Source organism: Drosophila melanogaster, chromosome 2R (genome assembly GCF_000001215.4).
Source record: "Drosophila melanogaster chromosome 2R".
Taxonomy (NCBI): Eukaryota; Metazoa; Arthropoda; class Insecta; order Diptera; family Drosophilidae; genus Drosophila; species Drosophila melanogaster.
The window spans coordinates 17,183,459-17,386,441 of record NT_033778.4 but is presented as its reverse complement, the minus strand read 5'-3'; the positions used below and the strand labels follow the sequence as shown (position 1 = coordinate 17,386,441).

Sequence of the window (202,983 nt, the reverse complement as noted above, 5' to 3'; positions counted from 1 at the left end):
CTGGGCTCCTGTTTGTTTGTCTTGCCATTCGGGCAGCTCCTTGAACAGGACATCCCACTCCCTCCCTCCGAAAAAAAGTAACACAAAACACCCCGTACCGTAACCCTCGTAATGTATTTAGAACGAGTTTAATTTGCTCGCCAGCACATTTTTCTCCTTTCACAAGAGAGAGTCCTGAGTCCTGGGCCAGGTTAACTATTAATTTTCGGGCCCCTGAGCAAGATTAACGAGTGCATGATTGCCTCAAATTGTCTAGGAAAATGAAGGGGGGGGGGAGTCTACCCCAAGTGGGTGGCTGGTGGCTTAATGCCCAAATTCATGACATACTTCAAGGCGCTGCCAGTGACCCAAGACCAAAATTTATTTTCGCCCATTGCAATTTTGTCGCCATTTTCAAGTCGATTTTTATTTTGTTTTTCGTCCTGGCCAACTTGTTTTGGGTGATGGGGGCAGAGCTAAAGGTCCTTTTCTTTTGCTTATTCAGCCAATGCAACTTCTTTAGCTTCTTGTTTTTCCCCGACCCGCTGGGCGTTGGTAATTAATTTTGTTGCATGTCACAGCTGCTTGGTGAATTTATTTTGTTTACTGTTTAGCCAGATAATTGCAATTCAGTTTGACTTTCACAGTTTGGAAATCGTTTTGGCAAATAATTATAATAGCTTAAATACGGCTCGATTAAATTAGGAGCTTTATAGGCTGGCAATTAATTTAGATTTGCAGCTTAAACATATATATATATAGCCAATAAATTTTGGTAATTTTGAAACAAAATTTAAATAATAATCGTTTATTATGTATAATAAATATAATTGTTATAAAAATCAAGAAAATGTGATATTTAAGATATTTAGAGAAGTCTAAAATTACTTTGTAAAAGCAGTTCAGAATACTATTTAGGTTTCTACTTAAAATTTGCATTCAGGCCGTGCGACTTTGAAAATAAACATTCTCCAACATTTCGAATCAAAATGGAAATTTGTAAAATTGTAGAAACATTTCGCATTGATTTTGCAAATCCGTAAACCCAAGCAGAAGACCTCTCAACCTCTCGAAAAATTGCTTTCCTTCCTTGGCTTTGTTTTCTGTCCAGAAATTTTGCTCGTTTTCGCATTTCTTGTTGCCTGTTAAGTAAAATGTTTTCATTGTATTTGAAATGCTGCCAGGAGCAGGACGAGGAAGTTGGAGCAGGGTGGTGGAGGCAGGGTGAATTGGGGCCAGGATTGGCTACACTATGTTGTTTGTTATTGCAACAAAGCTGGATGTGTTTTTGCAGTTGACACCTGAAATGCAAACACATTTGCCACAGCCGCTGAACAGGATCAGCTTCGGAATCATTCTGAGGACCCAGGCGCCAGGATGCGACGAGGACGAGGGTATCCAGATTACAGAAATGCAGATGCACCAGCTGCTGCTTATGGATGCCACTCAATGGCTATGTGTGCGTAAGTACGTATCTGTGTGCGTGTGCTTGTGTGTGTGCGGCTGACAAGCTGCAGTTGTTGCACATGAAAGAGTTCGAAAGGCAAAAGTCTTGTTTTCATTTTCCAGCTACACGAGAAAGTCGAGCCATCGCTTGACTCTCGAACTTCCCGCTGGAGGTCACCGCCAGTTGACCCAGTCTGGTTCGAAATTAAATGCAATATTTGGCAACCGAACTCCGCCTTTTGTCTGGCAAAATAATTGGAAATTAAAATCGATGATTTGTGCACCTATCTCATTAGGAGTATAAGTTAATTACATCATTTATTGGACTTTGTAATTTGTTTTATACAACTCCAAAATGTAAATCATACTCTTGCTGTTAATAATGGTAATTTTTACTTTGTTCAATATTTTTTTACCTGCTTTTTTATACCTTGAAACGTATTACCATGTCTGTTGGACAAAAGTAAGTCCCACCCTTGATCCCGTGTTGCCATTATTGACCTCTGTACCCGCTGACAAGGTTCGAGCACATTTGCATTAAGTGCCGCTTAACACGGAATCTCAATCTTTTATGCAAAGTACTGTCCTCCACCTCCAAGCTGAGGTCCTTTTGCACTGCCGAAATGTTGCTGCCATCATTGTGTGTCCTGCAGGGGTTTCAATAACTCCCGGCCAAGTTGTCTGCGCGCAGGCCATGAATCACTTTGAGTCCTTCTGCGGCTTCGATGACTGTCAACGGGATTTGGTTGCACTGCATCTGCTTGGCTGTGGGCATATGGATTCTGCCCCCTGGAATCCGCTTTTATGTAAAACACCTTGTGTTGCCCATGTCCTTGTACTCCTTTGATCTATTATTTCTGCAGCTTTAAGTTTCACTGAATCAAAAGAACATAATATTTAAGTTTTAGTTGGACTACGCTTAGAATTCTTCGAATTTTCACTTTCTAAGATGATAATGTTATTTTTTCACCAACTATATATTGAAACCATTTTAAAGTGTCTTAAGTTTCATTTGAATTCCGATTATTCACTCCTCTGGCTGACCTTTCAACTTTATTCCATTGCGGCTGAGAACGCATTTGTGCATTTCGGCGATTGCCTAATGCAGCGTTGAATAATTTTAGCAAAAAATCAAATATTTGACTGCGAGTCCTTTGTGCGCCATCTAACCTTTCCATCCGTTGGTGGTTCCTCTGGCTCCTCTGCCCTTCCTGGTCGAATCCAAAGCAGCGAAGCAAACGTCTGAAGGGCAAACAAACTTTTTGCCCGCGCCGGTTAATTTAGTCGATTCAGCTGCGACTGGCAGTAAAAAAAACAAAAAGGGAATAAAATGAGGAACTTGCATACCGTGTGCATTACGTTTCATTTGATTCGGGTGCTGAAATTTTTATGCGTTGCAATGGCGGTGCGAAAAATGCACAAAATCAACAGAAAATCGCCAGGCTACGGTTCTCTGATTGAAATTTCAGTTGAGAAAATCTCAATGGCTGCAGGGCAGACACACACACACACATTATGTCCATTATTGGGTATGAATTGCAGTTTGGTCCGCAATTAGTTGTATGTTATGTGAAACTCAGTTCATCGGACTTCTACACTCTTGCAACGGATGGGCTAACCATTTGTACTTCAGGTGGATACTTCGATGTCTGGTAGCCGGTATCTTCAGGTCCGTTGGGACAGTTGGCTTAAACAAATGGCCCGGCAAATTTCGGGCACTAAATCAGTGCAATTTTCGTATCACACCACATTACTCACAGCCCGCTTGTTTATTTGCAATGCATTTTTGTTATATATCGGTGCTACCTCATCCCTTACATTTATATATGTGCACCTTCATGTGCATCCGGCCTCTGCAATTTTGCTAAGCAAACTTTATGTCCACCTTTGCAGTAGCACGCCAGCCCCTCCAGTGCCCAAACCATTGGCCATATTTCCAGTTCCCCTTGGCAAGAAGGTAAGAAGCGAGAAAAAGCAACCAAGGAGCAGGAATGCAAATTTATGGTCAGACAAAGTTGTGTAGACGTTGCAAGCGGGGTGGCAGCAATTATATATTGCAAAAGGGGGCTTCCAGGCGGGTGAAATGTGGGTTTAGGTGCCGGGCCAAAAGTAAAAGTGCCCCAAGGTGCAGTATAAAAATGATTAAATTTCCCCGGTGGAAAAATGCCTTTTCCAGTCTCCAGCGATTGCGGTTATGTTGGTATTCCTATAGGGCAATTTTTAAAATTTATTGTTTATCGGATAAAAAACGAAAAGGGCATCTAAAATTAATGCTTCTACATTTTCAGCAACAGCTCAAACTTTGTTAAATTCCTTTTAATTATGTGGAAATGAATAAGTTAACTGGTTAACTTAACTGGTGGTTAATTGTATTAAAACATTAAATAAGTTGTGGGCACTACTTATTTTCAGTGCCCTGATGCAGACTATAAAACCCATCGGTTAAGCTTTTCTAATGAGCCGGTCATAAAACCATTGGTAAGACCGGCAGTCCAGCCATTTACTTATTTATTTATGTGTATAACTTTGGTGGAACTTATTAGGTAAAGTGGTTTGGCTCAATCCAAACTATAAGCTCTATCAAGAAGTTGCCAAAGCGGCTGCAATATAAAGCACCTTGAGGGATTTAGCGATAGGAACAAAGATTGACTTAGCCAACATTTCAATTAGGAGCGAATTTTTGTGCTGATCAATAGGAAAAACTTTTCTCGGCCGCAAAACAATGGCGCCGCAAAAACCACAAAAACTGCAGGCGTTGGGCAAAAAGCGAACTTCAATTTATGCCATCGCTCCGCTTTCCGATTGAAATTTTTGCCATGTTATGCAAGAGATAGAATTTCCAGACCTCCACCTGGCGAATAAATTACGCACGCACATTTGTCGCCTCCAAATCTCGCCCAACACCACCACCACCACTTCCGTTTCCGCCTAAGCCCCGATCCACTTCCGGCCCACTTGGGCATAAGTTAATGCGTCCTTATAGGCAATAAAATTTAAGTTTCTCCACTCCCATCGCTGGCTGGCTGGCTGGTTAAATTTTTCATGAGAGTTACCTTAGTCTGCAGCGCAGCGCTGTTCGCAATAAGTTTGTGCTACCAAAAAAGTTTCCCTAAAACTTAACGAAATTTAGTGGCGCCTGGCAGTGGGTCCTTGAAGTGGAAGTCGTGGTCGTGGTCCTGCTCCTGGTCCTGGCCATTGCCCCAAACTTGTTGTTCTTGTTAATTGAAGCGTTCGGTTAGTGCAGAAATTAAGTTTGCGGTGGACCCGGCCACTTGGCCACTCTGACTTCCCATTTTGCTTGGGTGTTGTGCCAGTTGAAACATAATTACCAGTTAATTTTTATTAAGCAGCGATAAAAAGCGTCTGCAGTGGCAAATAGGGATGGCTTATTGGATGCAAGTTTAATGCCTTATCTCAAGATGATTCTCAAGATGACTGCGAAGTTTTGGAGTTGTAGATAGTTTTTTGATTTCTTGATAAGGATAAAAGATTTTAACTTTTTCCAAAGGTTCTTACTTATTTTCTCACATATACTGTGTGTCAGTGTATTAGAGCCAACAGTCTGTTAACCCAACAACTGTTGTTCCCCATTAACCATGGCACTATTATAGCTAACCTTTGGAGAACTTACCCTTTAAATTATTACTAATCCCCTAAGGACGTTTATTGACACGTGAATGGCTCAACAACAAGTGTGGATGCCACGGAATGTCCTGAAGCGATTGGCGGCAAGTGACGTGGGGTAAAATTGTGATGCTTGTTGTCCTGTTTTCTTTGGCCTGCAGGTGTGCAAGGTGGTGGGCAAATATTTTGCTTGACACTATTAAATTTCACTAAAAACAAACGAATCTCATACGCCCACTAGCCGACTGCCGTAATTTTTAATTAACGCGATTAAATTAATTTAATGAGCTTGCTCCCACTCTCCAGCAACTCACTTCAAGCGACAATTAAATTTTCATGTCCTGGGCGCTAGGATGCGAGTGAGTGCCAGAGTGTGTGTGAGTGTGTGTGTGTGTGGCAAGGACGTCGTCAGCGACAAAGAGACGTAAACATAAACGCCACGTTTCGTGTTATGTACGACGGGAAATGATTTTTACGATGCCCAGCAGCAGGAGATGGAGGAGGTGCAGCGCACCACATGTCTCATCAACGTCAGCTAGCCAACGTCGAAGGCACTCGCATTTTACTGGGCAGAAGGGTTCGGGATGCCGGTGGCCACCTCACTGACAGCCAGGACACTTTGGAGCGGCATTATCATTAACAACATCATGCGAAAGTGCCCTGCGCCCATATATCCAAGTACCACAGCAGCACCCTCGTACTCTACATGTTCCCATATCGCACACATTGTCAATGGATGTCTGATACGTGGGCGGTTGTATAACCGTGGGCGTGGCAAGTGGGGTGGTGTACTGTGGCAGTGAGGCGGTGGGTCTGCCTGATAATAAAGCAATTTCAGTGTTAATTTGTATGCCACGACCGTGTAACCTCACTTGCCCTAATGGATGCTCACCGGGATGATAGTGCGGCCAATTTAAGCCATTGATATGGAGGATGGGCCTCCAAAGGAAAGACTGATAACAGCAGGCAAAATGATTGGTCAGGTGTTTGTATATAAAGATCTTATTAGAATGTAAAAAATAATGGTAAATTACTGGGATATTCTAGAAACTCATTAAAGTTAGTAACCTTAAATTAAATGTGCCTTCAAGACCAAGAGAAATTTCCATTTCAGCACCTTTAGGTTGGCTCGAGTAATAATCTCTGGTCATTTTTCAACATTGTGGCACTATGAACTCGACAATTTTCACCTTTTTCGATATCAATAATCCGCAGCCATTAATTACACTTTGGCGCTGGTGGTAATGGAGAATAAAAGATGGTTCGGTTGGGTGACCAAGTGAGTGGCTGGGGGGCAATATTTTGTGTCCGCTGCCAACTAATTGCAACAGTTACGACGCCATATGGCCACCAAGTCATCGAAAAGGGGAGTCCCCGAAGGACCCTCGCAGATGCCATTTTCTTCGCTATTCTCCCTGCGATGCGATGCGATGCGCGTTGGTGTGTGAAATAGACAACTTACGTGCCATACGCACATGTGTGTGTGAATGTATGTATGTGTTTGTGGGTCGGGTGGCAAGGAAAGTTGCCAGGAAAAATGCAGAGGAAAATTGCAGGCAATGGCAAAGTTTCTATGCACCTCCTTTTCGCCCACACTCTTTTCACTTTTTGCGCATTTTTCACTGCCATGTGGCAGGTTCATGTCGTTTGCTTTTGCCCACCCCCACCCCCACCCATATACCTACTAGTTTTTCCACTATTTTCCGTACTCTTTTTCCGAGTTTTCGTGCACTGGCACTTGGGGAATTTACGTGCGCATGCATACGCTTAGTTCTCCACTCTGCCCCCCCGCGGGGGAAAAAGGGAAAGCAAATTTGAGCCAAGTTCCCTTTGTCGTCTTGGCCTTCTTTTGTTTTCTGGCTCTGCGGTTAAGCAGGAATAATGCATCTGGGATGTGAGCATTTTTATGCCAGGATATATGCATTCCGCTCCGTGAACACAAGCATCCTCCTTAATGAGAGATACTCACATTTTTGGCCGTAGGCTATTCCCAAATAAGAAGAACTGGTTGTTTTTGTAATTTATTTCTTGTGTTTTATTGTATTTCATTGTTTTGTTGTTTTTCATTGATGTCTGTTGTTTTCATGTTTGTTTTTAATTCTTTTCCCATTTACTGCTAAATAACTTTAAATGTTGTATTTTCATTATCAATATAATTTCATTCTTCATCGTCATTCTCACTTGCCAGCTACTAATTCACTTTCATCATTATTCTTCTCTTCGCTTTCTTCTTCGCTCGTTGTTGTTTTTGCATTTCGCAAGATTTGTTATCGCTTTGCTTTGCCTTCCTGGTTCGTTCTTTACATGAATAATAACTAAATTTGTTTCATTATAATAATAAATATAATAATAATAGGTAATAATGATTTGTTTATTAAATATTTTTAAAAAATTTTCATTTTTTTTTTTTTTGGGTTCTTTTGTTTTATTTTAGGAGTATATGTATCATCGCTATCAATTATCATTCGTCAGAGTCGTTGCCCAAAAACTTGTTCTCCTCCGTTCAGTTTTACTTTTGTGGATTTCTTCCTGCCAAAAACTCCGTACCTTAAGAGCTATTATTTCAATTCATCTTTATTTGTATATGTGTATAGTTAAGTTGTATATACTAGTTCATTAATGTATATTTAATATATGTTTAATACAATGTATATTTATAAAAAATAAAACAAACTACAAAAATATAGATGAACACAAAATATAAACAACGAACAACAATTATTCGGCCAACTTTCTCACCACCGCGAATATCACAAAACAAAAAAACGACAAGAGACGAAGAAATAATATTGAAAACTTAACTCAATTATAAACGATATAGACACAGGGTCGTGGGGGGCTTGGGGCAGAGGGTAAGCTCTGCCTGAAGAACATATCGAAAAATTCGTTGATATCACCTGACAAAAATGAATAACTACTTACAGTACATACAAACATATGCCTTGTATCATAGTGTAATTTAACATTACGCTTACTTAACCATCCGAAGTGGAGTAAAATTGATTTTCCCTCACATTCTCGATAAGGTTTCTTGTAATTTCGCTTCACTCTTCGCTCAGGGTTCAATACATTTAGTTTTCTTTACGTTGCAACATTCAGTAATTGTATTTTCGATTTTGTTTTGTTTTGTTTTAGTTTCGTTTTTGTTTTTCTTTCAATAAACACATCACATCATATTCACAATTAATAATCATAATGATCTAATATATATGTGTAAATATAAATTAAAATTAACAATAATAACTATGACTTACAATGAAGGAGACTCTACACATAACTACATTAATCCGTTTTCCCTTCGATTCAGAATTATTTTCTGCTGTCATATAGTATCTGTATCTGTTTGTTTTAAGAGCGCCATGTACATGCGTCAAGTGAAATTGGTTTTCGAAACAATTCGAAACTATTCAGAAGATTTAAATCAATGTATATTGGTGTATATATTGGTTTGATGTTAAGGCAAATAAAAGTTTCGTTTCTAGTTTACAAACTCGTGCTATTCTACATGCGTGGCCATGTCAAATGACATGCCAATCTACACATACTAGAGAAGATGTCAAGTTGAACAAAATCCCGCTGAAATCTCTTATGGTACAATGATTCTATAGTGTCTATATGTTCGTAGTTAGTTTGCTTAGTAACTAGGATTTCTCATTTTCGTTTATTGGTTTTTGTGTGTGTGTTTTTTTTCGATTTTTAAATTTTTTCTCTTTAAAGAACATTTATTTTTACACAAAACATCATGGTTTCCCTTTTTTTGTTTGCCCTTTTGCAGCTTATTGTATTACTCATTTGTCGTTATTATTATTTAAATGTTAGTAACTGTTAAAATGTCGACGAGCTTTTAGTTTGAGAATCTACGTGTATTGTGTTTATAATTAATCATTTACTTTAATTGTTTACTTTAGTTAATTTACTTTTATTCGTTTACAACTGTTCCACTTGCTTCTGCTTCCGCTGTCGTTGCACATAGATTTAAGGTCTGATTATAATGGACGGAAACTTATTAGGCATTCTTATTTTGAGTACGGAAAAGTTCGGGATACGACTTCCGTGTGATCGAGTAAGTTTGGAGGAGGCTTCGAAGAGAGCGAGCTGAAGTTGAGTACTACAAGTGGTTAGGTTTAGGTGCTGGATATACGCTATCCGAGTCTTATTGAAAAGGAGGAACTCAGGTGTACGGACAGTAGTGAGATTGAGAGATAGTAATAGGTGATAGTGATAGGTGATAGTGTGATTGCGATGAAAAAAAAAACAAATTTCCGTATATTATAGCCAGCCCTTAAATGTATATGTAGATATATCTGTTATTGCTGAACAATTATTAGCTAGATGTCGAGTATTATTGGTGTTATCCTTATTGAATGGAGATATTCGTACGCTTGCCTCGAGATGGAACCCATTTAAAATTACGTTTAACTATCCTGCTTGCCATGGCTCTAGTATTCGATTGCTGCTAGTTCGATTTACTTTAATTCAGTTTTACCTTTATCCAATTCTGCCTGCCATCGTTTAATTATTATTTTTCTTTCTTTACTTTTTGTTTCTTTAAAAGATCACATTTCATGTTTAGTTGCCATTAGTAAATATATATATGTATATATATAATCAATATATTTGTGTTAATGTATATATATTCATACGTGTACAGACATAAATATATGTAGTATATATACATATATGGTGTATATATGTACGTATGCTTTTGTATATAATAAGTAGTTTCCGTTCTGCAATTTAATGTAATTCTTATTATGTGTGTTCCAAATACGTTCTTGAGTGTATAAAAAACAAGTCACAAAACGTCATTAAAACAGCGGCAAACTGTAAACGAACAGTTAATCGGAAATAAGTCTGGATTCGTAAATGTCGCATATAGTGGGTATGTTTCTATATACATATATAGTGCTTACAAATCGTTTGCATAGGAAGATATAATACGGTACAATTTCGATTTCTGTGTGAGCTGAGTGGTTATCCTCATTAAATGTTGTTTAGAGTTCTTTGTGTTCATTTGCTAGAGAATTCAGCTAAATAAGTTGTTATTAATACACTTTAAAAAAGTCTCCGTCTTTGTTTGTTGTTTGCAAAAAATGCTTATTCCTTTAAATTTGATTAAATTTCTTGTTTGTTTACCTCATATCGATTTTGTTTATCAGTGTTGTTTTTGATGCTTCCATTGTATATAAAAAATATGGTTTCTCTTGCTGTAGTTCTGCTGATTTATCTTGATCGTTATTATAAAATGTAAAAAAGGATTATGGTTTCTGTACTCTGTTTTCTTTATCTGACCTCTGCTGACCATTTTGCTTAATAAAATCTCCGTATCGTTTGCCTCTCGCTTGTAGTAAATCGTTGTTGCAAAAATAGGACGTGACTGTACTTTTTTCATCTTCATCCTCATCGTTTTCGTTATCGTTATCATTATCGTTATTATTATTGTTATTGTTAAGTGTTTATTATTAGTTGTTCTTGCTGCTTATCTATGGCCTATGTAGATTCTGTTTTTGATTAATTTTGACTATTTGCCATGGAGAACGGTTTGTCAGGCTTAACCTTAGCTAATATTAACACTCCTCACTATATGTTTATCCACTTTAATGTACCTTTATCTTTATTCACTTTTATTTGTATTTTTTATTTGCATTGAAATATGGAACACTAGAGTTTAAAATAGTTTGTAACTAATTTTAATGCAACTGCGCTCTCCTCCAAAGTTCTTTCTCTTGTAATATTAATTTCAATTTTTAATTGCTAATTTTCTTTAGTTTCTTTTCGCATTTAACAACACTCGTATTATTCATCTCTTCTGTTTGGGTTTTGCAATATTGTAGAGTCTTCACTCAATGTTTTCCCTCTAATGCATGTCACTTGATGTGTAAATGAGATGCTTACACGTTAAAGTCTTGCTATACGTACGAAAAAGTTCAGTTGAGTTTACCTTTCTCCTTTCCCCCAAAAGTACTTTCGGTTCTTATTTTTTGTAAATAGTTCGTATCAACCTTTAATTTTCATCAAAAACTTCCATTACTGCTTTGTGTTTGTGTTTCGTAGAATGTGATTGTTTGAAGTTTTATTTACTAGCTTAGACCTTTTTCAGACAAGTTCTGCATTTGCTTTTTGATTTCTTTCAATTTAGCTTGGAGTCTCGTGTAGAGCATCGCTTGGGGAGTATTCATGATTGGTATACGTATTGTGTTGCTTAGGTTTTGAGGATTATGCAATATAAGTATCTAGGTGAACTGGAGTTGACAAAAACGAGTATTCAATGGATAAAGGTAGGTGACAAACTTTTAATAAAGAAAAACCCTATACGATGTGTTTCTTGGGCCTCTTGGTTTTTGAAAACATCAATTAAGGTGCTTAAAAGTATGCTAGACTTTATAAAATGAACATTTTAGTTCCTCCTATGGCTAACAGGATAATATTTCAAAATTATGTTAATTAAAAGTGCTCAAATAACTCTTTAGTTTTAAATATTTCACTTTTCACTTTTGGGCGCCATAACTAATGTTTTCAAATCTATAGGGACTTCGCAGGAAACACATCCCTATGACCTAATATACGTCTCTGGTAAAATAAACAGAGCTGCCCCCTGCGGCAGATAAGAAACCCCCTTCTTCTAGATGCATGTCGATGGAGACGCCACTGTTGCCGGCGCCACCGTTATCGTGGTGGCCGGAATGGCCGCCACAGTAGTGGCCACCACCTGGCCCATCTGCGTCTGGTAGTGGTGACCCACAAAGGCATGCTGCTGCGCCTGCGGTGGCGGTGCCTGGGTGGTGTACTTCAGCAGATGTTGCTGCGGAGCAGCCTGCAGCGAGATGAACGGCGTCGCCTGGATGGGGATGCAGTTGGAGTTATAGTCGCTGCTCAGCACCAGGGTGGGCGTGGCATCGGTATAATAGGCGGGGGCCTTTAGAAAGGTCGCCGTGGCCGCCGGGCCCTGATACTGTTGCTGGGGCGTGGGCATAGTGGCCGTCGAGGTGGTGGATAGCGTGGTGGCCGACGAGAGGGTCGGCGAGGTGGCTATCGAGCAGGAGGATGAAGAGGATGCCGACGAGGGGGAGTAGGGCGAGCTGCAGTGGTAGGTGATGTGTGTTTGCTGCTGCGCGTGTTGCTGATGCTGCAGATGTTGCTGATGTTGCTGCTGTTGCTGATGCTGCTGCTGCTGCTGTTGATACATGTTGCTGGCGTGTGCTGCCTGCTTGCTGGCATTGCTGTGGTAGTAGTTGTTATTGCTGCTGTTGCTGTGATAGCTGAACTGTTGCTGCTGCTGCGGCGGCTGTTGCTGTTGCTGCTGCGGCTCGATGATTATCAAGTTGCTGGTGCCGTTGTAGCCGGCTGCTGTTGCTGCTGCTGCCGCCGCCGCCGCTGCCGCCGGATTGGCTGTTGTTGTGGCCACCGGCACAGCTGGCTGCTGATCACTGGGACTGGTGATCATGGCCGCCATGATGTTGGCCGGCGGCAGGACAATCGGTATGTGGTAGTATTTACACTGCTTGCGGCGGCACTGGCTGTTGGCATGATCGCGGCAGACAGCAACACGTTGATCAATCACCTCGACCTTGTCATCTGGGAGATCGAATCGGATCGGATCGGATCGGTTTGGAAAGCGGGGATAGAAAGAAAGAGCGGGGCGTTAGTAAGTCGGACTTTTGGCGGTGAGCTAGTAAGTTTGGTTTGGCATTAGAAAACAGTGAAAGCTTTTCCAAAAATTTGTTCAAGTTTTTCGGTAATATAAAAGTGATCTTAAACTGCAGCTGACTTTCACACAATTACATGAGAGATCTTATGAAAGTGAGTGGTGAAGACTTTGCTTCAGATTTAGCTGCCCGAAAACAGAACCTCTTGCACTCGGCTCGAAAACGTTCTTTACAATATTATTTCATACTTCTGTGTATTTTTGTGTGTGTAATTATCTTGACGGAAAGCCAAACTTAAAATGTAGACAATAAATTATCACGAAAAGAGTCGACCATTTTTACGAAAACAAAAATTCGCAGCCAATTTATCATAACTAAATAGAATTACTTGTGGTGTCATCCTAACTACAACTTAGGATAAAATCGGAAATCATCTCAACAGTGTCTAGGAAAAGGTAGCACTAAAAGCGTTTAGATATAGATTTAGACTAAACCCAAGATTGGGAAACGTAAGGAAGGGTAGGGAACATATAGAAAGATAATGTGAACTGAAGAAAAGGAAGAAACTTAGGCACATGCACTTACCTTCAGTTAAATGAACGAATCTACAATTTAACCGACTGCACATAGATCTATTAAAATCTTGGCACACCGGGAGGGTGTCCAGTAACTATATTGGGCATGAAAGTTGGTTGGTTGTGTTTCAGACATAGTTTTTGTATTGTTTTGGATATGGCAGGATGCAAACGGAAACCAATTCAGAAAATCAAAAAGAGTTTTTGGATTTGTTGTGTGATTCGTGTTTTTTTTTTGGTTTGGAGGGTTTTTTTTTTTTTTATATTTATCATCAGTTTTCAGTTTTGAAAAAAAGAGAAGAGCAGAAAAAAGAAAAGAAAAAGAGCACAAATTAGTTATATCTTATAATATTGAAATGGTTCACTAGAATGGTTAATGGTTGGTTAGAATAAATACGGTTTTCGGTTTTACAATTGCTTGATGTTGGTGGAGTTCCAGATGTTAGTCGTAGTTAATACAGCTAACTATATATGTAGGTATAGGTATGTCTCGAACGTTCTTATCGGTTTCACATGATACATTTAATATAGATACTCGTATGTTAAGCTAATTTCTCTTCGACTTAAACAATCTAAAAAGGCGTAGAAGTGAAATCATAAGATGGCTTTGCAAATGAATCGTAAGAGTACTGAATTTCTATAATCACAGTGTGTTCCTCGAAATTGTAATTTTCCGGTCTTGTTTTCGTCACTTGATTGGGGGACTGCGCGGGGGGTATACATTTTGTGTGTAACTTAAACGCATAGCTGAGAAATAAAGTTTGGCATGAAATAAAACACACCGTGGTAGAAGCAGCAAGTATTCGATCAACAGAAACTGGGCCAAGAAAAGCTAATAAAGCTTCGAAAGCGAAGCGCCTCAAAAGAGCTATCTGAAGATGAACTCACTCATATGTATATGTCTTTTGGGGAACTCAAAAATGCTCTGACCTCTGATCTTTGATCTGATCAGTCTGATTGATTGATTGATTTTCTTTCTTAGGTTCTATTGGGGCGGTACTAGGCGGTAACAATTACATATCCTAATAGGCGGCACTAGAAATATAAGAAAAGAGAAGAGAGAAGAGAAAGAGAGATCGTAAAGGTTGGGGTTAGTGTCGTTACCATCATATCGAGGCCTCATTTTTTGTCGGTGGCCCTACGAGTGCGACACAGAAACCAAAGATTGGGGGTGGGAAAATCAAAAGCTGCCAAGCTAAACTCAAAGTTAAGGCCATCAAGCTTTTTCGATCCTTGCCGCTCAAGTCTGAAGCGAAACTGAAGCACACGAAAAGCTGAAGCTAAGGCAAAAGCGAAGGCTAAGCGCACTGATATCGGCCAGGAAGCTCGCCAGGATAAAGAAACGAGGATTTAAAAGGGGATACGACCTCTGCATACCTAATTATGTAAAAGGTGCCGTTCACTAGCATCGGACACTGAGTGTACATGAGGCCCCTCTCCGGTTGGGCTACGATATCGAAATATATATAGAGAATACACAGTTTTATATATATTAACATCTCTGCTGTGTGTGAATGGCGTGAGTGTGGTGGTTGTGTGTGTGTGTGTGTTTGTGTGCTTGTGGGTGGTTGGGTGTTTGGTGAACAAACAACTGCTAACAGCTATGACACCCTGAGGTGTGTCCAGCTCATGTCCCACGGCATATTCAGTTCATATTATGGCCCGAAGCTACTGACATCACCAAGTCAACGTCATCGCCGCGCCTTTGGCCCTGTTTACTTGTTTGTTTGTTTGCCTGTTTGATTGTTGATTCTTGTCTGAGGAGCGGCAGCGCATTTAATTTGATTAACTGAACTGAGGGCCCGCCCACACAACAGGTCCTTCCAAACTCTGGGTGCACAATTTTACAAGGGACAAACAGATGTCTCAGCGAATACTTGCTGCTCTCTGGTAGTGTTTTATTTCCATTTCGGGGACGATTAAACGGGTCAAAAGAATAATCTTAGCATAGTGAATAATGGGCAAGCGATCATGCAGGAAGGCTTCGGTGTGTCGCCGATAGCCAGGGCTCACTGTACCTGGCCACTGGCATCCGTGTAGATGACACAGGAAGCGTTCAAGGGTATTTTCGGACTCGCTATATATGAGACCATATTTATTTGGCCAAAAAGCCGAAAAAGCATGCCTCAAATCAAATATGCGTTATGATAGAGAGAAAGAGAAATATTATTATAGACATATGTGTGTGTGTGTGTGGGTGAGTGTGAGTTGGTGTGATAATAAAAGATGGGGAATATGTGTGAACACAAAAATACACATAATAGTTGTTTTTTTAATTTCGGTTTTGTTGATTTTCCATGCAGCGTTTGTTTTTTCGATCCAAATCCGTGCGTGATTGTTGTTATTCATAAATTAAATAGATATAAACATTTGGTTTCGTTTTTGTTTGAGTTGCATGCAAATGGTGAGAACATTGTTGTCATTTTATTTTGGTTTAATATATCATTGTTGATTTTTTGCGCATGTGTGTTAGCATGTAAAAAAGGTAGAAAAATTAGATGAAATAATTATATTGTTCGTAAATCCATCGCAGAAATTAAAACAAATTAGTTTGCAGTAAGTAAGTAAAGACTTAAAATTAAGCGTAAGCTGCATATGCAAAAAACAAGTATCCGACTAGTGGTAATATCAAATTTTTCCGCATGTTGGTCGAATTTCATTCCATCTTCCAACTCGTTAACAGCCCTTGATTTCGAATTATGCAAATGCGGCGAAAGCCTCGAATGAAAAAATACTTTGCGGAAAAGAGGTAAAAATAAAGTTTTTCACAGGCCACACGGGACACGAGTTAATAAATGTAAATGTGTGACACCACGCCCTCCGTGGCGCCACCGCCCCCACTAAAATAACAATGTTTTCGTGTTGTAATTACGGCTTTTGCCCCTTTTGCAGACCGCACCCATTCCCTGCGCCCACGTGTAATTAACTTGTTGCTGGCGGAAAAGTTTTTTTCGGATCTACGGCTTTGTTGTTCGCATATGCAAAAAGGCAAAACGCACTTAAACCTATCGTAGATTAGTTCGGGTTCGGTTCAGTTTGTTTTGGTTTCGTTTGGCTTTTGAAGCTGGTTTGGCACAGAGCGGGAGCAGGCAAATTAGCAAATTATAAAAGTGTAGCATACTTTTTGGGGGCTTGGGCGGTTAGTTAGTTGACGCTGCAAATAAAGGGGATTATGTAATGATATAAATAAAAACGGCAACGAAGCGCAGGCTAAGCGGCAAAACTGAAAAATGCAGAAGAAGAAATGATGAGTGTTATCAAATCAAAAGCATATTAATTAGGAAACAAATTAAAACTCAGCAGCACAGCAGCTATTCACAATTTTTGAAGCGCATTTCAAACTTGTTACTGCGTCAGCCGTAAATGCTGTAAAGGAGAAAAAAAAGAGGGTAAGCACGGTTCGGTTATCAAGCGGGATATATAAGAATCGCTCCTCACAGGACATCACACAGAAACAAGGCGAATACTTACTACATATACATACAAACAAGCCTGCAAAAGTCAATCAAATATGGTAGATAGAAACGAGTACGTATATATTGGAGTATGCATAGGAGTTTCGATTTTCAAAGGGAACGCAAGGAACTTTCACTAAATTCTTTGGGTTTACCAGTTTGCCTCGTAGTCGTAGTGTTTGTTTTACTTTTGGGGGTTGTGTGAGGTGTTTTTTTTGTAGAGTAGTGTGTGTGTGTGTGGACTGGACTATAGACTCTGGTTCTTCCAGCGCAGGAATAGTTGAAGCAGTTTTCTATTTGGTTTTAGATGTTCTCGTTCTCAAGCGTTTCGCTGTGCCTTCAAAAGCAACTTCACCTAGAAAGCATCTCGCACTACAAGCTTGCTAACTAAGTGTAGGTGTATATATAGGAGTGTGTTTGTGTGTGAGTGTTTGTGTGTGTGTGTGCGTGTTCGTTAAGAATCGTATGGAGTATAGTCTCCTCTATGTTCAGCAAACAGTCAAACATTTTACATGGCGGATCTTATTTGTTATCCTGCTGTTACGAAAAAGAAAGAAACAATTCGTTTGAAAAGAAACAAAAAAAAAAAAGAATTCATGTTAATAACATTTACTGGCCACAAGTGTATTGTATGTGTGTATGGGTGTATCGGTAGGCTAAGCAGATCGATTGCCCGATCGAACAGGAACGAATAACCCAATTTAGTCGATCTCCGATCTTCCTTAGCTCCACCAATCAAAGCGGTTAAACGACAAACGAGTCTACCAAAACGAAAAAATTGTGGGCATTAGACATACTTAGCATCTATATAGCAGGTATCAGTCTTCAGATATAATCATAAGTATACCGTTATGGGAGTAAACAAAAGCTCGGATATTGGGGCGGTGCACCAGCTTACCTTAGAAGTGCTTTCATATAGCATTACCATCATACCACATGCCTCAGAAGCCATACACGAGTTATATATGTATGTGAACAAACGCAATGTACGAGTAGTAATATCGGTCTCGAGAGCGAGCGAGAGAGATACATATATAGAGGGTAGAAAGAGACAGCCACTTGCAACGTCACTGCTTGATATTCATACTCATAGTCATATCGGAATACTTGCTACAAAAAAGTTCTGTTTCATTGAGCACATGCTGAAAATTACAAATTACGCTCCAATCGAAAGATCTCACAAAATATGAAGAACAGTATTAAATCAAAGTAAACACAATAAAGGTCAACTAAATGAATGTAACTCAAAATAATTTTTTATGTTCAAATCGCATACTAGCGTACTTTCCAACAATAATTTCCCCAAAAATGAGAAAGTCGAGCGCTTTCATTGGGCAGACGAATAGGTGGGGTTTAGTGTTCGTTCGAAAGAGACAACATTACTGTTTCTTTGGCGTCGCTCTTACTTTTTGTAATGAAGTCAAAGAAAAGCTTCAAGTTGAGTACGGGTAGGTAATACATCGGTGGACTGACTGATTCAAGGATCATGCTAGTGAAAGAGTTATAGTAAGACTGAAAATCTTAGGGTTGTGAGAGTTACATCTAGAAGATAGATATATAAAGTTGCTTGCTTGAAAGAGAGTCTTAGATTAAAATAGAGCAAATTTGTCGCATAAAACTTAAAATGAATCGAAGCATTTCTTTGAAAACATTACAAAAAGCGCTTAACTCTAGTGGGTATACATATTTAATATTGACATATATATATATATATAATATTCCATACACAAGAACAGCTTTAGCCAAACAATACAGTAATATATCTCTGGATAATCCAGCAAGCCAAGTGTATTGAGAGTTCTACTAAAGAAAATCGGGTGTGTCTATGTGAAGTGTGTGAGGAAATCAAAAGAGTTTTAGTCGAGCAGAGGACACATTGAATTTTACGTACGCCTAAACAGTTACCACTGAGGTTCTTATTTTTATAAAAAAAAAAATTAGCAAAAATTAATTGAAAAAGCTTGATTTAAATAAAATATTCAGCAAAATGAGTAGATTAACTTAGAAGTAAAATCATAAATATACCAAATCAGAATAAATTGAAAAAAATAGTAATGTAGAACAGCCAACAAATAGAGAGAGAGAGAAAGAGACAACGCACAGCAAACTGTTGTTTATGGATTAGTAGTGGGTGAGAAAGAGAGAATGTTAGTTTTGGTTTGATCACTTTCCAAGGTTCGAGTAAAAGAAGCCAACAAGTTGTTTTACGGTTTTTACAATAAAACGTATATAATATAATTTCAATATAATTTGTTTGTCTTTATAATAATAATACGACTAATGTTAGCACAGATATAACATATTCAGTAGTGTCTTTGCTTGTGTATAGATGTGTGTATAGATATATATTTCGACATATATATTTAAATGTTATGAATAATTTTAGCTTGGACATTCTTGCACTTGTACCAACTCTCTTATTTGACATGCCATATTTTTCGCTTACTTTTCGTCGATGGAAGTAAGCACGAAATGAAATCCTAATTTATTGTAAATTGGTTTCTCTCAGTGTAATGTGTGTGAGACTTCTGGTGGTTTGGCTACAAATTAAAAGGAGGCAACTATGTGAAATACACTAAACTATAATTTCTATTGGACGGTACTGTACTTCTATTTATTGAACAAGGCCTGAAAACCCAATTAACTATATTGGAATGGACTGTGGTTTTCTAAGTGGTTATATTTCATTTCTTTCCTTTGTATATTTAAATCAGCCTAACTCATTTTTATCCTAGTGTCAACTGACAATTTATTACTATATTGTTTGCTCGGTAATGTTAACATATTGTTTTTTGTCTGTTGCTGTGTTTTTGGTGCATTGCAAAGGTTGAAAAAGCGGAATAAAATATGAGCTCTTAGGTCTTAAATGCAAGTTAGTTATATCTTGGCGCCATGCAGTGGTGAGTGGTGTTTTGGTTTGCTTTTAGTTTTTGTTTTTGTTTTTGCTTTAGTTCTTAGTTAGTTTGAGAGCGTTTTCTGAACATTTTCGCTAAGTTTTCTCTTGCTGAAATTATGGGCCAACGCCAACAGTTCTACGTTGATAACGAAAAAATTAACCATACGACACATAAAGATAATGTTTCCATACTTTTAGGCAAGACATTGAGATATATGATGAATATATGTAGGTATTAGTTTAATCTGGTGTAGCTTGCTATACGTATTATTATATATATAGGTAGGTATACGTTGAATCAATATTGTATTCTGCTGCCATGTTTAGTAAGCTTATTTCTTATCGATTATATATAGAGTAAGCCAAGCATTTGTTGGCCATAGGCAGATAGGTATATTTAGATAAATGGTATATTCAGATTTTACAACTAGTTCTCTACCGTTAGCGTACTCATTTTGCTTGCCATTATTCTAAGAGCTAAAACATATATAGGTTAAATGGATTTACGGAGGTAGAAAGATCTTTGTCTTGGAGGAAAAGCAATAAGAGGGGAAGCAGACCAAGGTGAAGGAGTCAGGCAGTCCTAAAATGTGTGTATGGCTGTGTGAAGAAGACTGCGTTGAATGCGCGAATAAAAGTAATAATCTTAATTTTTATTTTAAATTAAAAAATTGACAAGCTAGGGGGGTATGGGTTTAAAGAGATTTATAGAGATAGAGTGCTGCTCTGCCCAAAAGCGCTCGGCAAAGCTTGTGTTTTTATGGATCGGTATTTGATATGTCTATATATCAAAGGAGTACATTTAAGTCATAGGTGAGATGTAAAAGCGGCACAACGGAAACATATATCAAGTGAATACCGAATAAGTAAATAAAATAAAGTAAAATACCAACACACAATAAGATATTTATATATTTGTTTTTTTCTTTTCGTAAACTATATATTTAGAAAAACACACGATAATATAAATAAAACATTAAGAAAAACTATCGAAACTAAACTAGAATTAGGATTAGAATTAGGATAAGAATTAGTGGCAAACATCAAATCGTTGTCAGACATTAGAAGTACTTTCATTTAAAACAATTTTACAGAGATTATCGTATATATCCAATAATAATGTGTGGAGGATGTTTCGGATGAGGAGTTTTAGCAGTTGCGGGGTGGTATAGGCGGGGAGGCTAAAACTTAAGGTGCGCAAGTCAGTGGCAAATTTATCTTGGAGGTTCTTCTCAAATATTTTTCAATCGGGAACACACTTTAAGAATTATATAAAACCTACACTACAAACTGGTTTATAAGTACAAAAAATACATAAATATCAACATACAAATTATATAGAAAAGAACGTAAAGCAATAAACTGATAATCACACGAGATCTAACATTAAAAACTTAGTTCTGTTTGTCAATGATTTTATTCTTTTTTTTTTTTAACAATTCCATTACAAAAAGGAAAACATTTATAATACATCGATAGAGTGGGTGATAGTTGTTAAGGAACAGGTGAAAAATGAAATCAGGATATGGAGATAGTCTTTGAAAATCAAAAGGGTTTACATAGTTCTGGTCAACACATCAAATTTAAATCTCGATAACATAACATTAACATAAATTAATTTTGCTGGCTTAACAGTCTGAAAAGTGTTTGGGTATCTGGTGTGTGAGTGAAACAGATAGAGAGACGTGATCGTGAGTGGTGACTGTACTGTAATATCTGATTAGTAAGCTAGACATACGATTTACAGATAGATCCTGGTCATTATAATGCCTTTTTTCTTTTGTGTACTAGTGGGGGATGAGCGTGTGTTAGAGTACATAGTGTGGGTGTATATATTGTATCGAATATGGGTAGCAGCATACAGCACGTACACCTAGGTTTATATGTATTTGTATATCGTATAAGTATTCTATATAATCTAGACAATATTCGTTACGCAATAATCGTTGCTCAACAATTTTAAACAATTACAACAGCATTCACGCTAGCTATCTAGCTAGTAAGGAAATATTAAGAAACAGCAATAGGGAGTTAGATAGAGAGAGAGAGAGCGCGAAAAATGAATGATGGACGGGGGCGAGAGAAAGACAGCTATTCGAACTACCGCATTTGGGAGACAGGGACGGCAATATGGCATTAAGCACCCGCAGCTAGCAACAAGCATACACAACTGTACCCAGCATCGGCAGCAGCATTAGAGGTTTATCCTTTTTTAAACTCCTTTCTGGCTTAATGATTTTGATCCCTCAAAGCTTTTTAGCTATCACAGTTCTTCGTTTCTTTCTCTGGCCCGCCCCCGTTTTAAGTTTTTTTCTATCCGTTTTGTGTGACCGTTTCCTATAAACTAGAGTTAACTAAGAGCTATTCAAAAAAGGAACTTAAGTATTACTATCATCTAACATCTGTTTCTCTTCCGTTCGCTTGTGCTTTAAAAGCTCGGTTTTTCGATTCATTTGCGAAAATGGCAACACTTGAGTCACAGTGAGGTTATGTTTCGTTTGTGAAATAACTTAATGGCAAATTATCGATTTCGTGTCAGCAAGTTTTGGGCATTTGGGTTAGTAAGCATTGATCTTCGATCTGTCTCGCTGTCTGTCGGATTTTAGTTATCTTGTCATGGTTCCGTTTCCTAACGCTATGAGGCCTATGGTAAAACTAAGATCTAAACGTTTCTCTCTACATGTCCTTTCAAAGAAAACTGAGGCACATATTCTTACGTCTTCGATGTGTTTATATCTATAAATCTAAAATGGTGTGACTATTCCATCTGTTCGATGGCTTGGTGCATTAAGTACAGTTGTGTTTGGACTTTTAGATTGTTATCGCCCGGGTTCTTAGGAGGTCTTCATCTTTTTGTAGGGATTTAGGACCATGGCACTGCCTGGGGTTCCCGCCTGAGCGGCTGCTGCTGCTGCTGCAGCAGCTGCATATTGCTGGGCAGCAGCGGCCTGAGTCTGTGGCATGGCATAGGCTGCGGTGGGCATCATTCCGGGATAGAAGTAGCTCTGTGGCTGCGCATATGGCATAGGTGAGGGTGCTCTCAATAGCGTAGCCGATTGATACTGACTGGCACCGACTGGGGCACGCACTGGGGTGCCGGGCACAGGAGTCGCTAGTCCTGAACTGGGCAGGGAACCCAACTGGCGCATTTGGGCCTGAGCCTGGGCCTGAGCTTGAGCTTGAGCTTGAGCCTGAGCTTGGGCCTGAACTTGTGCTGCCTGCGCCTGGGCCTGAGCCTGCATTTGCAGTAGTGTTGCCATGGAAACGGCTTGATGCTGGGCGGGCTGAACAGGCTGTGCACCAGCTGCTGCGGCCACATAGCTCTTGTTGAGTGTCAAGCCGGTGTAGGCAGCGGCCGCCGAGGAGACACCCGGCTTTGTGCCCGCACTGGCCAGCTTCATGGCGTAGTTTTTCTGGGCCACCTCCTTGGCCAGGGCAGCCGGATCGGCGTAGTAGCTACCTGTAGCGGTGGCCTGAGGTGCCAAACCGGCTGCGGCATAGGCGGCGTAGGCCTGCTGGGCATAGACAGCATGGGCTTGAGCCTGCGCCTGAGCTTGAGCCTGCGCCTGTTGTTGCTGCTGCTGCATTTGAGCCTGGGCGTAGGAGGGAGTGCTGCTGGGCAGACTCACCATGGCAGAGGTCGGTGCTCCGTAGTGGGAGTACAGATTACCATAGGCGGACATGGCATAGTTGATGCGCTGCTGAGTCTGGGCCTGAACTTGGGCCTGTGCCTGGGCCTGGGCCTGAACCTGAGCTTGGGCCTGGGCTTGAGCCTGAGCCTGATAGGAAACTGCCGGAGCAGAAGTTGTGGGTGTTGGCAGAATGCCAGTGCTATGACCATTAACCATATACCTCGAATATCCCTCGCCATTCTGCTTGGCATAGTTACGTGATGCTGATGCTGATGCTGCGGCTGCGGCTGCTGCGTTATTGCTGCTACTCTCTAAGTCGCCACCGTTCAATTCTTCGGGATTAGCCGACTTGAGCTGACCATTGTTAAGATTGTTATTGATATAGGACAAGTAATTGTTATTATCGCCCAGGCCATTGGGCAGGGGGAGAAGACTATCGCCTTGGGGCGAACGTTGGCAAGGGGGCGGTGTGTCGCCAGGGGGATGGGTGGCAGATGTTGCTGCTGCTGCTGCTGCTGCAGATTCTGTATCTAGTGTGTCTGTTTCTGTTGCAGTGGCAGCTGTTGCTGCTGTGTCTTGGGGATTTGGTGAGATTGTTCGTGTTGTATTACAATCTTTAGCGGGACTTGAATTTTGCTGATTCTGATTCAGATTCACTTGGTCACTATTGTCTTGATTGCTGACTTGATCAATGGCATCGTTGCGATCGGCATTATCAGCTTCACCATCAGCAGTACTATCGTGATTTTTGTCATGGTCTTGATTGCGATCGGAATCGTTATCACTATCGTTAGGATTAGTAATGGCTGTTGTTGTTGTCGTTGGTGGTGTGCCCAACGCTGATAGTAATGATGATGATGCTGTTGTTGTTGCTGATGATGTTATATTGGTAGAAGCCATAACAGCGTTTATGATACCTTTATTATTAATATTATTATTAATCATATTGTTACTGGCTGTTGCTGTTGTACTTGTTGTTGTTATGACGCTACTTAATTGTAGTTGTTGTTGTAGTAGTACATTTTGTTGTTGATGTTGTTGTTGTTGTTGTTGTTGTGGTGGTGGTTGTTGTTGTTGTTGGGGATACTCACATGAGACTGGCACGTAGGGCTGCATTAGCTGCTGATAGGCGGTCGCACCGGGCTGATAAACTGGAATGCCAGACTTTTCGGCAGCTGGACGTTTGAACGGTACCATGCCAGAGAATTGCTGCTTGGCGCAAAAGAGATGGTTAGCATGTGGTGGGGAGGAAATAGAAAGAGATGGAAAATATTCATTAGTCATCATAAATCATATAATGCACATCTAGCTTTCATCTTAGCCTACTGTTAACCATAAACACTATAACAATTGCTTACAAACGAGCTTGCTTTTGGTTAATTTTGAATTTCTTATTTATTTTTTTTTTCGCTTTGCTTGCTTTTTTCGCCAATTTCTATTCGTTTGAGGTGGGAATTACCAAATCATACTTAATATGAAAAGATAAATTTTTTCAACTGAATGAAACTCAAAACTAAAAGGAAATCTAAACAAAAGCTGACTATACGTAGTAGTTGGCAACTGAACAAATCGAAAGTGCGTGCAGTTCGGTGGAAAATTGGGAAAAGCGTACGCAGTTTACATTTAAGTGAAATGAATTTGCTTTCGGTGTTATTGATTTATATAATTAATTTTTTTGTTTTTTTTTTTGTGATATTTATCCGATCGGTTTTATAATTTTTGTGTGCATATAAGCTTTGATATCTTTGTTAAGATTAAGAGGTCTCCATTAATGGTTGATTATTTATGAAATTATACTGTTTTTTAAGAAGCAGACCAATGTCCTCGATTCATTGAGCGATTTCGATTGATTTTGAATGCATGCGGCGTTCATCGAAAGTTTATCTGGTAAGTAGCATATCTGGATGTGTGTATATATTTATCGCTTGATATTGCTATTCAGGCGGTAGTCTATATAGTGTATAGATAGTTTGAAGATCGGTTTCAAGGCGGACTACTTTAGGTGGCGATTGTCATTCAGTTTGGAGTACTTACGAAGTTGTCATAGTAAAATGAACCAACCGTTTTAACATCCATCTTTATTGGCATTTATCGATTGTTGTTGATTATGCGGTTAGTGTATGATTTGTAGTTGATTGTTGGGTTATCATTGTTTGATTGATGATCAGATCGGTTTGGATCGGATTCGTTCGGGGTTAGCACACACATTTCGCATTTATTATGTTCGATATCGAGAGACATAGGTGAGATAGGTGGTGTTTTGAAACGAACGCAAGAGTTTATGGAATCGAAGAAGAGCAAATGAAGAGGAGAGAAGAACACAAATGAAATTAGTGGATATATCCTGGGCACAGTACAGTGGCGTTATGGCATTAATCAGATACATATATACATAAACGGGTACACAGATACTTAGTCCTAATAAGTGGCAATGTGATGTGATGTGTGGGCGTGATGGGCGTGATGGCCGTAATGGGCGTAATGTGAACGGAAAAGGGGGCGGGACAAACAAAGTCTGCAGGCTGCAGGTGCTGCATGTTCAGCTAATTAACCAGGAAAAGCACTTAAACAATTAAGCTCGCGAATGCAATCAGTGGCAGCGTCAGAGGCGAAAGCAAAAGAAAGAAACTTACAGTTACCGCTGAAGGTAAAGCTACAGATACAGATACAGCTACAGTTACAGTTACAGATACAGCTACATAGCTACAGCCTTGGCAATTATCGGTTAAATCATTTTAATTAACACTTGGCAGCGCAAATGTGCTCGTGCTGTGATTGTGATTTATCATATGCCACGTGTAATTGGTTAAACTCGCTCTTGCCATTGCAAAAAGTGTGTTTGTGTGTGCGCAGGTGTGTCTGTATTGATTAGTGTGTGGCTGTGTGCCAGTGTGTGTGTGTGTTTGTGTGTCTTGGCGAGTGTTTGCGCTTTTGATATATCGGATAATGACTTCATTTTGTAAATTAAATGTCGGGGGTTGCATCCCCAGCCGACCTGGCCATGCTGATGATAAACGTTAATTGATGGCACTTTGATGTGCATCTGACTGACTAACTGAGTGGGTGGTGGGCACGTGAGTGATTGAGTGGTGGAATAACTAAGGTTGGGTGGTTAGGTGAAAGCCGAGAGCATTTCGCTTCGAGGGTCAGATGTACGTTACTGGGGTTTTAAACGGAGGGTTCATATACTAAGTGGTTAATCTTGACCAGTTTGCAGTCACACGCGCTTTGGTGAAGCACTTAAATGTGCAACATGATGTTCACAAAAATACTTTTTAAAATTTAATTTAAGCTTTCAGAAAACTTTTTAGTATTAAGATTAAATTACAGTATGTTAATAAATGCATTGTTGCTGCTTTTCCTATTTTCCTGCACACCAAAGCAGCTTTTCAACTGTATTTAACAAGTTCTACTTAAAACTATTTTCTTATAGCGCAGATCCTTCGTGGGATCTCTTCGTACGCCTAAAAGCATGCAACAAAAAAGGCAAACTCAGTTAGAATTTCAAAGGAATGAGGATAACAAACTAATGTCGTAAATTGAATAAAGAAAACCATAAACGCAAGAATCCAAATATGGAACAATTCAAAAACGCAAAAACACATGGTGAAGGAAAAGAACAGAAAAATACCAGTGGAAACATGTCGGTCGTGTCCGCCGCCCGCTTCTTGCCCACTTCCAGTGTGTGATGGCCCATGACAGCGGCGGCAGCGGCGGCGGCAGCAGCGGCGGCGGCGGCAGCGGCGTTGTTTGTGGTTGTTGTTGCTGTTGTCGAGGTGGCTGCTGCGCCAGCGGTGCTGTGGTTGTTGTTGTTGTTGATGTTGTTCAGCTGGTGTTGCAATTGTTGTTGTTGCTGGTGATGGTGTGCCGCAAGAGGTGAGGTCTGTGTGTGAGTGCGTGTGTGTTGGTGTGTGCGTACGCGTGTCAAACATTTTTGAAAATTTTAATTGTTTTTTTTTTTTTCGAAGTGGGAAATGTGCAAAATTATTAACATATATATACAAGCATTTAAATGGCGTGTCCATTAAATAGTTGAAGGATTCCAATTTGAATTATTTAAGCGGCAGCGGTGTTGTCATTTTCAATTGATTTTTTTGTTCATTTGTTGTGCGATTTCCATGAATAATTAAATATTGAGTCCAAATTCGGATTATTTTTATTTTCAGCACAAATTGCAGGGGGAATATTAAATTTTGTTTGTGTTCATTTTTAGATTTTTCGTTCGTTTTCATATTCAGATTTTCAGGTGCACAAGTGTGTGAGTGTTTTTGTGATTGTATTCGTACCATCCATCGTAGAAGCAGTTACAGTGTGTGTGTGGGTGGGTGTGGTTGAGTTTGTATTTGTGTTGGCACAGGCGAACAGATGAAAAATACATAATAGTAGAAGAGTACGGAAGTGTTTTGATATCGATAAGTAAATAAATAGAAAAAAATCAAATCGTACATATATAATGATTATTATATTTGTATAGAGAGTAAATATGAATAAATCAAGTAGAAATCAACGGTAATCCAAATAAACACGATTTCCATTTGATATTGAAAGAGCCTTAAAATGGTGGTTACTCATACCAACTAAATGTTAATAATTTCGATTAATATTCATTGGTTTATTCAGAAAGAAGCGTAAAACATGTTAGTTTTGTGTGAGTGAAAAGCCTTGTTTGGTTAGAAAATCGTTTCAAAAAAGCTTGCGAAAGCCAGCAAAGTGTAAAAGACCTGTTTTCTTAAATACATAAACTTACATATTTGTTGCTTACGATCTAGCTTAAGAATTGGTATATTGAATGGGTTGCCAACAATATCACACGTATGTATCTGCAAGTGATTCGGCAATTTTGACAAGACACATTCGCATTTGTGGGTTTCTGTATTTATTTCAAGACACATTTTATTGTATATATCAAGTATACCTACCGATGTCCCGTTGCTGCTGCTCATTCATAGCTAAGGCAACTCAAGGATAATGTAAACTACAAAACTATGTTTTTGGTTTAGTGGCATTGGGTTTGTGTATTGGAACTATAGTTCTTCCAGCGTAACCCAGTTTTGGTTTTTAAGCCATATCATATACCCCAGTGTTCACTTTTAAATCCCCGGCAAAGTTGCGACCCCAATTTCCGTTCCCATAAATTTTCCTGCACAGCCCAATGCTAATGCGTTTAACACCGCAATTGGATTCAGCTCTTGCCCGATTTTCGCCCCTTTTGCCACGAAAGTGGACTCATGTGTGCCTAATAACCAAGAACCACAAAATAAAAATAAACCAAATACGGCAGCAGGACACTGGCAAAAAAAACTTAGCATACATTTGGCTACGGCCGCATGAAAGAGTGCACAAATTTGCATTTAAATGGAGAGGCAGCGAAAGAGACAGATAGTCTAAGGTGCAAAAGAGACGGCCAGTTGAACCAACTCCTTCGTTTTTTCGACCCGTTTTTTCTCTGGGCTAGTGTCACTGGCCATGAATGCTACAAATGGATTAATTCGCTTGGGCGCGACAACATCGTGGGGTGTTCACCATATCTACATATATCCCATGCTGAATGTGTGTATCGTATCGGGGTCGAGTCCATAAAAAACCAGCGGGTTGGCCCAGCAGACTACGCTGGACAATTCATTGGCATGGAAATCTCTGCTTTTAGTTAATTTTCCGGTTCAAACGTTATCCGGCCCGGACTAATCCATGTTGTCCATGTCCGTGTCCGTGTCCGTATCCTTGTCCGTGTCCCTGTCCGTATACGTACACGTATCCGTGTCCCGTACAGGTTGACATTTACATTTTTGGTCAGTTCGGTGAGAAAAAAGAGATGGTTCTCCGTCCTGGTTTCATGTTGTCCTGCCGTGAACCGATTCCCCTTCAATTTCACTTTTCCTTCGGCCTTTTTTCTTGGCCGAGATGCTCTTGTCACGCTTACATGCCGGGATTATAGTTCTGTGTGGTCGTTCGTTGCGGCAGGTGGCATATTCGCCATCGACGTCGAGGGGAGATCCCCCATCGATATGGGGATTTTTTTTTTTTACCCTCTTTGGTTGCTGACATATGGGGGACATTTCGGTGACCCAGAATGCCAAACAGCAATCATAATAAACAAAACTTAAACGCTTATCAACGACAGCAACAATAACGCAGGGAAATAATATAGGAAAATCATATATGCAGAGGTAAATTGTTGTGTTTTTGTGGTGTTGTGGTTTTGTAGCGTCTGTTGGCTAGATTTGGATATATATGTAAGTATATATAACTCGATAAGAGGAAGGGATAAAATCAGCTAACAGTAAGTGGGTTTTAAAGGGTACATTTAGGGAGAGTATAATATGGATATTGGAATTCTTCAAAGTCGGACTACGACCAAAGTATAAAGATTATAGTTTGATGATATCCTTTCACTTTGCATGCTGAACAATTTTGTTGTTTATACAGAGAATATTATTATAAAGCTAAGAGATTTATTAACTTGAAACAGTCTACGTATAGGTATTTAATAATGAGATGTATTGAAAGAATTCGAAATTGCTCTGAAATGAAACAGCAGCATTTCATCGGTCTTGTATATTTGACAATAATTAGTTAGTTCATGAAATAATTTTACCGCCCATAATAATCTCTTTCATTTGTATGATATTCTTCTACTTTAAAATTCGATTTTGCGGGAGATCAAAATAATGCACGATAAAAAAAAAACAACAACAACCATGGCAGACAGGTGCAATAAGGTAAGCGTTTAATTCCCATTTTTACCAGGCCTGTAATCACATTAAACGAGCACCCATAAATACAATTATCGGCTCAGAAAGTGGCAGCATGTCGGTGAGGGGAGGGTATGTCAACATATGTGCCTGCATGGTATGTGCTTTCGGGAAAGTATCAAAGGACATTTTCATACAATAATCACGTTTGTCCTGCCCTTCCGCTCGACGAGGAGAGCCTCGATTGAATTACGCCTAAAATGCTGCAACAATTTTTCACTTTATGCGATATTATGCTGCAATTATGTGTGTCATTTTCACCAACCCCCTTCCCCACTCTCCTTCTCTCTCTCTCTCTCTCTCTTCCACTCCCGATTCCCGCATGGCCAACAAGGACATCGTTGTTGTTTGTTGCGTCAAATAAATTTCCAGCAGAAAGCAATTAAGTCGCGAATTAAGTACGGCGCATAGGACACGCAGCCGGGAAACACGGATACGTACCACGTACGTGCCCATATGTCCATGTGTATGTGTGCATGTACGTGTGAGTGCCGTGTTGGCCCGGCTGCCTCGCTTTTCCGCTTTCCCGCTTTGCGCTTTTCCTCCGCATTTTCCCTGCTCGACCTGCTCCAGCGTGCTCAAAGTTTTAACGCGTTGTAATAAATGTTAATTTTGGCCTAACGAAAATCAACATTTATGGCGTGTTTTATGTGAGCTTCAACATATTTCCGTGTTGCCGGATATTTTTGGCCCCATTCTCCCCCCCTTTATTCCTCCTGTTGGCAGGATTATGCTCTTCCATCTACCCACGCTGTTTGTTTGTTTCTGTCTGGGGCGCGTACTTAAAAAATATAATTATATATTGATCTACAAACAAAATTAACATCTAAATGACGCTGAACACCCTGTTTGAATGGTGTCTCACCAAATGATTGTTGAACATTTCATTTGCCTAGGACAAACATAATTAAGTTCAGCCAAATGAGTTTTCAATTAGCCATAAAATTATATTTGATGTCTCTACACTGACTTTATTTAAATATTTTTTTATGAGCGAATCAAATTTTCTATCTATTTTATTACTATACTAAAAACAATCATTTATCTGATTTTAAATTGGAAAAAGTAGATATATATTCTAAAATGATCACTAATAAGTAACACAGAATCTGTAAAGGATGTTTGAAAACATTTTGAGTCCAAGTTGATTTAAGGCAGAATTTTTTTGTTCATTGATTTGAATTTTTCTATATTCGCGGGGGACGAGTTCGAATTTCGCTAAAGCGTTTATTGCATAGCCAATGGCAATGCCATTGAATATGCAGTATAAATAAATAGCATAATTTGTGTTTTACAAATTGTGTACGATTACACACATTTTTTGCAGCTTTTCGGGGGAATAACAGTTATTTGTAAAGAGATTTTATATGTGAGGGCGTGTGTGTTTGCATAAAGTTAATTAAATTGTTTGCATGCGGCATTAACTTCTAATTAAATTTGCTTTAAATCCATATATGTACATATATATGGGAGAGATTTTCGAATGAAATCGAACAAACCGTGAATTTGGCATGAAATTAAAGCAAATTCAATCAACTATTTTGAACTAAGCAGGATGGCCTAAGGTCATCTATCGCTAGATATATACAGGATATATATAGATAGAAATATATATTTATATATTCGTGTGGCGTGTTAGTGCAGGAGTAAAATTCTGTGTTGTATTTCTCTGTTGAGGTTATTTGGAAAACAAAAACAGAAAACGCTAGTTAGACGGCTTTTTCACAAACTGGTTTTTAAAATTTTGGTAGATTTACTTCATTTAAGGTTATAGATATTGATTTGAATTACTTTGTATAGCTTAGAAACCAATTTGTGAAATCAGCGCCATTGCAAACATGTTCAAAACTTAAAATCACTTTCGCAGATAAACGAAAAATAAGTGAAATCATAAGATATTTAGGCAGCACAAAGAACACAAACGGAAATCAAGGAAATCAAAAGTACTGGGCTAAGGTTGATCGAACGCAAACGCAAAGAGAAGGTTCGAAAAGTATAGAAAAATATATAGTATATAGCCATACCGCAGCTGCAGCAGCGACAGCGGTGGCGCGTGTTTGGGCCGCTTTTAATTGTGCCTGTAGGTGCAGGGGGGGATGGAAGTAGCGGCAGGGGTCGCGTGCGCACCTGCCCTTCACGGCGTCCATGCAAACCGTTATCGAGCCGTCGTCGTGCCTGGCGACGCTCTCCTGCGGATGGGCGAACCGGCACTCGGATTCCGCCCGTTTGCAGGCGCCGCGCAGGAATTCGCGGCACACCTGGATTTGCGATCGGATTCGGGTTCGTAATCGTTATCGTTATGGTTATCGTTATCACATTAGCAATCGGATTCATCGCAATTATCGCCATCGATCGCAAACACACACACAACACGACGCCCGCATTTCGATGATCATCGTTGAGTTTTTCAACAGTATTTTTGTGATTTTTTTTTTTGGGATGGGCATTACATATATATTATTATCAGGTGGTATATATATTTTTCGATTCATTGGATCGATATTCGTGGTTGCAGCGCACATCGGTATCGGTTTTGGTATCAGTATCAGTTGATTGGTTGATTGGTTGGCGGGCGTTGGCAGCGGATAGCAAAAGTGGCAGCAGTTGTGGTTCAAAGTGGTTCAGTGGTGTTTTTCGGTTTGGAGTGTGTGTGTGTGTGTTTTTTAGGCGGAGAGGTGTATGTGTGTGTGTGTGTGTGTGTGGAGTGTGGTTTTTGGAAATAATGGAAGGATATTCAGTAACAAGTTCATTTCTTTTGTTTCGTTTTAAACTTTTAGTTTACGTTTTAGTTTTCATCAAAAGAAAAGTTAACTATTTGCGCAAAAATATATATATATTTTCGATTCGTTCCAAGTCAAATGGTAGGCAAGTTTTATTTTTTTTTTGTTTAGTGGTTAGAGCCGATACAGATGCATTTCAAATTTTGGTTTTATTTGTGTTAGGATTTTTTTGATTATGCTTTTTTTTTCTTGCTATTGTACTTGCCCCTTGGAATTGGTATTGCATTGGTTTATTTTTGGGTGTGGTTTTTATTTTTGCTTCATGCCGATTAGTTTTCAATTTGCATTTTTTAAGTTGGTGCACTTTTGAGTACGAGAAAACACAAGAGGAACACGTAGCACAAACATAACAAAAAGGAACAACGAGAATGCAAGGATTATTCAAAATCAGGAGTAAACAAATACACGTAGACGTTACGGGGAGCTCGGGGTGGACTGTTTGTAGAGAGTATTTCGGTGTCTGCTGATTCAAAGTAAATAAATAGCTTGAAAATGTAAAGAAAAATCTTGAAATCAATGGGCTAAACGTCTACCAACTCTATGGTACTAAAAAGATCCTCTAGGGAGTACGAAAAACGCTGCTAATCTTGAACTTCACATCTACGATGATTTTATTCAAGGCCCAGGGAGATTTTCTAAAACTCTATATGGGGATCTTGAGTATGGAATGAAAAACGAGCCTCCCTTCCGCTTTATCCGGAAAATGAAAATAACTATAGAAAAACAGGAAAATAAGGGTGAAATTAGAAATTGATGTGCAAAGAATTCTGCAATTTAGTTTCTTGGTCTATTTACAGGGCTCGTAAGCTTCCTAAATAAGCTTCTGAAAAGCAGCTGCTTGGCCAAACTGCAATATTGTGCGATCGACTCATGAATCGATCCGTACTAATTCTTTAATATTATATATGTAGATAATAAAGTTGTAAGGAAATGAAAAGAAGAGAACATCAAGATTGGGTGTCTTTATATTTGGTTTCAATTTGGCGGTGTTAGACAAATACGAATGTGTGTCAAAACGTCGAATCAATTTCTGGTTATTGGCGAATTATACAGTGGATTTTGGTCGCAATTTCAGCTTGATCTTTTGGCAAACTCAAAAGAACTCAAAACTCTGTACAATGTTTTCGTTTTTAGTTCGCAATATTCGTATACATAGTTTAATATTAATACTAATTAGAAATATAAATACATAAAGACATGCCACGAAAGGAAACATTGGAACGTAAAAAACTTTTGTTAAATCAATAAACACAAAGTAAGCGTAAATAAAATCGCGTTAAATTGACTTCATTGGATACATAAACATATATCGAGATATATATATAGTCGTCGGCATCAGACCGAAACTCACCTCTAATCTGTCGGAACGTGGTATTTTCTGCTGTGCCACCTGCACTGTTTGGGGCACCACGGGTCCCAGTTGGGAGGTCACGGGATCCGGACCCAGCAAGGCGGGCACCAGGTGTCCCGTTGTGTAGTACGGACTGTACGAGTTGGCCGGAATGCCGGTCAGATAGGGGTTTGTTGCCTGCAAGGGAATAGTCGGTCATTGGGCCATTAATAACATTCATCAAAATCAAACGGTTGTCCATCAGGACTTAATCAAAGCTCTGAGGATTTGAGCCAAATGTTTATGTCGAGTTTAATTGGTTTGCTTAATCGCACATTCGCTTTCTATCAACTTAAAGAGTTGGTCATCTTATAAGTATCTTCAAACATTGAAACGTGATGAATATATTAAGATCCAAATTTTTCAAGGCTTAGCAGAGTCCCTCGTAAAACATCTATTAGGAATTCCTGTCTGCTCAAATGAAGTCCTCTTTTAAATCTGTTTTATTTATGGCCTATCCCCATCCAAACGTAAATGGTTCGACACTCCATTGAAGGCAGTTCACACTGCCCATTAACTGACCCCTTCGCTGGGCACAAATTATGCCTGGCACGCACTCGTAAACCTTTTGGGCCCCAACACCGGTTCTAATGAAAATTCATGCATTTTTCAACAATCAGCGAGGGTAGAGAACCCAGCAAAAAGTGAAGAAAGAAATAAAAACACTCGCCCTAATGATGACTGTCGTTTAGCTGCAAATCCACAAAAACCATGTCGCAAATTATTTGAGAATTAATTTTCGATTTGTTATAAAGCGGGAAAACTTCCCCTCTGCATGAATAAAACATTCCTCTTTCTCACTCTTTGACTCATTTTCGCGCACTTTGAATTTCTCGATTTTTTTTTTTGCTCTGTTTGGTATTTTGGATATTCTTGGTCGTGGTGGTGGTGATGGTGGTGGTGGAGGAGTTTGCTTATAAATATTCATATTTTCGAACTGAAGGCCAGTGGATAGCGGATGGAATGGGAAAAATTCAATTAAAGTATTAGAGCGGCACTTACCACGGCTGGCACTTGGCCCGATATGACCGGTTGGCCGGGCGCGATGCCCATCTGTTGCATCAGTGCATTCTTGAGGGCCAAATGATTGCGTCCATTTATCAATAACTGATCCTTCAGATGCTGTGGTGGATGAAAGTATTTGCACGGCGGTTTATCACGATTACAGCGGCCCTGCAAGTAAATTCAAGCGAAATGTTTAGCAAATTTTTCCACTAACTAGTCAGCATTTTATGTACACATATAAATAAATATATAACTAGATATATATATATATAAGAGAGAGCTTCATAAATTTCCCCCGACTGACAGCCAGTTGGGGGTTAAATCCTTGGGCCATCCACATCGGCAGTCGGCCATAATTCAGTTTCGATTGCTGGCAGTGGCAATTTAGTAAGCGTGTTGGTCAGGAAGTGCTTTTGTCGCACTAAATAAATTACTAGAAACAAATTTATGTTAATGCCATTTACTCCTGTTTGCGGGTCCTGTGTTGATTAACACAAATTGTTGTGCTTAACCTTAATGCCCAAGTCCCTTTCCGCTTCGTTTTGCAAGGATGAGCATAGCTTTATTCGATTTGATTACACTGCTTAGTTATTTAACTGCTTAAATACAAATAAAGGGCTTAAATCTGATTAAAAGTATTATTTATATCTATTAGATGGATAGATCTTAAAGTAGCCAAGTAAAAGAACTGACGTAATGTGTTATTAACAATATCGCGAACTTGTGCAATGCAATCGCCTAATCCCATGGTAGTTGTTATAATAGCGAGCCATTTGAAGGAAATTACACTGCCTGTTGTAAACTTCCTGCTATGTAATTTGCGTTATCCTTGGCATGACTCAGAGTCCTGAATAACTTTATGTTCGTGCTGTCAACACATTTTGCCCAGCCCCAAAAAGAAAGCCAAACCAATTAACTGCATGCAAAAGCCGTTGCAATTCTGCTTCAGGGAAAATCGGGAGACCGAAATGTTCACGAGACATGGCATCACAGTTTTCCAAACATATTTTCGGGCTATATGCGCGATCGAAATTCGTTTTTAATTGCGAAAAAGTAAAATTTCACTTCATTAGCACGTATAATTGTGGCGCCGAATTAACGCGGCTCACTCTCCATTTTAAGCCGAAATGTCAACAATAATTATAATGACCAAGGGATCGAAAAGAATGGGCCCCCATGATGCAACGTGCAACATGGCATGTGGAAGAGAGATTTTCAGCCGAAATAAGGGCAGGCCAAACCGGGCAAACAAATATGCATGTAAATTATATTTAATTCAGAGCAAATGAAGTTAACAAATATTTGCATACCAGCAAGCAAGGCAACCAGCAAAATGAGTGAAAAATGGGATACAAAAAAAAAATTCGAAATTTATATGTAAAAGGCGAAAATTGTGTGTGCATAAATTGATTGTTTGCCCTGGCCAGACGAGGACAGCAAATAGCAGGATCAGGACGAAAAGACAGAGACGGCAACAGGCAATTGTAGCAGGGACATGCCAACTCGTTTTTCGGTTTCCTTTCGTGTTCTTCCCCCCTTTTTTTTCCTGCCGCTGCTGGTGATGGCATTTGCAATTTATGACGCCCCGAAAGCTGTACAAGATTTATGGCGCCCAACAACTGGCGCTAACTCACAAATAATTGTTGCCGAACAACATTTGTGTTTATTTTTATTTGCTTTGTTATGATTCTCCAAATTATTTGCTAGCATATTGACAAATGCGATGGCAAAGTGTGTGGGGCAAGTTTTTAATAAACTTTAAACTATGTATCAGTTTTTGGCACTCGTTGCAAAGCCATAAATTAGGCTAATTAATTGTCAAATACTTTGCATACCCCAACGTTCGATGGATAAATATTTGGTGAGCCAACAAAATGCTTTGCATTGTTGCCTCGCAATTTTGATCAATAAATACAGCACAAAATATTTATTGACGACAAGCAAATATTTTTATCCATCCTTCTGTGCGAAACTTTCAATCAGCAACTGCCAGGACTTTCAGCACACACAAACAGGAATACACTTTGGCATATTTGTTTGTGCTTATTGGCGCCATTGGCAGTAATTTAATGCTTGGATTGAGTTTATTCAACAACAGCCAACGTTTTCAATAGCTGCACTTGCACACTCCGTATCGGTATACCTATAATTTTGTAGCTCTAATGCGATAAAGTTCAATTTTTTCAAATCGTTCACTTGTTGCCCTTCTAACTGGGTTAATTGCGACCTGATGGCCATCTCGTCATGTTACCTACATAATTGCTAACTGAATTATCAGTGTGCATAAGCGGAGGGTTACGTTATTGATGAATCTATAAATCGATTTGGCATTCGTTTTCCCCATTCCCGCCGTTCAGCCATTCAGCCATTCAGCCGTTCAGCCGTTCAGCTCTTTCAAGGGCTGTGGAAGCAAATTTAAATTGCATTTGCTGGCCACAATCAAATAAGACATTATTCTTACAGTCCAGGAGAGATGCTCCTTCGGCTGCAGGACAGACATTATCTTTGAGTGCCAAGCGCTTGCCACTTTCCACCTCCAGCTCCCAGCCTCACCTCCACATCCACTTTCCCATTTCTCGGGGCAATTTCTTTCTTGTGGCTGGCGCCTGTAGATATGCAACACTTTCTTGCTGCTGCCGCTTGACATTGCCACCGCGATTTCATTTTTTTTCCGCCCCCACACCACATTTTTCCTTTCCACACGCCACACTAAACATTTTCATGTCATTTCGATTGTAATCTGCATGACTGCCTCGCTCCTTGGGCGTGCGAAAAAAAATAGAAGAAACGAGCACGAGAGAGTGAGAGCGGAAAAGCGAGTGCGAAAATTGCAAATGGTGTCCACTCACGCACGCAGAAGGGGGGGGGGGGGAGAGGTGAACGTGGGTGGAAAATGCGGGGGCGCCGCAGCATATTTGCATTGCCAACGTTCGGCGTTCGCGTTGTGCAACTGAAAGTGGAACCCTTTTTAGAGCACTCGCCGCCTTTTTTTTTAGCAACGCTTCTTGTTTCACAGCTTTGGTCTGATGCAGATTATCCGCTTTAAATTGCAATGATTACTTTTTCGCTATCCTGCTCCCCTTTTCTATTTTTCCACTTCTCCATTGCTTTTCTTTTTTTTTATCCTTTTTCGGGTGGCATGATGGCAGTGATGGCATTTCAGAGCCATTTTTCTTCTTTTGCCAGGCCATTCGAAACAATGTCGCTGTCGTCTAGCGTTCTGGCATGCCATTGTGGAAAAGCAACAGCAAGCGGTATGGTGGCCATTGGCTAAGGAATTTCTCATGTTTTCATGCCAAGTGCAAGTCAGGTCCAGTCATGTATATCGTCGCGTATCGCATTGCCATTTGGTCGACATGCGTCTTGGGATCCCAGCTCCATCGTCATCCTTGCCCCAAGTTAAACCCCCTTTTGGGTACGCAGCTGTTGGCCATCAGCTACTAGGAGCTGGATGCTTGGAGCTGGGAGCACTCAAGTCCATGTCCTCGTCCAAGTCGTTGGGTATTAAATGTCATTTTGCATTTCGTGACAAGTTGGCTAATCTGACTCGAAAGTTATTTATTTCTTCTTTGTTGAGTGCAAAGGAATTTTTCTTACACTTTTTTTTTGCTCCGGCTACAGCTACAGCTTTTGCCCTGAGAGCATTTACATGGCATTTTCCCTCAGGGTCTCTGTTTGCTCGGAACTCCGTTCGCCCATTTTTTCCCCCTTTTTTTTTTGCCGAACAACTCTAGCTACTTTTCTTCAATTTAGCGGCGATAGGAATCGCCTTTGAATGTTAATAAAACGGATTTTTATGCAAATTTAAAACTGTTTAGTGGTTCGACTTCGGTATGCATTAAAAGAAGAAAAAATGCGATCGCGTCTAGAGTCCTTGTGAAAATAGACAAAGAGTTGGTATAATACGAATGAAAAATGTTCGCGGGGTTTTGTTTGATATGGGGGAAAATGAATGGCTTTGGCTTTAAGGTTTAAATTACGTTTTAGAATTTTCGATAAAACTTCTTATACCAATAATCAGTGTAGCATTATAAAAGCAGTAAGTCCACCAAATATCTGCATTTCATGCATAATCTTGTAAGCATTCTTAACAGCTTAAAGCAGATATAAAGAACAAAAAAAAAACGAAGATTCATTTCAAAAATTGCTTTTCCCTCATTGTCATAAACTCTGGTGGGGGTTACTGCCTGCAATTTTCCGGCAAGTGAGGGGGACTTATGATAAGCCACTTTGGAACACACAAATTGCATGTCCTGCGAACTTTTCAGCCTTATTTTCTTCCCACATCGTACAGTGCAAACTCCATTTAAGGCTTTACATAAAACATAAGCGGAAAATGTTGCCGAATAAAAATGTAGGGAACGGGAAAACAACAACGCTGGCAAGCATAATTCCTGACACTCTTCGCTTTTGGCCATTTTTGAACGGGAAATGGTGAGAGGGGAGAGAAAGAGAGAGCCGCTTGCCAAAAAATTTAATGCAAACTAACGACACTACAAGCTTTAGCACTTTGCATTCCACACACACACACACAGGCATGCAATCCAACTCACACACATGAGAGGAAGAGTTGGCCCATAGCGGGAACTAGTAGATAGTTGAAAACTATTTTCGACGCTTAACGGAGAACTCAATTTGTTTTCACTTGGCCATGGCCAAAACGTAGCTCAATAACACAAACAGCAAATAGAGATAATCAAAAAGCAATTGCAAACAACAGCCAAGCCTCAAAACGAAAAGAGGAATAGGGAAACGGTAAGAGAGCCGAACGCTGTGGACACATTGAGATATTTATTGTATAAATGCTGGCAACAAAATAAATTAAAAATGACAATTCACCGTAGGCATGTCCTGGGAAATCAAGGCAATTTTCCATGTGCCACACACACACATATACACACACACACAGCCTCAAACACCCGACTGCAACTAGTTTGCAGTTTAATTTTCAATATGGCTAACCGGCAGAGTCGAGCGAGCGAGCATTGAAAATGAAAATATTTTCCTGAAATGCAAACAAATTGGCAAAAGGCAAATGGTCAATATTTGCTGGCCATAGGAGCCGGCCAAAGTGTTTGTTTCGAGCCCGGTACAAAACAATGGCCAAAAGCAGAGGTGGATAGCCAGCTTGTTGGTTGGGTGGTGTTTTTCTTTTTGTTTTTTTTTTGTTTTCTTTTTTTTGTTTTTCGATTGGAAGGTAGACAGCGACGACCAGCGGCGCATGCTAAGCGATTCGCCTCAGACAAAAGGCAACCGGCAACAGCCGGTCGTATCTGCAGTCACTGAACTCCTCCTAAAAGTATGCAGCGCCAAATAGCCATGCGAATGTGAGCGCATCCCTTTTTGCTCTCCTGTATCTCTTTGTGTGCGTGTGTGCGAGCGTGTAAGTGTGTGTGAGTAGGGGAAAACAATGAACGGACCTCGACTTTCTGTGGCCATGTTTTTTTTCAATCATGCGTTCGTTTCCTCACTCATTCATTCGCTCGACGGGCCACACCGCACAACTGCAGTTGCATACTTTTGGGATTTGCAACAGATTCCCCACACGATCCTTTCTCGCATTGCCCCCCCCCCCCTCACCTCATCACTGCAGGAAACTGGCCCAGTGCGACAATCTGAATCGGTTGCTTTAATATTAAACCAGCAACTTAGGACCCGGTGAACCATTATCCTGGGAGTAACTGCATTCGAGGGATTTGCATTAATTGAAAAATGTGGCCTAGAATATGGCGAACACAACTGTACTACTCTAAAGTGGATTACCTTAAGGACAAAAGTGCACTCAGTTAATGGAATTCTACTAAACGATGCGCTGTTACTGTCGTGTTATGCTTTTTGCCAATTTTTCGTTATTTTTTTTTGGCTTTTTTTTCAGGCAAACTATACTTGAGTTGGCCAAATGGCAATTTCTGATTTCGGCAGTGGCCCTATCTCACTGCCGTATTTTCGTTTCATTTGCTCATTTAACCTGCTCTCCAGCTACCCTCCCTCCACCATTGCCCTCTCTCTCTCTTTCGCTCATTTCATTTGCCTCGCGCTTATCAGCCTCGAAATTCACTTAATTTAATTAAAGTGCACAACGGAGTGAGTGCAGAACGAAAATAAAACAAAAAAAAAATAAAACGAAAAATAATAATAAAACGGTGAGAGCGCCACTGAAAAAGGCAAGAGAATTTCACATTATTTTTGCACACAAACACCGGAGCACCCAATGCCAGTGGTCATTCCGCTCCCATCATCATTGCCATCCTCATCATCATCAGCACCGCCGTCGTCGGTGTGGACGTCATTGCTTCATTTTCGCCTGCCGGTTACGGGGCTTCGGCTCCGTTGCGCCCCCGAATTAATTTCCGTTTTGCAAACCAATTGAAAATCCAATTTTCAATACACAAACCATATAACGTCATGCCCCTCATCTCATCCCAGTCACACCATCCACTCTGGCCGGCATACGTTTAACTAACGTCCCCAATCTCCACACCGAGCGCTAGCTGGGGTATTCCGGTAGCACACGTGGAAAAGTTTGCTCACATTTAAAGGGCTTTAAAAAAGTGGCAAGCGAACGTGGGCCGAGGGCCACGAAGCGGGCAAACTGGAGGCCATTGGCCACTGCGCCCGAAAGTAGGCAACAATATATATGGGCATTAAACGTAAACCGACTGCAGCCTGCGGGGGCAACAGCCCAGGCTCCCATGCACCCGTTCGGCTTGCATTGCCGTGTTTATTTGTACACATGCCGACACACACACACACAAGCATACACGTGCTGTACACCCATATGACCACATAATGCACGCCATGGCGCCCGAACAGGGACCCCTTGGGACAGGCTGCGGTGCATGCTTGTGTGTGTGTGTGTGTTGCACATTGATTTTTTTTCTGCAGGCCAGCCAGCCGAAGGCTTTTCCTTCCATGATTTGACCACATGGCCAGGACGCTTTACAAATTGCAAGGGATAGCCGGTCGGGCACTGTTAGTGGGATTTCCTATAGCGATTCGATTAATCTGGGCAAAGAAGACTTGATCGGCGCTGGCTGTATCTAAACGGAGGATTTTGCTTAAGCCCAAGGGAATGCAAGCGGACATTATTATTGTGCAATGGGGGTAACCAGTTTTAAGTAGAAAACATTTGCATTTGAATTGAATTTATTCCTTTGTATATTTTTTCCAATGACCATCAATGGAAATGTTTTGTTCGCTTATTTGTTCATTTGTTTTGGATTTTTGAAAAGGCCCTCTAAAAAGGCATTTTTTAAGCCTAAAAGCCTGCTGCGGTATTTCAGACATTGTTCGTTTTTCGCGTTTTCTACTTTTTATGATAGAAATAAATTTTAGGCATTCACATTTTTCAACTTTTTGACAAACACACACACACACATCACACCACTGGGGTAAAGGGCAAATTATTGAAGTGGCAAGCCTTGACTTGACTCAACTCAACTTGACTTGCGTCGTATCCTTACTGCGAAATCGGCACACACATAGATACACGCGCATACACACGCAATGGCGGAGATTGGCATAAACTGCGGCAACATTTAATGGCGAGCTTCGTTTTTGGCAGACATTGATGACTTTTTAACAGCAGTCATTTGCAGGGCGGCGTCGTTTACACAGCTTACACAGACATGGATATACTGCCATAGATATGGCAAATGTTTGCCTAGGCCCCGCGCACATACACACATACAAACACTCATACACTCACACGTTTCGGTGCCGTTTCCGTTTCCTCAGCTCCGTTGTAAGCCATTTGAGCAGAAGGCGGCGACATCAGGAAAATATCGCGTGACGCGGCGATAAAAATAATCATCATAATGTAATGTGAAAGGAGGCCAACGAAGTGGGTGGTAAGGGCGTTGGGGAGTTCCGACTGCTTAATCGATTTTCCCTTTTCGCCGCAGCGGGCGTGGCCCCATTTAATGCGATTATTTGCGATTTCTTTTTTGTGGACATTCGCAGTGTCCGCAAATTAACGAGCCCCCATAATAATTTAGTCGCATGCCGTAATAACAAGCCGCAGAAGTGGGTGCACCGGGTCCCTTTCGGACCTTTTGGGGTGGATGGGCCCCAAGGTCGTGGGAGCAGGCAAATTGATTTCGTTTCATATTGCCCGACATATGTTGCCGACTTTTTGGCGCCAAGCCCGTCGACGTCGACGCTCGAAGACATTTGCATGGTCGTAAATGAGAAATAAAAACGGGTTGTGGGCATCATGCAGGCTTGCGGTCAAAATTTGCTTGTTGTTGGGAAATAAAAAATGTTTATTGCCCATATGTGTTTTGTGCTTAGGGATGAGAGTCTATGGGTGTGTGTTCGTTGGCATCGTTTGCAATTATTATGGCATACTTATGAGGCAAGAGCTGTTTTTTTCTTTAAGCTCTCCTCTTTAAACTTCCATACAATGGATCACTTGACATTCAATACTGGTATGGTAAAACATTTCAATGCGGCAAACTAATTGAAAAGGGATGCTTCCAGCCATGGACAAGGAGAAAGTTTATGGCAAACACAGGCGGAGAATGGAGAATGGAGAACGGAGACATGAGGACACGCTTTTAATAAATCCATCACATAACCCGCATTATTAAAAAGATCCAAGTCCTGACACGAACAAGCAAAGTTTCGCTGGCAAACAAACACACACACACACAGAGGACAAACGTGTCTACGAGATGGAGATGGAGATAGAGATGAAAGAGGAAGGGAGAAAGTACACACACGAGTAGAAAAAGCGCTTATCAAATTTCCACAAACGATGACAATCAAACTGAAGGCATCAGGACGTTGAGCAAAGCCAAGCCAAGACCAGGACCACGAAGAGGACGAGGACGAAATGATTGGACGTTGTGGTGCTCTTGAGTGAATGTAATCGCCAATAAACTGCATAAAGCGCATATCAGCTGGACTGGCTCGACAATGGGCCAGCGTCCAGGACATCGAAAGGATTCAATCAATGCGCAAACAAAAGGCCAGCAGACTGAAGGACGAACGGGATCGCTTCGAGACGCGCAGACCCAAAGGCACATAAATAATTCAATTGTCAACACGCTCGGCACTGCAACATGCGATAATATTACCACGCCGAACGGAAGGAAAACTTTTCTGCTAACAAAAATAAACTTTTTTCCTTTGCCACTGATGTTGCCATGTTACAACTTTATCGATTTACACAAAATGAGGCTCGTTATTAGTTGAAGGCGGCATGTGTGACCAATGTGGCGAAAGTGAGGAGCAAGTGTGAGATCTTTAAGAATTCAGGATTGTTCCAGTTAAATATTTAAAGCATTATTATTTCGAATGGAATTCTTAGCTGGTTAAATTGCCCAACTGAATTTAAGAAAATCAATGTTTGCCTGCAGATATATTTTTGTAAAAGTTAGTTGTTAGTGACAGCTGAAAGATGGAAGCCAGGGCATTACCCAGGGATTTTTCACCTCAATTAGAGTCTCCACTTTTGGCCAGCCGACTAATCTCGAGTCCTTCGACCAGGATCTATATCTAAGGCCTCGCCTCATCCTTCAATTCATTTCCCCCCTTTTTTATTGCCTCTTCCCTGTTTTTTATGACTTGACAGGGCCCCTTCATCATGCCGTTCTCCCTTCGGTTTTTTATGATTTGCTACACACCCGGCTATGTTTCCGTTCCTTTCGATTTTAAAGGACCCAGAACACGTAAGTGAGTGTGTGAGGGTCCTTCGATCGCATGGGCAATTTTTTATTGTTAGAAAATTGTTTTCTCTGCTCAGCGTTACGCAAGAAAAAAAATTGATTTCTTGTCTTTATGGCATTGTCCCTTTGCCAGTCCTGTTGGCTGCCTGGCTGCTGTTGGCAAATTTAATATGTTATCCTTCGATGTGCGTTCCCCAGCTTCTGGGTGTTGTTGTTTGTTTGAAAAATATTGAATTTTTCGCAAAATAAAAAGGATAAAGGATAACATCTTTTGCCGTGTTTGCGGAAACCGAAGCAAACCCAAGGAGCCCAGCAAGTGGAAAATTGTCCCTTCTCTACTTTCCTCACACCACAAAAAGTCCTTGCTTGTCCGTTTTGTGGTTAACTTGTTTCGGTTTCCTTTCTTTTTGATTGTCTAACATGTGTTCGGTGCTCCCTATATAAGCATTCGTATATACTTATATATATATATAGAGACACAGTATGTCGGAAATATTTGATTTTCAAAATTGAATTGCATTTAATTTGCTTTTGCTGTTTTGAGAAAGTTGTTGGCCTCTGGCAGCTTATTGGCCTGCAATTTTTTTTATATTTCTTTCAAGTGTCAAATAAATTTAAGCTCGAATAAATTGCTCAAGAATTTATTTTCTGCACTCGTTTATTAAAGTTCTGCCTAGTCTGCAGTTTTCTCTTTACGAGATTACCTTGCCTGTAAGTAAATGAAGAGTTTTTGTGATTTTTAGTCAAACGATTTCATTTGAGCTAAATTTATTGTGTGGCCAACGTTTATAATTGGCATTTAATTAAAGACAAAAATTGCCATCATCTTAGCCCCAAATTACAGAGCCTTTTAGAAACAGAATTTAACATTGGCCGAGTCACTTAAAGTGATATTATGCATGTGAGCAATTTTTATTTAAGTTTTCCTTTTCCAATTTAAACTGCCTCTTGGTTGAGAACTCTTCTCTTCGTTGCGAAAAAATTCCAACTGTTGAGTCTAACTGAAAAATATTATGAATATTTTTAGCACACTCTGTGTGGAATTTTATTTTGCAATTCTATATATATATTTTTTTTTGCTGAGCTTTTTGTTCATCAACAAAGCATTAGCGCTTGCCCGCTTAGGGACTTTTACAATGCACTTTTTTATTTCGTTGTGTCTGCTTTTTGTGAGTGTTTGTAGGCGTGTCAGGCGCCCAGAGGCCTGCAAACAAGTAAACAGAACGGCGGGCCAAATGATGAGCAGCGGTGGGCAGGCAAACAAATGAGAAAAAATTTCAGTTCTAACAGAGGGAAAAATTCGTAAAAAATCGCATATAAAAATAAGGAGAGGTGAGTGCTGGGTGAAAAAACATAAAAAATAATATCATGAATGCAATGACTTTTAATGTACAGTTATTGCGCAGCTGTCTGATGTCCCAGGCACCACAAAAATATACGTATATATTTTAATGCTGCATACTTCTAGCGTTGCTTACATGACATTGCAAGGCGAGAGCAGTGAGCTTGTGTGCGTGCGATTCTGTGTGCGGCATGTGCATTGCACCGTGTATCCTTTTTGGCAAGCTTCATTGCCACTTTGGCCAAAAAGGGTAGACCGACTGTCAGCCAAACAGACGCCCGTTGCCCGTTGCCCGCTGCACATACTAATAAGGCTAAGTGGCAATGACAAACACAAATGCATTTGCCCACACACACACACACAAGCCGGAAATAAAAGTGGGAAAGGGAGAAAGTGAGCGACAGAGAGGGCATGCTGGGCGACAAATGTCTGTTTGGGACTCTGCGGAACCACAATGCGAACATTTTATGACTGTTGAATGACCTCATAAGCATGCGTGCTTATTTTCTCGCCCCCAGTTCCACTCGATTTCGCGTTTCGAATTCCCTTTGAATGGTCTTTAAAAATATAATTACCAGTGTTGTAAGCTACCGCAGTTGTTTAGTCAAAATGTGAATGACACTGGTGCTCTCGCAAAAGCCAACATTTTTTAAATCAAGGTCTACAATGTACATAGCTAAAGAAGATTTTCCAAATAGTTGCCATACTTCAGAAAAATAAGTTCCTTTGCAGATTTGTAGTGACAACATACAAATATTTTACCTTTGGTAAGAAAACTTCCATCAATGTCGGATGGAAAATGCAAAAGTTGGCATTGTCATTTGGCTATTTATAGGCAGCTGTCATATTGCAAATTGATGCCCTGCACTGGAACCATTAGCCTTGCCCCCTTTCCCCCATCCACCCATCCATCCTGAGTTGCAGCCATTTCTTTTATAATTCTTTCGTTAAGGAAAAATTGCAAGAAACTCAGAGTTTTCCCACTCTATTTTTTCGAGATGCTGCTGCCTTGTCAAGCCATAAAATGTTATCACAAAAAGTATTTTCCAAGTCAGCGCACACACAAAAAGTGGGTGGTTGGGGCAAGATCCTGGCGTGGCTGTCGAATGTGCGAGTGAGACAGACAAACTTCAAAGCAAAAGTTGTTGGCAACACACACACACGCACACATGTGCAGCCAGTGAAAGTTACAAATAGAGTTGCCATAAAATTTCATATGCTTATCACGTGCGTTGCCCTTGTAGCTCCCCCACTTACGTTACACCACCCGTGGCCCACAAGAGTTTACTATCCCCACCGACAGATGGCGCCAAATTGCGCTTGCATCGCTGTCAGCCCTTTCGCACGTCACATATGTATAGAGCGCACATTTTGGTGCCAACTGTACCGCAATATTTTCGCTATTTTAAGCTGACAACGTTGCGTTGCAGTGGCCCTTGCTCTATGACTATTTTATTGTCATATTTATCTACAATCAAGCCGCACACAACCGTTCACACCACTGGCACTTCACTCGGCGGACGAAAACAAAGCATTGCTTTTGCCGGCTTTCTCTACATTTTTTTGTTCATTGCGCTTTGTCGAACACAGGCTAAGAATGCGTTTTCCAACAGCCCGAGCGATATGTCAGGAAATTGGCTTTACTTTTTTTTTTAGCTTTCCCATTTTTGGCCCCTTTGACATTTCACGCTTCGAGTGGAACGCCATTGTTTAGAGCTGACATATTGAAGAGAGATAGAGGGCCGTTGCGATAAGAATGGCATATACAATTTCTATGCCAGATTTTAGGCTGTTTGCTGGCCAAAAACTGTAAAAACCAGTCAAAACTCAATTAAAATTACGACCCACTGATAAGATAGCAAAAGTAAAACAAATTAATGCCTACGTTTGCTGGCAATGAAAGTGAACCGGGGTCCTAAAAAAAGAAAAAAAAAATATAGAAATAGAAACACCCACTGTTGCCGTTTTCCATTTGTTTGTGGCCCACTTTCGGGCGCCAAATAAAAAAGTTAACCAGCCGTGCCCAACACATGTGACCCAGATAAGCTTATTATGAACTCATTTTGAGCACCATTTTTGGCATGGAAAACACCATCAAATTAGATTCAATGAGGGCGCCCCGTTTACCAATAAATTGTGGCAAATTATGCGGCCAAAGATTAAATTCGATTCTTATGTAAATCCAAGGCAACAGGAGGCTGCAGCTTAAGGCGCCTGCTTACCTACACTTTTATCCATCCAATCCAGGTGCCAGACAGCTCGAACCGAACTGAACCGAACCGACAGCTGTGAACTGACCCTCTAATCTGCATAATTTGCACAGAAGTCGGGTGGACAGGGAACACGAAACGAAGGTGCGGTCCCTGCGGCATTATAAATAGTCAAAGATATTTATTTGTAATGAGGACCAGGGGTTGCCAAGACTCTGGGCTGGTCCAGCAATCTCCACGGGGTAGTTTACTCAACTTGGACTTGGAACTTGAACCCGTACTCGTATTCATATTCGTACTTGGACGGACCCGGACTTTTTGTTCGATTAGAGGCCAGCATCTGCTCGATGGGCAAAGTTCTTGCTCTAACGATGACCGAGGACCGACCACTGAGTTATGCCAACGATAGACCTTTTTCCCTCGCTAAAGTTGATTAAAAACTGCAGGCGGTTAGCAGTTGATTGCCCGATGGACGGTTTATGGTCAATTATGCCAAGTTTTGTGCCTTGTTTTGTGGCCGGAGACATGTCCAGCCACAAATGATAGTTCAATCAATATCTGGTCTAGGGCACGTCATTTACCACACTCAACCAATTGAATTTATTACGAAAAGCAAGTCAATTTATTATTTTATAAGCATGACAAATGATTGGTGGCTTAGCTTAGCACAGTGGGCACACTGTGGTATAGTATCCGCACCTTTAAGCATTTCAAAGAATAAAAAACTTGAACAACGCCACATTCCTAAGAATGGCCCCACATTTTCTTAGGCGCCCACTTTTTCATTTTCCGGTTAATCGATCCATTCATCGTTCAAGGTTCAAATATTTATCGATTCCGAAGAAAAACACATCACAAGTTCACCCTAATCCTCTTTATCCAGCCTGTTTATCCCGGCTCAATGTATATCACAGTATTTTCCGCAATTTTCCTCCCCGTTGGGTCACCTACCTCAATCCAAGGTCATACATACTTTCCAGCCTTCCCTCCAGCTGCCCCCGCCCCATTTTCCACCTCCCTGTGGCCCACACTTGACGGAACCTTTTGTTGTTGGCTAGCCACAGGAGCTCAGTCTTGTGTAAGTCAAATGAATTTGTCATGAGGTTTTCCCACTGCTGTTATTGCTGCTGCTGCTTAGGAAACCGAAAAAGTGACAGCCCATCTAGGCGCACACACAAGCACGGAAGAAAATGATTGAGTACATTGTTTTCCCAATTTGGGATTAAGATCAAGAGATCAAGTTTATAAACCTAAACAACCAGGATCAGTAGAAAATCGTCGTATAAGAAGTTTTAAGGGTTAGTCGTCCATTTGCAAAATGACTTTCACTAAAGTCAACGTCAATTGTGATGGGTTCTGTGGGTTTAAAAGTTTTCCCTCAGTGCACACATCCCTGTGATATACAGGAAGCCACTTGGCAGTTGGGTCTGGCATTGCGGCATTTATAAATATAATGCCAATAAATACGCAGGGACCGGTGAAAATCCATCGATTGTCCACCTTGTCGATTCAAAGGAGTTCTCTCTAGCTCGTGTCACCGGCAGACCACCCAAAGTTTGATTGGCAAAATCGTCAGCGGGGGGTGTTCGAACTTCGAACCCCACGAAACCCCCATGCATCGTGTGTGATTCAGACGACAGTGGAATGGAAGTGGTAGGGCTAGGAAAAACTTGACAGGTGTTTGCCTCGGGCTTTTGCAATCAACCCACTGGCTTCCGTCTGACATTTTTAAGTGCCCTAAAATACAATCCAAAAGCGCTTAATTATGCACGCTCCGATGTCCGAAAATCTGCAGGAAGCAATTACGTGGGCGGACTGAAATCGGATAGTGGTGCACTGGACTTTCAAAAGGGTGGGATGACTCATTCGCATTCCGTAAAGCCCGTTGATGGTGTTGATGACGTAAGCTTAGCACAGCCAACCCCCCAGGGAAAATGAGTGGCTAAGAGTGGGGAAACGGAAACCGAATACGAATCCGATTCCAAGTCCGAAGTCAAGCGCACAAATCAAAGCCAAGAATTTTTGCATTGTAGAAGGCTTCCTGGCAACTCGAAGAACCGGAAGTGCTTTCTTATAAGCCGCTGGAGAAAGAGAAAAACAAACGAAGGGTTGTTGCTCTCTCTCTTTGAGTGATGGCAGTGAGTCAAAGAGCTCTTGAGTGGGAATTAAAAGAGCAACGGGGGTTGAAAGAGTGATGAGGTGCCAGGATTTTGTTGATTTGATCCAATTAGCAAGTAAAATAGAAGAGAGAAAACTCCAATTACAGCGGAAAGGGAGGAAAAAAGTGAGGAAGCAATTAGACGATAAGACATAATTATATGTAAAAACTTTTATAATCAAATATCCATTCTAAGGGTACAGACGCTCAAGTATAAAGTTGAGTTTTTATTATATCGCACATATTTAAAGTAGTTTTATAAGGCAGAATTTTTTAACAACAAGACTTAAATTGAGGCAAACTTCTTTCGATTTAAGAACTGAAATGACAACAGACAATTGTGAGTGTGGGATAAACTCCATTAGATCGAGCCCGCAATCTCATTAGATGTCGCTACTTTTTGGCGCATTTTCCGGTTCTATTACCCGTGGAAACCGCCGACACACGCACACATTCAAGTTTAATTAACAAGAACGAAAAAGTTTTGTGTGCAACAAATCCCAAGTTTATCTGCTCCCCCACGATTGACAACAGTTTCGGGAGTAAAGCCGATCCGAGTCGAGAAGTGAGTGAGAAGGTGAAGGAAAACTTTTACATTATTAAACTGGAACTGGTTGGAAATGTTGACAGCAATTTGACAGGGCCAAAAGCCGGGCCCATCGGCAACAGAAACATTTACACGGCCGGCTCCCCGAAATGAAACAATAATAACAATAATAGTAAAAAAGACAGAAGTGGGAGGGGAAAATGCTATGATTGCCAGGACGACGACTCCTCCTCGAGGGTTGTGTGTCCTGCAGCGAAATAAATAAATAAAATAAAAAAGGATTGTGGGTCGGCTGAGGGAGTGGTGTGTGGGGAATGTAAAACAAATTTGTTTATTGTTGACACTCGAATCGGGAAACGGGATAAGGATAAAGGACGATGACACCTCGACCTTTCACCGCCACGAGCTAAATCCTCTTCCCATTGTTCGGGCGATAGAAAAGGGTTCGGGATCTTGAGATCTATCCGGTTATGGGACACCTTCTAACGGTGTCCGCTCCCCTTGATTTATGGGCGTGTGCCGCTCGCGTCCTTTGTACCTCATCATATCATCTTAGCATGCTAATTGCGTGGCATTCTTCGCTTACGGGATATGTCTTCATATAGAAAAAAAAAAACACCGAGCATACCATGCGTATGGCACCCCAAACCAAAAAATAAATGCCAAATACCGAGAAGGAACCTCTGAGAGACCGAAACCCGAAGCCCAGTTACGTGTGGAACGTGCCGCATAATTCAGGTTTGCCTTTCACTCCGCCTTATTGAATTGCCGCTTCCCATTTGGGACACTTTTGTCGAGTGCCTCCCTCTTGGTCCGCCACCCAGAATCTGGAATTTGGCATTCATGCGGGTAATTTATGTAAATTTATTGTTCCTTTATCTGTTCTCTTTCAGGCATTTCTTTTGGCGAGTATTTTTTGGTGTTTCTTCGGCGCGTGTTCGCTGTCAAAATATTGCGCAGGCGGCGGGGAAACGCGGGCTGAAAAGCGAGCTAAATCAATTAATAATGAAAATGCAGATGTTTAGTTCTGCTCCTGCTGCTTCCTTTTTTCGTGGCCAATCGAATGAATAAGAAATCGTTTTAACGCTGTTAACCGAATATCGGAGTGGTTTTTTGGGCATTTCAATAAGATATTGACAGGTATCAATAAAATGCGTTAGTTCGCAAGAAGAACGTATGAGTTTTATTGGAATTTTCACACCTCGAATACTCCTGATATTTCATTTCCATACTTTCCTCAACACCTTAAACCCTTTGCAGCTGCAATTCCCTTAACGTTTATTGATCCCTTTTTGCCAAGCTAACCCTCTGACGTCCGTTTACCCCAAAACAAATTTGTATTTATTAATAATGCTCTGGGTGGAGAGAATGGCCCCATGGTTTCCGACGATTTCAACATTTGGTTTTATTGTTTCATGCCAAGACATTTGCAAGCATCAACAACAACCCCTGGCTGAACTAAACCGAACAAACTCAATTACGTAATAAAAATTTATGAACGCCCCCGACCGAAAGGACATTAAAATTGTTGTTTGCTCTTTTCCCCCAGCTGCGAATGCTATTGATTTTACTGTCCTGTCTCGGGTTAAGCCCGAGTATTGATGGACAGCAAGGAATCGGGAGTAGATCACACCAAATCCCATATCATTAATACTTGTAAGGGAAAAACCAGCATTGACCCTCATTTTGGGGCGAGTGTGTTTGTGTAATTCATCTCAATAAAATGCGATAAATCCACAGAGCGAACAAAAAAAAAAAAAAAAACTATAAAATGTCTCCAGGAAGTGCATAAACAACTAAGCGAATGGAATGGAAATGGAGATGGAGGATTCGTGGCAAACGCGTGTCCCATTTCGGAATTTATTAAGGATTCATCCTGTGGGGTGGCTGCTTCGCAAATCGGCGTATCCTTGGACTTTTGGACAGAGAGCAAATGGTCACTCAACGCCAGCTGCTAATTGTGTGATCTGTGTGAGTGTTTGCCGAACGTGTGAACGACTTTCGTTTGACCTTCGTGCACTGAACTTGTTATCAACGCCAAAAATCAAACAACCCCACTACGAAGATTCCCAAAAATCCAAACAAGTTTCTGGGCCTGGGAAAATAATAGAAAAGAGCCCTAGATGAGATGGACAACCCTTGAGATACATCGAATTCGAACTGGACAATATATTTATAAGCACATTATCATGCATTGTTGTCCTCCATTTCCATGGATAGCGAGTGTCCTTTGTCACATGCACGGCTCAGCATATTAATGATTTTTATTCCTGCCCAGCAGCATCCCTCTCTCAAGGAGTTTAGTTTTCCCCCAAATAAAAGGAGTGGGAAAGTAAGTAAAAGGAAGAGAATCGGTTCACAACCCTTTCGGCACATAAATTAATTTTCTTGTTCGTTGAATCTCGGCTTTTCTTGCGGAAAGGTCCGTTAATGATGATCAGCATAAACAGTTGGTCAGAGGTTCCAGCTACTGCTCATGATTTGGGGAATTTTTATTATGTATGCAAATGATTATGCGAAATTCCGGTTAACCGACAAACAAAACATTTTACGACCATGTGTGCTGCTGACACAAAGGCCCCCGAAATGTTTTCCCCATAATTGAAAATTACGAAATGTTTGCTCAACTTGCACACTTGCCCCACACTTCTCGGGTTTCGAGTGTCTCAAATAAATTTATTAAATTACTCACAAAGGCCGGCAATTGAGGGGAGAGGCAGTTATTTGAGTATAGACTTCGCTGTAACTTGAAATTTACCTGGAAATAGAAGAATGAATAAATAGTTGGGGTTACTCAAGGGTTTCATATAAAATAACAATTAGTACAAAGATGCTCTCAGAGCACAGAATTTAATTATGACTGGTGTCGAGCGCTTGCAACTATTCAGAGTTTGGTCTATTGGGTTTCAATTCCCTATATATACACACACGAAAATTACTTAGTTTCGTAGTTTATTTAGCCTAGCGTTTCCGTTTTCGAACCCAACACGTTTCCTTTAGCCTTTCGTCCTCAACACTTGTCATCTCACAGCCAATTGCACTTAGTCGCCAGCACTTTAAATTAAGTCAAATGCCAAACAACGACGAACGCCTAAAAGTCTGCAAACAAAGAGTGAATACGCACACACTCGACGACGGTTCACGGTCCATTAAATTTAGCTGGCCACTAGAAGCGCATAGAATGGAACTCGAGCAAAGGACATCCGGCAGATACAAGATACATTTCGACTCACGCTTCTGCTTCAAGGTCATTAAACAAAATGATGGCCCAATGGGGGTGTTGTGGCGGATTGGGCAATTTTTAGCACTTTTCGCTGGCTAAATCCAAGCAAACCGCAAAAAGTCACGTAGCCTGAGATTTTTTCTGGGGTTCGAGGATGCGACGAGCTGCCTAACAAGTCAACACAGAAACGCTCAAGTGCGAAAAAATGAAAATGAAGCGATGTTGTGCGGTGTGTGGGGCAAAACAGGAAGGCGGGGAGGTGGAAGGCTTAGAAAGAGAGTGCACCGGGGGAAACGACAATATTGAAGGGACATTGTCTACTTATCTCTTGTTAAAGGATATTTCCCTGTAAGAAAACAAATTGCGCATTTACATTTCGCTACAAGGTGTAATTCATACAAATAAACTTAAAGAACCATTCAAGATTGATAAAATAGAAATAAATAATAAAAAAGGATTCTAGTGTTTAACATTTTTATTTAAATTCAAAGTTGCACATTTAAATTCATTTCCAGAGACGAATATTTTCACTTCATACCTTTAGGCACCATTAGATGGATTTAAGAAAGTTATTATGTTTCTTTTTCATTTCATGTAGGTTTTCCCCTGTCATTACCTCCTCCTTTTGCATTTCAAAAAGTAATTCTGCTTATGAGATTTAAAAAAAAGTATGTAATCTTCAAAAATAGGATACTAGGGGCATTTCTTTCTGTGTGTCAAAGCGACTTAAGCGAAACCCCTAAAGTGCGACGGCGACGCTTTAAGTGCCGCACATGTATGCCACTGGGGGAGGGGCCGTAGGTTGCTCTGTATCGCAGTTTCTCTGTCACGAGGGTAACAAACGGTGTCCCATGTGGCAGGGGTAGCCTAGCCTATCCTATCCAACGGAATGCCTCCGACTGAGCAGTGCGAGCGAGAGGGTGAGTGCAATGAAATCTTAATGCCTTAATGGGCCACACAATCTAATTTACTTTTGTTTGCCCTCTCGTTCTGTAAGGATATGCCCCTCTCCCTTTCGCCGTACATATCCTCGTCTCGTTCTGTCAGTTACTTCTGTTTTGGCTTATCGTTGTATTCTTTCCCTTTTTTTTTATTCCGATTTTACTATAAATGATTTTTTTCGCTTTTGGGGTTTTCTGCCATTGCTAATGCCGTTAGCTTTGCTTTACTTCTGTCGTTCATCTACTTCGCCCCCCTCCACTTACTTTTGTTGTTGTTCTAGTTGTGCTTCGTAATCCTATTAACAATGGCGATGTTGTTGTCATCACTGCGTAAATACATATATATGTATATATCGAAAAACATACGTCGACTACTTGTACATACGTACATACGTACATAGGTATATCAATATATCGTTATGCGCCGCCATTTTTCATACTTTTCCTGTTACGCTGCTTCTTACAGTTGTTTTATTTCTATATTGATTTTTGTGGTGCTCGTTTTCTAGGGTCTTATGCTCACAATGGGCTAATTAGATTAAAAGTCCATTGAACCGCCAGGGAAATGGCTTCGGCTTAGTAATTCTAGGGAATGGTTTGCTCTAAAATCGATTACATTACTTGGATTGGTGGTGGGGGTAGAGCAATTCGAAAAGGAGTCTTACAGTGGGATAATTGTCATTTTGGCAAAAGGAGTTTTCAGTTTTTTGCAATTTTTAAACAGCTAAATCAAAAGATTCTTGAAAGCACTTGAAGATGAAGAGCCATTGATTATTTAGGAACTGATAAAAAACGCTACCGTTTCGGCAGGAAATGCAAAACCCTTTTAGTTTTATCATTGATGTTTTTTAGTTTTATCTGCTGTACGATATTGAATCGAGTCTGGGAAACTCGAGAGCAGGACCGAGTTGTCTTAGGCCAAGTGCTATGCCGTCTGCTCCTGTGCATTATACTAAAAATTTCCTACAACATTCTTGCAGGGCACAAAGACAGCTTAATCCCAGCTCACTATAAATCAAACGCACACACTCGCCTGAAGACGCAGTAAGCTCCCAGGCGCATATCAAGTTGAGTTTTAAATATTGTAACATTTTTTCTATATTTTTTTTGTCGGATTTTTTTTTATTTTTTTTTTGTGGCTCTGTGGACTCTGCTGGCTGCTGGTGATTCTTCTGTGCGAAGCTAAAAATTCCCTGAAGCTTAACAAGTTTAAGTTGGTTGCACAGCACAGCACAGCACAGGCAGCTCCTGAAAAAGAGCAAGGAAAGCGAGCCGAGTGGAAAGCGAGGGAAAAGCAGAGAGTTAGACGCACTTTAGTTTCTATGCAAAATAGTTTTAAATTACACACCAAGAGAAATTCTAATTTAATTTAAATGCTCGCCAGACGCCATATCAAATTGATGCAGATGGCGAGGAATGGCATTAGGGCAGGCAGCATCCTGCTTGTGGATGCCACGAAGGTGTCTCAAGTTGTTTTGGCATTTATTTATATTTCATGCAAATTAACTGCAGCAATAAATTGACAGTGCACACTTTTAGCCAAGTCTGACAGTTGCAATTCAGGTGTGGAGGCGAGGTGAGGAAACCCTTTTTCTCAACAGTTTTGACAGGCGCGCGACATTTTCTGCTTGCTTACCGCTTCAACTTTTGCTCGAATAACCAGACAGAGAGCGCGGATATAACTTTCCAGCGGCAGCCTTGAGTTCCATCCACCCACCACAACAACCTTTCACCAGCCCACCTGATTTTCCAACATCGCTGGCTGCAACATGTCAAAATCTGCGACAGCCGCGAGTTAGCCAAAATCCGAGACACCGAGTTCTCCACACCATTTTTCGCATCATTTTATTTTTGGCTATGATATGTGTACTGTGTACTGGTGTTTGGGCCAAAACTTTCTACGTTGCAAGGGGGTTGGAAATTAAATTAAAACAGCGAGCATAACTTGAGAAGCTTAAGATGGAGGACGACTAGGCAAAAGTTAAATGAAATTAGATAGGTAAGATTGATGATGCTAGTTTCTGGCGAGGTAAACAATTAATTATAGTTTAATTAGCTGCAGTAGATCATGTTGAAGTGCGTTACATAAGTAATTTGACTTGAATTCGCTTAAACGGAAACCCAATTCCTCTATATACAAAAGCACCATCTTACTCTTTAGCTTTTATAGCTCAAAAAGTAGAGAAGTCCCATTTAATTGGCCATCGGTGTGCCCTTTCTTATAATATCTCCACACATCATTCAGATCCAAACATATAGCCCGACTATTTATTGCACATGTGTAATGTGTAAGGCTGCGTATACTTCGCCGTGCAGCATAATGATGCGACTTTTGCACTCAAGTTGCCGCACTTTGCATGCCGAAGACATTGCAAATTTGTCGCGACTGCGAATCGCATCCTCGAGATACTTTACCCATCTCCATCTCTCTCACCCCCGTCGCTCCACCACCCCTGTTGCCGTCTCTTTCGCTGGTGAGATGATGCTGCTGATGCTGCTGCATTCCTTCTGCCTTGACACGCTTGACAAATTCGCATGCAATTATTTATAGAGAAGTGCCAGCCAGAGGAGACGAAGACAACTTGAGTTGACTCGACTTGACTCGCCTGTCCCCATGAATGAATGAATGAGTGCGAACGAGTGTGAATGAGAGGGTCGCCCGGGATGGTGGGTGCGAGCGAGATGGCGGGGGCGGTGACGTCAGACGCTCCACTTTTTGGGCAATTTAATTATGCAATTTCGAGAAAAATGCGGCGTGCGGTGGTGATGGTGATGGTGTTGTTGTGCTCATAATTTCTGTTTCGATTTATGTGCCAAGTGTCAGGCTGTCAGTGCAAATAGCAAAAATGCCAAAACTGCAGGGCTATCGCTGTCCCTCTCGCTAACTATGGCCCTCTCGCTTTCCTTTTGGCCATAATAAATATTTATGCTAAATTTATTTGCGTTCGCTTTTAGCTTTTGACATTTTTGGCAAACATTTCAGGCGCTTGTTCGCAATTAGTGTCAGTGCGGTGCAGGGAAAGAGACAGCGACAGTTGAAGTGCGCGAGCGAGATAGCTGGACTCAGTGCTAACCGCTGGTTAATTAAAAAACTTTCAGGCATTTGTTTAATTTTCATAATTTACAATGCGGCGGCTACTGCGTACAAGAATATATATATATATATATAAAAAAACGACTAGGACAAAGAGGAGAGATTAAAAAAATGCAGTATCCAGTTGAGCGAAAAGTTCCCTGTATTATCTCTCTATCTTCCTGGCTCTTGGCTAATTAAACGACGCAACAAGTTAATTAGCAGGGACAAAGGCATGACTTCGGTCAGTGCATAGTGCATAAAAAAGCGAGTCAAAGCTCCATCGCTCCCAGAACTCATCGTTTCAATAATACAACTTTTCTTTTTCATAATACTCCAGTAGCCAGAGTTATAAAAGTTATTAAAACGGCTTTTGTGCAGTCCTAAAACGGAGTGAAGTGAAGTTCCATAATGGCTAAGAGGAAATCGGAGCGCCGGCTGCAGTTAGCCATATGCCGATGATTAGTTGGCAGGCGGCAAAAAGTGGGCCTTAACACCGAGCATTGCCCTAAATTGGTTCTATATGGATTGACTCTGCCCAAGCTCCCCGTTGGCCCATTCAATTTTCATTTTGTTTTTTTTTTGTCTTTACCTTTCAGCCAGACAGCAATCGTTCAGCTGTACTCATTCCTCTTTGCCGTGTTTAGCGCAGCTTAGCCATCTTAATTAGCCGGAGAGACACAATCAACAAAATGCACAGAGTCGCTTTGGATTTTCCGGTTTGGACCAACTAACCATGAAGACTCATATGGTGGTCGCACTGCAAACCCTTTTTCCCTTATCCTGCAACTGCATTCGCTGACAATTTTCACTCAAACGAAGAGGAAAAAGAATGGGCTTGGCATGTAGAAAAAAGTTGGCAGAGTCTAAACCCCTTTTCGACGGTTTCGTAATTAACTAAAATGCCAAGTGTAGGTCAACCCAACCCAGTAGTCGTTTCGAAAAGATGGGGCCACAGGGGTTACATAAATGGCTAAATTCCACACAGACGGATAGACAGACAGTAGGAGGATTTCGTTTTAAGCGCTGCTTAGTTTGCCTTTGTTCCCGACGCTTTTCGAGTAGATTTTATTTTAATTTAATTTCGCCTATAACGAATTCGAGTAGCGACAGAGCTCCTGCACCGAATTCCAGTTGGTCAGTGTAATGCATTTACTTGCACTCTACATCGCAATGCACTAAACCTGAGTGCGCAAAAGACAAAAAAAAAATGTAAGGGAAATGGAGAGAAACTTTCGACGTGTGTCCACCATCGCTTAACCCCCGGGCTTATTACGTTTTTCAATTAGCAAAATTAAACTCGAAGGGAGTCCTCCGCACAAGCGCTGGCCAAAAGCTCTCACGGAGATGGGAGATGCCAAATTGTGGGCGGCAGTGGTCCATAAAAAAGGGATCTATATGTGCTTGTTTGTAAATGTAGCGGCTGGACTGGAGCAAATCAACAGCAGAATCAACAAAACAAATTGCAAAGAGCGCAATACGTGCAAAGTAGCATGGAATGGGGCAACATATGTTGTGGAGGGTCCTACATTCGAGGCTCCAATCGATATCGATATTTGTGCGCCAAAGGATGTTCTAGTAAGGAATGTTGCTTAAATATTTTCTTTGAAATCATTAGTACTACAAGAAATACTATTTCAAATGAATGCTTTAAACTTAAAGATTTCTAGTCTTTGTACAGACTGTATACCCTTTTACACCACCCTTATTCCCTTTATGATTTCACGTTACGTTAACCCTTTGATATTTTGCAGCCACCATTTACCAAATGAAAGCCATGCAACTACTACTCTGAAATCCCCCACAAATTTGATTCCGAATTATGCGAATAGCCCGAAAGCAGTGACTGCGATGTTTGCACTTGCTTTCACTTGCTTTTTATTAATTTGCTCAACACTGCCGAAGGAGTTATACGCCAAACTTGGCCAAAACGCCCAGGAGCAGCGACAAATGCTTTTTTCTGTCTCGACGCATAGACAGAAACCCAAACAAAACGGGAGAAACCAAACCAGAAAAAAAGCGAGCAAAACCACCAAAACCTCGATGAAACCGAAACCCAAACTCGGCTTTCGTATACCAACTCAACTCAAATCCTAAACGACTGCGAAATATAATTTTTTTTTGGGGTTTTTCATCACGTTTTTTTCACTTTTGCTTTTTTTTTTTTGTTTACAAAATTTCACCCCTTTTTTTTGGAGTACTATTGGGTGGGCGAACTCTCAGTTTTCAAGTTTTGTGGCAGTTTTGCGTGTTTGCTTATAATTTTGTTTGAGTTCAGTGCCACGCCTGCCGCCCCTTTGGTCGAAAAAAAGGGCAAGACCAAAATAAGTTGGAGGGCACAAAGCAAATTTGTAATTACTTTTTCATGCTGCAATTAAAAATGGCGTAAATAGCTCGAAGCGCCAACTAGATCAAGAGTGAGACAGAGTGATTTTGTGGGTGTGGAATAGCTAAATCTTTTTTCTTTAAATATATTTTGTGGCCAAATGCTTACACATGGTTGCAGTTCTATTTTCGTTCTGATTTATAAATGAATTATGAGACTTCTTTGCAAGCGAAACTATTGATTTTTGTATTAATCTATGGCAGCCACGAGCCATAAAATTCACTTTTAATGACGGGATAGCAAAGGAAAAAGAAATTTGTTGTGGCCGTCGTCATTAGTGCAAATTACAAGCAATTAAACATGGCCAACACAAGCGCTATCACATGCCAAATGAGGGCAGAACCGCAAGAAAGAGCGAATAGGGATGATGCATTAAATTAATTGAAAGCATTACAAGTAAACAATTTATAAAGCGCGTAATTTCCCATTCACATTCCGGGTATCACTCAGTTCTTTTATTTTATTTTCTTTTTTTTCAATCAATTTGCAATTACTTAAAGTTCAACGCAAAACGCTCTAAACACGAAATTCTCATAAAAATTTACAAGAACTGGGGGGGTGAAACAGCACAAGCGTGCATGTTGCAATAAATAATTTAGCAGGGGAAGGATACAACAGGATACGAAGATACGAGGATATGTGAAGGAGGTCAGTGGCCATGTTCACTCTATTGCTCTATGCACATGTCTTCGATTCCCCGAGGAAATCAGCATAATACGATATGGAGGACAAGAAAAGAGCCAGCAAAGATGAAAGCTAAATCACTCTAATAGTAGTGGACTGTCAGGACATGGACATCTTTTCCAATTTAAGTTCGAGGTTTTCCCTAATTACCCGCACAAATAAGAATTTGAAAATTAAATTGGAAAATATATCTACTCATCGATAAAATCCGTTTTTAAAGCTACAAAGTCTTGAATTTACTTTAAGCCTTACACAAAACGACACTCAAGCACACTTTTAAGCGTTAATTGAGGCTTGAATTGAGCAGATATCTCTGGGCATTCTTTTGCAACGCCTGACCAAACTTTTGGTTAATTCTTCAAGCACTAATTCCACGAAAAAAAAAAAAACAAAAAGCGAATTAAGCGAGGGGGAAAATACAAGAATTTCACTTTGTTGCGGCGCCTTTTGAGTTCTGGTGCGTCCTACTAAAAAGGATAAACATCTAGAAGAGGGCGCATGTAAATGGGCAATGGGAAATGGCCCAAAAGCCCAACCACCCGACGCCACCCACCCTTTAATGTCTGTGTATCTGTGTTCTTTGCCTTTTACCTTTTTGCGCATTTTAGTCGGTTGCCTTTGTTTTGCTCGGCTTTTAGCTTGTGCTTTTTGTTTTGGCCACTCTTTGCCATGGCAACACGCGTTAAGTAACACACACAAGACCGTTAAGTGGATTTGCCCCTGTGTGTGTGTGTGTGTGTGGTTGTGTTAGCGGTGGGGGCAGGTATCTAAGCCACCAGCGGCAACCCCCCTTCGCGTCCACAAAGAATGCATGGTAATTATATAATTTTATTTATAGCAGATAAGTGCGGTGAAAATGCAATTAACAGGAGCGGCGAGAATAAATCAACGACAAGGGCGGAAAAACTTGAAATGTTACGAAATCTGCACAGTGAAATAAGTAGTTGGTGCTATATGAATTGCGTTTGCAAAAGTATTTTTTTTAAAATAAGTTAAACGTGATAAATCAATTTATATAATCTTTAACTTTTTTGCTTTTTATATTTAAATGCTTATGTTAACAAGCTGCCAAGGGAGATAGAACGAATTTTTATAATAAGAACTTGAAAGTTATATTTAATACTGAAAACAGTCTCTACCCTTACTAGACTTGAATAAAGTCCTGTAAATTCTTGCCATATGTTAAATAAACTCAGGCGCATTTCCATTCATTTGTTTGCTCTTCCTTTCGACTGCCTTTCTTGCAGAAATAAATGTATAAATTTATTAAACTATAATTCAGTTTGGCGGAGCGAACCGAAACGAAAGCACTTTGACTCACACCTCGTCCGCTGACTCGTGAAAGGCAACAAAGAAATGGCCAAGGGAACCACAACAAAAGCCAGGAGGAGAAACAAAAACAAAAAAAATAAAAATAAAATACAGGACCAACAAACAAATGGGGGCGAACAAAAAAAAAAATAATTCGGAAAAAAGGACAATGCAGACATTGGGCGACAGCAGGACAACGACGCCACACGTATATAAACAAGTTTGCATTACGCCGTGGCGAAGTACGAGTAATAATAAAAACAGAGCAAACAGACAAACAGGGTCGGGCGGGGCATCAGGGGGCGGTCCACCGCCCCAGGGGGTGTGGCAGGCAAATATTCCGTTAGTTCGCGTGCCAGGCGAAGCAACTACACTGGGTAAAAAGTTTTGTTTGCATGTCTGCGGTACATTTCCGCGACAGGCACCGCCAGGCTGCCTCCATCACCCACCAAAACCTCAGTATTTTCCACCAACCTCAGCCGCTCGCGAAAAGCCCTACCATGCCACATAGCCCGCCCGATTATATAGTACGCCATGTGTCCTGACAGCCAACCAACTATGGCGAAAGAGCCATAAAAAAAAACAAAACATGGAAACACGGCGCTAAAAATGCAGCAAATTATAGGTTAGCCTGCTAAAACGAAATCGTATAAATGGATACATTTCACATAAATAACCCCGTGGGTGACGAACAGCTGATGTGCGGCACAAGGAAAGGAGATTGCAGGCAGCTGGAATGGGTTCCTAATTTCAAGCAGAGAGCAACTTTTATTATCATATATTAGAACTTATTTGTATATTGAAAAAATGTACTACATAAACGCACAAGCTTTCACTCGCTTTTTTAAAGAAAACTGTTGAATTTACCTTTATTTATTTTCCTCAATAAAACGTTCTTAAATAAACATTGACCACCCCAAAGTGCTTTCTTTCGAATCAAAATCGAATGGCTCTCTCTCACCTATCGATTACTAGTAATCGTTAAGCCAATCAATGTGCCCATTGAGAATCATTCACTAATCTAATCAAGCAGCAGTTCCCAAAACAGCAACAAAAGGCAACTTTGTTTGCGTCGACTTCAACACTTTTGACCCGCCCCACTTTCATCCAACTGCCACCCATTGCCCCCCAAAGCGACCCCCTTGTATACTTTCACCGATCCTAGGAAACATTTGACCCGAGAACAAGGACCACAACAGAACAAAGCGAAAAATTTCGTATGCGAACGACTTTGGCCTGTACTCTCGAGAGTGGGTGGGAAATGGGGGCGGGTTGGTCCACTCACTCCACTCCACCCCATCGATTTCGAGCCAGAAGGGTAGAAGAAAACAGCGACAACACTATGTGACTGGCGCCATAATGTCGCCGCCTGCTTTTTTCTCACTGTGTAGTGGTATCCTTTTCCTGCTCCTGCCGCTCACACACACACACACGCACTTGGAAAGCGGTTGTATACCTAAGCCAACGCGCTTTTTATTGTGTGTAGTCGTCGCAGTTAGTTGTATATGTTAAAGCAATTGTATCCTATGGATGTGCATATATGTATCTGCACACACAAAGCCCTTTTTTCCACTTGCTAAACAATAGTGTTGAGTGTTTTTTTTTGCTTTAGTTTACGAGCTGTTAATATGGAAATATGTGGTAAAGTCAAATTGTATTTTTCTTGCCTATTTTCGTATGACTTGTAACTCGACTTTGGCATAATTTTCTGAATAAAATAAAACAAATTCTTTGCGTTCGACAAGATTTACAGCCCATATCTCAGGGCGAAATCAAAGGCTTTCGCTTGCCAAAATAATCAGAGAGAGAAACATTTGAGATTTCAATGAAGGCGGCACAGAAGAAAAAAGAAAATGATTTATTTGGCATGTCGATAAGCGGTCCAAAATGAAACTTGAACGCACAATCGCCAACCCCACTTCTTCTGCACAATTTTCTTTTTTTTTTGGGCCGAATGGCGTATAAAATTGTGTACAATAGATTGAACATATCCGGGCCCCAAAAAAAACATGTGTAGAAGTTTAATTTAATAAGTTTTCAGGACATGGGGGTTGTATGTTAAACACGAAAGGATACCCTTGCGAAACAAAAAACTGAAAAAATAACAAAAAAAAAAAGAATGGCTGAAGAAAAAAATCCACAAGTTTTGTCGGCCTGACTTTTACTCAAGCTGATGGTTTCACATGTTTTGCTAATTTTGTTTGCTGTAAAGTTGTTTTGGATTGAGAATTTTGGCTTCCGGGGAGGAAAGGTCACATAAATCATGCGTAAAGTTAACAAAAACTTTTGCTCAACTTTCGCATATGTTGCGCAATAAACATTTTTCGTTCACCAAAAAGAAATTTAAAACCCACATAAGGCAACAAAATTGTAGCAGAATTTGATTGGTTAAGTCAGCCAGAAAGGGCGACCACATCATTAATTAACCTGCCTTAAAGTTCGTTGGCCAAATGGAGAAGGAGAACACTTCCCGGCCAGAACTTCCTGCGATTTCTTTGGTTTCGATTTATCCGCTCGCTAATTGCCAGGACCTTCTATTGTCTGAGCCCAAACAAAAGGACGCTCGAGCAATTTATTTCTTTGGAACTGGCTTTGTTATCCTTTTTTATCCTTCTCCACTGCCGCGCAAAAAGCGAAAGTGTTGATTTGTGCGTAACGTGAAGCGAAGCAGGTGCATCCTGTCAGCAGAGAAATCCCTCGACAGGACCTTGAGAACATTGCGTGAGCGCGTCGAAATCGAAGCAATGCAAAGAAGTTCCGGCAAGGATTCGTCCTTGGTTCGACGCTTTTGTTAGCAAGGACCTTATTGCGTGGGAAAAGTTTCGCTGATCACTGAAAGTCGAGCAGGTAGGAAAAAGATATAAATAGAAGACAATTCATAATGAAATTGAGCTTGAGGTAGGAACAAAGGAACTTATCACTTTGAACAGTATTTCCTGCTGAGACTTTTAAACGAAGTTTAAACATGGCTTTAAAGTGTAGGATGTGTATATATTATTCTAAAAAATAATGAAGCCAACTTTATGTGCGCTCTGCCGATTTTCCCATATTCCAAAGCCACAGTCAATATACTCGCTATGGCGTTTACCCATACTACACAGTCTTTATATATAAATATATACAAATATATCTATATATATATATATATATATAGATATATAAATGATATCCATTCCTAACCCAATCAACCAGCTCCATATTGAAACCAACGCACCATGTTCGAGGAGAGCCGCACGAAAAGCACTTGTGCCCGCAGGCGGCGCAGATGTTGCGTCAATTTCATGGCATTTCACCTCCTGTTCCTCCCGCAGCATTCCTCTTAGGCCATTTCCCATTCTGGCATCATCCTGGCACCATCCACCAGGCAGCGAACCACCCAATGGCCCAGCTACCTCTAGCTAACCACCTCCCAGTTTGCCACCCAGAGGCGCATGAAGTGAGCGCGCGGATCCGGCAATGAAATTACAACTTGTCAACTCAATCAAGCGCGCTTTATGCAGCAATTTCCGTCACTTGTGTGAGTTCCCACACATACAGAGCCCGACGGGCGTCCCATGCCGCCCACCTTATGGCCCCGCCCACTGCCACATCAGACGCACATAATCAGCCAATATTAAATCCGTCAAGCCCGACAAAGCTTTGAGCTAATAATCCTTTTTTGATTTCCAACCGAAAAGAATTAGCAAGGAGTTTTTCAGCCTCTTACTTATGATGTAAGCCGTAGATTACCTCAGCGTCTGGAAATGTTATGCAGCTGAATATCCTTATTTCTTGCTTCCTCATTTTTTTCTCGCTCTCTTTTTCGCTTTTGCGAAGGATTTTAATTTCGTGCTGCGGCATATTTCCTGGTTGGCGTCGGCGGTGAAGCCATTCGGTTTAGCAAGGACATCCGCCGGCGCTTCCGGCAACAGTTGCCACCAGCTGCCAATGTCCTGTCCAAGGACTCGCCCCCGGCATCCATTCTTAAGATGCCGCCGCATTTGTACCGAGTTTAAGCAAGATTTTAGGGAAGACTTTGGGGCAAGCTTTTCGGGAATTCCGGTGGCAATTGCAAAGAGGCAGTAAATTGAATTTGAATTTAAATTTTGATGGCTGATGAGAAGATTTCTACTTCTTTTGGTTTTAATAAATACGTAATTTTGTATGTAATTAAAAAGGTTGATTATACAAAGTGTATATATTAGCTTCGACCAAGTGTTTAATAATGCCTGCTTTTCTTTTCATGCGGAATCTCCCTAATTTTTCTAATTTAAAGTTCACGATTTGTGCTTCGACTTGTTTTCCGCATACTAGCTCTTCCTAATTGGAACTGTTATCAATTAGCAATTAGCCGGCAAATAGCTCTGGCATTGCAGGATGTTTGCTTTGGCCAGCATTTAATTGCACGCATCGATTGCAACTCAGTGGCAACTCTTTGGGGGCCCCTGTTTCGCTTTTCCGCCCGCTTTTCCGTTCAACTTTCCACCAAGCTCGGCTAAGCCATCTAATGAACTCGCCACACCCCTACCGATTTGATCCTACTCTAATTGCAAAAATCAACGAGAAAAACGAACCCCTTACCCATTTCAGCCGGGAACCAAACGCTTTGATTTATTCCGCACATGTGCGTGCCACCCAGTCACCCCACCAACTAACCAACCAACCGCCCACCACCCACTGCTCCCCACGGATGGCATTACAAAGCTGTATTTAGTTAATTACTGCGCCAAGACAACAACAAAAAGTTCGGAGGGAATTGAAAGCCGATTGAGATGCGGGCGACTTTTGAAATTTTATGTCTCCAACCGAAAGGAGGACCAACTCCCCGGTGTGACATTTTGGCAAGGAAACCGGAAACTGACTATTCGGGGTGGCTCTCCAGCTCTATGCGTCTCTGTCACACGCTATGCTTATCTCTCGCTCTATTTACGACTAAATTAAATGTGCATTAAATAACGGTTAACAACTGACAAAGCGCAAGCAAAGCCAAAAGCAAAAATAATGGCCAATGGTAAAAGTTGCTACAATGAGTCCAAAGACGGACTAGGAAAAGGGGAGGCAGCTCGGTGGGGTGGAGAAATTGGTCAAGCACTGTAATTTGCGATTTTATGTGACACTTTTGGGGTAAGGGAAACGGAAATGGGAATGCCAAAAGGGAAAGAAGAAGAAGGCAATGAACAATGGTATAAATAAGTTGCCAGAAATGACTATTTCAAGAGGTGGTTTCAGCATAAAAGAACTTTATCTTTTAGAATTTAAATAGCATTATATGTAGAGTTAAAGGTAAGTTTGAAATAACTTATATCGTTTATACCACTGTACTTCAATTCAAGTAAGAGTATCTCTAAATCTTACTTCCTGTCCCACAGTTCCAATTGATTTTTAATTTAAATTTGGTGCGTTTTATTACACCATCCAACTCCCCCGCCGAGATGTAAGCTGAAATGTCGTCACGTTGATTTGATTTTATTGCGCCCTGTTGGGCAGAACTTAATAGTACCGGACCTGTGGGCGGGGCTGAGGATCGCCCACTTTTACGACCACCAGAATCAGGAACTTGGGCATAATTTATGCGCCTTCTCGCCGCGAAGCGAAATAAAAAAGGTAGCGAGCGCATAAGTCAAATTTAGAGCCCACTTAGTAGACCAATAAATACCTGAAATACCTAGCCCCAAAAGGTAGCCTTAGACCCCGAACTTCAGAACCCGCCATGTAATTTTATGACCTGCCCGCAAAATTCCCCATTTCTCCGTCTCGCTCTTATTAAATTGCCAACAAGCAAGGAGCTGGGGCAACAAGGAATTTCTGAATATGTTGCAGCTTTCTCTGACTCTTCATAAAAATTTGCTTTATATGCTACACATTCAAGAGGTGAAGGCGGTTTCGGGTGGTGCAGTTGGTCTAAGAGCGTGAACAAGCCGCAACAAGAGCAGCAGAAAACAACAATAACCCAAAATGCCAACAAGTATGATAACCACAAAAACAACAACAACAACAACAACAACAACAGCAGCAGCACCACCAAAAGTGGGTGGTGCAGATACAAGATACCATCTGCAGACAGGCGACAACAAAAGCTGCAGAGCAAGAAAAAATATGTATATATATATATATAAATATATATGTACATACATATGTATGTATGTGTGGAAAACGGAAGGCAGGAAGATGTTGTGGCACATTTTTCCACTAAGAGTATTATGAAATTTTTATATATTTTTTACAACTCGTCTGTCGCTCAGCGTTTAGGGGCCCAGCAGGAAAAGTGGGCGGAAAAGCAGGACTGGCTCTGACAGTTTTTCGCTGGGAATGCAGCTTTGTTAGTTTCCCTCCAGCAAGTGAGTTACTTTTAAAGTTGCCGCACATCAAGTGGAAAATTGTCAGTGGAAAATAGATCAAGTAAATCAGATTCTATGTGAGAAGTTGAGTTTTTAGTTTAATTAATTTATGCTTCTACTATTCAGACCCAAGGAGCCAATGGGCTCTTATTTGATTAAGTACCAAGGACATTTTATTAAATGTACCCCATATCCTTGCTGTTTCAAATCGCCTCTCAGATTAAAGTAGTAATTTCCTTGAACGTTATCCAAGTTCAAGTGCCATTACACTTCCATTTAGCTCGACTTTCTAGCATTTCCTTCTGGGCCAAGCAACAAAAGCATACACTTCATATGTTAATTTTGCAATTAGACTGCGAGAAATGGCACTAATTACATGCGCACGTAGCGCACAATTCCCAACACACACAGAAACAGCAACAACAGCAGCCAGGATAAGGGGCAGGAAAAAAAAAAAGAATTAAGAGCAGCCACTTGAAGGTCGAGACTGGGCAACCCAAAAGTGGCTCCAGGCTGAAAACAAGCACCACGCAGCAGCAACAGAAAAAAACAGAGACTCGTGGAAAAAGGAAAGAAAAACAAGTAAATAAAATTAATTTTATACACCAACAGGGGCGGCAGCCTCGTCTTGATTATTGTAAAACAAGCCCAAAGAAATGCTGCAAATGTCTGGCCTCAAGTGGGGTGTGTGGGCGGTGGCAGGTGGTGGGCGGTGGCAGATGGCAGGTGGCTGGGCTGGCATCAAAACGAGCGTTTGACACGCGACGCGTTTGCATTTTACGCGCAGCAGGCGAGTGGGAAAATGGGGAGGGGAAAATTAAGGATCCAGGAGCCGCATTGTGGGCATTGTTTTATACATACCCCGCACTCACACTTAAGTGGGCGGAAATATTAACCGCACTGTACAATTCTAATTACATTTTGCCAGTCGCTCAGCTCAGCGGCAAGTACACACATGCATACACACACGCACACACACACACACACACAGACATAACAAAGCACCTTTAATTTTATTTATTGCGCAAAATTTCTGGTTGCAAGGTGCGAGTGTGTGTGTTGGTGTTGCCGCAGCATCGCGTGTCGCATTGCCATAAAATGCAGCGGAAAAAAGGGAAAACCTCAACCAACCGCCTTGACTTTCCTTTTGTCAGAAAGGGGATTCAACTTTCATGTGTGTGCGTGTGTGTGTGTTGGCTGATTTTGCTTGGGGCTAAGTTTTTATCCGGGGATTTCAGAACATATTTTCTCGCAACTTACTCTCGGCTGGATTTGGGGAAGAAAATGACAAAATTGGGGGCATTGGCTGAAGTAGTACACTCACCTGCAAAGAATAGAAAAGAAGGAAATATTATTGTTAATATGGCTGTATTTAAGCAGTTATAGAAGAATATTTTAATGGAATTATGGAGTGGAATTATGAATTAAAATTTCTCGCTTGATTAAATGCCGAATCGTCTTGTTGTCCGTTTTCAATCTCTGCTAATTACGCAACAAGGGACATCAAAAATCAGAGAAATCGCCAAAGATATGCTCAAATTTTTGTAAGCGAGATGACAAATAAGGGGACATTTTCCGCTTAATTAAACAGGTTCAATAAACCGAAAGAAGCTTGGGACCAGAATTCCGGCCCCAAAAAGGAAGTCTCTCAACCCTTTTTGTTCCTTCTCCTCTTTTTTCTTTGTCTCGTCCTTTTAGTGTGTGTGTGTGTGTATGTGCTTGTGTATGTTAGTTATTGTTGCCTTTGCCTGCATAATTGCCAGCATAATTCATAAAAAAAAGTGCAAAGGAGGGGGAAATCATTGACTTTATTTTGAAAGCATTTTAGGCCCGTCCGCAAAAAAATACAAAGGCAGCAGTGTCCGTCTTTTATGTCTGCTATAGACACTGAAAATAATTGACTAAGCATTTACCTTACAAATATGTAAAGGTTAGTTGCATTTTGATTTCGTTTGTGTACAAATGTATAGCTTATTTATGATATTTAAATAGTTCACCCCTTATATATTGCTACGATTCTCACGAAATTTTTTATTGTGCACTTTTAGAGGCAGAGATAGCGAGAAAACAGGGAAACAGGACACCCAGCCGGGAACCCATCATCATCGTCTTCGCCCAACATCAAGCTCATCAAATGCACTGCACAGGCCACTTGCTTTTTAATTAAAATCCAAAGTCATTTGCATGCGCTTTGAAAGAAATTGCCATCTATTCATTGAATGGATTGTTGGCGGTGGGGCGGTGAAGTCGATGGGTCGGCGGGTGTTTGGGCCATGGTTAATGGGTGGATGCATTGTAATGTAAGTAGTTTTGTGGCTGGATAAGGGGACAGGGGGGAAGCGGCGGCAGCGGCAGCGACCATTATAATCATTATCAATTGCCGAGCGCTGACAACGAGCTTAACAATGGAGCAGATAAATGGAGGCGACCAAAGAGACGGCCACAAAACCGCCTGCGATGCATACAAAGTAGGGAAGTCCGATGAGGGGTAGTCCAAAGGGGGTGGGGCCAACTTCAAGTGTATAAGTGTGTGTGTGTGTGTGTCGGCGGAAGGAAGGAAGCGGCGGCCAGAAGCGGAAACGGAAAGCCTTATTAAGCGGAAACATTCCGCCTTTTGGCTTCGTGCGTCGAGAGCCAAGGCGGCTTCATAATTTATGCCAATATTTTTACAAGTGGCATTCCCCAAATGCACTGCAAAAAAATGCTAGAAGAAGTAACAAAATAAAATGATTAATTGAATTTAATATAAATATTAAATGCTACATTCCTTCAAGCTTGAAGTTAAGTTGTAGAAATCATAAATAACTGAGTTCAAAAAATTATTTTTAAAAACATTTCCAGTGTAATACATTTCTCCCAAGTTGCCAAATCAAGAGCGTCGCTGCTGATTTTATTGCCAGAGCAGAAAGTACAAAAAAAAATGGAAGGATATTGAGAAGACAACGGAGAACCGAGAATTTTCTCGGGCTATCAGCTTCGGCCCCTGGTGTATAAATTGAAAAATTGCAATTGACGAGCCAGAAGAGGACCCCGAAGAAAGCGAAATCGAAGCGGGGCAAAAGTGCGAGAGTGTAAGAAATGCTCTCAAAGGATTCGCGGCGGCTTTTGAAGTGTAAATCACGGTGCCAAAGTAATGACAATTTCCCGGCAGTTGCAATCGGCTCGAACGTAATTGGAGTACACAGCAGTCAAATGGAGGAAAAAGAGTATGCCATCGTATAAGGTTTACCACTGGGACAGTATTTAAATCCGCGACGAAAGAAATGGGAAACCAATTGAGTAGATCTTAGAAAAAGGGCACAGCAATTAGCTATTTTTAGTCAAAAAGTATAAGTAAGTCACAGTAATGATTCTTGAACAGTTCTAGACAAAATACTCAAAATAGAAATGTTTAAAGATTCCTTTTGGTAATTTGGTTTTTAAAGCACATAAGCTTCAGCGATTGAAAAGATTTATGTTAGGGTATTTCTTGTAGCCCCGACCAGCTCTCGCCTAACTAATATGCCTACATAAATCAGAGGTCCCAGCAGCGCACATTAAAGTCGGAAATTTGCTTAGATCGGCAGAAAAGTGCAAACCAAAATGCGGTAAACTTTGCTCATCATTAACGAACAAAATATTGAACAGGACCTTCGAGCAGAAGGAGAAAGGACCAAGGCAGCCAGTCAAGTTTTTCCAACAGAAGTTCCACTCAAGTGCCTATTTATCTTATTAAGACGAGGCCGAGCAGCTTGTTTTCGGCGCCCAAATGTTGAACGCTCCACTGTTGGCCATTGTTGGCCCAACTCGGCAAGGACACGCAGCCATCAGCCTTGTTCTCTCTTTTCTGTCCTGGCATTCAGTTTGCTTATTAGTTTATTCTGCTGCTTCAAGTAGTTTCTAAGTTTCTGCCGGGGATCTTCTGATGCTGCCGGTCCGTTTGTTTTGTTAATTTGATATAGGAACCCAGGGCTGGTAATGCTTACCAATGGGAGCAGTGCAGTTGTGGTGGAGCAAATAGTTCCGTTGACTTGTCCATTCGCATACAAACGCACACGCCCATACACTCGCACACACATACTCATACAGGCTGCTGGCAGGATGCGGCATGGATGCCTGTGTGTATGTGAGTGGGCAAACAAAATGGGAAATTCTCTTGTTGACATGCCATCATCATCGTCATCATCATGGATGTTGAATGCTCCTTGCTTGGACTGCTGGATCTGGATGCCATGAATACGTTTAAAGTGCTGTGAAAATTTTTCGGCTCCTTGTTTGATTTTGTCAACTGGCATTCCACCGCTGCTCGCTCTCAAACTTTTTGCCCATCTTTTAGTGTGTGCGTAAATATGCACGTCCATGGAAATGTATGCTAATTGGCTTTTGATATTGTCCTGTGTGGGCGGGCAGGCGTAATTTGCTGCAAAACGGTCCGGGGGGGGGGGGGGGGGGGCGTGGTTCGACATCATTCTGTGGTCGTCAATATTGAGTAGTTCAATTGAGGTGGGTCCTTAGTTCTCAAAAGAGGATTTGAGGAGGCATGCACAAGGGTGCGGGCAAATTTCCCACAGACCACCGTAAGTGATGAAAAAGGATGATTGTGCTCCAAAATAAAGGTTTCAAATGTGTATTGAAATTACTAATTGGCTGCAAGAGCTTCGCCCATAAAATATATATTTTCGTGGTTTGCAAACAAAAAGTTATGCTATGCCGCTACTTAAATTTATAGTTATTTTCTGCGCTTTGACACTCCAATGATTTGTAGGTTTTATTGGCCATACATTTCCTGACTTTTTCACCCCGACAAACTTCGAACAACAAATGCGAGAACAAGCGAACCAAACTTTTTTTTTATAAAACCAAAACAACTTCTCGCTTACTTAATTTATTAAGCTCCAGAGATTCAAAGATGCCAATCCTTGGCATTCGGATTCATCCATTTCGACACTCTCACGCACAGACAGAGGCTCATAAATATCGATTTCATTGGGTGGCGCATACATTTCATGGTTTATCCGGCTGATGAGCAGTGGGAAGCACTGCCAACGTATCGCCAGCGAATCATCCACACGCCATGACTAAAAGTTACTAAATTTTCCGGCCGTTTGCGTCATTAATTTCCAAAAAAAAAAAAAAAAAAAACTAAATGGAAGAGCCGAAAACCAAAGTGGAAATGCCAGAAAGGAAAAAAAAAGCCAAGTCGGATATACACGCAGTTGAGTGAAGCGGGGAAAACTGCGTGGTGTGGGAAATGAAAGCGAAACGAAACGCAAGTAGAAATAATGGGACAGCAAAAGTTTCGCGACCGAATGCCGATGGCCGTGCTCCGATAAGGATAATGGATTTGGACTGCCGACCAAGCCAGAAGTGAAGCCAAAACGATCCGATACGATCCGAACAAAAACCAAAGCGAAACGAATGTTGTTGCCTTGGCGAAAGAAATTTATTCATTGACAATTGAGTTGCGGGCTGCTGAAAATTGAGTTTGGGTCATCACCATCCCCGTTACTTAGATGTCCTGTTCCAGGCCCACCTCCTACTCCTGCCACCCAAAATCCCACTTTTCCAACAACAGCCATTGCCATCGCCATCGTCAGTTCATCGCAAGTAATTTCGAGTGCTGCATATTTATTTGCACAAACGCTTTGCTTTATTATTATGTATTTCTCCATTCCTGTTATTAGAGACCGAGTGCCAGAGAGCTGTACAAGTTCGCCGAGAAGTTCTTCAAAAGTTCACCCACTGAAGGACTTTCTGCGGTCAGGCTTCGTATTTGAAATATTTCGCCGCTTTGAGGAGCGCCCGGAATAAAAAATGTCAAGTGTACTTTTTGGCTTACGAAAGTATGCAATAGATGGTGAGTGGGAGTGCCAAATAGGTTTCGGGAAGTTCGTCGGGTTCCACTAAAAAGGGGGGTCCTTTTTATTTGAATGAAAGAAGTCAAGCAACGAGCTAGTGAGTCGGAAAAAGGATGCAGCCAGAAGGGAACTCATTGATAGTCGAAATGTGATCGGAAAACCTCGAAATGCTAAAGAGTATCATTACATTCTTAAATGATTGTTTCTTTGCCAAAACTTGATTTAATACATTTGAGCCGCATTTAAGGTTTTTACGCTAGCAGCATTGAATTTTCTGGCTGGCTGAATTTAGACCAAATTTAACAGTAACAATCCTGATTTGCATAAACTTTACCAAGCTGCAAATACTACCTCCCACTCGATTTACATGACTCCATTTTTGCTTTGGTTTATTTTCCTTCATTTCTCCCATGCCGCAATACTTCACATGGCCTGTTTTATTTGGCTAAGGCCTCATTTTATTCCGTAATTTTTTGTTGCCTGCAACGTTCGAGTCCAAATTTGTTCGTCTTGCCGCATGAAATACTTCTTTTTGGTCGATGTGTTTTTGTTGTCGAGTAAATCTAGTTCCTGGCAAATGCCACAAAAGATTGATTTTTTTTCTCTCGTTACTTATTTGTTGTTATTGCAGCTGTTGTGTCTGGTTTTTTGGCTGTCAGCCAGGAAAGAATTTTGTTTTGAGTGCTGCGGCGACGACAAGTCCAGCAAGTCCAAAAATATCTCTTTAAGAGCTCTTTTTGTTTAATAAACAATATAAAGCTGCCATGGTCGATTTATAAAGAAGTCAGCGGGGTGGTCGTGGTGGCCAGTATGGGGTAAGGGATCGCTCACAGTTATTTATTTTGTGCGGCGCCTGAAACGTTTTCGCATTTATTCTTAATTATCAACAGAAAGTTGTCTGCGCTTTTTTCGCCACTTTGCCCGGCTCCACCGTGTCTGTCCCACCAGTTCCTCCTGCCCCATCATATAAATCTAGTTGGCCACACTGTAGCTGTTGCAGCTTTCATTACCACTGCCACACTCATCCCACGCACAGCAGTAGTGGCGCTCTTCTTCTTCCCCATACTTCCGCTTCCACACTCGACATACTTTATCATGACACGCGGCGTATTTCAACATATCTTCGCACACTGACAGATGAGCCAACAGTCAGTGGAAGGCAGACAGGACAAAAAGTGGACAGTGGGACATTTGGACATAGGGACAGTGGACACTGGACCACAGACACTCGTCCAGTGTTGTTGTCTGTTTCTGAACATATGACAGTTTAATTTACTTTTATTTTGCTGTGTGTGGATTGCATTCCACGCCCACACACACAAGCACTGTCCAACTGTTTGGTTTTTGCGGCTTCTTCTCGTCTCCGTTTAAAGTTTATGTTTATGTCATTTAATTTCAATTATTTGCACTGCTCAGCCAACTGTGGAGTAAGAGTGTTCCCACTTTTGGCCATTTTAATTATGCGCTCTGGTAATTTATGTTAAACTCTGAGTTATTAGAATTTATAGCAAGCTGCTGGCAAAAACTGTCGGCAAACGGCGCGTAAAATGCTAATGGTCGAAATGAATACGTATATTTGTGCGTTTTTATACTCAACGTAATGCAGCCGCCCCAAATGGTCGGCTTTAAACTGGCCCTCTTGCTCACCTCGCTGCTTGAAAAGCCCTGCAGAAGTCCTATATTGTATATGCCAAATAAATACACGAAAAAGCAATCAACTCAGCTTGGCCAGGTTTTTTTTTTGGCGTAATAGAAACTTCCGAGCGTTTTACAAATATTGAAAGCGGAACAAGACAAATGAAATGTAGAATTACTCAAACAGAGATGCGCAACAAAAGCAACATGACATTTCTTACAAAAAAAAAGTTTTTGGTGTGACCATGCCTCGTGCACTTATGTCAAAATAAGTGAATGATTTATAACCTCCTGCAGCAATTACTAGAACTAAACATCTTTTACAGACATATATTGAAAAAATTCAAATAAGTAAAGTGAGCAACACTAGGATGCCGAACAATGACAGCGAAAAATCAACGCGCCAAAAACTGACAGACGACAAATGAGTACAAAAAATCAGTCAAGCCAAGGTGCGGGGACATCCACATCCAGAACCACAGAGTCCAGACAATGACAGCAAACGACTGACTATCTGACAGACAGACAGGCAGGCAGACAGACATTTGGGGAAAACAAACCAAATGGTTGAATTGCTATTTTGGCTGCTTTTGCTTTCCGATATTTTCCGATAAGCAGCAACAACAGGAACCGAGCCAAACCGTACCGCAAATTCTGCGAGTTTTTACTCAACTCCTGTGGAAAATCCCATCCACTTGCACATAAATTCCATGCTCAGCTTGCCATTTCATTCGGTTTTTCTTTTTTTTTTTTCACTTTTTTGCTGCCTGGGCTCTCAAGAGATTTGTTTTGTTTTCGTGCACTTGTTTACTGCGTCTTTGCTGCGAGAATAGAAAAAAAAAAGCGAGAAAAGTGGCAGCAGCAACAGCGGCAGCAACAATGCACGAATCCCGCCTGCGGCTCCCACTTTTGGAGCTCAACCCCATGCCAGCAGCACACATGGAAGCTTACTTACTTTGCAGCTCTGGGGGATTTCCTTGTTTTCCTTTGCCGGGCAAAGGGAAAATGTAAATTTACATTAGACGCAAGTAAATTTAAATAATGCGCGTAAAATTTACTACTTTTCTGCGCATTTCTTCTGCTTTCTTCTCTCCGTGGCTGTCCCCAGTTGTCTTTCGAAAGCAAAAAGCTTTAGATAACAGTTATGGTATTGTCCTTTGTTACTTTCTTCCTGCTCGGGCGCCATTTTGTTGGCGCAGCTTAGGAAATATGTTGACAAGCATAAAGCTGCTGCAAGGGTCTGGGTTTCCGATTTCCTCGAGAAAGAGTGGGGAATGTGACAAGTTATGGGATTCGTTGTGGAAGGCTTCGTCGTGAACCAGAAAAACAAGTGGGATAAGCGAAATCTAACAATTTGCTGAGAGATGTGCTGAGGTGGCGCCGAAATCTGCACCACATAAATTTTAAAGAAATTACCAATTTGGCATTTTTTATTCGAATAATAAAAGTAATTTGAAACTAAAATGCATGAATATTTGGTTTACTTTAAAGAACTAACACGATAACAAATCTTAAGCGTACTTCAAACAAATATAAAAAGTAAAAACGTATTTTCAGCGAAAATATAGATTATGAATTTACCTTTGGCGAACAATGGATTTTCGTTATGCCAACCAGCTGGATTCTGTGGCCCCACTCGGTTGTCACATCCCAACCGAAAAATTTGGTGCGACGGGAAAAGCCAGCGAATAAACCACATCCCCTATTGAGCCTCAGCCGCTGATCACAAAATCCACATGCATTTTTCATGCTTTGTCAAATAAACAGCATCTACATAAAGAGCACATGGCAGCCCCACACACTTTAGAGACACATTTTTTCAACGGCTAGACGCTGGAAATTCGTGCCTGGGTTACAATTTTTTTTTTTTTGGCCCCAGGACGAAGTTTCGCCCAAACGCTTTGCCCTCCTGTTTCTTGCCAATTTCGGCAAAGACACTGGGCAAAAAGAATCAACAAGAGATGCTGAAGCTCCTGCTGCAGATTGTGTCTAATAAAAGTCTAGTCGACATTATTTTCAACCCTCGGTGAATTATACACAAGTTTGATCCATTCCGTTCGGTAACGCGACAACCCCGGGATAAGGACGCCAGTCCTTTGGCCCGGCCAATGCAATTCTCGTGCATGGGGCAAAAACGTGGCTTGAATAGCCAAGTGAGTCCCACATTATAAATAAATAAGCAGCCGAAGCACCCAAAACCAAGCACGAGACAAAAAATAAAAGGAAGCGATGGAAAAATTCGAGAAAAACTGGCAAAGGAACTACCCTCTCGATGGATAGAATGAACATGGGGAAAATAGAAATGATATTAGGGCGAGAGGGAGGCAAACATTTTAACAAGTCAATAACATGTCAAGTGAAAAGTTTTTTAATATTTTCCAACTGCTTTTGACCCCCTCAATGCGCTTGGTCTTAAGTTGAAATATCGTGACGGGGAAGAGAAATATCAAACGCGTGTCAGACAGAACAATTAATCAAAAATTTACCATAATATTTCACGCTACTCAAAGAATGAATCTGTAGTGTGACATTTTCTGTTTGTCATGCTTTCTAGATTTTGGTGCAGCGGAAGTAGCAGCTTTATTGGCTTACAAGTTGGTCTTCAAAGTGACAACTTTACAAGCCTCGAAAGGAAGTCGTTGTGGAATGCATTGGCTTTGAAGCAAAGTTATTCCACCCACTTAATATGACAAAAATGAATTAGGCCTTAACGGTACTTGGTCCGATATTTGTCTGTGGATCCTAAGTGGATTAACTTCGATACTTTGCCGCTTGGCTTTCAGCTAACCCTTGCAGTGAGTAGCTTTTAACTTCCAATTACATTTGGCTTTGATATACGACTTTCAGGCCGACATCTTCGCATCGTTGGCTCTCCCCTAACACTTAACTTGATTAGTTTCCGACTGGAGTTCCATTGGCCACCTGCAGTTACCTTATGGCAAACTGGCAGCAACTGGCCCACCATCTCTGGCAATATTAATTTCAATAAATCAACAAGTGCATTTTTAAAATGAAGAAAGTTTTGCACACTTTTCGAGGAAAGGATGAAACTTCGTTTTCGACTGCATACGAAATGGCTGCTGGAAAATCAAGCAGAAAATATTTGCCAAACTTTTCACATTGAGCTGTGTTTACCTAATGTATTAAAATGTTCCTCCATTGATGAGTTATATGCCTGCTGTAAGCCATTATACAAATGTGGCTGGGCTTTGATTTCATTACAAAAAAAAAGGTTCACAGAGCACAAAAATAAAAGACAACAAAAAACTGAGTAGCAGAATGTGGAGTTAGTCGTAGAAAAATTCAACTGTCATTTTTTTCGGAAAAGTGCTGCTGAACTTTTTGCTTATGAACTTTTTCACAACGGCTGTGTGTTGAACTCCCCATCTTCATCATCATCGTCGTCTTGAGGCGCCGTTTAAAGTTTTTCCCATTTTTCTACTTCATTTTGTGTGTGTGTGAGCTTTTTTTTTTATGTTTTCGAGTGCGCTACGCTGGTATAAAAATTTATACTTATATAAGTTATACTGCTCGAAAAATCAGAGCAAAGTTTTAGCTGCAAGTAGTACATAAACGAAACCAATATGCGTGTGTCCCTGTCTCTGTCTGCAGTCAAAGTTTTCCCTAGGGTGCAAGTCCTTCCATTTATATTTTTTTTTTCAGCCTTAACCCTCGCTCTGTGGTCTCCAATTCCTGGCAAATATCATTATTCTTGTCGTTTTGCTGCTTTAAGCGATTTTCGTGAAGTCGTTTAAACTTGACGTCTATGAAAAATGCTGGCAGCCCCTCGGACGAGAGTGCAAAAAACTTCGGGGCGGAGTTGGCAAGAAAAATGCATTAAATAGTTTTTGGCAATATTAAAAAGGGCAAAAATCGTGTCGCCACTTACGAGGGGTCAAGTCAAATTTGGTATACCAGTTGAGGGGCCATTGAAACTTACCTGAAAATAGATAGAAGAGACAAAATATTTGTAAGTATTAAGTTATCACTTAAATGGTTTTTATAAATTAAATTCTATTAACTAACTAAATTTTTGTTCCTGTGCTAGCCTTCTTTATTAACTGGTTTATAAAGGTCAGACTGCCAAATGGTACCGCAACTTCCCCACAAAACTATGTCGCACTAAATAATTGCCAATTTACGTGCATTTTGCGGATGCGGATTATGTGAGCTGAGGTTATGGCCAAGCCGTCGTCCTGCTGCCTCCACAAAAGTTTGCTCTGCAACTTATTGACCTTTTGGTCATTTGGCCACACACACACATACATATACACACAGCATCCGTGCTCCTTGGGCAAACATTTGCCGAGCGAAATCAAGTCGGCGAGCTGGGCAATAGTAGTCCACCTGGTCGTGCTGGTCTGTTGCCTAATTAGTTGGTTTTTGAGGTAGCCGAGAAGTGTTTGCCCGTCGAAAGTGTGCGAATTTTGGCCAAACCTGATGGTGCTGCCCTAAGTGGATCTCATTTAACCCTAATCAACTGGCCAAACTCTTGTGTCCCGCCCAGAGCAGCAGCCACCTTAAATTGCATAACTCAACTGGCATCGAATCGAATGCGAATGCTGAATCCTGAATGCCGAATATCGTATACCCACATCCACGCAACTGAACAATGTGTGTGGTATTTGCTTAGCTAACAAACCTACTACTTTTTTTTCTCCCCCCGCCCAAATATATAGTTAGTATGTGTTTTTGCTGGCCGTCCGACTGACTGGCGTTTGCCAAAAATCAAATGCAATCAGCGAAAACAAATAATGGCATAACGTGCTGAATTCCCGCTCGGCAATGAGCGTAGAACGTGTTCGGGCCTTCTGAAATGCAAATACAATGCAGTCGAGCTAATAAATATTGAAAGTGGTTTAAAACAAATCGGCAAATAACGCGCCATATGCTTTTTTATGTTTACGAATAAAAGAAAAATGAGCTGAAAAACTGTAAAAACAGTTGGTCGCATGGATGAAAAGTAGAACAGTACAAAAACCAACCAACCTCCATGGCTGTATTAAAAATGCATTCATGTAAAAATAATAAAATCGATACGCTATATTGAAGTAAATGTCCACTCAAATGCATGAAAATTAAATTGCAGCAAGGCAATGAAATCCACACGGCTTCCACATGAGGGAACGCAAATACGCATTTAAACCGAGTTTACATATATTTTTATTTATCGGCATACAATGAGAGTATGCTGCGGCTTTAAATGAAACAGCGATTCAGTTAATAAAGGCAATCGAACTCATTTATAAATAGGGCAAATAAGTAAATACAAATACAAACAGCAACGTTTTTTTAAGATCGAATTACCGAAGAAATCCTTGAATTGGAGGTAAAATCAAGGTGTTACTCTTGGCATAATATAAATGTTGTGGCTAATAACTGAAGGATTCCATATACTCTTACCGAAATAAAGGGAATATGGGAATCCTTGCGGCATTCCGTACTCCACATATACGTCAAAGTGTACATAAAAGTGCTGGACAACGACTGTATGTGTATGTGTGTGTGTTTGTTATTTTCATTTGGCTTGGGCAACTGGGATTTACTTTTTGTGCCCCCGGCATCCTGGACTCATGGATCCGTGGACTCATGGACTCATGGCGATGGAACGAAGCGCGTAAATTTAAATTAGCAGCAACACCACACATGGCTTCTCTGCTTTCCTGTGTGTGTGTGTATGTGTGCGTGTGCGCGTGTATATGAAATTACGCATACGCCACGTTGCACCACATTTTGACTACTTCATTACCATGTTTAATCAGATCATTGCGTGTCTGCCATAGTGGCTGTCTCTTTCTCATTGGCTCCAGCTGTCTCTCTCTGTCTCTGCCCTTCTCTCTCTCTCTTTCACCCACCCCATCTGTGGGGCAGAACAGTTCATCAGTCAACCGCACTTTGGCCCCCTTTCTCCGACGCCAGTGCAATCATTTAAATGCTGTGCATTAATATTTCACACACACACGCACGCACGCATGCACGCATTTTGACCGCTCTGAAAACTACACACTATCGTTGTTTTAGTGTTTTAAATAACAATTTGGTTTAGCATAAATTTACGCATGTTTTTGCATCGCTTGGGGGTTAAAACTGAAACGGCGGGAGCTGAAAGTTGCTTTCCCCATCATTTTTGGTAGCTTTTGCTCCTGCTTTTGTTGTTGTCGCTGCCATTATTCTAATTGTTATAGTTGTTCGCCACGGGGAGGATAGTGCGGATAGGCGAGGGTAATGGCAACTGTTTGGGTTTGACTTGCAAATGTAAATGTCGAAATTGCTGACAGACAGTTTGGAGTTGGGCTAAAAACGAGCTAAAATGCGAATTGGCGAATGCGATTTTCACAGAACGCGAAAGGAACGGCATGGCAGAATAGTAAAGCATTTTCTTATAATTTTTACCTTTCAAGAAATTAATGCTAATTAAAGAGGTAGTGCATTTTTGTAATATGTATACAAATCGATTTCGACATTTCTCTCAATTTACAGATGCTCCGCTCGATTAGAGACCACCAGCTGGAAGGACTTGTCTTTATTGACTTTCGCTCATTTCATCTGAATGGCATTCTGACATATGCCAAGTGTGCTGTCCTTTCCAAAACCCCTATCTATATCTGTATCGGGCTTTATGTGGCGTTTTGCCTTCGCCTGATTTATGCACATCAATAACACGAGGCGAAACAACAGGCATAAATCAGTTCGCAGGCGAGACACGCACACACAATGGCCAAAGCAAATATTTGACTAATTTCCTAGATAGCCAAGTACAAAGCGGCTGACAAAAGAAGACAATAGATGGCCGGAATAGCCAGGACTGGCCTTAAAACAAACTTGGTCAAACAAAGTTACGACCTCTGCGGCTGACACATCGAAGAGAATGGTGGCTTATAGATACATGAACATAATTAGGAACGAGTCGTTTAATTGATGGTTTAAACAAGCTCACAAGCGAAAACTTTGCACTTGGCTTGTTTATTAATGCCTCGTTGTGTTGCAGCCATGTCAGCCTGCTTATTTAGCTCATTTATTTTGAATGACAGCCATGGCTAGCTGCTGCACTTGTGGTCAAGAGCAGGAAGGCGAGATATGGCCAAATGTCTGGCTGTCTGTAGTCTGTTGTCTGTTGTCTGCAGTCTGTAGTAGTCTGCATTAATTTTCAGCTTAAATTACGCTTCAAACACGCATGCATACTTTCAGGCGTCGCTCTCTCTCTCTCTCACACACTCACTCACTCTCTCTCTCTTTTTGCGGTTGCTGGAAAATTTATTAGCTGCAGTTGCTGCAGCTCGGAAAACTCAACAGCACCACCCCCCCACACACCATCCACCATCACCTACGCCTGCGGTTGCACCTGCATCTAAGCTGATTGTCAGTTATCTGTGCATCTTTGTAGCTGTGCGGATTAATTATAGCCTCCTTGTTTAGTTTATAGAGTTGTCTAGCGGCATTTGAATTTGCATTTCCATTTGATGATGACACCCCGCACCCGAAAAAGTGGCCAAATAAATTCGGGGCTTAACAGCGCTGCTGCACGCAACTAATTAGCTGTCAAAATAGCACAAAATCAACTGCCACGAAAAGTGGTAAAACGGGAGGAATATTCAGTGGCTGCGCAAACAGTGAGAGGAAAATATAATATATATACAAAATATATGAGTTAAAAATTATGAATTTGAAACTTGAGTTAATTTAGAAGTGTAACCCCTTCTTGTTAACACTTTGTATTTAATTTCACCAAGCTAATATTAAATATCTCAACAATTTTGTATGGCACTGAAGCTTTAAGAAATGTGACTAAATATACCTAAGCATATAACAATAACCATTTGTTGCCGTGTGTTTGTGTTGAAGTCAAAAAGTTTGTCCAGCGTTTGAAAAAGGGATGGAGTACGAAGTTTTTCGGACTCGGTCTGTGTGCATAATCGAGCGGATACAATCATTTTAATAGACACGCCGGTGTTATAATTTATATGCAAGCGTATCCGTTTGCTCCTCCACTCCCGATCCCATCCCGCACCGACCAACCCGAAAAATGTGGCAGATACTAGGCTGGGTGTGGATATCTCTGGACCTGGTCCTCCTCGACCAAAGCTGGAACACATTTCTATGCCATTTGCATATCGCCCCTGTCCTGCCCTTTGTGTGCTGCTGCTATATGACTTTGTCTGGCCATTATTGTGTTAATTTTCAGTTTGATATTCAGAAGGGGTGCAGCGTGCAGGGGGGGGGGGGTTTGCAGCACAGGACATTAAGGATGTGTGTGAGCAGGGACAATATGGTGAATGGCAAAAAAGTTTCCACTGTGGCGAAAAACAATGTGAAATATTTGTCGCTTGTTGGTTGCTCTTTGCGATGATTGCGCATGATAAAAGCAATCATGATGAATGTGAGTATTTTTGGGCGAAATGGGCATACTACATAGGTGTTTTGAAAGGGGGACTGTTGAACTTTTCATGATTCTCTATCATACTGGAATATGGTATGTACTTTTAATTAGCTTAATTAAGAACTACTATGCTCTGGCCCTGGCCACATACATACTTAATCTGATTAATTACGAACATAAACTATTCTTGCTGAAATTCGGGGCTGAAAAATATAAGTGGCTTAAAGTTTAAAATACCCATTCAAACGAAACAAACACAATTATGAGTAAATAAATATAAAAAACTCAGCACACACACTCGTGTGAGCGGCAATATAATTTAATTAACAATATACGGAGGCGATCGGGAAAAAACAATGAAAAATGTAAAAAAAATATATAAACGCATTTATGCGAAATGAACTGCCAACAATAAAAGCGAAATGAAGTCATAGCACAACAGGGCAGCTGCAATTAAAAGGGAGCCAAATATTAAATTATACAACAAAATTAAAGAGAGAGGAGCGAAGAGGAGGTTAATTTTGAGGATAGCATAATTATGCACTCTTTCTCTTTCTCTTTCGGCAGGACAATGGCCAGGCAATGAGAGATAAATATCAGCGATTAATTTGAAATTTATTGCATGCATTTAATAATTTATTAGTGCGTGAGCGCGAGACGGGCTTTGTTCCTTGTTGCTATTGCAATTTATGTGCGGTGCATCACCAGCCACGCACACATGCAACAACAACACCTTCGAGCGCATATTGCGCATACGCCGCATTGTTCGCAGCAGCAGCAGCAAAAGCAGCGGCGGCAGTAGCGCAACAAACGTTAATCGTGCCCATCCCTCGGAAAATGGGAAACTGCCGGGCGATGTGGTGCCGAAGGGAGCAGGGGGTTAAACAATTGCATTTAAATTGCATGCCTCGCTGTTTGACTCTTGGCACGGCACTATATACATTCATATATGTATGCTGGGCATTTTGGGGCCATAAATAAAAGGCAAACAACTCAATTTGCATTGCGGGTGGGGGAACCTAATATGAGCAGGAAGTTTTCGACTCACAGGCCCAAATATCTGACCGATTTAGTACCCGATTTTCCCCTAATAATCGCCCACGAAATCCATTACAAGTGACCGCAATCTCTGGCCATCAATTGCTAATCTTGGCTAATTATTCGAAGCCAGCTGCAAGAATTCATTGCTTATCCGCCAGCCAAAACAAAAGGAGCGAAGGTTCTCCCTCATCAACTCAACTCAGTTCGGACGTTTTCCATAGATTTAAACAAAAACTTTTTAATTAAAAACTTTTTGTGCCCCTTTCCCCATTTTTTCCTCTGCTCTCCTGCATTGCGTTTTCCAGATCTGCGCCTTTTTTTTTGTTATTTTGTTTCTGCCTCTGCAGTTTTATTTTATTTATTTTTTTTATGCGTCTTTTGGCTGGCATTTGTCTGAAAGCCTTTGGGGCTTCAACCGCAACGCAGAATAAAAAAAAAAAAAGTACAAATAATCAGAGAAACAAACTCGATTTGTTGTTGCTACTGTGGCGGTGGCAACAATTAAAATTGCGCCACTGAGCGCCACTTTCGGCCATTGGCAGTGGGGGCGGGTGCGAGAGTGGGCGTGCCAGCACCGACATCACCACTTAATGTCACATTTCATTAGGCAGCTGGCAACAAAAAAACAACAACAAAACAAAAACTCGGAAACATAAAAATTGCACGGCAAAAGGCGAGCAAAAAACCGAAGTTCAACCGCTGGGAATTCCGAGCAAATCGCTGAGTCTTTGTGGGTGCTTTCCAGCCATGAATGCTGGCAAGTGTTTGTGGCTAATAAAGAAAATGTGTTGCATAACTTGTGGCTAGCCGGCAACGATTGGTGGCAGGTAGGAAGAAATTAAATTGCAACAGAAGGGTAAAAACCAAATATCCTTTGATGCAATTAATCTCGGAACATCTGCGAGAGTTTTTCAAAGCAAGAAAAGAATGTTCTAAGATGTTGCTTTTTATATAATTATCATTATTATATAATATCAAGAAACACTGTTACTGATAAGCAAATCAGTGTCCATCCGTCGAAAAATCTAAATATCCCCTTCTACTATTGCTGGCTAATTCGGCAAATTTAATTACTCACCAATTATGCACAAATCCATCAGAATTAACCGCAATTAAGTAAAAACTTTGTTGCTCACTTTATCGCATTTCGTTTTGGGCTTCTCCTGAGCCCTGTCCTCGCTCTCTCGCTTCATTTCAATTATTCAATTTTACACCTTGTGGCATTTCCCAGAAACAAGACAAAAAACCGGGCTGAAGAAGTTAGGGGTTGATGGAAAATTCTAGAGAATTTGGCAGCAGAAGACTTTCATTCTGCTGCGCATTAATCGCCGTCGAAAAGGACAAACTTTTGTCGAGGCTGCTTCTCCACTTTGGAATTCTGCTGGGGGAAAATGCGCAGTGCCAGAGGCGAAAAAAAGGGGGGTGTGCGACAGTTGGAATTTACAAGAGAGCTCCAAATGAAAAATCGCAAAATTCCTTAAGAAATGCTCCTCCACCAACATAATGAAAAGGACTTTGAAAGAAGGACAAGACAACTATGTCTCGAGTATTTTTGTGGGATAGTAATGATAATTGGAATTCGCCAAAGTAGTTCTAAACAATAACTTAGCAATATTGCTGTACTGGTTTTTTATGCTTCGGTGCTGTTTCACTTCCGCAAAGAAAAAACAGAACAGCAATTGTTAATATCATCAAGTCTCAAATTGCCCAAGCAGTCCATTGAAAAATTGCACACAGACTGCATTTAGTTATAACATGATTAGAGTCTTAATTCCGTTTGTCGCACAATAAATTTTATTTTCTAAATATATCTAATTCTTTACCTTTTTCTCTCACCTGGCTGCCTGCCAACAGAATTTGACTCGAAATAACACTGTCGAGAACTATAATTTGACACGAATTTATATGTGAGTGGTTTGCTGTGTTTTTATTTTTTTTTTATTTTTTGTTTTTTGCCTATCCCATCGGCAACACAACATTTGCAACTAAATTGACAGATGCAAATGTAAGCATATTTATAATTGAATTCGCCATTCGACTTCAATTTCGAATGAAATGCAAAAACGTTGACCAAAAGCCGAATGGAAAATGTTAAATTCCCGTTTGGCCAGCGTAAAATTAACTCATTATAAAATTAATTAAACAATCGACGGGTGGCTTTGTGCACTCAAATGGAGAAATATGCAGAGTAGGTGCTGGGGGGTGGTTGGATAATCATGTGTTTGCAATCAGTTTTCAAATCGCCAGCAGCCGGAAAAACCAGCAGCAAACAAAGCAGGGCCTACAGGTCAAAAGGAGGGTACGGGTGAAAACAATAATAAAATCAATTTGTAATAAACCACATGGGACGCATGAAAAACGCAATAAAAACGCACAGTAGTCGGAAAATGCTGTTGTTGCTTTTGCTTTTGGTGGCCAAAGCAGCAACCGCAAAAGAGCTTTAAAGTGTTGCATACTTTCCGGGGGTAAACATGCGGGTGTTGCAGCATTTTCCAGAGGCCCACTAACGCAGTAGGCGTGGCAGGAAGTAAAGGGATATGCAGGAGGCAGCGAAAGGATATTGCGTACGCTTTAAAACATTGACAGGACACGACGGCAAAGCGGAGATTGTATTTAAATTATTTAAATATTCATATGTGCAGCTTGCAATTTAATTGAGAGCAGACATCAACTGCTGGTTAAGCGTGTTATACTTTATGCAATGCATCAATAAAGGTTTCATGGATTTAAAAAACAAAAACATCACATTTAATGGACGTCAGGCATATTCTGTTGCGAAGCAATAAAAAATGTGTACGGATATAAAATGTATGATTAATGGATTTATAGTTGTCCATAACAAGATGACGAAAAGAAAAACAATAAAAAACATGATTTCAATTCCAATTTTGATAATATCTTTTTCTGCAGTCATATCGGATTTTTATAATTACTGCATTTTTAGTTTTCTATTGAATTCTTTTAAATACTTCTTTACATTTTTTTCCATAGACTGACATTTTCTCCTCACAAAAGTGAACTCAACGATGGAACCTTCAACACCCGACATGCGCGCTACAAAAAACATGCAACAGCAAATGTCGCTCAATTGTTGCAACTTTATGTCACGATGGAAAAACATTTACTTGGTGCCTACAAAGGGTTAAAAAATCCACTCTGCCACCCGCGACATTATTTTTCCGCTGCCTTGTCATTATTATATTTAAAACTCCGTAAAAAAAAAGGAAAATGGAGAGCACAAAGTCGTTGGCATAGACACACACGTACACGTAAATGCAGGTGTGCGGGGTTTTTTGTGTGACACTTAACCACACACACACTTTGTACCCACACGTGATGGCAAAAAAGGCTTATATGTTTGTGCGAGATATATGCATATAAAAATTGCTTCAAGGCTGAGGGGTTGGAAGAGGGGTGGTTTTGTCTTGGCACCTGTCACACACGTGTACCGAAAAATAAAAAAGTAGAGGCTGTGGAAATTGTCGGGAAAAGAGTTGTTGCTTTTTTCGCTGATGTCGTTTCAAGCCCACTTAAGTCGCACACTTACGCATGTACCAGAATACACACAAATTTCTGTATATAATTTATATTTTGCAGAGCATTTTGTAACTCAATTAGCATTTTCATACATACTTACATAACTTTTCCCGCTTGAACGGCTGTCAAAAAGAAGTATCAACTTTTTTTTTTTGGTGCTGCGGCTTTTGTTGTTCTTGCCCTTAATTAGGTATAAATTAATAGGAAGTGTGATTGTAAGGCCACAAAAAAGAAACAAAATGATAAATCATGAAAATTTTCTAATAATACTTAAAATTGTGAGACAGCCAATTTGAAAGATTTAATAAATTCCATTTTTTCTATCTGTAAGTTTTAATTGACTTGAGTTAATAACTAAGGTTTTAACTTGAATTTGTGTGACAGCCAGTTATTTAAAATAGAGCTCTTAGTCTTTGGTATGTCACTCTTTTCTCCTTTTGGCCGTTTTGAGTACTGTAAACATGACTTTACAAGACACAAACACACATGCAAACTCGCCTGCATTGACATTTTTGCCAACATGTAATGCAATTTTGTTGTCAGTCCCTTCTTGATGTCCTGCTCTTTTCAGCTTGTTTGCCATCGCCTGGCAGTGCATAAATGCCTTTTAAGTCGCTTTAATCTCCTTACATTTCAAGTTGTTTGCTGTTACTGCATAATTAATTAGTGAAAAATAGCAGACAACACGGAGAATAAAAGTGAAAGACGACGGCAAAGTTGCAGAAGCCGACAGACACAAGCATTTGATGAGTGTCAGGATGGCGAAAAGGGAAAAGTGTTGAAAGTCTTGCACTGCCAGCCTGTTTACATTCGGGGCAAAGGCATAAAAAGGACTCACACTCAAACACAGCCACACACTGGCATTCACCGCATCCTTCAGTTTTTTCCCCTCGGCGCTTTTCTTCGCTTTCCCTCATTGGTTTCTCCCGCATATTTTTGCTGCTTAGTTTGCTACACTTCTTCTGTGCTTTGTAGCTGATTATTTTAATGAAGCATCTTTGAAAGTATTTGACACGTCTACTTCTACTTTTATAACCCCTTTTTATGTTGTCAGCACGCATATTACAATGTTTAGCAGATAAATTTTTTACTTACAAGATTTAATATCAGGTCAATATAAAGCGAAAATGTACATACCTGAAAAAAGAAGAAAATATGATTTAGTATTATGTTGCTATCATAGAAACTAAGTTTAAGTTTGGGGACATATTGCAGAGAAAAAAAGGAAATTAAAATCGAAGTGTATCTTTGTGGGCTTAATATATTATAATAATTTTAGATAGTCTAATGGATATGTCTTTTCATAATTTCTTATTAAATTTGAATTCAAGATCCAGCTATATAAAACATTTCTCCCTCCATTCTATAAAACGAGCTTTAACTTATAATGACCAGACAGGGCGTCCTCAAACGCCAGCAAAGATTATGGACTTCATTGTCGACACCTTCTTCTTGTGGCACTTCGGTCCCTTCGCCGCCCCCCTGCTGTCATCAGCTTAAGCTGCATGCCTCAAGTGCACTTAATGTGCAACACACACAGTGGCATACGAACTAGAACAAAACTGGGACATTAGCCCGCAGTCTCAGTCGCGTACTTTAAAGCGTAAACCGTAACAGGAAAATTGGTAATTGCTACAGGTCACCACCGAGACCTTGCACCACCAACCACCTATTGCCCCACCCCCCAAAAACACCTAGAAGGGCACCGCAGCAAAAGCCGCAACAACTTCTCCTACTCGCAGCAGCCATTACCAGCAGAAGGACACGAAGGAGCGGAAGGAGGGCGGCAATTACAGCAATAAGGTGACCAGAAGCTGACTTGGCAGATGTCCTCTAACCTTTCAGTTTTACCACTCATTAATGTCACTGCAGGTCAGATCCGCTTCTGGAATAACGCTCAATCTGGCTTCAATCGAGGAGCTTTCCTTGCCCTTTTGGCAGATTGATTTCAGATTCGCCCGGGCTTGTCTCTTTTATCGGGCGTTATAAAAGGCAATGCCCAACAGTTGCCAAGTAAAAAAGGGAGGAAAAAAAAACTTTTGACACACACTTTAAAAGCCACAAAATTGCTATGTTCCTCCTGCCGAGTATTGTTTTAATGGCAATGGGGCTGGAAAAAAAAAAGAATCAGAAGAAGCTGCTGCGAAAGAAGTTGAAATTCATGCGAAACTTTCAACTTGGGAGTCACTTAGAGGGAAACGAGGCGATTTTCATGGGATGGAAAAGTCCATCGACATTTGTTTGTACGTCTGCCATTTTTGTTATTTTTTCTGTGTGTTTCTACGAGTGTTTTGCCCAAATGTAATTTAGTTTGATGGGCGTGCCGCAGACTAGGACAATTCTGTTTTACATCCCCCATCCGCTTCTGGCACATGTTGCATCATCATGCCAGCGCGCCACCACCACCACCACCAAATGAAACCCCTCGGATTGTTCTATCTTCGCGGCATCCTTGGCCACCCATTGGGTTTTATGTGTTTGTAATTAGTTTTTCCAACGGGTAAACTCGAAGGGCGGTTGGCTAATGCGGGGGCGTAACTGTCGTTGCGGAAACGGAAATGAAATTGCTTGCAATCATTTTTCAAAAATAGTAAATGGAATATTTCGTAATTTGAAATTAGCGCGAAGCGAGAAAATCCCTCGCAACGGCGAAAAAGATAATAATAAACAACAGCGGGCAAAATGTTGGGGGTGGTCTATTTGGATATTTGGCCATTTACAAAATGTGCGTTAAGCATTTCTCGAGCAGCGGGACTTTTAATGAATTTGCGTCTTAAAGCTGCAAGTAATGGCCAAAAAGTCTTCGCTACTTATCGCTCGACAGGGCGATGTTTTTTGCCCCCTCCAAAGGAAATTGAGTGCTGGCTAATGCCGCAAAAAGAGGCCATGAGTTTGGTTAAGCTCGGCAGATGAAAATTTCAAACGCAGAAACATCATAAATTTTGGAAATGGTCGGGGTGATTTCATAGTATAATGGCCGAGAGGTTTTGCAGTGGAGGCTAAAGTGAAAATACCAACAAACTTTTAATAGGTAAGCCAAAATTAATTAGGAAACCTTTCGTGAAACATAAAAATTTACTTAATATAATATAAGATTAACATAAGATTGACCATCCCAAATCCATCCAAACCATGTTCATAAGAACGATAAAGCATCAATGCAAAACTGTCCTGGAATTCGTAACACAAAATTCCTTTTCCCACACAGTCATGCCCCAGACATTATCATCATCATTAAATGTCATTATGTAAATAAAACCAAATAATGGGAAAACGGTTTCAGTCGCTTTCGATATGGGTAACTTTTCAATAGGACCAAACAAACTTCACCAGCCAACGTGAAGAGCCTAATAAAGTTTTGGGCCAGGAGCCATAAATATGCGTCGACAATTCCCGCAAGGCAAGCCGATGAAGAAAAGAAGTAGGTTGGGTGGATAAAGTGTGTGAGCCGATTGCGTGAAGTTGGCATCAAGCAAACAGTGAAGCGGAGACGACAAAGGCGATGCGACAAGATTACGCATACGCCGTGTGTGCTCAGCAAACACGAAATTAGACGCACACGCCGGCATCGGTTACACTCGCCTGTACGTTCGTTTCTTTTCCTTTACTTTCCTCTACTTTCCTTTATTTGCTTTTTTCCCGAGCCTCTTAAATGCCTCGCTGCGCGCAATGAATTTGTTATGAATTTATATTCGCAGCCGACTGCCGGCGGAGGCCAAATGAAAGTAATAAGTTCCATGTGGATGCATCTTTTCCTCCTCCACGGCAAAGGCATAAGAAACGTGCGACAAACGACCATGATTACGCTTTGAGTAAGACAACAGGGGGAGAGATTGTCTGACGCCTCCCAGTTACCCTCATTTACCCACTTCCTGGCCAGGTTAACTCCAATTTGAAGGCACATAATGCCGACAATGCTGACAATGTCGTTTGCCTCCGCCCCACCGCGGGCGCCAAAAACATTTCTATTTGGCATTGCTTTCGTTTTCAATTTGCCTGCTGCTGCCGTCGTCATCTTCAGCGGGCGGATTGCCTCCAGCAGCTGTCCAAAATAAAATGGGCAGGGCCATGAGGACAGACAAGGAACGTGGCTGTGCTTTTGTCGGCCCTTGCCGTGAAAAACAATAAATATTAAAACAAAATTCGTTAGGTCTCAAGGATGCCAGTGTGATCCGTTTCGTAAACGCTTAAAGCACCCTGACAGTAATTTGAACATGTAATTTGAATGTTTCCAGCGACATTTCGACTGGGCATTGGTGGGCAAAACTAAGCGATTGATTCTGCTTCTGTTTCACAAGGGCAAATATTCATTTTACTGCTCGTTCATTAGTATTCGTTACGTTAGGCAAAAGTCATTAATTACTGTGTTTATACGAGGCCAGGAGCAATTCCCGAAATGCTGTCACAAATTGTTTCAGAACCAACATTTAATTTATTTTATTTACAGAAAATTCAAAGAGCCTTATTTCGGTTAATTACTTTAAATGGCAAACAATATAAGTTTACTTAGTTTAAAAACGATATAAAAGCCAGTAAATAAAGGTTATATTTTAACTGGTAAATATGGATTACACTTCCGCATTGTGTGTGCAAATTAAGTACGATAATAATGAAGTTGCAGCATAAATAGTATAATAGAAATCGACTTTTGTTAACGATATCTCTCCAGTGAAATTTAAGGATCAATTTCATGGCGAAGGTTTACAAATTGCATAAACCAAATGCCGTCTATTCAGTTGCAAAAGGTACAGATACCACACAGCCAGCAGCAAAGGGAAAAGCACTCAACTTGTCCTTGCAACGGCGACCGGAGACGAGAGATGCTGTTTATAATTTTATCAACTTGTATAAATATGACAAATCGCTTTATGACTTCTCACGCAGCAGGAGTGCCAAGCCAGAAGGAAAGGCAAAGGGATATGGCCAAGGAAGATGGGAGTTCTCAGTGGGGGAAAATGACATCCGACTGGCGCCTTTCAGATACCAAAACGAAAAAACACCAAGTCAGCAGCTCCGGGGCATTCATGGCAGACGGGAAAGGACCCAAAAACAAAAACGGGAAATAAAAAGGAAGAGGGAGAAATTCTATACTTATGCTTATACTGAAATAATCAAGAAAAATGCTTTGCACTAAATCAGGGGAAAAGCAGGCAAAGGTTGCCCAGGAAATGAAACCACAGCCAGCTGACGCCGATGACAATGTCCGCCTCCTGATTTCCCACAGTGTATATGTACGACAAGTGCGTGTGCCTGTGTATGTGTGATCGCCTGGCAGAGTTATACTCTGCGGTCGGACACGGGGCGTATGCGCAATCTTCAGCGTGCAGCTTATGCGCTTTTCCGCCTCACGCGCGCCTTTCCGACAGCTGCAGTCCCGATGCTATCGAAGTGCCAGTGTTTTCCTTTTACCCAGCTTTTCTTTCTGTGGTTCCGGGCCTGCTGTCTTTGTTTCTTCCCTCTTCTCATTTGCATAATTATGTTTCTTTTTCGGTTTGTGTATGAGCGTGGCTTTGCTCCTTTTTTTTCCGTCGTGCCTCGTTAAATTGAGCGTTAAATTCGCTGCCTCAATATTTGCGGCAAACTTAATTAGTGCGGCCAGGGAACAATAACGGTTAAGTTGTTTACAGAATTTCAGGTCAAAAATTCTGAAAGGGATCTCTTAAGCCAGCGAAAAAGGTCTAGTTAAAAAATCGTAATTGGATTAACGATTTAGGTTTTCCATTATTTAAATTGCGGACTAAATGGCACTGAAATAATATTCTTTCTTTTTAAATTAGGAGATATAATGCTTTCCAGAAGTTGTGGCTAGTTAATTCTGAACTTAATGTCACGTCTTTTTTCTATCATCCCTCTTTTACAAGCTTTAAATTCCTATTCCATCCTGAGGCAATCCCCAATTTCCATGGTCTTCCTTTTCTCGCTCCGCTCACTCAATTATCGGCAAACATAATGTGGACATCCCCACTGTGACATCTTACCGGGTGCTTACCTGGCCAAACAGCATCGCCCTTAGCCCCCAGCTTTTGTGTCTAAAACTCCAGTCGCCGAGGGCCCCAGTTCGTATGCTACATAATTTTGTCACTAATCCGGGCAATAAGATTGTTTAATTTTGCGCTAAACTTAACGCTTTCTTTGCCTTCCTTTCTTTTCTTGGCTGGCTGCCTGGCTGGCAGCCTTTTCAGTTTCCCCACTTGTCCTCCTGCCTGGTCTGCTATTCCACTGTCGTGGCTTGTTTTTGTTTGGCATTCCCCAGGACGTAAAGCCCCAAAACCCCGATCCAACCCTGCCTGCGATTCACAAAGCTATGCAAATTGAGGCACGGCACACCTGCGGAGGCGACTGGCGGCTGGCGGAGAAATGAAACGTAACGAAATGGAGTCGAGGTCTCGGTCTCATGTGCAATGGCATACATTACCTCTAGTAAATGTTACAATCTAGTGCCACGCCCCCTTCCTGCCCATTGTGAATGCTTTATTCACGCGTCAGGATCCATGTCCTCCCTGTGTGTGTGCCTCATTTCGTTTGATTTCGTGCCTGTCCGGAGCTTTGCAGTATTTCCTCTTTCTGTTCTTTTTTTCTTCTTTTTTTCCATTTTTATATAGATTGTATTCTGCTTCCTTCTTGCTTTGTGTGTGTGATAATAAATTTGCCCTGGTCTAAGGCTCAAAGGGGAAAATGGCAGGGAATCTGGGGGATTGCATGCTGAGGCTCCTTTTCTCGGCTTGCCTTTTCGCTGCTGCTCCTTTTTCATCCTTCCACTTTTTAAGGTATTTTTATGCAAACAAAACTCGAGTGTATGCAAATATTTGAGTTTTAAGTGTGTTTGCCATCCCCCTCACTCGCACACATATGCGAATCCAGTGAGGGCAGCAAAATTAAAAACCGACTCAAATGAAGCATATGCCAATGATGCAAGGCTACTTCTGAATACCCTATTTAAATATGTAATTTGATTATGAATTTAATTAAATTTAAAATATTCTCAACACCCCAGAAACATATCTTTATAACAAACATAAAATATATTGCATAAAACATTTTTAAAGTTCTGTTCACCAAGTTAAAAGTCTTATTTTAGTTCCAAATTCTCGAATACATATGCATACATTTGCATAAATATCTTTGGGTGCAGGACAAAACCATATGTATAATTCGACTGGCTGCCCTCCTTTTCACTATCCTCGCCCCCCTCACATTTATTCCTCTGGCTTCAATAAATGTGAAAATTATTAAATTAAGTGAGTGCCTTTCCCCATACTGGCTTTCGCCATATGCCATGCCCATTGTTTAACCCCCAGTGCCCATCCTGGTTCCTCGTTTTGCTCCTTCGCCTTCTGGGAAACGAAAGTGGTTTTATGTTTATAAGCAAATAAATTACTGTGTAAATAGGTTAAGTTCCCACTTCTCGTTCCTTGGAAAATGCCTGCCCGGAGCCCACGAAACAACAATTTCCTCCAGTTGGGACTATTTCTTTCGCATATGTGAGTGTGTGTAAGCTCGGATCCTTGTGTCTTTGGGGATTTGTTTTTGCACCCTGCTCCATCTAATTCCTTTTTGTCGAGCCCCAAACGTCGTGGCATTTAATGTGACAATTAAATTTCATTTTAAATAAAATATCTCAATATTATTTAGGTATGTGCACATCCTTGAGGACCTTCAGGCAAAAGTAAATGGCTATGAGTGTTGGGGAAATCTCGGTTACCAGATCAAAATTATTTCATTGGGTGAGGAAGGTTAATATAAATTTATATTTCAATAAGCTAGTCGAGTATATGTTTTCTGTTATCAGCGCAAATACAAATTTTAAAAATACTTGCAAAGAATACAAAATAAACAAATATCAATAACATTTTAATTAATTTCACATCAATCGAGACGCCATTTCCTTCAGCTAAGCCGGCACTTTCAAGTTCATGACTCATGACAAAAAATCCCTTTAGTTTTCCCCCTCAATAAACACATTTCTAATCATTTTCCCATCGAGTCACATAAATTGTCGCCGTATCTCCTTGCCACCAGATCTCTTGACACATTCGGTGGCAGTGGCGAATGATAAATTCGCTTGGCGTGTGTGAGCGCGCAATGAGAAATTATCAAATAAAACTGCTGAAATAATTACAAAGAGTGGTGCAGACGAAGGAGGAAGGAATTGTGGCCAGAGTTGTCCGAAATGAAAGAAAAGTAATTAAAAAGTGCGAATGAACGAAAACGATGAAGAAGTGAAAATTAAAACGAAACGAGACGAGGCAGCAGATGAAATTCGTTGACGCTTTCCATTAAGCTTAAGGGAAAAAGCGGGCTGTTCACTGTCAGCGAAAGGATTAATGTCGAAAATAATGATAATAATAATAATAATTATGAGTGAGAGACAGATTGTCACAAGTTGTCAGGCGGATAAGGGGGCGCCAGCATTGGGCAGGTTGAGTAGAATTCATCAGAGGCACTTGAAGACACTTTAAGTTCGTTGCCGGCGCAGCTTAATAAACATAACTCATACGCAGGGTAGGCCACACACAATCGCTTTCATCGTCCTGGCCCCAAACACTCAAGGCTGTCTGAGGATGGGCGAGTGTTTGTGAGTGAGCGTTGTGTGTGTTTCTCGAGTGCCAGGTAAACAAACACAAGACGGAGACAGGAAAACCCAGGAGAAAGGGAGCAGGAAAAGAGACCGAGGCGAAGGTAAGGACACATTTCCCACACAAGAGACTCTTGAAACTATTATAAATGTTGACAATAATGGCTTTTTAAGCCTATTTTCCAGCACTCCGAAAGTCTACCTGCCCCCACACCTGCGACAATAAATGTCATTTAAATGAATTCATTATAATAAGTCAAGTTGATAGATGGCACAAGCAGCATTCGTGGCATTCGAGCCAGTTACCCAACCCGAGAGCAGGAAATCGTTTTGTTCGCACACCCCAATGAGATATACGTATATAAATCATAATCAAACATTATGATTAGTGGAAAATGGGAAAATTGGAATGAAAAACTCACATTGCCGGCAGCCTGTTTTTAATTGGGCTCAGAAAGCTTACAAGCGTATTAACATGGACAGTCGCAAATCGCCAATCGATTGGCGAAGCGATCGAGGAAGAGGAATCACCAAGAGTTAATCCAGCAGCCAGAGATCCCAAAGCATATGCAAATCATGTTTGACAGCATCAAATGGCAAAAACATACACACGAACACACACAGAGAGACAACCTCTCAGGCGGGAGAAAAAAATGCCATGAAAATGCCAAGCAAAAGGAAAACACACACAAAGAAAACCCCGAGTGAGGCAATCTATGATACATGACTTTGTGCAGAGATTATAATGCCCGCTGATTGTTTAATCGCTTGGAAAGTGATGGAAAAGTTGGCCACAAGTCCCCAACCCAACGGGCAAAAAGGGAATACGCATGCAGGCGGGGAAAGCCATTCGAGTGTGCCCATGATGGCAGCAAGTTAATATTTCCATATGCCACGCAGCGATAATGTGATTAAGGTCGCCTGCAAGGCAAGAGCGATAACCATATAACCCAGTGAGTACGAGCCGAGTTGCCGCCAGTAGAAGTGGCAACAAAGTTGGCCTTAAGTGGAGGACTCTATCGAATCAATGGCGTAATGAAAGAATCAGTAGTGAATTACCAATACGAAGTCGGTTAAGACATGCAAATGTGGCGTAAACTGTTAAAAACTTAAGTATTCATTTATCATGGATAGCACTTAAGCAGAAATTACTAACGCATCTGTAAAATGATGATTGTGATGATAACTTTAATATAAAGTGACGATCTTAAGTGATAATTTCCGTATACCAAATTAAACAATATAATCACTGTGCTCTGCTTTTAGTAGTCGCTAATTCGACCGAATCGCATAATGTTTATCTAGTCTCATGGCAGCCAGCTAATAGTGTGGCACTCAAAAGGCAACCGCCATGAATGGCTTGTTGATGCAACACTCGAGCAATCAATAAGCCAGCCCTTGGAGTAGCAACTTCTCTCGAGGACAACAATGACGGAGCTAATGCCTTTTACCATCCACCCATCTTGCAGGCAGCAACACTGAGTGATATAAATATGCGACCATTTTCGAATGGAGGACAGGACAACGTGGCGCCAGATAAATGGTAAAAGTCTGGGATTGAGCGGGCGAGGGTGGTGGGACGCTTTTCGTGGCTCGGATAGTTATAAACAGTAAAAATGTCTAAAACGTTTGCCAATCCATGGGATAAAAATCTCTCTGGCGCAGCGTATTTCTTTTCAGCCTGCAGAGACAACAAACAAACGACAGTAAATCATTCTCAGCTGCGAATGGCGAATGGGATTGTATACCGAGTATTGTGGGTGGTGCTGATGGGTGATGGGTGATGGGGGCTAGTTCCATTTAGATTTTTATTGTTGTCGCCATTTTTCCAACGAATGGGTGGGGCATTTCGCCTACTTTGCGCTGCGGCAGTAAACATACCGAAATGCTTTTTGAATTGTAATTTCTGTTTTTTTTTTTTTTTCATGCAATCCTTGAGGCTCTCGGACTTTGCTCCTGGTACTGATTCTGATTCTGGTACTGATTCAGATTCTGCCGATGACGTTTCTCGATGAGCTCTCTCGCTCTTCTTCAGTCTCTGATAAGCGTGATTGAATTGATTTTCTATTTTTCCCCCTCAGAGCACGGCCTTTGTTGTTGTTGCTGCTGCTGCTGTTGCGCCACTTTGCTGATGGATATCAATTGAAATGCTTAAACAGGCGCTTTGCGCATTTTCAATTTCTATTCGCACAACCAACAAAAAATGGTTGTTCGTATATGCCAGTAGAAAGATATTTGTTGATTTTGGCCAGGCGACTTAAATTGTGCTGTCAGTTTTCGAGGAGTCGGAGTTTCGGAGGAGCGGGAGTTGCTAAGCTTCGGCTTTCGATATTGATTTCGCGTGCGAACGCATGTGTTTGAAAACTCAGGCAACATGACGGAAGTAGTCCATTGATTGCTGGACTCTTTTCGGGGGGGAAAATGAGAAAATTCGCTTCCGGGACAGAGCGATTTATTTGCGATATCTATTACCGCTCAATAAGGCAAATAAATATCAGTATTGATTTCAAAGGTTATAATATAATATATTATACTATAAACGTAAACTGATAAACGGATAATTCGAAAAATAACATCAAATTGTTTGGTCTTAAACAGTCACTCAATAAAATAATATATATATATTTTTTAAAGAAGCTATTCATGCTTCTTTGAAAGTGATTAAAACACGAAACGCGCTGGGTGTTCATGCTTAAAGTAATTTAATTTTGTGTCTCGCTTTAGCATTTTGTCAACTCCCTGGGCAGCGTTTAGTTTTATTCATTGAAAATATTTCATTTCCTTTGCCAAACACAAATTCCAATGAACTGGCAACTGCACCTCCTCCACTTCTTTATCTATCTCATAATATGCAAATTCGATGTGTAAGCGACAGTACGAGAATTCCTGGTCGTCAATGTTCAGTTTTGGCATTTAGATAAGGAGTGAAGGAGATCACTGAGGGGTAGAGGCCGAACCCAATTCAAACATTTATCGATTCCATTGTTGATTAGCATTTTTCACTCCGCTCCGCAAGGCGCTTGCTCGCTCGCTTCATTTGATTTTCATCGGGCGCGATGAGCAAACAAAGCAAGAAATGCCAAAGGCACAGGGTCCTGGGTCCCGAATCGTTTGTCAACCCCTAGAATATGATAAGCACCTGCCCTCCGACAGTCCCAATTGGTTTAGTCTCTGTCCGCCCTGGCACCTACGTAATTTGATGACCCTGTGCGCCGTCCCAAAACTATTAAGTAAATTGAATATCTTTCTATTTTTGGTTTCCTATTTTTATTTTCTATGTTTTTCTTTTCTATTTCACCCTGCTAAACCAAAAATAGAAGTCGAAGGCGGGCAGTAACGAGACTTGAGTTCTAAATTACACTAATGGACACCGAAATGTAACCGAGCAAACTTTTCAGATGAACTGCAAAATCTGAACTGGTTGTGAGCTGAAATGCAGATGGAAAATGGAGATGGATACCATGTAGTCATCATCATCATCAAATGACCAGGGAGCGGGATATTGGGGGTTTTCTAAATAGCTGCGCTTCAAGTGTTTGCCACAAAATGTGTGCACAGGCAAACTTTTGACCATAAATTATGGCATTTATTCAAAAGGCAAACGCTCCTCCGGAAGTCCAAAGGGAGTATTATCCTTTCTCTGACCCACTGCTTCTATGTGGATTTTCATTTATTAGCCTCTCGCCCCAGTCCCAGCAAACTTGCAGTCCCAATTGACAGACAGTCTCGAAATTTGACCAGCCGCAAAGAGAAATTGAATTTCTCGTTAGGAGCTGTTCATGCACTGAGCGCAAAAACACGTTCTTTGTAATTAGTGAGAAAAAGTATTTGATTTAAATTTTTCTTACACTGAAGGACAAAGCTAAACATTAATATAAAATATTATTAATAGGACAACAGAATAAATAATATCAATTATTAAATGTTGATTCATTTTTGTGCTGCAATTTGTACGTTCTACGTTTATTGATTTATTACTTTAATGATTGACATCCTGATTACTTTTTATGATCTCCTCTATATGTGCCAAATTGAGTTGCAGTTTTCGAACCAAAACGGCAGCTGTCGTGTAAAGCTCATTTAACAATGGCAAAACCCAGGCAGCATCTCCACCAGCCCCAACCCTTCCTATCCAGCCCCCATCATCATTTCATCCTGGAGCACAAAAAGCGCAAGTTGCTCCGTGGCGCGTGCAACTCGAAGGCGCTGCTTGCCGCATGCCGCAGCTTCATTAAAATTGCAGCAGCCACCAGTCAGTGAAGGAAGAAGAAAGCGAAATGGGGGGGGGCGGTGGTGGCATAACGGTCGGCAAAGGGGGAGTGGCACTGGGAGGCGCAACCGAAGTGCCAGCAAGATGGCCTAACGACGTCAGCACACAATGGAGCGCACAATGCGGATGTGTGCGACAAAAACATCAGCAACAACAGCTAAAAAATACAACAACAAAAAATGAACCGAAACGGCAATAGAACATTCCACAATACAACCAAACGCCGGGGGCGTGGCAGGTCGAGGGGCGGCAGAAGGCAGTGCAGGCACCACGGGCTTAAAAGCGGCAAATGACGTCGGTTCTAAGTCGAAGATGATGACGCACAGTGGATGAAAGTGCTCTCATAATGCAGGAATATTATAAAGGTTCATAGTCGAATTATGCATTGTTGGTAAAAACACGAAATAGCTAGCAGAAACAATGACCTATAAAGTATAATAAAACAAATGTATGCTTTTCGCCAAATGAAGTCGATTTAACACCCAGAAGAAAAACAAGAAAATGCTAATATTTTTCAAAGCTTCCATCCCACTGCTCGAAGGCTTGGACCCAAGAACCCAAGGAGTAAACGGCAAGGACAGCGACGACATCTCGCGTGACCTGAATTATTGGTGGCATATTGCCACTCATTGACTTTGCCGCAACGCCAGAGGCAAAAGAAAATGCGGCACTCGACTGAAAGGAGCGGCAGGACACGAAAGAAAGCGGAAGCCACGAAAGGGGTGGAGCGGAGTGGGTAGGAGCAAGAGAAAATGGAAAGGATACGAAATGCCAGGAGTAGGTCCATTGAAGGAACTTTAAGTTTACTGGGCAAACAGTTTGCAGCGACCGGCTTTAATCAATTTCTCTTGAAAAATGCAACACCCAAGACAAAGGAACGAGCAGGCTTGCCAACCCAGTCAAGCCATCCTCGTGGCATCGTGGAGTCCTGGCACTATGGCACTCTAGTATCCTGGCAAGCCCGGCGACAAGGCTGACAATTGTTTGTCGAGTTTGTCAAGCGTGGGACGCGAAATGCAACAGGAGCAGCTTGTACTGCAGCTGCATTGTGGCCTGCCTGTCGTCCTTTTGCAATCCTTACAAATGTGACGCTGCTTTGTTTGTCTGTCTCGCTTTATTTCACCACTCGTCGACGACATTGCGGTTTAATAATGTGTAAAGTCAAAGTTATTTGATATACCCAAACAGACGCACTCATACACACACAGAAGCTCCCCATTTCAAGGATATAACCGCACACATATGTGCCGTGCGCCCACAGCTTTCGTCCTTCCTCCATCGACGCAGTTAGTCATTGCTCGAGTCCCAGGCGATGGCTTTTCTTCTTTAAATTTATTGCGTTTTCTGTCTGCCATTATTTGTTAGGCACTCCGTGCCACGCCTCCACGCCCACTAACTCCTGCCCCTGCTACTGCTCCTACATCCCCAATCCCCTTCATCCCTCACCACACACGTCTCATTTCGCTCGCGAGTTCCGCAAAAATTGAAAATAAATTGAATGACGTTTTTATTGATCTCGATTTTCGTTGGATGCGGTCCCTGTTTCTGCTTTTATTTTTTTTTGTTAGCTGTGCTTAGTTTGACGCTTAGCTGTCGCCTGAGAAAAACAGAAAGTAGGAAAAAAAAAGGAGGCAGAAGTCTGACTTTAAGCGGGGAAATCTTTAATGTCAAGTTAGAATTTATTTCCCAGCTGAAGAGCAATTATTTACATTTCATTTTAATTGAGTTTTGCTCAACAAATACAGCATAGCGCTTAAAAATGTAATCTATATCAACAAAATAATGTAACGACTCTCATGGCAAGTGACTCCAAGTGTCCCGGAATTTCCCATTCCTTTTAGCAGCCGTTCTCGTTAATCCAATTTCAATCAACAACTTTTCCGAATGCCTCACATATACGAATTTCCTACTTTAGGCAATAATCCAAGGCAGTCAATCAAGAGATGATGGCCCAACGAGTCACCTGTCCCGGACTACGTCCGTCCGCCTGATTGACACTCATATGAATATGTAATCTTTCACTCTGTCAGCGAAATGAAATTGCAAGTCCAAAAAGCGAAAAATATTTATTTTTGTAGAAGAAATCGATCCCGAGCGCTATTTACATATGCGATTTTGACACTCTCTAATCGCTGACTGCATTATCGGGAAATTCCTCGACTTCTGAAGCAATGGAAAAACTTGCGACATTTTTCATTCGATGGATAGAACGGAATGAATGGGGTGCATCCCAGCTCGCATTTATATTCATCCCGGTCAGGCATTAGTTTTTGTTTGCCTTTGTCTTAGCCATATGAAAAGAAATTGGCGCCCGAACAGGGACTTGTTTGTTGGTCAGAACGGGAAAGTTTTTTTTTTTTTTTTGGTGGGGTAGAAGGAAGTCTGGCGCCCAAGTGCAATTTGTCAGGCTCGTGACTGGCTCATGGTTGGGAGTGTGAGAATGAGATCGAGAACGGGAACGGAAACGGGCACGAGGAAAATGCTGCGAATTGCCAGCTCCGGAATTGGGAATCCGGCAGTGGGAAAAGCACCTCGCTCCATCTTGGCTCGCTTCATTTGTTGGCTTAAGTAACTTAACAACTTTACGCTTGCAACTCGCGTACGCGACTCCTTCGGCGACGTCCTCTTGTTTATATTGATAATGTGCCATTTATTTTATTTAAGGCATGCGCTCGCTTGCTCGATTTGCAGTCACGTTCCGGCAAAGGATGAAAAGGGGGCGGGGGCAGGCGGCAGGACGAATGAATTGTGTAGGTTTCAGCAACTGCGAAATGGCGCACTCGAACCCCAGTTCACTCGCAGTCGTAGTCGCACACATGTGAGTGTGAGTGTGAGTGTGGCCATGCGCAAGGACATGCCACAACTTGCTGTTGCATAATGCATTAAGTGCTGGTGGGCGAAATATCCTGGATGGCAGCGGGAGTTGCTCTGCTGAGTTATTGACTTGAAGTTTGTTGCGGAATTTCCAAGTGCAACGTGTGTAAGGCATAACAAATTAGGCGCGCCTGGCAGCAGAATGTTGCAGCATTGCAAATGGCGCGGTCGGGCGGGGGTGTAATCTGACGGGCTGCGGCACATCCATATAACGGCAGGTGAGAGGACACTGCACTCGAAACAGATTTCGGTGATGCCATGAGGCAACGAGGGATTTATGCAGTCTTAAAGTGTCTCAGGGCCCATGCACAAGATGTTGACAATTTTGATAAGGTTTAAGAAATGTTTATCATAGATTTCTTCAAGGTATGGTCTCTTTTCGGGCGGCATTCTTAGTTTAGTTTAAATATACCAAAAGAAAACAAAGTATCGATGTTATACACTCGTAAAAATGCCACAGCTTTCATCAAAACTTCTAACCAATTAGCGAAAAAATCCAAATTTTTGTCCTATTGATTCAATGACAACCGCAAAGTTTTCACTCTTTTCTATACATTTCCTGTCTTTACTTTCCTTGCCCTGCCATTCAGTGCAAGCAACTATTGATGATTCTTCTTTTCTTTTGGCTCCTCTTATTGGTTTGCGCTCTATTTCCCATTTTCTGGGAAGTTTTATTTAAATTGGATTTACTTATTTATTTTTTTTTTTTTTTTGGTTTATTTTGTACATTAAGTTGCTTTTGCCATTCATTTCTTCTGCTCGGCTGCTTATTATTATTATCGATTTCAGTGCCGACCAGCAATTTTTCATGCCAAATTGGAGGAGCAAAGGCGATGGCAGAAAAAAAATAGATAATGGAATTAAAAATAATTGGATGACATTGAAAATGTGGGTGAGCGAGCAGAATCAGAGCGGTGGCAAAACTTTATTTCTTTTTTTTCATGTCAGCCAGTTCCTGTTGCCTTTAAAATTTAATTACCAAAGTATTTCCGAAGCGGCTCGGGGCGATCCGGAAATTCAAGCGTCAACTACAAAATTGGAATAAACAACAGAAAAGCCCCGAAGGAGCGACAAGGAGCGAAGATGTCAAAGTGGCCCGCATTGTTCTCCGGCCATCTATGTATCTCGCTCTCCTGCGGAAGAGTTGCCATTTTCATTTTCTTTTGCGGCAGCGCCATTTTCCTTTCATTCTTTTCGACCATAATTTGCATGGCAAGGGAACTTGACTTTTGTTGTTGGCCCGCACCGAAAGGGAAGTGGCAAGCGAAAGCTGGCGCGAAAAATATGTTGCAGGCGTCGGTGGCGGCGGCGGCAGTGTTGGGAATATAATAGAAAAATAAGGTGCCACACAATATGGCCGAGAGCTTTACAGTTGGTTAAGTAGCAAAAGCGCGCGAAGCGGCGAAAGGACGCCGTGGCAAAAGGCGCCGGATAAAGTGGCACCAGCCAAGCGGCAGCCCAGAAAAACGCTCGCCGCGTAGGAGGAGATTTTCCAGCGGAGCCATCTCGCACAGAACAGCGCTATAGAGCATGGCGTTAAAATTGTGTTGACAAGAAAATTATAAACCGGAAAATGTTTTATGTTGTGGCCATGCGATTTTCACTCATTCTTATTTTCTCTCACTTTCGCTCCGCTTACTATGTTTACTATCACCCATCCCTTTCTATGGCGCTGGCTCAGTTTCCGAGTGGCTTTTAAAGTTTCAGCTCGCCCATTGTGGTCAAATTAAATTGAGGGGAAATTACCAATGAAATGATGCCAATTTGCTGAAAGGGTCAGAGGTCACTGAGCGAAAAAGAAACGCTTGGCTGAGCTAAAAGGCATTCCAGCTTGGTGGTTATTTTTTATATGATACAAGTTTCATGTCCCAAGGATCTTAAGATGAAAATGCTCCACTATTCCAACAATTATTATTAGAATATGGAAAATAGTGTTCATATCCAATGCCTTTTGAAGTTCAATCACAACTGCTGCTTGCTCACATTTTAAATAGGACTGGATAAGCTCTCTAATACCGACATTGACCCAGTTTTAACTTATAATGCTGCTTAAACTTTTTCTTTGTAAAATGGCATTTAAAAGCCCACTACGCGCAACCTAGCAATAAATTAGTGTCGCGGCCACCGAGAAAAAGTTTAAACACGGCCAGGTACACGTGCATTCCATATAGTATAGCCATATAATCACAGGGAGTCGTACATATAGGCCTTTCGTCCTCGAACATATATATATATATATATGTATACATATGTATTATGTGCTGGTTACTTGCCACGTTTAAGTTCGTTAAACATTTAAGCCCAGCTCGTTTTGTGTGTCAAGCACACACGTACATGTACAGTGTACACACATATACATGCATACATACATACATACAAACATATGTATATAAAAACGCGATGGGGACAAAAAGAGGTGAAAATGAGTGCAAACACACTCGCCTACAATTACAGCACTCAAAAGGGGCGAAGAACAACGGGGCAAGGCGAATGGAAAACGGAAAAATGCGAAGGAGGCTGGGTTAAAACGCTTGGCGAACGAAATTGCTCGGTAACTTTACTGCATAGTTAATTAATAGGATAACACAATTAATTTGTGGGCAATGAATGTCTGAGCTTTATTTACCCGCCCAGCCGGGCAAAAACTACAAGTGCCCATGGGTCACTGGGTGTGTGTGTGTGTGTGTGTCCTTTCCATTTCCATTTCCACTTCCCAATGCCATCATGCCCAATTCCAACTTGCAGCTGCTGCCCCACAGATGATGTGGATTCTGCAGTCAGAACTCGCTTATCACGCAGCTGTGGTTTCGGATAATTGCCAAAAGGCTTATGAGATTTCCCAGGCATGGCCAGAAACTAACCGAGGCGCAAGTCTGACCCGGCTCCTAATGATCCATCAAAGATAATTGGAAATGTTTAGGGGTTAGGCTTGATTAATGATGCAGGTCAGGCATTGTACGGAGCAATGGTCAGAATTATGAATATTTAATATGCGTTCAATTTCGACACGGCTAAGATTAAATCATAAGTGGATTTTAACGGGAGTTTCGGACTTCGTATGTGGCACATTATAGATCTTAACTCTGGAGTTAGCTTGAAAGTAACGCACTTTTATTTACTTTGGTTTGAAGGTTTTGTAAAAAGTTTTTTTTTTTACTAATTTTCCAATAGCTTAATTCCATATGGTAATATCAGCGAAGAATAATAAGTCTAATTAATGGATATGCTTTGAGGCTTCTCAAAAAGAAAGGAAATTCTAGTGCCTCCCTAATACATTCATTTTCATTGAGGCCCAGACGCAAAAGGTAAACAGTGAGAAAATGGGAGGGCTATCCAGTGGCTCAATTAACAATGCCCCTCGCCACCCAGTAAACAGCAAAAAAAAAACAAAGATCCTGCGAGCCAACGAGCTACTTACAAACATCAGTTTTAACTATTGTTTGCACACTAGACTCAAGAGCGACAGAATGAAATGGTTGGGGGCGCTGGGTAAAAAGGACGAACTATGCCCAACTTTAAGGACCGAGTCGCTCGCTTTGGGTTTTGTTGGAATAACAAAAGGCCGTTGGCCAAACAAGCTGCCAGCGACGCCTAAAAAGCGGCAACGTAAAATTTCAAAAACGTAATTTTTTATACGATGATGTTTTTATTATTTGATCAACGCACTGTTACCCATGCGGCAACTTAATTTGATCTGCTTAAATTATTTTATTTTACAATGTGTCTTGGTTACTTAAGACTAACAGATTTTTAATCCTAAAAATGTTAGGGAGAATTATAATAGTTGATATAACATAGTAATTATTATTTATTTGATTATTCTAATGAATTTAAAAACTAAGACTTTCTAGGTCAAAACCAGGTTAGGGAGGTCATGAGGGTGGTGTCGCTTGAGTCTTCTTTTGGCTCTAGTCCGAGGGTCAGCATTGACCACAGCTGCAGTTCCTAGCTTCCTTGCTAGGCTGTTGGGGTGTACAATAATTTTTTATGCTGTCACAAATTTGATGGTGATGGTGATGCTATGCTACCGCCCCACCACTTCTGCTACTGCTACTGCTGATGATGATGGCATTTTGTCAGCATTATATACTATACATAAAATACTCCACTTTATGTTGCCATTCTTTGGCAGTTGTTTGTTTGTTGCGGATAGAACAAAAAAGCTTAATAAAGAAAACACCAAACAGGCAACTTAATTTTTTCCTGCCTCTTGTTCGCCATTGTCCTGTTTAAAAACATCCTTTTGTTCAACCCTTTTGTTTCGCCCCCTGCTAATTTGCCACGTTGCCTTTTTCGGGCAGTAAAAAAATTGAGTAAAAGTGGGAAACTCTTTGGCTTTGATTGTATCTGCCCTTCGGCAGGTTGTTTGTGTCAGGTTACAAAACGCCAGATATTTACGATAAGATCAATGGAATCGGGGGCTTGTTCTTAAAGCTAAAATCTTAACTAAATTATTGAATTTTAAGAGCTTTACCTTGAAGTTGTCCATGTCTATGAGTTGCGTGGCCTAAAATCACTCGGATGGTGACAGACGATTGTAGTTATTCAGATGAGTTTAAGAGAACGTTTTATTTTCATTACAGTTTACACAGAGAAAATCCCAAATTTGTTGTTCATATTTTTGAACAAATTAACGCTCAATTAATAACCGATTTTCTCTATGTTTATTTTTTTTTAAGGTTTCGATGGGTGGTGGAACTCTCTTATTTGTAAGCCAAAAGCTAAAGCCTTCTACTCGGGACCCAAGACTCAAGCCTCAAGCACACTCACGCACACATTCTCAATTCTCAAGCTCAGCCCGGCGCTGCATTTAGCTGCATTTAGTTTATATTTTATTTGGTAGGCACTTAGAGAGACAGCCACTAAATATATAGTGTGTATTTAAGATATATGTATATATAGAAGCACAGAGATACCAAAAACGAAAATGGAGTTTATAAAAGCACAGAAGCACAAACAACAAAAGCGAGACAAGATCAGTTTTCGCTGAGGCCCTTAATTGGGGATTCGGTATTGGTTTGAAATATGTATATTATTTCTTGTTTATTTTATTTTTTCTTTTTTTTTGTGGGATGAGAAATCAAGACTTAAAGCTTACGGTCTACGAGTCACACGAAGCAATAGAGGGGAGTTGGTGGTTGAGGGTAGGTGTTTCTAGTTCGGTTTAACAAGGGTATGGGAGTACTGACCTTGATGCTGTCGTAGCAGGCGGTGACCTTGCCGTTCTGGACCTCCACGTTGGCCGGGGGATGGGCGAACTTGCATTCGGTGTCCTGGCGCGAGCATTTGTTGCGCTGGAACTCGCGACAGACCTCCAATTGCAGCCAGCGCGAATCCTTGCCGTTGAGCAGGCTGTTCATATTGACAACGTTGGCCATCGTATTTTGGGGTTATAGATATATAACTATTTGCTGTTTACGGATCTGGATCTGGGATAGCTGGAGTTTGTATAGTTATAGCCTAGCGACTAGAGATAGTTTTTTGTTTTACTATACGTTTTTTTTTTTTTTTTTGGTTTTGAGTGCTCCTCTCGCGACACGCACACACAAAAAACACTAAATTCAAGAGCACAGATCAGCACCTATATATGTTTATAGCATAGATCTATGGCAGATGGTATGATTTCATTTGCTATCTGGTCTTTATCGATTTTGCTCGTTAGCGTTTTTGTGGAGTACAAAGCTTGTGGGGGTAGCTGATAGCTTGGGCTATAATTTTGATTCAAATCGAACGCTTATTCAAATATATAGATGTGTATATATATATCTATAGATAAACGCAGCTGTTAATTTTTGTATTTTATATTTTACTGCTTTTTTGTGTGTAAGCTGAGTTTACATTATCTGAAATGAGAGTAAAAGAGAGAAATAGAACTTTAGGATCATACCGACTTGGTTCACATTCCAAGAGAGATAAATAGAAATGGCGTAAGACAGAGATAGATAGTCGTAGAGAGAGAGAGAGAGAGACAGAGCGATTCTAGGTATAAGTGAGAGATGTGGAAACTGATCATGTTTTATATCTTTTAGATTTTAGGTGTTAGTAATGCGCAAGTCGTTTGTGTTATGGTTTTATGCAGAATGCAATGCTCAAATGATAATATAAACAAAAGACAATCGACAGACATAACCGTATCACTATGGAGTATTTAATATGTAATATATTTTGCGATAGATTCCTAAACTAAATGAGCGAATGTTGTGCAAAATAAAAGTTCTCGTTTCATACAACTTATGATATAGTCAATAAAAATAGTTCACCAGATATACACACATGAATATCTGCTTGTATGTATATATAGTTTATATATGTAGAGCGTGAGCAGCGGTTGGCATCCAGTTTGCAGCTTTCTGGAGGGTATCGCAGGGTATCCAACAGCCAAAACAGCCAAGAGCCACAGCTAAAGAGCCACAGCCAAATAGCCAAATTAAGCCTAGCCCCTAAGGCAATTCATCGCAATGCACATAGACCAAATAAAAAGATTACTACGAATAAATATTATGAACTAAAGTGCACTAATAGTCGCTCAGATACGTACATACACATATATCAATTTGTATATTCGTGTATCTGTAGGCCCGGCCCAGCGGTGTTTAGCAATTAAATTGTATAGGTAGGTATATATATATATTTTTTTTTGGTCGTTTTTAGCTAAGCAACATTTAAGAGAGAGACACCGCCTGAGAGAGTAGTGTTTTAAGACTCGTATTCGTATATATATTCACTTTTTAGCAAATTTCTTTTTATAGCAATGGAATAAATTGTTAAACGCACTTACCGCTCGATACAAACATTTTATTTAACGCTTATTTCGATTTATCAAATACTGTAAAAAGAATTTGTTTATAATATATGTATATTAAAGAGAAATGCATGAGAAACGGTTACTTAGTATAAATAAATTTCAAAAATCACCAAGTGACACAATCATCGATGACGGCACATACAATTTGATATTTATATTTTGTTGTTATTAGCATTTCAGCTTGTGTTTATTTTGTCATTGCATTGTGTTTTGTTTGATTTGTTTTTATCTTTATTTGAACGCCTATTGCAATTGTTGTTGTAATCGTGTTTGCATTGGTGTGCGTGTATGTCTTTAATCTTATCTTATCGCAGTTAGCGGCATATGAATCAAAGTTTATTCGAAAAGGGAATCTATTAAAGCTTTTCTTGTTTTTGTTTCATATTTAATGGGCTTGGACCGGTGAGACACATAATTGGGAGTGACGAGCTAATTTTGCAATCGAAACTGATATGATTTTGGTGGAACTTTGCACTTCTATCAAACTATTGTCCTACTTCTAATAGATAGATATGCTTTTAAAAGTATAAAAATAGATCACATTGAATCCAAAATTCCTCTTCCTGTTCAATAGACATTCTCCCAGAAGCCAAATATTTCCTATCTACCATTTGGCATTTCCAAAGATATCACACCGACACACTGACAGTAAATTATCTCAGCCAAGTCAATTTGGAAAGATACCAACGAAGACAATTAATAAACTTCATTGGGAACACATATACAGAACGTATTCTATCTAGTTTCTGTTAGTATATGGATTTGTGGATACGTTCGCATGATGTCAGCTGCAAATTGCTTTTCCGTATTTTAACTTGATTTCCAAAGATATAAATTGTGATTTAATTTATGAGCTGAGAAATTGAAGACCCATCATCTACTTGCGCGCTCGTACGTGTGTGTGTGTGTGTGTGTGTGTGGGCTAATGTTTATGGCATGTATTAAAATAATTCTTGAAAACTTTTTCGACTAAAACAAAAACAAAAAATCTCTATCCACAGAAAACCGAGCACGGGGGAAAAAAGTAGAAACACGCAAGTGAAACAGACGGGACGCCCACACAAGCGGACGTGGCTGGGCATCGGGCTATGTGGAATATATAGAAGACATTATAGCCAACAGATACAGATACAGATACAAGTACTGAAATCGAAACATCGCCAGAAATTAGCAGCCGTGTCATTGACGCAGTACGAAAATTTATGGCCAGAAGCGGGTGTGGAAATTGCTGCACGAAAATAAACTTCCCAATAGTGTTTAGATGTGAAATTGGGCCAAGAATAATCGAAGGCTCTCCTATTTGTGCGGATATTCATAATGTATATAGATTTTGTATAATACGCCGATTGGTGCATCCGCCGACCTACAAATAACCTTCAGATACTGCTTTCAGATCTAAGGACACTCGCGCATCTCGTCGATTTTCGGTTATTAAAATATCATTAAGAGTATAAAAAAGCAACGAATAAAACGGACGGACAAAAAAACGATGCAAATTGATGTAGACCCAGACCCCGAAGACAAACAAGTTCAACAAGTTTTGTCCGTAGGTTTTGTTTTCCTTTTTTCTTTCTGGTTTTTCGGTCTCGTATCAAAAAGTGTTTTGAAGGTTAAAGTTGCCGAAAAAAAAAACAGGCAGAAAGCATCTGAGAATCGAAGAAACCAGCAGCCAGGGAAAGAGTGACGATTGAAAAACTGTTAATTTCCAAAGCTGTTAACGCAACTCCACTAAATATTTGTTCACATTCGCATTTCATACTCGTATGTTCACAAGATCGACTCTATGTTTATGCAAGCTGAGTCCACACAAAGGCAGCTGTGCTGGCATCTGAATTTTTGGGCAATCCTAATTGCATCTGGAATGGTGGACTACTTTGCTTATGAGTTTCTTGTTCAATTTTCAATAGTAACAAGCAATTTCGAAATATTCTGTAAATACGGAAATACAAGTCTTTGGAAAACTCAACTCATGCGTGAAAATTAAAAAAAAAATTTATTTAGTTACTTGTTTGCTAGAAAAAAAGATTATATTTCTGTTTAAATGTAATTTACTATTAACTGCTTAATAACTATTTATTGCCCTAAATAACGAAATCTTTATTAGTACTAGTTATTTGATAATTACGTCGATTAGATTATCACACTGGAATCTGTCTTAAAATGTGCTAAGCAAAACAGCTGATCAAAGGCAATAAGTTATAAAGTTCACCAACAACTAGGCTGTTCCTACAGTTTAACTTGCAGTTTTGGCCATTAGATAACATATATTGTAGTATCTGTTCATGCCAGCGCAATCAATTAACCGTTCTTAATAACTTATCCCACTATCCATTCCCCAACACACATGCCACATTTATAACGTGGAGCTCCATACATGCAGACCAAATCGAGAGCGTTTCGCTGATAAGGCGACAAACACAACAAATAGAACGCTGCAGTTAGCAGTTGGCTGTGAAAGCGCATTTTGTATTTCGTATTTTTGTATACTCTTATTGATTTCGTTTTTTTTTTTGTTTTTAGATATGCGACTCATATTGTAGATATGTATATCAACTCGAGCGACCGCCGGACTTACGAAGCTATGACTAAAGCCATACACAAGTCGCTGCAAATACCTCAGAGGGCCGAAAACAACAGCAAAAAACGCCAAGTTGTAGCTCACGCCCCGCGGGCGACAAGTTAATGCATTTAAAGAAACATTTACGCAAGTGAAGCCGTAGCAAAACATCGGTCAGTAACCGCTCTGCAACATTATACAACGCGCCTCTTAGGCCGCGCAGAAAAAAAATAAAAAAAAAACTGTGCACCCCAAAGGTATGACATATATAGTTAACGATGCGCTCATAAAAAAAGTGAAAGAAATGGATGAATAACTGGCGGAAAAAACTGTGAGGAACCCAGGTTCGACGGCTGCTATCAATAAACAAGATTAGATAAAAACAGGGTGAAACCAATACACTCAAACTATAATATGCATACGCCTAATTCGCAACAACACATCGAGTTGGTAAAAGATAGCAAACGCAAATATCCTACTCATTAAGACAACAACCAAATGAAGTAATAACTTACAAATATTCTACACGCAAATGCCAACTAATGGCAAGAACAGGAAACTTTCCCATCTACAAAGCGAACCGTAGCAAAAGCCATCAAAAGATGGTACGACTGAAATGTCAGCCATAAATGGCAAGTGGCTAAATGATCGGTTTGCTTTGGCTTATGTCATACAATTCAGGTGGGTCGAAGAAAAGACACAACGGCTCTATTTTTATTCTTCGAGTAAATCTCTGCTCCAAAAATGGAGTTTTGACTTGCCTAATTAATTCTCATTGTCATCCATTTGACTTGGCTAATTAATTTGGCAGTACACGGTGAGTGGGTTGCACAAGATTATTATTTTGTTGCTCCCATACGTTTCCTGGTCTTTTGAAGATACATCGCTGACTGAAGACATTGACAGGTATTAGCGCTTTTTGTAAGATACTTTTCGAAAGTTGGTGCTCAGTTAAAAGAAATGCATTCACAAAAACTTTTCAGGCGATTGCCCTTATTTGGTCTGACTGTATAATTTGGCAGAGCTCTCGAATAGGTGCTGAAACAATCTGCGGATCGATCTATATATGGTCCAACGTATGTGACTAATGGGAAAGCAGAAGAAAATGAAGCGTGCCGAAAGCATACGTAAATGGATTCGATAGGGAGGTATCAGATTTCTTAGGGAAATGTGGGGCTTTTGATTAATAACTATCCCATAAACTAAAACGAAACCAAACCTAACTGAAAACAATAACAGCAAGAGGAGCTATGCTTTGTTTAAAGTAAGAGAAATAAATAGGGAAATTTCACTTTTAATTATAACATATGCAAGTAAGAAAAACTTTCGTTTTTTATTTTGGAAAACCTTGCCATAGTCCCAAGATTTTTTAGCATTCACTAAAATCCACCTGATCTTGTCTTATGCAAAATCGAATTCAAAGCTTATTGTCACGTTTTTCTCTCAGCGGAATTCAAATTCAAATTTTCGTTCACACAAGCAAATCAATTTCTTAGGCGCAAAACGCGATCATCAGTAATTACGTCAGAGGTCGGAAAGCTAAAACATATATAGCTTTATACACACAAAACTGAATCGAAAGGAGAGGCCGAAAAATAAAAGCGAATGGGGGAAATCAAAAACAAAATTCATAAATGAGAGCGACGGACTTGTGGCGCTCTATCGCGCTCATATACTATTTTTTGGCATATTCATAACATTTAGCTTATCTTAAAAATACGAGAGCGCAGACACAAATACAGACACAGATACAGATACAAATACAAACAAATGTGTAAAATCTGGCGATGAAGAAGAAGAGGAAGAAAAGTCCGAGCAACAAATGCTCAACTAATTTTCATAGATTTCTGTGCCTAATTAATTTCGCTGGCGAAACGTATTTATGTTTATATATTCCCAACGTGCTGATGATGAACCCCAAAATAGCCGAAACAAAGTGAGAGAATAATATTTATAAAATTAAAAATTTCTCAAAATTTCAGAAATGAGAATTGAGTTAATCTTTGAACTAATTTGTGTGCACATAATCACATTGCAGACACGACTCGAAACTCGCCGACTCTGTCTACCATGGGAAAGGTTAAACAATCAATTCTGCCTTCAATTGATCTCAATTGTGCGTTGCCCCAAGGGCCAGTGAAGGGTTAAAGATGCCGACATTATAATTCAGCATTGGCATTATGCAAAAGCGTCTAAAAACTTTGTCTCTCGGCCACAAAAACAAACTTATTTTGGGACTGCAGTGGAGCGTCGTTCCAAAAACGCTGGCAAAAACAAAAAAAAAAACAAAAACAGCGGCGGGGAGGTGGAATCTCTTTTGGGGGGCCTGTGGATGCACAGCTGCAGATACATCCGAAAGATACATCCAAAATGTGCGGCAGCTGTCGCCTGTTATGGGAGATGCCTCAGATACTCGGATACTCAGATACTCGGAGGTACAACAACATCAGCAACCGACGAAACACGTTCAAAATTTCTTTTTCGACTCTTCGGTTGGTTGTTGTGTTTTGGCATGTGCTAAGAGAATTATGTTAGGGTGTGCCAACGGTATAGATATAAATGAGGAAGCTGCATTAAACGGCCAATTGGGTGTGAAACAAGTTATGGCAGTATATTTTGAATTTTATATTGGGAAAGTTTAAATTTAGTACACTAGTACATTATACATAAACTTATAAGAGTGATGTTTATGGTAAACCCATGGTATACTTTAGAAATGAAAGCTTAGTAATCATTGAAAATGTCTTAGCCCATGCCAAAAGTAAAATTTATTAGCGTTTGGAGATCTCTCCACTATTTTTAGGTAATTTACCTATGAAATTCGTAACTCCAGCTAGTCTGAGTCACCCTAATCCTACGATTCTCCCAACCAGATACAAAAACCACAAATATCTATTTGTTTTTTGTTTCTTCTTTCTTTTCGACTTGTTCGCTGCCTCAGTCGACGTCGCAGCTGCTGTGCGCTTATTGAAAAGGCCAAATACAAAATTTCTAGCACCGAAAAAAAGTATTTGATATTTTTAGAAAAAAGAAAGACCACGAGCACATGTTTCAAAATATCAAAAAGATGAAAAACTTGAACGAGAGGAAACTAAGATCTGAAAATCTTCGCAACGGAAACGAAATGTTTATGTGAATGCAAAAATACAAGATGAGATATAAAACAGAAACGCAACGAATCGATATTTCAGATATAAAAATTCCAGCATTAAACGAAAACTCGATCAATAGTTTGCCAATTTTGAATATATTGAAATTTTTTCCAGAACACTGTATTTAGCTATTTAGTGAAGATGTGAATATATATACTTAAAAGCATTAATTAACAAGTATTTGCTCATAAGCAAATTGTATTGTTTTGAGCTTTCTAGCGATTTAAGGCTAGACCTTTTTATACCTTTCGTCTGAACTCTGACACCTTTTCGAGTGCTGTCATCTCGCATCAAAACTGAAATCGCGAGCCGAGCAAACAAACACGGACATATACAACGCTATTTCCACACTTTCGACAACCGAAAGGGGGTGTTCCTATCGATATTTACGACCTATTGAGAAGAGCTTAAAGCACAAAACCCTCTTACTACAAGTCAAACACATATTTCTCACAGCGACGTTTTTTCTTGCCTCGTCTTTTTGTACTGCGGCATGAGTTTTTGGCGAAAAATCGAATCGATTAGTCATGCCAAAAGTCCTCAAGTTTTCATACCAATCCCCTTCACCAACAAAATATAAAACCGTCTTGTGGCATTCGTGGCGTTTTGTAGTTATGGTTCGAGTTTGATTTTTTGAGTACGTTCGGAGGAGAAAAAGTGAATGACTTGTCAGAGTGTATTGAACAAATGGACAGAAATAATAATTCATTTTTGGCATTTTCCAAACGATTTCTTTGACTCATATTTCTGCAGCAACACATTTTTGACACTTTTGTTGATGATGATGGGTAAAAATGAAGAGTAAAAATAAAAACGAAATGTGTCAAACTTTTGCTTTTTGTTTTCCAGTTGCCAGCGGGCAGAGCTAATTCAATTTGCATATCTGAACTGGAGGAAAACGAAACAAATCGGAAAAATTATAATAACAATCTTTTTGCAACTGAAACCGAAGCTAGGACCGAAATAAACATAAATTTAATGGTTACGACTTGGCAAGAGCGAGGGGTGTGGGTTTTTAGGTGGAGAACCACATAAAAAACGTGACTTTTCGTTAAAATAAAATCTATGTATTTGCATGTGCGAGTACAGTGCGTTTCGGGATCGTATTTCCCATTAATTCGTCTCTAAGACCCTAAAATGAAATCGATTTGCAGTGTCAGAACAAATGCGGTAATTGAATCAGTTTCGTTTAACAAAATAATCACATTAAATTTAAGAATCATGTCTGTTTTCTGTTCGGGTGTCTAAGCCCATTAAATATCGTAAGCTTTCAAAACAATTTGATTTAGCCATTAATTCCGTAATTGCCTGTTTGCAGGCGTTTTGTTTTATTGTCACGTGTGTTTCTTTACAACTGGCTAACAGTGTTGAAACGCACAGTAAAAATCGCTCGACTTAGATGTATTTTTTTTTTCTCCATTTTGTTTGTTTAATAGTCTAGGCCTTGTCCGGCTTTAGAATAAAAATGGCTAAATTTGCATTATATTACAACGCGAATATTTGTAGTTTTTACCGTGCTTTTAAGTTAATTAACTCCACAGATGATATATATTCATGTTAAGCTGTTAGGGCGCTTTCGCAAATAATGTGGATATATTTAACGTATTTAATGCCCAATAATGTGGAATAACCATTCCCATTTTCACTCTGACAAATTTGGTTTGCAATTTGTTGAATTTTAATTATTATTTCACAGTTCATTAGGCTCAATTTCAATTTGATTTTCGGTCATTAAGCTTTACCAAGCCAAGTGAACGAGATGTGCATTATTTTAACAGATTAAGCAAGTTTTTTTTAATGATTATAATACACTTATTAATGCAGAATTTATATTTTTGGCCGTGTAAAGTAGTTTGTTTTCAATAATAAATGTATATTTGTGTATATTGCTCCGTACTTTTTTATATTTTTTGGCCTGAACAAATTTGGTAAATAGAATTTTGTTGTTAAATTATTTAAATCAAACAATATAAATTAGCCTCCGATATATATGCATATGCATCTCTGTAATATTGAATACGTCAATGTTTCTGCACCTTATTCAGCACTAAATAGACTCTAAGTAAGTGACTTCTTTTGCAACACTGTAATTATAAAACACTACCAATGAGACTTTATGTATGTTGAAATTAACTTTTTTTTTTAAACTTTAAATACCGAAGTTTTATTGGATGGATACTACACTTTAAAACTACATACACCTTATTAACTTTGAAAAACATTAGTTTCCTTTACGTTTACTTATGTTAATTTTCTCCCATTATTTCTTCTTCTCCAGTCTTGAGAACAACTTTCCTTACAATATTAAGTTTTCCCTGTCATGAAACAGAATTTCCGACTTTTCACTTGGCATCACCGAAAATTCGACAGCAATAACAAACAAGACCACGAAATGTGGCAAGAAAGGGAAGAGACAAACCGATGGATAGAAAAAAAACATAAACTTAAGACGAAGGCGAAAAAAGAGAGAAAACAAAAGGAAAAAAACACAACGATCTCTTTTTTTTTTGTTTTTAAGTATAAACACCTTCGGTTGTCCAGCTGACTTGTTGTTGTTGCTGCTGGCGAAGTTGAAGTTGTTGAAATTGTTGTTGTTGGGTGAAAAAGCGGCTGCTGTTTTATTTTCTTGTATTTGTTTATTGTTTTACTTTTACGCCGATGGTGAATTGAAAATGTATTTTTAACCTTTTTTTCTCGACGCTCCGTGGTGTGTGTGTGAACTAAACACGCGCGTTGTTGCAGAAGCTGTTGTTATCGTTGGTTTTTAAGATGCCGGCTAAAAACAATGGATTTTGCGATTTTTCCGGACAATTTCCCTGCAGCGCTTGCACTATTTTTCTTGAATTTTCACGAACGACTTTCGACAACTTCTTTTTTTCTCCTTTTATTATCTGTCACACACAGAAACGAACACACGCAAACACTCTTACTGAGCACCTCACATACACGTGCACTCGCGTTGTTGTTTTTTTAGTTGTATTTTTGACAAATTTTTCCGCGTTTCTAGAGTTGTAGGCTAAAACTTTTTTGATGACGGCGTTTTGCAGAATTGTGATTATTTCTGTTTGCGGTGACTGAGCAGAAAGTATTGTGTTTGTTATTATTTAGCTGAGAGCTGCTATTTCTTTGATGGGGTTTTCTTGAGTTTTTCAGGCAGGCTCTGGTATAATTCACTTTTCCGCTGACAGAACCGCTTCCATCGAAAAATTTTTCGAAACTGAAAGCAGCAATATTTTTCTGGTCATTCCATTCCAATTCGACTCGAAACTCTCTCGCTCTCTTTCACTCTCTGCCTGTCATTCTCTTTCGCTTACGCTTGCACTGTGGGGCAAAAAACCACATACTGTGGCATTTTAGTAACTTCAAAACGTTGTAGCATATAAGAAGTGGAAAAGATATTCCAATTTATATATTATTTTGTATATTAGTGTATAAATGCTTGACTAACTCTTTTCGTCAGCTTAAATTTTATAGGTGTCAACTGTTGCAATCAAACTGTCAACCCTCCATTCAGTACGAAAAAGTGTTTGTTTGTCCCACAGTCCGACGAGCTCTCTTGTGTGCTCTTAAAGAGTACTTTTATCCAATGAAGAGAGTTCGAGTGTTTTTGGTTTTGTTGATTACCGAGGGGGGTTTTTAGGGGTTGCCGAGTTCAATGAAGGCGAGTCGAGTTGACAATCAACTAAAAGGTTAACTGGCCAAAAGTAGACAGACTTAAGCTTTTGGCGTAGGTTGCGGACTATAAAATAGCCTGGCAACTAATTTTTGCAAATCGGTGACTAAATTAACGGTAGAAACTAGATAATGTATTTTTTGTGGCTCTCTCAAGCCTTCGATAAATCTTTTTTTTTTAGGTGATAAAAAAATTTAAATGTGTAAAACTATAGATAATAATAGATAATAAATATGGACATATAAATAGACATTTTAGGAATTTTAATTTCTAAAAATCTTTACAATTTTGACACAAGTGATTGGGCACGTTATAATTATTTAGGGCTTATGTATATTATAATTATTATATTATAATTATGCTTAGTGTCATAAATTTGCTTTGATGATTTTCTGTTCATTTTAAGTCGTCAGCTTAAGTACGTACATATACAAAACAATTATCTTTTATTTTTGGAAATTTTCATTATTTTTGCTAAGACCCCATTAAAAAAGGTTTTTTGTAAATCTTGAATATGTATAAACCTGCACCTTAAAGAATATAATTATTAAATTATTTTTAACAAAAAACCATTTGTTCTACTTATTCATGCAATGGCCAGGTACATTTTTGAAAAATACCATTGCTCTAATTGTTCACACACCGCAATGATAATTAATGTTTGCTTGCAGTTTCCATTTGGGCCTAAGGACAGAAATAAGTGAACTTAGTGAATTGGAACTTTGTTCGCTCTGTCAAAGTCACCTTCAAAATGTGTTCGATATGTTCTAAATCATTTACGTAAATGCATCCCATCCATAACGGTATAGCTATATATCCGAATGCAGCCCAGCGGGCCAGAAATAGAAATATGTAACGCACACACACAGCCACAACTCTTGACATTTCTATGTCATAAATTTGTTTCGTTCTTTGGATTTTTTGGCAACAAAAGATATGGTCCTAACACCCCCCACATGGCAATTAAAATATGTGGTGTAGGCGTGGAAAGGGGGGAATACCACTAACGCACACCATGCACCACTCCGTGTAGGTTAATTGTAATAAAAAGTGAATGTAAGCGATTTCAAGAACGAAAAAAACGAAGTCCAACGAGAACTGGCATGTGAAAGCCAAATCCATATGAAAGGGGATAGAGAGAGAGAGAGAGAGCGACCCGACCCGAACCAGATGCAGATCCAGATCGAGGAACGCCCCCGCAATGATTTTAGCTCCACTATACGGTGGATATACCCCGCCCCCACCAGGATTTGATTTTTATTATTAGAAGTCCATCGGTGTTTGTGTGAGTTCACTATTTTTAAACGATTTCAAATTGGAGTTTTTGTCAGTGACCCGAAAGAGAAACAAAGATCGCTAATGGAGCTCGGGGGCAAGTGAAAGGTTTTTTGGTCTGCAAATTATGCATAATGAATTACATGAATTACAATCGCGAACTGAAGGAGTGGTAAGCGTGGATGAAGCAAATAATGAGTTATGTTTACAAATAATGGAGATAAATCCGATTTGCGTCTATTATGATTGGAATGTGCCAAATCACTGCCGAAACATGTAATTTATTATGGCTGTTGTATATCGATAATTATAAGGATATTAGCAAGATTAACAATGTTGTCTAATATTCGGTTAGCATTAGTAGTTTTAAAAACGAATCAAGGGTGCTAAGAGTAGAAAGACAATTATGCTGAAAGTAAACCAGCTCATATTAATCCTTGGATCCTCTGGATTACTGTAATAACTTTTCCCCTCACAACGCTAATGACCAAGCAATTAATAAGAGTTATAGACAGCACTTGCGATTCCATCATCGTAGATCTACGTATTTATAGAAGATGTTATCGGCAAATGACATCTCTTTCTCGGTACCCAAAAACGCCCACCGCAGCATCTTGAAAACATCATTAACAACACATTTATCGGCGCTGCTTCTTCTCGCCGCTGCAGCAGCCTTTCAAATGTGGGCAGCTAGCGTCTGCTACGGATTGGGGATTCGGTCTCAGATACAGATACAGATACAAATACGAAAACCGATTCGGATACAAGCGCTGGCCGAAAGATACTCGCACTCGTAGTCGTACTAGTGGAGCGAAACCGGTTCCGGGCAAAATCAAAAGTTGCGCGCAGACGTCGCCGACTCAGCTGCTCTGCTGACCAAGCCGGAGTTTTGGGAGTCGGGGAAGCTGCGAGCGGTCGGGGCGGGCAAGTACACAAAGGCAAAGTTTTCGAGATCGATGCACGGGGAGAAACGCTCAAGTGGTTTTAAGAAATTTAAAACTAAAATTTGTATAACTTTATAATGTAATCAGAAAACTTTTGTGCAATGCAAATTTTCATTTTTATTAGTACAATTTTTGGGAATCATAATCCTAAACTCTTTTTTTTTAGCAGTGTAGATGCTGTTAGTACAACGCGCTGCCCGTTTCTCCGAGTGCGTTCACGCCGCTCCGTGCGTGAAGTAGTGTAGGTAAATCAGATTGGGGAACCGGCGTCGAAACGGGTTTACTTCTCGTTTCTGCTACACCTTTTGCGCCTGTTCCTTGTTCCGATCCCCATTCGAGAACGTGTTTCAAGGCTTTTGCGACCGGGGTGTGTAACCAGTAGCAAAGAAAACAAAAAGTAAATAAGAAGGCGCGGAAAAAGGAGGTCGCCGAATGAAAAGATCGCGGCCAAACAAAAGACACTAACCGAGAAAATCGGGCTGAAGGGATTGGCCGGTCGCCGTCGTCGGGGGCTGCAGAATGAGATTGGTAATTGGCGGCAGCAAATATATAAGGCCCACCCTAATCTAATTAGAAATAACGGCAAGAACAAGTCGAGTGTATTTCTGCGCACGCGATCGCAAGAGACCGGCTAATGCATATAAATTGGCATAAATAAAGCAAAAGTCACGTCGAACCGTGTCCAAAAACCAAAAGCCAAACCAGTTTCAAATTCCAGATCAGATCATCGCAATGACGTAGTCGTCTTATTTCTCCAATACGATACTAGTGCAACCCGAACCTGAGTCAGCAGCTCCTTGGCGCTTCTCTTAAGTAACTCCCCAAGAGTCGGATCGGGCAAATATAACTATGTGCGTGGGTGCCGCACAAGTTGAGTCACTCGGAATCGGAATTTCCCCCGCATTGCCAACATACCCCCATACATCTCTTACCACTCAAAAGTGCCGAGTGTACTTGCTGTGTTTCCAAGCATGGGGCTGCTCTTGAGTGACACCAAACGTTCGAGTTTGAGTTTAAGTTTGAGTGAACTCATGTGAAGATATTTGACTGAGACTGAGCGCCAGATTGTCTCGGAAAAAGTGTTCCCACTTTATCGGGGGTTGCAGCGGAAATGCCGAGTGTTCTTTGCAGCTATTGAGTTCTGGAAGGCGTTGTTTTTTCAAAAGTGGAATATAGATCATACTAGATCATTTTTTTCTTTGTTATAAGATAAAAATAAAGTAAAACAATATAATGGTTTTTACTTTAACTATTTTATTGCTTTTTTTGATGAAGTTCTAAGCAAGTTTTCAATCTTTGAACTTTAGGAATCTGACTTGTAGTTATTATAGTGTACTGCTTTATTTTGTTTGTCAAAGTAAAAACCCTTACATAGAACTTACTATTACAATTACCATCTTATACTAATTTATACCATTCTTTACCATTCAATGTACTGGTATTATTTTCATTTTGACTTCGCACCTTGACTTCGTTTTGTTCATTAATTTTCTTCATTTTCAACTTGGCTCCTATCGCTGCCTGCATTTGAATTCAAATTAAGCAAATTACCGAAAATTTCGTTTGTTTCGATTACGCCCCCCCCCCCTGTTGCCACGCCCCCTGCCACAGTGTTTTCTTCTTCTTCGCTTAATTACTTACAACTAACTGCCGGGTGAAAAGTTTGCACAGCCCGCCCCCAATTTTGCGCCCAAACTACCACTGCTACTTGCATTGCAATTGAAACCAAAGTTACAATCGCATATCAAGCCCTAAGACAAAAGGCAAACATGCTTGGTTGAGTTTCCACCGAAAAGTGGGCGTTGGGTGCTTTAGGGCGGGGCGGTGGCAGCCAGTCTGGCATAGTCGAAGAAATTACGCTGATTGAACACTAATTTATTTGTTTGTTTGTTTTAACATTTTCGCCGCATTAAAGGGGGGATTTGGGTGGCGGTATCGAAAGACGCGAGTGGAAAAGTGGATAAAAAGTTTGCCCTTCGCCAGGTGCATAACGCTTGCATGTGTGAGTGTCGGCGTGGGGGGTGGTGGTGCCAAAGTGGGCGGACTTTTGGGATGGTGGTCTTAGCTTTGTGTGTCTGCCGTTGTTAGCATCTTTTGGCTTTTTGTTGCAATTTGTAACTGAGGTTCTTTGTCTGCCAGTGCCGCTTTTTCGCTTAATTGGCTGTAATTGAAATCGTTCAAAGGGTTTGAAAAGAGGGGGGCAGGCATTAAATATAGAAACTGAGTTTGTTTCACTAGGCTAAATCAGAAAAATCGATATCTTATTAATGAGAAAATCTTCAGTTAACGTCAAATGCTGAAAAACTAATAAACGCAATCATATTTAAGATGAATGGAATATTTTTTTTTACCACTTTAATCTTAATTTATCAAAATAAGAACGCTGACAGTATTGAAGTCCAGTTCTTTTTCGGCTTCAGTCGCCCTGCCATATTTAGAGGAATTTTTTTGTTTGCCTGCGGTCGAGCCTTGTTTGCCCCGAAAATTTTGATATATTCACGTTTTGGCTTTTTGGCCACAGTTTTGACCGTGTGTGTGTGTTTTTTGTTTTCTTTCTAGTTTCTTTGCCCATTTTTCCGATTCTCCCCGTTGCCAGTCTGATGTGGCGACCTTTTAGCGAACGTTTTCGCCATTTGCAGTTTTTCGCCTGCGGCAGCGAGAATGTCGCTTTTCCCCTAGCCCTCTAGTTTTTCGTATTTTTTCATTTTCTTTTTTTGGGAAAACTGCACGTGGGTGTGTGTATGTGTGTGTGTGTGCACTAGCCGACGATCTCTGTTTGTGTTTTCCGAGTACTTGGTTATGGTAATCGAATTTCAAATTATTGCCAAGAGCTATATCCGAATGGGGGAAACCCCGGAATATGTCTCTCTTTATTTTTCACTTTTTTTTATGCCTTCCTTTTCGATATTTCCATGCCAAAAGTTTTTTTTCGCTACCCTTTGTTGTTCTTGTTGCGGAAGATGAATCTGTTTTTTTTTCTTCCAGTTTTCCGTCAATTCTTTTTTTTTTTTTGGTTTGTGTTTATGTTTTGGCTAGTTGCTGTTGATGTTTTCCCTCCGCCTGCCACTGTGTGTGTGAGTGTGTGTGTGTGTGTGTTTCCGAGGTTTTTCCTGTTTTCCATCCTTGCACTGCTGTTATTGTTGTTTACATCCTGTTTTTGGCGCGCTTTGAATATTTTGCGGTGCATGTTTTGTCATGCAATAATTTAATTGTCGGATTTGGCAGCTTAAAAGCATCCCAACGCCCCCGATAGCTGCCACCCACAAGTGCGGGGGCGTGGCAGGTGTGGGGCGATTGTTTGTTTGTTTGTTTTCTAGGAGGACGGACAGGTTGACACTTTGTGCTTTATTTATGTTTGGATTTGGCTTGCTGATGTTGTTTGGGCTTTTGTGTTTTGTTTTCTTTTGACAAATTGCTTAAATTTGTTTGCTCAGGAGTGTTTTTTGTGTAGCGCTGAATTTACATAAATCATTTTAGCAACTTTTATTTCAAGGTGAGTTCACTTTAATAATGCGCGTACACAGCTCTGTGATGCTACAAAAAAATAAAAAAAAACACGATTTGCTTGTGCAAAGTTTTAAAGCACACTATTTCACTTTAATTTATGAGTTCTACATTTTATTACAAGTTAACTTATCTGACTCTCCGTGGAAAGAATAATTATTTTTCAAATGCTCTAACATGATTCTCGTGTAAAGATACTAGAACTTTAAGCTGCTGAAACCCTATTCTTTTTAACTATTTATAATTCCCTGCCCGCTGCATTATCTGCGACAGTTTGCTGTCCTTGGGGCACAGTGTCACTATAATTAATAATCAACAGCAGCTTAAAGATTTTAATTAAAATCAACGACAGGCGGCAGCAGCTCAAGTTGCAGCTTCTTCTGTTCTTTATCTCCGCTTATATTGTCAACTGTGGACCCTTCGTTCCTGGAAAATGCCATCCGTAAGCCCCCATGTAACCACCTCCATTGGTAAACTACCCCCCTCGTCACCCCCTTCAAAAGATCGACCTGCGTTGATTTCTTTTAATTTAGCCGCAATGACCTGCATCGAAATGCTTTTGTGTGCATGTGTTGGCTGAATGTCCTGGATACTGAATCCTGAATCCTGCATCCTGCTGTCTCCACACAGGATGTATAGTACGGCTCGCCGTCGCCTTCAGCTCCAATTTTAGCTGCAATTCGTTTCCTTGGCAACTTAGCCAAGTTTCAGTTTCAGTTGCAATTACTTGGCGCACCTGAAGTGGACAACAACAACGGGATGTTGAGTTGAGTTGAGTTGCAGGGGGTCAAAGGTTAGTTTGTTTGTTTGTATTTGCTACTGCTGCTGTTGCGGTGACGTTGCTGATTCTATCCCTCGTTGATTTTTTCTTTTCCTGCCTCCCAAGATTCACCATTCTGCAGTATTTTTTGCTATCGCTTTTCTGTTGACTTTGCGCTTTCTATTTACGCTCCGCTGTTGTTTGTTGAATTCCAACTGCAATTATGTGAATTTTCACCGTGCACAGCATAAAACATTTTCCCCAGAACTCCGGTTCAAGCAGTTGGCCTGCAGCCTTCTGTTGGGCAGATCCGGGGGCACCCGGTTCCCAGTTTCCCAGGTACGCCGTTTCTGGCCAAGCTCAAAGTCAAACAGCGTCGGGAAAGTAAACTGAGCTTGAAAGTCAATAAGCGGGGCGCAAGGTTTGGGCCTGAGTGCCACCTGAGTTTCCAAGGATCTCGACCCGGAAAGTGTTGAAAAGCGTTTAAAGCTTACTATCCTTTTATTTTTAATTTTTCCTTCATTGATTTGGTCAAATGTTTGCAAAAAGTCAAGAGAATGCTCGAACATGGAATATCTTAAGTTCCTTCTAAAGGCAGTTAACTTGAAAAGGCTCTAAATATAAGGTAAAAATACAAGAAATAAATATAAAATGTAGCTTAGCCAAGAAAATCAAATAGTTTTGACGTAATGACATATTATTCCCTTTAGATTTGATCTAAATTGTAAGTGAATAAAATTTGGTCCGCAGTTTACCTATAGAGATAAAATCATGGCTCGTCGTAAAAACAAAAAACAAGTAAGTTATAAGTTGATAAGCATAATATATAATGCGCATTTAAAAATCTGTATAATAATGTAATTTTTTTCACAGATGCTGATAGAAATGTTGACGCGACCCCAAAAAGTGCATCCTTGCCAGTTGCTGGAAAATCGAAAAAAGCTGAACTTAAAGCAAAAAACGATGATTGCGGCTGCCGCGGCCAAAAGATCCAGCCTTCCTCGACCCTTGAAGAAGAATGTTATCCGCAAGATTTGCAGATTGCCACCGGAAACGTGCAATGAGAAGACAAAAGCGCAGGTGATGTACTATAATTCAAACTACGGAAGGACTCAGAAAGCCAATCTCAGCCGAATCGATTGTCACGAGCCTACTTGTCCCAAAACTCGCAGATCGACAAAAGCCAAAGAAATCCAGAAATTTAGTCCTGCATTAAGGCAGAGGACGCAAAAGAAAAGAAAAAAATAATTTTGAGTCTTCGAATCCGTTTGAATATTCTATATATTTTATTCCGAATTGAATGGACTTGGATTGCATGATTATGTGTTCCAGGTCTAAGTGCTCATCAAGTCCTGCGAATTTGTATACATTTTTCATGTACATAACGCCTTGTGAAAATACTGTTTAATACACGCATTTTTTAAATCCTATTCTTTAGTTTTAAAAACCAAAAGATAATTTATGTTTGAAATGATTTTTTAAATTGAAGCTGTCGCCGAGCCTTGAGAAAGCCCATCGAAGTAGAAACCCTTAGTAGTTATTTGTCCTGCATGTGTTGTCCTTAGCTCGTCTTCAAAAGGGCTTTCCCCGGCATTCCATTGGTGTCACGTAGATTTTTCGTTTGCTTTGAGTTTTCAGTTACACGATTTTTGAAAGGGACGAGTTGGAGCAGCAGCAGCAGCAGCTAAGCAATCACCAAATAAAAAGCCATCGGACAGTTGCTGAGCTCAGTTTCAATTTTCACTTAAAACAAAGTTGGCCAACGAAGGGGAACGGAGGTGCAGAAGGACAAAAACTGGCTGAACCGAACTGCATCTAACATGCACATCCTCATCCACATCCACATCCAAAGAAACTGAGGGTCGCTTGGGCGTTAACAAAGCGCGCGAGCCGGCTGCCAAATTGTTTTTGCCGCCGCACAGGGAAAATATTTTTCAGGTTGATGATGTATTTACAAAATATTATATATTATATATGGTTACTACCAATAACAAGACGGATTATCTAATGTGTTATTTGTTCAAAACTAAATAGTTTTTTCATGTATTTAAAATGTTAGCTAAGTAGTTTAAAAGCTTTGTATTTTAAAAAAGTGTATATTATTTATCTTGTTTATTTGTGTGATGTGTCTATAAATAATGTACGAAACCTGTTAAAATATTAAAAAAAATACTACAAACGAGGTAAGCTTCAATACTTATATTAAAATTAACTAAATTTTTATAAAATTAACACATGAAATAAAGTAGTTTTAAACTGATTATTTTTCTCAGTGAATCTGTTGTTGGGTGTTGTAATCAGAGCAAAGTAGACGCAGACACATGACGGAACTACTCTCCCCTTTCCCCCTTGGCTTACGTGATTTCAGGCTGCCAAATCACGGATCGGGTTGAGAAAAAATCGTAGAGCTCGAAAAAAAAGTCACGAGGAAATAAAGGAAAAGCGTACAAAAAAATTATTCTGTCGGGTAGCCAAATATTTCTATGTGCTGCCATGATGAACCAACCAGAAGCAAGTGGCAAGGAAAAACAAAACTAGAGCCAGATTTACAGAGCAAAGGGGGCAAGGAAAAGTTTGTGTGGCTCACGTGACATTTGTTTTGGCAAGTGTCCTTTTTCCTCATTGTCGTCAAATCAGCGAACGTACCTGCAATGAAAAATTAAAGAAAAGGGTTTTCACTTGGTTGCTTTTCAGTTTTGTCAGTCGCAGAAAAGTTTCTGATTCGTGTAAAAAATTTATTATACGCCTTAAAATAAATACAATAACCGAGAAGCGAAACATAACCGCTTCCAATTCATTGAAATGGTAGTTACCATTAGGATTAGACTATTATCTTGGAATATTTATTTATTTGAAATAACAGGTTTTAAAATATTAAGGATTAAAATATTATATTCATCATAATTATCTGCATCCAATAAACACATTTTCTAACGACGCGTTTCATTCCTTCCATATCCTGCATTGTAGCCAAACCAGTTGCCAGTGTACGCTTGTTCGCGTTGAAAACAAGGTCCTCTTGCAGTGGTCGGTTTCTTGGTCGTAGCCTTCATCCACTGCCTTATAACACCTGGCTTCTGCTCCTTGTCATATCTGCGGCGCATACATTTTTTTAGTTTTTCGTTAAAGTAATATCCATACTAAAGAAATTCAGATTCTTAATGACGCATTTTTATTATCACAAACACTTCTTACAACGCATCGGCTTCTCGTGCGTGCCAAATCCGGAAGGCAGGTGCTCATTAGAATAACCCAGGTGAATCCTGCAGCGCAAGGAGGTAATTCCGACGGAGGTGCGGTTCCCTCCAAAGACGACATTCTTTTCTAGAATATGAAATCCGACTAATACTAGAAACTAGTTTGCTTAAAGAACACAATTATTTTCGACACACTTCTAAGTGTGCGAAAAACCACGTTAGCTCAGGCTATTAACTTATTATAAAGCAATGGTAAAAACCAAAACTATTAGTTTAGTCATAGCTTAGTTGGTACAATACTTCGTAGATTCGGTACAAATACAGTACGTGCACCTTTCCAACTCATCATATTTTTTGAAATGAGCGTATGTGATGGATTTAAGCCAGGATGCACATCTAATAGGTCAATTGGGGTGGGTATCTGATTGTATTGGCATTCCGTAGCTTCCCGATTGCTGCATTTAATGAGTGAAATTAAGTGGGATTCTTGAATGAGCCCGTTGACTGCGCGGCGAGGGGTGCCGCTAAAGTTTTACATACAAAGTTTTGTGTACAAAGCTTAGGTAAATATGAAGCTGAATTTTTTGTAAAAGTAAAAAAAGTTCAGTTTAAAGCGCAGTTTATGTTTACTTTCTAATAAAGGAATGCAAATTAAATTATTCATAATATATATACATATATATATGTATAAAAGGCAATTAATCAATTATATTATGTAAAGCTTTAACTAATCAATTTAAAACTAAAAATGTTGCCTCTGCCTTTCTAGTAACGGACCTCGTGGCGTATGCGCAATTTCAAAAGAAACGCTTAGGTCAAACAATATTGGTTTCCACAAATGCACACAGAGAATCACAGGTAAGCAATTTTTGAATTACCTTCAATTAGCTTAATTTTCAATATTCCCTATATTTATATAATAGTTTCTGCGTAAAAAAAAAACTGAAAATCTATTGAGAAGTGGCTAAGGCAATTTCAATGCCAAAGTGGACGAAAGTTGGTAAAACTTTGCCGGGCCAAAGTGAGACAGCCAAAAGTGAGACAGCGAAAAAGAAATGTTCCAGGTGGCAAATGTCAAAGCAGTGGATCCTGGCAGCTGAAGGACAGTAGTCCCGTCCCCTTTCGTTGCTTGTTTGTTTGTTTGTTTGTGCCATTGTCGTTTGTGAACTATGAACTGTCACACGGAGAAGAGTGCACTAAAAGCGTCGCCTTACGGCAACTGACTTGGAAAGATAATCGCGAGGGGTGTGATGAGTGGGCGTTGCAACTTTTGATAACGGTTTATCTGGGCTGCCGTTGCAGCTTACCTTTTTTAGCCGGGCAACAGTTTCAGCTGACTGGCTAAGTTGGCTTCAAGTTGCCACCGACTTGACTGACTTGACTTTCATCATCATCGTAATTTGCTTTCCAGCTTGAGCTTCCAAAAGGGAGGCGAAAAAAAAAGTATCTTGGTATCTTGATGTCGCGACAACTTTTCCTATTCGCCACCCCCTGGATGGCCTTCATGGTTAGCATTTAATTATTTGAAAAATACGCATTGGCGCTTCGTATTACCGAGAAAGAGAAGCAAAAAGAGAATCGGATCGGATGTGGGGAAAGTAAACAGCAAAAAAGGTTCACATTTTGAAATTAAATATCACAAAAAATGTTTTTTGTAGTTTGGTACTATTCTTTTCAAAAAGGCACAAAAACTCTTTAGTTAAAGAAGTTAAACTCTATAAAAATTAATATTTCTCGTAATTAAAATGCAATAATCATTATAATTCATAGACAAGTTTAGAATGCATGTTGGATCTACAGTTCTGTTTGGTTTTAAAGTGTAAGAGGGTGAACATATATTTAAACCCCGACCGGCATCAAGAGAAGGACGAAAACATCCTCTGACAGTTTGGCTAACATTAAAAGCGGCAAAATGTTGCGGTGCTGCCTGCCAAATGACATGATTTCTCAGTTCTGATTCGGTTTCCATTCTGCACTCTCTTCAGGCTGCATTTCTACATCTTCGCATTTCTACATCCCCACATCAACTTCAGCTCAAGAACTGAGCGAAACTTTTGCTTATCTGCGTTACAGCCACAAAACCGAATCCCGACTTCAGCCAACCAAGTCGCCACCCTTTCTTCACTTTCTACACTGAACAAAACTACTTCACTCTCAATTGACCCATTCTTTAACACCACACAAGATCTGAGATAATAAATATATATTTAAGAGGAGTTTATTTCGAATTTGAGTTCAACATCCTGATGGATATTTCTTGCAGTGCGCTCACATTATTCCCTTTTGCCATATAGTGCAAAATCTTGAGGCACATGTTTGCTTTTGTTGTTACCGCTGTGTTTTTTGCTGCGTTTTCCTTGGATGTATCAGTTTGTCTGGTCCTTGGATGGCTGGTTTTCCCTCTTGGTCCTGTTATTTCTACACATGCTCGCCCAGGACTCGCTCTTTGTTGCTATTTCGCCACTGAAGCTGCTGCTGTTTGTGCGTGTTTCATTTTATTTGTTGGCACAAAATTGGGTTTTAGTGGATTTTGTGGCAAATGATTTTTGCTGGCTGCCGTTACGCTTGCATAAACTTTAATTTAATTTTTACCCAATACAAAAAGTGCAAAACTTGCCTGAGCAGCTGAACAAAAAATAAAACAAAAATAAAAAGTGGGTAGAAAAAAAGTACATGTTTAATGAATGATTAATTTGCTTTTCAACATCTAACAATTAAATCGTATAATCTTTTAAAAGACAATTTCTCCAAATTTATAGATATATATAAGATCTTATTTCTCGTATTTCAGTGCCCACAGTAATCAAGGATTAAATTCCAGTAGCGATTAACTGAAAGCTCTATATATACAAACTTTTAGATATCTCAACACTTGACTTTATCCGTAAAGTTTGCCTCCGAGTTTCGACACTCCTGCATTGATTTCGTTTCCCAATCGCTTTCAATCAACATGCGTATATTGAATTGAATATATTCGTCGAAAAAGCCACAGGACACACTTCCCTCAATTCAAATGTGTCTGCCGACATCTGTCGGTATACATATATATATTAATATATATATATTCCCATATATTGCCACACAAAATGGAAGACACCTACGTACTTACATGGGTAGTAGTTTTTTAAGAAATGCACAAAAGTGCAATTGAGTTGAAAGACGTGCCAAAGGGCGTGCACCAGGTAGAAAAGCCATAAAAATGGCAGCTAAACGTCGGTGGTTGGTGCCAGGATCCCCCGCTCAGGTGAAAAATTATAGCGTAAAATTCATATTTGATGACTTTTTGATTGCCAAACCGAAAACTGTTGCCCCGCCTCCAAGTCAATCTGAACCGCAATCGCAACCTCAGATTCTGCCTTTAGCTCCGGATTCACACAGCCACATAATGCTGGCAAAAGTGCTTTCAATGGCGTCATTGTCAAGCGTTCTTGCAGCCATCGCAATCATCATCATCATCATCGTTATCATCGTATATATCCACCTGCACCTGAACTGCACTCTATATATGTATGTACTCGACGTACTGGCTGATCCAAAGCAATGCCAAAGCTTTGGGATTAAGCTGCAGGTGGCTTTGAACTGGATGGATGGATGGTTAGATGGATGGATGGATGGATGGATGGCTTGCTGGCTGTATGGCTGGCAGTATGGCAGCTGGATTTTTCCTTTTCATTTTTCCATATTTCGTGTCGTTTGTCGTCCTCGAGACCTGATGATGATGACGATGTGCTCGAGTTTCGATTGTAGGCAGAGGGGCAAATCTTTCAATGGTAACAGGACCAACTCTCAAGATGAAATTTTGGTGGTACAAGGACTCGATTAATGAACCTCAGTATGATGGTCATTTAAAATGCATTTCTAATGTGAGTGTCTTCAGCAGAATTGCGGTTTTGGGTTAGTAATGAGAAAATCATTATTAAATATCCTTAAAATGCACACCCTTTATACTAAATAAATTCTTTTACTTCAGCTTTCTGGAATTTAACTAAATTTATTTCTTTTGAGAGTATATATTTTTCGAATTATTGTCTCTGACTTAGCCTCCAATTCACATATTAACTTTAGGTCCTACGAAACCCAGAAATCAATTTTAATTAACCTAATCCCCAAATCCCATTAATCGTTTTGACTTTTTTCCGTGTCACTCATCTAATTTCATTGAAGGACGTTCCCGAAACGAGGTCCTTTCAGCACCATTTCCTTGTCCTCGCAGATTGGTGTTGATGTGATGGGCCACGAATGCTGATGACACTAATGCTTGTCCACACGCACACTCGAACTGTGACCCATGAAAAGGATTCGGGATCCAGGACGCAGGACGCAGGACGCAGGACGTAATGTGTTAATGACTCGATGGCATTGCATAAAACGGCTACGCTAATTTGCATTGTTGTGCGGGTGTGTGAGCGTGTGTGAGAATTGGCCCCTGTCAACGTTGTCCTGGCACACTCGTGTGTAATGATTTGTGCCAGTTTTTCCAGCTTTTCACGCTTTTCCCCTGCCCCAGCACAAGGGACCAACAACCTCGGCAGCCCAACTGGCTTATGTCATACAATTAATAAAAGTTTTTACGCCCGCGAAAAAAAGTAAGGGAAATAATGAGCAAGGCTACAAGCATTTTGTCACACGTTGACCTTAATTACTTGCCACTTTTTACAGGGCCATTAGGTTCCGAATTTAAAGAGTTCTAATGGTGAATATTAAAGTGCTAAATTATGATTGATGTGATCATTTTGGGTAAAAATTATTAAGTGTAGATTGTTGCCAATCATTCAAATGATTTAAGTACCCTCGGAGATTATAAAGATGGTGTAAGGGGTTATTTGAGGTTGAAATTGAAATAAACCGTTGAAACAGTTTATAAATTTAAGATGTGTACAAAAATGCATTTTTCTGTAGTAAATAAATTGTTCATATTATCATAAGCTACTTCAAAACGCATCGGTGACCCAGAATACTTTTAATAATCAAGCGAATGTTTTTGCCACGCTATAACCTTTTACCTCGCCCAACTCTCGTGCATTTCGAGGAAGTGGAACTAGTCTGGCTGGCGCTTATAGCCCAAAGCCAGATCCAAATCCAAATTCGTCTCTGAACTGTGACGACAACAATTCCAGCAATTTTTATATGCCATTTGGCGATTTTACAACTTTGCTGGCGCCGTGCTTATGCCGAACTCAAACCAACTGTGGCGCTCTTCTTATGGCCACGTTTGTAGCCAGTTGTTTTTGCCATTGGCGCCATGGTGGGCTGACTTGTTCTGGCCAAAAGCTGAATCCCATACTTTTTCCAGGCATTCGTCCTAGAACCATTTTTTCCCATCAGTCGGGAACGTCGCGTGCTTGGGCCATTTTCCGTTTTCATGGCGTTCGTCGCCAAAATGGCGTTGCGTGTTGCCGCGAAATGTTTGTTAAAAATTGCTCAAATGGGTCCTACTGCAATGGATCGAAGCTAAGATTACCCTACGTTGAAGAATAACCTTTCTAGAAGTATTCTTACTATTTCTTGTAGAAAGTTTTATAAGACCTAACTAATGCGCCAAAATTATATGCCTCTAATTTCACATTTCATTGATAGCTATTTTTTTTTTCTATTTTAAATTGAGTTAAGCCTTTTGGAACCTTAGCTAAAAGGGTATTTCTGTTAGGAAAATTGCATGATGGTTGGGGTCAAGGGATCTGAAAGTATTAGTGACAAACACATTGAAATTTGTATGCGTCACAATCGTCAGAGTCGCAGTCGCAATAACAATCACTGCGAAAGGCGAATCAAGTCATTGCCGAAGGAGAAGCTAGAATCATAAAAAGATTTATGGCGCTTTCAAGGCGAAAGAGCCAAAGTATTCACAATGACAAAGGGAACTGGGATTTGATATTGGCATTTGGGGAAAGGGAACCAGAGCCGGAAAACTGCGTGCGAAAAGTGCTGTGTGTTCAGCAGGATATACGAGCTATCGAGGCTAATAAAATATATGAACAAACTCGCATTAAGAAGGTAAAGTTCATAAGGAAAATCACCGAAAAGTTGTCTTTGTGGAATGTCGGCATGATGATACATAAATCTAGATGTCAATGTTACTTTATGGACTTGGCAAAGGTTACAGATGACAGACAGAAGTTAATATTTGCCTAGTTATATAGCAGCCTTTTTCGTCTACTATCTACCGGCTTCATATGCTTTTTTTGGTAAAGCACTTTCTCTCTTTTTTTTGGGCCTCCGAATTTTGGCATTGTTTTAATGCATTTGCAAGCCCTGACAACTTTGGGCGCGTGGGTCGAAAGTTTCGAGGGTGGTTTTCCCCTTTCCATTTTCATTGTGCAATTGGAAACTTTGTGCAACAATAAAATTGCAGCCAAAAAAAAATATATATATATGAAATAAAAGAAGCAGGGCACAGCAAAGGCAGCAGGCTAACAATGCAGGCGTTGTAAAAAAGTGAGGATAATAAAACGCAGTGCAAGTCGCCTGGTGTAGCCTACTTATGGATAGGAATGGATAGGCAGCGGGTGGAAAAACAAACGCCGCATTTAAACTCTCAACATCCGCGGCGACTTCCGGAGCGGTAAATTATGCAGACCTCGTGAAATATCACTCATTGTTCTCGCCATATGATTTAATCGCCAAGTGGCACAAAAAGAAAATAGTCTGCCACTATAAGCCATATATATTATATTTCGCATTAAATACATGTCAATGCATAAATAATCATAAGCTTTGAATAATTTTTTACAGAGGATAAAGGATATCCATCCTATCGGCGAATATACACAGATTGACGAGCCAATTGGCAACGTAACTGAAGTTGCCTTTCTAGTGGTTTCTCAGTTTCAGCTACGCATTGGACATCGATCAAAATTTACATCTGTGGCAGGTCGAGATGGATTCCGTGTGTTGCTCATACGCCTCGTTGCACATTTATGATTTCCCAGCACATAACAATCCACAGCCAATCGAGTCGGAATCGAGACGAATTTATGGTCGTGACACCTTGAATCGAATAGACTGTAGATCACTTAAAAGAATGGTAAAAACTATTTGAGGAATATTTGTGTTTACTACTCTTCAGATATTAAGGCTATATTTAACTGGAATATTTTTAAAGTATTTTTTGCTTTTTTATTTGTCTTTTTTTTTTAGAAGCGCAATAAAGTAACAAATTGATTACCTCATAAGACTAAATTTTGAGGAAGTACAAGTATGTTGTATGTTAAGCAAAGATATTTTAATAGAGTTTATTGTGTGTCTTAAGTTAAAACTGGCAACGAAATTGAAATGTTTGTGAATGAAATTAACACCACCCGGTACGCACACACACACACACACATATGTGCAGACCGACTCAGACAAGCACACACGTACGTATACGCCGAAATGCAAATGCAAATTGCATTTGTTTGCGTTGTGTCATTTGTCGCTTGGATGGAACCGAAATGATAGGGTCGTGGAGGGGGAGCTGGTGGGTTAAGGGAGAACCGGGGCTGACTACAACTCTCAGCTGGCAAATGTGACAACTTGTTACAAAATTCATCAACTTATGAAATATAAATCACACACCACACTGGAGGAGTCAGCAGAGATAAAACGATGGAGAGTGCCAGTTCATCTAGAATATTCTACAGACGTCATTAGTTTTGCAGGCCCAAATGGCTTTGCAGGCTTAAAACCATTTGAATCCAATTTTCAGAGCTAACTTTAGCAGGCCTTTCGAAAGTACTATGGGCTATTTTGAATAAGTGCGGTCAAATGTACGCTTAAATAAGCGCAGAATTGATCTCCTAAAAAACCAGCAAGCTCAAAATCAATTTGCTATTAGTAGGCAACAGAATTTCGTGTATTTTAAAAGTTTATATATTATTTACTTTTTACTTAATATTTACTCCCTCCATCCCATTGTACTTCCTACTTGAACGGTTTTAAATTCAACCTCAGCAGGCCGATTTTTCGAAATGCCAAGACCTGGAACACCTAGCCGGTATAACAATTCATTCCAACGCCATCACCCCAACCGTTAACAACTATTACTATAAGATAAATTCATTTCGACCTAGCCGTTTTTTCACCTCCAACAGGCAAGTAAAAACGAAAAAAATTTCATATTCTTTTTTTTTTTTTTTAGAAATGTACACGGTAGAAATTTAACTTCTCTTTTTCTTGCAGTCCAAAATGTCAGAAGAAGAAGCCCCAGGATCTCCGGGTGAGGCTGTTGAAGAAGAAGATACCACTACATCCGATGCTGATACAACCACAGCTGGTGCCCGCATGATGATGATCCACCCATGGCTGACGGCCGCCGCAGTGGCCATGTATGCCACCAAGGTCATGTGGGTCAAGTTCCGTGAGATCGGCCTGGCTAAACAGGAAAAACGGCTCAAAAATCAACTGGCGAAGCAGTCTAAGCCCTTGCAGACTATTGATGAAGATGTTTCCGAATCTGATGCAGAATATGATGCAGAATCTGATGCAGAATCTGATGCAGAATCAGATGCAGAGGACGAAGACGTCGTCGGGCCCCAAGTCGAAGATGCAGCAGAGGGACCGGGATTCGAGCCAAACCGTGTGGATATATGCCATCGCCCGATCGAAGTCTCTACTGACTGCTGATGTTCGAATCGGGGATGAAGGACCGCGGAAGGATGAACATGCACACACACACTGGACAACTACACTAATTGTTGTAATGCTTGCGTTTTCCGTAGGGGAGGATCCACGGACAATGTTTGACATGTACCACCACATTGGGGGACACAAATTGTTAGTTTTAAAACATTAACCAAATTTCTTGTACCACATTGCGATATTTGAATTAGTTTTTATGAGTTTATATTAAATGCTGCGATGAAAGTATGGTACCCTATTAACAAAGAGCAATTCGTTTTGGGAGGGGGAAATAAGAAATCGTCTACTACGACACATGGGCAGGTTCGATTTCAGTTTTCCCATATGGCAACAGATTCTTTCGTATCGGTGTGGTCATCCAAGGGCTTTACTTTTGTGTTAAGATTTTCAAGAACAAATTTGGATTCACGTCATCTCGATACCATACACCTAACTGTCAAAAAACTGCTTTTATATAAGATTATTGTGATTAATTCCCTTTACCAGGCAGGAAATACAACATGAGTGAGTCCGCATCTGAGGACACAGATTCTGAAGGGGTTGCTGCCGTGCCAGTTCCCGATACCACGCCTCGCGATGCGGACGCCACAACTTCCGGAGCCCGGATGATGATGCAACACCCATGGTTGACGGCAGCCGGAGTTGCCGTCTATGCCACCAGAGTCATTTGGGTCAAGTTGCGTGTGCTCCGGTTGGCCAAACAGTTGCGCCTCCAGAAGCAAAGATTTTGGAAGTCTAATCCCTGGCAGGACAATGAATCTGGCTCTGAGGCAGAGAGTGATACCGATGGCGAGGAAGGCGATTCTGACGAGTCTACAGATACAGATGTGAATCGTAATAGAATTGAAGCTACTGATAATGATCGGTTAGTCCGAGTGCCGCAATAGTTTTTCAAGATGTTTTTCGAATTTAAATTCAATGCTGCAAGTTATTAACATTGTTAGCTGGATTAGAGGGTACCATATGCTTTAAAATACAAATCGTTTCTCATATTCAATTTTAAAATACCATTAACGATTGATATCACTGCTTTAAACAATGCCCATATAAGCAGTTTGAAACCAGTTTATCTACTGTCATTTTTCAGATTACAGATTAAATGCCCAACTGAATCGTCAAAAGGCCTTTAATGTAAGCAATCAAAGTTGTGAGTTATATTTATACTTTGCATTTTTATTGATTTGTAACAATTTTGACACCTTGCTGTTGGTTCAGCCTGCCGGCTCTCCCGGTTTCAGTTTTTGTTCCTGTTTCCGTCTCGATCGATCAATCAAAAACCCGAGCGGCGCGTCATTATGTCATAGTGGTGAAAATAGGGGGGAAAAAATGGAAAATTTATACATAGGCAGTTGCAAACGGGAAATTCATGGAACAGGCAGCGGCAGCGGTCACGGAAACTGGGGCACATGCAACTGCAACCGAGCGGTGTCTGTGTGCTCAGCATGTTTGCACCCGCCATCATCATCCTGTCGCCAAAAGCCACGCCCACTAGCTACCGTCTCCCCTGTCAACCGCCTCTTCCGCCCCCTTGCCCATCGACCATCGGGTGTTTGGGGACAGGAAGAGGCTAATGAATGCCGCTGTCAATTAGCAATGGGCGTTGGTAAATCAATTCAATGACACTGTGGCGCTGCTCAAATGGCATTCGCCAGTACAATTGGTAAGTGAAAAGTGTCTGAAGTTGTCTTAAACGCCATTAAATTCGAGCTAAAAAGGTTTAAATTTTACAGATTTACTTATATAAACCATTTTATGAATATCACATGAAGTTGTAAAATAATGCTTATAGAAATTGGCATTTCTATCAGTTACTTAAAAACCATTTAAAAAACACTTAAACATTTTTATTATCCCATTTACCACATAACACTCCTTCAGATCGACAGAAATTAATTAATATTGGATAACCAGCAAGACAGCGGAAACAATTACCCCTTTTAGCCCCATTTTGATTGCATGTTGATGGATTGCTTAGCTCAATCACTTCTTCACATTTCGCATTATTTAATTATCAATAAAATGTGCCAACTGTGCTGCCTCTGTGAGTCTTTTAATTGTTCGCCAATGTTGCTGAAGTTTGAATGCAACTCCGGATTGATTTCGTAACGTGCCACAGAAACGTGGTCTAAATAAAGTAAAATGCCGCGCCGCCAAGCAACTTTAAGCACCAACAACTTTCGTTACATATTACATTTTTGTTGTTCGGCTTTTCTTAGCCGTTTTTCATTTGCTTTTCTAAAACGCGAACCTACACACACACGCACACCTCTTATTTGCTACTCGATTTCCTTGACGGCTTTTCCTCAAATGATTTAAGCTTCGTTTTATTTTTTCTGACTCGAATTCAATATTTTATCTTTGGTTTCTTTTCACATAATAAACGCGCTTTTGGCATAATTGCCCCAGCGGTTTTATGTTAGCTGGGCGGGTGGGGGGTTGGGAAAATCGTGTGGAGCGGGTCGATAATTATGATGTTGCATTGTTGTTGCGGTTATCGTCATCGCCTGCCACGATAATATGCCGTTTGCCCGCCAATCTGGAACCTCTGCCCCTGTCCCCAGTCCCCCATCCACCATCCCCAACTCACTTTTCCGCGCTTTCGTGTAATATTTGCTCACAATTATTGCGAGACGACGCAGCCACATAGTGGTTAATGCTGCCACTGCTGTTGTTGTTGCTGTTGTTGCCGCGGCAGTTGCGGTTGCATGTTGCAATAACCATTTCGCTTTCGCTTTCCAGTAAGGTAAGTCATTCAATACCCCGTGGCCATTGGCAGAGAAAGGGATATTGGTTAGTCAAGAGTTTGCGTTAACCCATTTGGGAAATCTCTACAAGTTATTGGTATTAATATTATAGTTCATGTTTTAATTGGTATTAATACCAATAGTAAGCTATTGTTAAGACAGAAAACAACGAACCATAAATTTGAAACTTCAAATATTAATATATTATATTTATGTATATGTATGTGAATATGTAATTCATTCATTCTTCGCCTATTCAATCTAATTTGTAATTTTAAATTGGTAAACTTAAACCTTTTTTCGCCATTAGTTATTTTGTTTTTAATTAATTTGGTAAGCTCCAACGATACTGCTCCACCTGCGGCGCATACCCCGTTGCGATTCTGGTTCGGATCGCTTTTAATTGTGACTCATTTGGCGGGGGGGCGCAACATGAAAGTCAATGCGCCAGCGGATGCAACATGCGAGTGGGCTGGCAAACAGCGGAATACAGTTGCACTCGGGCTGCGAATCGGGTTGGGGATGGGGGTATCGGTGGACTGGGAGCGATTAGAGCTGGATCTGGTTGGACGTAGTTCGGGTGCGACAATTGTACAGCCCATTGCCGTATTCCCCAAGTGCAACATGGCCATTCTATGGCTTCATTTTGCAGCGCTGGCATTTTACGACCATCGATAACTGAGCCCGCGACAATTTCACCTAGTGTTAAAGTTATCTAGTGTGCTTGTGAGTCGCAACCAGTTGAGTTAATTTAAAGTTGCACCTTGCAAATAACTAGTATGATTTTATTTTAATTTTAATGTGCATTAACTATTAAATTCTTTCACTTTTACCAACAAACTAAGGCAGTTTTTATTGGGCGCAGGCACTGCAGTGCATTTCGTTTAATTCAAATCCATTACGCAGTAAAGTTTTTCATTCAAAGTTTTAATAACACGGAAATGCAGTGGCATCCCGAACCCAAAGGCAATCCCCAAAAAACCCACTTCACGCACCAAAAATGAAAAAAAAAGCAAAAAAGAGGACCGAAGAAAAACAAATGAGCAAAGGATTAAAAAAGTTTGCTGCCTTCTGCTTTTGCCGCTTTTATTAATTTTTTTTTTTTTGCCCCAAACTTGCTGGGTGAATTCAATTTAAATTTAATTACTTCAAATGCCAACTTTTGTCACACATTCGGGGGCAGAAAGGGGCATAATGAGAAGGACAAAGTCAAGTAAGTCGACTTATTTGTCTGGCAGTCATTTAGCCGTTTTCCTGATTTAATTGTAAAGTCTACTCAGCAATTGCCCCGCGGTGCTTGGCTAATCAGATCAACATTATTAGCAGAGGCAACAAAGCAATTGCAATCCTTTTTCCCTCATCACCCACCTCACCACCCTTCCGGCCACAAATGTTCCCATCTGGAATCCGTTTTCATTACAATTTGTCGTCTCATTGATGTTTGCCCTGCTTAGAGCTGTTCTTGTCTGATATTAATCCGATTGTCTCTGACATAATCTTCCCAGCTGTCTGTAGTTGTGGGTGTTTGCATGCGAGTATGTTTATGAATTGTTTATAATGCCATTGGAGGATAATGTCTGAACATAGTAAAAACTTTTGCTATGTTGACTTTGACAAGGCGCTTGTCTATAGTTGTGCCTTGTGGATTTGAAGAGGGATTAGATAGTCGTGGCAATTGTTTTGCTCTTCTTGTTTATCTAAAATATTACAATGTGCTAAACCAATTCAAATCAAAATATTAAACTAAATTGGCATGTTTGTTTAAATAATATGTACCCCATGTTGGTATTAAAATAAGAAATAAGTTTATTAAAGAGAAATTATCTACACCTTCAAATAAGATACATGAATCGTTGATATTTTGCTATTTAATTTTTGAAACTTAAAGCTAGTGAATTACGCAGAGGCCGAGCCCAGACATTTTCGGGTTGTGTGAAAATGCCAGAAAGTGACTTTCTGCCGCCGCCAGGAAACGGAGAAGCGGAAGAACCCGAATCAGGAGCAAGAACTTTCGGGAAGGACGAAGGAATCGCCGGGGCGGGCCAAAAGTAACATGTTGGCATCGTCTAGAAACTTACAAACATGACATTAAATGTTGCCCTGCCCGTTCGCAGACATAGAAGCAGGTGAAAGGAGCAGCGACACGAAGGATGCAGGCTGCAAAAGTTTTTGGTGGCACAGCTGAGGAGATTTCCTTGACGTTGCGTATACGCCACCGTTGCCATTTAAATGCCTGCAGACGCGCCAAACTTCTGGCACCTATGGGAATTTCATTTGTTGTTCATTTTTAAGCAGTTCGCGATTTGAATTTGGCGTTGTTGTAATTTATAATTTATATTTCCTTTCTTAATAAATAAATAAATAGTCAAGTTTATGTTTGAGTTTTATGATTTATATTTTAAGTTATTTCAACTGCAACACCAGCACCACGACCTACTCACAGCAAAAAACGTACAAGAAGGAAAGAAGGAATAAAAAGAGTGGTATTCTCTTACAATATGTTTTATGGCATAAAAGGTGTGGCCATTCATATCAAATATAAAGTAGTGTTGTTTAACGTTATTTTTGTAGGTTGAATAGTATATTCCAACACGCCCCCTCAAAAATAACGTCTATAATTAAAAACATAACAATAATATTCATTAGTAACTATCAAATGTGGGTGGTGTGCATTCTGGGAAGTGTTAACTGATCCAGCATTTGCTGCGAGGATACGGGGAAAACCCAGAAAAACCCGATCAGATCATTGTAACAAAATATGTTTACAGGAATTTAAATTTGAAAAATATATATAAAAATTTCATTCAGCATTCGATTGGTCGTCTTGCAGCAAACCCAATTTGTCTCGTAACTCCACAAATCTCGCAGCAGGCAACGGTTTTGTAAATATGTCAGCCAGTTGATTCTCTGTAGGAATATACTCAAGACAAATCACATTATTCTGAACTTGCTCTCTGGCAAAATGATATTTAATATCAATATGTTTAGCTCGTTTATGACATGAGGGGTTGTTTGCTATGCTAATACAGCCTTGATTGTCTTCGTAAATTTTAATGGGGTTTTCTAGTTTAATGTTAATACTAGTTAATAAAAATTTAAGCCATAGAGCTTCTCTCACGGCTTCAAATAGGGCCATATACTCAGCTTCAGTTGATGAGGCTGCTACTGAGTTCTGTCTCTTTGTATTCCAACAAATGAGATTAAAATCAAACATTTTGAATAAATACCCTGTTGTACTTTTTCTATCAATTTCACTACCAGCCCAATCAGAATCCACATAACCAATAATTTTATTTTCAAATGCCAAGTTCTTTTTAAAAATCAATTTCATATCGATAGTGCCCTTCAAATATCTAAGAACTCTTTTTAAGTTCTGCCATAATTCGGAGTTATTTTTGCTACTATATCTGCTCAAGATATTTACTGCAGTAGTTAAATCTGGGCGTGTACAAAGCATTATGTACATTAAACATCCTATGAGGCTACGGCATGGGGTATTGCAGTCTTCATCTGAATTAAGTAATTCATAATTTATTTTACTAGGTAAAGGAGTACTAACTGCATTACAATTTTCCATGTTAAATTTACTTAAAATTTTTTTAACATATGCAGATTGGCTTAAATAGATTTTATCTTCCTGCATCTCTATCCTAATTCCAATAAAATGTTTTATTTCATTTAGGTCAGTCATCCTAAACTTTTCCATTAAATACCTTTTGAAGTTATTCATTCTTGTCATATCTCCTGTAGCTATAACCACATCATCTACATATAATAATACATATATGTTTTCATTGATGTTACCTTTGTCTAAAATATATATACAGCGATCAACTGAAGAGTTTACAAACTCACACTCTTTCAATGCTTGCTCAAATACTTCAAACCAGCATCTAGCCGCTTGCTTGAGTCCGTAAATTGCCTTATTCAATTTACACACATTGTCACTATTACACGATATACCTTGAGGAAGTCTCATATAAATTTCCTCTTTTAACGTGCCATTTAAGAAAGCTGTTTTTACATCCATTTGATGGACTTTCAAGTTATACTGTATTACTAATGACAATATAAATCGGAAACTTGAAATTCTAGCTACAGGAGCAAATGTCTCTTCATAGTCTATTTGGTATTTTTGAGTGAATCCTCGTGCAACCAATCTAGCTTTGTATCTAATTGGATTTCCAAGTTCATTATATTTAACAGAAAATACCCATCTGCTATCTACAATATTTTTGTTTTCAGGCCTTTTTTGTAATTGTCCAAGTATTATTAATTTTATGAGCATTTAACTCTGTATTGATGGCTTCTTCCCAAGAAGATTTATCATCCCTATATTGAATTTCATCAAATGAATTTGGGACATCGTTAAATATAGTGTGAGCATTTAGAACAACTTTATTTAGACTATTATCCTCTTCATTATAGGATATCTGAGGCTTAGTCTTTAATCTCTCACTTCTTCTATTAATAATTTCTATGCCATCATTTTTAGTTGGATTATCAATTCCAATTTCTTTTAAGTGCTCTGCTGTTTCACTTTCCCTACTCTCATTCGGGTTGCCTGATCCCTTACTTTCATTCAGGTGATCATCTCGCTTTCTTTTCTTACTCTCATTCAGAAAATATTTATTACTTTCCTTACTATCTTTCAGGAATTGTATGTTGTCGCATTCCTTACTCTCATTCGGGAATTCTGTTTGTATTATTTTCCTACTGTCATTCGGAAAATTTTTATTTTCACTTTCCTTACTATCTTTCAGGAATTGTATGTTGTCGCATTCCTTACTCTCATTCGGGAACTCTGTTTGTATTATTTTCCTACTGTCATTCGGAAAATTTTTATTTTCACTTTCCTTACTATCTTTCAGGAACACTGTTTCAAATTTAACAGCTCTAGAATTAACCATATTGGTTTCATCGACAACAACATCTCTTGCGACAATAAATTTTTCATTTACAGCATCCCACAACTTAAAACCATTGGGTTCATAGCCCACAAAAATACTTTTAAATGATTTATCATCAAACTTTCCTTGTTTGTTTTTAATATGCACATAAACAGTTGCACCAAACACTCTCAAATGTTTTAAGTATGGCTTTTTATTGTGCCACATCTCATATGGGGTCTTTGAACTATCAACAAGTGCTCTGCTAGGAATTCTGTTGATTAAATAAGTAGCAGTTAATACTGCTTCGCCCCAAAAGCTTTTATCTAGCTTTGCACCACTAACCATGGTTCGAGCTTTTTCCGTAATGGTTCTTATCATTCTCTCAGAAACACCATTTAACTGAGGTGTATGTGGCACTGTTAAGTGATAAGAAATTCCTTTCTTAACACAAAATTGTCTCATCTCATTTGACAAGTATTCTCTACCATTGTCAATGTATAAGTACACAACCTTTAAATTAAAATGAGCTTCACTCTTGGCTACAAAATCTTGAAACATGCTAAACACATCAGATTTATATTTAATTAAATAAGTTACACAATAATGTGTAAACTGATCAACAAAGATCACAAAATAATTTTTATCATCTAAAGTAACTGGAGTAATAGGCCCACAGACATCTGAGTGTACTACAAAAAGTGGTCTTTTAATATGGGTCTTATCTTTCAATTGTTTAAAAGGAAGTCTTGCCTGTTTACCATTTAAACAGGGTTCACAAATTTCACATGATAACTCTAAGTTGTTTAGAAGACTTTGATCACTAAACATATTCTTTCGTTTTATTTCTAATAATTTGCCATCGCTTATATGGCCAAACCTCTCATGCCATAAACGAAAATTATTTTTATGCTTAGCATTTATAGAATATGCTTGAAAATTGATCACAGGTACATTGTTTAACATACCTGAATTTTTGACAACCATTAACCCATTTTTCGAAATGGTTACACCGCTTTTGTCAAATTCGATCGACATTCCTGCCTCTTGGAGACGCTTTACGGACATCAAATTACCAGCAGCTTCCTTACAAAAGAGTACATCCTCCAGTGTAATCTCATGGTCATTCCGTAGTCGGACAATACCACGCTTAGTGGCATAAATAAATTCGCCTTGCTTGGCCACTGCAATCTTAAGTGGAGGCACAACCTCCACACTGTCGGTATATAGCGACTCATCATTTATAAGATGGTCACTAGCACCAGAATCAAGGACAAACCCGCAGTTGTCCATCACTGAAGTATTATTCACTTCTTTTACCATAAACGCAATGCCGTGTGATGTTGCAGTTTGAACTTGTTTTTCATTTTCTTTATTTTTATTATTTAATATTCTTTTATAATGGAAACAATTTTTTTTAATGTGGCCTTCTCTGCCACAGTGGTGACACTTGACTTTATACTTTGAATTTCCCTTGAATATTTTCTTTGGTTTAGTTACCCGATTTTTAAACAAATTATTTTTATAAGTGTTATTATTGTTGTGCACGATCGCGTTCATAACTTTCTTGCTTGTATCGTTGTGGTCATTTTTAATTTTAATTTCTTGATCCAGCAATCTATTTTTCACAAACGCCAATGTCAAATTTTCTTCAGATAATGTCTCTATCGCTGTAATAATTCCATCGTAACACGAAGGCAATGTGATCAGTAGATGAGAAATTTTATCCATCTCTTCTATTTTTGCACCAGCTGCCAACAATTCACTTATAAGTTCGTCAAAAATATGAAAATGGCTTAATAGTGACATCTCACTCGATAGCTTCAGAGAAAGCAAACGTTTTCGCAGCGCCAGTTGCGACGCCAAACTTTTTCGTTCATAAACGGCGTCCAAATTCTCAAGAATCTGACGCGCCGTAATGTCGCTTGTTGCGAAATTTAAAAACGAGTCGCTTAGGTACTCTATTATTGTACTTTTTGCACAACGCTCTGCCTTTTTCCAGGAGTCATCTACCTCGTTAGGCATTAAACCATCAACTACTTTAAGCACATCTTGCTCGGCTAAAAGAGCCCTAATTCTAAATTTCCAAATCGCGTACTTCTCGCCATCAAACGGCTTAATATTACGTTTAGCCTTGTCCATTTTTCACTCAAATTCTGAGAAGGAAATAATTTCACAAGAATGTGAAAAAAAAAGCTATTTCACAAGAATGTGAAAAAATGCTATTTCACAATTTATTTTCACAATCTTTAATTCACAATTTAATTGTTTATTAGGCATGGACTGGGCCCATAACCTGTTGTAATTTATAATTTATATTTCCTTTCTTAATAAATAAATAAATAGTCAAGTTTATGTTTGAGTTTTATGATTTATATTTTAAGTTATTTCAACTGCAACACCAGCACCACGACCTACTCACAGCAAAAAACGTACAAGAAGGAAAGAAGGAATAAAAAGAGTGGTATTCTCTTACAATATGTTTTATGGCATAAAAGGTGTGGCCATTCATATCAAATATAAAGTAGTGTTGTTTAACGTTATTTTTGTAGGTTGAATAGTATATTCCAACAGGCGTCGTTCTCTTTTTGGTTTTCATTTCTTCCTTTTTTTCTTAGCCTCTCCTTTGTTTTATATGCTGGCAGAAGGGACAAAGAATGCCGCAGTAAATTTACACAATGAAATCTTAAGAGGTCCCCGGGGAAAATGACGGAAGCGGGAAACTTTAGGGGTAAAACTTTCACATGGCGAAGGTGGGAAAGCCCGGCAAACGCACCTGAAATATATAAGAACTACTTGGATCTGCACTTGAACAATACCAGGCATATGTTATGAGGCAGAAGCCTTCGCCATTTGACCGGAAGTTCGACAAAGTTCAAATTACTCAGCAAAGATGGGGGAAAACCAATGTATGGCCAATGCTTTCATTCATTCGTTTTTGCAAATAAATGAACCGTATACTAAAACAAACAAATTCAATTGAATCGCTCTCCTGGGCATTACAATTGAATGTGCCAGGGCTTTTCTTCTCCACACCCAACCGTTGCGAAAACGAAAATCTAATGAAAATGTTCAATTTGCTGCAAACAAACAATGCCACGCAGGAAAATCCAAACAACAACAGACAGCAAGAAAATCTGGGAAGGCTGAAAATCTTTTCCACAGAACAACACTCGTTGTTATTTGTTGCACTTGGCTGATTGAAAATACATGGTCTTTTATTTTCCACATTTCCTAGTTAGTCGGTTCAAGGGCAAACGGCAGGAAATAATTTTTGTATCAATGCAATTTTCCAGTAAAATGACAGATAAGCTTGATCCGAGAATTGAGTACTCGTTTAACTTTCCTTTTAATGGGCTTATATAAATTTCAATTGACTCTCATTTAGTTAAACTTTTCAATATAATAATTTAAAATTTTGAGTAAGTTTCATTATGATTGCACTTTGTGTGGGCTTACAAGATTTATTAATAAGCCTTAACTTAAGCGGGTGTCTTACAACGGATTTGCATTGGATCTATGAATGTCTAATCTTGGTTTATAAATTAAATTAAATTAGTCGCAATTTCCTTTACAATCGAGCTATTTGTAATCCAACTATCCACTTATCTTTCACTTTTCTGCAGTTTCAAGTTATGTGCCATCCATCTATCAGGTTAGTGGGCGTGGCGAGCGCCTCAAAACCTTTGAACCCAGAATTCCCTCCAAAGATTTTTCTGCTCATTGTTTACGCGTTTTTCGCCACTTTGGTCTTTGGCTTTTCGACTGTGTCGTTAAAAGTTTTATGGCTTTCGGTCATTTCGGCTATTAGGTGTGTCTGCAATTTGCTTGGATGATGGAGGATGGGGTAAATTAATATTAAAGCGTGTCGTGTGGTATGTGAGTGCAGCTCCAAGGCGTTCATTCGCTCAGCTTAATTGATGGGCGCCATAAAAGAAATACAGCAACGACGGACGACTGGCGAAAAACTCACTCACAGTTTTTGGTCATATATCAACCGACCCACGACTGCAAATGAACTGCAATTATCAAGGAGCAGCCACAAGCGAACCACACAGAAAAACAACATCTGACTGCAGCAGCAGATGCAAACAAGTGAAAAACTGTTTTTCCAGCTTTTCAGTTTCGTTGTTTACGTTTTGTCCGCAATGCAAATCATCATTAAATAAATTACTCATAATTATCGCCAGAAAGCGCCATTGAATAGTCTTTCTTTTCCTCTATTTTTCGGTGGAAATTCGCGCTGGCCATTTGTCTAACCCGAGTCAAATTTTGACTAATTTCGTTTTGGGGAGCCCCGAAGCTAGCTAGCTAGTTCGCTTTTCCTTCTGTGGTTTTCCTCACAGCGCCCGTTTTTATTTTCTACGATTTTTCCTTGAAGCCAAGTGGGCGGCATTAAGTCGTGTAATTTGCTGTCAAATTTCGTATGATTTTGGCATGATAAAATGACTAAGCTGGCCCGGTTTGCTCTTTCTTTGGCCATGTCTTTTGCTTCCTGGTCCTGGCCACTCAACTCAAGCTGGACAGCTGTCCATCGTTGGCACTACGTTTTTCTGGCACTGCTCGATCGACACAATGAAATATGTAAAAAAAAAAAAGATTGCCTTCAAAATTGGCAGGCACCCATTGAAAATTTCATTGTTTTGCGGGATTGGGCTGTAAATATTTGTGGGCGGGCTTCTAATCAAAGTGATGAATGGCAAAGGCCTTGCACAATAACCAGGAAAATGGTATTTTCTTTTCTCGTAAAAAGGCCCAGCGAACTTAAAGGCTTTTATGCGGAGATTTGAGATGACTCTGCAGGTGCATAAATAAAAAGTTGGGTAACAAATAATGATTGTGCTAGTTGATTAAATGTATTAGGTAACTTGAAGGTTCAAGTTAATACTTTTCATATCTTCTCTAGCGATAGTCATATCTATTCTCATTAGCATTTCGAATATTATTGCAGTTCTCAGACATCAGATCGTAGTGCAAAAACTGGCAACCTAATTTTTTCACTCCACTGCCTTTGGTGGATGCCCCTCTGCCCCTACGGAAAACCAAGCATTTTCCCCCCACTTCCATTGCAATTTTCGCACTCAAGTGGAGAGTAATTTGCGGTCGTCTTTGGTAACAGGGATTGGCTTCACTTTTCGCATTTCGTTTTCGCTTTTTGCCGGCCAATCGGATAGTTGAACAAGTCCATTTCAGAGGCCAAAACTGAACGATTGTGAGTCTGAGTGATAGTTCATCGGTGGTTTGGAGTGTGTGTTAGGGGCTTGTGGGGGAGGGGGGGGAGCTATGTTGGGGGTTTCGGAGATAGCCACAACGCACATGAGTGTGATATAATGATTGTCGGACATGCTGCGAACATTTGTTATAAAATCGGCAAATTGCAACATCTTGCTTACACTGAGCAGCACCTCTTACAAAGCTTATCAATTGACTTAGTTTTAGTTTACTCTTTTGTTGAGGATTAAGTTTTTTGTTATTATGGCAAATTTAAAATTGTTCGCATATGATTTTTGATACTTGATTACATAAAGTAAACTAACCTTTGAAGGCAAACTTGTCGCCCAGTGTTGTCACAGTAATGTATGTTTTCCTATTGCTTTTCCACACCGTCAATTCACTTTTCCTAGCCACAAACTAGTAAGCTGAATGTCGCTAAGCTCTCATAGCTCGACGGTTACTTGAAAAACCTTTCATTAACAAGACCCAAATTATGAATGTCGCTCTAGCGATGGCGACAACTGTCAAAACAGGCTGAGTGTTGATGGCCGGACTTCAACGGGGTATTTGCCTTATATAATGCACTGGCAGTGAGCGCCAATGATTTACACAAATTATTTTGCAATGTACGTTGGCCAGTCGCTGCTTAAAGCCGTTGTTGGCTGTCTCGGCCATCAGAAATGCCCCTTGCCAGTGACGAAAGACCAGGGACCTTCCCCCTGATGCCGCCTGTCGCCGTGAGCCGTAAGTCAAACAAATCAGTCGTGCCAGAAGATTAATGGCGGCATTATTGTGTCGCCTGCCCAGTCATCCTCATCTCCATCGGCATTCCCACTCGCATTCGCATCAGCTTCGGCCTTCGGTCCACAGTTTGCCGCTTCCAACAGATCCCTGTTGCCAACGAGCGGCGACCGACAACCAGCTACCATCATCATTGGCAACTTCATCATGCCGCTGGCCATCGGACTTTCCGGGGGCAGATCAGGGTGGTGCTGCGGCTGCCCCCAGTGGGTGGTGGTGCACGTAACCCACTCTCAATGCGTCGTCACTCACGTTGTGGCCTTAGGTTCCTGCCACCCAAAGAGATCGGAGCGTGTCACGAAACAGCAACTGTTGTCTTCTGGATGTTCAAACCGTGACTTAAAAAATATTATTCAGATAGTAAATCGATTTAATTTTAAAAACATTTTAATTTGTCCCAGTAATCTATTTTCTAGCCAGAAAAAAGAATAACAAACCAATAAAACTTTTATTTCATTGACAGATTTATTTGATTTCGATTCCATTAGCACAAGAAAAGAAAGTTTCAGAATTTCAATGTTAGATGACATTGATTATTCAAAATATTTTTCGATATTTTATGGCAAACACGAAAACTTCTCTGATGCGGTTAAAGCCCCTCTTTGCCACACTTTTGCCCACACTAGTTGGGTTCAAAAATGTTGCATGCGATTTTTCTTGCAGTAAATAATTTTTCATGCCAGCTGTCCATGTTATGTCTGTCTGGCCTTTTCAGGCGGCCATGCTCTTCCCCCTTTCTCCGACCGAATAGCTGTCCTTGTCCGCCCGTCTGTCGTATTATAGCCCATTGATCAGTTTGTTTTACTAGCTCCTGGAAGCTGGACCTCAGCTCCCATCGTCTGGTTTTGTGTACTCTTTGGATTATGAACTCTTTAAACTCCATTCAATGGCATGCAGATGCTGATGTCGATGTCTGTGGGCGGCCAGTTGCAGGCGGAGGAATCGGAGAAAATGGGTAGGTGCCAGGCTTTGTGGTCAGAACCGGACTGGTATTCAGTTGATTATGACGGATGCGGTTGGGCTACAAGCCGTTTGCAAGTTCTACTTAAATCGAGTTCAAATCGATGGCCGAAGAGTGTACTAAAGTCTTGGGCAACCACTAAGAAATTGGAACTTTAACGCCGTTCTGAAGAAAGTTGTTAAGTAGTAATTTATTGGTGATTTTGATATTGAATAAAAAACAAATTAAACATTTTTAACTGGCTGATAAAATGTTCAAGCTAAAATATGAATGCTTCGCACATTCCGACACTTTTCCCCTAACAAATTGAATTCAACCAGAACAAGTGACTTTTGTTTGCACTTCTGCACCGGCATAGTTCACATTCGGTTGTTCTTTATCTTAGAGACGAGGCCTTAGGCTCCTGCAAATTTGTTTAGTTTATTGAGCCGGTGCCGCGGCAAGGGGAAAAGCGGCAGGCGACCACCGAAATGGCTGCTTGACAACTAGATGGCATTGTCCTGGGAATCCCAGGACAGGTCCTGCCTGCAGTGCTGCAAAAGTTTTCGCAACGGGAAGAACATTTAATTAAATTCCTTTGCACCTTTAGTGCTGCGCTAAAAATTCCACAGGCCACAGTCCTCCAGGGCGGCAATAACAAATTAATCTCTGCGGATTCAGCGGGTTCTATGGGTGTTTGCCACTCCGACTCCGGCGAAAGCCATACAAATGAGTCATTTGATTTTAAAACTAGCCAAAGTTTCAGCGACAAAACGGTGCCTCGTTTTATGTCGTCTACTGTCGCTTTTATGGCCTGCAGCGCCGTTCAATCAAGTCCTGAATTATGTTGACATGGCACGCACAGTCGGCCCTGTGTATATATGTATATCCTTTGGGTCGGTAAGTCCATATATATGTATATAGCACACTTTCGGGCCAACGAGGCGACCAAACCGACCGACAAAGTTTTCAATTTACGTTTTTAAGGCTTGCCCGCAATTCTGCTGGCACTGGCACTTCGTCTTCAATTTCGCAAATGCGCCTCAACCTCTGGCCACGTAACCGGAAGGAAATGCACAACAAAGCTTTTCTTATTAGCATGTGTGGGTGGCAACTGGAAGGCGTGCTGTATTAAAGGTTTCCAGGAGAGATCCTTTCCGTGGCTCGGCTGTTTAATCGATAAGTTCCTGCTGGCGCTTCTGTTCTAAAATTGCTTGGCATTTTATGGCCCAGCTGTAAAGCGATTTCTGTCACGAGCTTTTGTTCATAATTGTAGCAGTAAAGAAACTCTGATTATTCTTAGGTTAGACTCCACATAGTTTACTGTGCAACACTTTAACTTCAAATGTCCTCGCATTTCGTTTGGAATATTTTCGTTTCGCTTCTTAATGGGATTACGGGAATTAATCTCCATAGACAGCAGACTGGTAAACCGTAAACCGATCTGCTGTGACAGCCAAGAGCCAGTGAAAAAACGTGGAAAAATCAAACTGGAATCAATTGCCGAAAGCCAAAGGGCAAAAAATTGGGTGCAAGTGCGTGAGAGAGACGTCGACAGGCAGCCACTTTTCAATTTCTTTGCACGCACACCATCCCACTGGTCCAGTCCAATTTGCCGCCCTCAGCTGCTGAATGGGATTGCCACCCACTGGCGATGTCCTTGCCCAAGGCAACGCTTGACGCTTGTCCTTTAAGCCACTTGCCGTCTTTTGTCCTTTGGGGCAATCAATCCGTGTTAATGGCTCCGCAGCTAAATCAAAAAGATTGCTGCCGCATGAAAAAGGACAGAGTGGGGGTGGGGAAAGGCAGCGAGGAAAACCCGCAAGACAAGGGCCGAAAAAGAAAAGAAAACCCAGTGAAAACTTAGCACAAATATTTTCCCACTTGAGTTTGGCCAAATCTTTGCCAAAGATGGTGCAACTTAAATTGTTGTAATCCCATTTGTTGTTGCGCTGCATGTGGCCTGCTTCAGCTATTTAATTATGTAGTATCCTTCGAGCCAAACTTTGCGCAATCGAAGGAACAAGTTTACACACACTCACGCACCCGAAAGTTTACAAAGCCATGGCCCAGATGATGCTGGGCTCTGCATCCTGCATCCTACATCTTTGGTCCTGGATGCAGGGCCTCTGCGGCGGGGGCAATAGCAATTTGTATGCCCGTCAAATGCGGCTCGTTATTGCGAAATTTAGAACTGCTCGAAATAATTCCAGCAAATTTTCGTGCAAACGAGCCAGACGCAGTTACTCCACCAACGGCAGCCAAGACACAAAACTGCAGGCCAAGTGTGCACCACACAAATGTGTCTAATTGGATTTAAACTACTACGATCAGGGTATTTAGCATGTTGCTTGGACTAATTTAAAATTTAATTGTGCGGTGTTAAGGGAGTAAGTCAAAGGCGAGTTCAATTAAAATAAAATTTCTAATAGGAACTTAAATACATAAATTAATAGATTAAAACCATGTATGGTATTATGGTATTTGCAATTCTTGAATCTATGTATTCCGAGTACTCAGAGCCTCACTGGTCGCCTGATCGATGCCAAAGTCAACCTGTCCGCCTACCTGTCGTTTTTTGCGCCCGCCCATTAACACCCCGCACGTCCTTCGTCCTGGGCACGTGCATTAAAAAGTTTTAGCGCCAAAGTTGTCCGGCAAAATCGGCGGGGGTGCGGGGTACGGAGGCAAACCTATACGATCCATGGCCAGCTGAACTCAACTGAACCAAACTGAACCGAGCCAACGGCCAACTAAGCCCGGGCAAACAGTGTTTTTGAGCCGGTTCAAGCCGGAAGTGGTAATAAAGGGCCTTCATGAGAAGGTGAGAAGGGGCGGTGTGGAAAGTGCTGGAGAAAGGAGCAGGAGAAGGGGTCAGAGAGTCGATAGGCAAGCGCTTGCTATGGACAAGCTGACGTAGTTTAATTATGTAGAAATCGAGACACGCACTTTTGCAGGCGACGGTGGCGAACGAAAACCAGGATCTGGCATATTTCTCCCTCTCTCTCTCTCTTTCACCATACCCATCTCTTTTGCTCTGTTTGCGGGAAGCGCGATGCAATCGACACGCCCACTTTGCGACACCCACGTTCATAACCGACGTACGCAAAATTTGTGAGCTTTATGCTCTTTCTCTTGGGGTCTTATGAGTTGACAACCTGCCTTAAATATTGTATATTTTATAGTTTAGAACACAATTTCTGATCAATCAGTGAGATGAAGAGTTATCTCCATTGCAGTGAACTTCCGATTAAATAAATAAAGTTCACATTATACAAATAGGGTATCTGAACATTCGAGGTACCTTTTACATTACCTAATGACACAAAGTGAGGGGGAAGAAATGGATTCCGTTGCAGGAGCAACTGGGATACTGTTACCTCGTATACGATTATAAATTCTGTTGCATGTCAGTGGTTTTCAAAGTTGGAGCGATTCATGGCTTCGGTTCGCTTCGAGTCTGGCTCGGTGTGCTCTGCTAAAGCCTGGCAGGTGAAAATAATGGTGTGGAATTGCATTAGGCTGCCGCTGGGTCTGCAGCCCTACGCTTTCGCATTTGCAGGATGGATGTGCGAAATTTCCCTAGACTAAACACTTAAAGGTGGTAGGTCTTGGGAAAAAACGCAACTTTCATCCATGGGCCCAGGCATAAATTTTAATAAAACGAACAGAAGCCAAGTCAGTGAAAGCTGTGCCGAGTCCTTTATGTTACCTTTCTCCGTAAGCGTTCCATTTTATTTTCTCTTTTTTTTTTTTGTTTGTTTATCTTGTATTTTGTATTACGGAACCGTAGGAGACAGTCGTTTATATCAATTAACCAGCGCGTCTGGCATTTTTGCCACAGGACAACACTTGGTTGAGGTCGAGTTTAAATGGAAATGGGAGTGGGTCCTCGGGGTTTTAAATGGGTGCTAGCGGACCTAATTGAATTATTTATGGATTTACTTTCGTTGAAGCTGGCAAATCAAGTTGGAAAATGTTCAAACCAAGTTAATTGCCTTTGCTCTTATTGCACAAAGAGCTTAAGAAATCTTCGGTTAAATATCCATTGAAATGGCACAAAAAAAAGAACAATTCTCGCAGCCAACGCAACGCAATTTCACACTTTACCAGCTACAAATTGCACCATCATAGCCGGAAAAATGCCCCGCATACCTTTTAGTGGCCACGAGCATTGGCCAAGATTTTATAGATGACGGCGACGGGCTTGGAATTTTATGATTTATGAGTACGTACCCCATATCCCCGTATCCTTTTGCCCTCGGCCCTTGGTCATCAGTTTAGCCTTCGCTTTTCTTCGCCTTCAACCGAAATTGTTGCAGTTTCCGAGTTTTTTTTTTTTTCTAGCTGCAAGTCCAAGTCACTGGGCAAGCCTTTGGGTGTTAGAAAGGCTCTGGCCATTTGATTAATGGGCTTTTCACTTTTCCAACTCGAAGTGATAAGCATTTCCATTGTCCCAGGCCCATTTCACAAACACTTTGTCCTTCAATCCGTCAGTTTTAAAGCAATTTGAACCGACATTGGAAAAGGTTATGGTGATTTGAAAGTTAAGCGAAAAATATATATTTCTAATGATTTGTGATCTTATGATCTGAATTAATTCTAATTGAAATTGTTAAATAGTTTTCTAGAAATCTCTAAGCTTCTATATTAATTTATGACAGAATGCAAGTTTTAGTGTGCGGTTTATTGCATTTCTTTCAACAAACATTGGCATAAATCGTCCGGCATATCATAATGTTTTCTGAAAAACGAGCGCAAATTGCTAAAATTATTTCACAAAATATCACAAAATTTATTTACGACCCAGACATGGTGCAATCCTCTTTTCAAAACTCGAGGGAGTTTGAGTTTAGAACATTTTCAACTGTTGCGCGAGACGAATTTTTTTTCAGCTCGGCTATAAAGTGTGGGGAAAACGCATAAATTTTATGACTGAATGGGCTGGAGTTTGGGACGGACCTAATGGGGTGGCTTGGGAGTTAGCTGCACTCGGTTTCACACACAGACTCCCAACATGACAAAAAAAAAAGTGCGCTGAAAATTTCAACTAAATTATTCATTGAGCGCGCAATTGAGCTGGAAGTGTGCACAGTGAGCCCCCCGTACGAGCGAATTTGAGCCTGAGTTCCGGTGTGAGTATGCATGCGGTTTGAATGTCTGGCACGTAGAAATGTCAGCTGTTTGGCTTCCTGGCACTTTTTTTCCAGGCTCCATTTTTGTTGGCAGCCGGGAGGAGCGAATATGCCACTCAAACACTTGACACTTTGTGTGAACAAAATAAAAAAAAATCGGATATAGAGTTAGGGGAGAGATCGTCCCTAAGCGGAAGTATTTGGCTGATGGCGTTGCCAGAGAATTCAAAATGCCAGAACCACTGGAGTTTATTACCTTTTAATGGTATAGGCCATTAAAAAAATTAACTTCGCATGCAGCGAAATAGAATAAATAGACAAATCTTTTTTGGAAATGTATTATATTTAGTTGTAGTAGCGAAGGACTTTAAGCCAGTCAGTTATCAAAATTAAACACGCCAGTGCCAATTGCTAGAATATGCTCTAATTAAATAGCTAGCCCCATATCATCTTGAATCCCTTCTCTTATTCAGTTAACTAATCATTCGCAAACAGAGTGCCAGAATCCAGTATATAGCCCGGTATCCATCGGAGCTAACTGAGTCATTTGAATACCAAATTAAGTGCTTCTCAGCCGGCTAAGGAGTCACAAGAAGGAGCCGGGAGGACTTGCATTATTAAGAACCGAGCCGAAACTAAGTTACGTATATTGGCACAAGTCCTGCCCAAATAGTTCACTTCAAAAATCCACACAGTGCCCGAAGTTTGTCTTCTTAATTAGTGGACAAGTTGGCAGACTTTGTGTGTGTTTGCTTTGTGGGGATTATGATTATTATACGGCAATTATGCGTCTGTGTCTTTTGCCAATTGTGTAATAAGTGAGATGGCCTTAAGTAAATTCCAGCCATGGCAAATTTGTCTCAATTTGAGAGTGACGCCAGGGTGAATTTAACATGCATCCCTCCGAAACTTCGCCCCCAACGTTTAGCCGGCTAAGTTATGCGATCTTGGGTCTGGTTTTGAATCGATAATTATCCGAGATGCAGCAGTCAACGGCAGGCATTGTTTTCCCCCTTGGCCACTAACAATATGCCACAATTTGGAGGCAGCCGGGACCGGCTTGATAAATGGGAGTCCCTGCCCGGATTCCTGCCGAGTGTCCAGTAATCTGCAGCCAGTAGCCAGTAGCCAGTAGCCAGGACTCACCTTCAATGGACAAATTAACATTTCGACAAAGGCAACCTAATCAAATGTCACAATCACGCATGCGGCTGTCCCTGGCAGCCAAAAACGAACCGAACTGAAGCCACAGCAGGTCCTGGGAAAATCGCCACCCTGGCCTCCTGCTCCTCCGCCTCCATCACCGATTTTCACCCATTTCCATGCAATCCCCTCAGATCCTGACACTTTTTGTGCTGCCCTTCGCATAACTTTCACTCTTGTCAGTTGCAAATTACATCGCACGTCTGCAGCAGCAGCAGGATCAGCAGCTCAAGGGGGTTGCACTTGGGGTTTTGGCTGGGGTTCGCTTGAAGGGTGTCGTAATTTAAAGCTTATTTTGACACTTCACCCCCTCCCCGCAGCAGCAGCAACGGCAGCAGTAGCAGCAACAACAACAACAGCACCCAATTTGCATCTTTCAAAATCGTGTTTTGTTACATTTTGTGCATGCGCAAAAATTTGCATACGACAATTAACACTCCAAAAGGAGACTCACATGTGTCCTGGCTTCTCCTGTGTGTGTGTGTGTGTGTGCGTGTATATGAGAGTGTGTGTGTTCGACTTATCCTCTGCACTTCGCACGAATGCAACAGTCCTGCTGCCACCACCCCCATGCCACATTGCGTATGCGTAATTTTGTGTCTTCTGTTCAACGGCAAGAAACATTGGATAGATGGAGGGCAGGACGAAGGACGAAATGAAATGAGAGGAGACGAGCGGCATCACAGCCAGTGGAATATGTTAATGGAGTTGCTGTTTGAAAAGCAAACTAACCTAATGAGAATTTGTAAATATTTGCTCAACACAACAATCTTTTGGTTCGGTGTACTGGGAGCCAAGGATCAATTTCATACGAATCTCAAATTGTATTTGGTATGTAGACTGTTTATTGCCAGTAAATGATCTAATTGCTTAATATGGCATTAATTATATCAATGGACTTACAGGATTTGTTATAAATTAGTAATTAATGAAATCAATTTTTAAAAAGTTCTTTTAAATTTATACAACAATATTAGATAGGCATTAAATACTTCACAAAATAGAAAACCAATCGAAGATGCTATGAAAAGGAAAGTCATTGAATGTTAAGAGCAAGCAACTGTACGCAGTAATAGATTGTACTGCTTAAAAATACGCACTGGCAGAGATCAAATAAACTTCGAAATTCCAAAAAGAAAGCTCCGAACCCTTTTACTCTGCCATTTTGCTTTCCTTCTCTTATCCAGTATATCTTTAAGCAAATTAAGAACCGCAATCAGCCGCAAACAATTCACACAGAAATCGAAACGACAGAAATCAAGGCAAAATCTGAAAATCCTGTGCAAAGGGGTTGCAAGTTGGACTGCACGAAAGGGTGGGGAAATCGAAAAGGCGAGGGGATGGCATACAACGTTTGTTGTTTGATGGCGATGCCAAGAAATGTCACGATAAGCGCGATACGGGGAGCTGGAGAAAGCGGAACGCAGGGGTAAGGGATTGGGGTCATGACGGGAAGGGAGAGAGCGAGAGAAAGGCTCACACACACACATACCGCTGTACATTCACACATGCACACTTAATACGCTTAATTGACTTTCATGTATGCACGAGTGAATGCAGCAACATGACAGCCGAACGATGAGGATGCGGGACGGCGGGTGGCGAACGAAAGGACCCTGGCCAAGAGGGCGTCGAAATGGGGGGCGTGGCAGCGGTCTGGCATGTTAGCCGGGCTGCCACTGCCACCAAACTGCTGTTGCCAACTGACGCGAACTCACGCGACTGGTGGCGGCATTAGCGATGCGAAATGGTCTCCAAATTAGGCAGAGTCGACACCAAAAAAGAGGATAATCCCAAACCCAAACAACGGGCTCCAAAATAAGACAAAAGATTTGCGATGCGATTCCAGAGGGAGTAATCGACGATGAGGTACCCAAAGATATGAGGAATCCCCAAGCAGTTGCTCATTTTTAAATGCACTCTTAAAGTTCAACTAAAACTATACCAAATCAAAACCTGTTGCTCTTAAGTATTAAAGTTTGAGTTGTTTCTGCTTTGATGAAAACTTGATATTGAGCTAAAAAATGCACAGAAATTGCGAAGAGAAACACATTTTACCTGGCATACCCGTTTTCATCCCTTGAGTATTTCCTGGCAAAAGGAAAGCCCAATAGAGTGCTAAATACAAGCATTCCACAGAAGGCATGAGAGCCCCATAATCGCAGGCAAATCGGTTACAAAAGGTTTCGGAAAATTCCCCAATCTCTAACCCGTTTTCGTCCCATTCAATCACCGATTCACTTCATTGAATCACTTATTCAGTATTTTGCCGTTGCAAATGCCGATGTTTCATCATTTCACCTTCCCCCAGATTTTCACTCCCCCCGACCACAGTCGCATTGGTGTTTGGTATTGTGTGGATTTTGTGGCTCTTTTCTAGCACCTCTACCCGATTTTCGATATATGTATGTACGAACATATGCGTGTGTTGTGGGTTTTCCAATCCCATCTGACTGCTGTTGGATGCACAAAACTCAACAATTATGCTGGCGTTTCTTTTCATGGCTTTAATCCCGTCATATTTGCGGCCGATACTAAATATTCATGTCGATGTTGGCGAGGAATTATGTCAATGATGGTCGGGATTTTAGAAACAGCAACAAGGAAATATGTCGCCAAAATTGGTACTCGATGCGGTGGTATTTCAGAAAATTTATTTGTTTGCAGCTATGACATTTTGAACTATAACGAAAATATACTACAAATAAATAGTCCCATTTATTGGTCTTATTTTTCTGAAAATTCTTTTTGAATTATAAAACAAAATAAGAATTGGCGAACTTCGTTGATGTTTGTGTATGCAAAATATTCACGATACACAAGGATAATGATATATGCTGACTATAAAATTACTAACTAAACTTTCTAAATGCATTTGTCCTATTCTCAGTGTAAGTAATGCGATACAAAAGAAGTTGTGCACAACAATCCGCATAATTCTTTGGCCTTTCTCCGTCACGGCTCACATAATTCTTAAGTGCATTAAGCCCCTTTTGACTTCTGCTTGCACTTCAGCAAATAAGATCTGAATCGAGCACATCTCCTACATCCCCTATATCCTTCGCAAGCCCACTCTTGCGATTCCCTTTCTTTGAAATCCTGGAGTCTCTGTGTCTCTGTTGTTTCTCTTGCCAACAGGCGTTGCTCTGAATAAAGTCAATGTCAGACGGTCTTCTGTTCGCCAAGTGAAACTCAATTACACACATACTCCAACTTAGTAGTATGAGGATTATGGGTACTCACACTCACACTCACACCCACACCTGTGAATAAAACATACTCAAAGAGTGCAATGAGCAGGGACGCATATAGTACATCACTTTTATTTATTTACATATTCGTAGACAAACAAAGCAGCAAATAGACATTTTTGTCTCTAGATGGTTTCAAATTGCATACCCTTCCTGTAAAGGTGAAATGTAGTGCAAGTGACTTGGAAAAATAATTACTTCAAATATTTGAAAAATAAATTATTTTGTCTATGAGCTTTTCCATTGTTAATAATAAGAAATTTTTGCTTTGAAGGATATTACTTATCTACACTAAAAGATGCGGCGGTATCTAAACCCCAGGATATCCCATTAATGTTCAATTTTCCAAATCCAACCAAATTAGCCTCGTTTTCGAAACATGCCCAGTTTAATAACTTTTTTTTTAGTACCGATCCCCAATCCATTAACAGCCAGTTTTGATTGCCATTTCATAACCGATTCAAGACTGGTTCGCAGATAATATGCCGATGAAACCAAATAGCAAGCCCATTACTTTTACAGTTGTGTAGTATGAAATGTCTACTTCTCTGATTACGTGTTTATAGGATTTCGACTTCTTCATTTGAAAGCTATTAAGAAAACATTGTTAGTAATTTCTATAGTAATAGGAAACGGAGTGCATGGTTTCTTTTTCAGGAGTTAGTTGAAAATCTGTTAACTTTCTCTTCCAACATGTCTGAAGAGTATCGCATGTGGCCTCTGTCATTCAGATTCTTTGGCCCAATGTTTATGTGAGGGATCAACAAAAGGATACAGGGACACACACACAAGCTGACGCAAAAATTTTCTGCATCTGCAGCTGGCGCATAATGAGCGCAAAAACATCCCGTGCTGATTGTCTGAGGCTGCGATTCTGTCGTCCTGGCACACGGAAAATAATAAAATAATCTGGGAATATAAATAAATAAATAAAAAATGTTATGCAATTTAAAATAAAATGTATTTGGCTATGCAAAATAGTTTATTATAGCTAGGGAAGAAATGATTTGGTAAAGTAATCCTTTAACTTATACCTAATTAACCAGAATTTATTTTCCGTGTATTTCTTGGGCTCATATTTTGCACAGCTAGCCAAGGAAAAGATTTGTGCGCTTTTAGCGACGTTGCAAAGTTTTCTTGCCCGCCTCAAATGATTTCATTTTATTTTACTTTATTTTATTCTATGTTTGCTGACTTTTGAACGCGGCCAGGACATGAATGCGGATGCGAGTGTGTCCTCTCATGAGTTCAGTCGGCGTGTCGCCAGTTTTGTTGGCTCCCCGTCGAGTTTTAGCGACATGTGTCGCATTCTTCGCATCCTGCCAAAGTTAAATGGATCTCGTAATTGTTGTGCCCGCTCCTACCCCACCGTCCCGCCAACCTACGGTGTATTCTTTCGTATTTTATAGAAATTGCGGTTTAATTGCTGCATTTTAAAGCCATTGAAAGGATAGAGTCGTGTCCTTTGCAAAGAGGATAACACGATACTTGCTGTGACGGCTTTGTCGCCTGTTTGCCTCCCACGGGGTTGGTGTTTGCCACCTCTTTGCATCCCTTTTGTATGACCTGCTCAATCCGTGAGACATGAAGGGGCTGGAGAAACACTTGCCACGACCCCGGAGAACTTTTGACTCCTTCGGATTCTCGTTTCGAACGGGAGCTGCCAGGAATTTGATGGCAGTCAGCATCAGTCAACACCTCTCAGGTGGTCAACAAGTCAATCGATTTCACACGCCCCGCTTGATGAATTGGTTCGTGATTTAAAGTTGTGTTTCCATTGTTCGAACTTTTTTGAATGCTCGTTTTGAACTGAAAGTGTTTCCCTATTAATTGTTTTGATTCCGTTGAAAATTATAAAATTTCAACTTACACTTTATTGTTAGTTTATATTTTGTTTTTTTCCTATGTATATCACGGATTAAGCATTAATACCATGCTTAATCCATTTTCAGTTCTAACAAACCCGCTAAAGAAAGCACGTTTTTCTCCATTTAATTGAAGTGATTTGATTGCGAGTTGAATGCAATTTAATAGGCTTTTTCAATGTTTGCATACTGCAAAGTTGCAAGATCCATTCCATCAATGTGGATTGAATGGCTTTTGTGCACAGTACCTCCGTGATGCATTAAAAGCCAAATCACTGGATGCTAAAAATCCATGCAAATACCCGTCCTTCATCCGGAAAATCCATCCCCCTTCATGGCAATTTTCCATGCAGTTTGATTTGATTCTGCGTTGCAGTCGGAATCATTTTTTTTTTTACGATGCGCCAACGGGAATTGTTGGTGGGGAACTGGTAATGAAACGTCTATAAAACTCAAACGAATGCACACAAATCGCAAATCATTTATCATAAAAGCGCATAGTGCATTGCGAACTCCCCCTCTTTTCATTACCATTTTCCCACTTCAATTTATCCCTCTTCCCTTATTCTTCGGTTTTTCCATTGAATGAGGCTCTGCTAATCAGAAACTTTTTGTCCAACTTACCTGGGCAATTGAAGGGAAGGACGAAGAGTTGGCGGAACGTAAAAGGAAGCTGCAAGTAAGAAGTGAATGCATCTCATGAGATACTTTTCGAAAAGTGGGCCATCAACTGCCAAGAAAACCAAAAAGAATAGGCGAAGAAATGGAGCAGTGAAACTCAAGCTCATATTGCACAAAAGCCGTCATGCAACTGCCGAATTAATTACAAGCTTGGCTCAAAATGCATAACACACACGAGACATCAAAGTGGAAATTAATTATTTCCCTATTAGCTGCTATACCGAAGCAGTTTCGGTTGCAGTTTAGCCTGTCGCTAAACACGTTGACAGATTGGCAGTTATACACTCGGCCTAAATGCCTCGGTTACCGCCTGTCGATAGCCGAAAGTCGAAAGTCGCGGTTTTGAATGGCGAGGAACTGCTGAAAGCGGTTCGATGACGAGGTTGAAAGTCCCGGAATAATCCTTCAATATCGTGAATATCATATATATGCGGCAATCAATTTAATAATTTCAATTTTGTAAAACGGAAATGTGTGCAAATTGCTGGCAGCTATCGAGTAGCTCAAATTTATTTATGCTTTCCCAGTTTTTAATGGAAAAATGCCATATCGTACAGTATCAAAGCGTATTATTGAACTAAAAGCGACATAGTAAATTAAGTAAGTCCAACATAAAAAGAAAGTATCCCCGAAATGTTTAAAATAAATTTTCATAGATTTGCGTACTAAAGTAATATCATTAATAAACTATTAGCAATGCAGTGAGACTTTTGTGTGTTTATTAGAGTATAATTTAATCTTTATAGAGGAGAATAAAAAAATTCATTTATGCATACGAAATTATATATTAATTAATATTCGTTAAAAACCCACCAACTTTAGGGGCCATTATTTTTTTTATGGAAAGTCATATTTTAAGAGTTCCCATTATTTGGTTGTAATCCGAAGTTTTACTTTTTAGATGCACCTTTTCATGAACTCGGTTTTAGGTTGCATTTTGCCATGTGGGACTTGGCCAAAGGAAAAATAGTTAACCACTTTCTAGCCATCAAGTTGGGCAGGGAATCGCATTTCACATTTTCGCATAAGGAAATCGCACAGTGGGTATCCGATTGCACTTCCTCGCATGTGAGAGTAACACCTTTTACTGAAAAAGGGGCGTTGTGGGTTTATGATACAATAACGAGTCGCGTGATAAACTCCGAAATCACTTGATATTCGACACTAAAACTGCGCCAAAGGCCAAACACAATATTTGCGAGCAGCATGTGAGCCAGTTGCCGTAAACATTTTAGTGTTCGCAATTAATGAATGGCCAAGGAGTCGACAGACAGGTCTCCTATACACAATCCAGCGATGTCCATCTGTCAGTTTGTCAGCTGGCTTAATTTACCACTTAATGCCCACGACTTGAGGGTATAAAAACAAATGGGCTAACATGGATAGATTTATATAAGATAAACTATCTAAAAAAAAAGTATCTGCTGCGAAACTGAGAAGCCCGCAGACAGTTTAAACGCAAAATACCGACGAGGTGTGGACTTGCAATTAATTTTTGCAGATTTATGAATGGAAAAGCGTTCATAAAATTTACAATTTGAAAGGCAATTTAAAGGGTACTTTTTCCGAACTGGATTGTGTAAACAAATTAATCACATACAGGGGGTGTAAATACAATAAATGCTGTATGGAAAAATTATGGTTAAGCCTGAAATAAATGTGAAATGAAACAAAGTAATGTTTGAAAATAGGATTAATTAGTCAATTAACTGATAAAAGGGGAGGATACTGCTTTAATCTATAACTTACGATTGGTGTAAACTGGCTATTAAATATGGAAAGTGGGCAGAGTGGCGACTGGTAGTCAATTTCAAACATTCACACACAATGTATATACATAATATAAATTGGAATTAATGCGGAATCAGCAAACTTCAGTCAACAATTAACTTTTGGGCAGAGATATTTCGGAGAAACTCCCCATACAGCAAAAAAGAAGTCCAATTTGGATCGTGTTGATTGTTTAAGTTAAATCTCTTGCAAGATGTCCCACACTCAGCACCAATTTTGTCGAGGAAAAAAGCCAGCAAATCGAAACTGGAACTGGCAACTAACAACTGGCAACTTTATGGGCCAATCTACTCTTGCCAATGAACGGAAACAGCTTGGCACAGCTGGAAGCAGCAGTCGAGCTGAGAACTCTAGAGTGGAGAGCTGGGAAAGCCGGGTGGAAAATGCTCGAGGAGGGGGGCAGGAGACCGGAAAATTGTGGGGTACACCAGAAGCTGGCCGAAGGCAATGCGAGTGTTTTGCGACAACAACTGCATCACCAGAACAACAAATTCAGCAGGAACTTGGAGACTCTGGGACAGCTATTGAAATCTGCTTTGCTGATTGACGTCGAATGTTGTGGTTTCGGTTACGATATTTGGTACCAAAATACAACCAACAGCTCCTCGCCACGAGGACGACGATGGTGATGATGAAGATGTCGTTGATGATGAGGTTGCTGGTGGGAGCGGTGTCCTGCAAGTTTGTTTGGAATTTGTTTTGAGAGGGCAACGAAACGGCAACAACTTCCTTTGTTCCAGAGTTTCCAATAAATTAAAGGCAAGCCCAATGCAAATTTAGCTGCCTTAAAGCAATGCAACTAATCAGCTGAACTTTCGAAATAGCTCAAAGAGGGAATTCCAATGCGATAAAATCAAACAAAATGATGTTCAAATTTCGAATTCTTTATTGCTTTATAGAAAATAGGTAAGAAACTATTACATGTGCTTAAATAATAGAAACATAAAATAATATAGCCAATTAAGTGGATTAAAAAGTAGACAAGTTATGACCTGAATTCCGGACTACATGATTATATATTTCGTTACAAATTCAGTCTAAAAGCTATTAAATTTAACAGATAATAAAGACCATAGCCCAATATGAAATAAAATAATATTAAACTAGGGATCCTATTGATCCTTTAATATTCGATTTAAATTAATACAAAGAGACTAAGGACTCATTAAAATTTCTATACCTTTTTTAGAGTCTAATTGTAAGCCTGTTGTTTAATTACATAAAGTTTTAGCTTTTCTGCGCTAGTCACTAGTCACTCTTGCTCGGTTCAATTTTATTTCGTCACTTAAAAGTCCACAAAAACTAAAAGGATTAACCCTTTTCAACCGTTTTTTTTTTTGTTCACAGATTTTTGACTCGATCGGGCAAATGATCGCGGGCTATAAAATCGCGCGCGCAACTGAAAGGCGAACAGGCGAAAGGACCTGGTTTTCTGGAGATGGTGACGAAAGGATAACTCCCGGCTGAGAGAAGCTGAGCGGAACAGCAAACTGCGAACTGCAAGCGCGACAACGAATTCTAATTCTACGAACTCTGGCGACTGGCGATTTGCAATTTGCAATTTGCGATTTGCGACTGGCAACTGGCGACTGACGACTGAGAACCGCACGTAGAGGAAGTCGGCTGGAGACTGAAGGCAAAATCGGAATCTATATCGCAGAAGCGGCGGCACAAGCGGGCGGCACTTGCAATCAAAGTGCGCTTCTTGGGCGGATTGCGAGTTGCAAGCAGCTGGTTCCGAGTTCCGAGTTGCGAGCTGCGAGTTGCCAAGAATCGCGAATACGAAGATACGAGGCTATACGGTTAAAGCCAATAGTTGCACTCGACGCCGGCGTCGCAGTCGCTGCGAAATGCAGTTTGCACTCAACGAACTTGGCCACGAATGCGACTTTTTGGTTCTAGCTCAATGGCCCGAAGCTTGGCCTTTTAGTAATGAGCCAAAAAAGAAGGCCAACAAACGTCTGTCGCTGTAAAGCGAACATTTGAGGCCATGTTAACAACAGCTGTTAGACAGGAAATACAAGCAAGGAAGTAAAAATCAAGCCAACGCACTCAAGAGTACAAAAATCATTAAGAGAGCAATATAACGAAGTGAAAGTGAAAAAAACTCTTGTTTTTCGCATTTTGTTTATACGAGCCATATTTGTGCAATTACTGCTCGAATATTTTCTCAAAAGTGTTGTTAATTATATGCTCTGCCCATATTTGCGCACATTTAACATACTCGTAGTTTCCTATCGTTGGTTCAATGCAAATATCAATATTTAAGCATCTTATGTTCAGCCGCCTGTTTCCATATTTTGCCATATGTTGTTTACCTCAAAAATTGAGCAACAACAAATACTCGACCCGTTGTTATGACACTCTCCATCGCATCGGTAAAGCTCTCGGAAATGGAAATGGAAAACTCTTTTCCAACCGTTTTCTCTGGGCCAGAAAGCTCTTAAGAGACAGAGCTTGCCGAGCGTGTTGAGTGAAAATCCACTGAGTGGTTTTCCCATCAGCTCTTCCCAGTATTTCCACGATTTTTAGTGAGGGGAAATGTATATTTTAATAACAGAAATTAATTATTTGAATGAAATATAATTATATATAAAAATATGTTATGAAAAATATATGAAAGCTTTAAAAAAAAGTGGAATGTAAATTTGTCTCGTTAGCACAAAAAACAACCAACCTTACATAACACACATAACATGCCTTAAAAATTATATAAATTATAAAGTGTATATCTATTATGAAATTAGTTTTAATTTTCAAGTTTTATTCATGCAAATTGCTATTCACTAGTTTTTAATTTTGGTTTTCCATGCTGGCAGCTATTCTCCTTTCGCTTTTGTTTCCATTCGTTATAATTTCGACTGGTTGCCTTATCAAAAACAAAAAAAGGAAAATAATAAATAGAGGGGAAAAGAAAACGGAAGAGACGCGAAAATGCTGCTAGCTCAGTGAAGTTGAAAATAGTTTCCTTCCTTGGCGACCGCAGCAATTTCCACAGGCACTTGCTCATTTTCAGCTGCCAGTGAATTTGCATAGCCATTTAAATATTAATTTCAAATTGTCTAAGGATACCAGCCAACGCCTCCCTAATCGTAACCTGTTCGGGGGTTAAAACAGGCAACAAACAAATTAATGGCTCTGCAGCTCAACCGCATTTTGCGGTCTTTTCTCTTTCCCAGCCTTGATTTCCTTCTCGCTCCTTTGCTTTTGCATTGCTGCTTTTCCATTTGCTGATAAGCCAAAATGTGTGTGTACGTGGTTATTTAACTGAGTAGCTAAAACAAAGTGCAGTACTCTTTCGCGAAAAAAATTAATAATTAAAAGCCCTGCGGGTAAAGCTCTATTTTTAATCAGATTATTAAAAACATATTTTTTTTTAGCTCTATATGATAAGAGAGCGCAATAATAGTTAATCGAATATAACAAAGTTGTTCCATTAAATATTTTGCTTTTCAGGCCTAAGGATTTTCATATTTCCCAGCTAAAAACTCACAGCTGAGCAGCCATTTGAGTTCTGAACTCGTTTGATTTCTTATGCCTCGCTTTGAGCCTCGCCTTCTTCTATTTCTGTTGGTCTTCCCCGGACTACTTCGTTCTCGTCTCCTTGATCTTTGGACATTATAAATTTCAGTCATGTTTCTAATAACTTTGAATTAATCATCTTTTCCGGTTTTGCTTTGGTCGGAGTTTGTGCCTGGCAAACGGGCGGGGAAATTCGGGGAATACAGAGCGGAAACTCGCACACGTCTGTGGAAACTTCTTGGCATTCTAATGCGCTTGCTAGCCGGGCGCTAGGTGGCGCCTCTGTCGCACTTTAAAGTTGGCCTTTAGCCACAAGGAATGAATTGTAATCCAGATGGAAATTGGCCGGGCTTATGCAAAAACCTGCAAAAATGTGACAAAAGCTGGGCCAAAGTATTTTGAGCTGCCTTCCGGTTGTCTGGTCTCACCATCTCATTCTCTCACCGACTTTCTTTCTATCTTTATCCTGTACATCCGGTGGCCATTTGATCAACTTGTCGTAACCCACACACACAAACATTCAAAGAGACATTGGCTGACAGTGTTGGTGTGTGTGTATATTTTTAAATGCAAGACATGCTCACTTTTAGCCATGTGCCATCTCAGGCAATCCCCTCCCGCACCAACGAATTTGGCTGGTGTAAATTACAGCAAATATTGCGTATACGCCACGTTTGCCTTTCTTGTTGCATTGAGACGAAAATTAGGTCTTTATAAGATTGTCACAGCATTTTTCTTATAAAAAGGAATTTATTACAAAGAGGTATTATAAAATTAGTTGTTTAAAGCTGTAATATTTAAAATCTTTCCGTATGAGAGTATATTTTAAGTTGTAATGAAATACGCCGATATTCTACAATTAGAAAATATTTGTTTTAGTGTGACTCATTTTATTTCGGTGTACTCCGCTACAAGTAATGTTCAAAATGAGATGCCTTTGGTGCTGGCTTGTTTGTTCGTTTGCAGTTGTTGCTGTTTGGCAAATTATTATTAAGTAAGCAGTCTAGACACAGCTCTTCGCCACCCTAGACCCTCAAGCTTAATAAATTTTTGTGGGTTTCGCATTATGATAACTTGAAACTTTGTCTCGCTCGGACAGGTGAGGGTGGAAAAGTGAGAGGTTCCGGCACACTTTATCATCATTAGCGCTGCGCCAACTTAGTTAGCTGGCGAGTAACTTTGGCGGAAAATAAATAGTGTTTGCATCCATATGCCGAGATATTTTAATTTCAATTAATTACCAAATTTGTCAAATAATTGTATGTTATTTGTAAATTACTATATAATTACTTATAGCTGATAGCTTTATTAGCTGTTAAAGTTGTGTGATTTAAGGCTGGCCCAGGGCAAGTTGGGCACAAATTTCAAGCTCATTGTAAATGAAAACTTTTTAGACCACCTCCCCGTTCTTTTCCCAACCACCGAACTACGTGCTTTGACAGTTGTAACCAAGGGCCATTAACAAGTTCTTTTGCTATTGCCGCTTTTTGTTTCTGGGTTGAAAAAATACGCCGCAGGAATTTTCAAGAAGTGCGGGTGACTTTTGCTTTAAACAATTGCTTATGCCAGGCACAAATGTTATTTTTGGCCGTTCGGGTTAAATAAGTTATGAGATGGGACAAGGGCGACAGAACAAGGTGTCTGGGGTGAAAATTAAACACGCGCCTATCAAATAAACTTTACTTACCCTCAACCCCATTAAAAATTTCCTCAGAAGTTATTTCCCACAGGATCTGGACTTAAGGGTTTACGGCGATTATTCTCGCTTTCATTTGTCACTTATTTGTATCACTTTAAAGAGCAGCAAATTGCTTGTGTGTGTTGCGTTACATAGCTTGACAAACGAAAACAAGGAACATATATCAGCGTGTAATCTATGAATAATAGAAAACGTTTCTGCCAAATCAGCACAAACATTTAATGGCATTAAATTCCAGTGAAAAATGTCAAACAGAATTCCACGAAGTAAAAACAAACGAACGGCGAAAGGCAAACAAGTGGAAAATTGCATTGCGGATTTTCAGATTTCTAAGAGGAGAAACCCCAGAAACAGCAGTCAACCAAACCACATCTTCAATTACTTAGATCATCTGCGAAAATTTATTGAGGCTTAGTTCTCGAAAGTGCCCAAAACAAGACGTCTCTTAATTTAGTATAGAATAAGAAATAAAACACGTAACTTCTTGGCTAAATATTTGTTGGCCTATAAGAAAAACATTACCAGGAAGTTTATTCGACCAAAGTTTTGAGTGTCCGCTGGATTTTTTAAAAAAAATTTGCCAACATTTTTTAAAGTTACAAAATTTTAAAATGGTCATAGACATAGACCAAGAGAATAATTTGCTTAAAATGGTTTTTAATTGACTGCTGGCAGGAGGAATGGAACTTTATATATGGAACTAAGGGGCTGTCGAGGGGGAATAGGGCTCAAAGGACCTCCCCAAGGGAGTAGATATGGTCTGCTCTATGACCGCAAAGAAGCGTCAGCTTGTGGCATGTTAGTGCTATCTCTGTCGCTCAAGCGTGTACAAAGCTGGCTTCTATCTCTTTCGGCGCCTGGTGGTCGAGTAATATGCAAATTACACATGCAGAACGCGTATAATTTCTAATTAATTATGCTATAAATGCGACTTGCGTGTCTGTGTTTGTGAGAGCGGTCATTACCACAGGCAAACATTTCATTCACATCAGCATGCATACATATTTGTGTGTGCTTTTCCGGCGACCACGCCCCCTGCGGCCGCCTTTAAGTCCTGTACCATGCGAATGGCGCCAGGTGTATTTTATTTTTATTACAACTTTTGGCACAACTCTTTGCCGCTCGCCTTGGTGGAATTTTTGCAAGAAATTCGCATCAGTTGCAGCTGCCTATACAGTGGAACATCTTGATGATTTAAAACCCATCAACATTCAGAAAATTAATGTTTTTAGGCAATCTATCATGTTTTTCTGTATACATTTTATATGTCATTATTGTCTCAGAAATGTATCTATATGACACTAACTTTCTTTATTTTTGGATTTCACCACTGTTTTTAGTGCAAGACATTTGCAATGTAAAGCAAAAAATTTCCTTGTGCTTTCAATTTCTGCTTTATGCTTTTGTCTCAGCTTATTCCTTTTTCAGCAATATTTCCAACTAATGAGCTGCAATTTGTTGCAAATGGCAGCCAAAGTAAAAAGTGTGGCATGTGTCGCCATTTTCCCTGACTCAAGCGTTCTTTAAAATAAATCGAAAAGGTTTTATACATATCCTCAATACATTTTTTTGTTTTTAAATAAATCTGTCTTAATTGCTTGACTCAGAGAAATAGGTATTAGTTATTGGGATATTTTTTTTCCACTTTTATTCGTCGTACAGAGGCATTGCTTTAATACTCTCTGCAAAAACAATACTATCAACTTTATTTATTTCTTCAAATTTAAATTAAAACAGAAAACGTACTCTGACACAGAAAAGCAATTTCCATAGCTTTATTTTTCTTTAAATTGTATTTCATATTTGATCACATATAAAAAATACAGAACAAAAGCCTTGGGTCTGTGACTCCTAAGGCGACGAAGCGTAAGGAAGTCATCAGGATGCCTGCTGCAATTGGTCCTGCGAGTCGTGGCAAGGACTCAGGCTGGATGCACCAGCAAAGTTGAAGGACATGCGAAGGCAGTGACTAACGCTGATTGAAGTATGATGGCAAAAGTTCAGCGGGAAAATCGCAGCTGGGGAAAGGGGTCAAAGTTTCCCTGCCAAATGAAGCGGTCGAATCGGAGTCAGAGTTTTTCGCCTGATCGATGCGAATGTCCTTTTTTGGGCCGTCGCCATTATTAGCCAACAGTTTTTACATCCAGCGTGTTTTTTTTTTTATTTTTTTTGGCAACAAAACTTGGTCCTGGCCAGAGAGAACCCGTTAACAGTTAAGTGGATAAGCCAATTTATGAGTTTCGAATTTAACTTTGTCACTTTGGCCGGTGCCCCGGCTCTTTGTTTTTTTTTTTCGCTGTGGCCGTCGTCACTTGGCACATTTAAGTGGATTTGTTTTGCTTTATTGGTTTCGTTCTCGTTCTGGTTTTGGTACCCATTACCATTCCACTTAGTTTGTTTTCAAGTCTGGCTGTGGCCTCTGGTTTCGTTGTCTGGCAATGGTGCTGACGTTTTTGGGCTACAACTTTTTAATTTTTATATATTTTTACAACTTCTACAGCGGCCCAAATCGCGAGTGTGCTTCCTTTTTGCTGCCAACAGATTTGACTCCTTTTTTTCTTTAGATTGCTGAGCTTGTTTTTTGGGCTTCTTACACTGAGTAAACTGTTTGTCAAATTATGGATATTGAAGGCAAAAAATTTTTTTGCAATATTAAAATTTTGTCTTAATATTAAAAATGTTTATTTCAGTTTAGTATTAATTATTAACGTGGCTAGTAATACTAAATATCATATGCATTTTTTTAAGTGCTGTGGTAACCGACTCAGCCCAATATTTATTGCATCTTCAGGGGAGGATTTGCAAATCATTAAAAAACTGCCAACTGCTAACTTTTAGCACTCTCAGCCTTTCCTTTGGCCAATTAGGATTACGGTTAGCGTTTGAAATACCAGCGATTAGTGGGTTTTTTTTTTTGGGAAAAAAGCTTTTGGCCAACTTTTCGCTTCAAGTGGCTGTCAGGTTAAATTTTTTTATTGCCTTCAGTGGGCTAAGAACTGCACTTCCAGGTCACGCGCAACACCCACACAATTGGCCACAAATCTAAACCGAATCCGGGAGACTGGGATCCAAGGAGTCCCGAAGCTAGCTGATGATGATGAGCCGGTGCCGAGGGTTCTGTCTCCTGTTGATCGTCTGGGTCTGATTTGCATATTTGTCAATTTACAACAAAGAACTGCAACGTGGCCTGCTTACATATGCGACACGGTGTTCGAGGGTCCGACGACCCCGGGATTTGAGCAGACTGCATCCTGCGGTCAGCTTTACGTATTCATAATCAGCGGATAGTTAAAGAGAGAAAGGGAAGGAGCCGAAAAGAAAGGGAAGGAGTTGAAGAGAAAGGGCAGATTCCGGATAGATGGGCAGCCATTTTTGTCTTTTACCCGCTTGCGGTTTCCGCTTCCGTTTCGCTTTTGGTGCGACTGCAGCTTCCCATTTTGGGGCATGCCTTCAATTTCTATTACTTTTGCTGACGAATTTCGCTTTGAAACCATCTCTTTGGCCACGCTTTATTACTTTTTCGACAGCAACAGAGAAAGACGGTGAAGACTCGGTCATTTGCTATGCATGTCGCGTCTCAATGCGAAATTTACCCTTCCCGAAAGGGGTAGCTACAAAATATGATGTGCCTAGCTGGACAGCTCGAAAAAAAATATATCGTTGTGCTTTTGATTTCTGTTTTAAATATAAAGCTTTTAAATAAAATGAACGTGATTAATATTAGTTTCTTTAATAATTCATTTACTACTTTCTTTCCATTTAAAAACTACAAAATGTAGTGCTAACAGAGTTCGTTGGCAACAGAATCTTACATTGCTTCACTCTTCACCCAATTTCCAATGCATTTGCTAACCATTGCGGCATTCAGTGTTTCCTTTGCTGTCCTTTTGGGTCCTGCGCTTGGCTTTAATAAGAAATGCCGTCTCAAGAAAATGGGCAGACACCTGCTCCACTGGTACTGGTGCTCAATGCATTTTTTGAGTGGAATGCAGTCAAAAACAGAGGACCGACAAGAGTACCGGTATCAAGGAGATGTGATAAAAATTAACGACTCCCCGGGGGGGTGGCAAGGTGAGATGATGGCTGGCAAGAGGGTGCCAGTCAGCGAAAGTCAGTTTTTAAATTTTTAAACATTTAATTCCGAGCTGAGGAATTTTATTTGATTTAAATATGCATTTTCTGCTCAAAGAGGGCAACCCAAGACCAACACCCTTGGCCACCGGCAAATTGAATCCGCATTCGAGAAACTATTTGTGGAAGGCACACGGCGAAGGGCAAAAGACAAAAATAACTACATAAATTATTTATGCAATATCTGAGAATGTGAACCCGGCCAAGTTGGAAAGGAGAAGGAGAAGGAAACGAAGATCCTGTGCTCCTTGTTGCCATTTTTATTTGCGCTCTAAATGCTGCAACATTTTGTTTACGGCCACTGAGAAGCAGAAGAACGCTCGTTGTTGCCTGAACAAATGCTAATTTGCTGCATATATGAGTGTGGCAACGTCAGCATTTGGGGCAGAAAGGTCATCAAATAATCATATTTGATTTATTTGTGCAGAAATGGCAAGAAAAATTCAAAAAGTCCAAATTATGTTGTCCCCTATTTTTCATGTTTATCAATAACATTTATGTCTTACTTATAAGCACATTAAATTTAAATTCAAATTGAAATAATACTAATAGTTAAATTCGCTGAAATGCAACTCTTTTTTTAATCCCCTCAGACTGGAGTTCAAGCACGTTTCAGTTCAAAGGATTTCTCTATGAACGCGTTACCCCGTTTAATCAATTGAAGTGCACAGTGAAAATAAAAAGGAAAATGGATAATTCTATTTCATCTAACCTACCTTGAGCCTGTGTTAGCTCCAGCGAATTACATTTTATGCACATTATTGTCTTGAATGATGAAATTCAAATAATTTATAGTTTTCGCTCCAAAACTGCATTACAAAAGCTTTTCAAACGAAGCTTTCCTTACAAAACTGAAGCTTTTGTCAGCTGCCTTCTTTGTTGATGCAGCTGCAGCTTTGCGCCTTTTTGGTTTTAATATGTAAAAAAAAAATTATTTAAAAAATAATTTCCAAAATATATGCTTACAAAAACTGTATCATACAAACACTGAAAATAGCATTCTAAAATATTCCATTAAGCAAACTAATTAACCACTTGACTTCATATCACTTTTCACAGCCCACAAGAGTAGGCAACAAATTGTAGGTCTTTTATGTTAAACAGATTTAAGCACGCAGAGGTTAAAAAAAGGACGGGGATAAACCAAATATTAGCAGCTGCCACAACAATACTAAAGGACAACAAAAGCGGAATTATGCCACAGGACAAGCAGCTGTTTTGCAACTGAGAGAAGGAACGCGAAAGAGAATGCGAGTCCTGCGAAAGGAGAGAGAGGTAAGTGAGCTTTTGCAAACTTCGGGCATCGCTGCAGATTTAAAGGGGTTTACCATTTAAGGGCATATTAAGCTATACGTGATATAAAATAAATATGATAACAAATAAATATTTTAACATACCATTTACCATGGTAGCAAGGGAGTTAAACTTTTAAGTCAATGGTCTGTTTTTTTCTATATAAGCACAATACTTTGTAAATATTATTTACACGGTATCCTCCAGTCGCCACAATGTTCGTCACTCATCATTTTTGTTTATTTGGCTTGGCACTTTGAGGCCTTTGCTTTTTTAATTTAAATGTTAATTCGCTTGCATGTGCATGCAATGACCCCCACACTCTTCCATCTTCTTTTGGCGCCGTGAACTGGCATATTTTTATAATTCCTGTGGCTCAAACCCGCTTCCCTTAGCCATATTTGCATTTGCATATGAGCCAGCAGACTGACGCCAAACTTAAATGGCTGAAATATTAAAGTTCCTCCCAGGAAATAGCACTACTTCCATCCACAGATCCCACTCCATCGTTCCTCGATCTCACTTAAGTTTTTATATCCTGGCTCACACACACGTCGCTTTATTGTGTATTTGTCTTGGCCGCCGCAAATAAAGACGGTCTAAATAAGCGGTCGCCACTCACAGACAATGACAGGTAAGCGATGCAAAAACAAACAAGCAAATGAATTTCCAAAAAAGAAGCTAATCATTTTTTTAATAAAGATAAAGTAAGTATAAATGTATAATACAAAAAAAAAAGAAATATCTGATAAGTAAAGATTTTTTGTAATTAATCGCAATATCATATTTTGTGTTTATTCCAAATAATAAATAGGCGCAGAAATACTTTTAAGGAGCCAAAATTTAGCGGGAAAATGCTGTTTTTGCGGCACTGCAAAGTGGTAAAAAAAAAAAAACCGAAGACGCATCCCGAAGTCACCCGAACTTGAACGCTATACGTGTCCTGGCAAAGAAGGTGGAGTAGAGCTATATCTTGTTCTTATGCCGCCTAATGGGACGCTACCGACCGCTGGTCTAAATGCAAGACGTCGCAGCAATGAACACGGAATGGGTATGTGTATAGGAATGAAAGTGGGAATGGGCACTGGCTGAAGGAGAGAATTCATTAAAAATTAATCCAACGAGTGCGAGGTATATTTGGATCCATTCCCATATCCCTCCGCTCTGCTATTCTTTGTTCCTGCTGTCTGCTATTCAATTACGTATGCCACGGCAGCCATGAAAATGACCTGCAACGCCGTCGTTGCCTTCCTCTGCCCCGCCCCTCGAGCGTAGTAAATTCTAACAGCACTTGGGGCTCACCTCTGGCCACCCCACTTACCTGGCCCAATCCACCACCCAATCCCCCTCACAGATCGTTGGCTGGCTGGCTGCTCGGTTGGTTGGCAGTTTTATGTGTTTTGTCTTCGCATGCCGCATAAACGGAATTATTTACAATTTATTTTTACCTGAGCTAAGACCCCAACTATACACGGAGAAAATATGCATAACAAATCAAAATAAAATGTTGAATACAAAAGCTCAATTAGCTATTATATTAAAATATTTACTCAAACTGCATTGATAACATATAACCAAATTTATGATATATAAATGTACAGTACGAATGTTCTCAGTGTATGAAAACGCAAGACGAAGATGAAGCAGGAACCAAGAAAACCCGGTGTGGAAAAATAGGGGACGGTACAGTGGCTGCGGCAAGTGGTGGCATTTGGTTGCCGCTTGTTTGTTTTTGTGCTATTCAAAATGTCTTCATTGCCGGACAGAAGATGCCAAAGGAGCTGACCGAAGAGCCAAAAGGACGTGGAGCCACGCCGGCAGGACTCCGCTTGATTGCCTTTAATTTGAAGATGAAAAGTCTAGAAATGAAATTGGGACTGGGCACTTTTAATTTAAGCCAACAACTCGAAAAGGAGAATGTTCTCAATAAAACAATTTAAATTGTTTCGAAACCATGATGCAAACAAAGCAGTGTTTTACGATTGGCGCCACTAAAATGAAAATCTTTCAATCAATGAATGTATTGGCTTCTTCTAGCGAGAGAAGTTTTCTTCTTCAGAATGTTCCGCGATTTCTGCTTCAGACAGTGATCCTTTCACAGTTCCCCAATTTGAGCTCAATCTACACCACATCATTTGACCAAAGATCATAATGCCCGACATCAAGACACTTGGTATAGGAACATCCGATGAATGCGATGGTTCAGCCTCAGTACTTGAGTACTCTATGGCACTCGGAGGAAAAGCACCCACCGTGAAATTCAATCCATCAGCCATTGTTAAAATGTATTGTAACTATTATACTATAATAGAAGAATAAGCATTTGGTAAATCGCGTTCTTTAGAAACCAACTTACATTTATTATATATCCGGGCTCATAATATTAATAAAAACTATAATTTGTTTTTCAAAGCTTGCTTCACATATCTGTGAATAAAATTTACATTGACCACAAAATATTAATATTCTGCTGATAAATATAATCAATTTAATACATTTTTTATAAGTTTATCACAGAGGCTAGAGTGATAAGTTATATATTTGCGATGGATGAAGCGACGCTCCACAAGTGTTGCGTGCCTAATTGAATCGCGTCTAATGCCAATGCAAATCGAATTGCAATCGGGAGATCCACACTACTCACTGGCAGTTTATGCCAAAAGCCGAGAAGTCACTTTGCATAAATTAGTGGTGGCTTAAATGCAGAAAGCCAGAGTGCACCTAAGCAGATATTAACGCCAAGGATGGCAAAGGATGCACCACTTGAGCACTCAGTGCCGTTTTCGTTCTCGTTCACGTTCACGTCCTCGTCGCCTCTTTGCTCATCATAATCATCGACATCATCGTGCGGCACTCATAAGCATAAGTATGAGCATGAGCGATGATAAATCATTAGGGGCAACGTGTTGCGGCCAACTTGACTTGACAGCCACTGCAGCATTCGCTGCGTGGAGTGGGTGGTGCAAAGAGTGGGTGGTGCAACGGTTGTTGGTGATGATGCAAGTCTAGTCAGTCTGTTTTTTTTTTTGGCATTTTTCGGCTACATTTATATTGATCAATTTATTTTAGAAATAAATATTTAAAGCAATTTTAGCTTTTTGATCGGATATTCTATCCTGTTCATTTTCTAAAACTTATACAGAACCTATTTTTAAATTTTTTTGCTTAAACTTCATATTCATATCTTGTGAGCACAGCTGCATTCAGCCATTAAAAGACCCCTTTCCTCAAGTTGGACTCTCATCGACGGCGATAATTATTAATGCTCACCTCAAGTTGGCAAATAATGATATAGTGCTTGATAGACACTCATCGCATTTGTGTGTGGCAAATTTATGGCTTGTACGTGTGGTATAAACAATTGGGCTGTCCAGTTCGCCTCAAGCAATTTTCGAAACCGAACCATTTTGCACAAATACTTGGCCATATAAGGTTGATGGTTCTACGTTACGGCGTTCAGGGCCCAAATGCATTTTAAGCGCGCCTTTTCCGCTTCAGTCTTCCAACTGCAATGCGACGCTCGTTGCAGAAATGCAAATAAGCTAGAAATACTTTTTCGTTTTCAAAACATTTGCATATATTGCGCTTATCACTACGACGTAAAAAAGATTACGTAACGTATACGCAACAATGGGCAGATTATTCTGCTGGTACTATCGATTATTGTTTAAGTTTTCAACAAAATTGGGTCAAAGGTTAAAATAAAGAGAAGACGATTAATAAATAAATTGCTCCTTTGAAAAGTTTTTCGAAAATCAATTTACTCACTTACAACTGAACACATAAAGCCTTGAAGTGTTTTTCCATCATTAAGCGCTCCAGTAATTAATCAGCGAGCAAATGCAAATTACTTTTCCGACTTGACGTTGCAGTATTTGTTCCTGTTCTTGTTATGGCCCTCGTTGATTCTGGCTCCTTCAATTGGTCTTGAGTCGTGCTGCTAACTGTGCTAACCGGAAACGGAAATGTAGCTTGCATAACAAATGAATTTCGCTGAGGGGTGGCCTCTCGGCTCCTTTTGACAAGTCACCAAGGCCCGTGCCATTGTTCAGCCAACCCCAAGTTGTTCCCATTCTGTGAGTTTCTTTGCCATAAATTGCTTTTTCACATATTGCTCGGGGTTGGGATGGTTCGGTTTGCAGATCCTTTATTGAAAGACAACTGGTGGTGACAGGCCTCATTTCGGCTCTAGACTCAAGACACAGCTAGAGATTCCCTGCGGAAATGATAAAAATCGAGGGTACAACCATCCCAAATGCAGCATGCAATAAGAATTGCACTTTGCTGGACTGAAAATTTATGAACTTCATTGCCATGCGTCAAATAAATGTCAAAAAGTACGTCAAAAGTGCGGCCATTAATGCAAAAGATCTCTGGGACCAGCAAAATTCCGTTGAAGCTGTTCGACCGCAATAAAAAATTTTTCGCAAAAATTTCCGCCTTGTTTTTTTCAATTTTTTTCCACCAGCTGTTTGTTTGGCATGTTAAACACAATTTTTTAATGAATTTTCACGCCAGTCGAGTGTAAAATGCCTGGACTCCGACGATGGGTCTCTGACTACTTTTAAAATGCCATATAACTAAAAAAAAAAAAAAATATAAAAATTATATTCCCTGTGCGGCAGACAAAGTGAAAAAAATTGTTTTTCAAAAGTTTCCTGCTGAATTTCGCGATTGTTGCTGCTGTTGTTGCTGACCATCATTTTTCTGAATGTCTGTGCCTGTCTGCCTCAATGTCTCTCTTTCCCTCTCTATTTATTATGCCTGTCCCTTTCTGCGGGTTTCGCTGATGTTTTTTTTTTTGTGTGAATTTACCAAGACAAGGCATCGGGCATCAGGATAAGTGGTTCAATTGGCTCACTCAATGATTTTGTTGATTCAGTCCATAGACTAGAAATTTTAACAGTATAGAAGATGTATGTATCGATGTTGGGAAAAAATTTTAAATAAACGTAAGCGTATGTACTTCAAAACGTGAAGTTTTTAGAAAATTTCTATATCCTTAGGCTTATAATTCACCTTTTCCGTAGGGCATTTGGCATTTACCATTGATAGCTTCCAGATATCCATCTTCCACTCACTTCGTGTTTTACTTTGTATTTTTTTCTGGTTTTCATTTCGATGCTTCAAGCGCAAGCGACAGATGATAATAAAAAATTTTATTACACACAAGCTCATCCATTTGACTTAATGGCGGTCGGAATGTTGCAGGCTTTTAATGTGCGTCATCATGATGGGAAGGGGGGAGATCGTGAGATGGGGAGGTGATTTCCCGTCTAGGTATTCCGCAGCTTCTGTTTGAGCTGTTGATTGTTTAATAATTTTTATTTTTGCCTTTGCGTTTTTTGGCCTGCGCTCTTCTCAAGTGGAAGTGCATGTAATTTCATTTGCAATTTGCATTTCATTTTTTTTTTTTTCAGCACGAGAGAGATTTGTGGGCTGCACTGATTGCACCAGTTGGGGCGGCAAATAAAATAATTTGTAGTATATATGTCCTGCACTCCGCCTTCCATCGCCCAGCTGACACTCAATAAATCAGCGAAATGTGCGAGCAAAATAATAATTAATGGGCCGAAAGGGGGGGAGTACGGAATGATGCATGAAAATTTGTGAAAAATTACACAATTTCCGCACACCCAATTATAATTGCCAGCGAACCGAAATGAGCATTGCACTCTTAGTATGCGGCACATGTAGAAAATGAGTTAAGTGTTGGCCATCCCACCAGCGGAAGCAGACAACACTTGGCTTAATTTCTATGCTCCACCGTCTGTCCGTCTATCTGTTTGTCTGCCGGGTTTTCCGCTTTTCCTCCTTTGCACATATCCCTTCTTCATTGGCGGCGCTCATCATCATTTGGCAGAGCCGCATGTTCAATATGATTCGTGACATGTTAGGGAATTAGTGCTATAGCCCCACTTTCAACATTCCAACATCCACCACCCAACACCCACCGCACTGACTCCACTGAATGCGTGGTTCACCCAACCAAGAAAACCCAGGAGCAGTCCGAGTTCGAATTGCTGGCCACGTGCGCCACATGTTTGTCATGCCAAGTGGCGCCAAGCGGCCTCATTAATGTGAGTTGCTTTAAGTTTTATTTATTTATTATTGGACTTTTGCCGGTTTGCTGTGTTTTTCTTTTACCCAGCTCACTGGCTTGATTCCCTCTTGTTTTTCCACGGATTTGTGCTAGCTAATTGCTTTTTGTTTGGTCCCAGGATCGAAACTAGCTCGTGGAAAATAAGTGAAATTCAGGACTTATTTCGGGGCATGTGATTTGGTGGTTCGGCAATTATAAGGCAAGATTAGTAAAAATATCAATAATATTATGTGCACTATAATATGTTTAAGAATTAGGCAATTTAAGAGATAAGTTTGGCTGCTCATTTTGAATTAAAATATAGCTACAGTATATAAAAATATAACATTTTAAAAATACTTTCGACCCACCGACAATATTGTAATTGCCCAAAACTATTATTTCAAATCATACGCAAGAATTCCTCTATATCGAGTATCCGACGTGTGGTCGTCGATGAAACGCCAGCAGATTCCCCAAGCAAAACAAACTAGTTGTTGCCAGCTTTCCTTGTTTACAGTTTGCATTTAACAGTATTGCGACACGAAGTTTGCGGCGTGTCTGGTTTTGTACACAAGTCCCTGGTCTCTTATCATGTTAGTTGAGGCTTTATTGCCCCGAAATAGTGGCTCAAGAAGTATTCGGTTGCATGCCCCGGTGTCAGGTCTCTTCAGCTCCCCATACTTTTCCTTAGTGTTTTCGTCTAATTTGTAAAATTATTCGCACGTACTTTCTTATTAGTTTGTTTTGCCTTGTTATTTTGTTGCCAGAAAAGCGAAACTTTTGCGGAATAGCAACTAGAATACATCGTACCGGCTTCAGGGTTTTCAAAATATGCATAAAATATTTTCAAAATATTTTTAAAGGCCAAACCTGAAATTAGTTTTTACTAACCCTAAAATAGTTACACATATGTTCTATCTGAAATTGAAATTTAAGTCTTTAAGTCTTGCACCATGAATATTATTTGGTATTGCTATCAAAAACTAGGGCCCGCAGCAAATTTAGATTTTATTTGTTTGTCAAAGACCAGCCGCCAATCGACTGGATCTAGTGAACCGTTAAAAAACGCTCGACCAAAAAACGAGAGAGTTGGAAAACCTTCAGACAACGGAAAATTTCCATTTATCAAGCGGCATAACAGCGACATTTGATCAAGATATTAGCAAATGTTCAATTTATTTAGAAAAACCACTGCGGCACATGGCCCGAAAAAAGACGCACACACAAAGAGGAAAAACAAGTGCTGTGCTGTATGTGTGTGTGTGAATGCAACACGGTAAAGGAAAAATCCAAGCCCAAACCGAAACCGAAAAATGCAAATCGAGCTGGGGGAATTAGTGACAGCCGAGCGGAAAGACCGACTCCACTTTCAGTTCCAGCTCTGCCCTTTAGAGCTTTCCCAGTGTGACATTTGCAATTGACAGTCGCATCGAGTTGAGTTTTCAGTTGAGGTTTTCCGTGGGTCCCAAGGTTTTTCGGGGCTGGGAAAGCGGGCAGCAAAAAAAAAAGGAAAGTCAACTGCAGCCTTTGCTGCCGTTCCTTCTTGCTCTGCGACAATTTAAAACTGCGAAAGTTTTAAATGTTCGCCTCGCTCCTTTTTATTTTCAAGTCTTTCCACTTCGTGGTGCTTTTTCCTTGCGGCAAAATGTCAAACTGTGGCCAAAGTTCGCGTGCAAAATGGCGTCCCAAGTGGGCGTGGCAGGGGCAGAGGTCGCAGGCTAACACGTGTGCAGTTTTCCGAAATATTTCCTTAAATTCACCCATTCTTTGCGATTAATTTAGCCGGAAACGGTCGTTTTTTATGCTGGTTAAGATACCTTGTGCTGCAATGTGGTTGGAAAAACTTCTGATCGTTTGGATTGCAATTAATCATCATGTAATCACTCGTTAATTACCATATAAAAATATACACAATAAAAGAAAGTACAGCAAAAACAAAAAAAAATATGGAGTAAATTGGATTTGGTTCAGTAAATCAACTAAACAGTCTATGCAGTTTAATATTAAATTAATATTACATTTGAAGTCGACATTTTAGTGCATTTTCTGCTGTTCCAAGGTAGCACTTTTAATATTAAGTTGTTATTTCAAAAACCACAGTGCCATTTGGCCAGGTGAGAAGGGCCGTAGCACTTACTTTTAATTAGCAAACAAAACGAACATGAAATCGTAAATGAAATGCCGCCGAAACCGCCGAAAAGTATGCAAAACTTTTGTTATTGTCGCCAAATAAATTTCGCCAATGCGCCGGGCGTGGGCGAAATGGGGACTGTGTGGGCGTGGCCGGTCCAACAAATTCGCAAATTCGAGAAAATGAGAGGGTGAAAAACAACAAGCGGCTAACAAAAAGTTCCACCGACAGCAAAATTATGTGGCGTCAAATGCGGCGCGTCGCCTGAGGGAAAACCGCCTGCAACTGTATCCTTCGGGGCCGATCTAGGAGGTGTGTGGGCGTGGACAGGTGGTTTTCCCACCTCCACATTACCTTCGGCCCCGTGGTGCGGTTGCCGTCGGGCTGAAATTTATGCTGCTGTGTGAAATTTTACGCGACAGGTGGAAAAATAAAAGCAGCCACACAAAAACTGCAGCAAAAAGTTGCATGCAAATTTCTAAATGGAGAAGGAAGTGCTCCAAGTCAGTCTGAATATCCTGCCTCCTCGAACCTCTTCACTAGCGCGAATAAATCCACTTAAATATTTAAAAGGACGAGGCAAAAAGGTCCCCGCGGACGAGGGCAATCCGGCCAAGTTCCTTCAGCTGCCCGAATATCCTTCTTCAGCACTTGATTAGCAGCACTTTCATATTTCTGCCAAGTGGGGTGGTTGACATGGGGTTTCCATGTTAACACTTGCCCACAACAACTGTCCTCATTAGAGAGAAGGGTTCCCGCTCGTGACTGGCAACGTAAATCATCAATTAAAACAAATTTTCCATTTGGGGGCAATGTTGGAAATTAATTTTTAAAATGAAATGTTTTCGTAAATTATGAGGGTCACTTGAAGTGGGTCTAAGTGAGATGAGTGCGATGGCCAATGAGGGGTGTGTTGGCTGGTTTAATATTGAATTTTTAAATTGCTTATGAAATGAAAAAGAAATTATAAATGGGCAACTTAATATTGCATAGTTCAGATATACCTTTACTTTACAATCCTTGATCTTACCATAGAGTTCGAACATATCTAAAAATATCTCATAATTGCCAACTGATTCCAAATTTGGCCACTTGCACAACCCGCAATATTACGAGTGGTAATTGCAACCCAGTGGCAAGCTCTGATAACCTTAGATTTGCTGCTTGATTTTTGTGTAGGTTCCTGGAAAACGTTTACTCAAACCCCAGGCTGCGCCAAAAAGTGGGGGGCATATAAATTACGGGAATAAAAACTGAAATTGCTGCAAAAACAGAAACACACTTAAAATGAACACACACACACACACATTGCAGAACGTTCAACAGCAAAGCAAAAACGGAATATTTATGAACGCACCACTCGACGAGGGAAAGCGAAAATGCGCCAAACGAAATTGTGGATACGTGGGAATGGGAATGGAAATGGAACCAAGACCAACGAACCAAGTCCAAGTCCGAAGTCCTGTCTACCCTCTCCTCCACACTACACACACACACACACACACACACATGTATATATATTTTTCCTACTGCCGGGCAATGTTTGCTGGCAGATAAAGCAAATGGCAAAAGTGTTTTCCACGCGCGATCGATATACACGGCGCCAGCAAGGCGGGACAAATTTTCATAGTTCAAGTGGCGCCTAGGAAAACCCAAGCCCAAACACCGAACCCACCAGCAAAACTCAACAGCAAATGTGGCCAAAGGCGGGCGGCAGTAAAAATGCTGCTCGGAGAGAAATAAATGCGATAAAAATTATTGCGGAAGTGCGCAGGCGAACAGAGTGAAGAAAAATTTATAGAAAGGAGCAACAGGAATGGGCGTTTGACTCATATTCCATGCCTTTTTCGGCCCACTCTTTGGCACCTCATCATCGGCCGGGGCCTTTGTGTTTTGGGTTGAATCATCGCCAAGGACGAAAGCGAGAATTGATATCACGTGTCAGTCCGACGTCAATGTCACTCAGTCACTTCCGTCCAAGCCAAAGCCAAACGGAGGACTCTTGCGCCCGGAATGGGTGGGCATAAAAATGCCGGGCTAAATGAGCCACGGCTTTCTCGGATCTGATTTTATTTTACGATTTAGGCGTGTGTTGGCCCTTAGCTGTTGCCAAATTAGTTAGCAAAATTAACTTGCCTATTGGCGTGGATTGCGGTTTTATTGCTCTTCTCTAGATAAGCCATGAGTCATGTTGTGAATTATCTCTTTAATTATAAGAATTTTGGGAAAATTTTTAACAAAATATAATTAATTTATTAACATTAAAAACTATTCATTAGCACCCTGTGACGATTTTCCTCAATATGGGCAGGACACTTGATCCACCTTATATTGAGTATTGACGTCTTTGCTTCTTGGACACACGCCGCAGGTAGTTCCCTGATCAAAGTACAGATGCTGCACAAAAGCTCACAGCGCTCGCTCTCCTTTAAACAGAACTCGTCCACCATGATGGCCAGCGTAACTAGGTAATTCCAGTGGGGCATTAGAAGATTCAGGCGACAGTCGATAGCCGACAGCATTGGGTCCGCGCGGCGCAGTTCGTTGACCAGACAATCCCAGATGGTTTCGACACTCACGATTTCCGGGATTGAGATTAGCTCAAGGACCTGCAGGCGTATAAAAGGCTGCTGGCAATCCTTTTGGAAAAATGTCTTTAAAATGCATGAGATTATATCGGTCTGATGCTCCTTAAAGTTTCCTATCAGGTGTCGCAGAAAGAAAACGCTAGCTTCCACTTCCATCCAAGGGCTCTGCTCATCTACCACGATACTGCACAATTTCTCAACGGTATCATCATCTATCATATGGGCCATATCCAACAGGACCTCGCCTATGAGTTCTCGAAAACGCTGCATGTCTGCCGACCCTGGTGGCATCATAAATTCATAATTGGCTGGCAAGGCAGCACGTGGCAACAGTAGATCTAGGAGCCGCACGAAGTACGGTTGATACACAGAATACATTTCCGGATCGTCGTGGAGATACACTTCTTCTGAAATCGACGACCACATACCCAAAGAGGCTTCTATTACCTCTAATGGGGACTCCTCGGCTACAAGTAACAATAGCTCGATGGTTACTAGTCGTTCGTTGAGTCGTTCAGGATTCGTTTGAGTTAGCCGGAAGTGTGTTTGAAAAAGATTTACAAATATGTTGCAGTAGTTTTGCAGCAGTGAGCGTTCGCCCATAGATCGTTTGAATGCCGGTTTCAAACAGATGACCGAATTGGCCAAACAGCTATTCAGTTCTTTTCTGATCAGGGATTGTTCAAGCAAAGCTACAAAAAGTTCCGCCGCCTCTAAATGACCGTTAACCAACGGGGTAGCCAGAATAAATTCAGCCATTATGAACAGTTTGCGTTGCAGAACTTGGTCGGGTGAAAGCATACTAAATTTGGTCCATGACGCGCAAACAGCCAGACATTTCGGCAAGGCATCGTCTGGTAAATCCGGTCGCTGTAGAAGTCCTTCCAGCACATCTAAGATATACGGAGATTGCTGTTCAAGTGTGTCGATCACAGAATTCAATTTCTTCGCTTCTACCGGAAGATTCGATGGACGAGTCTCCTCAGGAATAACCTTTAGGACCTCCAAAAGTGCCATCACGTATTGGGGGTTTTCAGATAGCTTTCTCACAAAGTCTTGTAGCTCGTAGTCCCACTGTGAAAACATTAGCCCTAGAGCTGATATGCCAACTGCCAACTGCACAATCAATGAGTTGGAATCCCTCATCATAGCCGCATATTTAAGGTGATCGATCAAGGAATTCTTTAGAGACATAAGCTGGAACTTTTGTAGCGAATAAAATGATGTCTTTATTTTCTTAGCCAAGCTCATTGCCGCAAAGGTCAGGATGTGCATATCGTGCGGTGGCCTGTAGGATAATATTTCCTCAGCTATAATCCAGGTGTCATTCGATTTCTGAAAGGCGGCCAAGTATTCGTTGGCCAATGAAATGTTGCCCGAGCTCAACATATTAACCGCATCTATGACAAGTTCTTTTGTAAATTCTGCATTCATTTTTAAACGAAACCTAATTAATTTAAGAGAGAAACCAAATAAGAGCCAACAAAATTTCTGCAAAGAGAATAGGTCGTCATTTAAAATCAACAGTTTCGGCAACAACTTACCTGTGAATAAATTAGTCTGTGAACTATGAGGTAGATGTGAGAAATCGTATTTTATTGTTGAAAATCGTTTCTAAAATTGACAACAATGGAAAAACTAATGGTTTCGTTAGTAAATTTTAATTTTTTAAATAAACGATTAAAGCAAACCATAGAATTTAAAAATAACACAATTGCTAGATACATTATTGATTTCATGACTTTAAAATATGAATAGTTATGAGTTCAAGTAAGATGAGTCAATATCGTCATAATGCTACTTTTTTATATTTCATACTTGAATAGCAATAAGTCTTATCCAGCCAAGCAAACTATAGACTTTCCAAGTCATTCTGGGAAATCGCAACCTTGGTCCTGTGCGGCAATCAATTTTCCCAATAAATGCAGTGCGTTGAGACAATAAAACTCTATGAAAACTATACAAACAAGGGACTCGAACCCATTGTACATATAGATATGTGTCCAGATTGCCGCAACTAGCGTTTGCCCAGCTCAAATGTTTACCCTGTCGTCTCGATTCGCAGTTCCAGGACGCCTCTCATCACGCACAAACGCACAAATTACAAGGGGTTGGGTGCCATTTGGGGGCGGAGAGGTGGAAAAGTGCCTTGACCAGCGCGAACAATAAGCAATAAAATTATATGCCATATTATACATACATATACACACACTCGCCCAGCTCACACTCGCACACTCACACTTGCGCCAATATAATTTTGAAATCAGTTAAGTGTTGGCTTTGTTCGATCGGGCATTCAAAGGCAGTCGTGCAGTTAAAACAAATGGTAGTGAGATAGGCAAATTAATATATATAAATTAGTCATAAGCTCAACCTAATTGTAAATATATTAATACTAAAAAATGTTGTTAGATTTCTGAATATATTTTCTTTTGAAACGCAGCAACACTCGATTAAATATAATATAAATACTCAAATATTTGAAATTTGATAGAATTTTTCGGTGCATTCCAATTCCAAGTCCAACCCATCCCAGTCGAACTTCTCGAACACCCCTCGTTTTGCGGGCTTGTCCTTTATTGTCGCACTCTGTTGTATGAGGAGTACATTAAATGCGCATCATAAATTTCATTACATTATTATGGCGTTGTTTGCGACAACAAGCGAGTGGCGTTAGCCGGATTCGACTACTTTATTGGATCGCCTCCGCTGCAGCGACGTCAAATCGCATAAATAAAACTATCCGATTCTATTGTCTATCCATCTGCCAACAGTCTCTTGGCTTTATTAATGCACTAATTATGGGGCGTGGGGGCACGCCCACTGTACTGCATTTTGTCAACATTATTTATGATGTTGCCGGTCGCCAGACGGCTTTTTCCCGAAAATTTCCTCAAAGGACCTACAAGGCACACGCCTTTATTTTGGCAGGCCAAACAAGAATGGGTGGGTCAAATAAACGAATTGCGTAGGAAAATTATTGTGCCTTGCCAAAATTTAAACAAAGGCGCGGCTGTCCTCGTTTGTCTGGGAAATTGATTGCTTGGCACTCGCCAGCGACAAATGGCATTGAACTTATGTCGATAGTGAATAAATATGAACTAAGTGGGTCGATGAATAGAGCAAGGGCTTAAAACCTATTGTTGAAATGCCCTAATCTAGCACATGGTAAAGATAATGAACGAAACTATCTAGAATGTATTTTTGTACGGCCAAGAAAACACTTTCACTACAACCTGCAGCTACATGGAGCAAAAAATTGCGAAATGTTCCGCAAACTGGAGCACAAAACTTAATTTGCAGCCAAACATTGTTACACTGCAGTGCCATCGAGAGGGTCAGACAACCGCAAGAAAAAGCCAATCAAGCTTACAAGCTGACCGCTTACATGACAGGACACCCATAACAGGACCCATAACCGAACTATAACCCCACTTTAATCCCCCCTTCCGGTCGACGAAGTAAGGGCGAAAGTAATTTGCAAGCCACTTTGCAGCGCCACAAAATGGGGGCACTAAAAAATGGCTGTAGAAATAATTGAAAAATTTGCACTACATAGAAAATCGAATTATGAAGAAAGTGACGTTGGTGCTGCAAATATCAATTAACAGAAAACAAGAGTAAAACCCTATTAAAACCTTATTTATCCTGGCCAAAAAAAAAAAACAGTGTATAAGCAGCGAAGGCGGCTATAAGGAAATTATATGGACAAAGTTAGTGCAAACAACCCTGGAGTCGGCGAATCAAGTTGAGGGGCTGCAGCAGTAGCTGCAGAATTAATTGCTTTATATGGCGTGATAATTTATTGAAGCCCACGATGACCAACATGGGAGCAAAGGAGAAGGTCCTGGCCCTGGTCCTGCATTATCCTGCCAGGGCTAACACAAGTATTATGCCGGCAACGAGGCGTAAGGGTCAATCACATTAGAGACATGCGATTCGAGGGTGGTTCGACCCGGACTCGGATCCCTGCGTCCCACCTCCATCGTCCTTCGTCCTCATCCACTGTCCTTGGTCAAGGGTTGCCCTCTGCACTCTGCAATCTGATTATGTGTGCGAAGGAGGGTCGGGTAATAAGTTTTTCCCCGAATAATAAACATGCCAGAGGTATTGTGTGTTTGCCGTAATGTTTGTGCCACAACGAAAAAATATGGTAAAAGCGTCTGCATAACTGTGTGAATTACGTAAGTTAGACAAATATTTGATTTTGGGAGATGATAAGGAGAAGTCATCTTTGGCAATGGCATTTTAATTGAGTATTTTGCATGGTTACAAGTTAACAACTTAGCTTTGTCTGCCTTAGAAAAAGTACGGGTAAAAGTAAATCCTTATAGGTATATTGAACGGCTCTTATAAGCTACTTGGTAATTACCACTTATTCACATATAATGTATATTGCTTTTACAGTGTATTCGTGCATCACCATCATTTGAGGCGATACATTTTTTGTTGTGGAATTTCGTTATTTCGTTTTTACCCCATCGGATTTACGCACTGCCGACCGAGGGTCTTTTGTTGAGCTCAAAGGTATGGTATGAATATAATCAGCGCATTCAATCGACTTAATTTCATTATGAATACGGAGGCAGCTAAACGCTGCCCTCTCACTCACTTTGTGCCATGATTTTCTTTCGCCGCTTGGCCCAAGCCGAGCTCATAAATAATCTTGCCAACTTGTCGGACAGGACACTCGCCGGTAGCGACGGCTTTTTCCCCTTCCGTCAACTTTCCGGAAGCCCGGTTTCCCCGTTTTAGCCACCAACAGCTGCTGGCTGCTCGAGTTGCAAGGAAGGAGCAGCTCCTACCACTTGGGCTGCTTTGGCCGCTGTTGACAAACAAATATGAAACTAATCCTTGGTAATTAGTGCGCCAACTTTTGCTGCATTTTGAGCCGGGAAAGGACACAAGGACACGCGGACGGGGACTTGTAGTCGCTGCTGTCGCCGCTGGAGAGGGACTTGCGTGCTGTTTGCTTTTTCCGTATCTCAGTGTCAGTGGCACACTCGGAGAAAATGTGAATAGTTTGCTTAAAGAAATTATGAATTATTTATTATTTATTATCGTAGTACTGAATTAAAGAGAAATATATTTTAAAGTAATATATATCTAAGAAGTAAAATGATTTGTTAGTTAATCGTAAATCAAATAGGTATTTTGGCACTTATTTTTCGCAGTGCACTCCTAGTCACTCCTGGTCATAGGAAGTTCGGAGATTCCTTATGCTTTCTGCTTTTTGCGGTTTTCCCGGTCGCATCTCGTTGTATATTTTTTTTTGGTCGTTTTTGTGGCGATGTCGTCGTTATTTTTATTGGAAAAGTTAAGCTTGTGTTTTGATAGGTTTCAGTCGTAAAGGGATTAATTAGTGCGGACTTCGCACCAGCGGCACCGCCAACAGGATAAAGCCAGGCCAATGTCTGGCGGTACAAGCTCAACACGCCGCCTCGTGTCGCAGTGCATAATAAAAGTTAAGCTGAATTGCATAGTGTTTTCGCATGAAATGGGATGCGGAATCGAAACGGCGTGTGTATAGGACTTGGCACACGAGCACATTTTAAAAGAAGAGCAGTCTGTATTCTAATTAACTACGTAGATTATTTAAGGTAATTTTAACAAAGAAACGGGTGGTACACATGTGGTAATTAAATATAAGGAAAATTCATACCTTATTTATTACTTTTCCTTACATTGTACTTTTTTGATCGACTCTTCTTTGCCCCACTTTGTCATATTCCAAACTGCAGCAGCTCTTGTTATTCTACCAATTCAAAACTCAATTACTTACGAAATTCCACACACAATTCTTCATCTGACCACTTGTCTTCAGCGGAGTTTATTAATTTTATTTACCCGCGACATTTCTCAGTTGAAATTCCAATGCTGCAGCGTTTTCCGCTGTTTTTGCAGACGGCTTGCCTCCTTTTCTTATCTTTTTATTATGAACTGCAGCGACAATTTTGCTAGCCATGTCAGCGCATGATTTACGAGGCCGTGGCGTACAAATGAAAATTGTACCAAAAGGCGGCGGTAGGGGTTCTGCACGGACAGACAAACCTTTTTTGTGGCTCTGAAGTTTTGGCCACAAAACAGGAAACGGAAATGAGTGCGCAGAACGACGATGGCGACATGTGAAATGTGTTTGCCACCAAAGGAGCACACGAGAAACAAAAAAGCACAGAAAAAGCGGCACCAGCAAACACATGCAAAATAAACGGGTTCAAGTGGCGCTCGTAAAAACTGGTTGGCTATGTTGGGCAAGGGGGTAAAGTGGTGTGGTAGCTAAAGCCAAAGGATAACTGTTGAATTGCTGGCCATAATAACAAGGCAGGCGACTCCCATGTGTGTCCGTCTCTGCCTTCGTGTGGGTGTGTTTGTGTTAGCCTGTCGCGTAGCAACTTGTGGCTAGCTTAATAGCAGTTAACAGCAAGCCGGCAAAAAAAGGGGTTGCGAACGGGGGTCAAAGGGCAGCTCTGCGGGTCGCCTCTACACTCGTTCAAGTGCATGAAGAAGGAGCTTGCACAGTGTTAACTTGGTTAATAAATCCCATTTATTTATTAAGCAGCCGGATGCCGGGAGCGGTATATTATATGTATAGCCTTCAGTGAAATCAAAATAGTTTTAGATTAAAATAAGACGAAATTGTTTTCCGTAATTCTGCTGAAATAGAAATTTGTGGATATCATTTGAATAGATCCTCTGGCATAAATCAGCTTAATACTAGGAAGCAAAGCAATGTGAATGCAGAAAAAACTGAAGTAAACGCATAAAACAGAACAAGAAAGTGCGATTAAGTCCAGGAACCAACTCCAGGGAAATCCAGTGAAATAAAATTCAATAGAACAACAAACGAACCGCGTGCTGTGAAAACAATCCAATCAATTTATTAATTAAGCAGGCCACTCCGGCCAGAGGAGCGACTGATGTACGACTATGTACATATATATATATATATATATATATATGGAGCTATGGTATATATAGTCAGCCAACCGATTGTCTGTCTGGGTGGAATGTGCAACCCCTCTCAACCCCATCGCCGATGGTGTGCGTCTATTTGTCTAGCTTTGTGCAATGGATTTTTAATGTTTTTCCGCCGGACTCGTCGAGTGGGTGGACAATAATGTAACGCATTGTTAAGTCCGCTTGGCACTTTTCGCACGCCAGCTGTGTCCGGCTGGAAAAGTGGGGGGAAAACCCCCAAGGAGAGCCAGCTAAGCTGCGAAGGAGCCGGCGAGGAAACGGCCCAGTCTTTAATGAGCCCCAAACTGCAATTACGCAAAACATTTGCCACACTGCATGGCGTCGTCTGAAATAATTTTAATTGCGTTTTGCTTTTTATTTTATTGCATGTGGCGCCCTAACGATTTCGTTATGCTGGAGTAAATTAAACTAAAACAGGATCCACCAAAGGAAAGCCATTAAAAAGGAGGACTTTAGTTCAATGTAGCAACTAAAACTCTAGTTCTAGGTGCTTAAAGTGTACACTTTTGTCTGGAAAATACATATGCTACACTTATCTTTGTTGCTAGCAATCGTACATTACTCCTCTAATGTATACAATAATTATGAATTATATAACTTCCACATTAGGAGTGTTTTTCTTACTGCTGAATAATTTATTTAAATACATTCTTCTACACCTATTTACACCTAATAGCCCTAACGAATTGGGCTTCTACTCCTTTCAGTTTCTGAACAATAAGTGCTTCAGTTTTCCGAGAAACGTTTCCATTGCTGGTTGATGAAAATGAAGGTGGCTATTATCTTATTAGCTGTTTGCGGTCTTGCGATGGCAACACCACCTGTTGATTTTGTCACCGTTAAACCAATTCCTGGCGTTCCACCAATGGCTCCAGAAGGCAAATGAGGGTAGATTTTGTTTAAAAAAATTTTTACTTGTGGGACTGAGCCACCCAAAGAAATATTGCAAATAAAGACAGAAAATATGATAAAAACAAAAAACAATTATATCTCTTCTTTACAACACCTTGTACTACTTTCAAGTACAAGAAATAATGTCAAGGATAAATTTCATATTATGAAGTTAATTACTATTAAGCTGTGCTTACTGAAGTATAATTTTTAAGACACTTTTTATTTTAGGTGTACATTTTGGGTGTATAACTGAAAATTCCACGTTATTAAGGTAAAGTTATTTCTTAAGGTCAAGGTTTTAAAATTACTCTCAAGAGCCGTAACCAATCAATATGTTCCACTTGAGGTCTCAAAACAAGTTCACCCTAATTCTAAAATAAAAAATTCGGTTCAGAAGTTTACAATCTTGCTGTTTGTTGTTATTGCTGTTGTCATCGGCAAGCGCAAGCTAAAAGCGTTCAATGGCAAAAACTAAATGTAAAGACCTATTGCCAAGAACAAACTATCCACAAATAAATGAGATTATCTTAAGAAAGTCTTTTAATCAAAGTCGCATAACGGAGAGCAGAGTTTTAAAAAACTAATTAGTTATTTAGTTGATTCTCTACAAATTGAGACATTTTTCTATTTGTTTGGAATTTTAATGAATTTAAAATCTACAACCATATTCACGGACAGAATATTTCAGAATCTGTTAAAATGAGGTTAGATTATTTTGCAGACATTTGTATTGATATAGCCATGCACTTTATTAGCGCTTTAACCTTATGGATGTTTTAACAGTTAACGGCTTGTTGCGACAGCTTTAAAAGAAGAAACTTCCACATGTCTAAAAAATTGATTTCTCAACACCAAAATTATGTAATGTAATCATTTCAAGAAAAGATAAAAAGATGTTTTGATTCTAATAAATACGATTCAACGAATTTAGTAAAACATTTTCAACTCATTTTTCAAGTAGTTGGTATAGTTGGTATAAAATCTGATTTAGAGAGTGTTATTATAAATCTATTACAAACAATGACTGGTTTTAGATTAACTTAAATATTTTCTTTAACGCCTCAAACTACTATATGTGGCCACAAATCTTCAATAATGTTGTATCATAAAACAAATACTGCTAATAAGAAATGTCACAGATCATTTTATTATAATTACTAGAAACCGATTGGTTAACTCGTTGTTAAACTATTGCCAATCCAATTGTTCACACAGTTGCCTTAAATACATAAAAGCCCATTTTCCCTGTAATACCCATTCAAAATGAAGCTATCAGTTCTGATCTCAACAATCTTAGGACTTGCCCTCGGAATGGCCTTTCCTCAAGCAAGGGTTCCTCCATATTTGGGAAAGTAGAATACAAGCTTACCGCCTTTATAATAAATATATTTCATAATTGGTAAGCCAATGGGGTTATTATTGTAATAACAATAGGGTAATGTTTGATTGGTAACCATCCATTTCCACTCAGAGATGAGTACGTACTCTTGAGCTTCTTTGCTCAGGAAAGCAATTTTTGTTGCACGTTTTTGAGATAGTTTTAGACAGCGCAGGCGCACTGGGCACCACATTTTTTTTTTTTTTTTTTGGGTAGTAACTCACTCAAAATGTAGTTGGCTTTTTAAGCCTGCTATTTGTAGCCCTACGATTGGGGATGAATGCAGTTGCCGAAAGGGGTGATGTGGGGCGATCGAGGGGCACGGATAGGTGGGACAATTGCAGCTAATTGCCAATAATCAGGCATCGACCATAAATTGGCGTTAACAAGGCCAACAAATCAGCGGAACGCTAGCTGTTGGGCAGTTGAAATTGTGATTGAGCTGGCGGCATAAATCAGCCAAATTGAATTACAAAAAAACACTGGAGCAATAAAATCTAGCAATTATATTTATGCATATATATTCGAATGCCTGTGCGCGTTCCTCTGGTCCTCGCGACAATTTAATTACAATTGGCAGTGGAGAGAAATTGCAGTTGCCGCCGCACTGGCGCCGCAAAATATGCTAATTTATATTTATATGGATATGGAGTTATTCCCCAGCCGAGTTATTTCAGCCTTCCCGCCCACCCCTCCTTTTGCCATCTTACCCGCCTCCTAAAATTCGATCCAACTCCAGACTCCCGAGGCTGTGTGAAATATTTTCGGCGGCGACTGCGGTCGTAAAATTTATTGTTGCCAAATGCATATTTGTCACATTTCGCAATGTGTTTGGCGGCCATAGAACAATTTACAAGCAACTGGGGACTTTGACTAAAAGCCTTGCCCCCCCCCCCTTCCGTTACCATTTGCTCGCGTTTGAAAAATAAACTAAGGCCATCGGGATGTGCGGCACTAAAAGCGCCTTCGGCTCAGCTGAAACACAAATATTTCACACATTTAATTGTTGCTTTTTGGACCAGACATTCGAAGGAACTAAGCTGAGTGGTGTAGACATAAAATATATATATTTATTCAGAATATAAATCAGCGAATGAAGTATGCATTTAGAATCGCACTTTTGAGATACTCATAATTCCTTACTGCATCACACGCATTTCGATATTCTAACATCCCCAAGGGACTAGAAAGGTTCATTGCCCATTCCAGAGGCTCACTTACTAAACTTGCCATCAACATGATAATTGGCCAGCACTTCCAGGGAAAATATCCATTGCCCTTTGCGCTTCAGCTGTCACAACACACAAACAAACACTCACCCAGACACACACGCACACACATACACACTTCACACCTCAGAGACTCGCTGAATGGGAATCCTCTGAATGCTCGCTAAACAAAAGAAATGAAGTCATTTGTAATTAATGAGGTTTGTCACCCCAATTTTCCGCAACTTCCAGCGGGACACAAAAAAAAGGAAACATCAGACTACGAAAGTGGGTGGTGGGATAAAGTTCACCTGCCTGCCTGGCATATTGAAAATCACAGTCGGTGAGCAGACGGGGAAAAAATACGAAAAAAACCATCCACAAAACAATCTAATTATATCGTTAAGCACACCAAAATTGGCAGCATATCCACCCCTGAAAAAGGAAACCTCATCTTCACTCCACCCAGGTGGTTTTGGGCGGTGGGTGGTGGTCACCCCTGCCCCGCCACTTCTCACCGATGTCACCTTGACAGACAGACAGACAGACATACGCATACTTGACCCTGACAGACAGGCTGACTTTTGGGGTGACAGTTTCCGTTCGCTTGTTTAATTAAAATTATGTAAATAAATTTATTTAGCTGACACTGCGCTGTAATTAAGTGCAAGGGGAAGCGTGGCTTTGCATCTGTTGCCTGACAAATTTGGTCCACCTTGGCGGACAAGTTATGCGCTGTCTTCAGCTGCTTACACGGAAAGAAACTAGGCATTCATGATCAGAGAGTTATGTAATTTTTGAATTTTGGTGTTTAAATTGTACAAGGAAATCGATCCATTTGTGTTTACAATATTTAACAGGAATTTGCATTCTTCGCAGTAATAAAGAAATGGCTCAATCGGTGGTAAGTATTTTCCTGTGTATTGTCTTTTATCTTCTCCAGTGTCTACATATGCTAACAAATTAGCCTTGAAATGAGCAATTTGCAGGCCATGGCTGTGACGCGGAGGAAAATGCTGGAGTGGGTGGTTGGGCGGATGGGTGGTTGGATGGTGCTGTCTTCGCCGTGAATACAAACTGAGCTGACAGCTGCTGTCAGTGGGCGCACGTCAATGGCGGAACGTCAGGAGTATTAGATATTCCTTCCGGGTGGCGAGAGGCGTGAAAAAGCAATTAAGTGTGAAGTCCTTAAGTTGCCGCAACAACACCATCCAAAAAGAAAAACAAAAAAAAAATTGACTTTTTTCCTGTCTGGAACATGGAACGTAAATGAAAAATGATGTAAGGCATGCTAATGGAATGGAACTCCTTCACATCACGTACTCTGCTCAACTTAAAGTTTAGTAAATTCCAATGAAACCCCTTCGCACGAAGACCTCTCAATCACTTTTTGGAACGAAAGTCAAATAAATTCCCATTTGACAAGTCGCACAGTTGACCTCACCAATTCGACATTCATGGGCCTTCATAATCCGCATGCAGACTAATGAAATGCCAAAAGTCAGAGGCCCATTTCGCAATGTCATCCGCCCACTTCCACTGCTCCCCCCCCTCCATATGTACAGTGAACTCCACACGTGCTCCATTGACGTCACCACAGTGAAGCCATGTTGACATCAACGTGGGGGAAATTGTTTTGATGAATGTGTCGATTTAATTGATGAATGAGTTTTTAAGCTGGCAAAAAATCGAATGGCATCACGTTTTTCCTGGCCTGGAAAACTGTGCATACACTGTGCAAAAAGAAATTATTCTATATATCACTGATTGATTAATGGTATAGAAAATATGAACTTTTTCGTTAAGCTTATTTAATGAAAATGTAAAGAAATGTGTTGACTTCAACTTACGAATTAGTTATATTGAAGTTTGCACAAAGTTCAAAGTAGTTTGATGGTAGGGAAAGTTCTGCATGTATATTATTTGATTTATATCCGAGAACCCTTGAAGGATGATCCCCTCACAGGTGAGCGGAATTTAATTGAGCACTCGCACTGATACCAATAAATATGCTGGAAGGCCGCCGGATGGCCGAAAGTCAAAAGTCCTGGTTTAACAAGGCCAAAAAGTGTGCTACACAAATGTGAATGCCAAAGCGCAACAATTGCAAGCCGCAAATATCAATAAAAAAACTAGTACAACATGGGGCTGTAATGTTGCGATTTGTTCGCTACCCGAAACACAAAGGCGCCCCAAAAAAAAAGGGGAGGAAATTCGAGCCCGACTAGCGTCAGTCTCTGGCATGCAATAATATAAATTCCAGGCAACACACACGGCCCTTTAATCGAGGTACAGAAAAAAAAGAGAAAAATAACAGCAACCAGAACACTGAAAATAAAATCCAACATCAAACTATAAATAGAGTCTGGCACTGCCGCTCCTTCTGGCCGTGCATGTGCCGTTATTGGAGTGAATTTCTGGGAAAGTCTTGTGGCTTAATCTACAACAGCATGCGGTTTGCTGGCAGCCAGGAACGCCGGCAATAAAAGCCGGAAAACTGGATCTGAAATGGGAGCCGCATGCAGCGGCGGTTAAATATTTAAAGCTTTCGGCTTACGAACGCCAACCGATTGGATGGAGGTTAGACAATCAGACAGGGCCGGAAATATATGAAAAGTTTCATATTCAGCCAGGTGAAAAAGTAATGAAAGAGTGCCATAAATTATTCAAATAAATCTATAAACTTTTCGGCGCAGCCTTCTTACCGGAATGGTGTAGTACACAAAGTCGAAACAGGTCAAATCAGATCTATATAGGATTGTTGGCTAAATCCATAAATTGGAAATTCATAATTGTTAATTATTTTTTCAATTCCAAGTAAACCCCATTTCCACCCTGGACTGATGTATACTTTTCATCACGACCCGAAAGCATACAAATGTGTTTATGA

General features: G+C 40.3%; 8 protein-coding genes and 7 long non-coding RNA genes across 34 annotated transcripts, besides 2 other annotated features; 8 read left to right on the top strand and 7 right to left on the bottom strand.

Annotated features, from left to right (window-relative positions):
* Window positions 1–7,065: 7,065 nt before the first annotated feature.
* On the bottom strand, window positions 7,066–169,893 carry mbl (muscleblind; the record flags this gene model as incomplete). 19 transcript variants are annotated; one of them, NM_001274115.1, is made up of 10 exons in its annotated part: window positions 7,066–12,624; window positions 13,281–13,365; window positions 15,289–15,347; window positions 24,345–24,462; window positions 26,885–27,136; window positions 34,137–34,313; window positions 35,178–35,348; window positions 110,379–111,032; window positions 166,339–166,387; window positions 169,367–169,893. In NM_001274115.1, 8 exons carry the CDS (start codon window positions 110,565–110,567, stop codon window positions 11,672–11,674), a joined length of 2,004 nt encoding a protein of 667 aa, NP_001261044.1.
* On the top strand, window positions 79,140–79,683 carry lncRNA:CR43661 (long non-coding RNA:CR43661). Its single transcript, NR_073885.1, has 2 exons — window positions 79,140–79,310; window positions 79,363–79,683. It is a non-coding gene; the product is annotated as a long non-coding RNA:CR43661 (long non-coding RNA).
* Window positions 108,827–109,170: a mobile genetic element.
* lncRNA:CR45997 (long non-coding RNA:CR45997) lies at window positions 123,694–124,103 on the bottom strand. The gene has a single exon (NR_133130.1). It is a non-coding gene; the product is annotated as a long non-coding RNA:CR45997 (long non-coding RNA).
* On the top strand, window positions 128,556–129,286 carry CG43108 (uncharacterized protein). The gene is made up of 2 exons (NM_001259461.1): window positions 128,556–128,657; window positions 128,733–129,286. The coding sequence occupies exons 1-2, from the start codon at window positions 128,631–128,633 to the stop codon at window positions 129,105–129,107; spliced, it is 402 nt and encodes a 133-aa protein (NP_001246390.1). The 5' UTR covers window positions 128,556–128,630; the 3' UTR covers window positions 129,108–129,286.
* On the bottom strand, window positions 130,705–131,201 carry CG43272 (uncharacterized protein). Of its 2 annotated transcripts, none has more exons than NM_001259459.1 (2): window positions 131,058–131,201; window positions 130,705–130,999 (listed from the first exon to the last, which is right to left on the bottom strand). In NM_001259459.1, the coding sequence occupies exons 1-2, from the start codon at window positions 131,175–131,177 to the stop codon at window positions 130,790–130,792; spliced, it is 330 nt and encodes a 109-aa protein (NP_001246388.2). In that variant the 5' UTR covers window positions 131,178–131,201; the 3' UTR covers window positions 130,705–130,789. The 2 variants fall into 2 exon arrangements, with proteins under 2 accessions (NP_001246388.2, NP_001246389.2); NM_001259460.2 differs by having other exon boundaries at window positions 130,737–130,999; window positions 131,055–131,201.
* Window positions 131,338–133,286, top strand: lncRNA:CR43660 (long non-coding RNA:CR43660). Its single transcript, NR_073884.2, has 3 exons — window positions 131,338–131,469; window positions 131,826–131,914; window positions 131,980–133,286. It is a non-coding gene; the product is annotated as a long non-coding RNA:CR43660 (long non-coding RNA).
* CG12699 (uncharacterized protein) lies at window positions 139,059–139,912 on the top strand. The gene is made up of 2 exons (NM_137358.3): window positions 139,059–139,125; window positions 139,214–139,912. Exon 2 carries the CDS (start codon window positions 139,220–139,222, stop codon window positions 139,655–139,657), a length of 438 nt encoding a protein of 145 aa, NP_611202.1. The 5' UTR covers window positions 139,059–139,125; window positions 139,214–139,219; the 3' UTR covers window positions 139,658–139,912.
* CG18469 (uncharacterized protein) lies at window positions 140,165–140,673 on the top strand. Its single transcript, NM_137357.4, has one exon. It carries the CDS (start codon window positions 140,173–140,175, stop codon window positions 140,557–140,559), a length of 387 nt encoding a protein of 128 aa, NP_611201.2. The 5' UTR covers window positions 140,165–140,172; the 3' UTR covers window positions 140,560–140,673.
* On the top strand, window positions 140,941–141,381 carry lncRNA:CR46235 (long non-coding RNA:CR46235). Its single transcript, NR_133129.1, has one exon. It is a non-coding gene; the product is annotated as a long non-coding RNA:CR46235 (long non-coding RNA).
* Window positions 144,733–149,878: a mobile genetic element.
* A 10,805-nt stretch (window positions 169,894–180,698) lies between the features above and the next one.
* Window positions 180,699–181,234, bottom strand: CG43237 (uncharacterized protein). The gene is made up of 2 exons (NM_001259458.1): window positions 181,188–181,234; window positions 180,699–181,133 (listed from the first exon to the last, which is right to left on the bottom strand). Exon 2 carries the CDS (start codon window positions 181,105–181,107, stop codon window positions 180,865–180,867), a length of 243 nt encoding a protein of 80 aa, NP_001246387.1. The 5' UTR covers window positions 181,108–181,133; window positions 181,188–181,234; the 3' UTR covers window positions 180,699–180,864.
* An 8,048-nt stretch (window positions 181,235–189,282) lies between these two features.
* On the bottom strand, window positions 189,283–191,239 carry CG10950 (uncharacterized protein). The gene is made up of 2 exons (NM_137356.2): window positions 191,180–191,239; window positions 189,283–191,126 (listed from the first exon to the last, which is right to left on the bottom strand). Exon 2 carries the CDS (start codon window positions 191,067–191,069, stop codon window positions 189,309–189,311), a length of 1,761 nt encoding a protein of 586 aa, NP_611200.2. The 5' UTR covers window positions 191,070–191,126; window positions 191,180–191,239; the 3' UTR covers window positions 189,283–189,308.
* Window positions 191,240–196,496: 5,257 nt separating this feature from the next.
* lncRNA:CR45323 (long non-coding RNA:CR45323) lies at window positions 196,497–197,137 on the bottom strand. Its single transcript, NR_124596.1, has one exon. It is a non-coding gene; the product is annotated as a long non-coding RNA:CR45323 (long non-coding RNA).
* A 209-nt stretch (window positions 197,138–197,346) lies between these two features.
* Window positions 197,347–197,646, top strand: lncRNA:CR44389 (long non-coding RNA:CR44389). Its single transcript, NR_124595.1, has one exon. It is a non-coding gene; the product is annotated as a long non-coding RNA:CR44389 (long non-coding RNA).
* Window positions 197,647–198,763: 1,117 nt separating this feature from the next.
* On the top strand, window positions 198,764–198,938 carry CG44388 (uncharacterized protein). The gene has a single exon (NM_001347773.1). It carries the CDS (start codon window positions 198,771–198,773, stop codon window positions 198,861–198,863), a length of 93 nt encoding a protein of 30 aa, NP_001334725.1. The 5' UTR covers window positions 198,764–198,770; the 3' UTR covers window positions 198,864–198,938.
* A 1,908-nt stretch (window positions 198,939–200,846) lies between these two features.
* lncRNA:CR44387 (long non-coding RNA:CR44387) lies at window positions 200,847–201,346 on the bottom strand. Its single transcript, NR_124593.1, has one exon. It is a non-coding gene; the product is annotated as a long non-coding RNA:CR44387 (long non-coding RNA).
* Between the last annotated feature and the right edge of the window lie 1,637 nt (window positions 201,347–202,983).

Excerpts from the sequence above, each read along its gene's own strand:
- CG43108 (NM_001259461.1), top strand. The coding sequence starts at position 128,631 with ATGGCTCGTCGTAAAAACAAAAAACAA. Across the intron at positions 128,658-128,732 it reads GTCGTAAAAACAAAAAACAA|ATGCTGATAGAAATGTTGAC; the intron begins GTAAGTTATAAG and ends TTTTTTTCACAG.
- CG43272 (NM_001259460.2), bottom strand. The coding sequence starts at position 131,177 with ATGTCGTCTTTGGAGGGAACCGCACCTCCGTCGGAATTACCTCCTTGC. Across the intron at positions 131,000-131,054 it reads GCACGAGAAGCCGATGCGTT|TATGGATATTACTTTAACGA; the intron begins GTAAGAAGTGTT and ends GAATTTCTTTAG.
- CG12699 (NM_137358.3), top strand. The coding sequence starts at position 139,220 with ATGTCAGAAGAAGAAGCCCCAGGATCTCCGGGTGAGGCTGTTGAAGAA.
- CG18469 (NM_137357.4), top strand. The coding sequence starts at position 140,173 with ATGAGTGAGTCCGCATCTGAGGACACAGATTCTGAAGGGGTTGCTGCC.
- CG43237 (NM_001259458.1), bottom strand. The coding sequence starts at position 181,107 with ATGGCTGATGGATTGAATTTCACGGTGGGTGCTTTTCCTCCGAGTGCC.
- CG10950 (NM_137356.2), bottom strand. The coding sequence starts at position 191,069 with ATGAATGCAGAATTTACAAAAGAACTTGTCATAGATGCGGTTAATATG.
- CG44388 (NM_001347773.1), top strand. The coding sequence starts at position 198,771 with ATGAAGCTATCAGTTCTGATCTCAACAATCTTAGGACTTGCCCTCGGA.